The following is a 267,247-nucleotide window of genomic DNA, read 5'->3' on the forward strand; positions in this document are numbered from 1 at the left end:
AGTCTTACCCTGTTGCCAAAGCTGGAGTGCAGTGGCAGGATCTCAGCTCACTGCAACCTCTGCCTCCCAGGTTCAAGCGATTCTCCTGCCTCAGCCTCTTGAGTAGCTGGAACTACAGTCACCCACCACCACGCTGGGCTAACTTTTATATTTTTGGTAGAGACAGGGTTTCACCATGTTGGCCAGGCTGATCTTGAACTCCTGGCCTCAAGTGACCCACCCGCCTCAGCCTCCCAAAGTGCTGGGATTACAGACATGAGCCACTGGGCCCAGCCAAGGTCTTGTTCCTTTTCTTCCACAACAGGAGGCACTTCCCTCAGTTTAGAAGGAATTTAGTCTGTCCTGCCAGGGCATCTGACCTGGGCTCCCCACAGCACCGGCAAATAAATCCTCAGTGAAGAGTGCACTGAGGAAGGGGAGAGGCTCCGGTGGGAGGGGGCTCTCGTGGGAGCAGTGGCAGCTTCTGTTTTATCTTCTCTGGATGGGCAGACCTCTTGGTCTGGTGGCCTCTGTGATCGGTGTAGCAATCACCATGAGAAAGGATCCTCCAGCCCCATCTGGATTGAAGGTCCCACTGTAATTGATCATCGATCTGCCAGGGAGAGGATATTACATGATCAAAGATAAACAAAATCAGCCCTCATTAAAGGTGGTAAACACAGATTCTATTCAGCGATAGCTTCTATAGTAGGGAAGAGGCTCTAGTGTAAGCTGAGCTCAACGTTGATTTGTGCAGAGGTAACTGGGTGATTTGTTTTTCCTTTTGGTTTTTGAGACAGGGTCTTGCTCTCTCACCCAGGCTGGAGTGCAGTGGTGCAGTCACAGCTTACTGCAGCATCAACCTCCTAGGGCCAAACAGTCCTCTTGCCTCAGCCTCCCAAGTAGCTGGGACCGTAGGTGCACACCACCACACCTAGCTAATTAAAAAAAAATTGTAGAGATGGAAGTCTCCCTGTGTTGCCAGGCTGGTCTTGAACTCCTGAGCTCAAGGGATCCTCCTGCCTTGGCCTCCCAAAGTGTCCGGATTATAGGTGTGAGCCACCGCACCTGTCTTGGGTGCCCTCTGACTGGGTTCCCTTGGTGCCCTCTGTTTTTAAGGGAGAATGAGGGAGTAGAGAGGAGTGAACTGGGGCTCAAACAATCAGAGAAGTGAAAAATTACGCGTCAGCATGATGAGGCCAGCTGTGTAGACTAAACTGGCCTTTATCAAAGTTAGGCTCCTGCCCTCCCTCAGAGGCTGGGACAGGCCCTATCCTCGCTGATGATATCATTTCGAAGAAATGGTTCTCAAGTCTTGAGAAAGACACTTCTGGGCTTTAGGAGGCACACATAGGACCCAAATGGAGAGAGAAAGGGTTTACAACTGGAAGTTTTTAAATAAATGTCCATCCTCACGTGTTGGCTGGAATAAATGGTGAATTCTTTCGGCAGCCCTGAGCTTTTCCACACAGGAGTCCAAAGCGGCGGTGGGTTGTCTCAGGGGTGTGGCCTGAGGCTGCCAGAAGCTTTGCTAGAGCTTGGTTGAGTGTCGTAGGGCAGGGTTTGGATGGAGTTGTTCTTGCAGAGAGCTTTTGCAATTTCCAACACAGAGTATCTGTCTTTCTTCAGCTCTGTTCTAGGCTGGTGATCTTCAGATAGAAAAGGGTATGGGTAGTCTTAAGGGGAGTCTTAAGGGGAGTGGATTTCCAAGTCAGCTTCCTCCTGGACTTCCTTCCTCCTCACCAATGCGTCCCATCAGTTTGTCTTTCCCAGCTGCCTTTCTTAATTGCTGTTCTGCTTGACTTAAAATGATGCAGACCTAACCCATCCTGGATCCTAGTGGGTAAAAAAACTTCTGGGCACCAATAAAGTGACAGTTTGAGGTGTCGGCATTGGAACCAAGACAGGTAATAAATCGTTTTGCAGGTCAGATGGCTTTTAATATTTATCTTTAACATCATTTTATTATTTTCATTATTTTTATGTATTTATTTATTTTGAGACAGAAACTTGGTCTGTTGCCCAGGCTGGAGTGCAGTGACACAATCTCGGCTCACTGCAACCTCCGCCTCCCGGGTTCAAGCGATTCTTCTGCCTCAGCCTCCCAAGTAGCTGGGATTACAGGCACACATCACCACGCCCAGCTAATTTTTATATTTTTAGTAGAGACAGTGTTTCACCATGTTGGCCAGCTGGTCTCGAACTCCTGACCTCAGGTAATCCACCCACCTCGGCCTTCCAAAGTGCTTGAATTACATACGTGAGCCACCCCACCTGGCCTTCAACATCATTTTAAAAAGTAAAAAATAATTTGACTCTAGATTACATTGTGACATTTTTGGACTCCAACTTGGACAGAGATGGAAAAATTCACTATAACAAATTCCTTCTAGTTCCATGGACTCAGTGGTCATATCTATAAAAATGAAAACAGGATGCTAATTCCTGTCTTGTTCTAGAAACAAATAATATCCATCTCTGGGTATGTTAACTAAGTGAGAGGGAAAAACCTAAACACCCATTCGGATACCTTTCCAAAAATATTTAGCTTTCTCTGGCTAATCATCATTTATATTGATATAATAAATAGCATCAAAATTTCTAGTGACCATATTATTTTGCTTTGTGTGTGAATAATAATCATAATGACAACATAATCTAGAGGAAAATTTTGTCAGAGCCTTATGATCCCAGGAAATGATAAAGTTTTAGCATTTTAATTTATATACATTTTGTTTCAAAGAATCAAAGGGCATCGGGCACGGTGGCTCATGCCTGTAATCCCAGCACTTTGGAAGGCTGAGGCAGGCGGATCACCTGAGGTCAGGAGTTCAAGACCAGCCTGACCAACATGGTGAAACCCCGTCTCTACTAAAAATACAAAAAAAGTAGCCAGACGTGGTGGTGTGCGCCTGTAATCCCAGCTACTCTGGAGGCTGAGGCAGGAGAATCGCGTGAACCTGGGAGGCGGAGTTTGCAGTGAGCCGAGATTGCACCGTTGCACTCCAGCCTGGTAGACAGAGCAAGACTGTCTCAAAAAAAAGAATCAAAGGATGATTACTGTAGGACTTCAAAGCATGAAAACATATTAGGATAAGAATATGTGAGGCCGGGTGCGATGGCTCACACCTGTAATCCCAGCACATTGGGAGGCCGAGGTGGGTGGATCACCTGAGGTCAGGAGTTCGAGATCAGCCTGACCAACATGGAGAAACCCTGTCTCTACTAATAATAAAAAATTAGTCGGGTGTGGTGGTGCATGCCTGTAATCCTAAGTACTCGGGAGGCTGAGGCAGGAGAACTGCTTGAACCCGGGAGGCAGAGGTTGTGGTGAGCCAAGACTGTGCTGTTGCACTCCAGCCTGGGCAACAAGAGAGAAACTCTTTCTCAAAAAAAAAAAAAAAAAAGAAAGAAAAAGAAAAAGAAAAAAAGATTATGTGGAAAGGGTGGAATAAGAATCCAAGGAGAAAAAGGGATAGTGTAATGGCACTAGCTGCTCAAGAAAGGCGTACTCATATATTTTTAAAATGGATGATGGTGGGTATCAACATTGTATTCCACTAGGTTTATTTAAAAGGATGACATAAGTTTTAAAATGTCAGTTTTGAAAGTATGACATTGGATATGATATATGAATCACATCCTGCTTCGTCCAAATTAATGCAAACCATTTTAGAAAACAGCTTTGAAATGTGTGAGAGCCTGCAGTGCAGCTTTCTTGAAATCATTCCACTAGACCAGAGGTAAGCTAACTATGGCCCTTGAGCCAGAGCTGGCCCGATGCCTGGTTTTGTCCTGCCCACGAGGCAAGTGTGGCTTTCACATGTTTAAATGGTTGGATAAAAGGAAAGAGAATAATATTTTGTGACACATACAAATTATATGAAATGCAAATCTTAGCATCCATGGGTAGTTTGATGGGAACCCAGCCGCATTCATTCCTTTTTGTGCTGTCTCTGGCTGCTTTTAAGAGAGTTAATAGCAGAATTGAGCAGTTGCGACAGAGACTGTGTGGCCAGCGAATCCTGACATATTTATTATCTGACCATTTACTGGAAGAGTTTGCCACCCACTGCCCTAGACCACAGACTCAGAAGAGGCTCCTTGCGGCTTCTGCTCTGCTCCCGACTGTGGATTAATTAGAAAAAAAATGTGCTGTTTGGACTAAGTGATCTCTGAGTTTTCTGAAAATTTAAGTCTGGGAAAGCAATTTGTACTTGGGTATTAACGGCTGATACTTCCCAGGAGTGCCTGCCTTTAAAAATGAGCCCTGAGAAGACAACTCCTTTTAACGCAAAGGGGTGAGGTGCTAACGGCAGGATTTCGTGCACCTGCTTGGGTTGTCAGTGGTGATTTCGAATGGGCTTTTCTCAGCATCGGTTGATGGCAGTGTTTGTGATGAACAGACAAAGGTTTGTACGGACCAATCTGTCCATTTACAGATATCCACCAACGTCCCTAGAGGCCAATTCTGGCCCATTCCAAGCCCACAAACTTCCCAGACCCCACAGAAGCCTCAGGGAAGGCCAGGCACAGAAGAACTGGAAGCAGCGCTGTGCTCAGCCAGGCTCACCCGGTGCCAAGCTTGGGGCAGGATCGGGCCAGCGCGTTGGCCTTTCACGCCCTCCGTCCTTGTCTATGAGAAGCTCATCTCGGCCGGGCGCGGAGGCTCATGCCTGTAATCCCAGTACTTTGGGAGGTCGAAACGGGCGGATCACCTGAGGTAGGGAATACGAGACCAGCCTGACCAACATGGAGAAACCCCATCTCTAGCCGGGCGTGGTGGTGCATGCCGTAATCCCAGCTACTAGGGAGGCTGAGGCAGGAGAATCGCTTGAACCCGGGAGGCGGAGGTTGCGGTGAGCCGAGATCGCACCACTACACTCCAGCCTGGGTGACACAGCGAGACCTTGTGTAGGCCTTGTAGGGTGCAGTGGGCAGTGCCAGGTGAGTTACAGGCCAACCAGGGACAGGCCACACCTGCAGGCCCTGGCACTCCAGATGCCTGGGAGGACACTGTGCAGCACCCCCAACCCACTCCAATGGGCTGTGCAGTGTGGTCTTTGCCAGGGGGAGAGCTGGGCATTCAAGGTCTCCCCCAGCATAGTCGGCCAGGATACTAGCTGGGCTCTGCCTCCTCAAGGGCTAAGTATCCCTGAGCTGGCTTTTGGGGAGGGAGAGGCCATGAGCAGTGGAGTAGGGGTGACTAACTCAGTACCAACAGGATCCCAAACCCATCTGGGAGGGCAGCCTCTCCTGGCTCCAGTCCAGCTGATTATAGCTTACTGTTAAGATTTCAGGTCCAGGGTGACCAGAATCTCCAATTTTTCAAAAGAAATCAAAAATCTGGAATTCTATATGAAATCTCCTGAGTTTCAAATGTTCGCAATTCATTCCAAAGGAAATTCTAAAACACTGAGCTGGCCTCAAAAAGCACATCCGTAGGTTAAATTGGGTCCCCAGGCTGCCTGTCTGAGACCTAAACTTTGAGCTCAAGAGGTGGGACTCGTGTCTCAGCTCTGGCACTGGCCGTGTGGCCTGTGGGCTTATGGCTGAAGCCCTGTGAGCATCAGTTTCCTCCTCTCCAAAGGAGGATCCTGTACTTTGCAGGCATATGCTGAGGCTCACCTCTGCCTCCAGCGAGAGGATCGTAGGTGGGTGCATGGAACAGGCCTCACTAATGTTGCTCTTTTCCTGGCTTGGAAACTTGGCAGTGATTTCTGATGACAAGAGAGGTCAAGTTGGGGCCTGTTACCTGGGGGACTCGAGGCTCTGCCCACCGAGGCATTTCTCAGTTGTTCTGGAAGGTAGGGCTAGATTACGTGGGTAATGGGCCAATTGGCGACCTCATTTAGCTCTTGTAGGCTCTGCCAAAGGGCCACCTTGCAGTCCCACCACCCACCCAAGGAAGCCTCTCAGACTGGAGGCGCGCTGTGTCCTATTGATCGAGACCCTGGGGAGGGGGTGGCTGGCGAGATGGCGCCGATAAACTTATCACATGACACTCAAGGCTGCCTTCCGGTTTTCGTGTGGGTGTCTTCCTCTTAGAGAAAAATCGGTTGTCCTTGAATTGATGTATGAGAGGGATCCATTCTCTCCTCCCTCCTCTGGGGGCCAAGGGCAGTGTGAGAACATCCCCAGAGAAAAGCCTGCAGCCGCTGGTGCCCAGCCCAGCCTAGGCCCGGGGGACCACAGTGTGTAGTGGCAGAGCCCAGGCCTCCGACTCCTCGGATCTGGGTGTGAGTTCTGGTTCTGCTGCTAGCCGTTTGTTGCCTAAGCTATGGGGATAATAACAGTAACGACCACAGACGGTTGCTAGGATTCAGTGCAATGATGTATGGAAAATGCCTGGCACAGTGCAAGTGTGTGGAAGGGGAGGAAGAGGCGCCTTTGGAGTAGGAACGGAATAAATGTTTGCAAATTGAATGAAAACAGAAACGAGAGAAGGAGTAACATTCGTTCTAAACAGATCATACAGAAATGGTTTCTTTCTGCCTTTGGAATAACATATTATGATTCCCACTGCCGTGCCCCAAAGGCTTGCTTTCTAATTATGTCTCGTCTTTTCATCTTACTTAATTAAAAAGCGACGTACCAAGGGAGTTTGGGGTTCAGAGCTGTCACTCACAGCTCAGGCAGGGTTTTACACTGGAGAGTGGGGTCTCCCACCTCCACAGGCAAGGCCTGGGCTCCTACGGCCTAGACTCACTGACTGGAGAAGGACAACCCAGGGTCATGTCTGGGACCTTCAGAAAACCTGTGTCTGACTCAGGGCGTGATGCCTGGGTGGGGGTGGGGTAGAGGGAGCTGATGCTGGGGGCAGAGGGCCCGAGAGGGGCAAGGCTGAGCTCTTTCAGTGTTCAGACTGGGGCAGAAATGAGGGATGACAGTGACATTCACTTACAACTTTGTTGTTGTTGTTATTGAGACAGGGTCTTGCTGTGTCACCCACGCTGGAGTGCAGTGGTATGAACGTGGCTCACTGCAGCCTCGACCTCCCGGGCTCAAGTGATCCTCCCAGCTCAGACCCCTAAGCAGCTGGGATTACAGGCATGTGCCACCATGCCAGGCTAGGTTTTACAGATTTGTTGTAGAGATGGAGTCTCTTGCTTTGTTGCCCAGGCTGGTCTCAAACTCCTGGGTTCAAGTGATGCTCCTGCCTTAGCCTCCCAAAGTGCTGGGATTACTAGCATGAGCCACCATGCCCAGCCCATTTACAACTTTTTAAAACCTTTTTGGGACACAGATGTGCTGGTTGCAGCATAACCTATTTATAGAAACATACGTCAAAGGAACAGCAAGCCTACTTCTTAAACAAAGAGAGACAATTAACTGGAGACCCTCCTATGCTGTGTAAAAGCTGTGGAATCAATTTCTTGAAGGGCGCCTACGCCTGCTGGACCTGACGCGAAGCCAATCAGGGCCTCTTCATGTCATCCTTCCCCGCAACAGGGGAAAATCATGCGACAGGGTGGCAAAGCAGACAGTTTCAGGGATTTTCCCAAGAGTTTCCCAGAGTGAGTGGGCCAGATGTTTCTACTTTGCCCTAACAGTATTAGATTAATGAGGTCTAATCCTCTCGCTGGAATTGGCCCTTTATGTCTCCATGTTCCATTCATCTTTGTAGAGTAACACTTTACCAGGTGTCAAAATAACTGCACAAGCAAAGGCATCTAGGAGGGTGGGTGCAGGCAGTGGTAGCCCCAGCACTCATTCACCTGCAGACGTGGGTGGTTCAGATTCCGCATAGATGGGGACATTTAGGGGAGTTTATGTCTGAGGAACAAAACTGCAAGGGGTCTGAAAGGCACTGATGCAAAAATAGAGACCTGCTACTCGCCTTCCTCAAGCATTTATTAAGCATGTATTATGTGCCAGGCCCTCTTCTGGGTGCTGGGGATACATCAGTGACCACAGCAAGCACACATCCCTGCTTGCGCAGCGCTGGCATTCCAGTCTGCCTCTCCTTCCTTGTGGTTCTCTGTGGGGGATGTACATGACTTGTCATTCCATTGCATTCAGTGTTCAACAAATATTTGTTGGCACTGGGATCCACCAGGCAACTAGCGCCACGTCTTACCCACCTTTGCACCCCTAGAGATGAGCAGAGTGTCTACCCATGTAGAAACTCATAAAATATTAAGTCTATTGTTTTAAAGACTTCTGCTGGATGTTAGGTTGCAGGAGTAGGGGCAGAAAGAACAAAACCAAGCCCGGGCCTTGCCTTTGATCAGCTTGTAATCTTGGGGAGAAAACAGGAAACGTAAGATAGAAAAATGACATATGGAATTAAACAATTAAGGAAATGGTTGGCAAGTAATGGGAGTCAGTTTCTCACTCTTGGAGTGAGAGGTTATGGATCAACAAGAAAAATCTAGAATGATCCATGTGTAATGGTTTAGATTTGGTGGCATTAGTATGAGCTCATTTTACCTTTTTTTTTTTTTTTTTTTTTTTGAGACAGGATCTTACTCTGTTGCCCAGGCTAGCATGCAGTAGTGTGATCATAGCTCACTGTGACCTCAAACTCTTGGGCTCCAGTGATCATCCCACTTTGGTTCCCAAGCACCTAGAACTACAGGTGTGTGCCACCATGCCCAGTTAATTTATTTATTATTCTGTAGAGACAGGGGTCTTGCTATGTTGCCCAGGCTGGTCTCGAACTCCTGGGCTCAAGTGATCCTCCTCTCTTGGCCTCTCAAAGTGTTGGGATTACAGGTATGAGCCACCATGCCTGGCCCATCGTAACCATTTTTAAGTATACTATTCAGTGGTATTAAATACATACATAATGTTGCACAACCATCACCACCCTCCATCTCCAGAACTCTTCTCATCTGGTAAAACTGAAACTGTATTCATTAAACACGAACACCCTAAGCCTTGCTCTTCAGCCCCTTGCAACCACCCTTCTACTTTCTGTCTCTATGAATTTAATTATTGTAAGCACCTCCTATAAGTGGAGCCATATAGTATTTGTCTTTTTGGGACTGGCTTATTTCACCTTGCACGATGTCTTCAAGGTTCATCCACATTGTAGCATGTGTCAGAATTTCCTTTCTTTTTAAAGCCTGGAGCATCTTGTAGTGCCAGAAAATCAAGACATGATCAATGGAACCCACAATGATAGGGGTCTGTGAAACTGTCACAGGAGCCTGCGGAACGAACTCCCAATGGCCAAACCTGGAATAGCTTGAGTCACAAAGTAGTACTGGACTCTAATCCAAAGTAAATATCTGTGAGCCCATACTGATATAAATAGAAGATAGAATAAATAAAGGAAAGTAGGCTGGGTGCAGTGGCTCACGCCTGTAATCCCAGCACTTTGGGAGGCCGAGGCAGGTGGATCATTTGAGGCCAGGAGTTCAAGACCAGCCTGGCCAATGTGGTGAAACCCCGTCTGTACTAAAAATACAAAAATTAGCTGGGCATGGTGGCGTGGGCCTGTAGTCCCAGCTACTAGGGAAGCTGAGGCAGGAGAATCACTTGGACCCAGGAGGAGGAGGTTGCAGTGAGCTGAGATGGTGCCACTGCACTCCAGCCTGGGTGACAGAGTAAATAAATAAATGAATGAAAGTAGACAAATATGAAGAAAACTTGCAAATAATTTATGTAGCTGCTCTGCCCTTAAAGAGGTTGGGCATAATTCCTCATTTCTTTCTTTTTTGCTTTCTCCCTCCTCCCCAACCCCCCATTCCTTAAGTGTGTGAGCTGTGCATAGTGACCTCCTTCCAGAGGGGACAGTGTGGAAAAGAGTATCTGCACAGTGGAGAAAGCTGACCAACACAGCCTCAGCCAGGCCATCAGGGCCGATGTCCACAGTGACAAGTCATGTTGATGGCAGGTCCCTTGAAATGCTGTGATGAGAACAGCACTTGACTTCTGCAGTCTTTCTCCGTCAAACCTGGCACCCAGATCTAAGCATGAGAAAAACAGACAAATTGCAGTGGAGGATCATTTTACAAAACACCTGAGCAAACACTTCTCAAAACTGTCGTGGTTATCAAAAACAGAGTCTGAGAAACTGTCACAACCAAAAGGAGCTTAGGGAGACATGATGATTAAATGGGATATGGTATGTTGGGTTGGATCCTGGAAACAAAAAGGATATTAGATAAAAACTAAAGCAATCTGGGCTGGCTGGGCACAGTGGCTCATGCCTGTAATCCCAACACTTTGGGAGGCTGAGGTGGGAGGGCTGCTAGAGCCCAGGAGTTCAAGACCAGCCTGGGCAACATAGGAAGACCCCATCTCTACAAAACATAAAAAATTAGCTGGGTGTAGTGGTGCGTGCCTGTAGTCCCACTACTTGGGAGGCTGAGGTGGGAGGAGTTCTTGAACCTGGGAAGTAGGGGCTGCAGTGAGCTATGATTGTGCCACTGCACTCCAGCCTGGGGATCAGAGCGAGACTTTGTCTCTTAAACAAAACAAAACAAAACAACCAACCAACCAGCCGGGTGCGGTGGCTCATGCCTGTAATCCCAGCACTTTGGGAGGCCGAGGCAGCAGATCACCTGAGGTTAGGAGTTCGAGACCAGCCTGGCCAACGTGGTGAAACCCCATCTCTACTAAAAATACAAAAATTAGCCAGGCATGGTGGTGCATGCCTGTAATCCCAGCTACTTGGGAGGCTGAGGCAGGAGAATTGCTTGAAGCTGGGAAGCGGAGGTTGCGGTGAGCCGAGATTATGCCACTGCACTCCAGCCTGGGCGACAAGAGTGAAACTCCATCTCAAACAAACAAACAAACAAAAAACAATAACAACAACCACCAACCAACCAAACCAAACCAAGCCAAACAAAAACCCTGAAGCAATCCAAATAATGTGTGGACTTCAGTGAATAATCATGTATCAATATGGGTTCATTAATTGTGATGAATTTACCATGCTAATGTAAGATGTTAACAATAGGAGAAACTGAGTATGGGGTGTACAAAATGACTCAGCAATTTTTCTGTAAGTCTAAAATGGTTCTAAAATAAAAAGTTAATTAAGAAAATGAAATATGCCCTAAAGAAAGATCGAGAGAAAGGCGCCTTGGAGGTCAGAAGGAAGCAGAATGGGAAGCGGGTAGCAGGAAGAATCAGAACAAACACTAAATGGATGCGGGCATTAGGCTGCCCCGTGAAAGGCTGTGGGCCCGGTTCCTGCCACCTCACTTCTCGCACACTGATGATGTTCTTTTGTCTTTGCCAGTTCTGAGCCAGTACTGCTGGGTGTCTGCTCCTGGGGTACCTGCTGGCCCTGAATCACCCCTCTGGATTCCTGGGACTCCAGGAACTCTGGGATCCAGAGAAGCGAGCTCTTCCATCCCAGGACCCATGACTGCCCACGCTGTTGAGCTTCCTGAGGGCAGGGACCGTGTTTTCTCTCTCAGAGCCAGGGCTGCATGTTGGAACTGGCCCTGACAGTGTCTGTTAAACTTTCACGAAATGAATGTTCCTGAACTTGAAGTCATAGGACAGGACTCTGAAGATCACCAAATCACACAGTGAGAAAATGATGCCCTTTTCAGCTCTGCACCAGTCCTTCTCATGACAACAAGGAGAGTGTCTCGGGTTGGTTCGAGAATGTCTTTAACCCCTCTCATCCTTGCCTGTCTTGACACAGAACCAAGAACAGGCGGGTCCTAGACTCAGACTCTAGTGGACGAATGTGTCCAGCAAAAGTAACAACATTACTTTATTTTAGAATTATCTTCAACGTATACCAAGTGATACTGGTTTTCCATTTATAATGGCAATGTAGCTTCCCTTAAGTTTGTTTTAAATTTTAATTCAATTTCAGACATACAGAAAAGTTGAGAGCATAATAGAATTCCTGGATACCTTTCACCCAGATTTCCTTAGTGTTAATATTTTCTCCCTCTCTCTCTCTGTTTCTCCCCCCTACCTTCCCCACCAACCTACCTACCTACCTACACACACACACACACACACACTTTTTTCTGAAGTATTTAAAAGCATGCTGTTCTTTCACTGCCTGTCCTGGTAAAGTTCTTTATGGCAAAAGAAAACCCCAGGCCACGCCTTGCATTCAGTCGGGATCCCTCTTTTTTTTTTTCTTTTTTGCGACAGAGTTTCATTCTTGTCATCCAGGCTGGAGCACAATGACGTGGTCTCGGCTCACTGCAACCTCCGCCTCCCGGGTTCAAGCGATTCTCGTTTCTCAGCCTCCCGAAGTGCTGGGATTACAGGCGCCCGCCACCACGCCCGGCTAATTTTTGTATTTTTATAGAGATGGGGTTTCACCATGTTGGCCAGGCTGGTCTTGAACTCCTGACCTCAGGTGATCCACCTGCCTTGGCCTCCCAAAGTGCTGGGATTACAAGCGTGAGCCACTGCACCCGGCCTCTTTTACCTCTAAATCTGTCAGTACTCCAGTGTGTATTTCCTAAAAGCAAGACTATTTTGTTACATAAGTATAGTACACTTTTCAAAATAAGGGAACTAATACTGATATAACCCTGTAATCACTAGACCTCCTTCCTGTTTCACTGCCCGTCCCCATAATGTCCTTTATGGCAAAAGAAAACGTCACGTCATGCCTTGCCTTCACTCGGGATGCCTCTTTGACTCTTTTCATCTGAAACAGTTCTTGAGTCTTTGTATTCTATGACATTGGCATTTTTGAAAAGTACCTGCCAGATATTTTTTAAGATGTCTAAAGATTCCTTTTTAAATAAATTTAAGCTTTAAATAAGTCATTCCACTTAAAGAAAAACTATCAAGTGACCCAGAGAACAAATGGTCTACAGATAAAGCAAAAACTGTGAAGATGTACATGGATTACAGTTTTGAGAAATGTTGCCTTAAATCAACTTCCTTCTGCCCCTGGGGCTTCATCCCACTGGGATGGTAAGGCCTTGGGTCACTGAGTTAAGAACAGTCAATAAAGTGGTGACACAAAGCTGTCCCAGCCTGTGTGCAGGGAGCTCACTCTCGGGGGCAGAGTCAGGGTTCTGGGCTCTCTACCAGATACTAGTGAGGGGCTGGGAGGAAAGCGTGCTTTTGGGTGGGTGCAAAGTGCATGCAAATCTCAAACGTGTCTCAGTGAAAGAGCAGGCAGGCCGGGCACAGTGACTCATGCCTGTAATCCCAGCACTATGGGAGGCTGAGGTGGGAGGATCGCTTGTGCCCAGGCGTTTGAGAGTAGCCTGGGCAACATGGTGAGACCTCGTGTCAAAAGAAAGAAAAAGAGAGAGAGAGAGAAAGAGAGAGAGGAGAGGAAGGAAGGAAGGAGAAAGAGAAAAAGAAAGAGAGAAAGAGAGAGAGACAAAGGAAGAAAAGAAAGAATGGAAAGAAAGAAAGAAAGAATCAGCCAGGAGTGGTGGCATGTGCCTATAGTCCCAGTACTTAGGAGGCTGGGGTAGGAGGATTGATTGAGCTTGGGAGGTCAAGGCTGCAGTGAGCTATGATCATATCACTGCACTCCAGTCTGGGCAACAGAGCAAGACCCTGGCTCAGAAAAAAAAAGAAAAAGAAAGAAAGAACAAGCCATAAAATCAGGAAAGGAGAAGAGAGCTTGACAAAGCAGTAGGAAGACTTGAGTATGGGCAGAAGAGGTGAGTTTCCTGGAACAGGAAGGGAGGGAGGGGATCTTGGGGTTTTTACTGGGCAGAGCTCCAGGGTTAATGCTACTGCCATCACCCATGTACTTTAGAGGGGTCCCCACAGCCGGAGGGGCTTTGACATTATTAGCAGGAGGACTTGGCTACTTCCAGCCCTACACTATCTATCCCCAGGGTAGGTGGCCTGGGGACAGAAGGCCGCCGTGGGTGGCCTTGCCTGGCCCTGGGCCACAGACGGGCTCTCTTACAGGATGGGTTGTTCTTGGCAGAGGGTGAGCGTGGGCATGAGCTGAGGGGGTCCTGCAGGGACAGACATGTGTCTGGGGCTGTGCATCTCTAGCATGTACCGAGTCTCTCCTGCTGCACACAGAATGCACCCACCTACTCTTCAGGTTGCCAAGAAGGCGGGAGGGATGCAGGTGAGGGCAGCAAACGCAGAGCAGACTGCAGGAAGTCACGGCACAGGCCACAGAAGGGGGAAAAGAGAGTGACTATCGGAGTGATGCGATGAAGGGTATTGCTGTGTCTTGGCTATGCAGAAAAGTTGAGGGGGACTACTGACCCCAGTTATTTTAGTATCTCATCCTCAGATAAGAAACAGCCTTCACGTGCCTTGAAACCAGGGCAGAGAGTGAGGCCTGGAGGGAGGGACGGTCACCCCAGCCGGGAGGCCATTGGAAGGAAGCGGAGCCCCATGGACCCTGTGCTGGTGTTTCTAGGGAGAGCTGTGTGTGTGACCTGGAGGCCACGGAGGGGAATGTGTCTGTGAGTGTCTGGATGAGGATCATTTTATCTCCCCACTGTGTGGAAGAACGGAGAGGAGGCAGCGAGTGTGGGCCTGGTCGGGCTCAGCGTAAGGAGGGGAGGCAGGAGACCCCGCAGGTAGAGGGACTCTTTGTGAGCAGGGGGTTTGAAGGAAAATGAATCTCAGCCAGAGTCCATGGCTCTGGGGACCACTCCCTCCCCTCCCCGTCCTCCTGCACTTGGTGGGTGGCTGGGCAGGTGGGAGGAGCTGGGGGAAGGGAGCCAGGGAGGGGGCACCTGCCCTCAGCCAGGATAGGGCCCAGGTCCTCTGCGGAGAGGGTGGGGGATCCTTCCCCAAGACAGAACGTGTCATGGTCTCCTGGCCTCCCACCCACCCTCTCCCGCTCCAGCCTATCACCTTTCCATCTTCTCTCCTCTCCTCTTTCCATCTTCTCTCCTCTCCTCTTTCCATCTTCTCTCCTCTCCTCCCTCCTGCTTGCCCCGTGGTAGCTGCACTGACTGGCTGTGAACCTGGCTCCCCTGGCCCTAGCTGGGTGACCTTGAACTAGTCCCATGACTTTTCTGGGCTTCACTTTTCTCACGGGGAAGGCAACGGACATTAGGAGACCTTAAGGCTCTGGGAGGTTTTGAGAGTTAAGTGAGGCTACAATGTAAGGGGTCCAGCAAGTGCGGGGTTCGGGGCCAGGGAAGACAAAGGCTTTGTCTGGCTGCTCCTGCCTTCCACTGTCTGCTCAGACACACCGCTCCCTCCCTCTGTCTTCCTCTTTTCCTCTCTGTCTCATGACTCTCTCTCCCCACCCCCCGCCCCCCTCCTTTGTCTCCCTTTGTTGCTATTTCGGTCCTTCCTCGATGATGTTGGTGAGAGGTGAGCCTCTTTTCATGTCAGGATGCCAGAACTCTGTCAAACTGGTAAACAGCTGAAGGATGTGGTGGGAGATGAACTTTCCACTGAAGCTTCTTTCAACCCATCCCTTCCCTGGGGCTCCCCTGCACCTCCCCGCTCTGGAGACTCCATCCCATCCTCACGAAGCGAGGATGGGGGGCCAGGGACGGCGGCCAAGAGAGGTCCACACCAGGTGGCCACACGGGCTCCAGCCGCTCTGTCCGTTCACCAGAACCGTCAAGAGGGTCTTTGAGAGGGGCGGAAGTGGAAATCGCAGATGGGGCGATAGGGAGGGGTGGGGGATGGACAGGTGTACGTCGGAGGTGAGGTTTCCAGGGGACGAGGTTAGGGACCAGCAGGTGATGCCCTGCCAAGGAAGGAAAGCCCGTACCTGTGCTCCCTGGGAGCAGCCTCGGAGCCTCGCAGCCACATCCATGTGGGCCCTGGTGGGATAATCCTGCCAGAGCGTGCTCCTGACCTGGTCCCCTTGGGCTCTCTCAGATGTCTGGGGGATGCCAATTAATTGTGGGGCCTGAAGAAGAGTGTGTGGCTCCAGCCTGGCATTGGGAGGCACAGAAGTGAGCCTTTGGTGTGGATTGTACCTTCACATGGAAAGGAGGAGGGCAGGGGCAATGGCAGCCAGGGCCCGGCCACACCATGTCCAGCTGATAGCCCTGGGAAAAACTCTGAACATTCTTGAGCCTGTTTCCTCAGTCATAAGATGGGGATGATGCTGGTTCTTCATGGGGCTGTTGAGAGCATAAATGAGTCAGTACCTGCAGTGTGCTCAGAACAGTGCCCGACACACAGGTTCTGAGTGTGCCCTCAGGAATCGAAGCTATCATTAATGTCACCGTCATATTGTCATCATGGCTGGAGGCCGCTGTGTTGGAAAATCATCTCCCGTGTCTGTGATCACTCTCCAAGTCCTGAATCCTTCTCCAACTCGTTCCCTCTTCTCCATCTCCCAATGCTGACCACCCCCCAGCTGACCTCCCTTCCTCCAGGCACCAGCCCCATCGAACCTCCCTCCACTTCATAGCGGCAACCTTTCTAGAGCATCCGTCTCATCGGATCACTTCCCTGCCTTAGAAACTGCTCGCAACTCCCAGCACTTCTAAGACAATGACAAGGGTCAAGTTACACAAGACCCTTGGAGATGCTCCCCATGGTCTTTCCCACCTGTGCACCCCCTTTTCCCCTGGCCTTCAGGCGGCATGCACCATACTTGCACATGTTGCTACTGTGAACATCCTTCACTCTTCCATCCATCAAACTCCTACACATCCTTCAATGGCCGACTTGATTGTTCCCTCTTTTGTCATGCTTTTCCCAGTAAACCCTGGCAGAGTTAGTGGCTTCTTCCTCTCTGTCCACACAGCCTCTGTAGCGGTGTGGTGGAGCCCTACATGAGGCAAAAGTTATCTGCTTGGACAGCATGTGGGAGAAACTCAAATATGGGTAGCATCACTCTTCCCTTAGGAACGTTCTCTGGGATACCAGAGAAGTAAAAAGAAGCAAGGAGCCCAAGAAGGTGCCTGGACGTCATTTCTATATAAGAAGGGGTAGGCAGCAAGAGGGGTTCACATCTGCTTCTTTCTACATCAGAGACACAATTGTGTTCACCTGGGGTGGGCCGGGTGGGGAGGAAGGTGCAGGGTGGAGGGGGCAAGGTTTTAATGGTATGAATTCATGTTGTTGGAGTTTTAATAATGTTAAGGTATTTCCCATTTTAAAAAAAGAAAGGGCCGGGCCTGGTGGCTCATGCCTGTAATCCCAGCACTTTGGGAGGCTAAGGCAGGACAACCATTGAGGTCAGGAGTTCAAGACCAGCCTGGCCAACATGAAGAAACCCCATCTCCACTAACAATACAAAAATTAGCCGGGCATGGTGATGTGTGCCTGTAATCCCAGCTACTTGGGAGGCTGAGGCAGGAGAATTGCTTGAACCTGGGAGGCGGAGGTTGCAGTGAGATGAGACTCTGCCACTGCACTCCAGCCTGGGTGACAGAGCAAGACTCCATCCCCCCCCAAAAAAAAAAAGAAAAGAAAAGAGAGAGAAAGAGAAGGAAGGGAGGAAGGAAAGAAGAAGGAAGGAAGGGATGGAGGGAGGGAGGGTAGGGAAGGAGGGAGGGAGATAAGGAGGGAAGGAGGGAGAAAGAGAGGGAGGAGGGCAGACAGGGAGGGAGGGAGTGAGGGAAAGGAAAGAACACTCTCTTAGGAAGACGCCTGTATGTGAGTCTGCCCTGCTCTGGCTCCAAACCAGGTGTTTTCCCTGCAGCATTAGAGCAGCTTGTTGAAATGGTGGGCTTTGTTTCAGGCCCACCATGTATGAAAAATGAATCCCCAACAGCTAAAATCTCACCCAGCATGGCAAGGTACCCACAGGATGAACGGCTTCCAGGATCTGAGGGAACGGAGGCTCCACAGCTCCTGTCTGTCTCCTCCTGGGTGTTTGTTCAACCAAGGGAAATAGTGGACTGGGTTGCCCCTTGCCTTTCTTTTTGCTGCTGAGCACACACTTAAGTTCATGTGCGTTAAACACGCTTATCATGAGCCCTCGCTGTGCGGCGTGGTGTTTTCACACTGAGGCTTTGGAGTGAGGTGGAAAAGTTGTGCTACCTGCCAAGCTGTGTGGCTTCTGGCTAGTCACCTAACTTCTCTGGGCTTCTGTTGCCCTATTTACAAATTAGGGAGAATAATACCTTCTCAGAGTGCCCGTATGAGGATTGTATGAAACAACAATACCTGGCACATAGTAAATGCTACCCACGTCATCATCACCATGGTGATGAACGGCAGTTACTGGTCTCTCTCTGCTCCAGGTCCTATAAACTCCCCAATGGCAAGGGCCAGGTTCCATTCCTTTCTGTGCCTCCCAGAGCTCAGCACAGAGCTGGCTCTATAAGGGTGCCTGGTAGTGAGGATTCTACATTCCCGAACCCCGTATCCCAGAATGCAGCCGGTGCCTGTGCTGTTGGTGGGCAGACAAGCCGGTGTCTCCAGATTCTAGGCTGGGGCTCTGGTAATGCCCAGCCGTGTGGATGTGGTGGCACAGGGACACTGGAAGAGCCATGATTAACACTCAGACTCTGAAGCAAGTCTGTATTTAAGTCCCAGCACTGTCATTATTTAGCTGTGTGACCTTGGCATTTTACTTAACCTCTCTGGGCCTCAATTTTCTCACCCATGAAATGGGGTTGATGTGAGACTTGACTGTCCCCAGCCTCATCTCCTCTCAAGCTGGACCTCCCTTGACCTCGCGAGCCATGAAGTTTCTTGCTGTGTCTTCGATCGTGTCATTCCCTCGGCCTGGAGTGCTCTTCCCTCTCCACATCCATGGTTCACTCCTATTCATCCGCTACAACCCAGATCAGGCATCAGCTTCCCAGGAATTCCCTGTGTGTCACTCTCTGCCTGAGCTTGCAGAGCTGTCGGTCAGATTGCTGGGTGCTTCCGTTCTGGGACACAGCCCTTCCCCCAACGTCAATGTTTCTGGAACCACTGGGTTTTGCTGCCAAGTCCATTGAGACTCTTTGTGTTTCCTGTCCCAGATCCTTGAGGCGTATTATAACGAGGTCTCCCAGGAGTGGAGGGGAAGCCACCTGCTTATGTTTGTGACTTCCCTGCCAGGCTGGTGCTCCTTCAGGTCAGAGCCTGGCTGTCATTCATCTCAGCTTTCCCAGTCCCAGCACAGGCCTGGCCCATGTCGGCTCAATAAGGCGCAGGTCCCAGGTCTGAGTCCCTGGGAGGCACAGAGACAGGGGCCGGCTGGGATCAGCCCTCCTACTGTGTGTGACGCTGTTTCTCCAGACTGCACAGGGCTGGGGCAGAGCTTCCCAATTTCTCTGAGACTGTGGGGGACCCTGGGTGGGAGTGCTGGGATGAGAGAGGCAGCTCCGGGGAGGTTGGAGAAATGGGGGTGACTCAGAAGGCATTGCCATCTCCCCGTGTGAGCTGGGGCAGGCACGGGGTGGGGAAGGATTGAATTGTGACTGTTACTAACTCTCAGTGACCTTGGACAGGTCCTTTCCCACCCTAGGTCTCAGTGTCCTTACCAGTAAAATGAGAGTGGGACAAGACGTTCTCCATGTTCCCCCAACCCTTGCCCCGCCCCGCCCCCAGCACTAACGCACTGAAGACCCCAGGCACTGCTGAGTGTCTCCTCGCTTCCCCTTTCTCCTTTTAAGGAACGCTCTCACCTGCAGTGATTAATCTACCAGTGACGGGGACATTTACTGCCAACCCTCTAACCCTCACCGCCAGCTGTGAGTTACCCACTACTGCCCACACATTCTACAGACCAACTTATGGCAAACAAAGCCTCAGAGATGTAGAGTGGTTTGCTTGAGGCCACACAGCCAGGAGGGGTGGAGTGGAGAGTTGAACACAGGCTTTCACAAGCCCCCTGCCGCTGAGTCTGCCCCACCTACCCCAGAAGTGGCTCCTCCCCTAGGAATCCCCCGCCACCCTGGAGAGGGTTCAGAGGGACCGAGGAGGGGGCCCAACACTGCCAACCACATCCTGTGACGGTTGCCCTGGGGAGCGCGGCTTTCTCTCCACCTCTGGGACAGGTGAATGGAAAGCGGGCCCCGCCCACCCCACAGCCCCACCTCCTTCATGATCCGCCCCTCCCAGGAGGGCTCGGAGAAAACCTGAGCCCCAACCCTCACCCTGCAGGCAGAGCTGGGCACTGGCCATGGCAGCAGGGCTAAAGTCACAGCCCTGAATGGGCAGAGGACTGGAGGCAATGCCGATTCCTCTGTGCGGATCTGCTCCAATCCCCTCCAGCTCCACCAGCCTCATCCCCACCTCCTTCTGGGGTGGTGCAATCCTTTTCCAGGCAACTCTAAGCATAAAAATCCCTGGAATTATCCTACCTTTGAAGCGTTTGGGGGCTCAGGCAGGAACTCATTCAGTGCAGTAACCCCTGCTGCTGAGCCCAGGGCTGCTGTGGAGCAGCCCAGGAAGGCGGTGAGGTTGAGTTCTCATAGACCCTGCCTCTCAGTCTGTCAGGTTCTGTTTTCCTATCCCCGGTGTTAAAAAAATGTTTTTGAGATAGAGTCTCACTCTCACCCAGGCTGGAGTGCAGTGATGTGATCATTCATGGCTCACTGCAGCCTCAAATTCCTGAGCTCAAGCGACCTCCCTGCTTCAGCCTCCCAAGTAGCTGGGACTACAGGTGTGCACCACCATACCTGGATGATTTTCAATTTTTTTTGGTAGAGACGGGATCTCACTATGTTGCCCAGGCTGGTTTCGAACTTCTGGGCTAAAGTGATCCTCCTGCCTTGGCCTCCCAAAATGCTGAGATTACAGGCATGAGCCACCGTGCCCGGCCTCTCCAGTGTTTTTTATGGTGCTGAGCCACAGTGGGTTTTCCAGTTCCCTAGCATTTCCTCCTAAACAGATAGAGTTGCCCCCACCATTGCCCCAACCTGACTTCTCCCTGACACACACACACACACACACTCTGAACATGGAGCAGTTGCTGTTGGTGCTTTTCCTGGACCATTCCCATGGAAGATGGCTCCTTATAGCATGTGCCTCTGACCCTCTGCCTGTGGCTTTTCCGGATACAGTGTGTGCCCAGCTCACTCATAGGCAGCTCCGTAGTGCTGGGGCTGGGGGTTAATGCTCCTCAACCAATGACAGGCAGAGAAGGCGGGTCAATATCCCAGCTCCCTGCCCCCTTGGTGGGACAATTCTGAGGTGTGTCTCCCAGAGGTCCCCAGCACCATTCAGCCCTGGCTCCCCATAATAGCAACCTGTTCATGAACATTGTCTTCCTTCCTTCCCCCTCTTTCTTCCTCATTTTCTTACTGCTGCTCCCTGGGATTACTTCCCAAATAAAGGATTTGAGCTCAACTGTTTGTCTCATTTGTGTCCAACATATGCCACACACACACACACATACGTGCCACACATACGTGCACACACACATGCAGCCTGGGTTCTATGAGGTTTAAGAAATTGTCATTCCACGCCCTGGTTTCATTCAGCAATTCAGTTTAATCTCAGGATACTCAGAGCAGGACAACAAAGCCTGGTCTGAGCCCGTGGGCCTCTCTCTGGGGGCTGCATGGAGACGTTTGCAGCCTTGGGTGCAACACTGCATATTCACGCATCCCTCCCGGGAGCACCCTCATCAATTCAAGGAGACAAATGGGGACTCGGGGCCTAGTGCAGCTTCTGAGCCCCTTCCTGGAAAATATCTCTATGCTCCTGCCCCCATGGAGACTGGGCCCCTATCTCTGGGGTCTGTGGTGGGGCTGGGCTGGGGCCCTCTTTGTAAACCATAGGAAGCTCAGAATAAAGACCCATTGTCCAGGGACAGTCACTGCACAACTGGTCTGTGCCCCTGGCGGACTTGAAGTGTCTCTGGGGCAGTACTGGCCTTGGGCCCCAGTTCCTTGGTTGGGGGTACACAGTCAACCTGTCATTATCAGCTAGTTGTGCCCAGGAAGGCTATATTCCCTGCCCAAGTGCAGTTACCACCCGGAGCAAAGCCTGGGACAGCTGGTGTGCTACCCCATCCCCCCAGCGCCCACCGATCAGTGACAACAGCCCAGCAGCCCCTAGCACGTGGGTCCTCCTGCAGCAGCACTGGCATGGGGGCCCAGTTCTGCCCCTCTCAGGACCTCTGGGCCCTCAAGTGTCAGAAACTCAGGGAATCAAAGCGCCGGACACTTGAGGTTTGGAAGGAGCCTCCAGAGTCATCCAGTCCAGCTCCCCAACTCCCCTCCACCAGCTGCCGAGAGGTAGCCCAGACTCTGCTTGTTCATCCCCAAGACAGAGGGCTCACACCTCTTGGAGGCAGCATCCTCCCTGGGGCTGCTATCTGGGGCCGGGGGAGGGCTGTGGCAGCAGGTTTGGCTTGATGGATGGAGACTGAGGGGTACAAGGTGTAACGTTTCCTTCCATCTCTCCAAGGGAGGCCTCTCAGCTCCATGGGGAGGTGAGCTGGGAGGGTGGGGAAGGGGAAAGGGAGTAGGTAGAGCAGGAGGCCAGAGGGTCGGAGCCAGGAGCCTTGGCTGGCCCCGGCCTAGGCTGCGCCGATGTCATCGTAGTCATCGTTGTCGGTGGAGTCAGGCTGAGGGCTGGGGGACCCTGTGGGCAGAGAGGCCCAGATTAGTGGGAGACCCAGTCATTGCCCCTGCTGCCCCACGGGAAGGAGGTGAGTGGGTCTGGCTCCATGTCACTATCCCCGTGGGATGCTGCATGAAGCCATCTGATCATCTTGCTTCCGGCCATGTCCCTGGCTAGAACATCAGCACTGAGGGAATAGCCTCGTCTGTCTGGTTCAGGGCTATGGTCTCCACAATGGCACACTGCATGACACGGTGGACGATTGAATGCTGGGAGCCCCTCTGCTACCACAGTCTCCCCCAAGGGGCCAACCAGCTGCTTCTGCTTGAATGCCTCCACTAACAGGGAGCTCACTTCTTATCAAAGCAACCTGTTTGACTATTTCTCCATCCCGTCCACATCCATTTTCCCCACCTCTTCATATTCTTGTTGTGCTTGTGTTTGTTTTCTTGTAGAAAGAGGGTCTCACTCTGACCCTGCAGGGGCATGATCCACAGTAATACGATCATAGCTCACTGCAGCCTGGATCTCCTGGGCTCACACGATCCTCCCACCTCAGCCTCCTGAGGAGCTGGGACTTTAGGCACATGCTACTACGCTCGGCTAATATTTAGTTTTTAGTTTTGTAGAGACTGGTCTTGCTATGTTCCCAGGGCTAGTCTTAAATTCCTAGCCTCAAGCAATCCTCCTGCCTTGTGCTGGGATTACAGGCTTGAGCTACCATGCCTGGCCTTGCTTTGTTTTTGAAAAAGTTACTTTCCCTCTCTTCTTTTACCTTTCCTTTCTCCTTTTCCCCTTGAGCTAATGCATCCAATAGTTCCCCACTCATTTACTCCCCAGTCCCTCTCTGTCCCCCTCCCAAATCCCTTCCCCAGATATTGGCACCTGGACAGCCAAACTGCTCCTCCGAAGGGGGCTGGGGTGGTGGCTGGAAGTTCTGGTACCACTCCCCGGATGAGGTGCTGGAGCTGTCATCAGCCGAGGGCCCTGCTGGAAACCCCCAGAACCAGTCACCCTCTGCCAGCACACAGCCACTTCTCAAGTTGCCAGAGCTGGGGGGCCCACGTGACTCACGAGAGCCAAGTCCCTAGCTTAACAAATGACAAAGTGAAGGCCCAGAGATGGGAGATGTGTCCAAGGGCACACAGCGAATGGCTGCGGAACTGGATAGAATCCTGACCTCAGCCTGGCTGAGGGCTCCCAGCTTTATGCCTCCTCCAGCCAGGCTGGCTATGGGATGGGGGTTCGGGAGAGGCACAGCTTACCTGCAAAGGCTGGCTGGGTGCCGGCCAGCTCCAAGTTTGGGGGCTGCTCCAGGAAGGAACTCCTCTCTGAAGAAAACACCTGAGGGTTCCACGGAGGCGGCTTGCTTTTGGGACTATTGCAGTAATCCTCCCCCGAAGAGGTGCTCGACTCACTGTTGCTCCTCGGGTGATACTGAGGGCCCAGGGATGGCGGGTCTGTAATGCAGTGTCCAGGGTTGGCAGCTGGAATGTGGGAGGCATGCAACTCTTCAAGTCCTAAGGCATGAAAGGGAGAATGGTGACGAAAGAAGCAGTGCAGCAAGAGAGCTTTAAGTCAGACTTCAGAAAGCACTCACTGCCTATAGGATTTGGGAAAGTCTGGAAAGACTCATTGAGGGAGGTTCCTTCTGGAAGGTCTCAAGGTGAGCTGAGCTACTCTCTGGAGGTGGGACTGCCATTCACACCCCTCCCCATCCTGACTCACCTTCCTCCAAGGGTGGCATCTGGAACCTGCTTTGCTGGACCTCCTCATCTGTGACCCGATGCCGCTGGGAATCTGCAAGCAGAGGCGGTGGTGGGGAGGGGTGAAGGCTCAACCTCATCATTTAGGAGCCTGGAGAAGGGGCTGGATTTCCTGGGGCCTGGGGAGGCTGAACAGGGTGGGAGGACAACTCCAGAGGCAGAGAGGGCTTAGCATTTCCCATCAAATTCCAGGTTCATATCCCAATCCAGCAGACCCTTTGCCTCAATCTAGCCTGGGGTCAGAAACTCTAGTGCCCTACAACCCCCCAGCCACCAGCCCCAGCTGTCCCTCCTGCTACTTAGAGAGGTATCAAGAGTCTGGTTCTGTCCTTGTGACCTGGCAGCTCTGGGCAGGAGAAGGACAGATGTTTGCTCCTTCAAGAAGCCTTCCTAGAGTGAAACCCAGATGGTCTGGAATCACTGCATCACAGGCTCTGTGGCACCTTCACGTTTCAGAATCAGATTTATAGTCTCGAGGATATGAGTGTCTGGGATCTCTGAGTCAGCTCTTTTGAACCTGGTACCACTGACTTTTAATTTCAATGTTATAGCACTGTGGACTCTTAGTCTTGCATCTTATATGCCTGGGCTCAGAATCTCAGGTTCAACAGAGACTTCATCCCTGTGGCTCCCAAACACTGGTCCACAGGCCAGAAGAAGTGGAATCATCCGTGTCCCACCCCCAGAAGCCCTGGGTTAGCAGGCTGGGTAGGGACAGCTGTCTGTTCCCCAATATCCATTCTGGCTTTTATCTGGACACAGCTGCCCAGGACAGAGCCTTCATTTCCCTGCCTCTCTTGCAGCTAGTGGGTTTTCGTTCTGGGTGCTGGGTTGTGAGCGGGAATCTGTGGCCATCTCCAGCATCCCATCATTCCCTTGCCCTTGCCTGGAACGTGGACATGGAGATGAGCCATTCTGGATCATGTAGGTGAAGGCAACATCTTAGGGACTGCACAGTAGCAAGAAAGAAGGGGCCTGGGCCCCTGCCAGCCTCTCAGGACACTGTCATTTGGAGCTTTCTGTCACACACAGCCAAACTCTCATCCTGACTGATAACATTAGGTGTGGGGAGGGGCTCAGGAATTTTTGACAAGCTCCCAAGTGATTCCACAATAAGGTGTGGGACGCTCTGGTCTATTCCAACCTCCCAGCATTGCCCGGGAACTGCTTTTAGCATTATCTTTCCTCTTCCTATCCCCAGAAGGCAAAGAAAAGAGCTGGCTATGAGGCACAAGCTGGCATGAGCATGGAGGTAAGGAAGTGGGTGGAGCTGATGGGGTCAGACAGGGCGGGATGGGACACCAAGGGATATGGCATGCAAGAACCCCCGCCAACTGTGTCTCTCATCCGCACTCCCCAAGCTCTCACACAGAGAAGCCATCTTTAGATGAATGTCAAAGGCCTGGTCTTAAGACCCTATATGGCCAGAGACAGAGGTCAGAGTGGAGATGTCCTGAGACATCGAGATGACCCCAGGGTCACAAAGCACTGTGCAAATGTCAATGTAGGACCATTTACAGTCAATCCAGTGGGTAACCAGGGGGATTCTATCCACATCATGCAGGGGTTACTAGGCGGGACTACTGACGGTCCCCTCGGGGCCCCCTCCCAGATTCAGGCAGGTGGGCCCTTGGGAGCCCAGCCAGGCACTCACTGTAGAAGGTGGTCAGGGCCACAGGAGGCTGGGCGCTGAAGTCATAGTGCTCATAATCTGAGTCGGAGCCAGAGTCTGAGTCCTCAGGGGGCGGGGCCTGGACCTGGGTGGGCAGCATGAAAACTGGGGAGAGAACAGAGTCAAGGGCATTGCAAAGTGGTGGGCGGAAAGGCGTAGGGAGAGATGGTAGAGTATGAACGGCAGAGGTGAGAGGCAGAGTGGCAGGGGAGCACCAAGTAGCCCTTTTTTTTTCTTTCTTTTCTGGGACAGGGTCTCACTCTGTTGTCCAGGCTGGAGTACAGTGGTGCCATCACAGCTCACTGCAGCATTGACCTCCTGGGCTCAGGTGATCCTCCCACCTCAGCCTCCCAAGTAGCTGGGACCACAGGCATGCACCATCACGCCCAGCTAATTTTTGAATTTTTTGTAGAGACAGGTTTTCACCATGTTGCCCAGGCTAGTCTCAAACTCCTGGGCTCAAGCGATCCATCCCCCTCGGCCTCCCAAAGTGCCGGGACTACAGGCATCCACCAGTGCCCCCGGCCTGGGTAGCCCATCTTGTACAAGCCACCCAGTCTGAAGTTTCTAGGCTGCCTTCGTTAATTTCCAATATGGAGAACTAAACATTTATTTAGCAAATGCTTAACACAGTACTTACTATATGTGAGGCACTATTCTAACTCTTACAAGTATTACCTCATGATAACTCTGTGAAGTGGGTACATTATTATCCCCATTTTGCCTTGGAGGGAACTGAGGCACAGACAGGTTCTTACCTGGCCCAGAGCCGGCAGTCTGGCTCTAAACCTCTAGACTGTGCTATTCAGTGAGCAACTGCCCTGTGCTAAGCCTTGTGCTAGATGCTGTATTCACATTCTCTTCTCATATACATGGATTCTCTGTGCAAAGGATATTTATAATATTTGGCTGAGTTTTGTATGGGTTTTTATGTCATTGAACTCTTTCCGATAAAGGTGATTGAATATATTCACAATGCAAGGTGATTAAGCTCGAATTCCTCTGCAAGAGGTATAAATCCATATATCATAAAGGATGAATGACTGACCCCCTTTTTTTTTTTTTTGAGACAGTCTTGCTCTGTCGCCCAGGCTGGAGTGCAGTGGTGTGATCTCGGCTCACTGCAACCTCTGCCTCCTGGGTTCAAGCGATTCTCCTGCTTCAGCTTCCCAAGTAGCTGGGATTACAGGTGCATGCCACCACACCCGGCTAATTTTTGCATTTTTTGTAGAGATGGGGTTTCACCATGTTGGCCAGGCTGGTCTCCAACTCCTGACCTCAAGCGATCTGCCCACCTCCGGCTCCCAAAGTGCTGAGATTACAGGCGTGAGCCACTGTACCCAGCCCCAATTTTTTTTGTTGTTTAGAAAATATGAACTATGAAATAAAACCACATTCTAGGAGAATCTTGATGGGGCTTCACAAGGCCAATTGGGCAAGACATTGACAAGGATGATGATATCACAAGCCTACTAGCCAACTAGCAGAGCAAAGCAGAACAGAGCTTTCCTCTGAGAACCAAGATCTAAAATGCGCTTAGCCTGTATTTGCCCAGAAATCAAAACTCTGTAGTCCTAGCGTGACTGAACTGGAAGGTCATCTGCCCTTCAATGTCCAGGGACGACTTGAGCCTGCTCAAGGTCCCAGGGCCATGAGTGGGCTGGCCCAGATCTCATCTCCAGCCGTGTGTACGTCTTGGACCTAAGCGGTGCTGACCTTCCAGAAAGTGCACCCTTCTTGTCCTCCCCAGCCCTCCCACACCCAGGATGGAGGACATCCTACCTTCTTTGGGGATGGTGATGGGGACCGGTTGATAGCTATTGCTCCCTGCTGGGATGGTGGTGGGTAGGTGCTGGTGGTTCACCATTACGGGGAGGGCTGAGGGAGGGGAGGCAGAAATTCTACAAGTCATTTTTTTGCCCTCTCCCAGTCTACCTGGTTCTATTCTGTTCTCATCGACACACCACCCTCCTCATTCCCCCAACACTTGCAGGCACACACGCGCGTGCACACACACACACACACAGGCGCGCACACACATGCACAGTCTGGTCCTCCCTGCTGGTGCGTCCAAGACTGCTGGGCATGCTGGGAAAATCTTTTCCACCATGGGGATCTCCCCAGGGCCAGGGCCGGGTGGCCATTGCTGGACCACGCCACTGCTGCTGGGGTTCTGCCAAGGCTCACATCCCCCTGGGATGGCTGTGGCTCCCAGAACCTTGCACTTACCGTATTTTCCTTTAATCCTCAAGAAGATGAAGGCTATGAAGAGGAGGGAGCCAAGGAAGAGAACTCCCAGAACGATGGAGAGGATGAGGAGCATTAGCTCCCGAGATTCCTTGTTCTCTATTTTCACTGTCACAGAAGATTCTGGAAACAAGAATTCCAATTCAGGAAGAAAGAGGAATGGGCACTCACCCTTCTTCTTGCCTTTCCATTCTCTGTAAAGCTGACCTGCTTCTCTTGTTATGTTATCTTCCTCCTTGCTTCCTTTTTCCAATTTTCCCATTGCTTTTAAGTGTGTGGTGTGTATTAGGCGCTCAATAAATGCATATTGAATGCATGAACAATTGATTAAATGAATTACTGCCTGAAATAGAACTCTGGCCCCTAGGCTGCAGAGATCTATCTGTCTGCTAGCTCTTCAGTATTTAGTCTTTGTTCAATAGTCAACTATTGAGTACCCGCTGTGTGCCTGGCCCTAGACCGTGGGGCTACACATATGACAACAGTATCACAGGCCTTGAGGGGCTTTGTCTAGCGGAGAGATCAATAAGTAACCCAATCCAGTATGACGAGGCACCTGCTGTGATGGAGGTTTGAACAGTGACACTGGGGGCATGAGGCCCTACAAAAGGCACTTCATTCTCTGTGAGGGAAGACCAACGCTGACTTCCCAGAGACAGTGACTCTGAGCCACCTTTGGCAGTGAACAGACCATCAGGAGAGCTGTGCCTGAGTCCCCCCTCCTTCCCACCAGACATCCCCTCCATGAGGACGGGAGTGGGGTCTGGGATTCAGGGTCTCCCACCTCTGCAGCCCCACTCTGGGGTGACTTCTTGCCTTCCCCCTCCCTCAGCCTCCCCTCTGCTTAAAAGAATGCAAAGCACAAGAATGGATACAGGGGTCAGTGAGGAGGGTTCCTGGAGTGAGCAGACCGCAGGGCTAGATGACTAGTAGTGACAGCAACGGGGAGGGAGATGAGATCATCCAGACCTCTTTGCTGGGGGCAGTATCTGCTTCCCCCGGGAGAGAACCCTCTCCCTGTCTTCATTTTCTCCTCTCCCCTCTCTGTCTGCAAATGGGGAAGTTTGGGTCAGGATGGGAGCTGGATCTGGCAGCAGGAAGCAGATGTGAGAGTGAGGCTGGGTGTTGCGGCCATGGGGAGACCCGTGAATGTGAGTCCAGACGGCTGGGGCTGAGGGAGGGGCTGATGGACAGAGGGGCTGACGGACCAAGGGCCGGGGTGTGGTCCCTGGATCTCTCTTTGTGCTTCACTCTTTGCCCTTCCAGGATGGCGTGGATCCCCACTCCAACCTCAGGAAGAGAAAGTGTGTGCAGGTTGCCTGCGGGGCCTGGCAGGAGCTTGACCCGCAGCCTGTGCAGTTGTACATTTCATTTCCTCTCTCTGCTGTCATCTACAGCTAGGGCGTCTGTGCCCTCTCCCCAAACCCCTGTTCACTGCTTCTGGGTGTCTGAGAGAAGATGACAGAGAGCTAGGAGGCAGAGCAAGGGAGTCTGGGCCAGCCCCTGTAGGTATCCCAGGACTGCAAAGGGGCTTAATGCCTGAACTAAATACTCATAGCAACAGCAGACTTTCGGACAGTTCTTACTGTCTTTGAGGCTCTGTTCTAAGTGCTTTACAAAAATTAATTCACTGGAGCCTCACAGCAATGCTAGGAGAAAGTACTATATGCTTATCACTCCCATTTTATAATTGAGGCATCTGAGGCTCAGAGAGGTTACGAGTTGCCCAACAGGGCACAGCTAGCAAGAGGCACAGCTGGGAGTTGAGTCCTGGGAGTCTGCTCTGACGCCAGCCAAGCTACACACAGCTGGTGGGCAGACCAAGAATGGATCTGGAATTCAGAGCCTTTGTTGTCAGTTCTGGCCAGCAATCACTAGCTGTGACTTCAGCCTCGGAACCTCAGCTCCTTTCTTGATGTAAGGGTGATAATAGACCTCTCCCATTTGGCTACCGAGAGGATTAAAGGGTTGGGAAATAATGGCTATAAAGCACTAGGCCCAGTGTCTGGCCTGTTACGAACACAGGGCTGTGTGCCAGCATTCCCGCTACCCAGCTGGGCCAAGATCACCCTCCCTCTGCAGCCCCGACCCTGACCCCTGCTTGAGGTGGTATCAGCTCTCTCCAGCTCTTTCCTTCTGCCCTCCAGGAGCTCACAGGAAAGTGGGGGAATGGACTTCTGTCCAGGAAGTATCAGGACTCAGTGATCTATGGGCTGACTTGGCAAGGAGGGGATATAGAAAGAGCAGAAAGTGCCACCCACAGAGCCCCGGGGAGGCAAGTCCATTGGCTGGAGGTGGAGGATGAGGACCAAACCATCTTCCATCCCAACACAGGTGTGCACAGGAACACACACACACACACCCAGATGTCCAAGCTTCTGAGAAACCGCGTAGTACCCAGCAACACTTACCTATAGTGACTGTCTGAACACTTGGAGGGACTTCGGGAGTGGACAGATTGTGCAAACTCCGGGAAGCTGTCAGAAAGCACCGCCCAGTCACTCAATGCATGTTACTGAGCACCTACTGCGTGCCAGGCCTTGGGTTAGAAACTGAACGGGACAGACAAGTGACTCAGAACTAGGGTTGTGCTCCCATCAGGGGCACGTGGCTAAGGAAACTTACCTCCCTCCCCTCCCCCACCCCCCACAGTAAGGAGGAACTCATGGATTAAATGCTGGGAAGGCTCTTTGGTTAGAATAAAGGGCTAATAGAATTATCCCTTCTTTCTGTGTAAGCTGCTACAGACCACAAATCCCTTTTCCATTCAGTTTCAGTTTGTTCTTAATCAGCCTAGGGAGATGAAGAGTGGACATTATCTTCGTTATCATAATCAGCATTCCCGTTGGGCAGGTATGGTCACAAAGAAATGAGCTTAAAAGTCCCTCAGCAGATACTATCAGGTTTCCCAGCTATCCTGTGAAGTGCCTAGTATCAGCATCCACACATGGAGGTTAAGGGACTGTCAGAAGCCTCCTTGCTCGTAAATGGCAGAGCTGGAATTTGTAACCTGGTGTCTGAACGCCGTAAGAATGCAAATATCATGTTTCTTCAGATCTATCTAACACATTTTTTCAAACTTTAACACGTCTGAAATTGGGATCACGGTCTCAGTCATTAGGTTTGGTGGTTTATTTTGGCAGTGTTTGTTCTTCTTTATGGTACATGAAATAATAATGGTGTGACTTATAAACAATGCCATCTTAGATTTGGTAAGACATGGCAGAACCCAACTCATAGAGTGGGTATGAGGCTTAGCTGAAATAAGAGCTACTTAGTGCTCAACAATGCCTAGCATATGATCAGGGTTCCAGAAGCTGTCACTGATATTATTACTAGGGCCTGCTAATATTATTTTTACTATCATCACCAGGCCTGGGATGGCAAATTGGTTTCAACTCTTGAGTCAATCCCACTCAAGAGGAACCATTGCTTAGTATATAATGTCTTCATATATGATTCATCATTCTGGGGCTGAGTGGAGCATCTGAAAATACCTCGATGAATTAGCACTGTCTGCCTGGGCACCGTAAGGACAACGCTCCTTCTTATGCCATATGTGCCATTGCCGATTTGGTGCCTATTGTGGTCCTTGGACTGTAAGTTTTTAGGACATGGATTCAGGTAGAATTCTGGCTCAAATCTGGGGGGTGGAGTAGGATGGGGTACCTGAGCAGAGGACCCTGGCTGCCAGCGACTGGCTGCAGAGGTTGGAGTTGTTGAACCTCCAGGAGCAGTTGGAGAGAGTGAGCTCCTCCCCGTTGCATGAGTAGTACATCCTGCCGGACAAGGAGTGGGGCAGTCCCTTGGGCCGCTCGACCGCGGTTCCACAGCCCAAGGACTGGCAGAGCACCTTGGCCTCCGATGAGTACCACTCACTGTCACACACTGTGTTCCAGACCCCTCGAAAGTGTACCTCCACCTGCCCCTCGCAGCGGTCAGCGCCCCCGGTCAGGCGCCAGGACTGGTGCTCTGCAGGGAAGGGGCAGGGGACTGAGTCAGGTCAGGATCATTTGGGCAGAAATTCCCGCCAGCCCAGACCCACCAGTGCAGGCACCAATGCAGCCATTTGGTCTCCAGATCTTGTGTCTTCTCCCTCCTGTGTCTGTGTCCCCCTGTCACCTGCCCCATCTGCTCTGGCCAACCCTGCTGTGATAAGTGTGGTCTGTGAAGCAGCAGCATCGTCATTGCCTGGGATCTTGTTAGAAACGCAGACTCTGGAACTCTGCCTCAGACCTACTAAGTCAGAATCTACATTTTAACACCCCCACCTCCCCCATCTCCTGCATATCAAAGAGAGGCACTGTCTGGTCCAGAACCTTCTGGCCTCACCTGGACAGACCAACAGCCTCCTCAGAGGCCTCCCTGCCTTCAGTCTCCCCTTGCTGCTCGAATGCAGGTGACCAACTCCCACTCGGGAAGAGTCTCACTTTTAATGTCACCTCTTCCAGGAGGTGGTCAGCCTTAGCCTACAGCTCCACATTGCCTGCTGCCTCTAGACTCCACCTGACTGCCTTTCTTGGGGGCATTTACCACTTCCTCTCCTGAATTATGTTTGTCTCAGTCTCATCTCCCCTCCTGAACTGTGACCTCTCAAGGGCAGGGACCACCTCTCCGGCACTAACTCCAGGCTTGGCGCCCAGTAGGCCTATGGTGAGTGTTGGTGGTGACCGGGCTTCAGCGACTCCGCCCACTGACCTGAGCACACCACGCCCGCGTCCTCTTTGTGGCCGCAGTAGTGCTGTCCTGGCAGCCCCGGGCAGTCCCACAGGTAAGCTTCGGCCCCGGAGCAGTTCACCTGGTCCCGGTGGATAGGCCCGCGGCCGGGCATGAAGTGCAAGCCGGGCAGGGCCTGGACTGCCCAGCCGCAGCCCAGTTGCCTGCACACCACGTGGGCGTCCTCTAGGTCCCAAGTGTCATCGCACACCGATCCCCACTCGCCATGCTCCAGCATCTCCACGCGGCCGGCGCAGGCGCCGCCACCGTCCACCAGGCGCAGCGCGCGGTTCTCTAGGGGTGGGAGGGGGTTGTGGACGCTGGGGCACCCGGCCAGGAAGGGAGGGTTGGGGCGATGGTTGGATTGGCCGGAGAGTTGTGAGCGTGTTGTGGACCCAGTGAGAGGGCTGTAGCCGGGTAGGCAAGACTGGGAATCCTCCCAGGACTGCAGATGGGTTAGGTAGAGCCGCAGGCTGGTGGGAGGGACCAGAGACCTGGTGGGCGGGGCCTGGAGGGCAGGTTTGGGAGCCTGGGAGCCACAGCGCTAAGGGACCCTGTGAACCTGGGCATGTTTATATAGATGGCGAAAGGGGAGGAGATAGAGACCCAGAGCGGGAGGGGACAGGGATGCGGCGGGCCCAGTAAGTGGGGTTAGAGACCGGGTTACCTCTGGGAACCCAGGGGTGGGACTAGGGACCAAGTGTAGGGCTGGAGTCTGGAGGCCAGATCCGAGGAAACGCTCAGATCTGGAAATGACTCGAGGTCGTCCTCCGGTGTGGGAACCCGGTGCGTTTGCACTGGTAGGCGGTGGAGGTGGAGGTCTGGAGGGCGAGGCTTGGGTCCAGGGACTGGAGCCAGGAGCAGTGGCTGAAGGCCTGGGGAGTGGGGCGGGGGGGCGCGTGTAGGGGGTGCGCTCGTACCTGCACAGGTGACACGGGCCCGCCTCCCGTCGCTGCGGCACGCGTGCTCCACCACCTCGCAGAGCTGCAACTCGGCGCCGCTGCACAGGAGGGCGGGCGCCCCGGCCAGACTGGCATTAGCGGCTGCGCTGGTGTTCCCGGCTGCCGGCGGGGGCGGCAGCTTGGGAGTCGGCGGGGCGAGCTGGGAGGCGGCCTCCGCCCCGCCGCAGCCCAGTGCTCGGCACACGGCCTCTGCGGCGCGGCTGTCCCAGAGCGCCCCGCACGCGGGCTCCCAGGACGCCTCGAGCCGGACCTCCACCGTCCCGCTGCAGCTGCTGCTTCCGTTCGTCAGACGGACCGGAAGCCGCTCCCCTGGAAGTGTCAGACCAGAGAGCTGAGACCGGTGGGGCCTGGGCAGAGGGTTGCCCAGGCTCTGCCACTGACTCTGTGCGTGAACTTTGACAACGCCCTGCCTGGCTAGGGGTCTCAGCTTTCCAATCTGCAAAATGGAGCCGGGCTGGCTCATCCCTGAGCCCACCTTGAGGCCTGACCCTGTGGTTCTCCTTAGAGTCAGCCAAAGGTGGAGCTCGGCAGTGACTCTAGAGGTTAAGATGGATGACAGACAACCAGGGGTCCAGCCCCCCAGAAACCCTCCTCACTTGCTCCTGTCTCCAGGGGCACCCGTTTGTGAAAGAAAGGCAGAGTTGTGAGTTCAGGGGCCCTGGTCCAGTGGGCGCATGCTTCCCCTGAAGGCCCCTCTGCTCCTCTGAGGGTACTGTCCTAGAGGCTGTCACAGTGACTAGGGAACCTTGGAGGATTGCCAAGGGGCTGGCCATGGGGTTGATGATGGGCTGTTTCAGCTGATGGTGGTCCTCACTTCCCCAGAGCCCCTTCTTTGGGAACCACCTGCCCCTTTTAGCCCAGGATTGTACCCCCAGTGCTAGCATGCAGCTTTGCATACAGTAGGTCCTTAATAAATGTCTGTTGAGTAAATCAAGGACCCTGCCTCCCCCACCAAGAACTCTAGCCTGTTCTCAACAAATCCCCTTAACATGCTCCAGGCATACCTGCCCACCTGTATGTGACTTATCAGTGTCCTCTCAAAAATGGTAGTTCTACGATCTCAAAGTGAATTGATAGTGGAACTTCAGGTGATGGGTCAGTTGTCTGAAGTCAGGGAGCCTCCCTGGTATCCTAAATGTCCATTTCCCTTCATTATTACCCTGGGGGACCACCTACAGAAAGCTGATCATGGACCCTCAGAGGGAATGTTTGCTCACCTGGCTCCCAGAGCTCACTCTCTGCACTGCTGGTGTTGAGCTGGTCAGATGGGGCTGGAGATGGATGACCTGAAATGAACCAGCAGCAGCATGGTGGGTGAGTGAGCTCAGGCCTGGAGACCACAGAGGCACCCTGATGAGCAGGGGGCACTTCCTGGAGCCTGTGGTGGCTACATGAGGCCTTTGGAAAAGGCATGGTCCTCAACTTTGGGTGCATTTGCATTTGCCTCCCTTCAAGGTAGGGGAAGTTCTCAAACACTGGCATTTCAGGATCCTCCGCTTTACCTAGTCATTGCACACACATCTTCAGAAATCAGAGTAGAACAGGGAGGAAAGGCAATGGGCATTGGGGCCAGACACACAAAGTGGCTTCGTGACCATGAATGGGTGACTTAATCTTTCTGTGCCAGTCCCAATTTTTCAGCACTGATTCTTAGGAAAATATCGTGAGACTGAAATGAGACAGCCTATGAAATACTTGACATATAGAAAAAGCTCAAAAATGGGAGTGATTTAGAAAAAGAAAATTTTGTTTGTAGAATTTGTTTGAGAATTTCATACCAGGCTTTAGAATAATTGGCACATCCTGGACTGGGAACCACTGGATTGCAAAGAGCTTTCAGACACTAAGAAACTGGCATTCACTAAGGACAGGTATTTGCATATTTGCATATATTATTCCATTTACTTACTTTCTTTCTTTTTTTTTTTTTTTTTTTGAGACAGAGTTTCGCTCTTGTCGCGCAGGCTGGAGTGCAATGGCTTGATCTCGGCTCACCACAACCTCCGCCTCCCGGATTCAAGCGATTCTCCTGGCTCAGCCTCCTGAGTAACTGGGATTACAGGCATGCGCCACCACGCCTGGCTAATTTTGTATTTTTAGTAGAGTCGGGGTTTCTCCATGTTGGTCAGGCTGGTCTCGAACTCCTGACCTCAGGTGATCTGCCTGCCTCAGCCTCCCAAAGTGCTGGGATTACAGGCGTGGGCCACTGCATCCGGCCTATTCCATTTACTTTCAACAACGCAGTGAGGCAGGTGTTAGCATTCTTACTTTACAGGTTAGGAAAAGGAGGCTCCAAAAGCAAAAATCAGTTGTCCCTGCCAGATAGGGTCCATTTATTCCACCAGAGCTACTATCCATTCTGCCCTGGGAGGCTGACCTGTTTGGATTAACCCCTGTCTTCCTGGGCCTTATGGCTTCTGTCAGATTCAGCCAATGGGGAGCCTTAGCAGAGATAGGCGGAAGTGAGGAGAGCGAAGATGTGACACTTATTCCTCTGGCCCCTCCCTGTGAGGTCCCTCGGGTAGGCTGTGTCCCTCATGTGAAGGACATTGCTTATTCAAGGTGACCTCTCCTTGACTGTCTCCTACTCTGACTCACTGACCACTCCCTGGTTGTGTCTCCTTTGGCCAGAAGTTGCTCTTCGATTCTACTTACTCCATTTCCCTTTGTAAATAGTTCTTCTGTAAATGAGCCCCCTTTAAATTCCTATTCTAGGTTTCCTGGTGGGACCCCGACTGATGCGTGGCCTGAGGCCACCCAGTGAGCAAGCTGCAGAGCCTGGATTTAAACTGTCTCCAAGGACTTGCCTCCCCTCTGGGCTGGGATGTTTGGGCTTATAAAGCACAAAGGGAGGCTCTGGGGCAGGGACTGTCGTGGTTGCCTATGAACTCCTCTTCATTTTCTGGTTTCTCTTGCACTTAGGTTGGGCTGGTTGAAGCCTAGGCAGAAGACGTCTGCCCACTTTTGAGCCAAAGCAGGGAAGAGGCAGTGAGCCTTTTCCATTTATGTCTTCCCTGTTGAGGGATATTAGAGGCCCTGGGTTGCGGAGGAACTGCAAGAGGGAAGGGGATGTTGACCCAGCTTGGATTTTGTGTAAGGAGTAAGCCCTTATCATGTTAAACCATGAAGATTTGGGGGTGTCCTTGTTGCTACAGCCTTGCGTAGCCTGGCCTGACTGATACAGAGGCTGAAGACTCGGACATGACCGCTACACATTCCTGGAGCTTCACCTGAGCAGATTCCACGGACACACCCCCTGAGCCTGAGCTTGTGCGTGTGCGCGTGCACACCCTGGCAGACAGCCCTCTCCAGGAAACCGTGTGGGCCTCTCCATCATCAGGCAGAAAGTCATCAGCCCTCTAATTGCCGTCCTGGCTAACTCCCTGGATGTCTGCCCAGCCTGAGCCCCTGGAGGGGAAATGACTCCAAATTCAGAGCCAAACTCTGTGGCTGATGTATTAGAATGTTCAGCGCAAGAATTCAGATGCCCACAAGTTAGGATTTCAGAATCCTGGTTCCCACAGCAACGGTCCCAGTGCTCCAGCGTAGTTTTCAATGTTACTACATGGGGTGGGGGAGGGGGGATTGAGCGATGGCTGCAGTGTGTATGACTGTGAGGTGTGTGCATGTGAGTGTGTGTGAGGGACTGTGTGCATATGTGATTACGACCGTGTGTGTGAATGTGATGTCTGTGGGGCGGGGGGGCTTTAGCTCTGCTCTGTATCATCTCTGTCTCTGGGTCTGGAAAACCACTTTCTCATGCATAAAGACAAAAATGTGTTCTCCTAGATCAGAAAACCCTAGAGTGCAGGGCCTACGGCTGGGTCAGCCCTGTGTCCCCCACAGTGTCCAAGGCAGTGTTTGTTGATTGACTGAATGAATGAGTGAGCAGCAGCTGCCAGCTCCAAGGCAGCTGGTTGAAAGCAGATAACGTCGAGGGCTTTTTGTGTCAAGCATTCTCCCATCCCCTATCCCAAGAAGGGAACCTGGCTTCTCTGTTCTCTGACTTCTGTGCTACAGGAACAAAAGCAGAAATTACCTGGAACCGTCTTTCCATCCAGGCCTCATTTCACAGAGGGCCGAATGCAATTATCTTGCATTTCATTTGCGTTTCTCAGACATCATTATCACCTTTTTTGTTTTGAGACAGAGTCTCACTCTGTCGCCCAGGCTGGAGTGCAGTGACACAATCTCGGCTCACTGCAACCTCCACCTCCTGGGTTCAAGCGATTCTCGTGCCTCAGTCTCCCGAGTAGCTGGGACTGCAGGCGCTCACCACGATGCTGGCTAATTTTTGTATATTTTTTGTAGAGATGGGGTTTTCCCATGTTGCCCAGGCTGGTCTCGAATTCCTGAGCTCAAGCGATCTGCCTGCCTCAGCCTCCCAAATTGCTGGGATTACAGGTGTGAGCCACCGCACCCGGCCCATTGTTACCGCTTTTGCCTGGTCCTGTGCCTCATGCTTTTCTTTAAATTGGTTCACTTTTTTGCTGCAATAAATTTATTTGAAAAGGAGCCTGCTATGGTTTGAATGAGTTTCAAAGTTCATGTGTTGGAAATTTAATCTCCCAGTGACCTGTGTTGAGAAGTTGGATGTTTAAGAATTGATTAGGGCTGGGTGTGGTGGCTCACGCCTGTAAGCCCAGCACTTTGGGAGGCCGAGGCAGGCAGATTACCTGAGGTCAGGAGTTCAAGACCAGCCTGGCCAACATGGTGAAACCCTGTCTCTACTACAAACAAAAATTAGTCGGGTGTGGTGGCGCATGCCTGTAATCCCAGCTACTCAGGAGGCTGAGGCAGGAGAATTGCTTGAGCCTGACAGGTGGAGGTTGCAGTGAGCTGAGAATGTGCCTCGCCAACAGGGCGAGACTGTCTCAAAAGAAAAGAAAAGAAAAGAATTGATTAGGTCATGAGGATTCTGCCTTCATGAATGGATTAATGCTGTTATCACAGGGGTGTGTTGGTTATTGCAGAAGTGGTTTTGTTGTAAAAGTGAGAGTTCGGCTGTCCCTCGCTCTGTCTCTCGTGCACTCTCTGGCCATGTGACGCCTTCCATTGTGTTATGATGCAGAGAGAAGGCCCTCATCAGATGTGGCCCCTAGATCTTGGGCTTCCCAGCCTGCAGAACTATGAGAAATAAATTTCTTTTTGTTTTAAATTACTGTGGTACTTTGTTATAGCAACACAATTTTGTGGTACTTTGTTATAGCAACACAAAACAGAGTAAGAGCAAACTTTTACCCTTTCCTGTGAATTTGCTTTTTTACATCATTAAAGACACCTGAACATAAAAATGTTCACTGCAGATTTTTTTTTTTTTTTGAGACAGTGTCTTGCTCGTCACCCAGGCTGGAGTGCAGTGGCGTGATCTCAGCTCATTGCAACCTTCACCTCCTGGGTTCAAGCAATTCTCCTGCCTCAGCCTCCCAAGTTGCTGGGATTACAGGCGCCCACCACCACACCCTGCTAAATTTTTTTGTATTTTTGGCAGAGAGGGGGTTTCTCCATGTTGCCCACGTTGGGTCTTGAACACCCAACCTCAAGTGATCTGCCTGCCTCGGCCTCCCAAACAGTTGGGCGTACAGGTGTGAGCCACTGCACCGAGTCCACTGCAGATTTTTGAATGGCAAAAAGTTAGAAACAGAGTGAATGCCCATTCACAGGGGAAACGGCTGAATCAATTACGGTCCATTTACAGCGTGGCATCTTATGCAGCCTTTATAAAGAATGAAATAGACCCAGATGGGTTGGCAGGATTTCCAAGCTGTGTTGAGTAGGAAAAGCAAGATGCAGAGAAGAGAATATAATATGATACAATTTTTGTGAAACAAGGCCAAAAAACCCCCTCTGTGAACTGGTATGATTACAGGAACATGAAGATAAGTGTGGGAGAACACACAGCAGATGATCAAAATGGAAAAATAAAGAGTGAGCTTCAGGGGAAGGGGCCAAGCAGGGCCAGCTCCACAGGCTGGTGGACTGTGCGCAGGGCCCTGTGCTTAGAAGGACCCGGCCCTTGCTTGAATCCTCTGCTGTTGCACTCTTGAAATTTCTCATCATTTGTTGAACCAAAGACCCTGCATCTCCATTTTGCACCGGGTCCTGCAAATTATGCAGCTGGTCATGGGACACAGTCACATGGAAGATAGGGGAAGGAAAAGCAAGCAATGAAGGTAAAAGGCTGTACTTTAAAAATCACGTATGATATGATTCTACGTACGTAAAATTAGGTATGTATGTTGATATGAAAAAAATAAGAAGATATTAAAACCTAAAGGGACGATTTATATGACTTGCCTAAAATAGAAGGTAATCGTAAAAACAAACATACTAAAAATAAAGCCATGTTAGAGATGTTAAAAGACACATCATCGGCCAGGCACGGTGGCTCACGCCTGTAATCCCAACACTTTGGGAGGCTGAGGTGGGTGGATTAGAAGGTCCGGAGTTTGAGACCAGCCTGGCCAATGTGGTGAAACCCTGTCTGTACTAAAAATACAAAAGTTAGCCAGGTGTGGTGGCAGGCACCTGTAGTTCCAGCTACTCGGGAGGCTGAGGCAGAGAATCGCTTGAACCCAGGAGGCAGAGGTTGTAGTGAGCTGAGATCACGGCACTACTACACTCTAGCCTGGGCGACAGAGCAAGACTCCGTCTCAAAAAAAAAAAAAAAAAAAAAAGACACGTCATCATCAGACTATCTGATAGAATCAGAAGGAATGACAGAACATTGAAAAATAATAATTATTTAAACTTTTATTGCCATGTGATTCAGTGTTATTTAATGCTAAGTTCATTTACCACCTGAAGTTATACTGTGTGCCCCTGAAAATCATCTCTAGTTGTGTCCCAAATTCTGGAAAGTGATGGAACAAGACAGGAAAGGGATGGAGGGGAGCGGCTGGTTTCAGAATAGGAGAAGAAATAGGTTGGGAGTGCCGACCCCAGCCCAGGAAGGAGGCGGCTTTTTCAGGCCAGTCCCATGCAGAAGTCCCCGAGAGGGACAGAACCTCCAATGGGGTAGTGGGAAGAAGACTCCAGTGAAACGGGCTGTGGAGGAGACTGTAAGCACTGGAAGAATGAAGGCACGAAAGAGCCTTGTTGCCTGGAATTTGAGAAAACGGGACACTGATACTCCTGTTGTGACACCCAGGCCCCTGAGATGTCCCACGGGCATCTGAGAGGTGAGGGACTTGTGGAGAAAGGAGGCATAGACATCGAGGGAAAGCTGAGCCTCTCCCGCTGGCCAGCCCAGTGTCAGAGCAAGCCTGGTGGGGAAACTTTTAGGAACAACAAGGCATTCCCCAGAATGCTGCCCTGGCTGTGCGCAGTGACCAGTGTCAGGTCAATGCCAGCTACACCTGAGGTTACTCTCTGTCCTCCGGCACTGTCAGAGGTGCTGAGGAAAATACGGTTGCATCCTGAATGCTAGTTGAGTGGATGGTGGATGAAGAGATGCTGTACAGAGCCAGAGGCAGAGTGGAAAGGGACGATGGAAACATGGAGGTGGAATCTACAAGTGGTGCGGCCAGGTGCATGTGTCACCTGCTAGAAGTATAGTTTTAAAAAAAAAACCAACAGGAAGTGTTTGCAAACACAGATGCCAACAGCCTTAACAACAACAGCAAACCAAGCTCTTTCAATCCAGTAATTCCACATTTGGGAACCTATCCTAAAGAAAACTATCTCAAGTACCATACTGCCTGGAGACTAAAGCCCATGCTTTGGAACTAGATGGTTCTAGATTCCCTTTTCCATCCATTGGAGCCCCAGAATGCTGTGATGTGCTGGTTTTTTATTTTTATTTTTATTTTTATTTTTTTGCCATAGAGTCTCACTCTCCCTCTGTTGCCCAGGCTGGAGTGCAGTGGTGCGATCTCGGTTCACTGCCACCTCCACCCTCCCGGTTCAAGTGATTCTCATGCCTCAGCTACTGAGTAGCTGGGGTTACAGGCGCCCACCACCACGCCTGGCTAATTTTTTTATTTATATTTTTAGTAGAGATGGAGTTTCACTATGTTGGCCATGCTGATCTCGAACGCCTGGCTTCAAGTGATCTGCCCACCTCAGGCTCCCAAAGTGCTGGGATTACAGGCGTGAGCCACGGAGCCCAACCCTGTGCTGTTTCTGATAGCATAATAAAAACAAACAAATAAAAACCCACCAAAAAAAAATTCAAACTGGAGACAACTGGATTGTCTAAAAGTGATTGGAGGGTTGGTTAGAAAAATATAGCACATTAAAAATATTTGCCAAAAAAAAAATTTACAGGGAGTATTTAATTATGTGGGGATAAGTTTATGCCACAATGCTAAGTGGCAGAAGCAGAATACAGGGTTATGTTACAAATATGGTTGTACTCTCCCCTTCAGTCCCCATCCTCACCCCCCGCCATGTTTTAAGCTTCTGAAGGTTTTCCAGGACCCAGAGAGAGCCCGAGTTCAATCTCCCATGCTGTCCTCTCACTGCATCCTGAGATTTTTTTTTTCAAGTGGGCCCAGCCACATTTAATTACATAGCTATCCTGGTCATGAACTGATTGACAACCATTGGCTCACTAGATTCTAAGCATCACCCCCAGATATCCAGCACCTTGCATGGTGCCTTGCCCAGGAGAGATGCTAAAAGAATACAATAAATTAAATTTAATCTCTACTATAGGAAAAGAAAATACATGCCCACATTGTATTAATAAGTTTTCCCTCCCTTCCTTCCTTTCTTCCTTCCTTCCTTCTTGCTCTTTCTTTCTTTCCTTTCTATCTATCTTGCTGTGTCACCCAGGATGGAGTGCAGTGGTGCCATCTCAACTCACTGCAACCTCCACCTCCCAAGTTCAAGCAATTCTCCTGCCTCAGCCTCCCGAATAGCTGGGACTACAGGCATGTGCCACCATGCCCGCCTAATTTATATATATTAGTAGAGACTGGGTTTCACCATGTTGGCCAGGCTGGTCTCTAACTCCTGACCTCAGGTGATCCGCCTGCCTTGGCCTCCCAAAGTGCTGGGATTACAGGTGTAAGCCACTGTGCCTGGCCTGTTTTCCTGTGTGTGTGTGTTTTTTTTTCTGCCTTGTGTTGTTCTAATTTTTTCAAATGTTCTATATCAAATAAAAATTAAAGGTCCCCAAATAAATACACAGCGCTTTTTTCCCTGGGGGGACATGTGGGCTAGCTTGAAGTAGTAATACAATGAGCTTTAATACTGACTACCCAGTCACCCTGCTCCACTGAGCCTGCAGAGAGAACCTGGGCAGACAGTGTGGCCACGTCAGCTAAACCCATACTCATTCCCAGGGAAGAACTGAAGAGCTCATGTGGCTGGCAGGTCAGGGTGTTTCTTCTCCAGAAAATGTCGGCACTGTTGGGGGCACAGAGGAGGGGGTCACTGGGTTGGGCGTCAGGAGATGACAGTTGATTTCTATCATTAAGTTGCTACATGACCTTGGATGAGTTCTTTCACTTTCTGGCCCCATTTTCTCACTTGCATAATGACAGATTGATGAGATTTTGATCTCGTCCAGTCCTTACATTCTTTGATTATAATTAGATAAAATATGTAATGAAAGGCAACATCTCTTGAGCACTTACTGTATGCCCCATAGACGATAGCTGTTATCTGTGTGCATTGCATGTACTAGCAAATTCTTACAACTACCCTGTGAGGTGCATACTATTAATATCATCATCCCAGTGTCATCACTGAGAAAACTGGGACATAGAGAGCTTAAGTAAATCACCCAAGGTCACCCAACTGGTCAGTAATCAAAGCAAAATTTGAACCTGGACAGTCTGGCTCTAGAAATCACCCTTTTAACTACTACAGTGTACTGTTTTCAGTATGCTGTCAATATAGATGGGAAATCTGTCCTACACAGTCCATTTAGCATCACAGAAGTGGGCTCATGGTACACAAGGCACTCATCTGTATAAACGCAGGGGAGGAGCATACATTTGAAGGGCTTAGAGATCACTCAGTCCCGCTCAGAGGGAAAATCGTATGGTACTGTGTTGTCCAGTACAATAGCCACCAGCCACATGTGGCTACTGAGCACTTGAAATAGGGTTCGTGCCAATGAGAAACTCAAAATTTCATTTTATTTAATTCAACTCATTTCTATTTAATTTACAAAATGTTTTCCATTTAATTTTAAAGGCATAATCAATTCAATCATTGGAAAACCTTTTCAAATGGCTGGAGTAAGTTAGATATGTGATTCTCCTTTTTCAATTGTAACTAGTATGAAATCTAAATACAGATTGAATGTTTCTGGTGAAACTTGAGTGTCCAAATTGAGACGTGCTTTAAGTGTGAAGTACAGATTGTGTTTCAAAGACTTGGTAAGAATAAAGAATGTAAAGTATCTTATTAAGAATTTTTTTATTGATGTCATGTAGAAATGATATTTTGGATATATTCAGTTGAATCATATACATTATTAAAGTAATTTTTTTATTTTTTATTTTATTTTATTTATTTATTTATTTATTTTTGAGACAGAGTCTTGCTTTGTCGCCCAGGCTGGAGTGCAGTGGCGTGACCTCGGCTCACTGCAAGCTCTGCCTCCCGGGTTCACGCCATTCTCCTGTCTCAGCCTCCCAAGTAGCTGGGACTATGGGCACTCACTACCACGCCCAGCTAATTTTTTTGCATTTTTGGTAGAGACGAGGTTTCACCATGTAAGCCAGGATGGTCTCGATCTCCTGACCTTGTGATCCGCCCATCTCGGCCTCCCAAAGTGCTGGGATTATAGGCGTGAGCCACCGCGCCCGGCCTATTAAAGTAATTTCACCTGTTTCTTTTTACTTTTTTGAAAAAATGCAGCTGCTAAAAATTTATTTATTTATTATTTTTATTTTATTTTATTTTTATTTTTATTTTTGAGATGGAGTCTCGCTCTATCGCCCAGGCTGGAGGGCAGTGGTATGATCTTGGCTCACCGCAACCTCCATCTCCCGGGTTCAAGCGATTCTCCTGCCTCAGCCCCCTGAGTAGCTGGGACTACAGGCACGCACCACCATGCCTGGCTACTTTTTAAATTTTTTTAGTAGAGATGGGGTTTCACCATTTTGGCCAGGCTGGTCTTGAACTTCTGACCTCAGGTGATCCACCTGCTTTGGCCTCCCAAAGTGCTGGGATTACAGGCATGAGCCACCATGCCCAGCCAAAAATTTAAAATTATAAATGTGGCTCACATATTGACATCAGACAGTGCTGTATGCGGGGAAGGTAGCTATGTACCTCACAAGGCCTTGCGTTCAAAGGCTTGGGCTGGAGTCCAGCTCTGTTCCTTATTAGTGGAGTGACCTTTGGCCAGTCACTTTGCCAGTCTGAGCCTTAGACTGTCATCCATGAACTGGAGTTAATAATGCTTCTCTCAGAAGTCTTTTTGTCAGCAAGTATTTTGTCAGAAATATTGCAAAATCTGAGGCCCAAGGGAAGAGTATCCCCAAGGCCCACGGGGAGGTCAGCCTCCCAGTGCAGCGCAGTGATCTCCCGGATAGTCCAGCTGCTGCTCTGGAGCACTGCCAGGACAAGGCAGGGTGTGCCCCTCTGCAAGACTGGCACCAGGCCCTTGTGACTAGTGTCCCCGAACCTTGGGAGAGGCGTGCTCCCTGCTGACTTGCAGAGCACCGTGCATCTTGTGTATGAAGACTGGCCTTTTGTCTCGAGCAGTGATGACAAATGCTACGTGAACCCTGGTTGGCCCGCCTCCCGAGGCCCTGGCTGAGGCTCCAGGTATTCAAGTGGAGCAGGACTGGTTCAGGGGGCTGTCCAGAAACAGTCACCTGCCCCTTGCCCAGTGGCCGGGCAGCTGGACTGGGATTCCTGGTTTGCAGGTTTGAGAAGCAGCCAGATGGACTCCTAGTTTTCTACTCCCAACCCACACTGATGGGAGCAGCTACCTATCTCGGGCATCCGGTGTCCAGAGTGCAGGGGGATAAGGGAAGGATGTTGTGATGCTTCCCACTGCTCTGATAGGGAAAGGGGAGGACCCAAGGCACGTTGAGCACCCGCCACAAATCTGGCACAGCTCAGCAGTAATGGCTGACATTTATTCAGTATGATTTAATTGTCAAAGCAAGACCACGAGATGGGGAAACTGAGGCACAGAGAGGTTTAGTAACTTGCCTAAGATTACACAGCTAGAAAATGGCCAAGCTGGGAATTGAACCCAGGCTGTCTGCTTGCAGAGACCACATTCGTAACCATGCCACTCCCCGGGGTTGGAATCCAACATCCTGATTTCTGCTTTGGTGATCATGTCAAGGGCAAGAGGCAGGAAGTTTTGACAACCCCGGAGGCTTTCCAAACTCCTTTCTCCTCTGCAAGGGTCAACCAGCACTGAGTTTAGAAATGATAACCCATCCCTCCCCCGCAATGGTGATACAACTCAGAACCCAAGATCCAGGGACTCATTTCCCAAAAGACCCCAGACTCCAAAGATAAGCAACAACTAGGAAACTTTCCTTCTCCAGGGCAGGGGGTCCTGGGTGGCATGTGTCATCCCACAGCCCTCATAGCAGGGAAAAGATGAGACTTAATAGTCTCACCTCGCACTGCCCCCACCCCTTCCCCACTTGCTCTCAAATGTGGGGCTCACTCCAGCACTGTCTAGGGCCTGAGGATGCATCGGCCAATTGGAAGAGGAGGGCCAATGAATTTAGAGGAGGAAGCTCTGAGTGAGAGGGTGCTGGAACTGTCCTAACTATTTTCTTTTTAGAAATGCCCTTGGTATTGCTAATGGTGAGCAATTAATAAAACAACTAGAAATAAGGGAATGCCTGTAATTCCATTAAAATTAGAAAGATGTCGGCTGGGCCTGGTGGCTCACGTCTGTAATCCCAGCACTTTGGGAGGCTGAGGTGGGTGGACTAGCTGAGGTCGGGAGTTCGAGATCAGCCTGGCCAACATGGCGAAATCCAGTCTCTACTAAAAATACAAAAATTAGCTGGGTGTGGTGGTGTATGCCTGTAGTCCCAGCTACTCGGGAGGCTGAAGTAGGAGAATCGCTTGAACCCGGGAGGGGGAGGTTGCAGTGTGCCGAGATTGCAGCACTGCATTCTAGCCTGGGTGACAAGAGCAAGACTCCATTTCAAAAAAAAAAAAAAAAAGAAAGAAAAGAAAGAAGGAAAAGAAAAGAAAAAGATGCAATCACTGGCTCATACAAGTAATATAATTCAATTGGGAGGGGATAAATGTGTTCAACCTTTGAGGGGACTTGGACTTGGAGATGCTGTGACACCCGGTTAGGCTGAGTTTACTTTGTCAAGAAACTGAAGCTGTCACGGGCTCAGTCACACAGTGCTGTCCTAGCCTGCAGAGGTGACTGACTGCAGTGACTAGAGCAGCTTATACTCACTTGGCTCTCCAAGGCCAGGAAGGCTAGAGTGACTTCTCTCCCCTGGCGCCCAAAGAAAAGTCAGCAGTTTGGTGCTTTGGTATTATTTTACATGTACACTTATCTCCCGAATACCTGTCCCAGTTCCTAGCACGTGGAACAAGTTCAGCAAGTGTTAATGAAACGGAACATAGATCGGTAATAAACTCATTTCTCAGCTTTCAGGAGAAGATGGCTCATGTGCTTTCATTTTCTTGAGAGAGAAAGAGAAAGAGAGTGAGTATTATTTGGTATTATGTTACAGGATTTTGGTTTGTTTTCACACTCCCCAGTTATACCACAGCAGGGCTTGGGGACACAAATAAAACAATTCGCTCAATTGACAGAGATAAATGGAAGTTAAGGCTCAAAGAGTCCCAGCCCCAGAGGACTGCAGTCACTCAGGTCAAAGAAATTCAGCTTTTTTTTTTTTTTTTTTTTTTTTTTTGGCAGGGGTGTTGGGGAGGGAACGAGTCTCACTCTGTTGCCCAGGCTGGACTGCAGTGGCACGATCTTGGCTCACTGCAACCTCCGCCTCCCAGGTTCAAGCAATTCTCCTGCCTCAGCCTCCTGAGCAGCTGGGACTACAGGTGCGTATCACCACGCCTGGCTAATTTTTTGTATTTTACTAGAGACGGGGTTTCACCGTGTTGCCCAGGCTGGTCGAAAACTCCTGAGCTCAAGCAATCCGCCTGCCTCAGCCTCCCAAAGTGCTGGGATTACAAGTGTGAGCCACCGCGCCCAGCCAGAAATTTAGCCTTTTTACCTTTCTTTTGCCCCCATGTCACAGGACAGATGATGTTCACCTGCGTGACACCTTCCACGCCTGTCCAGGTTTCATCTCCCCTCTTCTCTGTCACCAAATCCAAGGGGAAGTAAAAGACAACGTTTCCTACTCTCCTCTGTAAAAAACTTAAAAGATAAGATCAACATGACTTAACAGGCTTTGAGGTACATTCAATTGCTGGGACTCCCCCTTCTCTCCCAAGAAAGTGAGAGGACGTGAACCACGTTCTCCTGAAAGCTGAGAAATGAGTCTGTTGCCAGCCTGCATTCAGTTCCATGAACATCTGCTGAACTTGTTGCATACGCTGCGAACTGGGGCAGGTATGATATGAGGGAGATGAGTGTGAGCGGGATGATCGAGGGAGCAGGAGATCCCAGGCACCAAGTCATCTGGGTAACAGCCTCCATTCTCGGGAAATTTTGTCCTTCATGACTTAGACAGGGACCCTGGGGACAGATAGAACTGTGATCTAAACCCATCTCTGCTGATCACTGGCTGTGTGACCTAGGGAAAGTCACTGGGCCCAGCTAGGTTTCATCTTTAACCTGGCACTGGGCAAGATAAATGAGCCAAACAGAAGAAGAGTACACGGGTGGGTGATCTATGTAAAACGCGTAGGACACGGTATATGGCAGCTGTTGTTGTTATTATCCTCCAACCTGAGGCTTTCATCCCTTTTCTCTCGTTTGGCCCTTGGTAGCTATGGGACGGCAGCTGGCTATTGATTCTACCTTCCATCCCAGGCAGAAAGATGACTCTGACAGCTCCTTAGCCTTCTTTTCTGCAAGGGGGTGATTCTGGCTCTCTGAAGGCTGCATTCTCTCCTCCTCACTCCTCGCCTTTCTTGTGAACCTTATCTGAGCTGCTGCAGACTCACAACTTGGCTGCATCCTTCCCCGGCTCTGCAAACATCCAATGTTCCTAGAGAGATGTGGGCTGTAGTTGCTGTGGTAACAGGAGTTCCTCTAAAAGAAAAGGCTCCTGGGGTCCTGGCTCCAAGGCTGGCTCAGGCTCCCGTGCCCAGCTGTGCCTTCTTTCCAGCTACCAGGCGGTAAAATGAGAAGGTCTCATGGAGGGTTGCAAGCAGTTCAATAAAATCCTAAGTGATAAGAGTAGGGATTTGGCTCCAAGAGAACACAGCAGGCCAGAAACACTGGCATGTCACCAGCCCCATCTTCTTGATCCCCAGCCAGACTTTAGACCACTGAGAGGAGGAGAATAATGTTCAGGTGCTTCTTTTATTTATTTATTTATTTTTATTTTAATTAATTAATTTATTTTTTTATTTTTGGAGATGGAGTCCTACTCTGTCACCGAGGCTGGAGTGTAGTGGCGCGATCTTGGTTCACTGCAACCTCTGCCTCCCAAGTTCTAGTGATCCTCCTGCCTCAGTCCCCCTAATAGCTGGGATTACAGGTGCATGCCACCATGCCCGGCTAATTTTTGTATTTTTAGTAGAGACGGGGTTTCACCATGTTGGCCAGGCTGGTCTTGAACTCCTGACCTCAGGTGGTCTGCTCGCCTTGGCCTCCCAAAGTGCTGGGATTGCAGGTGTGAGCCACGGTGCCCAGCCCTCAGGTCCCTCTTTTAGAATTCCCATTCAGTAGGTCTTGGTTGGGAAAAAACCATCTACCACGTCATAGGCATCAGAAACAACACTGGATTGAAATTAAACATGCCTGGGTTAGAAACCCAGCTTCCTCCTTACTATAGCGTGACCTTGGGCGAATCTCTAAGTATGCCCCACTTGCCTCCCTCACCTCATAGTTATATATTAAAAAAAAGCCTCACAAGCTGGGCACAGTGGTTCACACTTGTAATCCCAGCACTTTCAGTGGCTGAGGCAAGAGGATTGCTTGAGGCCAGGAGTTTGAGAACAGCCTGGGCAACACAGTGAGACCCTATCTCTACAAAATAAATTTAAAAATAAAAAAATGAGGCTGGGTGCTGGGGCTCACGCTGTAATCCCAGCACTTTGGGAGGCCAAGGTGGGTGGATTGCTTGAGCACAGGAATTCGAGACCAGCTTAGGCAACAAGGCAAAACCTTGTCTCTACCAAAATTCAAAAAATTAGCTGGGCATGGTGGTGCACACCTGTGGTCCCACCTAGTCGAGAGGCTGAGGTTGGATCACTTGGGCCGAGGAGTTTGAGGCTGCAGTGAGCCAAGATGGTGCCACTGCACTCCAGCCTGGGCAACAGAGTGAGACCCTTTCTCTCTCTCTCTCTCTCTCCATATATATATATATATATATATATGAATAAATAAATAAATAAATTAGCCGGACACATGCTTGTAATTCTAGCTACTGAGGAGGCTGAGGCAGGAGGATCACTTGAGCCCAGGAGTTCGAGGTTGCAGTGAGCTATGATCATCACTGCACTCCAGCCTGGGCAACAGGGTGAGATTCCACCTCTAAAATGAAAACAAAACGAAACAAAAGCCTCACAGGGCTAAGGAAAGATTACCAAAAAAACCCCCAATACCTGGCCCACGGCAAATGCCCAAGATCTTGTGGAATCAATGACTACACCTGCAAATACGTGAAAGATGAATATGTGTGCATATATGTATTGTAGGTGGAAAAAACAGATGAAAAACAACATATTCAGGATGATCATAGCCTTATGGATACAGTGCATAGAAAAATGGCTGATGAGGCCAAACGTGGGGCTCACGCCTGTAATCCCAGCACTTTGGGAGGCCGAGGCGGGCGCATCACCTGAGGTTGGGAGTTCAAGACCAGCCTGACCAACATGGAGAAGCCCTGTCTCTACTAAAAATACAAAACAATTAGCCAGGCATGGTGGCGCATGCCTGCAATCCCAGCTACTCAAGAGGCTGAGGCAGGAGAATCGCTTGAACCCAGGAGGTAGAGGTTGCGGAGAGCTGAGATTTAGCCATTGCACTCCAGCCTGGACAACAAGAACGAAACTGCGTCTCAAAAAAAAAAGAAAAGAAAGAAAGAAAGAAAAGGAAGTGGCTGATGATACCTCATAGATTTCAGGAGGCTCATACCTTGATCTGAAATCTATACCCTTTTGTATAAATTATAGAAAAAATTGTTCACATGCAGATGTGTGCAGGGATATTTTCTGCAGAAATGTTTGTAACAGAAGAAAATTAGAAGTAATCTAACCGTCCATCAGTTGGAAATAAACAGACTGTATTGTATCATAGGCTGGATTATTCCACTGAAGGAATGAACTAGATGCATATCTATCCACTTGGTTAGATTTTGAAAACAAGGAGAAAAGTATAATAAGTTTCAGAACAATATGCCCAGTAGGGTACAATTTATATAAAATATAGTACATGTCTCAACACCATCCATTGTGTATGGAGACATTTTTTGTGTAATAGGAGTATAAAAATGTGGGAGAAAAGGGTACACACACCACACTTTGGAGTGTGTGTTCTAGGGAGGAAAGGATAAGAATTATTTCAACAGTATCTGTATGGTTTTCTTTCTTATTAATATAGATCTGAGCAAATACGGCAAAAGTGTAAACATTTTCTAAGTCTGGGTGGTGAGGACGCATTGGGTTCATTAAAACATTCTCAGGCCAGGCGCGGTGGCTCACGCCTGTAATTCCAGCACTTTGGAAGGCCGAGGCAAGTGGATCACTTGAGAGCAGGAGTTCAAGACCAGCGTGATCAACATGGTGAAACCCCATCTCTACTGAAAATACAAAAATTAGCCGGGTGTGGTGGTGTGTGCCTGTAGTCCCAGTTACTCGGGAGGCTGAGACAGGAGAATCACTTGAACCCAGGAGGCAAAGGTTGCGGTGAGCCGAGATTGCACCACTGCACTCCAGCCTGGGTGACAGAGCGAGACTCCATCTCAAAAACAAATAAACAAGTAAACAAACCTCATTCTCAATGCATTTCTGTGTGTTTGCAATATTCCTCTCTAACAAAATGTCTGGAAGATTCTACAAGAGGCTAATAACAACAGTTATCTTTGAAGGTAGCTATTGGTAAATTTTTAAATTTTTCTTTTTTTTGTATTTTCTAAATTCTGTACTATTTTTACTAAATACAATTTTAGTAAAATAAAATAAAACAAAATAAAAACAAAAAAAATTTAAAATAAAAGCATATATGAAAAATCTTTGTAAATTGTCTGAGTCATATCAATGCACCCTGCCAACGATTCTTGTGCCCTTCTCTGGGTAAGAAAGCCATGGGTTTCTATAGTTTTAAATTCTTGAATCTCCTTAACAATGCTCAGAAGTAAGCACTGTTATTATCACTACTGTGCAGGTGGGGAAATGTAGGATTCAAGAGACAAGGAACTTTCTGGGATAATAGAGCCCCTAAGAGGCAGAGCAGGGATTTGAACCCAGAAAGAGGGTCTCCTAGGCTCTGATAAACACCTCAGGGTGTGCTGTGAATGCTCAGCAAATTCTAGTTACTCTTATTATTAATGGAAGTCCCTAGAACTCACTTCACCTCCCCCAGCATTTCTTGAGCCATGCTGTGCTCTGCCGTGGAAAGTAAAGGTAATAGAGCCCATGGTCCAGCCTGGAGGCCAGGTGTTAAGAGCTGACTCCAGTCTTGTCTCTCTGAGGTAGGTGCAGAGGCAGGAGACATGCTCGAGGAACCTGGAGGAGGGACAGGGCTGCTCTGCAAGTGGTGAGGCTGGTGAGTGAGTTTAGGAAGGTATTGATGGGGAGGTGCCCTTTGGGCCAGGACTTGAAGGTCAAGCAGCATTTTGCTGAGGCAAGGGGAGCAGATCCACATTTCCCGAGGACTTCCTCTGTGCCGAGTGCTTCCTCTGTGCTGAGTGCTTTACAGACGTTGCCTCATGGCTACCTTGTGAGGAGATGCTATTATGAAACCCATTTTACAGACAACGAGGCTCAGAGAAATTAAGTTCCTAGCCCACGGTCACATAGCCTGGCATTGATAGAGCCAGAATTCAAATCCAAATTTGAATTTGTTCCCTAGATTCACTCTTTCTACTCTTCAGGCGCCCTTAACAAGTAGCAAGAGTTAAGAAGGCATTCTATGGAGAGGGTACAGCTCGAGCAAACACCTGGAGGTGGGACAGAAGCTGGTGGACCAGGCTAGATGCTCAAGGTATGAAATTCAAGAATAGAATTCCCCAGAGCATGGCCCTCTGTGCAAAGGCTGGGCTAGGTTTCTGCAGGCTGGAGGAGGGGAGTGAAGGCTGAAACTGCTGAGCTCTCAGCGATTTTCCAGGGGGCCTGCCCCCACCCACTGGCTCTCAGGAGGGGCCCTGGTTCTAGGTCTCCCAGAGCTGCAGCAGAAGCAGTTTTAGGGTGAATAAAGCTTGTGTGTGGGCAAGGGGTGAAAATCCTCCCCGCTCCAAGGGGTGACGCTGAGACCTTTCCAGGGTGGCCTAAAGCCCCCTAAGAGAAGGCCCCCTTGAGATCAGACATCCAGAAGCCATCAGACATCATCAGCATCCATCCTTGGAAGGAAACACAGCCTCTCCCGAGCAGGTGGGAGTGTAGGCTGGGCTGGGACCAGAAAGTCTCCTTGGAGCGTCAGGGACCGGCCCTGGCAGCTACGCTCACCAGACACATGTCCTGTGCCCATCCATGTCCTAACAACAGCCCCCTCCTCACCTACCACTCACCTCCTCTCTTTAAATATATCCAGGTTCAAAGAGAAGCTGGGGGAGGCACCAGGGATGTTAGACTAATGCTTTGTGACCACCTTGTGTCCTTAACAGCTGGGGGCTGACAGCGGCCAATGGCCACATGGATCTATGTGGCTCAGAGTCCCATTGGATTCAGGAATTCAAATTCAGGAAAAAAATATGGGTTCCCTGGAAGGAAGACAACATCTGAATGCCCACCATGTGCCCCAGCTTTATGTACACAGCACGCACTCTCTTATTCATCTCCATGAGGAGCCTGTGAAGGCTCAATTTTCCAGATGAGAAAACTGAGGCTCCGCAGCATGAAATGACTTGCCCAAGGCCACAGTTACTAAGAGGTGGAGCCAGACTTCCGGTCTCTCTACATCTGATCTCATACTCTCAGCTATCAGCCCATACGATTGTCCCCTACTCCTCTCCACAAGTCACTTATAGGATGCTTCTGAGGTGGCTCAAAGTCCTTTTGAGTTCCCATCTATTTTAACCCTTAGTCAGGGAGATGCCACTCATTCATTCCATTCTCTCAGCTAGGCTCTGGGCCAGGCCCCGTGCCCTGGTGGAGGATACAGATGCACTCGTAGTTGATTATGATCAGTTATAAATGCTATCCTCGGGCTTGGAACAAAGTACTCTGGATAAAAAACAGTTAGGAGGGAATAACTGACTCCAAGGAACAGGGGACAATTGGGAAGGGTTTTAGAGGATGAGTAGGAGTTCTCAGGGGTAAGAAATTGATGGAAAGATACCTCTTTCCAGGCCTTTGCCAAATAACCTGAGAGATCTAACTTGCATCTCTCCAGAGGATGAATGGGCTAGGAGGAGAGATTAAGTAGGGCAGTGACCCACCTCTTTCTCCATACCCCCCCACCATACACACACACACCACACACACATACATACATGTACATACACACACCCTACACACACTACATACATGGCTATGAGTTGTTGAATTGTTCCCCTCCTCTTAAAACAGTCCTAATTTCCAGGACCCCAGGATGTGACCTTATTTGGAAATAGGGTCTTTACAGAGGCAATCAAGTTAGCATGAGGCCATCAGGGCAGGTCCCCAATTCAATATGACTGTTGTCCTCACAGAAGGGGGAAATTTGGACACAGGCACATGCACGTAAGGAGAATGCCATTTGAAGATAAGGCGGAGATTGGGGCAATGTTTCTATAAGTCAAGAAATGCCCAAGATTGCCAGCAAGCCACCAGAAGCTCAGAAGAGAACAGCTTCTCAGAAGGAAACAGTCCCACTGACTCTTTAAATCTTGGACTTTGAGCCTCCAGAACTGTGAGCCAATACATTTCTGGGGTTTTTTTTTGTTTGTTTTTTTGTTTTTTTGTTTTTTTGAGATGGAGTCCCACACTGTTGCCCAGGCTGGAGTGCAGTGGTGCCATCTCGGCTCACTGCAACCTCTGCCTCCCAGGTTCAAGTGATTCTCTTGCTTGAGCCTCCTGAGTAGCTGGGATTACAGGCGTGTGGCACCTCACCCGACTAATTTTTGTATTTTTAGTAGAGACGGGGTTTCACCATATTGGCCAGGCTGGTCTTGAACTCCTGACCTCAGGTGATCTGCCCGCCTCAGCCTCCTAAAGTGCAGGGATTACAGGTGTGTGCCACGGCGCCAGGGAAAGACAATACATTTCTGTTGCCCTGGCCACTCAGTTTGTTGCAGCAATTCTAGTAAACTAAACCACAGGTGTACCTGCAACAAAAGCTGCCTCTGGGGCAGAAGGTGGGAGTTGAGAAGAGCTTCTAGGGCATTCTGGATTAGGGGCGTTGAGAGCGGGGGAAGGAACCCGTAAGAGGGAGAGATGTGTCCCTTTTTCACTTCCAGATGCCGTAGAGTCTACAAACCCGCAAGTGTTTCTCGGAACTGAATTTCAACGCTATGTTGACACGGTTAGGGCTGAGGCAGCCCCCACAGACGCAGGTGACTAAAAGTTCCATAGAGATCTTCAGGGAAGACTTTAGCATCTACCTAGAGCACAAAAGCTGAAGAGTGACATGGCCACACCCATTTCACCTCAGAGAGCTTTGGGAACTTGCCCAAGGTCATGGCGGAAGTGGTGGAGCCTGGAGTTGAGGCTGGTCTCAGAGCCACCTGACAAGTGTGGATCAACACCAGCCCGGCGCCCATCAGCCACCCACCTTCCTGCTGGTGAGACTGAAGGCCCGTGATGCTCCACAGACTCAAAAACTTCCTCCTTCAAGAACGAACAGCCGTGTTGTGAGAAGGCGCTGGTTGAGACTTCTTTTCTTTCTTTGCATTCCTTCTAATGTGGTTGTTATAACGTTTTTACAATAGGATGACTAATGTTTACATCACATCTGAATTTTCAGCTAGCATTGGGTGGGAGTGATACTGAGGGTGAGTAGAATGGAGAGCAGCTATTATCAGGACCTTGGGTAAGTCCTTGCCCCGTTCCAAGACCTCAGTTTCTCCATGGTTAAGTGGGTGGGCTGGGCCTATCAAATCCTTCCACCAGTTAGCAAGATGCTTCTCAAATCAGGTCTGAGTCAGAAAGACAATTTAACATATAAGATTAAATGGAATTGAATCATGCAGTAAACAAATTATTCCTTCTCCAATTTTTCTGTCCTGCCTGCATTAAGGAGAAAGTCTCATTTTGCTGCTACTCAGTCTTTAACACCTAACACTTTTTTTTAAATTTTATTTTTGCAGAGATGGGGACTTGCAGTGTTGCCCAGGATGCTCTTGAACTCCTGGGCTCAAACAACCTGCCTGTCTTGGCCTCCTAAAGTGCTGGCATGACAGGCATCAGCCACTGTGCCTGGCCACCTAACACTTTTTAATGAATGGAGAGACAGCTCATGCTTCGATGGCAGGTTATTTAATGACACTTTTAGTTTCAGTGTTTTCTTTGTTTATATAGATACATTCTATTTACTTAAGTAGTATTGGTTTGAGATACGTGATAGTGATAGAATATTTCTAAGTTCAAATAAACTTAAGTTTAGAAAAGGAGAAGGTGGCCGGGGGTGGTGGCTCATACCTGTAATCCCAGCACTCTGGGAGGCCGAGACGGGCGGATCACCTGAGGCCAGGAGTTTGAGACCAGCCTGGCTAACATGGCGAAACCCCGTCTCTACTAAAAATACAAAAATTAGCCAGGCAATGGTGGTGCATGCCTGTAATCCCAGCTACTTGGGAGGCTGAGGCAGGAGAATCACTTGAACCCGGGAGGCAGAGGTTGCAGTGAGCCAAGATGGCACCGTTGCACTCCAGCCCGAGCGACAAGAGCGAAACTCAGTCTCAAAAAAAAAAAAAAAAAAAAAAAAAAGGAGTGGGTGCAAGCTTTGGCAGTACACATACTAAAACTGGAATCATACAGAGAAGATTAGAATGACCCTTGTACGGGTATGACACGTGAATTCGTGAAGCGTTCCGTATCTTTGTTTAAAAAAAGAAGAAAAAAAGGAGTTGATGTAAAGAATTCTTAAGTAGTTGTATATGCACAAAGGGCAAATGAAATCACATCCTTCTACACCTAAAACTCTCTGATGAGCTCCCATTTCCCTTGGATTAATTCCAAACCCTATGATCTATGCCCTCAAGCCCTGCCGGCCTCTCCAGCTCCAACTCCTTCACTCCTCCATTCCATCTGAAATCAATCTCATTCCTGCCTCAGGGCCTCTGTCCCTGCTCCTCCCCCTACTGGGAATGTCCTCTCCCTGATCTCAGCATTCCCAGCTCATCTCATCACTCAGGTCTATATCCCCTCCGAGGTTCTGCCTGTGTCTCTCCATTGCAACCGCTCTCAGTCCCCTTACTTTGCCTGATTTCCCTTGGTGCACATATCCCTCTCTGAAATGATACTATTTTTAAAATGTGTTTACGCTTTTGGTCTACTTTCCCTATTAGATTAGAAGCTTCTTGAAGACCGGGACTTTGTCCCGTATCCTCAGTGCCTGAAAAAAAGTGCCTAACACATAATAGTAGCTCAACAAATGAATGGCAAAATTGTAAAGATGGAGGGAGAACTAGCCCTAAGGTGGAGAGGTGCTGACCCAGACTCCAATATCCGAGGCGGGGCAAGACAGCAGCCACCAGAGGCACAGTGGAAAGGGAGCTCAAACCTTGGCCTCATTAGTACCAGCCTGCCATGCACTGAGCCACCTGCCTCCCTCCCACTGAGGCAGCAAAGAGAGCCGAGTCAGCAACTATTAATGAAGAAGCAATGGTGGAATTACAACATCACCACCAGGTAACCATCTTTATAATAACTGATTCCAGCAAGAATGAACAATAATGTTACAACTAGTGGGCAAAGTTTTGAGGAAGAGTAAGATATTTACATATTCTCAAAGAATCTACCCACAACATACATGTTAATTACAAAGGAGGAAATTATCTTTACAGCAGAGAAATCTAGCAGACAACACCTTAGCCAAGCAAGTTAGATCACTGGAGAGGGGACATGGAGAGCCCACATGCCTCCTGATATGATTCACTGGGAAGGACAAAACGTGCTTCTGTGATATTCCTGCCAAAGAGGCATGACTTAAATCGAAACATGAAGAACCATCAGACAACCCAGATAAGGGCCATTTTACAGAATAACTGCTTCTATGCTTCAAAAAGATCAATGTCATGAAAGAGAGAGAAAATGTGAGAAATCATTCCAGATTCAAGGAGAATAGAGAGACAAGAATTAAACGCAGCATATTGAACAAAATTTTCTTTTGTCTTAGAAGATATTATTGGAACCATTGGCAAAATCTGAATAAATTCTGTCAATTATCCAATAGAACTGTATCAGCATTAATTATCTGGTTTTGATAAGTGTACTGCGGTTATGTAAGAAAATGTCCGTATGTAAAAAAAAAAAAAAAAAAAAACAAAAACCACACACATTGGGGTATTTAGGAGAAAGGGACATTACAACCTTCTCTCAAACAGTTTGGGGGGAAAGCAATAGAAAAACAGACACATTGAAAGGAAATAATAAAGCAAATGTGGAAAATTGTTAGCATTTGGAGAGTCTGGGGGAAGAGCATGTGGAAATTCTTTGTATTGTTCTTGCAACTTCTCAGTAAGTCTGAAATTAGCCTGAAATTAAAAGTTAAGTGAAAAACCAGGCCAGGTGCAGTGGCTCGCGTCTGTAATCCCAGCACTTTGGGAGGCCGAGGCAGGAGGATCGCTTGAGGTCAGGAGTTAAAGACCAGCCTGACCAACATGGTGAAACCCCGTCTCTACTAAAAATACAAAAACTAGCGTGGTGGTGCGGGACTGTAGTCCCAGCTACTCGGGAGGCTGAGGCACGAGAATCGCTTGAACGCGGGAGGTGGAGGTTGCAGTGAGCTGAGATCACACCACTGCACTCCAACCTGGGCAACAAGAGTGAGACTCCGTCAAAAAAAAAAAAAAAAAAAAAAAGTTAAGTAAAAAAACAAAGAGGAGGCAGAGCCTGAGGACTGGAGGAGCCGTTGGAGGGACTGGGCAGACTAGCTGCATGAAGCCAGCATGTCACTGCCCAGGGTCACCTGTGTTCATGTCAGACCATGTCAGGCCACACTGGGCCATAGCAGTCCCCCTCATTCTCTCTAGGGGTGGGGGTGGGGAGTTAAGCCTATACCTGGTTCACACAGGCCCCGCCATGCCCTGCTGGGCAGCGTGGGAAGAGGCCCTGGAAAGAGTCCCTGCAGACTAGGCTTCTCAGGCCCTGCTCCAAGATCCCGGGGCATGTGGTTCCCCACTTCGCACCTCGCTTTCCTCCTCTGACAAACAGGAGATGGCTGGCAGCTCGCTGGGGTTTCTTCCAGCTCAGACACTGTCATATTTCTAGAATCCCATCCCGGCAAAGCAACATATTTCTCCAAGGAGATGAATCCATTTGGCAACTGTGCATCCTTTAGTTGGGTTGAAGGAGGGAGGGAGGGAAAACGAGAGCACATCAAGTGGACTGGGGAACGGGCCTCCTGCAGGCCTGGGGGGCTTCCTCAGCTCTGTCTCCCCCAGCCCGCCTGCTCCCAGGCACCCCTCCTGAAAGAAGTGAACACCCTAGCAAAAAGGGTACTGAAGTGCAGATAAAAATCCTCCCTCCAAACCCCAGTGACCAGAAGTGACTCTGCTCCCAGCTCTGTCAGCCACTGGCAGCGTTACTTAAGCTCTCTGGGCGTCAGTCTGTCCTTCTGTAAAATGAACAGAGTCATGCTTGGCTTTGCATCTGACTCGGAGGACACAGTGACTTCATCTCTGCCTTCTCCCTGCCACAGGGCTCAGTACATGACTCCAAGTCAGAAGTGGGGTCCTCAGATGGGACCCCCAAGACACCCCAAGAAGCCCCTAGCCCCGAGGCCCCTCATCACTCTTACAGCCTGTGTCCCCACATGACCCTGGTCCCCAACCCCACGCACAGACCCCCGCCCCCCATCCGGGCATCTGCTGTCCCTAGCCCCACGCACAGACCCCCGCCCCCGAACCCGGGCATCTGCTGTCCCCAACCCCACGCACAGACCCCCGCCCCCGAACCCGGGCATCTGCTGTCCCCAACCCCACGCACAGACCCCCGCCCCCGAACCCGGGCATCTGCTGTCCCCAACCCCACGCACAGACCCCCGCCCCCGAACCCGGGCATCTGCTGTCCCCAGCCCCACGCACAGACCCCCGCCCCCGAACCCGGGCATCTGCTGTCCCCAGCCCCACGCACAGACCCCCGCCCCCGAACCCGGGCATCTGCTGTCCCCAGCCCCACGCACAGACCCCCGCCCCCGAACCCGGGCATCTGCTGTCCCCAGCCCCACGCACAGACCCCCGCCCCCCACCCGGGCATCTGCTGTCCCCAGCCCCACGCACAGACCCCCGCCCCCCACCCGGGCATCTGCTGTCCCCAGCCCCATGCACAGACCGCCCCCCACCCGGGCATCTGCTGTCCCCAACCCCATGCACAGACCCCTGCCCCCGAACCCGGGCATCTGCTGTCCCTAGCCCCACGCACAGACCCCCGCCCCCGAACCCAGGCATCTGCTGTCCCCAGCCCCACGCACAGACCGCCCCCCACCCGGGCATCTGCTGTCCCCAACCCCATGCACAGAGCCCCCCCCTCCGCCACCCTGGCATCTGCTGGCACCTGCTGGAGACCTCAGCCCGGCTCAGGGTCCTGATGGAGATTGGGGGTGGCCTGGACACTTATTGGCCGGACTTTTGAGTGTGCCCCCACCCCCAGCACACGGTGAAGACCCAGGGGCACCCTCCCATACAAGGGAAAACAGGGGACCACATTCCTATGACAGGGCCGTCTCCCTATCTCTCAGCATCTCCCAGGGACCAGAGACCCAGCCCCGGAGCTTCCTCCTCAGCCCTGCCTCCTGCCTCCTGGCCTCTCTCAGCCGCCATTTTCAGGCAGAAGGCGTTCGGGCTGCAGGAGCCTACAAAATGGAGGGTGAGAACCTGGGCTTCCCTCTGCCTCCCTCTGTTGTCCCTGGGAGCGCCTGCCCGGCCCCAGTCGGAGCAGCAGCTGTGGCCACAGGTCTCTCCTAACACCCTAAGGAGCCTGGCATTTCTCCAAGCATGTCACCGCCAACATCTGGGGAGCCCCACACAGCTCTGAGCTGCCGTTGGCCCTGCTTTACAGCCGGGGAAACGAAGGCTGGGCATGGCCACTCAGCCTGAAGGAGGAGAGCTCAGGCTCCATAAAATTCCATGACAGCCCAGCTGATGGTGGGTGAGGTGAAAAGTCCCTGGGGGAAGGGCGGACCTTTCCTACAGGAGTCTTGAGGTGGGGAGGGGTCCCCGGCCCAAACCCTACCCAATTCCCGGGCTGGGAAAAAGCACCGGATTTGGGGTCATGAGGTCAAACCAAGTATCTGTCATCTATTAGTGGTGCGATCTAGGAAAAGTCACTTTATGTCTCTGAGCCTGTCACTTACTCAGTAAAATGGAAGTCTTAAATAGTAGCGCATACCTCCTTAGGGCTGTGACGAGGAGAAGGCAGGTTTACGTATTTGCAGAGTGCTGCACTGGAGGACGTGATCCTTGTACTGCCTGCCTAACACTTGTAAATGTACATTTTGTGGCGCACCTTCCGTGGGCCAGTCCCTGTGCTTGGCGCTCATCGAATTCTCATGGCACACCAGTCTGGGTCAGGTGGCAGAAAAGAGCCTGGACCTCAGCTCCTTTGGGAATTTCAGTCCTGCCCACCCAACATGACCAACAGGACCAGCAGGACTGGCTGGTCAGCACCTCCCGTCGGCCAGACCCTCGTAGGCTGTCCCACCTCCAGGTTTCTGCTCAAATGGGTCTTTCTTTCTTTTAATTTAATTAATTAATTAATTAGTTATTTTGAAACAGAGTCTCACTCTGTTGCACAGGCTGAAGTGCAGTGGTGCGATCTTGGCTCACTGTAACCTCCGCCTCCCGGGTTCGATCGATTCTCTTCCCTCAGCCTTCCGAGTAGCTGGGATTACAGGTGCCCCCAATCCCCTGAACCACACCTGGCTAATTTTTGTATTTCTTTACTAGAGACGGGGTTTCGCCATGTTGGCCAGGCTGTTCTCGGACTCCTGACCTCAAGTGATCCGCCCTCCTTGACCTCCCAAAGTGTTGGGATTACAGGCGTGAGCCACTGCACGCGGCCTTCAAATGGGTCCTTCTTTCTGAAATACTTTTTTTTTTTTTTTGAGACAAGGTCTTGCTCTTTTGTCCAGGCTGGAATGCAGTGGTGACATCATGGCCCACTGCAGCCTCAACCTCCTGGGCTCAAGTGATTCTCTGCCTCAGTCTCCTGAGTAGCTGGGACTACAGGTGTAAATCTCACACCTGGCTAACTTTTTAATTTTTTGTAAACATGGGGGTCACACTATGTTGCCTAGGCTGGTCTGGAACTCTTGGACTCAAGCGATCCTCCCACTTTGGCCTCCCGACGTGCTGGGATTACAGGTGTGAGACACCAGAAAGGGCTGAAATCTTTTTTCCCCCTTAACTTCTTATTTTCAAAGTATGGACTCGTAAGAAGTTGCCAAAATAGCGAAGAGAAATCCTGTGTACCCATCAGCCAGCTTCCCCAAGTGGTGACATATGATGACATGGATTTAAATTCGGCATTAGCCACCAACCTGGGACAAAATACCTAATTTTCTGAGCCTCAGTTTCTCCACCCATAAAAAAAGGGGTGATTGTCCTGATGTTGTCAGGGTGGAACAGCATATGCATAGCTGGTGCTTGGAGAACTTTAAGTCCCCGGTAATGGGTGGTGGTTGCAGCTGTCACTGGATTGCATCTGTTGCCACACCTATCCCAAGGTGGTGCTGGTGTGTCTTACCACAACACTATAAACTGTTCAAGGGCAAACCTTCATGTCCTATGGTAGTGACAGCACAGGGCCTGGTACTCAGCAGGTACTGGATGAATATGAAAATAGGGAGCCTAGGCCGGGCACAGTGGCTCACGCCTGTAATCCCAGCACTTTGGGAGGCTGAGGCAGGCGGGTGGATCACCCAAGGTCAGGAATTCGAGACCAGCCTTGCCAAAATGGTGAAACCCCGTCTCTACTAAAAATACAAAAAAAATTAGCTGGGCACGGTGGTGGGTGCCTGTGGTCCCCTTACTCGGGAGGCTGAGGCAGGAGAATCGCTTGAACCTGGGAGGCGGAGGTTGCAGTGAGCTGAGATCGCACCGTTGCACTCCAGCTTGGGTAACAGACCGAGACTCCGTCTCAAAAAGAAACAAAACAAAACAAAACAAAACAAAATATGGAGCCTCCTGCCCAGCAAGCTCTCCCCTGGCTCATGGTGCCTCTTTAATTTTGCCTTCCTTCTGGCCCCAAGGTGCAGGGCAACCCCCAGGCAAACCCCATAAGGGCATGCCATGATGAGGGAGGCAGCCACACTTGATCCCATCTGTTGCTAAGAAGACTTCTAGGGTCCCTAGGACTTCAGAGGTCCCTCAGGGCTGTTCCTAGATTCAGTGGTGAGGCTGTAAGGCAAGGAGTTGGCATCTAGGGGAGAAACCCTATGCTAGAATAGAGCCCACAGGACAGCCGGCTAGAAACAAGCCAGGCAACTCCCACACAATGGAAAAAGCACTGGCCTGCTGGCTGGGAGACCCAAGCTCAAGTCCTGACAAGTCTCTCAGCCTCGCTAAACCTCAGTTTCGTCATCTATAAAATGAGGTCGCCATGTGGGTGACGGAGCTCATTGTGCAAACAGCACTATGTTAACCACCAAGTCCTGTATTCACATAGGCAAGGGATTATCTTTGGTCTTGCTGTAGAGCATTTATAAGCTAACATTTCTGAGCACTGCATTTTGTTCGGCTATTTTCAGATGCATCATCTACATTAACTTGTACACTTTGGTGAGTTGAGGATTTTTATCTCTAGCATGCGGGCAAAGAAACCACCCTGGGGCCATGCAGAGATGCAATTCAGAACCCGCGTCTGCCTGACTCCGGGGTCCATGATTCTATACGACAGGATGCCGGCTGGGGTTGATACAGTGCCCTTCCTAGGGCTAAGTGTCTAGTGGCTGGATCTCTGCTCCATACAGCCAGATGCCCTGCTCCATAACCTGTAAAGCCTCAAGGAACATACATAAAGTACAAGCATGTTTAGGCTGGGCCTTTAGTGTTCAATTTACCCAGTTTTCCAGGAAGGAAACTAAGGCCAGAGAAAGGAAGGAACTTGACCAAGATTCCCCAGCAAGTTAGGACCAGAGCTAGTTCTCAAAGTCCACACCCAGCTCACCCCTCCTCAAGGTTCCTTCTCCTCCCCAGGCTGCAGGGGCCCAGTTTCCCAGAGCGGAATCAAGGGACGTGAGCTCGGGTGTCCCCCAACCTCAGGGCTCACTGGGAAAATCCAGGGACTTCCCAGGGTACTGGGGAGCCCCTGAAATGGGGGTCTCATGTCTAGGACGTAACCCCAGGCTGCTGAGCAGTCAGCGTCCCCAGGCTCGGTCTTGTCAGGGGACATAGTGCCCAACCCCTTTGTCCTTCCTCTGGATCAGTGTTTCCAAAGTCTAGGGCACATACACGAAACTGTGCAAAATTGATTTAGGTGGTCATTGACTTGGCATTATATACCACTATATTACATGATGAGGAAGTTATGCATACTCTTTATTTCCCTTTCAGCCTTTCTAATTACAGACTTGGAGGAGGAAATCTCCCATGGGGTTAGTCTTTAAAGTCTCTCTGACATCTACAACCCTCCCTTTTGAAGAAAGGGAAAGCAGCAAATGAATCTGGCTAGAATTTAATGACATTGTTTTATTTCCATTATGTTTATTTTCACCATTATAATCATGATGGTGATTTATAATGAATGGCTTTCCATTTAAGGGAGTGATATATAAAGTTTCTTCTCAAAATAAATGTATTTACATTTTAAAACATCAACTAAGAAAGAGTAGCCAGGCATGGTGTCAGGCGCCTGTAATCCCAGCTATTTGGGAGGCTGAGGTGGGAGGATCCCTTGAGCCCAGGAGTTTGACGCTGCAGTGAGCTGCACCACTGCACTCTAGCCTGGGTGACAGAGCGAGACTCCATCTAAAAAAAAAAAAAAAAAAAGAAAGAAAGAAAAAGGAGGGAAATTACGTTAAGTAAATTGCCAGGTGGATGACACTTTGGCCAACACTGGAAAGGTGGGCTGGAATAAAGTGCTCTGGGAAGAGCTACTCTGGATAACTTACCATGCCCTGAGTCTGGAGAGGGGCCAGGGCTGAGGACAGGATGGAGGGCCTGGAGGCCTTTGTAGCTGAGGAAGTAGATGCAGCCTGGGGATCCCAGCCCCACCAGGGGCTGCTCAGGGCAGGCCTGAGCACATGGCATGGATGTTAAAGCTCATGGTGTCCCATCTGTGGTCCAGGCAGCGAGAGGATGGCCACGCACCTGGGAGGTCTACCCTCCAAGCTCCTGTCCCAAAGGACAGTTGGGGCCACCTGTTTATTCCTCCTTGCCCCAGGGAGAAGTCTGATTCCTTAGCTCAGAATCTAACAGCTGGGTGCCGAATTTAATTCTTGAGTGTTCTATAAATGTAATAAATAAAGCCTTAATAAATGTGATCTGAATGAGAAGGGCCATGGGCAGTGTTTCTCACTCATTCTAGATCCCTCTGTACAGTTTGAGCTCCAGCACCCTAGGAGCTACGTCATTCCGTGGTCCCAATACAGTGAAGGGCATGCTAACTGTCATCAGTCATTGACCTATGGCCAGAGAGCCAAGCTAAGCCGGGAGAAAGATGCAGAAGCTTGTCATAAATTATTTATGTATCTATGAGATGAAGTCTTGCCAGGCAGGAAGAATGTGAAAAGAGGTCAGAATAGAAAAGTAAACGTGTGTTTAATTCAGTCCATCAAACGATAAGGCCAGATGCAGGGCAGATGTAGGGGATTAGGTTTGTATAAGTTGGATTCAGAGGTCATAGGTCAAGGAGCCAGCCCAGTTGGAGGGCACGGACTATCAAAAAGGGCAGAAGCGCATCCATCAGCAACACAGGGGAACCGTATCTTATGTTTTGGCAAAACAACAAAAACGCCGACCTCAACTCAGTCCACTGAGATGGAAAAACTTCAACCTGCTTAGCATAACCCAAGTTACCTGCAATGGCGCCATTGTTTTCTCCTTAGTAAGTGGCTTTTAAACCCAGGAAGATTAGAATTTAGAAAACAGAGATGATTACATAAACACTCATAGTATATATCCATTGGTGTTAAATGTAAGTTGGGTCAAGTTATGTGAGTTGTTATGTAAAGTCCTATATTTGTGATATTTAAAAACATTTGGCCGTTGAGTTCCTCATGAATGTGAGCAGGTAATGGACTTCAGTTCAATTTTGAAGTTGAAAATTTAAGAGAATTTGACAATGTCTGTAAACATGAGAATATTTAAGAGAACTTGATATTTGCTTTAATAACTCAGAAACAGAAAGTCAAACACCACGTTCTCACTTATAAGTAGGAGCCAAACAACGTGTACACACGGACATACAGAATGGATTAACAGACATCGGAGACTCCAAAAGGTGGGAAGATGGGAGGGGAATGAGGAATGAAAATTACTTATTGGGTACAATGTACAATATTCCAGTGCTGGGTACACTACAATCCCAGACTTCACCACTATGTAATATATCCATGTAACAAAACTGCACTTCTACCCTCATATCTATAAAAATTGTAAAAAATAACTTAATATTCACTTCGCTTATGCTAGTTTTTTAGTTCTGAAAGCGTTTTCTAAAATTCTTGGGAACATTTTGTTTCTTGCTCTATAAAATATGGAATTCATTATATTTGTAAATGTGCTTTAGAATATCAAAGGCAGTGCTATCCAATATAAATATAATGCAAGTTACGTATATAATTTTAAATATTCCAAGACAACCCTCCCCCTACTTTTTTGTTGAGACAGGGTCTCCTTCATCGCCCAGACTGGAGTGCAGTGGCACAATAATGGCTCATTCATTGCAACTTCAAACTCCCGGGCTCAAACCATCCTCCTACCTCAGCCTCCCGAGTACCTGGGACAACAGGCTTGCACCACCACTCCAGGCTAATTTTTGTATTTTTTGGAGATACGGGGTTTTGCCGTGTTTCCCCGGCTGGTCTTGAACTCCTGGGTTCAAGCGATCTTCCTGCCTTGGCCTCCCAAAGTGCTGGGATTACAGGTATGAACTACCACACCAGACCAGAAACCCCATTTTTAAAAAGTAAAAAGGAATATGTAAACTTAATTGTGATAATAGAATTCATTTAGCCCATCATATCAAAAATATTATAAGTTCGACATATAAATCACATAAAATTTGTTGAAATATTTTACATTCTTTCTTGAAACTCATCTTCAAAACCTGTTGTATATTTTACACTTTACACATCTCAATTTGGACTGTCACATTTTAAGTGCACGATTATAGGGGCTACCCTATGGAACAGCACAGAACCAAGGGAGTTTGATTAGCTACATTTGTAAGGGTATTTATTATTTAAGGATGCTAGGTCCGTTCAACTTCATTTGCTCAAATATTAAAGGCCCATCGAAAATCATTAATCAAAATTACAGGGCTTATAAAATAAAATATGATTAGTATGTTGAACTCACAAGAAAAACCAAATTCTTAAAAAATTGTTAATTAAAGAATTACTATTTTTTTTAAAGTAGCCACAAACAGCCTTTTCCTACACAAAGGCAGCCCTCGAGGACCTCGCCAGCCAGAGCACAGATGGCATTAGAGTCATGGAGCTCAGCACTGCCCTGGCGGGAAAGGCCTGGGTCTTTGTTACTGCGTCACAGTGTCAGATCTGGACAAAAGCTTTCTTACAGATTGTCTGAACAGAGTACCTCCCTTCCACTGATGAGAAAACACGGCTGGAGAAGAAAAGAAGCACAGTCAATGGTGAATTAGAGGCAGGACCAGAGGCAGGACCAGGGCAGAACCTGGGGTCTCATGATGCCACTCCAACCTCCCCTGTCAAGGGCTCCTAATTCATTCTCTCTGTTCCTTCATCCTTAGTTGGCTGATCAGGAAACTGAGGTAGAGAACTGGAAGCTTGAATCTCTAAGCAACAGAAACCAGCAACACAAACGAAGCCAGGCTCAGAACCCGGGCCACCTGGGCAGAGACCCAGGAGATAGGGCCTCGTGCTAGGGTTAGAAAGGGAAGAAGGAGGCTGGGCAAGGTGGCTCACTCCTGTAATCCCAGCAGTTTGGGAGGCTGACGTGGGTGGATCACGAGGTCAGGAGATTGAGACCATCCTGTCCAACATGGCGAAACCCCATATCTACTAAAAATACAAAAATTAGCTGGGTGTGGTGGCATGTGCCTGTTATCCCAGCTACTCAAGCCTGGCAACAGAGCGAGAGTCCGTCTTAAAAAAAAAAAAGGAGAAGAAGGAGAGAGGAGATCTGCCCGAGCACAGCAAGGTTTCAGCCAGGTCTGCCAGGGCAAAGGAGGGCAGGATTGCACCTGCCTGTGGTCCCAGGGCAGAGCCAGGCAGCCCCACCCTGAAATAGTTCTTGGGGTAAAGGCCTGAAACTTCCACACGCACTTCATTCTCCCAGCTCCCTTTCCTCCCTCTTTGCCATCATTTTTCTTTCTCCTTCTTTTTCTCCTTGGAGGTCCTAGTCTCCTTTCCCCAATATGGTCAGCCCAACACAAACTCCCCACAAGCAGATATGGGTCAACCTTGCCCTCTGAGGTCAGGTTCTGCTAGCGTTTGGGCCTGCTGAGCCGGACACAGAGGAAGAAAAGCTCAGGGAGGCCTGGGGTGTAGCAGCTCAGTGTCCTCTGCATCAGCCCCAGAGAGGGGCAAGGGGCTGCTTGAAGGTGCAGTCTTCCTCCTGCCTGGAGAGGCCATATTTTTCAGCAGTAGGACATACACCCCTGGCAACCCTCAGGAGAGTTTACAGAAGCCGCGTTTAATGCTCTGAAATCGCAGCGTGAGGAAATTATTCCCTGCCCACGGTGTTTTCAGTCCTTCTGCAAAGTCAAGAAGAAAATAGCTACTAGAGCTAGGAGGCCATCTCCTCTCCCCTTCTCCTCACCCCTTTCACAGAGAGGATGAGCTCTGGGTCTTCACGATCTTGTCACTTTTTGCTAAAGCGTAATAGAAATTGGGTTTTGCCACCATTTGTTTTTATGTTTCCCTTTACATTTCACTTATGGCAAATGATATTGATTTTCCACTTATAATGGTGATGTAAAGTTTCCTTTCAAAACTGAGCTTGCATTGATGACAACAAGTGAGTCAAATAAATATCAACACAGTTTCAAAACCATAAAGTGGATGACAGTACTGGGAAGGAGCAGGTCGAGCAAGAGCTGCCAGGGTGGGACAGACTGAATCGAAGGAGCTTGGAGGCTCCAGGACTACTTTGTTTGACCTCCCTGAGCTCTGCCCAGGTCTCTGGGTTCCCACCTCTCCTGTGGGCACCATTCAAAGCCAGTTCTCCTGGCTGGCTGCTGGGCCAGCTGCCACGGCTCAGATGCCAAGGGCACCAATGCCTAGTTCAGCCCCTGACCCTTATTCCCGCTGGGAAGCTGAGAAGGAGCTGGTCTGAAGCCCTGGGTCAGGGAAGATGTTTTGGACCCGACTTTACTCCTGAGCCTGTGGCTGGGCTTCATGGGGAAGAGGAAAGGGGTCCGCTCTAGGACAGTCTCAGCTCAGGGGCAGAAGGCAGCCGAAATTCCAGAGCTGCTGCTCCAGAAACTCCTGGTAGAGTTAGCAGGGCAAAGCTACATGCATAGAGCTGAAGGCACACAAACTCCAGCTCCCAGAGCCGAATGGCTTTCCCTGAACCAGTATGAGGCCACGGGCTCGGAACACATGCCTGGAGATCAAGGCAGAGAGGAGAGCACCCCCTGCCCAAGAGTCTCCCGACATGTACCCAGTCTTCCAAGCCAGCTTGATGCCCCCTCCTGACTGGGTCTTCCTGGGTCTTCCTGGGTCTCCTCCATCACAAAATGAAAGCACTTGGCTCCCTGGCTGCAGGGTGGACCCAGACTCCCCTGGCCCAGAATTCTGTTTCCACACCAGTCTCCCCAAACCCCAAAATGTGAGAACTCAATGGGGTCAGGATCTCTTGCATCTCCAGGCCCCTGCCCAGCTCTGGCCAGCTTGGACCCTGCACTCAACAGGGGCCAGCAAGTATCTGGAGAGCACAGTGTAATGCCCCAAACCTTCTGGCCATCTGATTCCCTGGCCTAGGTGGCCAGATGCCTTGCCACTTGGGGGCAGCTTGAGACGTGGGGATGGCCTTCATGCTCGCTCATGCCCTAGACTACCCCAGCTGGTTGTGCTGAAGCCATCAGCACCTGGCTGTCCAGAACTCTCCCTGGCTTCCCTGAGTCCTGTTTCAGGCGGTGCCCTCCTGTGATTGGCCTAAGCCTGCTGGACCCCAAGCCTCAGCTTCGGCGTTGAAAGTACCACCATCAGTGGTCCCGCCTCTCTGGAAGGTGAACGGTTCCTTCTTAAGAGTTGGCAAGCAATAGGAAATGGGGGAGTTCCTGAGCTTAAGGATGGGAGGGGCACCTCCCTCCTCACATCCTGGGGACCCGTTGGTAAGGTACAAAGCATGCTTCCCACGTTCTATCACTCCAGGAGGCTTCCAGGCACAGCCCCGGCCCCTCGAGGGGCTCCTGTGTCCTCTTCTAGCCCCAGATGCTGGAGTTCCCTGGTCCCTGAGTATAGTCTTGGCTAAAAGATCCTAGAAAAGTGACCACAAGGAAACAACCAGAAAGGGGACTGAGAGGGCCAGACCCGGCTCCTCCAGCACCAGTGGCAGGAGATGAGGGAAGGAGGCCTACCTGAGAGGGCTGCCATCAGCAATCCAGCGATCCCGAAGAAAAGCCACATGTCTGGAGCTGTCTCTGGCTGCTACGCGTGGCTGCCTGTGGGAAGCACCATCTTGGGGCCGGGAGGTGGACACGGCCGTTGTGCTCCCCTGGCTCAGGTCTGCTCTGCCCTTTGCTGTTCCTGTTCCTGTGTCTCTCTCTGCTCTCTCATCTCCGACACGCATGCGATCAAACCCAACCTGTGAGTGTCCCACGCCTGCTTGTTCTGCTTGTGGTTTTGGTCTGCAGGAAGCTGGGCTGCTGTTACAGGGGCTGGTGGGGAGAGTCCCAGCTGCCTGTGCTGGGACCCCACCCATCCAGGCTGCACCCCAAGAGTCATGGAGCCAGACACACGCATGCACACGCATCCCTGCAGACACACTTCCCCGAGGGTCTTCTAAGAAGAAGGGAAGTGGAGGAGCCATGCCTCATTTCTGGTGGCCCAGAAGAAAAAATTGATAACGTAGTAGCTGCTCAATCAGTACATATTGGAAGAGGGAGTGAATGACCCATTGCCTGTCCCAGTCCATGTAATTTGGCTCTCATGGATTAAATCCTGAGTTTTATCTTAACCTTAGGTGCAATGGTGGTTGGGAAGGAGGGTGTGGTCTTGATGCGCTTTTGGAGATAAGAGCCTAAGTCTCCCCTCAGAGAAATATAAATTGGGAAGGGCCTGAGAGATGGCCATCCCACAAGTCCTTCTATAGGGAAGGGTGCCAAGGCCTTGTGGGAGCCACCCCCTCAGATGGCACAGTGGGGCCAGCTATCCCATCTCCAGGTACCAGACTGGGCATTCTTCTGTGGGAGTCAGGCATGGGAGCTGGGTCTACAAGGCTGAGCAGGATTTTGACAAGCAGCAATCATGGGAGGCCTCTGGGCCAGAAGGAACAGTAGGAGCGAAGGGCTGAAGGAAGGAAGCCCAGGGCCGCCTGAGAAACCCCGAGTTGCCCCATTGCACTGCAGCAGACTGATGCTATAGGAAGAAGGCAGGGGCCAAGCGTGTTTAATTCCCACAGTACTCCCTGTGGAGCATATGGTAGGAGGTGAATAAATGTTTCTTGAATGAAAAAAGGAATAGATAATTTGGTTGTCCAAGCAGGACCCTGGAAGTGGTCAAATCCAGAAAGGGTTTGGTTCCAAATCCTGGCCCTGCCCCAATTGGTCCCATCCCAGGTCCACCTCTTCTGGGCCTCCACTTCCTGCATCCTTGCTTGTCTTCATTTCCCCAACATGTGGAATGGGGAGGGGTCCTCCTTCATTGGGTTCGGTCCTAAAGGTGGGTGTATGCATTTGATGCGGCAAGTATTAGAGCCACGGGGAGCCAGGCGCCCCCAGAGTGAGACCCCTCCCAGTCCTGCCCCAGCGCTGGCACCTGCTGCCGCTGCCCTCTGGTGGAAGTCACTGGCAGCACAGGTTTGCATGGGTGCCTCGAGCTCCCAGATGCAATTCCATTCGTTTACAGAGACTTGGTATGCAGAATTCTGGACAGGACTCTGTGGAAGCGAAAGAGAGGAAACAATATTCCTGCCCTCAAGGAGGATGGAGTTCACACACACACAAGTGACCAAACCACAGGCCAAGGTAGGACACACATAATGTGAGATCTCCTGGTCCTAAGAGGAACCCGTTTGAAATGGGCCGGGAAGGATGGCTAGACTCCATTTCTGACAATATGGTAGACAGCAGATGCTGAAGAATTCTCCTAATACAAAACACCACAAAAATATTGTAAACCATCTTTTAAAATGTGTAGCTGAGGTGGTGAGAAATGAAGAAAATCATCAGAGATCAAAAACGACAATAAGCCTGGGCAACATGGTGAAACCCTCTCTCTGCAAAAGGTGCAAAAAATTAGCACACACCTGCGGTCTCAGCTACTCAGGAGGCTGAGGTGGGAGGATCGCTTGAGCCCAGGAGGTCAAGGCTGCAATGAGCCAAGATTGCACCGCTGTACTCCAGCCTGGGCAACAGAGTGAGACCCTGTATATGTTAATATATAAAGACAACAAAAATCCAAAGAGATCACAGCCAGCAGAGAAGTATCTGTTGATCCAGTTGACCAAGAGCTTCAGTCTTATGAACATGGACAAAAGTTAAAGCTGAGAAACAAAATCGAAGTGAAAAACAAAATCCAAAATTTCTGCCTTAAAGAGCACTGAAATACAACATCCACAGTGGAGAACTCGGAGAGAAAAATTCCTTGAAGTGAGCTGACACAGAGCTTGCCCAACTCAGCATGGACTCTGAATGGGAGAAAAATAAATGTCAACCCTGAATGCCCCTCACCACAAGTCTACCTACTAACAGGCCTGGAGGTGAAACTCGTGGTGACTTTGTGGCAAAAACAACCACACAAAAAACAAACAAACAAAAAGATAACGTAAGAATTTAAAGTAAGGTAAATAATAGCTCCTTAGGCACTTGGCAGAAACAAATGATAAAAATTGTCTCTGGAGTAACTCATCCTATATTCATGATTCAAAGAAATCCCACAGAAAAACTCCCATGGAACATGAGTTCACATGTTTGTAAAACAGAAAAATCATAAAACACAGGACACAAGGTGCTTTAGGTGAGAGGAGCACCAAGCAATATACTAAAAATGCAGACCTTCGAACACATCTTAGATGTTGGAATTGCAGTATATATAATATAAGGATGTTTCATATGCTTCAAGAATTAAAAGTTGGTAATTGAAAGTATAGATAAGGAACAAGAGACTATTTAAAGTGACCAGGAAGATTGAGGAAAAAAAGCAAGCAGTTATGTAAAAACATAATTTTTGCCCAGTGTACAGATTAAACAGTAGACTAAGGCTCAGTAGTTTGGGAGGCTAAGGCAGGCTGATGGCTTGAGGCCAGGAGTTCAAGACTAGCCTGGCTAACACAGTGAAACCCTGACTCTACTAAAAATACAAAAATTAGCCAGGCAGGGTGGCACACGCCTGTAATCCCAGCTACTCAGGAGGCTGTAGCACGAGAATTGCTTGAACCCAGGAGGCAGAGATTGCAGTGAGCCGAGATTGTGCCACTGCACTCCAGCCTGGGTGAGAGAGTGAGACTGTGTCTCAAAAATAAATACATACATACATATATAAAAATAAACAGCAGATTAATATGGCTGAAGAGACAACTACTGGGGTGAACAATAGATTTGAAGAATTTACACAGGATGGAGCACAGGAGGACAAGGTGATGGAAAATATGAAAGAGGCTAAGAGACATAGACAAGGAACAAGGATTTAAATATGTCTAATTAGAGTTCTAGAAGAAAATGGAAAATTTCTAGACTTGATGAAAGACACAATCCTCAGATTTTGGAAGCTCCCCCAACCCAAGCATGATAAATAAAAAGAAATCTACACCAAACATTTTTGATAGCAAAACTGCTGATCACTAGACAGAAGATGGATGAACGATGAAGTAGATGGGCAGTTAATATCTCAATACCAACAACTAAAGCCAGAAGGCGATGGAACAACATCTCAAAGTACTAATTAAAAAATAACTGTCAACCTTGACTATCTTTCAAGTATAAGGTTTAAAAGACAAATTTTCAGATGAAAATTGAGAGCATTTATAGCTAACGGACTCTTACCTAAGGGAATTCTAAAGGATGTTCTTCAAAAACAAGAAAAATAATCTCAGAAGAAAAAGTCTAAGACTCAAGTAAGAATGGTGAGCAAAGAAATATGTAAACACAGAAGTGGATTAAATAAGCACTGATTGCATAAAATAATTACAAAAATGTCCAATTTGTGGAGTTAGAAAAAAATGAAATAGGCTGGACATGGTGGCTCATGCCTGTAATCCCAGCACTTTGGGAGGCTGAGGTGGTTGGATCACTTGAGGTCATGAGTTTGAGAATAGCTTGGCCAACATGGCTAAACCCCATCTCTAAAAAATACAAAAATTAGCCAGGCATGGTGGCCTGCACCTGTAGTCCCAGCTATGCAGGAGGCTGAGGCAGGAGAATCACTTGAAACTGGGAGGTGGAGGTTGCAGTGAGCTGAGACTGCACCATTGCACTCCAGCCTGGGTGACAGAGCAAGACTCTGTCTCAAAAAAAAAAAAAAAAATTAAGAAAAGAAAAAAAATGAGATAAAACTAAAGAACCGTAAAACAATAACAAATTGGTGAGGAGTGATCAGAGTGGGAAAGGTCTATTATTTGGTGGGAGGGCAAAATATTGACTAGCGTTTGACCTTGTTCAATTAAACATGCATGTTAAACTAGTTGAACAATAAAATGGAACTTGCTGGGGAGAGAAGCCTGCTATAAAGCCAAAGAGGGCAGGAAAGGAAAAGAAAGAAATGAAAGGGAGAATAGGACAAACCGAAGGGTTGGTAGGTTTCAGCAGGTATCTCAGGTGTAGGGTGGCAGGAAGGGTGCTCTTGACAGGGCACAGGGTAAGTAGAGGCAAGACAGCATGATGTGAGTGTTGCTGGGGCTGGTTTGACATGATACACCCCAAGCAGCCTATGTTTCACAGACTCAAAGCTTCAAAAATGAAGCTGAAAGGTGCACCCAGCTGGGTGTCCAAATCAGTGAGCTCATTTTTATTTAGAACTCTTGGAGCAGGACCTTGTGAACTCAATTTGCAAGGGACACCCAGTGGCTCTGCACCCTGTGGAGAACTCAGGAGTTTTTCATCCAGACTGTATCTCTCTCCTGACCTTGACCCAGCAAATTGGAATAAGCAACATTATTGAGGGAAGCCCGACTCTCCCACCAGAAGGAAGAGAGGACCTAGAACTGAAAGGCCGCCACCCTCACCATGTGGCACATGCGAAAGTTTAATGCTGACGGGTACTTAGTGAGCACTTCCTATTGTGCCAGACACTTTACATGGAACCTTAACCCTCAGTTCTCACTACAACTCAACCAAGTAGATTGTGTCCTTAGCACAGCCTTGCAGATAATGACACTGAAGTTAGAGAGGTAGTTTGCTCAAGATCCCACAACTAAGAAATAGTACACAACTAAGAAATAGTAGGGGTAGGCTCTGAACTCAGGTCTGTTTGGATGAAGACCCTGGGCTCTTAACCACAGGGGTGGGTTGTGGCACAAGCATAAAGGCTTTGGCTGAAACATGGCACCACAGGCAGGAAAGGCTCTGGTTCTATCAGACTCTAAATTTTGGAGCAGCCCTGCTCCTGGGCCAAGCCGAACCCACTCCTTAGTCTCTTGAATCCTGAAATTTCTGTCCTGACCACAGTCTCCAAACCAGCTACAGCCAAACCTTGTGTTTCCTGAGGCCCAGAATTTTCTACCATGTTCTAAATATTTAGCATCTAAATGTACATACATTAGCTCTAATCCCTTAGTCACTCATTTAACACAACTTTATCATGTGTTCTAGGTGCCGGGGACACTACACGGACCAAAACAGACAAATATCCCTGTTTTTACAGAGCTTATATTTTAGTGGGAGAGAAACATAATCAACAATAGACATAATAAATAGGTTATATGGATAAAAAGAAACAGAGCTGTGTAAGAAAGGCTAGGAGTGCTGAACAGAGGTTACAATTGTAAATGGGTAGTAGCTTAGCTTAGCCTCTTCCCCCTCAAATGGAGCCTGGAACAAGGGCTTGTTTGCAACAGGTTATTTGGGAATGCGATCTGAGGGAACAGGTTGAGAAACAAAGAGAAGAGAAATAGGAAAAGAAGGAAAGTCAATAAAAGGATGCCTCATTGAGTTGGCCCACACTATGGACAACTAGTACTTGATCTCACACTTCTGAAATGGTTCTCGTAACTATCTGCCCATGTGTGGTCTCCATTCCTACGACCCACTGCATGAGCACTGATGTGGCCAATGGAGAGAAGCTGGCTAATATCCTCTTGATAGTCGTCGGCCAGCCTTCCTGTGGTAGAGCTTCTCTACTGGGCATTAGCTTACATCATGTCCATCCACATGCCTCTACCCCAGATATCCTTGCCTCTGATTTTCCAGTCTTGTTCCTTCCAGCCTCTTTCCAGGAGTCCATGTATATCCATACCTCCACTTGTTTCCATATACAGTCCACGAATAACCAAAGGTACTATCCCATCTCTGCCCACTGCCAGTACTTCCCTTTACCATTGTCCTTCACAGCCACCTCTGAGTGAGGCTATAGTATAGCTTCTGTCCATTTCTGGCTAGTAACAACCTATTGTGCTGCCCCATTTGTGAACCAGGTCTGAAGTTTTCCACTTCTATCAGAAGGAGCTTTCTCAAGGCCATAGGTGTGAGTTAAAAGAGAAATATGGGGCCGGGAGTGGGGGCTCACACCTGTTATCCCAGCATTTTGGGAGGCCGAGGTGGGTGGATCATGAGGTCAGGAGTTCGAGACCAGCCTGAGCAAGATGGTGAAACCCCGTCTCTACTAAAAATACAAAAAAAAAAATTAGCCAGGTGTGGTGGCAGTCACCTGTAATCCCAGCTACTTGGGAGGCTGAGGCAGAGAATTTCTTGAACCTGGGAGGCAGAGGTTGCAGTGAGCCGAGATCATGCTACTGCACTCCAACCTGGGCGACAGAACGAGACTGAGTCTCAGAAAAAAAAAAAAAGAGAGAGAGAGAGAGAGAAATATGGATGCAAAAGAGGCAGGTGCCATCTGTCCCTGTAACTTACTTGTACCTTCTGGTTCTGTTTCGGTTTGAAGCGATTGTACAGCTGCTGCCCCTCTCCCCAGATCTTATAGCCTGGTGTGTGATGGGGTCTTGTGGTCCCCTAGTTGTTGGTTAACCATCATCAGGCACAAGTCTCTATCAGGGCCCAGTAGCACCCTAGGATATGATTTTTAAGTGACAAGCATTTCTCTGCTGCAGGAGCCATGGCTTTGGTTTGGCACCCTAGAGGTTTGTGCTGCAAAATTCTGTTTTTTGGAGCCTTCCGGAGACTCCATATGGCATCCTTATCCATGTGGTATCTCAGATATGACTGAACACGATTGTCGTAGGGCGGCACAGCAGCTTGCACCATTGCCTGGACCTGCCACAGAGCCTTCTCTTGTGCTGGGCCGCCCTCGGCACTAGCAGCCCCCCAAGTCACATGATAAATGGTCCGACAGAATTCCCCAGGGATGCTTTAAAATCCAGAAGGACCTACCCTGTGCTGTGCCTTGTTCTTACTGATGGGAGATGCAAGTTACAAAGGCTTGTTCTTTACCCTAGAGATAATGTCCCCACATGCCCCAGGCCTTGGGACCCTTAAAATCTTTCCCAATGTGGCAGCCACCAAAATCTTTTTGGAGCTTATTTCTCACCTTTTAGCATACAGAGGGCAGCAGTTCTCAAATTTTTTGATCAGAAGACCCCTTTATATTCTTAAAAGTTATGGAGGACCCCATAGAACTTTTGTTCATGTGGGTCATATCTACTGATATTTATCGTATTAAAAGTTAAAACTGAGAACTCCAGAAGATGGAGAGTACAATCATGGGTACCAGAGACTGAGAAGGGTAGTGGGGGTGGGGGAGTGGGGATGGTTAATGGGTACAAAAATATATAGAATGAATAAGATCTAGTATTTGATAGCACAACAGAATAACTACAGTCTACAATAATTTATTGTACATTTTAAAATAGCTAAAAGCGTATAATTGGATAGTTTCTAACACAAAGAAAGGATAAATGCTTGAGGTGATGGACACCCCATTTACCCTGATGTGATTATTACACATTATATACTTGTATCAAAATATCTCATGTAGGCCGGGGGCAGCGGCTCATGCCTGTAATCCCAGCACTTTGGGAGGCCGAGGCGGGTGGATTGCCCAAGCTCAGGGGTTCAAGACAAGCCTGACCAACATGGCGAAACCCCATCTCTACTAAAAATACAAAAAAAAAACTAGCCAGGCGTGATAGTGCGCACCTGTAATTCCAGCTACTCGGGAGGCTGAGGCAGAAGAATCACTTGAACCTGGGAGGTGGAGGTTGCAGTGAGCCGAAATAGTGCTACTGCACTCCAGCCTGGGTGACAGTGAGACTCTGTCTCAAACAAAAACAAAAACAAAAACAAAAACAAACTCACGTACTCCATAAACGTATATATACGTACACACACCTACTATGTACCCATAAAAATTAAAAATTAAAAAAGTTTAAACAAAAAACTGAGACATTTAAAATATTTATTTAATACATTTTAAAATATAAACAACAAACTCATTACATGTCAATATAAATAACACTTTCTGTGAAAAATTACTATATATCCCAAACCCCACAAAATTATTGGGGGCCGGGCATGGTGGCTCACTCCTGTAATCCCAACAATTTGAGAGGTCGAGGGGAGTCGATCACCTGAGGTCAGGAGTTCAAGACCAGCCTGGCCAATATGGTGAAACTCCGTCCCTACTGAAAATACAAAAATTAGCCAGGTGTGGTGGTGGGTGCCTGTAATCCCACCTACTTGGGAGGCTGAGGCAGGAGAATGGCTTGAACCCAGGCTGCAGAGGTTGAGGTGAGCCGAGATGGCGCCAGTGCACTCTAGCCTGGGTGACAGAGCGAGACTCCGTCTAAAAAAAAATAAAATTATTGGGATAATATTGTTTTATATTTTTGCAAATGTCTTGAACATCCAGCTTTGTAGAAGCCACCTAGATTTTCATATCTGCTTCTTCATTTAATTTGTGGAGATATGTTATTTAGATTGAAGTATATGGGAAAAAATCTGGTCTTACCATATGGAGTAGATAAAAGGAGTAGTATTTTAATAGGCTTTTACAAATAATTGTAGATATTCTTCTCTGATATTGAAAAGTTGGCAAGTGATAATTTCCAAAGGTTAGCTCCAATGTGAAATCTGAAATCATATCAATGACCTTTTATATATTTTTAAAGTCCATTGTTCTATCTTGTACTTTGAGTGGATCTCTTATCCATGCATGATTTTGTAATAACATGTCTCAGTCATTGTGGAACATACTGTTCTACAGTCCATTTTTAAAGCCCATTGTTCTATCTTGTACTTTGAATGGATCTCTTATCCAGGCATGATTTTGTAATGACATGCCTCAGTTATTGTAGAACATACTGGTTCACAGATGCAGAAGTTATTCAGATCTTCCAAATGTTGACATATTTCGTTACACAGTACCGAAAATCACATTCATTGATATCATCTCTGATCCCATCAGAAAACTTTGAGTATTGGGAAGATGTCAAGATCATGACATGGGTTTTCTAACATTTGAATTTTTACTTAAAAGCTCTGATTTCATCAATGGCAACAAATACTGTCTTTTTCTTTCAAGTGACAGGCTCACTTTGTTCATTTTCAAACAATTGTCTGCCAAATTTTTAAGTCTGAATAACCATAGTTTCAAGTAAAAATGGTGTTCCATGGGGGAAAATGTCTAGTTCAGCTGGCAAATCCAAAAATAGCACAAGTGCTTTTTTTCCCAGAGCAACCTTCATACTGTAGTATTCAGCAGGAGTGCTTTTTGCTTACTTCTTATTTGTCACATAGAATAAAGATTGTACTTTAATAATATTAATAATTTTAACTGCTTCATTGAGGACATTCTTAAATAAAAGAACGCATCCTCTGAATGCAACAAGATGAAAAACTCCAACAGCTACTACTGTAGCTTGATGCCACTGCTTTTTTTTTTTTTTTTTTTTGGCAAGGTGTCACTCTAGCCCAGTCTGGAGTGCAGTGGCATGATCTTGGCTCACCGAAACCTCCACCTCCCAGATTTTAATGATTCTCCTGCCTCAGCTTTCTGAGAAGCTGGGACTACAGGCACATGCCACCATGCCTGGCTAATTTTTATATATTTAGTAGAGACAGGGTTTAGCCATGTTGGCCAGACTGATCTCGAACTCCTGGCCTCAAGTGATCCGCCCGCCACAGCCTCCCAAAGTGCTGGGATTACAGGCGTGAGCCACCGCACCCAGCCTGGCACCAAGGCTTTGATTCATGTGAAGGCACAAGTGGTTTTACTCATCATTGCTTTTGCTACAGGCAAATTATGTCAGTGAAAAAGGCAAATTGTATCTTTATGTTTATATGCAAATAATTTTGAACTCGTGGACCACTGAAAGGGTTTCAGGGATCCTTAGGGGTTCATGAACCTCACTTTGAGAAGGGAGAGAAGAACCATGGTGCTCAGAGCTGAAACTTAGCATCTTGAATATCCGACCTAGTTCTTCTCCTAAGCATTACTTGAGACATGTAAGCTCTCTTCAAGGGGCAGGCCAGCTGTCTGTTCCCCCTTATGTATAGGATTCCAAGGTGCCTGATCAGTTTCCATTGAAGTGTGGTGTCCACTGAACCCAACACTCTATGAAGGAACTAATCAGCCTGGGGTCTAGCAGAGTGAGATCCCTGATACCAAATTTAACCTTTATTATAACAATCAAAGCCTCCGAACCATGTTAGAGGAACTCTGGAAAATTAGGAAAAGAAAAAAAGTCACCTATAGTCACACTACATTGACAACCACTGTCATGCTGTAGCCTAGAGTGGCCTAAAGGTTGACTCATCCTGAACTTACTGTTGTTGAAAAAATCCCAGGGCTATTTTTTTTGTCTTGATGCTGCTAAGCCACATCATTCTGGCCCTTTCCAGTTGGGTCTTAGGTTCCCAAGGGGGGACCTGATATTCAGATCTGTCCACTTCATTCATATAGAGCTCCCCTGTCAGTGGTCTAGAATCCATTGTCCAATTGGACTAACCCTTCTAGCTTCATGTGATCTGCACATAGAATGTGTCCATGTCAATGGCTCTTTCCTAAATTCCCTGTTGGGGCTTAGAAAATGATACCCCAAATAAAGTCCTCCACAGTAGCCTCAGAAGCAACCGTTTTTCTCTAACCTACTGCCCCCCTGTCTCTCAGTCCCATTCTCCCCCAAGATTAGCCATAGAAACTGGAATCCCTCTTCCCCAAGGCAGGTCATAGAAACAGAACCCTTTTCCCCCAAAGTCAGCCATAAAACCTAATTACATTACTCTACTCTAAGTTTCCCTCCACCTTTCTGTATAAAAACTGGCCATAAAGAAATTATCTTGGTTTGTCTTTTTTTGACTGTATGTAGGTTGTAAGACTCCCATTCCAGAGAGAGCCCAGTCCTACCCCCAGAAGGAAGGAATGCAGCACAGAGAGGCCAAGAAGAATCTAGACAGACAGGTCTTGCTGGGTTTCCCCACTCAGTCCATTAGCATTAGATCATACCCTTAGGGAGCCTGGATAACTCAGTTGGTAGAGCATTAGATCATACCCTTTTTGTTCAATTCTGTATCTACACGGCTGTCCATACTTTGCTGAACCTAAGCATCAAAGTGGACAAGTTCCCTCGTCTCTTTGGGTCTTCACTCTGTAGCCTCCTGTGTACACACATTAAATACATCTGTATGTTTTTTCTCCTATTTATCTGCCTCTTCGAGATTTTTCAGTGAACCTTCAGAAGGCAAAAGTGAAGTTTCCCCTTGGTGCCCCCACACCCCATGGGAATCTTGGATTACAGTTCTTGATGGTGAAACCACCCGCACTGATGATGCATCCCTTCTGTATTAGTTTTCTAGGCTGCTGTAACAAATTACTACAGACACGGTGGTTTAAAACATCAGAAATGTCTTCTCTCACAGTTCTGGAGGCTGGAAGTCGGAAATGAAGGTGCTGACAGGGCTGCTTTCCCTCAAGAGTCACTAGGGGAGAATCTGTTCCTGGCCTCTTTTATCTCTTGGTAGCAGTGGGAGTTCCTTGGCATCCGTTGGCTTGTGTCCTCTCTTCTGTGAGGGTCTATCCAATTTCACTCTGCCTTTCTCTTGTTTGGGCACTTGATATTTTAATTTTTTTCCCAAAGCTCTTGTGTCACTTCATAGGGCATTTCTGATAGCTGTTAGGGTCCATCCCAATAGTCAAGAATAAGCTCTCTTCGTCAAGATCTTTAATTTAAGCAAATATTTCACCATACGAGGTAACAGTCACGTTTCAGGGATTAGGATATGGACCTATACTTTTGTGGGGAAGGCACCATTCAGCAGACATTTATTTGTAGCTGCAGTTTTCAGCCAGGAATAATTTTGCCCCCAGGGGATGTTTGGTAATGTCTAAGACATTTTTTCGGTTGTCACAGCTGTGGGGGATGGAGTGCAGCAAGCATCTGTGAATAGAGGCCAGGAACGCTGTGGAACATGCTGCAGTTCACAGGACAGCTCCCCACAGCAAAGAAGTATCTAGTCCAGAGTGCCAGTGGTGTCGATGTTGAGAAATCCTGACTTACAGTAAATTAGTATTATAGTATTCTCTATCTGAAAAGCAACTGCTGTCATCCCTGTCTCTAACTCTTTTTCATTATCGCCTTTATTACGTGTGACATTAAATCTATTCTATCCTATATTTATTTGCTTGTTGTCTCTTTCCCATAACCACAAGGGCAGAGATGTTTGTCTGTTTCATTCACTGTTGTGTCCTCAGCACCTTGAACAGCATTCAGCACATCGTGAGCATTCTCAATATTTACTCAATTTATTAGTTAATAACGGTGCAGATGTTTCCTCTCTCTCTCTCTCTCCCTCTCTCTCTCTGTCTCCAAGTTCTTCCTGTGTCACCCAGGCTGAAATGCAAAGGCACAGTCATGGCTCAATGCAGCCTTGACTACCTAGGCTCAAGAGATGCTCCCACCTCAGCCTCCTGCCTGGCTAATTTTTAAATTTTTTATAGAGATGGAGTTTTCATTTCATCTTATTTTTTGAGATGGAGTCTTGTTCTGTCACCCAGGCTGGAGTGCAGTGGTACAATCTCAGCTCACTGCAACCTCTACCTCCTGGGTTCAAGCGATTCTCCTGTCTCAGCCTCCCCAGTAGCTGGGATTACAGATACACACCACCAAACCCAGCTAATTTTTGTATTTTTAGTAGAGGAAGGGTTTCACCATATTTGTCAGACTGGTCTCGAACTCCTGACCTCAGGTGATCCACCCTCCTCGGCCTCCCAGAGTGCTGGGATTACAGGCGTGAGCCACCACACCAGGCCTGAGATGGAGTTTTGCCACGTTACCCAGGCCGATCTCGATCTCCTGGGCTCAAGCGATCCTCCCGCCTTGATCTCCCAAAGCTCTGGGGTTATAGGCATGAGCCACCACGCCTGGCAGGTACAGACATTTCTTGAGCCCTTACTCTATGCCAGCCACCATGCTGGGTTATTATCTCTTTTTGATACTCACCAAAACCCCTCTAAGTTAAGTATCATTTTTCTCCTCCATTTCTCAGATAAAGAAACTGAAGAGGTTAAGTTATTGCTGAAGATCACACAGCTCTTAAGAGGTCAAACCAGGGCCCTTTCTCTGGTTACCCAACTCCAGAGTATTCCCTTGGAGAGGATGTGACTTCTAGGTACCAGGCAAGGTGCCAGGCACTGAAACAGAGAGGAAGAAACCACGGGCCCTGTCCTCAAAAAGTCACTAGTTCAGTGGGAGAAACAGGCAAGTAAGCAGGCTCGTGTGACATGAGTTGCCGCGAGGGATGATGAGGGAGAACTGATATAGGCTGGATGTTTGTCCCCCCAATCTCGTGCTGAAATGTAATCCCTAGTTTTGGAGGTGGGGTCTGACAGGAGGTGATTGGATCATTGTGGCAGATCCTTATGAATGGCTTATCACCATCCCCATCCCTTATGGTAATAGGGAGTTCTTGCTCTGTTAGTTTATGGGAGATCTGGTTGTTTAAAAGACTCTGGGGTCTCCCCCTTCTCTCTCTTGTTCTCTTTCTCGCCATGTGACATGCTCGCTCCCCTTTGCCTTCCATCATGATTGCAAGCTTCCTGAGGCCTTACCAGAAGCAGATGCTGGCACTATGCTTCTTGCGCAGCCTGCAGAACCATGACCCAATTAAACCTCTTTTCTTCTTCTTCTTTTTTTTTTGACAGAGTCTTGCTCTGTCTCCCAAGCTGGAGTGCAGTAGCACAATCTTGGCTCACTCTAACCTCCACCTCCTAGGTTCAAGCAGTTCTCCTGCCTCAGTCTCCTGAGTAGCTGGGATTACAGGTGCCTGCCACCACACCCGGCTACTTTTTGTATTTTTAGTAGAGATGTGGTTTCACCATGTTGGCCAGGCTGGTTGTGAACTCCTGACCTCGTGATCTACCTGCTTCGGCCTCCCAAAGTGCTGAGATCACAGGCATGAGCCACCACGCCCGGTACCTCTTTTCTTTATAATTACTCAGCCTCAAGTATTTCTTTATAGCCACTCAAGAACAGACTAACACAGGATCCCAGCCTTGAAAAATCAGGGGAGACTACTCAGAAGAGGTGACATCTGGGTCAAGTCCTGAGGGATCAGTACTCATGAGTCATGGAAAGTTCTAGGCTAGAGGAGCAGCATGTGCCAAGTTCCAGATGAAAGGCAGCTGGAAGCTGACCATGGCTGAAGGCAGGGTGGGAGCAGGAGACATGGAGAGAAAGCGGTCAGAGATGAACTTGGGAGTTGGTCTGGAAGGGGTTAATCCTGGAGGGCCTGCAAAGTTGGACAAAGAAGTTAAGACTTTGTCCCGGAGAATCCAGAACCAGGAGGGTGCCTTTTCAGGGTTTCAAGCATGCTGGCTTCAGTGCTGAACGTGAACCGAAAGGTCCTACTGCAGTGGCCCAGGAAGGGAATGCTGGCTGCCCAAACAGGGGCAGTGTTGTTGTCGGGGTGAGAGAGAGATGGGTGGACACAAAAAAGAGTTGCCAGGCAACATCAATGGAACTTAGGGGCAGGATCCTTGGGGATATCTGCAACAGGGGGCAAGCATGGCTGCAATCTGTTTTTTAAAAGGTTGGTGAGAACGAACACTTAATAAAATGATGTAAGAAGAAAAACTATCTTTGGCAAAATGTTGCCTCCCCCTCCAGATCCCAGTCTGTGGATGGCCTCACTCCTCCTGGGTGCTAAGGGACAGGAAAGACAATATGAGGATGTATCCTCTACTGTCATCCTCCCCACTGGGGACCATGGCCTTCCACAAGCCAGTCCACAGTCTATGTCTCATCCTCAGCTGTGGCCCTGGGAATGTCCTGCTGATTCATTCTGGCCCCATCGGCTTGGAAAGGTGTCTGCTCTGTCCTATTCCTTTCAAGGCACCTGGCTGTCCTTGTAGTCATGGGGATGGGGCCAAACAGCAGTTCTCAACCTTGTCCTGCCGTGCCACAAGTAAATGATATTCCACGGGCAGCCACGTGTCTCCATTGGGAATGGGAATGATGTGTGGACAATTCAGCGGTAGGTTACCTGCAATTCCTGGTGCACCTGCTACACACCGGGGCATGCTGGGACTGACCACCCTGGAGTGAGCAGGATGTTGGGATTGGCCACTGCAGCATAAGAAGCCGCTGTGGATGAATGCCTGCATAGCAGTCCAAAAATTCCCCAGACTGCCACTGTCCTTCCCTCTGCTTTGCCTCTCCTCATTATGTGGCTATTATAGTTTTATCCAGGTGGCTCAATTTTTTAATTTCCACCTATTATCAAGCCCAGGATCCCCCTATAGGTGTAGAGAGTAGGTTGGCCAGGTATAAGAGAAATACAAATTGTTCTGCAGGTGTGAGGCAGACCTTGGCTAGATCTGGGGGATAACCTTGCCTCAACTGCAGGGGCCACCTCTCGGTCCTCCTTGCAGAGTCTTGATGAGGTTGTGTGTATTTGATGCTCACCTGTGAACTATAAAACCTGTGGGCAACGTAGCAGGATGGTGCCAGTGCATTACTAAGAAATTGTACCTGGAAAGTGAAAGTTGGATCAAGGTTTCATTGCTTCATTTTTTTCAACCACATAAAGTAATTGTGCTGGGTTTTAAAAGGTAGAGCTGGGGGCCTAAGTGGTTAGTCAAGTCCTACTTTTGAACTTCCTAAAATCTGATGTCTCTCACCCTGCCCTGGCAGAGTGCCATCAGGAGAATCTAGGAGACTCGAGAAGCCACTTCACCTAACATCCTCATTGTGATCTCTCTAAGAACGCTCGCTGACGACGCAGCCCGTGCTTCTCACACTCAACAGTAGCTGTGTTAGATGCACAGGTAAAAAGGCTCATTTTCACCAGCCTCCAACCAAGGCATCTGCAGGGACACTTCAGCATGCCACCACACCAGACAGCGTTGCTGCCCTTGGCTCTCTGTGAGCATGCAGGCCCACAGATGCCAGATCCTCTGCAATTTCAGGAGTAGCCAAAAGTCCGGATCTTCATGCTAATACTTCTGATTTTTTTTTTTTTGAGATAGAGTTTCGCTCTTGTCGTCCAGGCTGGAGTGCAATGGTGCAATCTCAGCTCACTGCAACCTCCGCCTCCTGGGTTCAAGCGATTCTCTTGCCTTAGCCTCCCGAGTAGCTGGGATTACAGGCATGTGCCACCATGCCCAGCTAATTTTGTATTTTTAGTAGAGATGGGGTTTCTCCATGTTGGTCAGGCTGGTCTCGAACTCCCGACCTCAGGTGATCCACCCGCCTCGGCCTCCCAAAGTGCTGGGATTACAGGCATGAGCCACCGCGCCTGGCCAATACTGCTGAATTCTTAAGGAGATAACTAAAACTTCAAAAATGTTTTAAAATTAAAAAACAGTATGGCCGGGCACAGTGGCTCATGCCTGTAACCCCAGCAGTCTGGGAGGCCGAGGTAGGTGGATCACTTGAGGTCAGGAGTTTGAGACCAGCCTGGCCACCATGGCGAAACCCCGTCTCTACTAAAAATACACAAATTAGCTGGGCGTGGTGGCGGGCACCTGTAGTCCCAGCTACTCGGGAGGCTGAGGCGCGAGAATCTCTTGAACCCAGGATGTGGAGGTTGCAGTGAGCCAAGGTCACCCCACTGCACTCCAGCCTCCAGCCTGGGTGACACAGTGAGACTCCATCTCAAAAAAAAAAAAAAAAAGAGAGAGAGAGAGAGAGAAACAATAGCAAAAGCTACAACAAAAACTCAATACCATGTGACTAAACACTATCAGAGCCAAACCACATAGGCCTGTGGGTCATGGCTATGGCCCACCAGCTCTGGGGCTCCCCAGTTCTAAGATTCTGCTCTCCAGCTCCCTCCCACTGGTCATCAGTGTTGTGACTCCTGCCGTGGGTGACAGTCATGTCCGCTTTTGGAACATTACTTCCTCTATCTGCAAGAGGCAAGTCACCCCTACCTTCTCCCCAGCTAAATGTGTCCCCAGGACTTTCCCCAGTGAACCAGCCCAGGACCTAGTCCCCTGGTACCTTGGAGATGGAGCCTGGGCAGTAAGAAAGATGCTGGGCTGGGTGCGGTAGCTCATGCCTGTAATCCCAGCACTTTGGAAGGCCAAGGCGGGCGGATTACCTGAGGTCAGGCATTCGAGACCAGCCTGGCCAACATAGTGAAACCCCATCTCCACTAAAAAATACAAAAATTAGCCGGGCGTGGTGACACATGCTTGTAATCCCAGCTACTCAGGAGGCTGAGGCAGGAGAATTTCTGGAGCCTGGGAGGCAGAGGTTGCAGTGAGCCGAGATTGTGCCACTGCACTCCAGGCTGGCCGACAGAGTGTGACTCTGTAAAAAAAAAAAAAAAAAGATGCTGCACTCCTCTTTTCTCTGCTACTTTCCTCTCCTGGGTTTTTCTCTGCAGGCCACACTGCTTTTAGAAGCCTTTCCCTTCATCTACCACCCGCTGAACATCACTGACGGCAGGCCAGCACTCTCTCAGTTCTCTGGGTAAGACTCAGCTCTCTGAGCTGAGTCTGAGCTCATCTGCCAGCCTAGTGATCTTGCCAAGAGAGGAAGGAGCTGCATCTGATGTGATCTGAACTTCGTCACCATACCGTCACAGCTGATGACCTAAGCTTCCTCCAAGTCGAGGGGTGGTGCAGCTCCATCCAAGCCTCCTCTTCTCTCCTCCAGGCTCTGCCCACCTCACGAGAGCACATGGTCCTGACTACAGTGACTGAAGGAAGACCTGGGATGGAGGGCTCTGCTTTCTCACCATCCTCTTGGCCTGGCTTCTCTAACATGTTAAAAACTTACAGTGGCTCACAACCGTAATCCCAGGACTTTGGGAGGCTGAAGCAGGTGGATCACGAGGTCAGGAGTTCGAGATTAGCCTGACCAACATGGTGAAATCCCATCTCTACTGAAAATACAAAAGTTAGCCGGGCGTGATGGCACGCGCTTGTAATCCCAGCTACTCAGGAGGCTGAGGCAGAATTGCTTGAACTCGGGAAGCACAGGTTGCAGTGAGCTGAGATTGTGCCACTGCACTGCAGCCTGGGCAACAGAGCAAGACGTCGTCTCAAAACAAACATACAAACAAACAACAACAACAAAAAATCCCTCACTTTTTTGCTGGTATCTATAGCGCTTTTTTTGCTGGTATCTATAGCTTTTGTGAGACTCAGTTCATTTCGCTTTTAGCTTTCCTGATATCATTCTTACAAATTTTGCCTTGGGACACTCTTTCCATTCATTGATTCAGGCAATACTTATTGAGCACCTATTATTTGCCAAGTACTGGGAAGCCATTGAGAATAAAACAGTGAAGAGTTAGAAAAGGTCTCTGATCTGATGGAGGGCCTATTCTACTGGTGCTAACTGAACAAGTAATATGTGCTCTGAATACATTAAAACAAGACAATGTGATGGAGGATGCTGAGAATCAAGTAGGCAACTACTTAGATGGGAAAATCAGGGAAGGTCCCTACAGAGGAGATATATCTGCTGAAACCTCAAAAAAGAGAAGCAGCCAGCCATGCAAGGATCTGGAGGGAGAGCAGTTATGGCAGAGGGGTCAGCAAAGACAAAGGCCCTGAGGCAGGGAGGAGTTTAGCATGGGAGGCGAACCTGGGAGGCCAGCTGGCTGGACTTGAGTGAACATGGGGCTGAGATGAGGTCAGAGGAGAGCAGAGGCCAGATCCCCCTGGGCTCCTAGGTCAGGGTGAGGCTGGTGCTTAGGAGTGCTGAGGCTGACTCTGATTTAGTTTGAGGTCGGTGTCCCTCTCAATCCCAACTCACTTGTGGTCCTCTATGGCCCGCAGGCTTGTTGAAAGTGCCCCACTTCCTTCCTCACAGCAGCCTCTGCGCAATCCGAATTGCGCTGTGAATTTCCCTGCCACTCAGGAGCCCGGGGCAGGGCTTCACCCCTAGTTCAGTTACCAGGAACCAGTCTTTCTCCACCTTCCTGCCCTAGCCCCATTGGGTCTCAGTTTCTGCATCTGAAATGGCTGAGTGTGACCAAATGATGCAGGTAGCCTTTCCACTTCTTTCTACCCGTGGCGCCTTGGAGTTTGATTGGAAGAGGATAAAGCAAAAGTGGAATCCTGGCCAGAAACGAAACTGAAAGAAAAAATTCCTCCTGGCTCTAAGGAGGCCAGCAGAGAGGGTTTGGGGTAGGAGGCAGAGGTAGAGAAGGAGGGAGGTTTTTAGAAAGCTGACCCGGCAGGAGCCCTGTGACCCAGGCTTTCACTTCTCCTAAACACCCAGTTGCGCCATGTGATGCAGGCAGGGGACTGCGGATAGGGCCAGTGAAAGGGGAAGCGAGGGGAGCCCAGAGTTTCTCAAGAAGCCGAGAAAGGGACAGAGGCTGAGCCTGCGGGGAGGGCTGCAGGGGACTGAGAGGGGAGTGGAGGCAGTGGGGGTGAGGGGGACAGGGAGGAGGTGGAGAAGACGGCAGGGGCAGCAGGGTGACTGGGGCAGAGGGAGCCCCCACCCCACTCCCAGGGCAGGCCAGGAGTCATAAGGATAGGGGACAACAGGAAGGGGTGACAAACGGGGAGGGGGAAAGGGAGGCGGAGGGGCAGCGAAGTGAGGCAGGGAGGGTCGCAGTGTGAAGAGGAGTGGGAGGAAGGGTCAAAGTGGAGGGAGGAGAGAGGAGAGTTAGGGAGAAACAGCTGCAGGGGAGGCGCGGGGAGGAAGCCTTAGGGGTGGGGGAAGGGAGAGGGGAGTTGAGAATTAGGGAGGAGGTGGTAAAGTCCGGGTAGTGAGCGGAGGGACAGGAAGGGTAGGGCAAGAAAGGGAGAGGGGACAGGAGGGAAGGGTGGGCCAAAGCGGTGAGAAAGGAGGGCCAGCCAGTTGGGTGGGGGAGAGGGCCGAGGCCCGGGGGCAGGAGTGCAGGGCTCTGAGGAGGGGAGAGGAGAGGAGAGAAGAGCCGCGGGGGGCCCAGCCCGGAGCCAGGATGCCCGCGCCGTGCGCCCGGGAGCAGCCCCGCGTGCCGGGGGAGCGCCAGCCGCTCATGCCTCGCGGCGCGCGGGGCCCTCGACGGTGGCGGCGGGCGGCGGGCGCGGCCGTGCTGCTGGTGGAGATGCTGGAGCGCGCCGCCTTCTTCGGCGTCACCGCCAACCTCGTGCTCTTCCTCAACAGCACCAACTTCAACTGGACTGGCGAGCAGGCAACGCGCGCCGCGCTGGTATTCCTGGGCGCCTCCTACCTGCTGGCGCCCGTGGGCGGCTGGCTGGCCGACGTGTACCTGGGCCGCTACCGCGCGGTCGCGCTCAGCCTGCTGCTCTATCTGGCCGCCTCGGGCCTGCTGCCCGCCACCGCCTTCCCCGACGGCCGCAGCTCCTTCTGCGGAGAGATGCCCGCGTCGCCGCTGGGACCTGCCTGCCCCTCGGCCGGCTGCCCGCGCGCGCCCTCGCCCAGCCCCTACTGCGCGCCAGTCCTCTACGCGGGGCTGCTGCTACTCGGCCTGGCCGCCAGCTCCGTCCGGAGCAACCTCACCTCCTTCGGTGCCGACCAGGTGAGTGGCAGGAGGCCTGCCCCGGCGGGTGTGGAGGGAAGGAGGGCTGGCCCCCAGCGTGACCTGGGACAAACCAGGTCCCCTGCCTGCGCCTAGTTTCCTGATTTGAAAGAAGAGGGAGGCTAGCCCTTGCAAAACCGATGGCAACCGCAGTGGAAATAACCATGGTTGTTTTTTTGTTTGTTTTATTTTTTGAGACGGAGTTTCGCTCTGTTGCCCAGGCTGCAGTGCAATGGCGCGATCTCAGCTCACTGCAACCTCAGCCTCCCGGGTTCAAGCGATTATCCCGCCTCAGCCTCCAGAGTAGCTGGGATTACAGGGGCCTGCCACCACGCGCAACTAATTTTTGTAATTTTTTTTTTTTTAGTAGAGGTGGGGTTTCACCATGTTGGTCTTGAACTCCTGACCTCAGGTGATCCACCTGCCTCGGCCTCCCAAAGTGCTGGGATTACAGACGTGAGCCACCACGCCCGGCAGGTTGGTCTTCTTTGAGCTACTTGGTAGGCCCTATGCTAAGCACTTTCACTGTTTAACTGATTTAATACTCTTCACCACCCAAGAAGTAGGAATTATTATGCCCATTTTACAGAGAAAGACACTGAGAGGTTTCATGGCATTAATCAACTTGTCCAAGGTGACATGGAGGGTCGAGGAGCCGAGTAAAGGCAGCTGGACTCCAGGTCCACCATGAGCCTCGTCTCTGTGTGTTATGGGGATGTGCGGGCAGGGCAGGAGCAAGCCAGCTTCTTCCTATCAGCAGTGCTAGAGGCTGTCAGGCCGACTTGCTCGGATCCCAGCTCTGCCCTTCACTAGCTGGAGGCACATGGGCAAGAACTCATTTATATCCTGAATGGGCTGCCTGGTCTTCTCCCTTAGCTCAACCTCTGAGCCTTTCTCCATTACCCCTTGAACAGAGCATGACACGTAGAAGAAATTTAATAAATATTTGCTAAATGAATGAGTAAATGCCCAACAACACGGCTATATTTTGATAGCTGTTCCCAGTGGGATATTAGACAATAATTTAGACTAAAATGTAATATTATTAAAATAACCACATATGGTGTAAATGAGCAAAAGCAGGATGCAAGACTGCATACAGATAGGACTGCAGCCATGTGGAAAGACGAGGTGTCAATGAAAGGAAACTGGAGAAAGATTGTCACAGTGGTATGGTCAGGCCACTGGACTAATTGCACTTTCTTCTTAATTGCCTCAGTTTATCAAATGTTCTTTGATTGCACATATTATACTCATAAAGGGGACCTTTTTCAAAAGGATCATTTCATCCAATTGGCACCCACAATTCAGCACCTAGCAGTTTCCAGTGTCCTTGACAAGGAGTCACTTGTCCAGCTTGTTTAGGATCCTTTGATGATGACTTAATGCCCCCAGGACAGCCCTGGCCATTTCTCTGTTTCTTTCTTTCTCTCTCTCTTTCTTTCTTTTTTTTCTTTCCTTTCTTTCTTTCTTTCTTCCTTTCTTTTAATGGAGTCTCACTCTGTTGCCTAGGCTGGAGTGCAGAGGTGCGATCTCAGATCACTGCAACCTCCGCCTCCCGGGCTCGAGCAATTCTCCCTGCCTCAGCCTCCCAAGTAGCTAGGATTATAGGTGCCCGCTACCATGCTGGCTAATTTTTGTATTTTTTTAGTAGAGATGTGGTTTCACCATGTTGGCCAGGCTGGTCTTGACTCCTGACCTCAGGTGATCCACCTGCCTCGGCCTCCCAAAGTGCTGGGATTACAGGCGTGAGCCACTGCGACCCACCAACCCTGACCATTTCTTACTTGTTGTTGACATTCTTTCAGACCTAGAGACCCCCAATATTTGTCAATGGGAATCTCTCACCTTCCTTTAATCCTATTATTTCATTGACATCCTACTAGCACCCCCAACCCAGTACCCTTAACCTGTGTCATTGACCCTATTGGCCTCCAGAGAGCCTCACCCATCCAGTACCCCCTGTGGCAGAAATGATCTTCTGGAGGCCAGCCCACGAAGCAGAGCCTCCCGTGGCACCAACAGTGACAAGCTCCTGTACGTTCTCCCCTTGGTTGGGCACGAACTTTGGGTGGAGCAAAGGCAGGCCACAAGGCCTCATGAAGTTGGGACCTGATCCCTAGGACAGTGCAGAAACACCAAAATGATTTGAGACAGGAATGGACATCACTGGATTTGAGCTCTTCAAAAATGGCTCTGGCTGCAGTGTAGACAGCATATGGGTTAACAAGAGTGGGTACTTCACAACAGGCAGGAAGCGGCTGCAGAATTCAGGGGGGCAGTCAGATGGGGATGTGGGGGTGGGTGGGACTGGCGCCATTTGGCAACAGCTATACCTCAGGAGCTGCGTGTTTCACACACTTGCTGATTTCAGAAAGGGCCATCCATCACTCTCGACAAAGTGTCTGCTCATTCTAAAAGAACTCATTTATATCCTGAATGGGCTGCCTGGTCTTCCCCCTTAGAGTTACAATAGTCATAGTCATTTACTTCCAATTAATAAATGGAAGTGGCTGCTTCTAATGGGACCTATTCAATTTTCTGCTTGAAAGTCTAGAGTGAGAATTATCAGTGAGCTGGCATGCCCCTCCCTCCCCATTTCCAGGAGGACCCCTCAGAATCTCCAATGGAATGTGGGTTTAAGTGCATCTGTGTGGACTATAATTTTACTTTTGAAAAAGGAAAAATAAATACTTGTCTTTTCCCCAATGCAACTACAGAAAGTAAAGTTTGACAAAATTGCCCTCGCTAGTAGAAATATAAATCTCTAGGTGAAAGGCAATAATGGATCTTGAGATTTGCGGGGGTATGAAAAGGGTGACTGGTTTAGCAATGTAGAGAAGCATTTATTCTCTCCATTGAAATGGCCCTTAGTCCTCAGTGCTTTTTTTAAATGCAGATGCCCAGGTCCTGCCCTAGACCTGCTGAGTCAGAATCTGGGACCTGGGTCTGGGAGATTTGGAAGCAGCCAGTGCAGCTGACTGGAGCCAACAGACCAGAAGGGGCCTGGGGCCTGGCTGTAGCTGATTGATCCAAATCCTGGGTAAAGATTTTCAGCCCATCTGCCCTTGCTGGGAGGCCTGAAAAAAAATGTTTTTTTCACCAGGCCAGAACTCACTCTTGGGGCTGTGCCTGGGACCACCTCTGCTGTATATCAGAGGGACAAAAGTTGGGTGAAAGGATGGGTCACAATAGCTTCTCTGCTTGCCTCCGAACTGCAGAGGAAATTATCGCTCAGACTTCTGTTCTTTTGGTAATATGCATACAACATTTTTAATAATGTGCAATAAAACTGAGATCTTATTGGCTTTTTTCTGATTATAAAAGTAATGAATAGGCCAGGCGCGATGGCTCACGCCTGTAATCCCAGAACTTTGGGAGGCCGAGGCGGGCGGATCACGAGGTCAGGAGATTGAGACCATCCTGGCTAACAAGGTGAAACCCCATCTCTACTAAAAACACAAAAAATTAGCTGGGTGTGGTGGCGGGCGCCTGTAGTCCCAGCTACTCAGGAGGCTGAGGCAGGAGAATGGCGTGAACCTGGAAGGTGGAGCTTGCAGTGAGCCGAGATCGTGCCACTGCACTCCAGCCTGGGCAACAGAGCAAGACTCTGTCTCAAAAAAAAAAAAAATAATGAATAGTGTAGGTTGCTGAGTGAAAGACAAAGGGATAAATCAACCAGAAATGAACAAGTGGCATCCGAGACATCTGCTGTATGTGTTCCTCTGCGACAATAAAAAAGCAGTGTGTGTCATGGGTATGCAAAAGCAGCTGGGCCAAATGTCCTGATCTTTAGCAAGTGACTCCCAAGAGAAGGATTCATTCATTCATTCAGCAAATATTTACTGAGCGTCTGTTTAGTGATCAGAGACTAAGAAACTGTCGGAACGCTTACCACCCACTGATCCAAGAAGTGTCTCTCTAGGAGGGAGGGATATGGGTACAGAGAGTGCCCCAGACCCCTTTGGCCCTCACTGTCACTGCTTCCTGAGTGGCAGGTGATGGATCTCGGCCGTGACGCCACCCGCCGCTTCTTCAACTGGTTTTACTGGAGCATCAACCTGGGTGCTGTGCTGTCGCTGCTGGTGGTGGCTTTTATTCAGCAGAACATCAGCTTCCTGCTGGGCTACAGTATCCCTGTGGGCTGTGTGGGCCTGGCATTTTTCATCTTCCTCTTTGCCACCCCCGTCTTCATCACCAAGCCCCCCATGGGCAGCCAAGTGTCCTCTATGCTTAAGCTCGCTCTCCAGAACTGCTGCCCCCAGCTGTGGCAACGACACTTGGCCAGGTAAGGAGGGGCTCTGGGTGCAGGGAGCCTCCAAGCCTGGAGAAGCTCTGGATCACTCCTGGGGAGGCATGGTCCAGGTTGCAGACATTCTGGTTCAGCTACAGTGATAGCCTTTTATGATGATCTGCTCTCCAGTGGGCCAGAGCTGCCCGCTGTGACTGAGGATGGAGTTCAAGAAGGTGGTGGTGGTGGTGGTGGTGGTGATATTTTTGGTGGTCATCTACGTACAGAATGTGTGAGGATGGGGCTGGGAGCAGTGGCTATGCCTCTAATTCCAGCACTTTGGAAGGCTGAAGCTGGTGGCTTGCTTGAGCCTGGGAGTTCGAGACCAGCCTGGGCAACATGGTGAAACCTCATCTCTACAAAAAAATACAAAAATTAGTGGGGTGTGGTGGCGTGTGCCTGTGGTCTCAGCTACTCAGGAGGCTGACATAGAAGGATCAATCGAGTCCAGGAGGTTGAGGCTGGAGTGAGTCATCACGGTGCCACTGCACTCCAGCCTGGGTGACAGAACAGGAAAAAAAGAAAAAAAGAAAAAAAAGGAAGTGTGAGGATGATCAGGGTCTCGACAGTGAAGACGGTAGTAAGGATAAGGATGACGGTATTGGTATCTACACTGAAGACACAAACGTTGGCAATGCGGATGACAGTGGCATTAAAGGAGAGGATGATGGGGATGATGTTTCCAGTGAACGCTGTTGGGATACAATGTAAATAATTCCACATTACCCTGTTACTAACCATCAGAGCATCTTAGGAAATCGGCCAAACTCCCTCCCTCCTCATTAGCTGACATCCAAAGGAGGAAGGTTCTGAATGACCTTGCATAGGTCCCATGGCTTCCTTTTGCCCCTCGCCTTCCTAAATTAACTGTCTACTTATGCGAAGCAAATCTGTCTCCAGACCTTGCAGCCAGTTACAGCTCCTGTCAATAGAATCTAAATGAAAAAGGTGAAGAACATGCTTTCCCCAGTCTGGCATATTGCTAGAGGTTTGTAAGTTGCCAGGAGCCGAGAAGTGTGGTGGTTTTCGTTATCTATCGCTGCCTAACAAACCACACCAGAGCTTGGTGATTTAAATGACCTTTTTATCTCCTCTCCCAGTTCTGAGTGACTGGGCTTAGTCGGGCTGTTCTGCTTCTCATGATGGCACTGGGGTTGCAGTCATTTGGGACCTGGAAAGGGCTAGAACTTCTGAGTCTGCTCACTTACGTGGCTGGCGGTCAATGTGGGCTGTTGGCTGGGAGCTGAGCTGGGACTGTGTGGACCAGAGCACCTTGGTTCCCCTTCATGTGGTCTTACCATGTGGCTTGAACTTCTCACAGCATCGTGTGAGGGTTGCAAGAGGCGGGAGCATTCCAAGAATGAATGTTCCGGGGGGAAAGAAAGCAGAAGTTATGGGTCTTCTTAAAGCCCTTAAGAGGCGTTGAAGTCCCAGACCACCACTTCTGCTTCATTCTAACAGGTCAAAGCCGTCACAAGGCCAGCAGGGAAACAATGGCAGGGAAAGTAAACTCTGCCTGTTGGTGGCAAAATGGCAGCACACACTGGGAAGGGTGGAGTTGACAGTGGCTGTCTTTGCAGATGACCACACTAGTATTGTCCGTTTTGGAATCTCAAAGGACAATGCAAGGCTCTTGGACCAAAAGAGGTCAGAAAGCTCTCAAGACAAAGGGCAAAAGGTAAAGGTTGCAGCGGTGATTGATCAATCCTGTCGCCTACTGACGTTCCCTCTACCCCCACCTCTCCATTCTCTATGCCTTGTCATGGAGGGAGACGGTTGCCATGTTGACTGTTGAGGAGGATGGACTTGAGACAGCAAGTAGGGGGAATTTTGGTGTATCAAATCTGTGACAGCGTCTGTCTCTGAGTCAGGCTTGGATTGGGACTCCCCTGGTTCCCGTGGCAAATTGATGCTACGAGCCAAAAAATCCCTTCAGACTGTTTTCCACAGTCTCTGGTCTTACTTCCCTCAGGACTCAGAGGGGCCACAGCTCTAGAGCGGAATGAGTCTTGGCTAGGCACCTTTGCAGCAAAAGAGAGGATAGAATAATATTGGCAGTAGTGGTGCCAACATTGAAAAAGAGTGATAGTGATGGGAATGGAAACTCCATGGAGAGGATGATTTTGCTGACAGCAGTCACCTTACTAAAGGTGATGATAATAAGGATGCTGGCCTTGGCGATGGTGGTGATGATGGCGAAGGTGGTGCTAACAGCGGGGTGGAGGAGATGAGGGTACTGATTTCAGAGACGTGCTGATACCGGGAGGAGGATTAAATTAGGGGGTGATGGTGGAAGTGAAAACGGTGGCCGAGGTGGTGGGGAAGAGTATGGCTGCTGTGTTTGTTTGTTTGCTTGTTTTTTTGAGATGGAGTCTGGCTCTGTTGCCCAGGCTGGAGCGCAGTGGCACAGTCTTGGCTCACTGCAACGTCCGTCTCCCAGGTTCAAGCAATTCTCCTGTCTCAGCCTCCCAAATAGTTGGGACTACAGGTGCATGCCAAAACAGCCCGGCTAATTTTTGTATTTTTAGTACAGACGGGGTTTCACCCTGTTGGCCAGGCTGGTCTTAAACTCCTGACCTCAGGTGATCCACCCGCCTCAGCCTCCCAAAACGCTGGGATTACAGGCATGAGCCACCAAGCCCAGCCTTGACTGCTGTTTCATCTGCTGCCTCTGGGGTCTCACAGAGACCGTCAAGGTGCCCGCCTGCTGGCCGACCAGAGGTCTCCCCAGCCAGGGGCTTCCCCGCAAGAGGACATCGCCAACTTCCAGGTGCTGGTGAAGATCTTGCCCGTCATGGTGACCCTGGTGCCCTACTGGATGGTCTACTTCCAGGTGAGCACCCCTGCCCTTTTTCTCTGGGGGCCTGGCTCCCCACTCACCACCTGAATGGCCTCAGTTCTCATCATAGAGGCCCAGGGCATGTGGAAAGGGGGAAAGCCTGGGAATAAAGTGAGGTGCTGCCCCGTACCAGCTAGCATGGGGCCTGGCACAAAGCCATCTCAGCAATCCAACTCCCTCGGGTGGTAACGGCAAGAGGAACTCTGGAGACCTCTTCCTCCTGCTATACCACCTGCGGGAGTTGAATTACTGGGATGGCTTTGTGCCAGGCTAGGTCCTTGAATAAGTCACCTCATCTCTCTGGGCCTGTTTCCTCATGTGTACAACGGGTGGCTTAAATGAGAGGCTTTTCCAGCTCTGCTGCATTCAGATTGTCCGACTTGGCAGCTGAGGCCCAGAGAGGGTGTGTCAGTTGCCAAGGCCCCACGGGCAGGCAGGTCAGGGGCGAGCTCACAAAAGTGAGTACTTTGCAACAGTGGTTCCCCAGCCTGGCTGTGCTTCAGAATCACCAGCAGAGCTTTTAAAAATATGCTGTTTTAAAAACAGATTCCAAGTCCAACCCCAGGCTATCGAATCAGAATTGCTGGGGAAGTTTCTAGTTTAAGAAACGGTTCAGATGATACTGATACTCAGAGTTGAGGACAATTGCCTCCTACTCACCGTATTACTCCTCAGTGGGGAGGTTAGTGATGTGTGTGTGTGTGTGTGTGTGTGTGTGTGTGTGTGTGTGTGTGTGTTAGGAGGGTGGGCAGCAGTTTAATGCTAGCCCCCAGGCCATAAGGTCATTGCCTTCCATACTCCCTTCACAGGAACATTTGTTGGAGCTCCCAGCCTGCTACTTAGGGGCACACAGAGTATGTCTATGATGAGACAGCGGCATGTGGTGGGAGGGTGTCCATGGCTGATTCTCAGTCATACCAATCAGATACTGACTTCCTTCCATACCAGTTGGTAAATGGCTGCTGCCCTGAGCAGCCCACATGCCCTCCCCTGCCCTGGCCCTTCCTGTGGGAGTCTCCTGGATCCTACTCCATTATATAGCAACTAAAGGGGCAATGCCTGGTATGGGAGGTGGCCCCTGGGCCCTGCTCCTGCAGCTGTGTCCAGAGCCATTCTGGCACGTCCATGTCTATGCAGTGCGTGTGTCAACCTGTGGGACTCAGCTTGACTTCAGTGTCAGATGAGAACTCCCTGTGGGGGCAGCCATTATCTTTCCCATTTCAGCAAACATTTATCCATGCTTACCCTGTGCTGGGCCCTGGGGACACAAATACTAGTCAGACCAGCTGTGCCTGGGCTCTGGGATAAGGCTGCACGCACTGCCTACAGGCCTGAGAGCAGAGCGCAGGAAGCTCCCTGCCCAGCCCAGCTACCTAGGAGAAAGGAGGGTGGGAAGGTGACTATCTCCCTGAGACTGGGAGAGGAGACAGCTGCCCAGCTGCCCTGTGCTACGGCGCTGAGGAATGCCACCTGGGAGTTGGGAGGGGGCACGGCCGGTTCTGTTCCAGCCTCACCCCCCGTCTCTCTTGGCAGATGCAGTCCACCTATGTCCTGCAGGGTCTTCACCTCCACATTCCAAACATTTTCCCAGCCAACCCGGCCAACATCTCCATGGCCCTGAGAGCCCAGGGCAGCAGCTACACGGTGAGAGATAAAGCATGTGTTCGGCACCCAGTTTAGCCAGGTAGCGGCTTCCTCTGAGAAGAGGAGGAAATGAAACTGCCTTCACCCTTCCCTGTCCTGCCTGCAAGGCAACCTCAGGATACAGGAAAAGCACCTGGAGGGTGGGAGGACTTGTGTCACAGCGCAGGGATCCTGCCAAGATGCTCAACTGCTTGAAAGAATTCAGGCCAGCTGCACACCCCCATGCTGCTGCTCTGAAGCAGGTCTCGCTGCCTAATTTGCACCCTCAGATCAAGCACACTCAGGTCCCTTTTCAACTCTTCCTTGTCCCCTCTTTCTCTGGGACCCTTAGATACCTAGATCTCTGCCTTTCCCAGAACTTTCTAAACCAGTTCCTTGGCATTTCAGAGACTTATGAAATGAATGATCTGCAGAGCTGGCAGATAAATGAGAAATTTGCCATTGTACTCCATTTCCTTGCCCATGGCAGACATCACTAGTCAATCATGACTTTTTTTATGCTGAGCTCATAAATGTTCCATAATCAGCCACTACCAATTGATAAAAGTTAGAATACAAGAGGAACCTATTTGCCATCTCTGTATAATCCCACTCCCTGATTACACAGCTGAGGAGTGTGAACTCCAGAGAGGGGAAGGAGCTGGACCCAGGGTCACCCAGGGCCAGTCTAGAGTCCAGGTCTCCTGACTGCAGCCAGGCTCCTTGCACTCTGCTAGCCTGCCTCTCTTGACTTCCTCCTGCCCAGATCCCGGAAGCCTGGCTCCTCCTGGCCAATGTCGTGGTGGTGCTGATTCTGGTCCCTCTGAAGGACCGCTTGATCGACCCTTTACTGCTGCGGTGCAAGCTGCTTCCCTCTGCTCTGCAGAAGATGGCGCTGGGGATGTTCTTTGGTTTTACCTCCGTCATCGTGGCAGGTGTGCAGAGGGGTGTGGGGCAGAGGGCTGAACTTTGGGCTTGGGGAAGTCTGCTTCCACCATGGGCTGATGCTGAAGTGGTAGCCTGGGCCAAGTTCAGCCTCTCCCACTGGGCGTCAGTGTTGGCTTCCCAGAGGTGCAAGCTGAAAGAGACCCTCCTATCTAATCCAGCTGCCCCTCATTTTGACAGAAGAGGAAACTCAGGCCGAGAGAGGAACAAATATTTTCCCCAGTGAATTATAAGCTCCTTGAAGGCAGAGATTGTTTTTCTTTTTTATTCACTGCTATGAACATGCACGTGGGCCCTCCATAAATGTGTTGAATGAATTTTCCACTTAGCGGCAAATGAAGACTTAGAAAAAAATTATCTTCCTTCTTCCATTTCAAAAGGATCTGAAGCCATTTGTCACAAAGTGGGTGTTGTCGGGGGCGGGGCGGGGGGGATCAGCTAAAGAAGTCTTTCACACTGTTGCACAAACCTGAACCCTTTTTACTTAGTAACTTTATGACCCTGAAGTTCCTTAGAGTCTCTGAGCTGCATCTTTAAAATGGGGACAGGTGTGATTCAGACCCTGAGCAGGGCTCTGCCCTTGTGGAACTCAGTCTGATGGGGGGTGTTGTGAGGATTATGGGAGATGAAGTCTGTAAAGCACTCAGTAGTGTGCCTGGATCACAAGTATGAGCTGGATAAATGAAAGCTCCATAAACGGTATTGTGTTGAAAGTGTGAAAACCCAACTAGATTTTATTCCAGCTATATCCTTAAAGCAGTTTGTCCTATTTTATCCTCACAATAATCCTGGGACTGTTATTCCTGCTTCTTGTGTAAGGGAACTGAGTCTAGAGAGGTTAAGTGATTTGCCCAAGGTCACACAGCTAGCCAGGCTGGGAACCCAGGTCCCCTAACTCCATGTCCAGTGTTCATTCCACTAGAGCACAGCTATCTCCCAAGCAACGCAGGAGAAGGAGATAACATAGTTAAACTTGAAAGCCGGGTTAGAAACACTACAGCAATACTTGACGTTGCAGTAGAGAAGTCATGCGATATCGTGGAAAGTAGGCCAGCTTTGAAACCAGACATACCAGAGCTCAAATCCAGCCCTGACTACTTATCAGCTGTGTGACTGTGGGCTAGTTTCTTAACTTTCTAGTTAAGCACTTGAAAGTGCTAGTTATTTCACTTTCTTCACCAGCAAGGATGCATAGTAAATGCCTAGCACGTAACAGTTTCTCCATTAATGAGAGTTGTTACCGTTATTGAGTGCAAAACTCAGCTCGGAGCTTCTAGCAGCCAAGACCAAAAGGGAGGAGTTGGTCACATCTTGGCCCCCTCCTCCACCCCCCAATCCAGTATTCTTTTCCTTGCCTGCTGCTCAATCTTTGGCTACTTCATGAGTACCCCATACCCACCATGTACAAGCTCTTCTGTGGGCTAAGCTGCCTGGGGTGGGCCTGACTATAATCCCCCTCTGCTCCTCCACCAGGGGTCCTGGAGATGGAGCGCTTACACTACATCCACCACAACGAGACCGTGTCCCAGCAGATTGGGGAGGTCCTGTACAACGCGGCACCACTGTCCATCTGGTGGCAGATCCCTCAGTACCTGCTTATTGGGATCAGTGAGATCTTTGCCAGCATCCCAGGTACCCTGGGTCCCCTCCCCTGCTCCTGCACCAGTGATGGGCTCTGCCCGGTGGCACCTCAAAGTCAGGTACCCCAGGGATGCAGCCTGCAGGGCCCATCTGCATGGAGGAAGGCAGTGTTTTCTGACCAGGGCTCATTCACCCAATGGGGGTCTATTATTAGCACCTGGTTCATGTCAGCCACTATGCGATAGGCACTGGGGATTTGGAGGCGAGCAAGGCACTTCCCACACCAGCTCTCCACGTATTCCCCTGGTGCCAGGTTCTCCACCCTCTGTGTCTTTGAAGTTGCTGTTCCCTCTACCTTAGATTGAAAGTGAACTCCTATTTCCCCTTCAATTCTGAGCCTAAATACCAAGGTCCTTGGGCAGAAGGGGTCCTCCCTTCCCGCCCCGTGTTCATCTCTCTATCATAGCACACAGTACTCTGGGTCATAATAGTGGATTTCTATGTCCTTCACTCCCCACCCTCCCAACCCCCTTCCCTGGGCTGGGAGCTAGAGCTGCAAGGCTGGGGCAGGCCCTTCAGGCAGCAAAAAAGCAAGGGCTTCCTCAGCTGGGGGCCCAGGCCTAGGCTGGGTCAGACACAAAGAAAAGACTGGCCCTGGGAGCTCACTCGGATGGGGAGAGAGTCAGGCAAACAGTGAGCCAGTGGAGTGCTGTGGAAGTCAAGGCAGAGTGCGGTGGGAGCCCTTAAGCATGGAGGGGGGGCGGGCAGGTGAGCGGGTAGGAGGAGGGGTCTTACAGGCAGAGGGAACAGCATAAGCAAAGACGCAAGCCTTTGGGAAGCATGGGGGATAGGGCTGGAGAGGCATGGGAGGTGCAGGGAGCGGAAGTGTCGAAGGGCTTTGTGCGCTGAGCCTGCACCTTGGGATTTCTCCTGAAGGCAACAGCGCCCCTCCCCTCCAGGGGGTTTTGGCCGGGAAAGGACCCCATCCGAGATGCTTTAGACAGATGCTCCCAGCCGTGTGAGGAGGACAGGAGTCAGGGGAGTTTAAGAGGCATTTGCAGAAAGTGACCAGGGCTGGGGTTGGACCCAGGGCAGAGGGAACAGAGAGAAGGACATATATTTAGAATAGATTTCAGAGGTTGTATCAAAACGATTTGACAATGATGTTGAAGGCAGGCAAAGAGGGTGGGGAGAGAGAGGAGGTAAAGATGGTGCTGTCACTGAAATGATAGACCTAGCAGGAAGGGGAGACAGAGCTATTGGGGCAGCGCATGGAGCACCCCGGTGCAGGGGTTCAGCCAGGAGGCAGGTGAGCAGGGCAGAGGGGAAGGCGGCATTGATGCATGGGTGCTGTCATTGCCACTGAGTGGACAGGCATCCAGGGGAAGCCTGGAGGGTGGCTTGGTGGGGGCAGGGTCGGGGACAGCAGGCAGGGGCCAGCCCCTGAGATCGTCTCTGCTCCCTCTCTGCAGGCCTGGAGTTTGCCTACTCAGAGGCCCCGCGCTCCATGCAGGGCGCCATCATGGGCATCTTCTTCTGCCTGTCGGGGGTGGGCTCACTGTTGGGCTCCAGCCTAGTGGCACTGCTGTCCTTGCCCGGGGGCTGGCTGCACTGCCCCGAGGACTTTGGTGAGTATGGGGCCTCCCCAGGAGTGGGACATGGATGGAGGGAGGCTTGGAAAGGACGTGGCAACTGCTAAAGTGCTTCGACTCTGGGCAGAAGCAAGAAGAGGGCTAGACTTGGGAGAATGGGGTTCTAGCCCGGGCTTGGCCAGTCACCCACAGCGTGGCCTCCCTCCTTGGGCCTTTGTTTCCCCAAGTGTTGAACTTAGTGGACCTCCAAGGCTCCTTTCTGCTTCTGGAACTCTGCCATTTCTGGCTGAAGGGTTACCTTTCTCATGGTGTTTGTATTTCACGCCCCCTTCTGAATAGCTGAAGAGGAATTGTAGACACCCCTGGAGATCTTCAGGAAGCCAAGCATTAGCGGGTATCTGTCCAATGTCTTCAGATCCCACCACTGCCCACATGGCCTCAGCTGCCAGCCCCAGGGCTAGGACATGGCAGACACAGGGCGCAAGACAGACGATCCCTGTCCTGACCCAAATCTAACCCTCCTTTCCCCAGGGAACATCAACAATTGCCGGATGGACCTCTACTTCTTCCTGCTGGCTGGCATTCAGGCCGTCACGGCTCTCCTATTTGTCTGGATTGCTGGACGCTATGAGAGGGCGTCCCAGGGCCCAGCTTCCCACAGCTGTTTCAGCAGGGACAGGGGCTGAACAGGCCCTATTCCAGCCCCCTTGCTTCACTCCACCAGACAGACGGCAGCAGTCCCAGCTCTGGTTTCCTTCTCGGTTTATTCTGTTAGAATGAAATGGTTCCCATAAATAAGGGGCATGAGCCCTTCCTCACGACCACGGTCCATGACAAGAGGCAGGGCAGAGGGGGCCTGGGTGGGAGTCCTTGCGGGGGACCAGGCAGGGGACTTGGATCAACAAGCACCAGACGAGCGGGCGGGGGGGGGGCAGGCGAGAGGCTCGGTGGGAACTCCACCCTCGTTGCCCCAGCTGGTGGCTGACCAGGTGGCTGTGGAGGGTCAGGAGCTGCCCCGGATCCTCTCCATGTAGTTGCGAAGCTCCTCAGGGTCCTTCAGCCCCATGTCCTCACACACCCAGCGGATGTCCTCCTCGCCTGCCACAAGGATGGACTGCACAGCAGGGGCCCCTACAGGCTCCTCAGGTGGCTGGGCTGGAGGGGCTGGCGCAAATGTCACGAACTCTACTCGCTTCCGCCGCCCCCCAGCCTCCTTTCGGGCCAGGGTGCTCGAGGAACTGGTGGTGCCCCCAGGAGGGCCAGGGGCCAGGGTAGGGGCCTCCCCTCCTCCCCCACTCTCACAAGGGCAGCCCCCCTCCCCCTTGGGCGGGCCAGGGGACTGCCGGTCCAGCTGGCGGCTCAGTTCCTCCTGGTCAGTGCCCAGCCAGACCCAGTTGTGGGGCTGGGGGGAGGTGGGGTCAGTGGCACCGTCGGGAGGTTCTTTGCGCTGATAGCGCAGGACGAAGATCACACCATTGACCAAGAAGATGAAGATGGCCACGCAGAAGATTCCCAGCAGGGCGTACATGCCCAGCTCTAGGTCGGTGACATGCTGAGGGGCAGGGACCATCTCCTCCTCCTCTTCCTCCTCTTCCTCCCTAGCTTCGGCCTCGTCCTTCCTGGCCTCCTCCTCTGCCCGCTCAAACTTGCCCCTCACACCTATGTTGCCCCCGACACTGCCTGCCGCCTGCCGTTCACCACCCACGGTGGCTTCTGTGGCTGGTGGGCTCCAAGCAGGGCTGGATGGGAGAGCAGGGGCTGGAGTGGAGGCAGGCGGCAGCCCCAGCCAGGCGGTGCCAGAGGCCAGAGGCACACGGTGGCGGCCCCGGCGGCAGGGCTCGGGCGGGTGCAGAGCCACATGCAGCGGCAGCCCCTCGGCGCCTGCCCCACTCACCACCACCCCGAGCTGGGCGCCCTGCTCCTCAGCTGGCAGGATGGCACCAGGCTCCTCGGCTGAGACGGACAGTCCCAGGTCACGGCGGTCGTAGAGCTCAGCCGGGGCCACGGTGTGATCAGAGAAGGACAGCCATAGGGAGAGGGCCACCTCCTGTGGGGCACACAGACACAGGCAGAGACATGCGAGGGCACGCACGCATGCACAGAGAAACCACTCCCACAGAGACAGGCCACATGGAGGACAGACCAGAGAGAAGACAGAGACACAGGCAGATAGACAAAACACAGGGAGAGAGGGTACGCGTGTCAATCACCTGTCTGCCACTCAGCCCTAAGGTCTGAGTTATTGGGAGGGTCCTCAGTTAGAGCCATCTAACCAACCTCCCACTGCCATACTCCAGCCACTGCTTGATCACCTCCAGCTGCAAAGAGCTCACTACCTCACAGAGTCAGTCCTCACTCTGAAAACCTTAAGGGGTCGAGGTACCAGGGTCCCTTCCTCCCATCCCCCTCTACCATGAGCCCCCATCTGGAGATGTTGACCTCATCCCCCTGACCCCCCAACTGTCACCTGCTTTGGGGCGGGAAGGGCTGACTGTGCCCAGCACGTGGCTGTGACCTCCCCGGGGTGGGCAGTGCCCCGGCTCAAGATCAGCGAGATGCCCATCACTGGCTGCACCCTGAGCTCCAGCACTGAGACCTTGTCGTCCGTCACAGCCAGCGCCTGCTCCCCCAGGATGGAGTCAGACAGTGGGGAACGCACCTGAGGGTGGAAAGGAGATGGAGGTGGGGGGGCCTTCCATACAGACAGCCCCCACCCAGAGGGAACTGGGCGCTCCCAGCACCGTCACGGGCTACTCTCCCTCTACTCTTTGCACCCCAGTGCATATCTGGACCCCAATCCCACACCTAGGGGTCAGTTCCCTTTTCCCTCAAGACCTAGTCCCCACATTACCCACACCTCAGCCCTTCATAGCTAGAGGGCTTCCCCTCTTATGCGGCCACCCCATTCTGAGCCTATCTCCAATCCCACTGCACTCAGACCTAGACCGCACAACTCCCCCCACACACTCTGGGCTCCTGGCACACTCTTCACTCCCACCCGCGAATATTTTGGGGGCCCCTCCACCCTTCTCAGGGGGTCTGCTCTCCTGGTCCCCGGCTGCTTACCTCAATGGAGGTGACACCGGGCTCCCGGCCCACCAGGACACGGCCGCCCTCCAGCAAGGCTACACGCGGGTCCAGCACGCGGGCTTGTGGCGCCACAAGGTGGGACACGTCTAGCAGCCAGTCGGGGCCAAGTAGGTGTGTGAGGCGGCGGCCGCCGTCCAGCGGGTGGGCCGCGAAGGGGGCGAGGAAGCGCACACCGGCGCGCTGGTACTGCAGGTGGCAGCCACGGGCGCGCCGCTCGGCCTCCTCTGACGCCTCTGCAGCGGGTTCCGCAGGCCTGCAGGGCGGGGAGGCCGAGACTGGCCGTCAGCGCTGCGCGGCCCCAGCTGGCCCAGGGCCCAGCTGCTGGAGACCTCCAGCTCCTCCCCGGCGGCTCCTAATCGCCAGCAGCTCCTGTTTCTCAAACGCAGGCATCCGCCCCTCTTGGGGTCAGGCCCTTCCACCTGCAGGCGAGCCACCCCAGCCCACTCCCGACTGGCGCTGTGCCTCGATCACTGCTCTTGCTCCCAAGTGGACCGCAGGGGAGACGCTCTCTTACGGGGACCCTGGGGGCGCTCACTCTCTGAAGGGCCTGGAAGCTAGATTCCAGAGGCGTGGGCCACCTCGCCCTGGGTTTTGGGGAGCCCCCTCCGAGGGTGTTCATTTCCTGAGCTCTGTGTCATCTTAGGCTCTGAGGGTACGACCAGCATAGAGAGACCCCGGCTTCAAGGGGCTGACATTCTCGGGGGAGGAGCGTGGAAAGGATGGACAGGCAGCATTAACCAGTACTGATGTAGATTAGGAAGTGGAGGGTGCTATGGGAGAAGTGAGGCAGGAAAGGAGGAGAGGGATGCGGAGGTCAGCAATTTCACAGAAAGCAGTCATTGGTTGGGCGGTCCAGGGTGGAGGTGGGCAGAAAGAACTGCAAGCAACAGGGCAGTTTTTCAGACCCCGACTTGGGCCCATGGCTGTGTCCCCTGCGCCCTCTCCGTCCCAGTGTGACTCGCCAAGGCCTGCCAGCTTCCTCAGGCCTCCACTCACCCTTCAGCAGGGCCAGGTACCCTCCAGCCGCGGACCTGCTCGAGGGTGGTGTCGGTGAGCTCGATGCGCAGCGGTAGCAGCGGGGCCCACACGGTCAGCCGCAGCGACGCCCTGAGCCGGCGCCACCAGAAGTCCACCCGCACCCCCCGGGCGCCCCGGCTCTCCTTGCCAGCTACGAACACGGCATCACAGGCCTCAGACACCTGTGGAAGGGCAGAGGGCAGGCGGGCGGGCTAAGCCACTAAAGACAGGTGTGAGGCTGGGCCCGGTGGGTGGCTCATGCCTGTAGTCCCAGCATTCTGAGAAGGCCAAGGTGGGTGGATCGCTTGAGTCCAGGAGTTTGAGACCAGCCTGGGCAACATGGCAAAACTCCCTCTCTATAAAAAATAAAATAAATCAGCTGGGTGTGGTGGCACATGCCTGTAGTCCTAGCTACTGGGGAGGCTGAGGTGGGAGGATCCCTCGAGCCTGGGAAGCTGAGACTGCAGTGAGCCGGACTGTACCATTGCACTCCAGCCTGGGGACAGAGTGAGACTCTGTTTCAAAATAAATAAATAAATAGATTAAAAAAAAAAAAAAAAAAAAGGCATGGGCCAGAAGAGAGCAGCCCTGACCTCAGGCCATAGGACGGGCTCCCACTGAGTGCAGCTGTGTCTCACTGGAATGCATGTTGCAGCAGGATTGTTGGTTAAGCCCCTGTTCTTTGTTTAAGATTTTCCTGTAGGGGCCATTCCTTGAGGTTCCCTGGGGCTCAGTCAGGGGAACTGGCCATTGCATACCAGTCTTCCTCCTGGCAGAGCAGGAGCGTGAACCCAAAACTTTGGCTCCTTATTGGTACTGGCCTTTGACATTGCTCTTGGAGCCACCTGGCAACCAGCTACAGCCAGGTAGGCAGAGGTGGGGCAAAGCAGGTCTCCCCACCAAGGCCCTCCAGCAGGAACCACACACATTTGAGCAAAGGGCGCCACAAGTGGGGAAAGGCACCTTCTTCCTTCAGGTGGCTGGGATTTGCATCCATGCAGGCTCCATGCTTCCCCTCTTAGAACTTCAAGATAGAGGAAGTTGCTCTACCACCCCCCCTTTTTTTGCTTCACAATCACCAGTAATAATAATAATAATAATTTTTACCATTGTATAATTATTACATCATATTATAACTGCAGTAGCTGCCATTGTTTCAGCCCCTGCTGTCTGCCAAATACTGTCTTAAAGTGCTTTTAATTCTTACAAGAACCCGAAGATATGTTCCCTTTTAAAGTTTAGGTAACGAGGCTCAGAGAGGTTAAGAGACCAGCGCATGATCACAAAGCTGGTTGACAACAAAGATGTGTTTCAAACTAAAACTTTCTGATCCCAGAGTATGTGCTCTCGATTCTCTCAGGCCAGGGCACTTGCCAGTGCAATAATGAGTGTGAAAGTGTCTAAGGTCGGGGGGCTGTTAGGGTTACTTGACTCGGGAAAGAGGTGGCTGGAACAAAAGAAGTTGAAGCTGTGGTTCCTCCCATGAGGTTTCTGGTCTCAAGAAGAAGCTGTTCTCTTGGGGACCCACATGAGGAAGGAGGAAAGGTGTACGTGCGTAACTATGCCCACACAAATGCAGACTCACATGAGCTGGACACCTGCCACTCACCTGCAGGACCTGTGTGTTGGCAGACTCGCAGCCGACATGCTCTGTCACCTCCACCAAGGCCCCCCCGCCGTCCACAGTGACAAGGCGCACAGGGACATGCTGGGGCACTCCAGTCAGTGGTGCTGTATTCACCAGCTCCTCAGCCTGGGGGTGGAGGAGGGGCTCAGCCCCAGGCCCCTCAGCTCATGGGGCTCCTGGGACTTGGCCTCCAGCCTTCCCGGGCAGAGATGGAGGTCTCCTTACCTTGGCCAGTGGGATAAGGGCTCTGATGTCCCGCTCAGACACAAGGATTTCCCACACCATTTTGTCCTTCTCTGCTTCAGGGGCCTGGCCTGGGTACTCCAGCTGCCACGTGACGGGGCGAGTGACCGCTACGCCCCCACCAGTGCTATTCTCCACCACAAAGTCCACCCATAGGAACTCAGACAGTTCAAGGGGACTGCTGGCCAAAAGAGACAGAGAAGCCAAATGCTTGCTAGCTGCCAGGCATGGCGTCAGCACTTCATGCATTCATGATTATCCCCATTTTACACAGGAGGAAACTGAGGCACAGAGGTTATGTAGCTCACTTAAGACCACACAGCAAAAAGTAGCGGGGCTGGGATCTAAACCCAAGCATCCTCGCTCCAGACTCCAAACTCTGACCCACTCTTGGCCTCTCTAAGATCCATGAAACCACTTAACCACCTCCCACCTGGCAAGGTGGCTCACTCCTCTGCCTGCCTGAGCCCATTTCCCCCAGACTTCCGCTTTCCACAGCCACTGAGGTGGCATGCGGGAGATTCACTTCCAGGTCCCAGGACCAGACACTCGACCCTCTGAATAATAAGCTTCCTTTGATCAAACAAAAACCTATGTGCTGGGAACTGTCCTGGGTGCTTGATATGCAGCACTATATTTTATTTTCAAAAATGCTAAGGGATGCATTATTATTCCTATTTCACAAGTGAAGAAACTGAGGCTTGGGTAAGGGAATGTTAACTGGCTTGCCCAAGGTTTTGCCCATCCCAAAAGCATCAGAACCAGAATTCAAACTGGGGCTACTGAGTCCATGGCCTTGACCCAGGCTCAGGGCATGAATAAGAAGAGTTCACAACTGCAGAACTGCAGCTGGGCTTTTTGGGGGAATGTGAACGGCCCAGAGAAAGGACCATTTGGTGGAAGCAGGGGGATGGAGTAGTGGCTATGAGGGCTCTACCTGGGGCACAGGATTCATTGGCATCTCTTAGAATAAGACTCACAGACACTTGCTATGCCTGGCACATGGCTGGGACTGGAAAGATAGTGGCCGAATGAATGAATGAAGGAATGGATTGTGCCTGCTTTGTGCTGCTTCCTTGAAAAAATCTGTCCTTGGGTCTGCTCACCTGGGGATCTAGAGGCAGCATGGCAGCCCCCAAATCTGCCCAACTGCACTCTATAACCAGCCCTCCCTCCTTTGCCCCCTGGGTGGAGGGAAACTGCTCACCTGGAATCTGGCTCTGTGAGCCCAGCACGGTGGCAGGTGATGAGGGTGGTGTGGTGCTTGGAGCCCTTGAAGCGGTCCAGCTTGGCAGTCCAGAGTGTGGGCTGCGCGGGGCGGGCAGCTGTAACATGCAGACCCTTCTTCACCTTGATCCTGGGGAAGAGGGTATAGGCTCAGTTTGGCAAGGTGGATGCTGAACTGTGGGCTGGATTGAAGGGGAAAGACAAGGGGCCAAAGCCATCTGACCTCCCTGGCTCACAGTCTGAATCTCCTCTTCACCATCCTCCAACCCAGAAGGACCCCGCCTCAGGGCAGCTCACACCTTACAGCTCTCCCCCACCCAAAGACCACTTACGCCTCCCCACTGCCCATAAGGTCAAAGCTAAGCCTGGCATTCGGGGGCCCTCCAGGGTCTGATCCAGCCTTACCTTCGGCTGTGACATCTCTCCACGCACTCTCTGCTTCAGCTACACACAAGTTCCCCCCACACACAGCACCGATTCATGACTCCAAGCCTTTGCCCAGTCTGTGCCTTCAGCCTGCTCTGCCCTTTCTTACTTTATCTGCTGATGCTTTAAGCCTCCAACAACTCACAGACCATTTCCTTTAGAAAGCTTTTCCAGAGGTGGGATGAATTTCCCCCTTACTGCACCCACTGACCCGAGCTCCCACCGCACTTTGAAACTCCCTCAGCGCTTACACACCCACATGCCTTCTAATCCAATTCATGCCCATCCAGCTCCCTTCCCTACCACTGGGGGCCCCTTTCTGCCAGATAGGGACTGGCCCTTGCTCGTGTTTGGATCTGCAGAGTGCCAAGACACAGGGCTTGGCAGGCTGTAAGTGTCTAGGAAAGATCTGCTTAATAAGAGTGAGCATAGGAGGACGTAGGAGATGGGGAGACACAGAGACGGGACATGCACAAACCCAGGCAGGCTTGAAACCAGGTCTAGGTTTCAAAGCATGTCCGCAGACCGCTCTTCAATCCTCAGGAAAGGTCTCATTACAAAGTGAGCCAGTCCCAGTGCCTCACCCTAACCAAGCCCAGGACTATCCTGCCTAGAACTCAGGCTTCTCAGAATCCTAAAGCCTAAGAGATGTCTCTCCCATGGATTCCTGCGCTGGACTCCAGAAGCAAGTCATACTCTACAAGCCCTTGCCAGGTGAACTGGGTAGGTGGGTGGGGGCTGCTTTGGGGGAACTTATTACAGAAAAGGACACAAAGAATCAGGGCCTTCCTATGGGCAAGAGCAGGCTCTATCCAAAGGCTAGAGACCTACGGCAAGGGTGGCAAGGAGGGAGAGCATGTAGGTGAACGTGATTGGGGCAAATATCCCTCTCTGGAGCACTGGAGCAAGAGCTCATGCTTAGGTACTGCAGTCTCTAAGCCCTTTGCAGGTTCCCCTCCCTGGAGACTTGCAGCTGCCCTGAAGGTGGACCATGTTAGCCCCATTGGACAAAGGAATCTCAGGGAGGTGCCAGAGGAAGGGGCAGCTTCCTACTTCTGACTATAATTCCAGGGCTGTGCCCATGGTGGGCTCCTACCAGCACAATCACGGCTTTTTACCTGGAAGGAGTTTGGTGGACGCATGTTTTGCAGAGGTCAAGGATTCCAGCAAGGACCCCAAGAGGAGCAGGTACCTGTCCCTAGTCTTCCCACAGGGGTTCCCACCCTCACCCATCCCCATGGCCTGGTGCTCACCGCAGGGTCAGGAGGCTGGCTGTGAAGTTGTCCCGAAGCAGGAGGGTAGCACTAAAGAGCTGGCCGGGCCGCACTGGCATGTCAGGCACCCGCAGAGTCACAGCCTCGTCCAGAGGTACCTCCTGGTACTGTGGGGGGTCTGCTGGGCGCAGCTCCACGCCCCCCACTGGGAGGGCCTGCTCCCCAGGGTCGTTCTCCTCGCCGGAGCCACAGCCCCCAGGGCCCTCAGCCGCAGGCTCAAGCGTGTAGGCCAGCTCGGCCCGTGTGGTGGAGGCCTGGGAGAACCAGTGCGAGGGAAGCTCCAGCTCCACCACGCAGGCGCCCAGGGATGGCTGTAAAGACACGACAGCAGTAATTGGCATGGAGGTGGGCGCAGGGCGAGGAACAGGATTCTCAGCACCCATGGCAGGAAACCCAGAGCTGGAGGGGCTTATGAAAGGGAGGCCCAGCATGGGCCGGAGACACAGCCTGGGTGACACAGCCAACCAGCGACATGGCTGGGGCTTCAAACCACGTCTAGGTTTCAGAGCATGTCCGCAGACCACTCTTCAGCCCTTGGGATAGGTCTCATTACAAAGTAAGCCAATCCCAGGGCCTTACCCTAACCAAGCCCAGGACTATCCTGCCTAGAATCCAGTCTTCTTCTCAGAATCCTAAAGCTCAAGAGACGCCTCTCTCATGGATTCCTGTGCTAGACTCCAAAATAGTGGAAATAGCAATTATAAAAGTAATATTACTAATAATGCAAACACACTGGCTGAGTTATGACTCTGCCATAAGCTATCCTTACATTCATCTCACTTGTTCCTTACTCCAACTCCAGATGGGGTAGTAATTGTTATCACCCCATTCTTCAGATGAGGAAACTGAATCTCAGAGAGATTAAGTTACTTACTCAAAGTCACACACCAAGGACTGAACTCCTTCTGGGGCCCTAAATAACCTTTTCACAGCACTGAAAGCTAGTGGGGGCAGAAATGGAGTCGGGTGGTCCACAACCCCCGCGCTTCCCAGGAGTAGGGGTTTCCTCTCTGCCGCGGGCCCACCACCTGGCTGACGCAGCTGCAGCAGGACCAGCCTAGGTGGCGCCTGTCTACTCACCTGGAAGCGGCAAGCTTGGTGAGCAGTGCCTGCAGGGTGTGTGGCATGGAGCCGGGCACAGGGCAGGCTGCCAGACCCTGGTGGCCAGTCCTGGCCTTTGAGGTGGAAGAGAACCCGGGCGTGGGGCTCTGCTGGAGTCACAGCCGCTTCCACTGAAACGGCCCGCACGTCCCATGGGACTGGCCGTTGGTGGGGCTCAGTGACTCGAGGGGGGACCACCTGGAGGGAGAATGAGAGGGCTTAACAAAAGAGGAGGTTGGGGGGGAAGATCTAGGAAGATGGGACCCCAGCTTGGCAGAAGAGAACCTTTATGGGCCTCAGTTTTCCCCTCTGGAATATGGAGAGCACAGCCTGGGCTGGGGAAGGCTCCCAAGCCATACCCAGCAGACCTCAGGCCCTGAGTCCTGTTAGCCTGAGAGTCCCCGGTGCCCCCTCCTTACCTGCTGAGTGGCAAAAGGCGGGTAGGAGGCCCGGAGAAGTGGCTGGGCCCTGGGCCAGGGCTGCAGGAGCAGAAAGGTCTCAGATCGGGAGCTCAGAGAGGAGTTGGCAGGTGGATAATGGCCCACCTGCTGCACACGGAAGTGCTCAGGGGCGTCTAGGAGCTCCAGGGCTGCCGGCAGGTAGACAGGGTCCAGGGGAGCCTGGCCACAGTCCACTGAAGAGGCATAAGAGGGAGAGATGATGACAGCTCCAGAGCTGGCAGGGGCTGACCCGAGCGCCATGCTGGGGCACAGTAGTTGTGGGCAGGAGAGGGAGAAAAGGGCTGTAAATGTCCCTTCCCCTCTCACCACCATTTCATAGATGAGGTCACTGAGGCTTAAAGTGCCTCACACAGGTAGTATGTAGCAAAGCCAGGATTTGAATCTGAGTCCAGGACTGGATGCTTCCCAGCCATTCCTTCTACTTTCCACAGACCTTGGCCTTCTTCTCGCCAACCGCCTTCTCAATGTCTCCTTTTCCCCAAATCCTGCCCTCCATCTACTCGCCTCTGATACCAAGGCACTTCTGGGGTGCAACTGTCAGCAGACTGGGCCAGTGTAGTAAAAGATGGTAATGAAGTGAGCTTTCTCTGCCCTGAATCCTTGGCCAGGCTTTGCTGGGCATCCACCCCTCCTCCCCCATCATTGCCATGGCAACCTGCACCATCTTTCCAAGCTTGCTCCTTTCTTCCCTGAACCGACTGGTATTGAGTGCAAGTGTGGGATGGGCGGGCGCGGAAGGTGCTGAAGAGGTCTGTGAAGGCACTTGCTTGCCCTGGGGGTGGGGTGGGGACCAGGAGCCTGGGGAAGACAGTCAAAATAGTCAATCATCAGAAGGACAAAGGAGCACTAAGGCCATATTGGTTTGCTCTAACTGAGCACTAATAATAATAATTAGCATTTTGTGAATGCTATATGCAGGTGAGAATTTAAATACTGTATGTGTATGAACTCTTTGAGTCTTTGTAATAATTCTGTGAACCAGGTTCTATTATGATGAATCCCATTTTGTGGATGTAGAAAATGAGGCGGAGAGGTTAAGGTATTTGCCTGTGGTTCCACAGCTGGAGAGTGAAGGAGCTGGGAGTCCATCCCAGGTATTAGCCACTAGACCGTCTGGCCTCTCCACCTGCCACCTCTCTCTCCAATCTCCGCTCTCCACTGCCACGGTGCACCCGGCAGGCTTCATGCCCTGGAGCGCACCTCCTCTCCTCTGCTCTGCCCGGTGGCACCTCCCTCCTCATTCAGGGCCATGAGTGAATACTGCCTCCTTCTGAAGGAAGCCCTCCTTGGTTACTCACCTTCCCACCAGTCTCCTGTCTTTTGCAACCCTGGGTGCCTCCTCTGAATTAGTAGTCTTCCTATCAACAAGGGACCCTGTCTTGCTCATCCTGGAATTCCCCCAAACTAGGAAGCGCTCCCTAGAGAGGATTTCCTGGGAGCCTGGAGACCTGAATTTAAATTGATGAAACTTGGGTCAGACATTAACATTTTGAAGCCTGTTTCCTCACTTGTAAAAGGGGCAGGAGCATTAGGTGGCACTGTGGACAGGACAGGGCTGTGTAAACTGTGGAGTGCTGTCTGGAGGGAGCAGGCATTATTGCTGCTGCATAATGGATTTGACAAGGTTTTCCTCCTCTCTCTATTAGGACTCCCACCGGGTCCCTCGGGGTGGGGAGCAGGTGGCTGAAAGCAACCCCACAGCTAGCTCCCTCTCAGCCCCACAGCTGGACTGTGGGTGGGGGTGGGGACATTGGTTTCAACCTCCTTCCTGGCCCTCCCCACCAAGGAGCATATGACTGAGAGGCTCTCCCTGCCCCCTGCCCCAAGCGTAACAAGTGACCACTACTCTCTGGGGGCAGCCACTGGCTTCAGGTTCGCCTCCTACTCCATTGCCTCCATAATTACAAGATGCTCTTAGCCCGACTCCCACGGACTCCCATCACCCAGCGCTCGGCTCTCTAGGTGGGGAGGAGGGCAGAGAGTGTTTCACTGTCCTCCTGTCTTCTGTGGCATCCTTTGCCTTGCAGCCACAGCCCAGCTAGCCCAGGCCAAGGGAGTCTGACCCCCACCCCGAAGCACAGGGAAGTTGCTGCCCTTTCCCGCAGTGACAGAAATCCTCTCAAGGGCTCTGGAAGGCAAGGATGCGGCCATCCCTGGAGACGCCAAGGTCAGGGAGCCCTGGGGGAAGGGGGAGGGAGGGCTTGCGTCTCTTGCAGGTCCCAGGCAAAGGGGCTGCTTTCCACTCCCGAGGGGGGTGGGTTGGTGGCGGCGGAAGGAGGCTAGGAGGGTGCAGCGCTACGGACCACAGATGAGGGAGTGGGGATGACGCTAGTGCGCCCGGGACCGGGGCCGCCGGGTTCGATGCCCGGGCTGGGGGGTCCCTCGCAGAAGGTGCGGGACGGGGAAGCCCCTGCTCCGGGCTGCCCCGGGTCAGGAAGGAGTTGCCGGGTCGTGCAAGGTGAAGGAAGCCTTAGGGGCGAGTGGCTGGGGGCAGGTTCCCGAGGGCAAGACCTCTCCGACCTTCAGGGCGCTGCGGGGCGACCCGCTTAGGGTTCAGTCCGAGAACCCAAAGGTTGGTGGCTCCCGGGCATCACTCGCTCCCACTCGGCCGGGCCCGGCCGCCCCTCGCCCCGGCCCTCCCCTCCCGCTGACCTCTCACGACGTCCAGGGCGAGGGCCACCAGGAGGCAGAGCCAGGGGCCGTAGGGCCCCCGAGGGGCCGCTGCAGCGCGCCCGGCCATCCGCGCGCACATCCTTCCCACAGAAGGCGAGGACGAGGCGGGCGGCTCAGGTGGCCCCGGTCCCGCCCCGCATCTCCCGCACCCGCTCCGCGCCGGCCCCACCTGGCCCGCTGGGTCCCGGCCGCCGCCGCCGCCGCCACCCGCCCCGCGGCTGCAGTTCCCAGACAATGGAGCGGGAGCAGTGGGGTGGGAGGGAGCGAATCGCAGCACATGGGCTGCCACTCCGCCCCGCCGGGTCCTAGTGCCCTACGGATCCCCAACCCCTGCGCGCTCAGGCGACCGAGGTCGGGAAGAGCGCCACGTCCCTGGAAGCAACAGAGGACGGCCGCCTCTGCCAGGAGGGACTCGGTGAGTTCTGTGTGGCTCCCTCACGGAAGCTTCTGACCAGGGAAGAAAAAGCCACTTTCTCTGCCTCACCCACCCCCACAAGCAGCTCACCTGTGAAGGCATCTGACACCTGAATCAGAACCAGAATTCAGGGACATATGGGATAGGGGCTGCAGGGACAAGAAAGGAGGGAGGGGGTCAAACGGGGCCAGAAGCCAACCACCTGAGCCTGCCCTGACAGAGCCAGGCCACCGCCGTGGAGGAAGGGCTCTAGGTGCAGGCAGCTCTAGTCTCTTGACCAGCTCCACCTGGGGAGCGTCCTACAGCGCTTAGGAGGGTTGAGGGTTGCCCAACACTCCCAAGGGAAGGCCAGCCTCAAGGGTCCTGACCCAGCGTTGCCTACCAGGCAGTTTTGGGGAGGCCCAGAGCAGGGGCCCCAGCTGCACACTCTCATGCCCTGGGCAGCTTACAAAGAAAAAATTATGTCTGAGGCCCTCTGCAAAATTGGTCCAGCCTGTGGGCCGACTGGAAACCTTGGCACAGGAAAGTCCTCAGGTGGGTAGTGAAGGGGAGGGCAGGCAAGTCTTCTCCAGGCTGCCCACCCACCTCAGCACACTGCAGGGAAGGGGTGACCCCTCTGCCCAGCAAGCACACACATTTCCAGCAGTGCCGGTCGTTCCTACGTTTTGTAATGGGGGCACGCTTTCCTCATTCCTCGTGCCCCTAGAGGGAAGGGTACCTGGTACCAGCCTGCCTTTTCAGCTCTCCCCTCTGCCAGCTTCACACTGCCCCCACAGGGAGAAGTCGGGAGGCGGAGCTGCACTACAGAAATGGGTTTAGCAGTAGAGGAGACATGGAAGCCATCCAGACTTGGAGTAAATACATTTTATTCAGAACAAGATAATAAAATAGCGTGCACTTTATTTAAAACCAACCAAGCACTGATAAAAAATATATATCACTGCAGCTGTGATTCCACATCAAACCTGAACAGTAAGATTTGGGCATTTATTCTTCACATCATGTGCCAGGCCTGGCAGAGAAGGATATCCACCTCCACTAGAGCCTCAAAGGAAAAGTGGCCCCTAACCACCAAGACAGGGTACCCTGGTGGAGAGGGGCAGCTGGCAGCTCACCCTGCTCTCCGCAGACCACGTGAAGGGAAAGGAGCTGCCTGTGTTCCTCCCGGGCTGCCGGGGTGGGCGCTGGTCAGCAACTCCTTCTCGGTTTCAGGTTGTGGAGCGATGGGGAGAGAAGTGCATGCAGTTGTGCAGACAAGGAGGCGGGTCCTCCTTCCTCTTTCAGGGTCTCTGAAACCCCCACAGGGCATATAATGCCCAGCAAGGTCCCATTTGCAGGCACATGCCTACAAAGCAGCAGCCATCTTTTGCTTTGGCTGATGGGGAATCAAGATTCTGAGAGTGACTGCTCTTTTCTTGACACAAAGGCAGCCACAGAGCACTTTCCTACATACAGTATGGCAGCGGGCAAGCAGAGGGCCCTGCTGGCTCGGATTAAGGCACTTGAAAGAGACACAAGGTACATCCTCCTCCCCTCCAGCCCCCACAGACCTCAGGGGACCCTGTTTCCCCACCCTTTATCCTCAGGTCCCATTACCCCTGCCCCTCCCCACTGCTGGGCAATGAAGAGGACAGGAGCGTGCCTTAAAGGACCATGGTTTGGTGGGAGTACAGGGTAGGAGGATGAGGAAAACAAGAAGGGAGCTGGAGATTTGGCCAAGGAGCAACTTCAGAAGGACAGGAGAGCACGAGCATTAGGAGGAAGCCAAGGCAGCAGCAGAGGGAAGCCAGTTAAGTCATGAGAGACCAACGGCAGTGATGTTTGCTGGCGCAGATGCAGAAGCCAGAGGGAGGCCCCTCCAACCTTCCCTGGTGAGGCAGGCTGGGAGCAGACAAAGGGTTAAGAGAGTCAACCCCAGACAGAGAACCTCAGAAGACAGGGCCGCAAGGACTGGCAGGGGGAATGGCCTTTCTCTGTTTCTCTTGGCTAGTGGGGCTGGGGCAGGGATCCAGGTTCTGAAGGTTCAGAGACAGGGCAAGAAAAGGGCAGGGGGCTGGCAGGAGGGCTGCATGGCCCCGAAGCAGCTCAGCTCTTTGGTATGACACTGGCGGTGTGTGGGGCATCCGGCTCACTCCTCCTCCACACTGCGGGCCCCCTTGGCCGCTCGCCTCTGGCGCCAGCGCAGCTCCTCCACCTGGCGTTCCAGCCCTCGCACCTTGGCCTCGAGTTGGGCCCCGGAGGCTCGGGAGCCAGTGAGCCGGCTCAGCAGGGCGTAGAGGATCAGCAAGGCCAGGAGTAGCAGGGCCCGGGTGGAAGGGTCGGGCACTGACCTCATCAGGGCCACGAAGCCAGCCAGGAAGATGACAAGCTTCAGGCCCCACAGGATCCGCCCCAGCAAGGCCAAGACCAAGCCGAGGAGCAGAGACAGCAGCCAGTAGATGACCAGGGCCCCTGCTCCCCACAGCAGGAAGGTCTGGACCTGGCCAGGGCTGAGCTTCAGGCCCTGGGCGAGGTAATCACCTGGAAGCCAAGACAGTCACAGAGTCAGCCAACCTGGAGAAGTGGTGAGGGGAGAGCGGGGCAAGAGCTAAAAGGGTGGGAGGTGCTAGCCACACTGCAAAGGAATAAGCTGCTCTCGCAGACTCAGAGTGATACGGGTTGGAATCTCAGCTCTGTTTCTTGCTGGCTGTGAGGCCTGGAGTAGATTACTTGCTTCTGTTGAGCTGCAGTTTCATTTACTAAATGGGAACAATTCTACTGCCTCCCTGTACTGTGGCTGGCAATTAAATGAGATACTACAGCTCAGCACGATGCCTGATGGGAAGTGAACAACTGGCACGTGGTGGTAGAAGTTCTTATTTAGGGGGTCTGGGTGGGACAGGGTCTTGCTCTGTCGCCCAAGCTGGAGTGCAGTGGCGTGATCCCAGCTCACTGCAACCTCCACCTCCTGGGCTCAAGCGATCCTCCCACCTCAGCTCCCAAGTAGCTGGGACAACAGACACACGCCACCATGCTTGGCTAATTTTTTATAGAGACAAGATCTCATTATATTGCCCAGGCTGGTCTCAAACTTCTGGCCTCAAGTGACCCTCCTGCCTTGACCTCCCAAAGTGCTGGGATTACAGGCGGGAGCCACCACACCTGGCCATGGTAGTTCTTGGCTTGCTCTTTGGCCATGTCTCTGCAGAATCCTGGGAAGGGTTAAGCAGCTTGGGCAAAAGGCTAGACCCTGACAAAGATGAACTCCCACAAGTAGGAAAGTACAGGCAAAGCTCTGGCTGACTACCCAGTGCTCGAACACTCACCAGCTAGCCCCAAGGCATTCAGCAGCTGTGCGGCGATCCCAGACAGAGCAAAGAAGGCCACAGAAATGGCTGATGAGATGGCCCACAACACTTGGGACGAAGACTGTGGAAAGAGCATGGAGCGAGATGAGTTCATAATGAACAACGGTCCTCGCCTTCACGCCTGATCACCACTGTCCAGGCAAGAACTGCAGGAATGTCTCAGACCTGTTTCTCACCCAGTGGTGATAGGCCTGGGTCAGAGGGTAGGGGCCTTGGGCCTAGCTAAGGGGTCCCTTCCACATCCAACTTCTAGTGTACAGGGATGGCCAACAGGCTGTCTCTCTTTCCTGAACTGGAAACCAGGGCATCTGGGACATAATTTAACTGCTTTGCTGGGATACTTTGGAGGGAGCAGTAGGTGTACTTGTGTGTGAATGACGGAGACAATCAAATATTTTTAGTAGTCACCCTATAAAACTGGAGGCCTGCTAGCCGTCCAGGGAGTCATGAAGGTGCGTGGAGAACATCTGTAAAGGGATAGGATGTTCCAATGAAAAAGGAGTCTATCAGCTATACTATATTATGGATTTAATAAATGATTGTCTCAGCCCTTCAGTCCAGCCTATCAAAAGTATGTGATACCACGCTTGGGATGCCACTAGGTAAAAAAGATAACTCTGCCTTAGGCTTCCAATAAGCTCAACCCACTTCTACAGGTGAAGGAATGGATTCAGGACTTGATATTTTGCCATTTCGAGATTCTACGTCAGATTTAGACCAAAGTGAGACTCTACAGTCACCCAGTAACATGGGTTTATAAAGATGGCTCATTTCTCAGCCTTTCTGGCAAGGAAAGGGCAGGAGCCAGGAAAGGATGGGGTGGAGCTAAAAGGCCCTAGGATAGGAATCAAATAACGAGGAATTCAAAGACAAGTGCTGTGTGGCTTCTTTTTGTGGAATTTGGGGCTCTCTGCACCAGAGAGGATGTGGAACTAAGATGAGGTGGCCATTACCAACCTCTCTTCTTTTATTTTTCCTTAATGTGTGTAGTCACATGGGGACTACCTTCCTTACCTCTGACACCAGGTGCATGGTCTCTGACCCAATCCAGGCATCCAGTGTTCCCCGCACAGATCGACCTATCTGGGTCAAGACATCAACTGGGGCCTCTCTCTTCTGTTGGCCTGGTGGTGCGAAGTCTCGATGGGACTGGGCCAATGCTGAGTGGAGGAGGATGAGGGCCACTAGGACCATCAGGATGGCTTTGAACAGATGCTTTCCCCATGGTGAACTGATGCTGGAGGCTGCCATGACTGGGTCTGCCAGGAGAGAAGCACAGTGTGAGCTGAGTGCCATGGTAGACACACTCACCCTCTCAGCTCTGATTATCCCAACATCCTTCTCCACCCCTGCCCCCAGCAAGCACCAAGCTAACCCTGGAAAGAAAGTGCTGTTAGCTGGGAGAGGAAGGACTGGGACTTCCAACTGAAGCTGGGCACAACCATCTGACTCACAGGTTCCTCTTTCACATTCTTTACCACTTGCATGTTAATTAACCCGCAATTATTATTCAACACTTTAGAGTTGGTGAGAAGATCTCTCTAAGGTTTGTGCCAGCTCTAAAAATCTGAAGGCCTGTCCCTGTATCTTAGGTGCTATAGGCATAAAAGAATTATAAGACTCTATAAAGGCTCTGTCCCAAGGAGCTTATAATCTACTTAAGATACAGCTGGTATAAAAACAACTTAAAAATAGCATACAAGTAGGATTACTGCCATATAATGGTATAAAGAAAAGTGCTCAGTTATGTGCTCAAACAAGAATAACTGCACATATGTCATCTTCTCTGCAGGACCATCATGTGAGGTGGTTTTTATCCTCCTCGCCCCTACTGGTACAGATGAGAAGAAACTGCGACTCAGAAGTTAAGCATTTTCCCATGGTCACCGGGCTACACAGAAAGGCCAGGATTTGAACCCAAGCTTCTGCTTCCACCCATCTTCATTAGGAGTCAAGTTATACTGTGGGTCTCAACCATGGCTGCTCACTGGAATCACCTGGAAGCTTCCCAAGTACTGATGTCTGTGTCCCCAGCCCAGAGGTTCTGATATCATTGTCTGGGTGTGGCCTAGCCTTAGATCTGCAAAAGCTCCCTAGGCAGTTCCACTGCATGAAGTTGAGAACCACTGATACAGAGTGACCTCACCTCCCCACCCCCAATGGAGGTGCTATGGTTTGAAGAGCAAAACTCATGTTGAAATTTGACTGTTCTTGCACCTCCTGCAGAGCCTGGGAGCTCCCAGTCCAGCCAAGGATGTTGGATCTCATGGTCCTAAGTACTTCTTTGACACCCCATTCCCCTCAGTAAAATAGTTTGACCCCTTCTCCGCCAAAAAAAAAAAAAAGAAATGTAATTGCCATGATGATGGTATTAAAAGGTGGGACCTTTAAGAGGTGATTAGGTTATGAGGGTTCAGCCCTCATGAATGGATTAATGCCGTTATCTTGGGAGTGGATGAGTTCTCCCAGGAATGGAGCTCCTGATAAAAAGGATGATTTTGGCCTGATTTCCTGTCTGTCTCATGTGCTGGGTTCTGCCTTCTGCCATAGGATGACCCTTGCCAGGTGCCAGCGCCATGCCCTTAGACTTCCCAGCCTCTGGAACTGTGACCCTAATGAATTTCTGTTCATTATAAACTACGCAGTCAGTAGTATTCTGTTATAGCAAGCAGAAAATGGACGAGGACAGTGGGCAAGGGTATAATGAACAACCTTTAAAGAAAGATACTATTAATAAAAAGCTAACATTCAGCTAGGTCTTGCCACGCACCACCTAGCTCATTTAACTGTCGCAACAGCCCATCGGGTAGGTGTTGCTATTATCCCCCATTTTACTGAAGTAATTGAGGCAGGTTAAGTAGTATCTGGGGAAATCAGCATTTGAATGCAGGTACTTCTGACATTGGACCCCTCACACACAACAACTCTGCTGTATTGTCTCCAGCTAAGTCTCAGAAGTGATTTAGAAAGTCACACAGGCCAGGCACGGTGGCTCACTCCTGTAATCCCAACACTTCGGGAGGCCGAGGTGGGAGGATTGCTTGAGCCCAGGAGTTTGGGAGCAGCCTGAGCAACATAGGGAGACCCTGTCTCTACAAAATAAATAAATAAATACATTAGTCAGGTGTGGTGGTGAGTGCCTGTACTCCCAGCTATTTGGGAGGCAAGGGGGGAGGATCACTTGAGCCCAGGAGGTCACGGCTGCAGTGAGCTATGATCATGCCACTGTACCCTATCCTGGGTGAGACAGCAAGACGCTTAAAAGAAAAAGTCACACAACAGATTATTCATGAGTTAAAATAAACTTGGCATCTACCAATCATCTCAGTGAATTACTGGTGAAAATTACCTAACAACTTTGTGCTTTGTGCTCTGGGCTTATAACACAATGCCACAGACAAGTTAAGACCCAACAAGTGCCAACTCATTGAAGCAGGTAAGGATCAGCCAAGAAAAAGTACGCAAGTTCTACTTGCCACTGTGCTTGAGAAATGTTAGACAGTACCAGCAAATTCCCTGTTCCCCTCCAGGCTCAGAAATGAACCTGTAGCTCCAGGAGTTTTCATGATTCAGACCTGATGATCAGAGGCTAAGCCATGCCCCTGAGGTAGGAGCAGTCAGGTTTTTGAAGTTTTTGCAGTTAGGCACTCAGGGAGTTGACCATAAATCCAGAGCCATGAGGGATGGATGAGAGGGAAGAGAAGGATGTCCTAGTCTTGCTTAGGGGCAAGGAGGAGAGTCTAGGAAAGGGTTCTAAAAATACTACATTCAGGGTACTTTTTGGTCCAGAAACAGCTGCTCTAAGCCCTTCCAGAAGCCTGGAGGGTCAAGCAGGGCTGAAAAACATGCAATTCATGTAGAAGGCCCTCAGGCTGGGAAAGCCTTCTACTCTCTTTGGCACAAATCAAGAACCAGATGGTTCCTGCCTGCCAGTGGTCACAGATGAAGAAAGCACAGGTCAGTTCCTGAGCTATCTGGGTCATAACCATGTTGGGGACTTAAAAGAGCAGGGTTGCTATCTTGGGTTGGATGCTTTATCCAAGGACCTCCACCAGGAGGGATCAAATGTCGTTTCCTCAGCCCTAGGAGGTCAGGGTGCCATGAGCTGCTCCTCCCACAGCAGCCTGCCTTGTTCTGTCCCAGCCCCAACTCTCCAGTGGCTGTCTGCCCCAGTTAAGGGGAGCTAGAAGACCTTGAAATAAGCCCTCTACGGTGAGGCTGGCATCGTCATGCCGGCTGATGTTCTGAAGTGCACCAGAAACCAAATCTAACAGGACTGTGTAGTGTGTATCCTTTGGAGATAATGAGTGCAGGGATTGGCCGGCTGGTCTGCTTTTTCAAACTGGTTTCTTCAACAGGATTCCTTCTCATTTTTTTCCAGGTGAATCTCAGGCAGTATGGACTCACTGCTATTAGGCCTCCTCACTTTGGCCTAATCAAATAGTTTTACTAAAGGCATGGAAACAGTCTCAGCCTCTAAGAGGAGGAAGCATGTCTTAAAACTTCTTCACCTTCTGCAATGCCCGGCCTCAGACAAATAATAGGCACTCAGTAACAACTCATAATAATACAAATTTTATACATATCTATACGTATACATATCTTGTAATAATTTTTGTGTGGTGCTTTATAATTCACAAAGTGCTTATTGTTTCATCACTTCATTTAACTCTAACAACAATCTTTTAAGGTATTATTATCCTCTTCATCTTACTCAGAAAAGTATGGCTTAGAGAGGTTGAGTGACTTATCCAAGATCACACAGCAGAGCTGGGACTTGACTCCAGTACCCAGGATCTCAATCTTGCCTTTTTGCTTGTCCCATACCCGCATGCTGCCTTGATAGGACATAGTCCCTGCCCTCATAGAGCTGAAGTTCACCAACAAGCTCAAAGTGGAAGGACATCCAGACTCCTCCGAGGGAACACATACCAGGAGATCATCTGCCTTCTGGGCTTACAGGCCATGGTTTTGTACCAAGAGGTATGAGAGGACAGCAAAAGGTGGGGGACAAAACCTGCCACTTCTGTTTGGCAGCTGCAATATGGCTCAGGTGGGTCTGGAGAGCCCAGCCTGGCTGGAGAAACAGCTATACTTACTGTGTTAGTGAGAAGGCGCCGCTGCTTATGTTTAGCTGTGGTTTGCTACAAGGGTAGGATGGGGTATTTCGCGCCCCCACTCCCAATCAAGGCTCCTTCCTCCTCTTCTCTTTCGTTTTGTTAGTTTCATTTCATGCTATGAATCACCAGGTGGCAGGAGGGGCGGCAAAAAGTGCCCTCTACCGGCTCTGACTGTCCCTACGCTGCTCATAGCTGCCCTAAGGAGCGGCGGTTCTCAACTCTGGCTGCCCATCGGAACTGCCTGTGCAGCCTGTTAAACAAGGACGTCTGCCCCAACCAGGGCTACTCACTCAGACTCTTCCAGAGAGGGACTCAGCCCTTTGTTTTGCAAAGCTCCCTAGGAATTTCTGATGCATAGCCAGCAGCTCAGGGAAAAGTCTAAGCAAAGCTTCAAAAGTGCAGCAGTGTACAAAGGACCCCTGACTTCCGTCCCAGGCTCAAGTGTGCCACGGACTAGAAGCTACTACCTTTACGCCTGTTACTTAACCTGCCTGAGTTGCAGTCTCCTCAAACGTAAAAGGGAGTGAAGCCAGGTGAAGAGTTGCTGTAAGGAGTTAAGATATTTCCGCAGCAAGCGCTTTGTAAACTAAACATCTATAGAAATGTTGCAGCACACACATTACCACTGACTATATATCGTAGCATAATTTAGCAGTTTATCAACCTGCCTTCCCCATTAGACCGAGCGACTCCCGGTTAGACTTGACATCTTGGAATCCCCAGCGCCTAGTAGGAAAGATGACTAATAAATGCTTGTTAAATGAATATTAGCAACCTGCCAAGAAACCGTGAGAGTACAACGAGAAAGCCATGAAGAGGTGAAGAGGGAGGTTATTTTAATAGTAGATCCAAATATACAGCAGCCACACGAGAAGCACAGCTGAGTCTAAACGAAGGTCCTAAACAGGGCGAAGCCGCCACTGCAGAGAATGAAGTCAGCGCCCTGGCAGGTTGGGGGCAGCTCCCACTAAACCCCTGACAGCTGCTGCCCAGCAACTGTTTGGGGGCAGGGCGACTGCAAAGGGGCAGCTTCCCTGCCGCTCCGCGCCCTAACCAGGGCGCAGCCTCCCGGAGACAGGGTGTCAGTGGCATGTGCTATTTCGAACGGCGAGTCCCCTGCCAAGCGCTGAGGGGTAGCGTCGCTGGCAAGGAACCTAGCGCGACCCATGAGTTCGGGGCCCCCCGAAGGGCTCGAGCCGAGGCTGCGGGAGGCTGGGCCGTGGGTCCGGGCTCGGGGGCTCGGGCTTGGCGCTGGCCTGGTCCCCACGCCCGGGAGCCGCTCCACCTCCGCCGGACCTCGGAACCTCGCTGCAACCCTCTTCTCCCCGGAAACGTGCGCCTCCCGGGTTGCCTGGAAACGACGCCCCCGGTTGCATAGCAACGAGGATCCGGGTCCCCGGTTTGTTTCGCCCGCTGGGCGCGCGGACCCCTCCCCACTCGGACTATCCAGGCCTCCGCGGCTCTGCCTGGTGCCGCCTGCAGCGGCTGCTGTCTCCCCTTCCCGTGCGCTGCCCCGCATTCCGACCTCGGCCCGCACTCACCTTTCTCAGGCCACTGCTATCCTTCACGTGCGACTTCGCTGAAACGCGCCACCAAACCCGCGCCTCAACTCGGGGCGTTGGTTTACCTTCTCCGCATGCGCAAGGCGGGATGAGCTCGGAAACTAGCCGGCCTTCCTCACAGTCGAAGCCTGTGCCGGGAGCGCATGCGCCTCGCTTTATCTATTGCGTTTCTTTTTCCCCCCCACAAGCATTCCCACCGAGAGAAGAATGGGATCGGAAGTTCCAGCAGGGAACGGAAGTCTCTGGCTGGAAAGGGGAAATAAGTGAGTATATCTGGGCTGTAGAGTGGGTAAACTGGATCTTTGAAATCGGAGTGGAAGCTAATCCCCCTCTTGCCACCGCTCGGCATTTTGGGTAATGTAGTTCTCGAGCTACAAATGTTCCCTGGGGCATTGTGGGCAATGTAGTTCTAACCGGGCCGCTAACGAGCACCTGGTCTTCCCATACACTTTTCGCGCTAAAAAGGCACAAAAGAGAAAGGTATTAAAGGAGCAATTAAAAGCACACTGCGCTAGGAAAACGAATGCGCTCCCCCAGAGAGAAAATTCATACCTGAATACTGTAGACGGCTCCCAAATATTAGCTCAGAATTTTAGAGAAAGAGAGGAACCAGCTCCCTCTCTCCTTTTTCTGCCACAAAGGCAGTACATAGGGACAGGGGGCAGATAAATGCTAGGTAGAAGAGGGCGGGTCCCTGGTGAAACCCCACCCTCAAGCCAAAAAGCCTGAAACCTTGGCCCAAAGTGAGAACTTCTATCCATGTTTTTCCAGTTGAATGTTGCCTTTTCCTAAGCCACCCATGGCTCTGCCCTGCCTCATCCTGTGCCTAGAAAGACCCCAGACTCATCTGGCAGAGAGGAGAAGCAGCTGGATGAGGGGACGACCATGGCTGGATGTCAGAGAGAAGCAGCTTGTCTTCAGAGGGACAGCTTGAGGCGTAACTTCTGAGACGAACCTAGCTGGAGATAGCTGGACTTCAGGGGAAGACTACATACCCGCCTGTCCCACCCACTCTTTTCAGCTCCCCTTCCCTCTGAAATCCACTTTGATCAGCAATAAAATCCTAGGCATTTGTCCTTTAATTTGTTCGTGCAACTTTATTTTTCTTGGACGCTGGACAAGAGCTCGGGAGCCACGAGTGCGGATACAAAGGCTGTCAAGCTGGCCCTTTGCCCTCGCTGGTGGAGGGCAACCGCAGGCCCACGGAGCTGTTAACACTTAAGCTGTCCACGGACGGCAGAGCCAAAAGAGCACTGTAACATGCCCTCTGGGGCTTCAGGAGCCTCAGGCACCCTGCCTGGACACTGCCACGGGGCCTGCACGGAGTTCGCTCCTGCCGGTGCCCAAAAGCGCACACTCTGGCTCCTGCACCCACTCACGGGCATGCTCCCTCCTATGAGGGGTGGAACACGGTGAATCTTGAGTGAGTGGAGTGTGATCCCACTGGTGCTGAAAAACGGCTGGCTTGTTCCAGCGCTTGTGCACTCCAGTTCCCGCCTTGTTCACTTGCGTACTCCCTCCCACGAGGAGTTGAGAGCAGTGGGCTGAGTAAACGGGGCACCCGTTGTGAGTCCTGTGAAGGGTCAGCGCAATATCCTGCTTCAGCAGCACCGTGAAGGAGAATGAACAGGGCTTCAGAATGAGGTGATCCCTTGCCTGTCGTGTGATCCCGAGCACACAGCTTCATTTCTCTGGGCCTTCATTGCTTGAAGTTCAAGAACTACAAAGGACCTAAAAATACCACTTCACAGTAGGTGTGAGGTTTCAAGGAAGCAACAAGCATGAACATTAAAAAAAAAAAAATCCAGGTTGCTGACTGAATGTTTTTATCACCATCAAGAGCTGTCATAGGAGAGCTTCTTTTTGATGTTAAAACTTGTTTCTCAAACTCAACCCTCTAAAACATAACTCTTCCCTCCCACCCCCAATCATTCAGCCTTCCAGTTCTGCCTTCCTCCCAGAGTACACACTCGGTAGGCTACCAATCTGTCACCTCACCCAGTTGTTTCTTTCCATCAGATGTTCCTCAGACACATCCGTCTTCATCTGAGCTCTTGTCACTTCCTGCCCCTCAGCTAAGAGTCCTTCCTCTAGGACAGGCTCTGGTAGCATCCTAAACCTCACCTTCCAGCTTTTCTAACAGTTTCAGTTTTACATTTGCTTGTGAGATCCTTTCTGATGTGTAAGATTAACAATCTCAGGTCACAGACTTTCCTGGGAAAGAAATTTAACCTTTTTTTTTTTCTGTGACAAATTAATTTCTTTTCAACTCTCTTTTCTGTGTGGATAGTGGAAACAGTCTCAGACAGTTCAGGGTTCTTCCCATCCTTGATTTTCAGGTTGTACACACCTTTTGGAAAATGAACATAGGGCCAAATTTGGGGGAGAAAATTTATCTAATCCTGGCTGGGGGCAGTGGCTCACGCCTGTAATCCCAGCACTTTGGGAGACTGAGGCGGACAGATCACTTGAGGTGAAGGAGTTCAAGTCCAGGCTGGCCAAAATGATGACACCCTGTCTCTCTAAAAACACCAAACAAAACTAGCCAGGTGTGGTGGTATGTGCTGTAATCCCAACTACTCAGGAGGCTGAGGCAGGAGAATCACTTGAATCCAGAAGGCAGAGGGTGCAGTGAGCCAAGATCACACCACTGCTCTCCAGATGGGTGACAGAGTGAGTGAGACTCCATGTAAAAAAAAAAAAAGAAAAGAAAAAAAGAAAATTCATCTAATTATCAGTGTCAGTTGTTTAGGCTGGCAACTTCTCCCTGACTAATCTTCTGTCACTTATCCACACAGATTGCCACTAAAGATACCTGGGAAATTAAGCTTCTTCTGGGTCTTTGGCCAATGTGTCCCCATGCTCCCCAGGCAGCAACAGCAGCTTTGGTCTGGGGGAACAAGGCATAGAGGTCCCTCCTCAGGGACCCACCAGCACCAATGCATATATCTCTTTTCCCTTAACTCTCCCTGTTTCTCCGAAACCAAGTGCCCTGAATTTTTTCTATTCCCTGTGGGCTGGCTTATGAAACAGAAAGGGCTTGACGGGACTTCCTTTTTCCTGCATCCTGCTATCATAGCCATAAACTCCCCAGTAGAGGGGCACCTCTGGTTTTGCTCATTGTGATACTACCAACACCTAGTATTGTGCCTGGCTGACACACTATGGGTACTCAGTAAAGATTGGTTCAACAATTAATTACTGAGTCTCCCTCCTTCTAGTCTGTCCACTCCAACCCATCCAGTAAGAGTCTTCCAGAGGAAACTTCTGAAAGTATGGTTATCACTCCATAGCTCAAATGCAAACACATGCTGTTGTGCTGCCAGCCCAATCACCACCCAAGTTTTACCATCTTGGGTTCAAGGCCTCTCCTAAACGGATCCATTTTATTTCCTACCACACATCAAAGTACAGTACTTGAGATGCCTGGCCTGTCAGGCAACCTGTCTTCCAACCAACAATCATTATAAAGTTCCTGCTACGTGCCAGGTACAATGTGGCACTCTTATACTCTGAGAGCAAGAGTAACCAGAACAATTATGGTTCCTGCCATCATGAAGTTTACAGTCTAGTGGAGAACCCAGACATCAGATACTTATAAAATAGATAATTAAATGATTACAGTTCTTTGAAGTGGTTTGGAGGACAATTACAGTTTGCTGTATGAACTAAATTTAAACCAGGGACCATGAAAAGGGCTCCAGAGGAAGTGACATTTAAGGTGAGACTGAAGTTTACATTGGAGGGTTTGAGACAGGAGGGGGAAGAGGGAGCGGAGAGAGGACAGTGGTCCAGGCAGAAGTTCTGAAACCAGCCAGCACGGGTATGTTTGAGGAACTGAAAGACCAATGTGGCTGGAAAGAAGATAAAGTGAGACTGTGATGGTCAGCATGGGCCAGATGGTGTAAGACTTATGGGCAAGTTTCCTCAGCCAGAAACTCTCTCCCTCATTCATGGCCTCAGGAATGACCCCTGATTGGGGCTCAGAGAATGATACCCCAAAGTATGGTGCTTTAGTACTGTTTCTGAGCAAATAGGCTCACTGCCTGATGCACATAGAAGCCAATACTATGGTAGCAGCTTTTGAGAAGAGAAAGGCTTTATTGCAGGGCCACCCAGCAAGGAGACTGGAGGCATGGCTCACATCTGTCTCCCTAATTTGGGATCTGGGGCAAGTTTTAAGGGGTCACAGGGTGATATGGCTTGGCTGTGTCCCCACCCAAATCTCATCTTGAATTCTTACATGTTGTGGGAGGGACCCAGTGGGAGGTAACTGAATCATAGGGGCAGGTCTTTCTTGTGCTGTTCTTGTGATAGTGAATAAGTCTCACGAGGTCTGATGGTTTTGAGAAACAGGAGTTTCCCTGTACGAGCTCTTTGTTTTTGCCTGCTGCCATCCATGTAAGATGTGACTTGCTCCTCCTTGCCTTCTGCCATGATTGTGAGGTTTCCCCAGCCACGTGGAACTGTAAGTCCAATTAAACCTCTTTCTTTTGTAAATTGTCCAGTCTCAGGTATGTCTTTATCAGCAGCATGAAAACAGACTAATACAGAGGGCAAGGAAACATATTAGGAATTTTGGCTTGGCAGGGTCTGATTGGAGGGTGTCAAATTTGACTACACGGGTATGTTGAGGTGGATTTTAGCCCTGGATCTTTCTGGTCAACAGACCCTTTGCTCCTGAAAGAGTTCCAGCATTTAGGTTCCGGTCATGTCTAGGTCTTCTTGGTACCACAGGGAGGAATCATTGGTTCTGGGTGTTGTTAGATGTCAAAGCATTTTCTATTGGTCATGCCCTACTGACATGACTTGGAGTTTTGGCTCTGTCATACCTACAAGAGAACATGACATTCTGTTATCAAAAGAGTAGGCCCAGTTTGGATTGGTTCTGAGGTTACAGCATGCTGAGCACTTTTGAATGAAAAGAAATGGGAAGGTCTTAGAAGCTGCCTTAGAACCAAGGACTTTCTAACCTTCTCTTGCCTCCTGACCCCCACGCTAAGTGCAGGGAGAAACTCTCTCTAGAAGTTCCCTTATCTGACTGAGAAAATTTCTTTCAAAAGAAATGCAATTGTCTCAAATCCCCCTCCACAGGAAACTCATCAAATAACCAGGAAAGATTAACCACTGGAGAAGAATAAAAACTAAAAGTCACCAACTCACCACTACACCTAGAGAGACTTTTAATCTATTCTTCTGATGGGAGCTCTAACAGATTACCTGAGAGACTTTATGTGCATAATAAGACCACCTTTGTTCACAATGGAGTTCTGCCCCTCACCTTCCCACAATTTGTTGCCACCTCCTCCAGAGCTCATAAGAACTTTGTCCCAAGGCATTGTCTGTTCTTGGGGCTCATTCATTTCCCCTAAACATTATTTGCTAGCCCTCCCTAAAAATTATTTGCTAGCCCTCAAAATTGCCTACATTTCCCCCATCTCTGTCTTTCCTGGGTGCCATTTAAGCAAGCATCAGCCACCTGTTCCTTCTTTGAGCCTCATATTTTGTATGACTCCTGTGCACACTCACACACTAATACACTTGCATGCCTTTTCTCCTGTTATTCTGTTGACTGTCAGTTAATTTCAGCAAATCTTTAGAGGGCAGAGGGGAAACTTTTTTGCTCCATACCCTCATTCAGTTCTCAGCAAAAAAATCAGCTCCTCAGAGACGCACTAAGTGCCCTGACTAAAGTAGCCGTTCCTCTAATCCCCAGAACCTCTGTCTACCTTGCTCTGATTCGTTGTATTCATAGCACTTACTACTCTGGAATTTTCTTCTTAAGTGTTGATTGTCTCTGTGCTCCCACCACCCACAGTAGAGTGAAAAAGCTCCAAGAGAGCAGAAACTGTGTCTTTCTTGTTGACCTTTTCTATCTCCAGTTTTTAGAATAGGGCTTGGCACATAGGAAGCACTCAATCAATATTAGTTGGATGAATGAAATGCCTGGGGAATAACATGAATAGATATTTCGTTCAAAGTGGATCACTGTCTGCTCTGTGGAAAGTAGATTAGGAGGAGGCCAGGCTGGAAGCAAGGAACAAGTGGGAAGTTACTTTGTTGGTGCAAGAGAGAGATGAGATGCCCTTTTGCATATTAACTCTTCATAAGAGTTCAGTGAGTTAGTTCTACCCTTGTCATCACTCCCTTTGTTTTACAGATGAGGAAACTAAGGCATAGAGAAGTTCATACTGCCAATCACCTGAGTGGTGCTAGGATTTGAGCACACAGTCTGACTTCAGAGTCCATGCTCTTGGCCACTATGCCATACTGCCTTTTGTACCTGTAACTTTTATTTTTCTCTCCAAGCTTTTGCTTACATTGTTTCTCCTTCTGGAATGCCTTTCGTTCTCCTTCTCCTCTGAATACTGCCCACCTGTCAAAGTCCCTCTCACTCACATCCTGTTCATCCTGCGTTTTTGTCTCGATACCTTATAGTCTTTTGCATGATTCCTGAGAGTATCTTATCTTACAGATAGCCACAAAGAATCATACACTATCTGAGCTGGAAGAGAAATAGAAAATATAAAATAAATAAATTTATAGGAGGCCATTGGTTTGGACTGAGCTCTTGTGCTAGGCCTAACAGACCAAGCTAAAAAGAGTTAGTCCTACTGCAGCTCCACGCCAATGAGCTGAAACTAAGATCTTTATGACCTTCTGAGTGTGTGTGTGTGTGTGTGTGTGTGTGTGTGTGTGTGTGTGTGTGTCGGGGTGGGGGGAGCTAAATTCCAAAACAGGCAAGTTTTAGGTGGCATGATAAAGAAATCCCCTCCACTTTAATTACAAGAAAAGTAATTTTGAAATTACCAAATGACCAATCCGCTTTTTGTTCTCTGTTTGTTTTCCTCAGTCCTTTTCTGTCTATAAAACCAAGCTCCCCTGTTCAGCTCATTGGAACAACCATTATATTTTATAGTATGAGGCACTGCCCAATTCTATAGAATCCCACCTTAAGTCCCAGCTACTCCGGAGGCTGAGGCGGAAGGATCACTTGAGCCCAGGAGTTTCAGGATGCCCCTGTGATAGCCATGATTGCTATGATTGCACCTGTGAATAGCCACTGCGTTCCAGCCTGGGCAACATTGCCAGAGTCCGTCTCTTAAGAAAAAAAAATCTTTAAATTAAATTTGTTGTGATTTTTGTCTTTTGACAAAGAAGAAAGGGCAGGGAAGCCAATGTGAATTGCCCCAAATCACAGAGCGAAATGGTAGTGGGACCAAAACACTTTCTTAGCCGTTTTCTTAGTTCTTCTATCCACCTATCTCTGTATTTTCTTCACCAGGCCATCCAGCAGTGTCTCTTAAAGGGTAGCCCGAGAAACAACTGACTTAGAAAAGCGTGGGGGCACAGTCTGTCGACGCAGACCCGAGGAATCTGCATTTTAACAAACTCACTGGGAAATTCTCGCGCACGCCAAGGTTTCAAAGACCAGGGTCCGGTGGCACAGCGCCGCACAGTTGTCAAAACAAGTGCTGTCCAATTGTTTTGGTTTTAAATTCTCACTGCGTCATGGGAAATGTAGTTTCGAGCCTCCTCTCTCCCGACGCCCCCGCCAATCCGCCGGCGCTTTACGGAACGAGCCGAGTCGATCCGGAAATAACCGAGTGTTCGTGGCGGGCCCTTTCCTGCCCGACTGCATTCTGGGAAAGAGCAATTTCCGTTAGGTGCTGAAGGCTGTGGCGCGCGGCTGTCCCCATTCCCACGTGAAGCGCTGCGCTAGCATCGCTCGGCTGGCTGCTCCCAGCTCGCCGCGGAGCAGTCCCGGCAGCAGCGGGGGACCGGAAGTGGCTCGCGGAGGCTCAGAAGCTCGTCCCGGAGCCCGGCGTGTGGCGCCTCGGAGCGCGGTGACGGCGCCATGTCCCTAATCTGCTCCAGTGAGTGTTGGCTGCGGCCAAGAGCGGGTCGCAGGAGGCCAGAGAGCGGCGCGGGAGCGTGTGCGGTCCGCTGCGGCGCCCGGGCCGGGGTGGAGGCGGGAATGGGGCGCTCCGGAGGCCGAGCGGCGGCATGTCAGTCCCGGAGCCCTCCGCTCGGAGCGGGGTGCTTTTGCGCAGTGCTCCGCAGTTTACATAGTGCCTGAGGTTTATTGTCGCAGACATTACTGAGGCCGGTTGCCTCATTCTACAGAGTGGAAACAGGTCTGGACACAGAGAGCTGGTGCAAGGGAAACAGCCTTAATGTAGGAGTCAGGAAACCTGAGGTCTTGTCCAGGGTCCGCCTCCCATTGGCTTTGTGAATTGGTTTAAGGCTCTGGGCCTCGGTTTCCCCATCTGCAAAATCGAGAGCATTGCACTGGATGTTTTGCGAGGCCTCGCTCGGATAGTCGGAGCTTTTGCAATTTGCAAAGGTCACATGATGAGTTAGAGGTAGAGGCAAGGCTGGCAGCTAGGTATCTGGCTCCCAGCCTTACGCTGTATGACTAATAAAAACAGCGCACATTTATAAAGCCCTTATTGGTTTACAACGCGCTTCCAAGTCTATGATCTCATTTTATCCTCACAAGAATTCCCTAAAGGAGAAATAAAGATCCTGGTTTTGCAGATGAGGATGCAAGGCGCAGGAAGAGCGGGGCTTATCTAAGGATGCGTAGCTAGTCAGTGGCAGAGCTGGGTGACGTAGTTAGGTGACACGGAGCTTGGACCCTGAATCCATGCTTTTTCCGTACCTTCCACTATCTTTCCCTTTGATATTTTATCATGACGTACAGACGTTTTCCTTTCCCTTTTCGTTGTTTCATCAGATTACTCGTTTCCCCTCCGTTTTGCTATTCACTTCCTTCTCTTCTCAGAACCTGTACATTGATCCAAAGAGGGGGAAGAAGGAAGGGAAATGATGGAAATGATGGAAAAGGAATCCCTCACAGTGAATAAATTACAGCTCGCAAAGTACCTTCACATTCATTGTTTCCTTCCAATCTTGGGGAAGCTCTCTTTTACATTCCCCAGCACCATCCTTCCTGGCATGGTTCACTCATTTGTTAGATGTTTACCAAGTGCTCCGGGGGCATCTGCATTGTACTGGAAGTGAGAGACCAGCTGTAATCCTTATCCTCAAGGGGTGCACAGTCTACGCAGGCAAGAGTGTAAATGATACCTCTATTGCGGGTTGTTGTGAAGATGAATTACTGTACTGTATGCTTAGAATTGTGCTTGGCACATAGAAATATGCCATGCAAATGTGCCATGTAAATATTTTAAAATATTTTTATTGTAGTGATTGCCACTTTGCTCCTTGGAATCTTCCAGGTGATAAGTGTCTGTCTGTATGCTAATCAGTTGACTGATAGCTGGTAGACCTCAGTAGCTTCAGGATGGGGACTGGTCACCTAGGAAGACTAAAGGGTATTAGAAGGTTGGGATTTTCAGTCCTACCCCCCACTTACCTGGGGGAACGAGAGGAACTGAAGTTGTCACTAGTGACCAGTGATTTATTGAATCATGCCTTTGTAATGAAGTTTTCATAAAAATACAAAAGGACAGGATTCAAAGAGCTTCTGTATAGCAGAACATGTGGGGGTTCCCGGAGGGTGGGGTGCCCAGGGAAGGCATGGGAAGCTCTGTACTCCTTCTCCCATACCTCATCCTATGCACCTCTTCATCGGTATCCTTTGTAATATCCTTTATAATAAACTGGTAAACATAAGTGTTTCCCACAATTCTGTGAGTCACTGTTGCAAATTAATTGAACCCAAAAAGGGGGTCATGGGAACCCTGATTTACAGCTGGTGGATCAGAAGAACAGGTCAGACAACCTGGGGCTTGCGATTGGCGTCTGAAGGGGCGGGGGAGTCTGGTGGGACTGAGACCTCAACCTGTGTGATCTGACACTATCTCCAGGTACCTGGTGTCAGAATTGAATTGGAGGACACCCAGATGGTCACATCTGAGGTCACAGAAGTATTTTGTTTTGTGAGAGAATAGGAGAAACTGAGTTTGTTATTCCTGTATTCTCAGACTTTATAATTTCTTTGATAATCCCTCTGGAGCTATAGACTAAGATGGATGGCAGGGATTTGAATGGCTTCATGTGTATCTCCATGTCATGGAGTAAACTGTATTCATAGAGTACACAATCATTGTTCAAATATAAGGTGGCGATAATGGACTGCTGTTCTCTAGGTGCTTGGTACATAGTAGTTGTTAATAATTATTTGTTGACTTTCTGATTGTCAGGAGACTAAAGGAAAAGCTAGTTCCGTAGCTGGAAAGCATTCTGGGGCCAGTACAGAACTGGCTTAGGGTCAAATGTCTTGCTTTCTGCTAGTTGAGTGTGAGGATGCCTAGTCTTGTTGGGGCTAATAGCAGATGAGGAATCCTCTAGGCCCAAGATTGCCTTCACTCCAAGCTCACTGCCGGCCTTTTCTCTACAGTCTCTAACGAAGTGCCGGAGCACCCATGTGTGTCCCCTGTCTCTAATCATGTTTATGAGCGGCGGCTCATTGAGAAGTACATTGCAGAGAATGGTACCGACCCCATCAACAACCAGCCTCTCTCCGAGGAGCAGCTCATCGACATCAAAGGTGCCTATTGGCTGCCTTAGTCTAGGGCCATCTTAGCTCAGAGCCTGAGAGGATGGGAGGTGGTGCCAGTGCACTGGAGGAAGAGATGGTGGGCTGTTTATGGCTAAAAGGAAAAGATGTGATGGCGGGGGACGACCCTGGGTTATGTTCTTCATACCTGCTTTCCCTTTCGGCAGTTGCTCACCCAATCCGGCCCAAGCCTCCCTCAGCCACCAGCATCCCGGCCATTCTGAAAGCCTTGCAGGATGAGTGGGTGAGTTCCTGCAAGAGAATCAGCATCTTCCCCACTTGAAGAGAATGCATTGCTGGGTTAGGACTTGGGGATAGGAAGGATGGAGCATTATTTAGAGGGTAAACTTTGTGACATCAGGGATTTGTTTTATTCTTCGTTGTATCCCCAGCACTGAGAGCAGCGCCTGGTACATAGTAGGTGCTCTAGAATTATGCATTGAATGATTGAATACATCCTGCAGGACTGTCTGGCACAGTGCCTGACACAACAAGGGCGATCAATAAATAGCAGCAGCAGTAGTGTTGTTATTCTCTTTTAGAGAGGTGACGGCATGACAGCTGGGATTTGCCAGTAAATTAGAAAAGGTGGGGATGGAAAAGAGCTGGCTCCCCCTCCTGTCTGTGTGCCCAGTGGTTGGCTTGGGGTAGGAGCTCAAGAGTGTCTGCTGGCACATTCATGTTTGCTCGGATATTGTTTGGGTCACTGATACTGGTCTAGGCTCTGGGATAGGAGGCAGCATCCCCTCCCCAAGGGCTGACTCCACTGGGTACTCCCTGCGCCCCCCACTTCACCTTACAATGATATTTGCCTCTCCCAGGATGCGGTCATGCTGCACAGCTTCACTCTGCGCCAGCAGCTGCAGACAACCCGCCAAGAGCTGTCACACGCTCTGTACCAGCACGATGCCGCCTGCCGTGTCATTGCCCGTCTCACCAAGGAAGTCACTGCTGCCCGAGAAGGTGCAGCCTCTCCCCTGCCATCCCCCACCCTGAGCTGGTTCTGCTTTGTAATATCCCATTTCTAACATCGTCTTTTCTCTCAGCTCTGGCTACCCTGAAACCACAGGCTGGCCTCATTGTGCCCCAGGCTGTGCCAAGTTCCCAACCAAGTGTTGTGGTAAGTGTCCCCCTTCCCTTACCAGCAGCCCATTTGTGTACAGTAGCCCACAGAACTGTCCTTATGCAGGTGTCTTTGGTGCTCTGTGCCCCTCACCCTCACCTTTCTTCTCTTCAGGGTGCGGGCGAGCCAATGGATTTGGGTGAGCTGGTGGGAATGACCCCAGAGATTATTCAGAAGGTAAGTCCTGCTCTCACCTGGTGGGAGTGCTGATGGGCCCTTTTCACCATCTGTCTGGAGTCCATCCTGACTAAAAGCACTGTGCTTTTGGGAGTTGAGTGGTGCAGAGCATGGACCCTGGGACCAGATTGCCTGGGTTTGTATTTTGATGCCACTACTTGTGAGCTTTATGATCTTGGCTTACTTAGCCAACCCTTCCGTGTCTCATTTCCCTAGCTTCTAAACTGAGAATATAATCATATCCACTGTATAGGTAGGCTGTGGGAATTTAAAAGATTTCATTACTGATAAGTGGACCTTTTAGCTCTTACTGTTATTGGGATTCTTTGCAGATAGTAAACTACTTTTATATGTTTTCTTGCTTTTTTTCTATGAGGGCAATAGGACAGGAATTATAATCCTTATTTTACAGATGAAAGACACATCTGAGAGGCAGAGCTGGGCTCCTGATTGCAAGTCCAGTGGGATTCTTATTTACGGGGCTTCTTAAGTGTCTTTCCAAGCAGTTCAAATTGTCAGCATGTGTCTGAGCCCTTGGCTTAGTGGCGTGTAGACCTATGGGAGCTCTACAGTCCTGGCTTCTATTCTTTTTCTGCTGTTTATCACCTCTGTGACCTTGGGCAATTGACTTCACTTCTCTGAGGCTCAGTTTCCTCAGCTGTAAAATAAGGTTGTCAACACCCCCCTCATAAAGCTGGGATGGAAGTAAGAAGAGAGAATGCCTTTAAGCCTGTAATGTAGAAGTTGGCAGATAGCAAGTTCTTGGTGCTGCTTTTGAAAGCACAGGTGTGACCAGCATCTAATGTACTTTTCTCCTTGCAAGATAATTTGTCTCACATTGAGCCTGTTCTTCCCCAGCTTCAAGACAAAGCCACTGTGCTAACCACGGAGCGCAAGAAGGTGAGTTTTCTTCTGAAGCCAGGAGAAAGAGTTGGCCTGGTGGGAGGCGGTTGACCCCTTTGGAGAGAGGGTGGCTGAATCTTGGATTCATTGCTGCTCTTCTTTGGGGGCTTTTCATTTTCTCAGAGAGGAAAGACTGTGCCTGAGGAGCTGGTGAAGCCAGAAGAGCTCAGCAAGTACCGGCAGGTGGCATCCCACGTGGTGAGCGTCTGGGTCTCCACTGTCTTGGAGACAGCCCTCCCGTTTTGTTTCTGGGGTGGGCGGGCCAGCATGGGGAGTACTGAGTGCAGAGCTGTCCCAGGCTCCTGGCGCTGTTCCTGGCACTGTTTCTCGCCTGGGCTGCTGAGTTGTCAGGGCTCCTCTTCCTGCCCAGCTGTGGGTTTCCCAGTGATGCAGTGAGGGAGTTACTGTACCAGGCAGATAGCCAAGAGATATGGATAAGGAACAGAAGTAACTCTTGCTCTCCTGAGAACATGGGTGACTGGGGATGGCAGTAGGGGAGGTCTGTGGCTTTGTGGCCTGCTGTGATTTGGCTGTGACAGGGTTTGGTGTGTCTCTCTGCAAAGGGGTTGCACAGTGCCAGCATTCCTGGGATCCTGGCCCTGGACCTCTGCCCATCCGACACCAACAAGATCCTCACTGGTGAGAGTCTGGGCCTAGCCTGGCAGGCCAAAGTGGAGAGGGGCAGCAGGGAAGGTGCATGCTCCTTGTCCTCTTCATGGGCATGGGGACAAAAGCATTCCTTGAGCAAAAGGGCCTGGGCCTGGGTAGGCCTGACTCATTGTTTGGTCTTTTTGGGTCTTCTCCAGGTGGGGCGGATAAAAATGTCGTTGTGTTTGACAAAAGTTCTGAGCAAATCCTGGCTACCCTCAAAGGCCATACCAAGAAGGTCACCAGCGTGGTGTTTCACCCTTCCCAGGTAAGGGGTTCTCCTCGCCACCCTTGGTTCTTCTTTCCTTGGCTGTTGTTTGTCCCTCACCCCGCTGCTGTCTCTGTGAAGTGGGGCTGGGAAAGAGCTCTGACTCTGACTCCTGAGTGGGCACTTGGAGGGTCTCACTTTGGAGTTGTGGAGATTGCCCTTCACTCTGCGTGAGATCTTCTAAAGCAGTGGTCTTCCAGCCAGGGAGAGAAAGGAAATGTGTAGTTTGACGAGCATATTCGTTGAAATATTTCATATTACGGAAAGAAAAAATCTTTATAGTGTTCCTAATATAAACTACAGAAAACAAAGCTCAACACAATCTCAACTCACACTTATGAGGAAGACAGATATATCTGCTTTCCCATGATCCTCCAAGATGGGTAAAAATCATGTTGACTGTTGAAAGTGGTGTGGGTTGTAAACAGAACCTCTGGTTTACAGGGTAAAGGTAACTCATGGGATCAGATTAATGATATTATGGGATTCGAATTTTAAGCCTAAGACAGTTTGGGTTTGGGGCTGCAGGACAGTGGTTGGTTTAGTGCTTCCCAGTCAAGATTTCCCTTGGACCTTAGGGAAATGAGAAATACAAGAATAACATGGTGAATTTTTCGTGACTAAATTTGTTCAAATCGAGAGCACTGTTTTATTGCTTACGGGGTATTGATAGTTAGGTCTCATGAATTTGTGTTGATAAAAAAGATGGTAGTTATTTTTACCTTATGGCTTTTAATATCCTAACTAAACAAAAAATTGGCGAGTGACACGAAATTCTCTTCCTGCCCCAAATCTTTTGGAAAATTAACTTACCCTGGAAATCCATAAAAGTGGAATGCACTGAAATACAGCCATGCAGCCCCTTCCAGTCCCAGTACTGCTCAGACCTGTGCCATACAATGCAGTAGCAATTAGCTGCATGTGGCTATTTAAATTTCAGTGAAATAGAATAAAAAATTCAGTCCCTCAATTGTACTAGCTGCATTTTTCCTTTGGTCCTGGAAATGGGAAAATTGCTCTCTGTTGCAGTTAGCCTTTTTACCACTAGATGGCGAGGACGCCTCCACAAGCCCTGATGCTGTATGAGTTAGCACTTTAATAGCGTTTACCATTGGCTGTCTTGGGCACCATTGGGTGGGTAGGTGGTTTCAGGGAGGGCAGGGCTGAAAGGAGAAGCAATTGTTGGCAGTTGTGGGCATCCCCAGCCCTGTTTTATAAGATTGTTTTGGTCTGTATCTCTTTTCTGACTCTGATATTCTGTCTTTGTTTTCCTTGTAGGACCTGGTGTTTTCTGCTTCCCCCGATGCCACTATCAGGATTTGGTCGGTCCCCAATGCCTCTTGTGTACAGGTGGTTCGGGCTCATGAGAGTGCTGTGACAGGCCTCAGCCTTCACGCCACTGGTGACTATCTCCTGAGCTCCTCCGATGATCAGGTGCGGTCCCAGCCAGTGCCCTGAAGAGACCTGCTGGTCCTCAAGCTTGAGCATCCTGGGTGGCAGGAACATCTTCCCACCCCAGCTGGTTCCCCAGAACCTCAAAGGAGAATGTTTGCCAGGGTTTGCCAAACCAGGGGCTCTGTCTTGCTGAAGGGCCACCAGAGCCTGGGACCCACTTTCTCGCTGACTCCATTGTCTCTTTTTTTTTGCCCCCCAGTACTGGGCTTTCTCTGACATCCAGACAGGGCGTGTGCTCACCAAGGTGACAGATGAGACCTCCGGCTGCTGTAAGTTGCCTCGTAGGCACTCAGCTTTTTTGTTTGCTGTTTATTATTTATTTTTACATTTTATTTAGTCATTTGCTTATTTGTTCTAAAGATACATTTACCATGAGCACCTGCCCAGTGCGGGCTTTGTGCTGGGTGCACTGAGGAATGTGAAGAACAAGGAACCTATCTTTGCTGCTCTTAGTCTCTCCCTGGTGGGCTCTGACCACAGGTCTATCTTCCTTCTTCCACAGCTCTTACCTGTGCACAGTTCCACCCTGACGGACTCATCTTTGGAACAGGAACCATGGACTCTCAGATCAAGATCTGGGACTTGAAGGTAGGACATGGTAGGCCTCCATCTGAGGCCCAGGGCCAGAGGGAGTGTTTGTGACAATGCAGTGCTGATTAGGTGCTTGTGGCACCTGGCCCTGAAGGTGGAGAGACACTGGCTATGCATATGTGATATGATGGTGTGGTCTGGGGGGTCCCGCTGGCTGTCCTTCCTGGAAGGACAGTGAGGGACATCTCAGGTAGGAGTTTGGTGAGCCCCATTTTCTTCCTCTCATGATCTATGGGTGACGTATTTTACTACCCACCGCCACTGTAGGAACGTACTAATGTGGCCAACTTCCCTGGCCACTCGGGCCCCATCACTAGCATTGCCTTCTCTGAGAATGGTTACTACCTGGCTACAGCGGCTGATGACTCCTCTGTCAAGCTCTGGGATCTGCGCAAGCTTAAGAACTTTAAGACATTGCAGCTGGATAACAACTTTGAGGTGTGCCCTTCCCCCCAACCCCCGCCCAGCTTTCCATTGTGTCTCCTTGTTTGTCAATTATTTATTGAATTAATCTAATTGCTTCCGCTTATCCGCAATTGCCCCATAGTTTCTGCTCCCGTTGTGTGACCTTCTCTTTTTCTGTTTCTGGCAGGTAAAGTCACTGATCTTCGACCAGAGTGGTACCTACCTGGCCCTTGGGGGCACAGATGTCCAGATCTACATCTGCAAACAATGGACGGAGATTCTTCACTTTACAGGTAGAGGCTGGTCCTGGGCTCCTGGGGTCTCTCTAGGTGCCCAGGCCCGGAGGGAAGCCTCACTGGGTTAGGAATTTCTAGGGCTTGCATGAATTTTTCTTAGCAGCTTTCGGTTACCATCTGAGGCAGAGCTTTATGACTAAGGAAGCAACTGAGTCAGACTGCATGGCAGTAGATGCTAGTGCTCGCTCTGCCACTTCCATGCCCTGTGGCATGGGGCAGGTTACTGAAGGGAGAGAAAACTCCCTCTGAAGGTTGGATAACTGAATCTAAAATAAATGAACATTAGACAGTGACAGGAAGAGAGCCATTGTAATTACGTGCATATGCATGGGAGGCCCACATTATATTAGACCTGCAGAAGGGTCAGATGATTGAAGCTTATACAGTCTATATGTCACTTAATAATGGGGATATGTTCTGAGAAATGTCTTCTTAGGTGATTTCGTCATGTGCGACCATTGTAGAGTGACCTTACACATATCTAAATGGTGTAGCCTACTACACACCAAGGCTATTGCTATAACCTTAGTATAGTCTATTATTGCTCCTAGGCTACAAACCGGTGCAGCATATTAAATGTAGTGAATACAATTATAACACAATGGTAAGTATTTGTGTATCTAAACAAGTCTAAACGTAGAAAAGGTTCAGTAAAAATAAGGTATAAGAGATTTTTTTAAAATGGTGCACTGGTATAGTGCTTGCCATGAATGGAGCTTGCAGGACTGGAAGTTGCTTTCAGTGAGTGAGTTGTGAGTGAATGAAGTCCTAGGACATTACTGTATGCTGCTGTAGACTCTATACACACAGTACACTTAGCTTTTACTAAATTCATGAAAAACTTTTTCTTCAGTAATAAGCCTTAACTGACTTTTACTTTATAAACTTAAAAAAATTGATTCTTTTGTAATAACATTTAACTTAAAACAAAAACACATTGTACAGCTGTACAAAAATATTTTCTCTCTTTATATCCTTGTTCTATAAGCTTTTTTCTGTTTTCTAATTTTTTTATTTTTATTTTTTACTTTTTAAACTTTTCTTGTTAAAAACTAAGACACAAGCACACATTACCCTAGGCCTACACGGGATCAGGATCACCAGCTGTATTAGTCCGTTCTCACACTGCTGTGAAGAACTGCCTGGGTAATTTATAAGGGAAAGAGGTTTAATTGACTCACAGTGACTGGGGAGGCCTCAGGAAACTTACAGTCATAGCAGAAGGGAACGCAAACATGTCTTTCTTCACATGGCAACAGGAGAGACAAATGCTGAGCAAAGGGGCTAAAGCCCCTCATAAAACCATCAGATCTTGTGAGAACTCACTATCATGAGAACAGCATGGGGGTAACCACCCCCATGATTCAATTGCTTCCCACCGGCTCCCTCCCACAACACGTGGGGATTATGGGCACTACAATTCAAGATGAGATTTGGGTGGGGGCACAAAGCCTAACCATAGCACCAACATCATTGTCTTCTACCTCCACATCTTTTCCCACTGGAAGGTCTTCAGGGGCACCAACATGCATAAACCTGTCATCTCCTACGATGATAATGCCTTCTTCTCGGATACCTCCTGAAAGGGCCTGCTTGGTGCTGTTTTATAGTTAACTTTTTTTATAAGTGGAAAGAGTATACTTAATACCAAAAAAAGTATAGCATAGGCATACCTTGTCTTATTGCACTCAGCTTTATTGTATTTTATGGATACTTTGCTTTTTATAAATTGAAGGTTTTTCGCAACCTTGCCCCAAGCAAGTCTGTCAGTGCCATTTTTCCAACAATGTGTTCACTTTGTGTCTGTGTGTCAAATTTTGGTAATTCTCACAGTATTTCAAACTTCTTCATGATTTATTGTGTCCGTTAGTGATCGTTGATGTCGCTATTGTAATTGTTGAGTGGGGGGGCACCATGAAATGTGCCCATATAAGATACTGAATTTATTCGATAAATGAAATGGTGTGTGTGTTCTGACCACTCCGCCCACCAGCCGTTCCCCATCTCTCTCCCTCTCAGACCTCCTTATTTCCTTAGACAGAACAATATTGAAACTAGGCCAGTTAATAACTGTATTATGGCCTCTCCATGTCCAAGTGAAAGAAAGTGTCCCATGTCTCTTACTTAAAATCCAAAGCTAGAAGTGATTGAGCTTAGTGAGGAAGGCATGTGAAAAGCCAAATAGGCCAAAAGCTAGGCCTCTTAACACCAAATATTAGTCAAGTTATGAAAGCAAAGGAAAATTATTGAAGGAAATTAGAAGTGCTACTCCAGTGAACGCACGAATGATAAGAAAGCAGAACATCCTTATTGCTGATACGGAGAAAGTTTCAGTGGTCTGGATAGAAGATCAAACCAGCCACAACATTCTTTTAAGCCAAACCGTAATCCAGACCAAGATCCTAATTGTTGAATTCTGTGAAGGCTGAGACAGGTAAGGAAGCTACAAAAGAAAAGTTCGAAGCTAGCAGAGGTTGGTTCATGAGGTTTAAGGAAAGAAGCCATCACCATAACAGAGAAGTACAAGGTGAAGCAGCAGATGCTGATGTAGAAGCTGCAGCAAGTTATCCGGAAGACCTAGCTAAGATCATTGACGGTGGCTACACTCAACAACAGATTTTCAATGTAGACGGAATAGCCTTCTATTGGAAGAAAGTGACATCTAGAACTTGCACAGCTAGAGAGAAGTCAATGCCTGGTTTCCAAGCTGCAAAGATCAGAGTGATACCCTTGTTAGGGACTAATGCAGCTGGTGATTTTACATTGAAGCCAAAGCTCATTTAGCATTCTGAAAATTGTAGGGCCCTTAAGAATGTAGGGCTAAATCTACTCTGCCTGTGCTTTGTAAATAGAACAACAAAGTCTGGATGACAACACATCTGTTTACAGCATGGTTTACTGAATATTTTTTAAGCCCCCCATTAAGAGGTACTGTTCAGAAAAATAGATTCCTTTCAAAATATTACAGTGCACCTCATTACCCTAAAGCTCAGATGGAGATGTTTCATGCCTGCTAACATCCAATCTTCGGCTTATGGATCAAGGAGTAATTTTGACTTTCAAGTCTTACTACTTAAGAAATACATTTTATAAAGCTATAGCTGCCATGGATAGTGATTCCTTTGATGGATCTGGACAAAGTAAATTGAAAACCTGGAAAGGATTCACCATTCTACACGCCCTTAAGAACGTTTGTGATTCATGGGAGGAGGTTAAACTATGAACATAGAGAGGAATTTGGAAGAAATTTATTCCAACCCTTCAACCCTCATGGATGACTTTGAGGGATTGAGGACTTCAGTGGAGGGAGTAACTGCAGATGTGGAGGAAATGGTAAGAGAATTAGAATCCAAAGGGGAGTCTAAAGATGTGACTGAATTGCTGCAATCCCATGTTAAAACTTTAATGGATGAGGAGCTGTTAGGGATGACCAAAGAAAATGGTTTCTTGATGCAATCTACTACTGGTGAAGATGCTGTGAACATTGTTGAAATGATAATGAAGGATTTAGAATATTACATAAACTTCATTGATAAAGCAGGTGCAGAATTTGAGAGGATTGATTCCAGTTCTGAAAGTTCTACTGCGGGTAAAATGCTATCAAACAGCATCCTTCACAGAGAATCTTTTGTCAAAGGAAGAATCAAATGATGTGGCAACTTCTTTGTTGTCTTATTTTAAGAAATTGCCACAGCCACTTCAGCCTTCAGCAAACACCACCCTTGTCAGTTAGCAGTCATCAACATCAAGGCAAGACCCTGCTGGTGGGTCTTGGAAAAAGATTACAACTCACTGAAGTGTCTGATGGTTGTTAGCATGTTTTAGCAATAGAGTATTTTTGATTAAGGTATGTACATTGTTTACTAGACATAATGTTATTACACACTTAATAGACTACAGTATAGTATAAACATAACTTTTTTTTTGAGATGGAGTCTCGCTCTATCACCTAGGCTGGAGTGCAGTGGCACGATCTCGGCTCAATGCAACCTCCACCTCCCGGGTTCTAGCACAGGTGGGCACCATCACACCTGGCTAATTTTTGTATTTTTAGTAGAGATGGGGTTTCCCCCTGTTGGCCAGGCTGGTCTTGAATTCCTGAACTCAAGCGATCCACCTGCCTCGGCCTCCCAAAGTGCTGGCCAACATAACTTTTATATGTACTGAGAAACCAAAAAAATGTGTGTGCCTTGCCTTATTGCAGTATTTGCTTTATTGGTGGCCTGGAGCTGAACCAGCGATGTCCCTGAGATATGTCTGTACATAAACCAGTAACATACTGTACCTAATTGTGTTATACTTTTTTTTTTTTGAGATGGAGTCTTGCTCTGTCACCCAGGCTGGAGTGCAATGGCGTGGTCTTGGCTCACTGCAACCTCCGCCTCCCGGGTTCAAGTGATTCTCCTGCCTCAGCCTCCCGAGTAGCTGGGACTTCAGGCGTGTGCCACCACATCTGGCTAATTTTTTTTTTTTTTTTGTACTTGTATTTGTAGTAGAGACAAGGTTTCACTATGTTGGCCAGGCTGGTCTCAAACACCTGACCTCGTGATCTGCCCACCTCGGCCTCCCAAAGTGCTGGGATTACAGGCGTGAGCCACCGTGCCCAGCTATGTTATACTTTTATACAACTGGCAGTGTAGTAGATTTGTTTATACCTGTATCCCCACAAACATGTGAATAATGCATTGCACTGTAACATGATGATGGTTATGACATCACTTGGTGATAGGAATTTTTCAGCTCCACTGTAATCTTACGGGACCAGTGTTTGTGTGGTCCGTCGCTGACATGTCGTTATGTGACACATGACTCTATGGCATCCTGAGCTGCAGAAGGGAGTAGGGGCCTAAGGCTTCTAGGGGGTGGTGGTGACACAAGTTATGTGGGGGGATGGGGAGGAAGTGCACTACAGAGTCTCTCAGGTAATGAAAGTTGTCTCAGAGCAGACCTTAGATAAATAATGCATGATAGTCTGTGACAAAGACTGGCATCTAGTCTTCTCTCTTGTGAGACCAGTTCATTTTCCCTGGTTGAGATTCCCAGGAAGGGGATTCATGATGTTCCTTTCAGATGATCTGCCCGTAGTCAGATAGAGAAGGAGGGGCAAGAGACAGGAGGGCAGGACATGGTCAGAGAGACCTTGGTTCAAAGCCCTCAGCATGCCAAACCACCATACTTTGAGGGATTGTTTTCTGAGATCCAACATTACTTAACCTCTCTGGAGCCTCAGAAAAGTGAGAATGATAACTATAGACTCAGTGGGGTTGTTGAGGTTTAGATGAAAATACATACAGGTGCTCCTTGATATACGATGGAGCCACATCCTGATAAATCCATCATAAGCTGAAAATATTGCAAGTTGAACCATGGTAAATCAGGGACCGTCTGAATACATAGGTCAGAACAGTGTCTGGCACATAGTCAGGATTTGCAGTTGTTCTTAGTCAGCATTGGGTCTTAGTCTGTTGTGGGATAGAGCAGTGAATAAGACAGACCCGATTTGGGCACTGATGTGATTTATAGTCAGGTTAGTAAGGCAAATGTAGATTAATTTCACACGTACACATTTAATTGCAATTATAAGTGCTAGAGAAGAAAAGTATGAGATGCTGAGAGAATGGGTAACAGGGTTTCTAACCTAACAGTTATGTGGCACTGGGTATGTGACTTTCCCTTTCAGATCTTTAGCTCCTTCATCTAGAAAATGGGAATATTGGCACAGCTTTGCAGGGTGTGACAGCTGGTGTTGTGGAGGTGGCATGCTAATATGCTGGTAACAGGGTGCCTGATGCTCACTTAAGATGCTGCGTGAATGGGAGCTACTGCTGTGTGTGTTGATGAAATTGTCCTCATTAGCAGGTTGTGAGCAGGATACAAGATATTTCTTTTTGCCCCGTATTCTCCTGAGCCCTGTTCAGTGTGTTTGTGTAACAAAGGTGTCCATCCTAACCATATGGCTCACCGGTTTTCACCCTGTACTGTACCTGGTGTTTTGATTTGGAGCCGAGTTAGGTAGCTGAAAATACAGTGTGAGCTTTTTAATGGGGAGTTGGTTGATTCCAGGTGTGATCCTAAATCTAGAGGGAATTTGGCCAGGTGTTCATGAATTTCCAGAGTCCCATGAGGAATGTTGCCCAGCCTCATCTGCCTCTTATCGGGTCCTGCTCTGTGTTAGGGGCCTGAGTGCCCTGGGGTTGGAACCCTATGAGCTAGAACATGCTGATGGACTGTTGGACTTACGAGCAAGGAGTGAGCACTAGGCATAAACAAGCTGAGCTCTGAGGTTTTCAACTAAATCTAGCCGAATTGCAGTTGCCCAGAAAGCTCAGGTGAGAAGGGGGGCTGGCATTGCTTTATTCATTCATCCCACCAGTGAAAAATGCCAGGCACTGAGGGAGGCACTGGGGGGAGTGTGCAGGTCAGCCTAGGGAAAACAAACAGGAGCCTGCCGTGTGATAAATACTAATTAGAGAAGGCCTGGTTGTTTGGGAGTATGTTATTAGGGATCAGTGTTCAGACTAAAGGAGGATAAAGGAGGAAAAGCCTTCTCACAGTTGCCTCTTATCTTTCTCCTCAGAGCATAGCGGCCTGACCACAGGGGTGGCCTTCGGGCATCACGCCAAGTTCATCGCTTCAACAGGCATGGACAGAAGCCTCAAGTTCTACAGCCTGTAGGCCCTGGCCCTTCTGATGGAAGCTGGGCCTCATCTCAGTAGAGGGGTAGAATTAGGGTTTGGGGGGTGGGGGGAATCTATGGGGGGAGGGGGCTCTGTGGGGTGGGACATTCACATCATTTCACTCTGGTCTGAGTGGTGGCCTGAGAACCATGGTGGCATGGACCACCCTCGTCCATGCACTTCCAGGCCCCATGGGAACGGATGTGGAAGGAAGAACTGTCACCCTCTAAAGGCCCAGGGTCGGAGCCCAGGGCCTCTGCCTTCCTGTCGTTCAATGGATGTGGTGGTGGCTGTTCCACACCCATTTTGTTGCAGTTCCTGTGAGACAGGAGAGGCTGAGCCAAGGGAACTGTGAAGGGGATGGGCAGGAGGGCTTGTGCAGAGTTTTGTAAGCAGTGATCTAGTTTCATTAAAAAAAGAAAACAGTAAACATAACCACCACCTCGTGTCTGTCTGCACCAGGAGCACCCGGGGCTGGGAAGCTCAAGGGGAGGGAGCACACACTGGGACATTGGCTTCCGGGAAGCCCATCTTCCTTTCCTCTCACAGCTCTTACCCTTTTTTTTTTTTTTTTTAATTGCACAGCAGAAATAAAAACAAATCTGCAGATGAAATCTGCCACGTCCCTGCGGTTCTTGACCTTGTGTTTCAAGGCCTCAAATCACTAGTCCTGCCACTTGCCTTATGGACTTGGTTTCCTACACAAGCCTGGAAGGGAGGGAGACCTGCAGGGAAGATTAGCTGGATCTTGCTGGTGGGGAGGTCTGAGCATCTCCATCAGGGTTCTTTAGTTGTAGGTGTTAGAAAGTCTGTCCTCAGCTGGCATAAGTCAAAAAGGAGATTTTTTTATTGACTGTGGCGATTGAAAAGCTGAGGTAGGACTGGTTTCGGGACAAAGATCTGATAATGAATGTGCCTTGTAGGGAATTCCTGTAGGGTCACGGGACTGCTTTAGATTGCAGCTCAGGAAAGGCCTCTGAAGTGGTGATGATGAAGCTGAAGCTGGAATGAGAGGGACGTAGGAGGGGAGGAGTGTTGCAGGCAGAGAGCAGGTTCTAGGGCTGGACTGAGCGAGATGTATGGAGGAACAGGAAGGAGGTCATGGTGGCTAAGTGGGGGGAACCATGGCGTGCACTCTGGGGTGATTGACAGTCCCCTGATAAGGGCCATCCTAGTGGAAGGTCGGGGCTGGCTGCCTCCCTGGAGTGGGGTAAGAGGATATGAGGTGAGAAAGTGTGGGAGTCAGTGATTATAGACAAAAAATAGTGCTGAGAAGGGGAGCTGAAAAATGGGGTGTTACCAGGAGGGGAGCTTTGGGGGCAAAGTATGGTAGGCCGTATTGTGGACGTAACAGGAGACCTCCAGGCATGTTTTGCTGGGGCAGTGTTCTGTTGTCCGGGAAGCTTGGGCATGCCGTATCTGCCTGGGAGGGTCAGGATGCCTACTAGCTAGGGAAAGCTGAAAAACCCCGCAGTAAAGAAACCACTCAACTTATACAAGTTGAAGAGTGTTTATTATTAAGAAAAGACCTGGGCTAGGCGCGGTGGCTCACGCCTGTAATCTCAGCACTTCCAGAGGCCAAGGCGGGCGGATCACGAGGTCAAGAGTTCGAGACCAGCCTGGCCAACATGGTGAAACCCCGTCTCTACTAAGAATACAAAAATTAGCCAAGCATGGTGGCAGTTGCCTGTAATCCCAGCTACTCGGGAGGCTGAGGCAGGAGAATGGCTTGAATCCAGGAGGTGGAGGTTGCAGTGAGCCGAGATTGTGCCGCTGCACTCTAGCCTGGGGGAGAGAGCAAGACTCCATCTTGGGGGGAAAAAAAGTCCAATCATACAGTTCTCCCAAGGCAGGACATTGTTTAAGAAAAGTTAGGACAACTGCCTAGTAAAAGGTGGACTAACAACAGCTATGGTCTGCAGGTGGTAGAATGGGTCACTCGAGTGGGAGAGAGTTGAGGGCATGACTGGTCGAACTCCCGACCTCAAGTGATCTGTCAGCCTTAGCCTCCGAAAGTCCTGAGATTATAGGCGTGAGCTGCCGCGCCCAGCCACTCATTTAATTCTTAAAACAACCTTGCTCTTGGCCGGGTGTGGTGGCTCACGCCTGTAATCCCAGCACTTTGGGAGGCTGAGGTGGGTGGATTGGCTGAGGTCAGGAGATGGAGACCATCCTGGCCAACATGGTGAAACCCCGTCTCTACTAAAAATACAAAAAATTAGCTGGGTGTGATGGTGCATGCCTGTAGTCCCAGCTACTTGGGAGGCTAAGGCAGGAGAATTGCTTGAACCCGGGAGGCAGAGGTTGCGGTGAGCCGAGATTGCGCCACTGCACTCCAGCCTAGCGACAGAGCGAGACTCCATTTCAGAAAAAAGAAAACAACCTTGCCCTTTGCTGTCCAGCAACTCAGCAGATTCTTGGTCCCTGCAAAGAACTTCATACCGCTCTTCCTTTGCTGAACGGAGCAGAAGGTGGGAGCATAGTCCTGGCACTGGACTCTCTGGCTTTGAATCCCAGTTCTGGCACTTAGTAGCTGCAAGACCTTGGACAGATTATTTAACTTTTTTCGTTTGAGTTTCTTCATCCAGAAGATGGGGATAGTGTACTTACTAGAGATATAGTAAGGATTAAGTGCATGTGACAAGTGCTTAGAATAGGGACTGCACATCATAAATGCTGCTACTGTTACTATTACCACTCTCCTGCTCCCTCTCCCTGGAGTCTGCCCTTTCCAGAGATAGGCCAAGTCCTTCAGGAAGTCTCTGGAGCCCATTGCTGCCCTGCCAGGTGAGTGAGCTTTCTTGGAGCCCATGGTTCATGCCTTTAGCATAGCTCTGTGTTACCTTGAAGGTGTTTGCGCATTTGTCTTTCCTACCTAGAATCTTAAGGGCAGAACCGTGTATCCATTGCTGTCATTCATCTCTTCAGCTCATGTCACACTGCTGCTAAGTGGCAGATTGAGAGATTCAACCTTGGGGCTCAGTCCAACGCCCAGGCAATGTCTGTCTCTTTCTTTGATAAGTAAACACAGAGGGCTTGACAGAAAGTTAGTTATATCAGCCAAAATGAATGAAGAGCTATCACCTCCTGCCACAGTTCACCAGATGTTGGCCCAGCTGCCTTGCAGGTGAACCTTCTGGAAGTAGATCTTGGTTGGGGGTTGGTGGATTCTAAAGGGCTCACCCATATTGTCTAGCTAGTGAGTTTTGTATTTAGGAGCCAGCAGCAGTCAGTAGTCCCAGGTGTCCATAGGGAAATTGTTTGGTGGTGTAATCAGTGATTACTGCATCTTTTGTGCACTTGAGCCTTTGGTGATCAAACCCTGCCTAGCCTCTGCTATTGAAAGTGAGGAAGCATCTGTATTGTTCCTGAGCTTGGAGCACTAATCAAGGAGGTCACCTGGGGGCAGTGTAGTCACAGCAGTCTCCCCAGTAACGTTGGTACTGTGATGGAGCTCCTCACAGTGAGTACCACAGAATGACCCTGCCAGACAGGTGGTGGTGTCCCCATTCTATAGATGAGAAGACAAGCTCAGAGAAGTGCCTTGTTTAGGCCACCCAGTAAATAATGCAGCTAGGGTTTTTAAGCCGTGTGGCTTCAGAGACCAAGCTGATTAAGATAGGCATGAGCAGCTAATGACCCACTGCTCAGGTTTGCAGGAGGTAGTGTCATAGTTAAATGCAGGCTCTGGAGCCAGCAGCCCAGGTTTGAATCCCAGCTCTGCACCTTTCTATGATGTGCATCTTTATGTCTCAGTTTCTTCATCTGAAGAGTCAGTTCCTGGTGCCTACTTCGTAGGGCTCTTGAGAATTTTTATTTTTATTTTTATTTATTTATTTATTTTTTTAAATAGCATTTCTAATAGAATCTAGACATTGATTGGTCTGACAGGTCTTCTGTGTGGCGCTTTTGTGTGTGTGTGTTAAATTTCTTTGTGTTTTTTTATTATTATACTTTAACTTCTAGGGTACGTGTACACAATGTGCAGGTTTGTTACATATGTATGCATGTGCCATGTTGGTGTGCCGCACCCGTTAACTCGTCATTTACATTAGGTATATCTCCTCATGCTATCCCTCCCCCCTCACTGCAAGCTCCGCCTCCCGGGTTCACGCCATTCTCCTGCCTCAGCCTCCCGAGTAGCTGGGACTACAGGCCAGTGATGAGCATTTTTTCATGTGTCTGTTGGCTGCATAAATATCTTCTTTTGAGAAGTGTCTGTTCATATCCTTTGCCCACTTTTTGATGGGGTTGTTTGATTTTTTTCTTATAAATTTGTTTAAGTTCTCTGTAGATTCTGGATATTAGGCCTTTGTGAGATGGGTAGATTGTAAAAGTTTTCTCCCATTCTGTAGGTTGCCTGTTCACTCTGATGGTAGTGTCTGTTGCTGTGCTGAAGCTCTTTAGTTTTATTTAGATCCCATTTGTCAATTTTGGCTTTTGTTGCCATTGCTTTTGGTGTTTTAGTCGTGAAGTCCTTGCCCATGCCTAGGTCATGAATGGTATTGCCTAGGTTTTCTTCTAGGGTTTTTATGGTTTTAGGTCTAACATTTAAGTCTTTAATCCATCTTGAATTAATTTTTGTATAAGGTTTAAGGAAGGGATCCAGTTTCAGCTTTCTACATATGGCTAGCCAGTTTTCCCAGCACCATTTATTAAATAGGGAATCCTTTCCCCATTTCTTGTTTTTATCAGGTTTGTCAAAGATCAGATGGTTGTAGATGTGTGGTATTATTTCTGAGGGCTCTGTTCTGTTTCATTGGTCCATATCTCTGTTTTGGTACCAGTACCATGCTGTTTTGGTTACTGTAGTCTTGTAGTGTAGTTTGAAGTCAGGTAGCGTGATGTCTCCAGCTTTGTTCTTTTAGCTTTGTTCTTAGGATTGTCTTGGCAATGTGGGCTCTTTTTTGGTTCCATATGAATTTTAAAGTAGTTTTTTCCAATTCTGTGAAGAAAGTCATTGGTAGCTTGATGGGGATGGCATCGAATCTATAAATTACCTTGGGCAGTATGACCATTTTCACAATATTGATTCTTCCTATCCATAAGCATAGAATGTTCTTCCATTTGTTTGTGTCCTCTTTTATTTTGTTGAGCAGTGGTTTGTAGTTCTCCTTGAAGAGGTCCTTCACATCCCTTGTAAGTTGGATTCCTAGGTATTTTATTCTCTTTGAAGCAATTGTGAATGGGAGTTCACTCATGATTTGGCCTGTTATTGGTGTAGAGGAATGCTTGTGATTTTTGCACATTGATTTTGTATCCTGAGACTTTGCTGAAGTTGCTTATCAACTTAAGGAGATTTTGGGCGGAGACGATGGGGTTTTCTAAATATACAATCATGTCATTTGCAAACAGGGACAATTTGACTTCCTCTTTTCCTAATTGAATATCCTTTATTTCTTTCTCTTGCCTGATTATCCTGGCCAGAACTTCCAACACTATGTTGAATAGGAGTGGTGAGAGAGGGCATCCCTGTCTTGTGCCAGTTTTCAAAGGGAGTGCTTCCAGTTTTTGCCCATTCAGTATGATATTGGCTGTGGGTTTGTCATAAATAGCTCTTATTATTTTGAGATACATCCCATCAATACCTAGTCTAGGGCTGGGCACGGTGGCTCATGCCTGTAATCCCAGCACTTTGGGAGGCTGAGGTGGGCGGATCACAAGGTTAGGAGATCGAGACCATCCTGGCTAACACGGTGAAACCCTGTCTCTACTAAAAATACAAAAAATTAGCCGGGTGTGGTGGCAGGCACCTGTAGTCCCAGCTACTCGGGAGGCTGAGGCAGGAGAATGGCGTGAACCCGGGAGGCGGAGCTTGCATTGAGCAGAAATCGTGCCACTGTACTCCAGCCTGGGTGACAGAGCAAGACTCCGTCTCAAAAAAACAAAACAAAACAAAACAAATACCTAGTCTATTGAAAGTTTTTAGCATGAAGGGCTGTTGAATTTTGTCGAAGGCATTTTCTGCATCTATTGAGATAATCATGTGGTTTTTGTTGTTGGTTCTGTTTATATGCTGGATTATGTTTATTGATTTGCGTATGTTGAACCAGCCTTGCATCCCAGTGATGAAGCCAACTTGATTGTGGTGGATAAGCTTTTTGATGTGCCGCCGGATTCAGTTTGCCAGTATTTTATTGAGGATTTTTGCATCGATGTTCATTGGGGATATTGGTCTAAAATTCTCTTTTTTGTTGTATTTCTGCCAGGCTTTGGTATCAGGATGGCACTGGCCTCATAAAATGAGTTAGGGAGGATTCCCTCTTTTTCTATTGATTGGAATGGTTTCAGAAGGAATGGTACCAGCTCCTCTTTGTACCTCTGGTAGAATTTGGCTGTGAATCCGTCTGGTCCTGGACTTTTTCTGGATGGTAGGCTATTAATTATTGCCTCAATTTCAGAGCCTGTTGTTGGTCTATTCAGGGATTCAGCTTCTTCATGGTTTAGTCTTGGGAGGGTGTATGTGTTGAGGAGTTTATCCATTTCTTCTAGATTTTCTAGTTTATTTGCGTGGAGGTGTTTATAGTATTCTCTGATGGTAGTTTGTATTTCTGTTGGATAGGTGTTGATATCCCCTTTTTCATTTTTTATTAAATCTATTTGATTCCTCTATCTTTTCTTCTTTATTAGTCTTGCTAGCAGTCTATCAATTTTGTTGATCTTTTCAAAAAGCCAGCTCCTGGATTCATTGATTTTTTGAAGGGTTTTTTGTGTTTCTATCTCCTTCAGTTCTGCTCTGATCTTAGTTATTTCTTGCCTTTTGCTAGCTTTTGAATGTGTTTGCTCTTGCTTCTCTAGTTCTTTTAATTGTGATGTTAGGGTGTCAATTTTAGATCTTTTCTGCTTTCTCTTGTGGGCATTTAGTGCTATAAATTTCCCTCTACGTACTGCTTTGAATGTGTCCCAGAGATTCTGGTATGTTGTGTCTTTGTTCTCGTTGGTTTCAAAGAACATCTTTATTTCTGCCTTCATTTCGTTATGTACCCAGTAGTCATTCAGGAGCAGGTTGTTCAGTTTCCATGTAGCTGAACGATTTTGAGTGAGTTTCTTAATCCTGAGTTCTAGTTTGATTGCACTGTGGTCTGAGAGACAGTTTGTTATAATTTCTGTTCTTTTACATTTGCTGAGGAGTGCTTTACTTCCAATTATGTGGTCAATTTTGGAATAAGTGCGATGTGGTGCTGAGAAGAATGTATATTTTGTTGATTTGGGGTGGAGAGTTCTGTAGATGTCTATTAGGTCCGCTTGGTGCAGAGCTGAGTTCAAGTCCTGGATATCGTTGTTAACTTTCTGTCTCGTTGATCTGTCTAATGTTGACAGTGGGGTGTTAAAGTCTCCCATTATTATTGTGTGGGAGTCTAAATATCTTTGTAGGTCTCTAAGGGCTTGCTTTATGAATCTAGATGCTCCTGTATTGGGTGCATATATATTCAGGAGAGTTAGCTCTTCTTGTTGAATTGATCCCTTTACCATTATGTAATGACCTTCTTTGTCTCTTTTGATCTTTGTTGGTTTAAAGTCTGTTTTATCAGAAACTAGGATTGCAACTCCTGCTTTTTTTTTTTTTTTGCTTTCCATTTGCTTGGTAGATCTTCCTCCATCCCTTTATTTTGAGCCTATGTGTGTCTCTGCATGTGAGATGGGTTTCCTGAATACAGGACACTGATGAGTCTTAACTCTTTATCCAATTTGCCAGTCTGTGTCTTTTAATTGGAGCATTTAGCCCATTTACATTTAAGGTTAATATTTTTATGTGTGAATTTGATCCTGTCATTATGATGTTAGCTGGTTATTTTGCTCGTTAGTTGATGCAGTTTCTTCCTAGCATCAATGGTCTTTACAATTTGACATGTTTTTGCAGTGGCTTGTACCGGTTGTTCCTTTCCATGTTTATTGCTTCCTTCAGGAGCTCTTGTAAGGCAGGCCTGGTGGTGACAAAATCTCTCAGCATTTGTTTGTCTGTAAAGGATTTTATTTCTCCTTCACTTATGAAGCTTAGTTTGGCTGGATATGAAATTCTGGGTTGTAAATTCTTTTCTTTAAGAATGTTGAATATTGGCCCCCACTCTCTTCTGGCTTGCAGAGTTTCTGCCGAGAGATCTGCTCTTAGTCTGATGGGCTTCTGTTTGTGGGTAACCCGACCTTTCTCTCTGGCTGCCCTTAATATTTTCTCCTTCATTTCAACTTTGGTGAATCTGACAATTATGTGTCTTGGAGTTTCTCTTCTTGAGGAGTATCTTTGTGGCGTTCTCTGTATTTCCTGAATTTGAATGTTGGCCTGCCTTGCTAGGCTGGGGGAAGTTCTCCTGGATAATATCCTGAAGAGTGTTTTCCAACTTGGTTCCATTCTCCCCGTCATTTTCAGGTACACCAATCAGACGTAGATTTGGTCTTTTCATATAGTTGCATATTTCTTGGAGGCTTTGTTCGTTTCTTTTTACTCTTTTTTCTCTAAACTTCTCTTCTTGCTTCATTTCATTCATTTGATCTTCAATCACTGATACCCTTTCTTTCACTTGATCAAATCGGCTACTGAAGCTTGTGCATGCGTTACATAGTTCTTGTGCCATGGTTTTCAGCTCCATCAGGTCATTTAAGGACTTCTCTACACTGTTTATTCTAGTTAGCCATTCGTCTAATCTTTTTTCAAGGTTTTAGCTTCTTTGCGATGGGCTCGAACATCCTCCTTTAGCTCGGAGAAGTTTGTTATTCGTCTGAAGCCGCCTTCTCTCAACTCATCAAAGTCATTCTCTATCCAGCTTTGTTCTGTTGCTGGCGAGGAGCTGTGTTCCTTGGGAGGGGAAGAGGAGCTCTGATTTTTATAATTTTCAGCTTTTCTGCTCTGGTTTATCCCCATCTTTGTGGTTTTATCTACCTTTGGTCTTTGATGATGGTGATGTACAGATGGAGTTTTGGTGTGGATGTCCTTTCTGTTTGTTAGTTTTCCTTCTAACAGTCAGGACCCTCAGCTGTAGGTCTGTTGGAGTTTGCTGGAGGTCCACTCCAGACCCTGTTTGCCTGGGTATCACAGCAGAGGCTGCAGAACAGCAAATATTGCAGAATGGCAAATGTTGCTGCCTGATCCTTCCTCTGGAAGCTTCATCTCAGAGGGGCACCTGGTCGTATGAGGTGTCAGTCGGCCCCTACTGGGAGGTGTCTCCCAGTTAGGCTACTCGGGGGTCAGGGACCCACTTGAGGAGGCAGTCTGTCCGTTCTCAGATCTCAAACTCCGTGCTGGGAGAACCACTACTCTCTTCAAAGCTGTCAGACAGGGACGTTTAAGTCTGCAGAAGTTTCTGTTGCCTTTTGTTCCAGGGCTCTTGAGAATTAAGTGAACTATTTCATGTAGAGATGAGGCACTCAGTAAATGTTGACTACCGTGCATCTTCCCTGCTCTGCCTGCACTGGCATTGTCCTTAAGATTTAACTGTATTGACACATGTAGCCAAGGTCATGGTGGTCCTTGACACTTGACACCTATTGAATAAAGGCATGGTCTGACTGCCTTCTCTGCTGCATTAGTAAACCTAAGGCTCTGTTGATACAAAGCGGCTGGAACATAATCCAGGTACGGAGACAGGAGTCAACAGAGCATGATGCTAGAGTTCTGATAGAGGTGCCAGCACAGAAGACAGGATGTGCAGCTGTTTAGGATGTCAGGTGGACCTAGGGGAGGTGGCACAGCTGCATTTTGAAGTGGAAGTTCCCTAGGTGGACATAGGACAGAGGAACAGAGTAGGGGTGTCTGGTGTGAGCAAAGGCACTGGCAGCCCCACTGCCTGGGGAAGGGGTGAGAAAGCAGGTTTGAGGGAACAGGCTGCTGGGGAAGGAGGAGCAGCACTGTGGTTGGAGACAGGCCCAGCAGATTGTAGTAAGGGAGGCCAGGAGGTTAAAAGTTTTCTGAAATGTTCACCCAAAGTGTCTAAAAATGTACCTGTACAGTTTAAAGAATAGTCAACATCTTTGTATCCACCAGCCAGCTGAAGAAAGCATTAGGGGCCATCAGTGTGTTCCTCAATGAATGCATTGCTCCCTGCCCCTGCAGGGAAAACCACTACCCTGAAATTGGTGCTGATCATTCGTTTTGTTTTTCTATACAATTTTACTACTACATTGGGGTTTTGGGGACTGATTTTTGAACTTTATATAAATGAAGTCATTCAATCTAGTTTCTTTGATTTCATCTTCTCAGCATCGTCCTTGAGATTTACCTGTATTTACACACATAGCCCTAGTTCATTCACTACTGGGAAAACAAAGGAAAATGGCCAAACAGAACTCACACCAGGGTACTGTGACAGCATTTATTGAAGGTAGGAGCAGCTGCAGATGTGCCGGTCCTGTGTGGCCCATTCATTCTAGGACAGTGCACGCTGGGAGAGGGATCCTGGCCATTGGGCTCTGGGGCTTTTAAGCTGCATGATTAGGAAGCACAGCTCCTCCTCCTGCTGTGATCAGGGCTCTAGGGTCTGAGTTTTGCTGTTGCAGTTATTTGATGTGGTCAGCCAGCAGCAGGATTTACTGCAGTGTGTTCGTGGCTGAAGAAGCATCAGCCCTTCCTCTGATATGATTAAAGGGCTGGGGTCCAAACCTTGTAATTGATCAGTGTCTTAGGCACTTAGCAATGGCTAGATTCCATGCAACCTTGTAAGGGGCCAACTCCTTTCCTGGGAAGCCAGCCTGCAAGGGACAAACAGGTTAACTCTTACCTCTCATTCATTGTAGAATTTGATTGTAGGAATATACCAGGGTGTATTTATATGTTCTGGTGTTCATGATGGACATACGGGTTGTTTCTAGTTTTTTATTTTTATTTTGCTATTATAGTGTTTCTGTGAACATTTTGGTGCAAGGGTTTTTCTAGGATGGTTAGGAGAGGACATATATCAGGGAATGACAATTTTTCAACATACGTATACCAGTTTATATTCTAATTAACATTGGTAGAATGTTCCTGTCTTCATACCCTCACCAATGCTTATTTTCTGGCTTTTTAATTTTTGCCACTCTGGTGGGTGTATAATATTATCTTGAAGTTTAATTTTTTACATTCATGATTACTGTTGAAGTTGAGCATCTTTTCAGCCACTTAGACCATTTGAGTTTTTCCTCTTGTGAAATGCCTGTTAGTGTCCTTTGCCTATTTTTCTATTTGTGTTATCTTTTTCTTGATTTGTAGCAGTTTTAAACATATTTTTGGATAGTAATCCTTTGTCAAGAATGTATTGCAACTATCTTCTCACTTTGTGCCCTGACTTTTCACTATTTATTGTATCTTGTGACTCCTTATTGTGAGGTGTTGATCTTGTTTGCAACTTGACCTGTCAGAATTTTCTCTGAGGCTTTGGCTGAAGTCACCTTTCAGACAGGACCTGCATTTGCTTCTTCCTGAAGCCTGGGGATCACTTTAAATTAAATTCAGCCCTTGAGGTTTGTTCCTAGATTGAACCTGAGGGGTTCTTTCTCTTCTCTCCTTCAGTCTGAGGATTTGACTGCACACACCAGAGAAGAGGGAATTACACTTTTCATTCTCAAGGTGATTTTTTCAGTACATCCAGCCCCATGATAAAAATAGGCAGGATTCCTTGCTGCCCACTCTTGCCAGAGGCTTGTTTCTCCTTCACTCTTGCACTGAGGACTGGGACCTCTGAAGTTCCAGCTTTAGAGGAGGCCCTGCATCTGGACTTGTTGCCTTTGTAGGCTCCGGGCTTGATCTGCAGTTCCCTGGACTCATCAAAGCAGAAGGCCAAGGTCTCCAGGGTCCTCTAGAACTTCCCAGAATAGAAGCTGATTTTACTTCCCAGAGTTTTTGCTTTTTATTTTTGGCCTATGTGCATGCCTCATTCCCCATGTTAATTCAACAGTAGTCTTAAGAATATTTTTAAATATTTATAATCTGGTATTTTAGTTGTTTACTTCAGGTTGATCCGAGTATCTAGTGTTCCTACTGCTGGAACAGAAGTGGCACTTTTCCATGAAATGTTCTCACATAAGTGTCCAGACAGGGAGTTGAATTCAGCTGAACAGGCGGTGAAGTATTCTGTCCCCTTTATTAAAAACAAAGCACCATGAAGTTAATTTGCTCTCAATGTATAATGTAAGTATACTATACTTACATTATAGCTGGTAGGGGCCTGGGGAATGGAAAGACAGGGGATTCCCTTAGGTCTTACATAGATATAGCCACAGCCTCTACCCCCATCCCCACCCCCACCTCCCCAAAAGGGCAGGAAGAGACAAAACCTGATGGGCCCTGAGCAGCTCTGCTTCCTGCCACAGGTCAGAGACAGTGGTTATTGTCCCCATCGGGTCTGATGAATTGTTCTCAAGGCCCAGCAGGGGCCTGCTCACAGCGGGAGGCGGTAAGAAGGGAGGAAGAAAGCTTTAAATTGGGCAAAATTTAGACTAAATTTTGTTATCTAGGAAAGCCAAAGTTTAGATTGCTTCCCCCGAGAGAAAGCTAGCACTGCAATGAACTCCATTGTTCATATAGTTTGTATATTTGTTTCAGTAAACAGACTCCTTTGACATGGAATTGTTGACAAAATCTCTGCACAATTTATCAGTTGCCCAAATCATGTACCTATATACACTTGGAAGTAGGAGATACACAATTGCATTGTTACTGGAATATCACAGTAAAGCAAATGGATACTTGGATGATTATATAGGATAGGAGAAAGTCTTTGCCATACTCAAAAATACAAATATGAGAGGGAAAAATTCATTGTTACATAATCCTTTCTAAGATAAAAGAACCCAGCAGAGAAAAGCCAATGGCCAATTAGATGGAAAATTTATAAAATGAGGATACTGGCCCCTTGATTTGTGAAAGCTCTTTACAGATGAGGAGAGAAATAGTGGAGAGTAGATACTCAGACAGTTCCGAGCCCCACAGTCATAAGAGGTGTGGTCTTGACCCAGCAGTTCTAAGACTGTCTTTCAAGAAAATAGTATACAAAGAACTATATGCTTAAGTAATTGTGTTCAACACTCGTCATCCTTAACCCACTTGGTCTCTATCAACAGATCAAATATCATAGTTCAACCACAGTTTAGAGACTACATCTATTTGAAATGATAGGAAATGAGACAAGACATCTACCCTTGTGTTAAAGCAAATTCAGTTACACAGCATTATTCCAATTGGTACCTCTGGAAGTTTGAAATCCTTACATGAGCTTGTATGATGGAGGGAGGGGAAGAAGGAAGAGTTAATGCTGGAAGGAACCAGAGCCCAGGCCCCTAAGACCAAGTCAGCCTGGCTTCTCCAACCAGCCAAGCTAAGAATCCTCACCTATGTCACACTGACCCTGCAGGATATATCCTATGTCTCCCTGTACAAGCCAGGAAGTTGGGCAGGGCAAGACTGGCCGTTGCTAGCCATAGATGGGAAGACAGGCCCAGAGAAGGGAAGTCACTTAGCTTCCATGGCAAATGTTTGGGCCTTCCTGCCTTTTATGTTCTCCCTCTAGCTAGAAGAGTCAAAAGACAGCAGCTTCCCCTAGCCCCTCTTCGTATTGGCCTGTAAACTTGTACATACAAAACCAAACCAAAACATTGACAACAAAAGCTAGGTAAGCATTAGGCTTGGGGCAAGAAGAAATGAAATTCTAGTCAGTAGTTAATAGCACCCAGTTACTGTTGGCTGTTATGTACTATTCTAAGCATTCTTATCTATTAACTCATTTTATCCAATACTTCGATGGGAATAGACATTAACCTCATTTTACAGATGAGAAATCTGAGGCCCAGGGAAGTTGAGTAACTTACTGAATATCACACAGCTAATAAGAAGCCAGCTCTGAGGTCCACATGCTTGTCCAGTATTCTAAAGACAGGAAAGGCTGAGTAGGCCAGAGCTGGGTGAGTAGGGGGTACATGCAGTATCAAGGCCATGGGCATGACTTGAGTACCTTAGCTCCCCTTGTAACAGCTCTCTAAGCTCGTGCTCTACCTGAAGTCCAGAAAGGTGTCTGAAACCAAGTTCAGGCTTCCCTACCAGATTCTTCTCCCTGTCCCATTGAGGCCAAACCCTAGCATCCTGCCCCCTTCTCCACCTAGAGGATCGACATGTCTGGAAAGGGCTTTGCTGCCAAGTCAGAGATGAAGGCCCATGCCATACATGGGCAAACTGGGCTCAGCGGCATAGCGAGCACTGGCACGGACCTGTCTGGTGGCCATGCCCACCACGGCAGCCAGCGTCAGGGCCAGCAGGCTGCCATTCCTCCTGTGCCAGCCCTTCCCACATGGATAGTCTTGGGAGGCCAGGGGAGGGGATGGGAGGCTGTGGTCAGAAATGCAGGCTTTAGCGGTAGGCTGGCAGGCTCAGGGGGTCTGTGAAGTGCTCCTTCAACTCAGTCTTACAGTAACCCTTATCCATGACAGCAGCTGCTCAGGGTGCTTTGAGGATGCCCTTGTCAGAACTCCTGTGTCTGTGAGGAGGTGACAGGCCTTCACAAGCCATTCATTCCTGCCAGGGGCCCAGTTCCCAGCTGTTGCTGTTCTTTGACTGCCAACGTCTTAACCTCCAGTATCTTTGTCCTGTTTGCTCTGCCTGAAATGCCACCGTTCCTTGTGGAGAGGCAGAGGCTCCCAAGTTGAGCCTTGGGGGACATTGGCCTCTGTGCAGGTTGTGGCATATATGAAATATTTGTAATCGACGTCACAGTTCTGGAAGGACAGAGCTGACTTGGAGGAAGTTTGTCACATAAGAAATAGTTCTATTCTAGTGGTCACAAATAATTTCTCCACACCTGGTTTCAGTAGGTTTGAAATGATTGTTTATTGAGCCCATTCACTGTCTGTTGCTTTCCCAGAGCTTCTGGGCCCAGGTCTGGCTCAGGCCCACAAAGACACCAAACCCAAGGACCAGGGCAACAGCTGGCAGCGAAAGGACCACCCAAAGGAGAGGCCTCAGGCTGGAGTTCCCATTGGAGTCTGTCAGAGAGAAGGGATTGGCAGGGCTGGGTGAGGCCCCTCCACCCCAGAACTTTGTATCACACTGAGCAGAGCTGAAGCTGCCTTTCTGCAGATGAGGTGGACTGTGTCTGTCTTCACTTAGTTCCCCACTGACTGCAGTGACACCATCTCTTGCCCTCAGCTATGGCTGGAGCATCCCTGTTTTGTCAGCACAGTCTTGGGGGCTGAGAGTGGGTAAGGCCTGAGGGGCCCACCCAGAAGCCCTCCTACCTGTGGGCCCAAGTGTGGGCTCCTGCCCATAAGAATCCTCAAAGCCCACTGGCCCCGGAGAGCTCACAATGTCCTGGGGCCTGGCAGTATCATTACGGTGACCTGAGGATCGTCGCTGTCCTGCCCAGGGGAAGAATGAAATCTTGGGCTGGTCTCCTGCCCCTGTGGCCCAAAGGCCAGGCACAGGCCTGAAGATGTATGAAGGAACAAATGCCACTCGCACCCCAGACTCACTTGTGCCAGTGCTGCATGCAGTGGAGCAAGTCTCCAGCCCTGAGGTGTGGCAGGCAGAGGTGCTGCAGAACAAGTAAACCTGGTGGAAGGAGAACAACATCAAAGTGGCTGGCTCGATGCCACTGGGCAGGAAGCACAGAGGGAGGGACATGGGATCCCCGAGCTGGGCCAAGTCTAGGCTGCTGCTGGCCAGGCAGGGAGAAATCTGAGCTTCTTGACCAAGATGACAACTGCTGCCCATGCTGAGGAGTGCGGAGCTGGATGTGTTCCTTCCAGATTTGAAATCCACACCTTCCCCGCTCCCCAAGGTCCAAGTCTGCAGTGGGTGCCCTGCAGGCGGGGACCACTGCACTTCATAATGCCCCAGTCCTTGGCGGGCCTGCTCCACCAATGCTGCCTCTGGCTGCACAGCCCCCGGGAGGGCTGGATCTCTCCCTTCCACCTGCCCTACTGAGGGAGACAGCAAATTCCAAGGAGGTGGGACTTGGCCAGGCAGCAGGAGAATAGATGTTTGCCCTCCCTTTGTGACCCCCGGAGACCAGTGACTGGGGGCAGAGGGGAGGGCAGATTACCACTGCTTCCAGATACACAAGGGCAGGGGCAGTGCCCTACGGGAGCAGAAGCAGGAGGAGCTGACCCGACCCAGCACCCAGGAGGCCCCACTCATGGGCACCCCTCATTCAGGCAGGTCAGTGTCTCTTGGATCAGGAGGCAGCACACAGCAGAGAAGAGAACAAAGCCACACTAACCAGTGCTTACCAGTGAAAATCAGTCTACATCTGACATAATAACAGGCAGTGATTTAAGAATCTAGAGATTTGGGTATGTGATGTGAAAGATACGTTGTTCAATGGGACAAGTGCATCTGTCACCTCTGAGGCCATCTGTATATTACATAGAAAATCTAAATATACCCTAAGTTTATCTACCTTTACCTTCTGGAGAAGTTGCCGAGTTAAAGAAAATTCAAAGCAGAATTACATGGAACACATTATCATTTCTGGAATCAGAAGTGAGGCGAGGCTACCCTAGAACACCATGACCAGAGTTCAGATTTAGGGCTGATTGCAGCACAGGCAGCATTTTCCTTCCTCCTGCTGGTGGTTATGGGTTAACCTCTTGCCGACTCGAAGCCTGCTGCTTTCCATGACACCTGGTAGACGCCAAGCCCCATCCCAGAACTTTGTGCACATAAGTTCACGGGGTGCCAGAGGGATTTGGGGACCAGTTCCTCCCCACTTAACAGATGGGGCCAGGCATGCGGCAGCCGGGGCTTCTTACCGGTCCTCTGAGGGCTCTCTGGGAGCCTGAGTCCAGGAGGGCGAAGGTAGCAACAGTGAATCGCTGGTAGTGCGACTGGAAAGGTGTGGCCCCATCCAAGGCTACCATCTGGGTTCTGTAGCTGTCGCCCTCGAAAGGGCATCTGAGAAGAGAAGTCAGAGAGGCTGTTTACAGGAGGCGGAGCAGGTGGGGGGAGCATGGGGGCACTCACCCATCTGACAGGATGGGCCACTGGGGCTGCTGGAAGGGGTTGGCACTGGGAGCGCCCCAGCACTGGTGCAGCAGCAGGACCAGGTTGGGGTCTGTCCTCTGCAGAAGCCGGACCTCCACATGGACTGGTTCTTGGAGCAGCCTCACGATGGGATAGTCATCCTCCCCATAGTAGGAGCTGAAGGTCTCGTCTGCAGGGAGAGTGACTCATGAGCCAGGGTGGGCTGTGCGTCAGGGAAGTGGCGGCCAGAAGAGAGCAGGGATAGCGTAGCATACCCTTGGCAATCCGCAGCTCAAGCCGCAGGGGGCCGGGCTGGGTCACAGGGGCAGGCGATGGGGGTGGGAAAATGGACGCCTGAATGGGCAGGAAGTCACTGGCGTTGAAGACACAGCGCACATGAAGCCTGACGTCCACGTGCAAGACGGTGGGGGAGAAGACACAGAATCAGAGCATCCTGTTTACGTAATAAACTAGGCACCAACTCTGTGGGTGCAACAAATAGGGTACTGTCCAGCAGGGCAGATGGATGCTACTTAAGCAAAACTCAGCATTTCCAAGGCGGGCTCAGGAAGCTCACCCTGCCCCATCCTGTGCCGACCTGGTCTCCCTGGGATGGCTCAAGCCTGTTATGCCAGGCCCTGTACCTGGTGGGGGAATACAGCAGGATAGAGATGGGCCCTCGGGGGGCTGGCACCTTGTTGGGTCTGCCCTGGCTACCCACAGCTGCCTGCTGTGCCGTTCGAGGCCCCTGGAGCCTGACAGTTGAGGCTGGTGAATGAGCCTAGGTGCTCTGCCTCCCGACAGGTTTGAGTCTTCTTAGCATTTACAGGCTTTGGGACCACAAGCAAGTCTTCTAACCTAAGCCTCAGTGTCCTCATTTGTAAAATGGCTGTGACTGCCTCCCTCTGAGGGCACTGACACTGAGTGAGGTCACAAGATAATGCACCAGTGTCTTCATTGTCCTTGTAGTTGCAGCTGATCTGCCACAGCCTAAAGGCCACAGTGTCTAGCATCTTCCTCACTAGCCTAAGGGCCATGGTGGCCACTCCTGCACACTCTGGTGGGGCCCACACCCTCCTAGCACCCCAGAGGCCTGGCGCCAGGGAGATGCTAAGTAGGTATAAGTGGCTTACCCCTGTTCTGAAGGCCTTGTGTCTGAGGAGCTCTCTGGCCTAGTCCTGCCGGCTACAGCTGTTTCCCCCTGACTTCTGCCTCCCTCCAAGAATCCCTAGGCACTCTGTGTTGACCTCTGGCTGACTCCCAGAGCTCTTAAATCAGAGAGTCTAAGGCATGACAGACTTGTCCCCCACCACTTGGCCATAAGAACTTATGGGTTTTTTTTAATTAAAATAAAAAATAGAAATGGGATCTCGCTGTGTTGCCCAGGCTAGTCTTGAACTTCCAGCAATTCTCCCACCTAGGCCTCCCAAAGCGCTGGGATCATAGGCGTGAGCTACCACCTCTGTGGTACTTAGAGCTTTAAAGCCAAATAGATTTGAACTGTGACACAGTCCCCTGCTCCCCAACCCTCACGGCAGGGCGGGAAGGGGAAGGAGATGCCCGGCAACCACGCAGTGTCAATCACAGGATTTCTACAACCCATTGGCTCTGTCCCACAGGGTGAAGGTTAGGTGCTTTGCCCCTGGTCACACAGGTTCAGAGCCAGGCGTGACAGACAGATTCCCTCGGGTCACCCCCACTGGCATCCTGAGCACCTGGGTTGGTTTTGCCTCTTGAGTCAGCAGGTCCAGGAGGCCCCTAACAACGAGGGGTTCCTCCCCCACCGAGTTCCTCTCCCACCACATCCTCAGAGAGGTATCTTCAACTTCATCTGTGGCTTCTTAACCTGACATTAGGAGGGGCAACAGCCGTAGCCTCAGCCTCCTCCTGGGACCTGGAAGGGGACGCTTTCAGTTGCTTTGAGCTTGGTTCTTAGAGAGACCAAGACAGGGCTCTCTCAGGACTCCAGCTCCCTCAGGACTGGCCATGGGCTTCCAGCAGAGCCCTGCAGGCCAGGCATGGAAGGCCCCCACTTAACACTCACGTCTGCCCTGAGATAGGGACATTTCCCATGCCCAGCAGGGGAGGCTGGGAAGAGGTGGGCCCCTTGCCTAAGATCACATAGCCAGGTAACAGCAGAGCCTGGGTTTGAGCTGAGATGGCTCCGAAGCCTGTACTGAGCTCGCCTGTGCCCCCTGACACTCTAGCACACAGCCACGCCTGTAGGAGGAGGGCTGCCCTTACTGGAAGGTGCTGTCCCGTGTGATGGAACCCTGTGGCCCCTTTTGGATGTGGATGCCAGACACCAGCCAGTTCTCATAGATGAGCTGGTCGCCAGCCACCTGTGGGAAGAGACAGCTGGGTGAGGCTTTCTTGGCAGGGGGGACCAGGTCCCAGCCTGTGGTCCCAGCTCCTACCTGCACTGTGGTTCCACAGTGGGTAAAAGGGAAGTAGAAGACCACGAAAGCTTCCGTGTGCTGTGTTGGGGAGCAGCTGGTGGGGTCATAGGCCAGGCGGATGTTGGCCAGTGTGATCCTGTGTGTCAAGGCCATTTCTTGGGACACCACGAGGACGAAGTAGCCATCTCTGAAGCACTGGACAGTAGCTGGGACAAAGACAGATGAGCGCCTTGGGGTTTGGTGTCCATCCAGCACAGAGACAGGGGATGGCTGGGTGACAGCCAGGCTTTAAGTGCCGGTCTGGGAGTCTGGACACTTACTCTCCACTTAGGCTGGTGTTGGCCCCAGCAAACCCTTTATGGACTGATTTTCTCATCCATGTGACAAATGAGTTGAACTACACTCTAAAAGTAGGTTCACCATATAATCTGTCATCCAAACCAGGGTGTTTTAGATCTGAAAGTCCAGATGTGTGTAAGGTGGATCTATTAATAGTTGCCTGGGACAGTTGTTATAAGGCCAGCCGGGACATGTGACCGCCCCATCTAAAGGTCTCCTCTGCCATCTGCTCTGGGAGTTGGGCTCTCCAGGAGGAGGATAGGAAGCAGTTTCCACCAGCTGGAGGAGACAGCTCTCCTTCCGCTTCAGAATCCAAGGGACCAGGATTTGCTGGGGTGGGCGGTTGTACCTGTGTTGCCATAGTAACAGGGAACCTCTCTGGTGTTGTCATAGCAGCAGCCAGCCTGCTGACAGGCTTCCTTTGAAGTTCTTCTCACGATGCAGGGGAGGTGCCCTGAGGCCACCTGGCACTGCTTCTGGCTCAGGTGGGTACCTAGGGTTGGGACAGAGTGATGAGGCTGAAGGCACACAGTTTGCAAGTCATGGCCCTGGAATCGAATCTTGGGAACCTGCTCCAGAGCTTGTGCTCTTAGCCAGCACACTAAATGTCCTCCCTCCGAACTGCTGATTACTGAAATTTCTAGAGAATATTTTCTGAGAATCAGGTGTTGCTGGCAATGGTTTCAGTGAGTTTCTGCCTAAAGTTAGGAAACAAATTTACAAGGCCTCTTCTAGCTTTAGTATACCTATACATGTTTAAAGCTGTTTTCCAAATACTACAAAGGAATAAAAGAATCATCTTTTTCTAAGAAAAGAAAAAAACAAAAAAAGAAATGGCTTAGAGCCCAGTAAAAGGCTGTTAGGCCACCCTGTACTCCAGAAGGCCCCAGACAGAGGGTAAGTACACTCAGATGTCCTACGTACCTATGTAATCTGGTTTGTTCACATCCCAGTGTTCCAAGGTGCCCCAGTGGGGTTGAGCCAGAGTGGTGAGGGCAGGTCCAGGTCCAGGGGATGGTAAAGCAGGGGTTGGGTGGACAGAGCTGTGCCCTGGGTCCAGTGGGCTGGGAAAGGCATGGCCAGAGCCTTGGGAGGTATGGCCAGAGGTGGGGAGGAAGGAAAGGGTTTGTGGGGTTGAGACAGAGAACATGGCAGGTGGTGCCAGCTGGGAGTCCAGAGTCCAGGAGGGGTCAGGTTTGGGACAGATCAGAGTAGCGTCTTGTGCCACATCCACATGACCATTGGGCAGCACAGCCTCCATGAACACCCTCAGGTGGAAACGCCCATCCTGCAGGTGAGAGGCCATCATAGAGCAGCAAGGTGAGGCCACCTAGCATACCCAGGCAGGGGACGGGCCCACGAGAGCTGAGCTGGCCGTTAGCCAGGGAGCTAGATTCATGGTGGATTCCAGAAAGTACCTTCAGGACTTAGTTTCCCTCACCCACCAGCTCAACAGATCTTCGGCTTTGGCTCCTTTCTGGTTCATGAGGGGCCTCTTCAGCCTGACATGACACTAGGACAAGCTTGCTCCTGTGCCAGAGCATGAACAACCCCTACCTTCTCCAGCACGTGGCAGCCTCTGTAATCAGCCGAGAAGACTGCAGGCTCCTGCAGCCTGGAGGTGACCCAGTGGTAGCAGATGGAGCAGTTGTTGACATCAAATCGGTTCCCAAATTCATCTGCAGTGGAGGAAGGGGAGGGGCCAGGGATGTTGAAGGGTGCAGGGAGAGGTTGCTGGGGTCTCGGAAGGAGTTCCCACTCAGCAGCCAGGAGACCTGGGTTCTTGCCTTAGCTTTGCTATTAGTTTGTTGTGTGGTCTTGGGCAAGCCCCCTCCCCTCTCTACTCTCAGTTTCCACAGCTGTAAGGGGATGGGGAGTCTTAGGATCTTTCTAGCTAGGGTTTCCTGCTCGTAGCACACGGCAGCAGGCAGGCATGAAGATGAGGTGGAGAAGGGATACACAGGGTCTCAGGCACTGGCCTGAGTATTTCACATCACTTCTTTTAAGCTTAGTTATCCACATCCTGTGGCTGAGGCAGCTGAGGAAGGGAGGGTGCGTGAGCTTTCTCAGGTGCACACAATGAGGGGCAGAATGAGGATTTGAATCCTGGGCTTTGTAGTAAGATCTGAACCCATTTCCCAGGTTAACTGTGGCTGCTGCAGTTGCTTGGAGACACCCCCTAGGTGTCCACCCCGCTTGTTGGCCCAGAACAGCCTGGGCACTCTCTGGGTGTGGGCATGTCCCCATGCCCTTGTTCCATGAGTATGGCCAGGTTCATCCTCCCCACCTTGCAGATGAGGAAACAGAGGCTTATGGGTCAAGGTCAGTTGTCCAAGATCACATCGTTTAGAAGCTGCAGATCCAAACCCCAGTTTCAAACCCACACCAGGCCACGCCTACTAGGTCCTGCTGCTGAAAGTTGTTTATGGACCCTCAGCCTCAGTTTTGACTGAGTGTGGTTAGAGATGCAGAGCCTAGGCCGGGTGCGGTGGCTCACGCCTATAACCCCAGCACTTTGGGAGGCTGAGGCAGGTGGATCACCTGAGGTCAGGAGTTCGAGACCAGCCTGACCAATATCGTGAAACCCCATCTCTACTAAAAATACAAAAAGTAGCTGGGCGTGGTGGCACCCACCTGTAGTCCCAGCTACTAAGAGGCTGAGGCAGGAGAATTGCTTGAACCTGGGTGGTGGAGGTTGCAGTGAGCTGAGATCGTGCCACTGCACTCTAGCCTGGAGAACAGAGTGAAAGAAGTGAGACTGTTTCAGAAAAAAAAAAAAAAAAAAGAAATGTAGAGGCTTGGCCCTGCCCCAGGTCCACTGAATCAGAACCCGCACCTCAACAAGGTGGCCAGGTGTTTCCCACGCACACTAACATGGGAGAAGCTGCCCTGGGTGATGATTCTCCTCCTTGCCCTTTTCTGTGGTGAGGGGGTAGGGGGCTGGACACCCCCAGGCTGGAGGGAGGCCTCTGTTCTTGCTCCTTCTCCAGGGGAAGGGTCCCAGCTCCCTTCTGGCAGCAGCCCGTGGCCAGGGAGGCGGGGGCCAGGACGCTGCCAGCACTCACCCACCACCTTGAAGCGGAGAGTCTGGCCTGGCCTGGGGAACACCAGCAGCTGCATTCCCTTGATCCCACAGTCGTAGCTGTGCCGGAGGCCTGGGAGGCCAGGGTCGGGCTGGAGCCACCTACCCAGCCCCAGGGTGGCGACCAGCAGTAGCAGGGCCACACGGTAACCCCAGGTCGTGGCTGAGCCTCCTGCCATGAGACGCCACAGACACACCCCCTACTCCCTCACCACCAGAGCTGGGCCTAGGCCTTTTATGGAGGAGGTGGCAAGTGGGTGCCTTTAAGGGCAAAGGGGGCCCACCTGGAGGAGCACCCACCTGGCCACCAGGGGCTGTGGTGAAACTCCTGCTCCAAAGGCAGCGGGAGGCAGAAAGCTGCACGTGGCCCCCCACCCTGGCTTTCTGTCTCACAGCTGTGGCTTTGGAAGGGAGGAGGGAGCTTTCCAGAAAACTGAGGCTCCAGATGGGCTGTGGGAAGGGATCCAGGGCTGGGAGGTGGCCCTGCAGACCTCAGGCCCTCCACTGTCTCCCTCCCACCCCAGCCTTTCCGCACTCCTTTCCTGCCCCAACAGGCTCTCCAGGGCCTCCTTCCTGCCTTGAGGCCTACAGGACCACTGGGAGCTGCCGGCCTGGTTAGTGCAGTCACAGCTCCTCAGGCAGGGCTTTAGGGGCATTAGAGCAAGACCAGGAAGACACAGCCCTCAGAGCTGGCAGCGGAATGGGGGCTGCGGGTGAGTGAACAGACCAGTAGCACCTCCAAGGGCTCTCCTGAGGATTCAGCTGGTCAGTATGATGATGACTATGACTAATAAACAACAACAAGGAAACAAGGACAACTAAATGTAATGTGGCATCTGGATGGGATCATGGAACAGAAAAAGGCAGTAAAAGTGAAGAAAGTGGATTTTAGTTAATAATGTGTCCACCTTTGTTTGTTCATTAATTGTAATAAATGTATCATACTCATGCAAGATCAGTTACGAGGTAAACTGGGCCTGTGGTGTATGGGAACTGTCTGTACTATCTTCTCAGTTCTGTAAATCTAGAACAGTTCTAAGACTTAAAAGTGGTTGGAAACAACAAGAATGGCCTGCGGTCTGCCATGATTACAGCGCCAGGCCTTGCTTGTGTTAGCTCCTTATACCACCTGACCATCCTTTGAGGAAGGGACTGTCACCAGCCCCACGTCCTGGCACTAATTCCTGCAAGTGATTAGCCTAGGGCCCAGCAGCGTTTGAGCTCAGCAAACATTAGGAAACTGAGCTCAGCAAACATTAGGGAACTGAGCTCAGCAAACATTAGAAAACGCAGCTATTATAATTAGCAGCTGCTGGAAGGGGAGGGCAAGAGCCTTGATAGCTAAGAGCCGGGTTCTGGTGAGGTTGCAGAGAAAAGGGAATGCTTATACGCTCTTTGGTAGGAGTGTAAATTGGTTCGACCACTGTGGTAGGCAGTGTGGTGATTTCTCAAAGAGCTGAAAACAGAACTATCATTTGACACAGAAATCGCATTACTGGGTATATGTCCAAAGGAATATAAATTGTTCTGTCATAAAGACACTGAACATGCGTGCATATGTTCAGTGCAGCACGATTCACAATAGCCAAGACATGGAATCAAATGCCCATCAATGGTAGACTCAATAAAGAAAATGTGGTACATGCCGGGTGCGGCGGCTCACTTCTGTAGTCCCAGCACTTTGGGAGCCGGAGGTGGGTGGATCAGGAGGTCAGGAGATCGAGACCATCCTGGCTAACACAGTGAAACCCCGTCTCTACTAAAAATACAAAAATTAGCTGGGCGTGGTGGCATGCACCTGTAGTCCCAGCTACTCGGGAGGCTGAGGCAGGAGAATCGCTTGAACCCAGGAGGCGGAGGTTGCAGTGAGCCGAGGTCGCGCTGTTGCACTCCAGCCTGGGCGACAGAGCGAGACTCTCAAAAAAAAAAAAAAAAAGAAAAACAAACAAAAAAAGAAAATGTGGTACACATACACCATGGAATACTATGCAGCCATAAAAAAGAATGAGATCATGTCTCTTGCAAGAACATGGATGGAGCTGGAGGCTATTATCCTTAGCAAACGAATGCAGGAACAGAAACCAATACCACATGTTCTCACTTATAACTGAAGGTTAAGTGATGAGAACACATGGACACATAGAGGGGAACAGCACACACTAGGGCCTATTGAAGGGTGGAGGGTAAGAGGAAGGAGAAAGGTGGAAATAATAACTATTGGGTGCTAGGCTTAGTATCTGGGTGGTGAAATAATCCATACAACAATCCCTCTGGACATGCGTTTACCTATATAACAAACTGCATAAGTAACCCTGAACCTAAAATAAAAGTTTAAACAAAAAAAGTTGGTTCTAATGGTGCCCCAACCACTTTCTTAGCTGTGACTCAGATGCATTATCTATTCTGAGCCTCAGGTTTCCTGTTTGTAAACTGGGGGTGATAATGCTTTCCTTGCCCGCATGGTGGATAGGAAGACACAAAGAGACAAGTCATGGGCACCAGGTGTAGTAATAATTTAATGCTTGGCAATAATTCACTTGTACTGTGATTAGAGCTCAGCTGGGAAAGCTTTGTGGGGCGGGGTGGGAGTCCCTCTGGGAGCACAGTGGGAAGAGGCACCCAACACAGCATCAAGGGTGGGCGACATGGAAGTGTTTTTGGAGGAAAGGGGTCCTGAGCAGAGGTGGGAGGAGGCAGGGAGGACAGGGATGGTGCGATGGGGATCTGGGGAGAGCAGGGCTGGAGGAGGAGGGAGGAAGCAGGTCACACAAAGGTCCAGGACAAGGACTCCAGGCAGGCTGAGGGTGCTGGCGAGGGAAGGACTAGGAGGGGAGGGAGAGGAACCAGGTAGGAGGAGGGAGTGGGGTGGATTTTCCCTGAGGGACGATGTGGAAGTTTTAAACTTTTAATTTTGAAATTATTTCAGATTTGCAGAATTTCCATATAGCCTCCTCCAGATTCCTCAGATGTTCACTGTTCACTTTTTACATTTGCTGTAGCTCCCGCTTTCTCTCTGTGCATGTGTGCAGAGACACACACACACACGCACACACACGCATGCACACGCGCACACACACACACAAGCACACATTCTTCCATATCATGCAAGAGTGAGTTGCGGAAATGACAGATTCCCCTTTACCTCTAATTGCTTCAGTATACATTTCCTAAAAAAACAAATCACCCCTACAGTCAACTGATCAAAATCAGGAAACCAACACTGGTATAAACACAACGATCTAACATGCAGACATTATTGTAAGAATTAAAGAGGAAAGAAACATGAAAGGGCGGTTCAACAGGCAACAGGGACAGGTTTATTTTGAGTAAACTTGAGAGGGGTGGCTGGCCGAGTTAGGTCAGAGCCCCACTCTCTTACAGATTAAGAGTTTTTAAGGATTCAGGGTGGGAGAGTTTATCAGAGGCTTGGACTGCTTCTGTGTCTCTTTGCTGTGCATATCTGGGAGGGAGAGTTGTGTGTCTGTTCCCATATATCTTTCTGCAGCTACAGGCATATCCCCTGAGTCTGCTTTTAGCTTCCCTATCTTAGTGCCCCTGAAGGGAAAGGACTGTGCTTATTAAGGCCCACTGTTTTACTGGGGCTCATTGTGTGAGGGTGAAGTTTGACAGTTACCAAAGATACTTTCCCTCCACCCCCTTCTGTGCCAGAGCTGTCTTATTTGTATTTTACTGTCTGCTTTTTCTGGCTGTTGTAGTTAGAAGAGAAGTGATTTCCTTGAAATGCATAAGGCTAGAAAGGGAGCTGGAGCTTAAAGTGGCAGTATTTGTCCAAGATGATGGTGCTTCTGCTCTGGCAATTATTCAACATCTGCTGACTGTCCTAACCGTGACTTTCATGGCAAAGGAGTACAGTGGTTTTGGGAGTCTGCAGGATCCAATCCAGGCTCAGAGTCTGGCTGGCGTGCCTCTTGGCCTCCTCTGATCTGGGACTGCCCTTCTATCTTCTTTTGTCTTTCATACCCTTGGCATTTTTGAGTAGAGCCGGATGATTTTGCAGAATGGCCCTCAGTTTGGGTTTGTCTGGTGTTTTCTGCTGGTTACATTAGATTTAGTTGATGCATCTCGGCCTTGTATTAGTCCATTTGGCTGCTGTAACAAAATACAGACTGAGTGGCTTAAGTAACAGTCTTTTTCTCACAGCTCTGGAGCCTGGATGTGCTAGGTCAAAGTGGCGGCAGGTCTGGTTGCTCCTGAGGCCTCTGTCTTTGGCCTGCAGACAACCGTCTTCTCACTGAGTCCTCACGTGGTCTTTCCCCTGTGCTGGTGCATCCTTGGTGTCTCTTTGAATGGTCAAATTCCCTCTTTTTCTGGCTGGCACGGTGGCTCATGCCTGTAATCCTAGCACTTCAGGAGTCCGAGGTGGGCAGATCGCTTGAGGTCAGGAGTTTCAGACTAGCCTGGCCAACATGGTGAAACCCCATCTCTACTAAAAATACAAAATAATTAGCTGTGTGTGGTGGTGCACACCTGCAATCCCAGCTCCTCAGGAGGCTGAGGTGGGAGAATCACTTGAACCTGGGAGTTAGAGGTTGCAGTGAGCCAAGATGGCACCACTGCACTCCAGCCTGGAAGACAGAGTGAAACTCCATCCCAAAAAACAAAAACAAATTTCCTCTTCTTCTAAGGACACCAGTCAGATTGGATTAGGGCCACCTTAAGGGCCTCAATCTTAAATCACACTTTAAAAGCTCTATCTCCAAATCCAGACACATTCTGAGGGATGGGGGTGGGGGGTTAGGGATTTAGCATATGAATTTTGGGGGGATACAATTCAGCTTGTACAGAAGTGATGTTGTGTCCTTCTCAGTATCTGGAGGCACACCCCGCTGGCTTGTCCTGTTATTGCTGATGTGACTTTGATAACTTGGATAAGGTGGTGTCTGCCAGGTTTCTCCACCATAAAGTAATGATGTTTCTCTTTGTAATTCCTGAGTATCTTACAGGGAGATACTTTGAGACTATGTAATTAATCCTGCTCCTTTTCAAATGTTCACCGGCTAGTGTGGTGGTTGCCAAGTGGGTGGTGGTTCTCTAACTCTACCCTTCCTTCTGCATTTATTTGCTATCATAAGAGAGAACTTTTCCTAACAGGGGCTTTTAGGGGCCAGAGACAGAATCAGCTGGAGTCTTTGAGAGGCCTGGATTTTGCCTGGTGCTCACTGTTTATGGGCACAAGGGCCCTGGGAAGTCACTTACCGGCTTTTTTCTTCTATCTGGAGAGTAAGGATGAGAATGATTATGGTGGGGATGCAATTAGATAAGACACGGAGAGGTGTTTCCCCACTGGTCATGGACCCATGGGGAGAGTGCATCTCCCAAGGTGCTGGAAATGGGCAGGGAAAGAGAAGGGGGGCTTCCTCAGGGCCAAGGGCAGAACACCTTTGGGAAAAGGGTACCAGACTATCTGAGAGAGAGAGAGAGAGCGAGCACGAGCGCCCTGAGCCCCCAGTTACGACTCTACGTTCTTGCAAAGACTCATGGACACCAAGACTCATCAGCCTGGGAGGATCCCAGCTCCTCTGCTCACCCACTGGAGACCTTGGAAAGGTCCCTTCCCTGCTCTGTGACTTGATTTCCTCATCTATAAAATGGAGTTATAATAGCACCTAAATTGTACGGTTGCTCTGAGGATTAAATGAGATAATCCATGTGAAGCAGGCAGAACAGGGTCTGACTTGGTCATCGTTTGAACATGATAGCCGTTACAACCACGATTATTTTTATTGATAAGGAGAGAGGGTCAGATGGAGGTGACTTGACTTGGAATCTTGGCTTTATCCACTTGGCTTCTGGTTTTTGGGGTTTTTTTAGAGATGGGGTCTTGCTATATTGCCCAGGCTGGTCTCAAACTCCTGGGCTCAAGCAATCTGCCCGCCTCTGTCTCCCAAAGTGCTGGGATTACAGGCATGAGCCTCCACACCTGGCCACTTGGCCTCTTTGTAAACCTGTTTGTTTATTTCTTTCTTTCTGTTTTTAACCTATGAATTTTATTTTAAAAAAATGGAACTTCAGTTTCTTTTCTTTCTTCTTTTTGTTTTGAAACGGAGTCTCACTCTGTCGCCCAGGCTGGAGTGCAATGGCGCAATCTCAGCTCACTGCAAGCTCCGCCTCCCGGTTCACGCCATTCTCCAGCCTCATCCTCCCGAGTAGCTGGGACTACAGGCGCCCGCTACCATGCACGGCTAATTTTTTATATTTTTAGTAGAGACGGGGTTTCACCCTGTTAGCCAGGATGGTCTTGATCTCCCGACCTTGCGACCCGCCTGCCTCGGCCTCCCAAAGTGCTGGGATTACAGGCGTGAGCCACCGCGCGCCCAGTTGGAACTTCAGTTTCTTAATCTATAAAATGGAACTAAGAATACAGTCCACCTAAGTGGGGGCGCCGTGAGATGTAAGTATCAGTTGCTTGCCCTGTCTCCTCTGCGAATAGAGCCCAGGGAGTGCACTGGAGGAGGATGGAGCCTCTCTAAGCTGGAAAGACAAAATCCCCTTTTTCCATGCATGCCAGGAAACCAGCAGGGAGCAAGCTGCCTCACTCTGGGGCCTGCAGAGTAACCCAAGGGCAGCGCCAGCTGTGTGTGTGTGTGTATGGATCATGCTCGCCGCAGAGATGCTCCCAGAAGGCCAGTGGGAGCGCATTTAACTGAAGACAGGCAGCCCTGCTTCCCCTGAGGGAACAAAGAACCTCAGAGAATCTCATCAGCTGGGAAGAGCTGGGCTCTGCTGCTGGACCACATGGCTCTGAACTCCAGCTCCTCTGCTCCCCAGCTGAGCAGGCTTGGTAGAGTTGCTTAAGCTCTCTGAGCCTCAGTTTTCCCCTTGGTGAGTGACAATGATAGTGGTACCTAACTCAGAGGGTGTGCGTGAATATTTGATGAGCTCATCCATGAGAAAGGTTCAGCCTTACACTGGCACATAGTAAGTGCCCCATAAGTGTTAGCTATTACTATTTTCTTTCTTTTTTTTTTTTTTTTGAGATGGCGTCTCACTCTTTCACCCAGGCTGGAGTGGAGTGGTGGCATCTCGGCCCACCATAACCTCCGCCTCCTGGGTTCAAGCGATTCTCCTGCCTCAGCCTCCCGAGTAGCTGGTATTACAGGCGTGCACCATCACACCTGGCTAATTTTTGTATTTTTAGTAGAGATGGGGTTTTGCCTATTGGCCAGGCTGGTCTCGAACTCCTGACCTCAAGTGATCTGTCCGCCTTGTCCTCCCAAAGTGCTGGGATTGCAGGCATGAGCCACCGTACCCAGAAGCTATTGTTGCTTTCAATGTGTTGAATGGTGCCCCTCAAAAGACATGTCCACAACCTAACCCCTGGAACCTATGATGTGGCCTTATTTTATAAGAGGACTTTGCAGATGTAATTGATTTAAGAATCTCAAGATGAGAGCACCCTGGATGATCCAGATGAGCCCTAAGTCCAGTGACCAGTACTCTGTGAGAGACACATGAAAAGAGGGAGGGGGAAGGCCGGGTGAAGAGGAGGTAGAGACTGCAGTGATGCAGCCCCAAGCCAAGGGACACCTGGAGCCACCAGAAGCTGGAGGGGCCAAGAAAGTCTCCTTTTCTAGAGCTTTCAGAGGAAGTGCTGACATCTGATTACAGACTCTGGCTTCCAGACTGTAAGAGAATAAGTCTCTGTTGTTTAAAGCTGCCACGTTTGTGGTAATTTGTTCTGACAGCCGGAGGAAACAAATACACCACTGTTGTTTCTGTGACGATTGCCTGGCACATGTGTGGGCCTGAGTCCAGGCCAGGGCTACCTCTGCCTGCTGTGCTTTCTTGTCTTCCTTCCTACTGTAAAGCTATCAGTCCCCAAGGTTGTACCCACTGCAGGTGAAGACCGAGCCATGAAGAATTGCACCAGACCGTGGGTAAGAAAGGTTCCAGAATGGGGCCGGGTGCAGTGGCTCAGGCCTGTAATCCCAGCACTTTGGGAGGCTGAGGCAGGCAGATCACCTGAGATCAGGAGTTCGAGACCAGCCAGGCTAACATGGTGAAACCCCTTCTCTACTAAAAATACAAAAATTAGCCGAGTGTGGTGGTGCATGCCTGTAGTCTCAGCTGCTTGGGAGGCTGAGGCAAGAGAGTCGCTTCAACCCGGGAGGCAGAGGTTGCTGTGAGCCAAGATAGGGCCACTGCACTCCAGCCTGTGCAACAGAGCGAGACTCAGTCTCAAAAAAAAAAAAAAAAAAAAAAAGTAAAGGTCCCAGAATGGGTCACCACGAGGGACTGGGGTCCTTTGGGGTCTGCACAGGGAAGCCAATTTTAGAGATTCATTCTGTTCAGCAAACATTTGTTGGGACCCCTCTCATGTGTCAGGCCCTCTGCTTGCCTTTGGAGGTGAGGAGATAAAATAGGAATAAGTCTCTGTCTTCAGGTGGCTCATGAAGGTGGTGAACAGTTGTGTGAACAAGAGTTATCAGGGAAGACAGGGGGGCTGCAGGTCAAGTGAAGTGGAGATGTGGGAGGGAGGGACAGCATGTGGGTCTGTCTGAGAGAATCAGCAAAGGCTTCCCAGAGGAGGCAACCTCTAACCAGGGTTTTGAAGGATGAATAGGAGTTCACTGAGAGGCCAAGGGAAGAAAAGGCATTCCAGAGCAGAGCACAAACAGCATAAGCCAGGGCACAGAAACAGCCTGGTGTGCACAGGACAGGAGGGGACAGTGGTGAGTGCTGGCTGATGACAGAATGCCACTAGGGAGTGGCAGCAATGCCGGGGGAGGCTTGGGTGGGACTGGATCACCGAGGGGCTTGTTGGCCATGCGAGGAGTCCTGTGGGTGATGGTGGCACCAGGGAACTCAACCTGGGCCTCCCCAAGGTATGATTTGGGGCCCTGCCATGCTGCTCCTCTACTGGGTGTGGGTAGCTCGAGGGCCTCCGAGCAAGGGGCTGGAGGATCCCAGGGCAGGCCTCGCCCTGCTTCCTGCCCTGCATCTCACTTCCTGTTTGACTGACTTCTTTAAAGTGGCCAGAAAGGAACATAAAAAACGCTCCTAGAGGGAGAAGAAAGCCCATCTGGGCTGGGCCTATGCCTGGGGGCTCCATCGGCCCCTCCTCCATTCCTTTGCTCCCTTGGCTGTATTTGTTAAACATTGATGCTGTAAGTATCCTCTGAGTATCTAGTGACATTGATGTTCTCAGAAAGAGGCCCTGCAGGATGAGTCGTGGAGGGGAAGTGGAATTCCCAGCAGCACGTGCCAAGGCATGGAGGTGGGGAAAGAAAGGATGGGGTAGCTGTGGACATGAGGAAGGGGGTGCAGGGACTGGTGGTTGGTGCACTGGATCCTGAGAGGCCTTGAATGCTAGGTTGGGAACCTGGACAGCTCCCATGGGCAGCAGAGACGCAGCAGAGGTCCCGTGTGCCAGGAAGCGACAGGCTCAGATTCATCTCCTCCACGGCAGAAGGTGATGCTGAGGCAGCGAGGGACCTGACTTCCGCTCTTGCTGCCTCTGATGATAAGTTCCAAGCCTTGGAGGGGGTTGTAATTTAGGGACTAGGGCCTGAGTCTGAGTGCAGCTGCATCTTTCTCCCAGTCCTGGGGGACACAAGCCATGGGATAAGGCAGGGCACGGCTCTTCTTCAGAAAATGCCTCTGGGCCCTGCTCATCTGGAACTTGTTTTGGTAACTTTAAGCTTAGTAGCTTTTTTTGTTTACTTAGTAATACATTTCCTTTAGAGAGATCTAGACATGAGTCACTACAGTGATTACCGGACTGGAAACAAGGACTGAGAAGGGGCAGATGAGTAAAGGTTTTTTAGCCAGAAAAGAAGCACCTCAGCAGGGTGGCCGGGAGAGGTTGTGCAGGATGTTCACTGCACAAGGATACCAGTGGAAGGGGCAAGGGTGGGCTGAGATCCAGAGGAAGGGCTGTGCCTTATCTCAAGCCTGATGCCCTGATGCTGAGATGTGTCTGTGGGGTGGGGTGGTGGGAAAGGAGTGATTCTTTTTCTTAGTCCAAGGAGAAATCTGGGCTCCAACCCCTGTCCTTTGAGGGTGGGACTGTGCAGAAGGAACACCATTTAAAGTTCATATTTTACTACTGTGAAGTTACTTGCCCAAGATCACATAGCTGAGGAGTGGCAGTGCCAGATCCAAACACTGGTGGTCTGGCCCCAGAGTCCCTGGGCTTAACCACAGCCTGACACTCTCTGTGCGCAGACAAGGCACACGTGGGCTTGTCTGTGGTTCAGTGGGTTGGGCGTCGGGGGTGGGTGGAAAAGAGGGCACTTTCCCCAAGCAGAAAGGAATCATCCACCTATTTTCTCTGGAGGGCTGCAGGCATTTGTCTTTGGAAGTCAAACCTTCCCTGACCTGGGGGAGAGGAGACATTTTCCTATTGTTAATGATTTGGATCACCAAGGCTCTTACTGATCTGCCATATTGGGCTACAGTGAGATGTATTATCCCCATCACAAGGGCATAGCATTTCACTCATTTTCCACTCATGATGGTAGCCTCTCAGCAAGAGCGTATTATGCATCAGGCTCTGCGTTAAGACTAGGCCTAAATGGAAGATGCTTGTGCTGTCCATCCCATGGGAGGTGCCTTTGCCTTGATACAGGGATATTGAGTTCTTAAAATGTCTTAATGAGTATCCATTAGGTGCTGAGATGCTGAGGTTGAAGGGATTGTCCTGACCCCAGGAAGCTTGGTCAGCAAATGAGAGTAAGGAGTTAGGGAACAATGAAATGCAAACTTCTCTTATCCTAGGGCTTTGAGCCTGTGTGTTTTTTTTTTGTTTGTTTTTGTTTTTTAGTTTAAATTTCCATTTTTTTTTTTTTGAGATGGAGTTTTACTCTGTCACCCAGGCTGGAGTGCAGTGGTGTGATCTCGGCTCACTGCAACCTCCACCTCCTGGGTTTAAGCGATTCTCGTGCCTCAGCCTCCCAAGTAGCTGGGGTTACAGGCATGTGCCACCATGCCCGGCTGGGTTTTGTATTTTTAGTACAGACAGGGGTTTTGCCACGTTGGCCAGTCTGGTCTTGAACTCCTGACCTCAAGTGATCCATCCGCCTCGGCCTCCCAAAATTGAGCCTGTTTTAAATAAAAGCTATGTAACCTTTGCCTTAGAGCCTATATTCATTTTTCCCTCAGAGGGGAAGGAAGCTGATTTTTATAAGCACTTACTGTGTGCCGCGAGCTTTGTGCAATCCAACTCATTCAACCCTTACCACAGCCTGTAAGGCCGATGTTACTGCTCCTGTTCACAGATGAATGGGCTCAGCAAACAGAAGTGACTGACCTCTTGGACCATGTTCTTGCCACTGCCCCCATTACCCCACTGTACTTTCCTGGCCTTAGAGCCCTCGGGTCCCTCATGGACAGGCCCCCACACTGCCTGGGAAACTCAGAACAGCTGGAGGGGTTTCTTCTCTGAGGATGCTGGTGTCGGGAGATGGCAGCTCAGGAACAGTGGACAGATGGATGAGCCATTCTCCTTCTCACGCACTTATCCTACATACTGGTCACTCTCAAAAGCACACCCCTAGTCACACTCGGGCTCACACTCTCTTGCACACATCGATTTTTTCACGTGCACTTGCACTGCCCTCTGGACTTCTGCAGTCTCCTTCATGAAGCAGGGGTGGATGGAGCAGGGGCTGCCGGCACTGATGGAAACTGATGATATTTGAACACCCGTGTGGCAACTCACTCTCCAGCTGTCCCCGCCTCCCCCAACCCCACCCCTAAACACACACGCACTGGGGCTGACAGCTATTTCCTCTCTCAGCCTCCCTCTCCCACCTCTGTCTGCCCGCTGCCTCTTGTCTAGCTGCTGTCAGGAGCTGACTGCCTCCAGGGCTGGAATCCTGTGCTCCCTTTGTGCCCAGGTAAGGAGGCAGTGGCCCAGGGGCTGGCAGCCTAGTGCCCTCTCTAGACCCACAGGAGAAGGCAAAAGTTTTACCGGGTGAGAGGGCTGTTACCAGCTAAGATGGCAGAAGGTTGAGTTTACCAAAGACTGGAGGGGACTTGGTGCTGAGAGGAGGGAAGGACTAGTTTCTCTTAGGCATTAACTAGATGTCAGGTACGAGGGGAAACCACTCAACTGTCTGTCAATATTCACAAGCAGTCTGGGTGGGAAGATGACACCAGCAGGCTTAGAGTAACTGGCCCAAGGTCACGCAACCAGGAAGCCAAGAAGCTGGGATTCAAACCCAGGTCTTGGACTCCCACAGCTTGTACTCTCTGTCCCTTTTTATTTTTATTTTTTTAACCTGCCAAAGCTGGACCTTAGCTGCTGGGCTCCTGAGAATCTTGGGAGGCTGAGGGCTGTCTCTATAGAGTCAGAAGGACTGATCTGGCAGTTCCCAAGGGTGTGGCAGGACTGTGCTCTCTGATCAACCCCATAGGACTTGGATAAGCAGCAGCTGGTCTGCAGGGAATGTTTCAGGGCAGACGGAGTGGTACTTGGTTGTCTGCTGTGCGTGAAGTCCCAGCCCCACTGCTGCAGCTGAGGAATGCTGGGCAAGTTGCTATGCTCTGAACTTCATCAGTTTCTTTTTCTGAAGAATGGGGTCTCATAGGTTCATTGCAAGAGTAACTGCTCTGCACATTCTAAAGCTTAGGAAGTATGCCCATTCTCAGGAAGCACAGGCTCCTCTTTCATCTACCTGCAGATCCCTAGCTCCAAGGGGCTCATCCACCAGCAGAATTCTAGTTTGATATCCCAGGACCCCACTCTATAAAGGACTGTGGTCTCTGGAAGGGAGTGGGTTTTCTCATCCTGGCCAACAGTGTTTTCCCTAGAAAGATGAGTACTAAAGACCATTGCTCCCCTCTCCCGCTTTTCTTCCTCCTCCTCCATCCTCTCTTCCTTGGAGTAGGGGTAGAGGAAAGAGCACAGGCTGAGCATGAAACTTGCTCCTCTACATGTTTGTGCTGTCTGGGTGGCTCTGGGCCAGTTATTTAACCACTTGAGGCTCAGTGTCCTCATCTGTAAAATGGGATGAAGTACTAGCACCATTTTTCTAGAGCCAGAAAGACAGCACCTATGTGGAGGACCTACCATAGTACCTGGAGTGTCACTGGTGCCCAGGACAACCTGAGTCCCTGTCCCCTGCTACTTGCCCCCTACCTCCTGCATGGAGCCTCATGCAATTTCCTCAGCCCTCACTGGTCTTGACCAGCCTCACATCAGATGGTCTTTCTGGCTTTCAATGAGGATGTAAGCACGCACGTCTTGTTAGATGAGTGCGTGATGGAGTAAGTGAATGAACAGGGGTGGGTTTCCTGGGGCGGAGAGAGCTGCTGTGGCTGCTCCTGAGAAGGCAGAGATCTTTTGGCCCCGCTGGGCCTCCAGAGCCCCATGTGGGAGTTCCTCCTACCCAACTCTCCTGGCTGTTATCTTATTTCCTCTCCAACCATCAGAGGAGGGGCTGGTTCCACTGTTTATGGTCAACACATCTAACCAGCCACCACTGAGTGCGGGGAGCTGCATGGAGGATCTGTAGAGAGGCAACGTCTGGGGGTGCTGTGGATGCTGTGTGTGGGAAGGGGCAGCATCTCCATCCTCCAGGCCAGCAGAATCCTCTTGCCCTAATTGTGGGGCCTCCTTCACCCGCCAGTGCTCTGGGGATGGGAAAAAGGAGTCCTGTGTGGTCTGACCTTGTTCCTATTTCTCTGTATGATCTTAGACCATCTGCTTCATAATCATCACAATGACACTGATAAAGTGCTTGCTCTGTGCCAGGCCATGTTCTAAATGCCTTTATGTATTAAACTCACTTAATTCTCCCAATAACTCTATGAGCTAGGCGCTGTTATGACTGACATCCAAGTTTCAGAGGCAGAAAAAGGCTCGGGAAGGTTAAATAACTTGCCCAAGCACAGCAATGCTGGGATATTATTCCCCCGCCCCCATCGCCCAATATATTCGTGGGTCACATTGGCATCTCTTGGGGAGGGTCCCACTCCAGGCCTCTCTCTTGGTTCCCCCGTGGCCTCTGCACTTCCAACCTAGGCGCCTCCTTCCCTCCACTGCAGAGCCCCACGATGTCGGCCAACGCCACGCTGAAGCCGCTCTGTCCCATCCTGGAGCAGATGAGCCGTCTCCAGAGCCACAGCAACACCAGCATCCGCTACATCGACCACGTGGCCGTGCTGCTGCACGGGCTGGCCTCGCTGCTGGGCCTGGTGGAGAATGGAGTCATCCTCTTCGTGGTGGGCTGCCGCATGCGCCAGACCGTGGTCACCACCTGGGTGCTGCACCTGGCGCTGTCCGACCTGTTGGCCTCTGCTTCCCTGCCCTTCTTCACCTACTTCTTGGCCGTGGGCCACTCGTGGGAGCTGGGCACCACCTTCTGCAAACTGCACTCCTCCATCTTCTTTCTCAACATGTTCGCCAGCGGCTTCCTGCTCAGCGCCATCAGCCTGGACCGCTGCCTGCAGGTGGTGCGGCCGGTGTGGGCGCAGAACCACCGCACCGTGGCCGCGGCGCACAAAGTCTGCCTGGTGCTCTGGGCACTAGCGGTGCTCAACACGGTGCCCTATTTCGTGTTCCGGGACACCATCTCGCGGCTGGACGGGCGCATCATGTGCTACTACAACGTGCTGCTCCTGAACCCGGGGCCTGACCGCGATGCCACGTGCAACTCGCGCCAGGCGGCCCTGGCCGTCAGCAAGTTCCTGCTGGCCTTCGTGGTGCCGCTGGCGATCATCGCCTCGAGCCACGCGGCCGTGAGCCTGCGGTTGCAGCACCGCGGCCGCCGGCGGCCAGGCCGCTTCGTGCGCCTGGTGGCAGCCGTCGTGGCCGCCTTCGCGCTCTGCTGGGGGCCCTACCACGTGTTCAGCCTGCTGGAGGCGCGGGCGCACACTAACCCGGGGCTGCGGCCGCTCGTGTGGCGCGGGCTGCCCTTCGTCACCAGCCTGGCCTTCTTCAACAGCGTGGCCAACCCGGTGCTCTACGTGCTCACCTGCCCCGACATGCTGCGCAAGCTGCGGCGCTCGCTGCGCACGGTGCTGGAGAGCGTGCTGGTGGACGACAGCGAGCTGGGTGGCGCGGGAAGCAGCCGCCGCCGCCGCACCCCCTCCACCGCCCGCTCGGCCTCCTCTTTAGCTCTCCGCAGCAGCCCCGAGGAACCGCGGGGCCCCGCGCGTCTCCTCGGCTGGCTGCTGGGCAGATGCGCAGCGTCCCCGCAGAGGGGCCCCCTGAACCGGGCGCTGAGCAGCACCTCGAGTTAGAACCCGGCCCAGGTAGGGCAGCACTCACACGCGAAAGCATCACCAGGGCGCCACGGTTCAATTTGATAGCCGGACTCCAGCCGCAGTGATCAAAGTCCGAGGGGCGGGACCCAGGCACCTGCATTTTAAAGCGACCCGGGAGACTCTGAATCTTTTTCAGAAACAGTGAGTTAAAGCAGTGCTTCTCAAACTTTGATGTGCCTGTCAATCACCTAGGGGTCTTGTTAAGCGCAGTCTGATTCAGGAAGCCGGGGCCGGGTACTGAGAGTCTGCACTTAACAAGCTCCCAGGCCGAGAAGCCAGTGCGGCAGGTTCACAGGCGAGGCCTGGAGTAACACAAAGTGAAACTCATAATAGACTTCCCACTCTAGGGCAGTGGAGTCGGAAGGGCACACGGGGTGCGTCTCCCCGGAGCTCAGTTTTACCAGATGATGGGGGAGGGGGGAGGGAGTTTTATGTTAAACCATCCATGTATTTTTGGAGAAGAGAGAGGAAAGGTTTCAGAAGCACTGTTCCAGCCTGCCCTCTTCATTTAGCCAATGCTTACTGCACTAGACACTTCATCCCACAATCTTAAGGGGCAGCTTCTATTAGCCAGTCTTTACAGCTGAGCACATTCTGGCTTAGGGAGGTTAAGTGACTTGCCCAGTTTCAGGGCTAACGACCACAGGGTCTGCACTCTAACCCTAGGCATCACATGCTCAATGACTCTCTGGTGAGCGAGGACATTCTCTGACCTACTCGAGCGACTGAAGATGCTACCTTGTGACCCAGCACTGCCCAAAGTGCTTCCAAGGCAGAAGCAGCAGGGGATGGCATGGTCAAGCACTCGGGAAACCTGGGGCTAATCAAATCCAACGGGGGAAATGACTAAAAGTCTTCGGTCTTTAGAATTTGAATGGGCACAGCAACTCTAAGACTACAGCACATGTCATTTCTTAGCTAAGCGGACCAGCCTCCCTGCCGGCCTGGTGTTCTGTGGGATCCCCCTGGGCACTGGTAATCCCAAGATCGGTGCGGCCCTCGCCTCCAGGCTGCATGGGGCTGGGCAGCTACCTTTTCCGGTTTGCGGATGGGAGGGGTAACGTGCACCTCTGAGTTATCACTTCTACTGCACCGTCTCATTCCTCCACCTGCCACGGACTTGGGGTCAGAGACTGCTGTGTTTGAGCTCTGCAGCCCAGGGACTGAAAAGTTGGTGTCAATGAATTTTGCTTGGTGGATGAAATGTCAGTGGAAGAAGCAGATGAGAAACTCTTGAGATCTTGGTCCTGTGTTTTTTCTGCCACCAAAGGTCAGGGTCACTGAAGGCCTGGCCCACAGCAGGTGTTGAGCAAAGGGAACAGTGAGGTGCCTGCAGAGCCACTCTGTGTTGACACCTCGCCCCTGCTCCCTCCCATCCCTTTCCCCTTTACTCACAGCACTTCCCCCATTGGACACGTGGTGCATTTTGCTTGTTTATTATGTTTTCTCTCCATCAGAACGAAAGCTCCTCGAGGGCAGGGACTTTGGTCTATTTTCTGTATTTACCAGTGCCTAGGATTGTGCCTGTATGCAACAGGCACTCAATAAATATTTTTGCTGTAGACTGGACAGGCATGAGTTAGATTCTCTGGGGCTTCTGCAGAGACTGGTTTGGGAAAGGAGGTGCTAGGGAAAAACTCTGCTCCCTGCAACCTCCCCATTTTAATCTTTCAGTGTTGAAAAGTGGAGAGGAGCCGGATTCAGTTTGCTGAGGACAGAGGCAGTGGGGTGCGGAGGTGCTCAGAGCAGCCTTTGGGAAGGTGTGGGGGAAGCTGGATTCCCAACTGCCAGCCTCCAGGCCTGGGATGGACCTAGGATGCTGAGAAAGGGCATACACTGCTGGGGGAGTCACTCGCCAGTCAACAGCTCACTGAGGAACAAGAAGAATGTACGGTTCTTGGTTTGAAGGCACTTGGAGGAGAGGAAGGAGGGATGGGAGCTGAATCTCTTCCCGCCCCCATCTCTGCCAGGTCCCAGGGCCCCTCTGGGCTTCTGTCCCACACAGACCTGCCTGGAAGCCTTCAAAGGCCGAGGAGCCCTGGTCGGGGTGGGGGTCCCTGTTCTGGAGCCATGGGGTTGGAGTGCCGGCTCCAGCAGAGGCATCTGAGCAGTGGCCTGAGGTGCTGTGTCTGACATGGTTGTTGGCCATGGAAGGCCTCGGGCTGTCCTGAGCTCAGATCTTGGCTGCCGGCCGCTGGGGCGGCTGCTTCTGCAGCAGGGCCAGGGTGTCCCGCTTTTCAATGGAGCGCAGCTGCTTCTTCTTTGCCCGCTTGAGCTTGGCGGGGTTTCGGATCTGGGGGTGGTATGAGGGGAGGACATTAGTGCGGCTGCAGCCTCGGTCCAAATTCCCAGGGGAGAGGAAGGCCGCCCCACAGGGGCCTGAGATCGCAGCATGAGAATAGGGGTACATGAGGCAGGGGTCGAGGCCCTGGTTTGCACCCCCAAGTGGGGCAGAAGGGCAGAGGGGGAAAACGAGACACTCACCACTTGGACGACCTCTGCCTTCCGCTCATTCTCCAGGCGGCGTTTCAGGTTCTCGGCCCGGCGCTGTTTCTTCTCCTGGAACATGCGGGAGAAGGGATTTGAGTTGGGGAGCAGAGGCAGCCCTGGTCTCTCAGGCCCCAGAAGAGTGCGAGCAGGCAGAATTCCCAGGAGGAAGGGGAAAAGCCCTCTCTCTGCCAGGCTCCAGGTTGGTGATGTATGGGTGGAGGGCCAGCGGGAGCAATCCTGTGCCACGGTCTAGTGCCAGGGGCCCGCTGTGGTGGAAGCTCCTGACAGCACGTTGGGAGGTGGGTATGGGACAGGCAACTGAGGACAGGGGCTGAGACACGGGAGGTGCCCACCTGGAGATTCACACACATGCAGACAGTGGCCCCTCGTGCCACCCTCATCAACTGCCAAGGGAGAAAGGGGTGCTGGCCCTTCCCCATTCCCACCCTCTTGGACAGTCTCCCCCTCTTCCCCTGGAGTCCCGCTGCTGCAGAATGCCAGGCTAGGGGTAAGGGCTGGGTCCCTGAGACTTTCGCAGGTGTGGGGCTGGGCAGGGGCTGCACTGCACAGAAAAGGCTCTGGAGCTATCTGGGCTGGGTTCGAATCTGGATCCTGTTATTTCCTAAACAGGAGACCTTAGCTACGTCTGTGCCTCAGCTTCTCCATCTTTAAAGTGACAGTGACCACACTATCTACCTCGTAAGATAGTTCTGAGAAATCAATGAGGGAATGCATGTGCAGGGCTTGGAGCAGCCCCTAGCTCCTTGGGCACACAGAGACTCTAGATGGAGTCTGTCTTGGGAGGGGAAGCCCAGTGCTCTCTAGCCATGCTGACTGCATCCCTCCGCAAGGCCAGGGTGGGGACGTCGGCTCCAAGGCTGCTGCATGGTTAGGAGTCTCTGCTGGCTTTGGTGACTTGGGGTAGCAGGGGTGGGCTAGGCCCCTGGGGAGGAAGGAGAAGTGAGCCTTGGCCTCCTGTGGTCAGGGCAGGCCTGGGCTGGGGGCTGGGCAGGAGCACCTCCACAGTGGACGGTGAGAAGTGAGATGTCAGCTCTGTCTTGCCCAAGAGGGAGCCAGGGCCACACAGGAAAAGAGATAAGGCCTCAGCATATGGTGGCAGACACACCGTTCCTCAGATGTCAGCTGTAAGCTGAGCTGGGGTGACTTAGAGCAGGGGACAGATGACTGAGTGACTGGCCCACCCCTTTTCTCAGTGGCCAGCCTGAGACCACGGGCTATGGATGAGTTGTCTGAATCCCGTTCGGCACTCCTCCTACACCCCTGGGGTCATTAGAGGAGTGGAGGAGGAATCTCCCACGGACTGCCCTGCCCTGGGGGGCAGGAGCTGACCGATGCCACTCTGCTTTCTCTGCATGCTGCCTGCTGAGCTCCCTCTTCCCCACTGCTGAAAAGTCCCTGGCAGATGTGGGTGAGGCTGTGACCCTTTACAGGGGCTTCCTGGCTCTGGGATGGGTGACAGGGGACAGAAGTGGAGGAAACGTGTGTGGGCTGCTTCTTGGAGAATGACAGCAGCCATACCAGGGACATGGATTTCCAATCTGCAAGCCCTTCCCAACTGAGTAGGTCCCAGCAAAGGGCCCTCGACCCCATCTCACTGACTGCCCTACCACCCAGGACTTCCTCCCGGGCTTCTCCCCAAGGCCCGCTTCTGGTCCTCCCCCTCCGTCCCTGTCCCTGAGGCTCTTTCAGCAGCCCAGGCTAAACTGTATGGTCCCCTGGGCCTCCCTGCCCTGTGGTCCCAGACTGCACTTCTGCTTCTGGCCAGGTGCCCTTCCTCCCTGGGGCCTTCAGATTCAAGAACGTTTTTTAACTAAGTCGGCCTCCCCCAGGCACCCGTGGAAGCCCCCGCCTCAGGTCTGTACCAGCAGACACCAGCTTAGCCCTCTGAGCCCCAGCCTCAGCCTGGCTGGCCCCTCACCTGGCGGCGCCTCTCCTTCTCCTCCTCCAGGTGACGGGCAAAGTCCTTGGCCAGCTTCCTCTCCTGCCGTTCCTTCATCTTCCGCTGCCACGATGTGCGCAGGGGCTTGTCCTGAAGCATCTGGGAGAATCTGAAAGGGGGAGAGTGGGTGCATACAGGGTCTGTGGGGCAAGCACCACCCATGCCCTGTCACCTCTGGGCCGCAGGCTCTGGACCTTCTTCCCCAGAGCCCAGGAAGAACCACCTCCTTGCTGGCCTGACAGGCGGCCTTCCAGGGCTGCAGCAACTTGGGGCGGGAGGGAACCCTGATCGTGCTGGCTGCCATTTCTCAAGCCTTGGCTACATGCCTCTGAGGTGGGTACTCCTATCCTCTCCACTTACAGAGGAGCAGGCCAAGGTGCGGAGAGGTTAAATAGCTGCCTAAAGATACCTTGTGGCAGTCAGGACTTGAATCCTGTCAGTGACTGCAGAGTCCAGGCTACGTGGCCCCTGCTGTAAAGTTCTGCTGCTTCCGCCAAACGCATTTGGCCCGGGGGTGAATGCCTCTGGAGGTGGGGCGCTCACCCCCTAGGGAGGTGGCCCATTCCATTTCAGAGCAGTGTGAGTGGTTAAAGTTCTGGGTAATGATTCAGAATCTTCCCCGCCAAGACTGGATGCGGTGGCTCATGCTTGCAACCCCAGCACTTTGGGAGGCCAAGGTGGGCAGATCACATGAGTCCAGGAGTTGGAGACCAGCCGGGCAAACATGGCAAAACCTACTAAGCCTACTAAAACCTACTAAAGTTTCTACTAAAAATACAAAAATTAGCTGGGTGTGATGGTGTATACCTATAATCCCAGCTACTTGGGAGGCTGAGGTACAACAATTGCTTGAACCTGGGAGGTGGAGGTTGCAGTGAGCCGAGATCGCGTCACTGCACTCCAGCCTGGGTGACAGAGCAAGACTCTGTCTCAAAAAAAAAAGAAAGAAAAAAGAAAAAGAATCTCTTCCCCTAGTTGGAGATGAAGTGGGCATCAGGGCTCTCAGGGAAATCTGAAAAGAGCAACGATGATTTTAGAGTTACAGGATAACTGAGCTCATCTCTGTAAGAATGCATACTACAAGGATTTATGAATGGGATGATATATCTAGGATGTACTTTAAAATATTTCAGGGGAAAAAAAAAATGCCAAAGATCAGCCGGGCGCAGTGGCTCACACCTGTAATCCCAGCACTTTGGGAGGCTGAGGTGGGCAGATCACCTAAGGTTGGGAGTTCGAGACCAGCTTGACCAACATGGAGAAACCCTGTCTCTACTAAAAATACAAAATTAGCTGGGTGTGGTGGCGCACACCTGTAATCCCAACTACTTGGGAGGCTGAGGCAGGAGAATTGCTTGAACCCAGGAGGCGGAGGTTGAGGTGAGCTGAGATTGCACCATTGCACTCCAGCCTGGGCAACAAGAATGAAACTCCGTCTCAAAAAAAAGAAAAAAAGAAAAAAAGCCAAGGATCAAAGATGAAGCTAGACTAGTAAAATGCTGAGCTGTGTTGATGCTGATAATGGGGACTTGAGAGCTTTGCTCTTTCTTTGTACGCTTGAAAATTTCCATTCAAAAAAAGTAAAAACAAAATGCAAAGAAGTTCGGTGGCCTCCACATGCTGAAATTAGGTCTTTCTCTTTTAAAGTTTCAAGGCCCATTTTGGTGTCCCTTGGCCCTGCTGACTTCTGGCCCCAGCTCCCTGATTTCCTTCTCCCCTTCCCAAGGCCTTGCCACTGAAGGCCTGGCCTCCTAAGCACTAAGTATGGGGTGCCACATGGACTTCCCCCATAATGGTAAAGCTGGGCTTCCCAAGCTGGGGTACGAGAACCCTGAAGGGACAAGGTGGTGGGAGCCTAGAGACACACAGAACCACAAGATACAGTGCTGCATCTCTGTAGAGCAGGGCTGTCAAACAGAATGTTCTGTGATGGTTGAAACATTCCACATTGACACTGTCCAATAAGGTAGCCACTAGTCATGGCTGGCTGCTGAGCGCTAGAAATGTGGTTGGTGTTGATAGAGAAACTGAATCTTAAATTTTATTTAATTTTAATTAATTTAAATGTACACAGCCACATGTGGCTGGCGGCTAAGGTATTGAGGCAGGGCAGTTCCAGACCATTGGTTCTACCCGGGTATTGAAGAAACTGAGGCCTGGGTTCCAAGTCCAACCACTTACCGCCTGGGTGACCTTGAGCAAGGTAGCCTCTCTGAGTCTTAGCATCCTCTCCAGTGAAGATAAGAATCATTCCTAACCCAAAGGGTGGTGGGAGATTTAACTGACACACACACGTAATAGGTGCTCCAAAAACGCTACTCCTCAGAGAAGGCGGACAGCATGCCCAAGGGCACTGTGGAGAAGGTGGCGTTTGGCATGAGCACGAAGACAGGTCTGCAGCCAGGTCTCCCTCACCACACACACTTTCCCAGCTGCGGCTGTCTTCCTCCCTGCAGCAGGAGCTGCTTCCCAGCCATCTCCAGGCTCACTTACCACCCACCGAAGCTGCTCCCTCAAAGATCCCAAACATCCATTCAGTGGCCCTGCTGGGCCCCTCGCCACAGACCTGCCTGCAGCTTCAGAAGCTGTTTTAGTTCTCTTGAGACAGCCTCCTTGTGGGTTTCCCTGCCTTCACCCCTGCCCGCCTATGTCTGTGTTCGGTAGCCAGGCTGATCTCACAAGTCAGGTCATTTCATTCCTCTGCTTGACACCCTTCCTTGGCTCCCAAGCTCACTCAGGAAAGCCGGAGTCCCTGTAAGGGTCACCAGGCCCTGCTGTCTCTCTGCCCTCATCTCCTACTGTTCCCCTTGTCCCCCTCATTCCAGCAGCGAGACCTCTGGAATATGCCTCTGAAACGGAAGCTTGCTCCCGCCTCAATACCTCTGAACTTCCCTTTTCTGTTGCCTGGATACTGTTTCCCCAGATCTCTGCCCGGCTCCCTCCGCTCAGACCTGTTTATCTGCGAGGCCATCTCTGAGCACTGTGGCAATACCCTGCCGTCCCTGTTATTCTCTGGTCCCCATCCTGGTTTATTTTTCTTTAAAGTCTTTATTACTGACATATCATGTGTGTACTTGTTCTTGATCTGTTTCCCACAATTAGAATGTTTGCTTCAGAAGAGCAGAGACTTTTTGTTCACAGCCATGTTTACCCAAGACCTGAGCAATTTGTTGATGAATGAATGAACTACCTTCTGTCCTCATTCATCCACTTGTTCAGCTTAGTGCCCTACCCTGCACTGGGCTCTGGGGGATCTAGTCACGACAGGTAAGTCCCCACTCTTACACTCTCACGGAGCCTCCGGTTTAAAGGAAAACAGGCAGTCAATAAGAATCACACAAATAAATAAGCATTTGTGCAAATGGAGGTGTTACAAAAGAGAAGTACAGCACACAATGATAACATAAAGCATGGGGACTTAACCCTAGTTGGATAAGCCAGAGAGGCTTTTCAGAGGAGATGACATTTGAACTGAGCCCTGAAACATGAGTGGGGGATTGGCCAGGGAAAGAGCCTTTCAAACAGTGGGAACAGCACGTGTGAAGGCACTGAGGAAGGAGGGAGCGTCACACATGGGAACATGGAGGGGACATCAGTGTGGAAGCTCTAGTGATGGAGGGGAGAGGAGGGTGGGCCTGCCGGCCTCATTAAGGAGGCTGGAGTGCGTGCTCTGAGTGAGCAACAGTGAGTCAGGACGGGCCTGCAGTTTGGCAGGGAGCTGGGACCACACACCCTCTCTCCTCTTGGTTAGGTGATCTGTGGCCTCCTCCTCTGCTCCAGCTGCTGATCCTGTGTCTTGTGTGGGCCCCTCCCTTCTCCCCACCTGTGCATGGGCCCAGCCCCCTCTAGCTCAGCAAGCCCATCTCCCCACCCGCAGCGTGAGTACCAGGACCCCAAGCTTCACCCGCTCAACTTGCTCATCACCCTCTTCCCACCTGAACCAGCCTCCTCCGGTTCCACATGGCCATCAACGGCCCTGCCATTCTCCTGTGACCCCCTGGGACAGGGCAGAGGGGTAGTGCCATCATCCACTTCTCCAACAGCTACAGTCACTCCAGCTTCAAAGTCTCTCCCATGGGAGACTTGCAGTAAATTACTCTGTAAGCCTCAGTTTCTTCTGTTTCATCAGGGGTGGGGGGATAATATCCACTGCCTAGGGTTTTAAGGATACAAGAAAAGGGCCTAGCACGAAGCCTGGCACAGAATCAGCTTCTTCCTTAAAAACACCCTCCTTCCTCATGGTCCCTCACACGCATACATCTCTGACCCTCCCCTGTGGTTCCCATTAGCTCGAATTGGAACTGAACCCCACACCTCTCCTTCATGGCAGCCTACACTCTTCCTTCTTCAGATGAGCTATTTCGTTCCCTCATTAAATAAGCATTCATTGAGCATTTACTATGCCCTTGGCACAGAAAGACAAGAAAGATCTCGTGCCTGCCCCTTAAGAAGGTCGCAATCCAATTCAAGGTGGATCTACAGGGACTGTGGTAAAGGGGTTTTTTGCACACAGGCTTCGGAATCAGATCTGTGCTCAGGTCCTGTGCCTATCACTCATTTAGTCTTGGTTTCCTCACAAAAAACAGGAATAATAACACCACCTGCTTCACAGGGCTGACGTGCAGATTAAGCGTGATGGCACATGCTGTTCCATGTTTGAAAGGCTGTTGACTGGTAAATCCTTATTAAGGACACGATGTCCTATATAATCGGTGCTCAGTAATACTTTTTATCTTAAAGGCAAATAACTGTAACAGACTATATTGGATGAAGACCTCACTGCTTTGATCAAGTAATGGCTGGTTTACTTGCTTCTGCCTCCCTCACTAGAGAGGGCAGACAAAGGTAAATGTCTGTTGAACGAATACACACCTGAGGTGCTACGAGGCCCATAGGGACCCTGAGGAGGAAAGGCATCAGAGAAATTGATCTTTGAGGGCCTGGCCCCACCCTCTCCGGGATCCCAGGGCATTTTACCACATTCTGATTGTAATTACCTGTTTGCTAACATCCCCACTAACGTGAGCTCTCTCTAACCCTGGGGCTATTCTCCAGGCTGCAGCAGGGCAAAGGCGGGGTCCCAACACCATAGAGAACGCCACCCCTGTCCATGCTGTCCCCCACTTCACCTTTTCTTGGAGCGGTCCTTCCACACTCGCCCCGATTTGGGCTTCCCCTTCGGGATTACAGGAAGCTCCTCTTTGTTCAACTTCTTGGACGCTGGGGCCTGGGATGAAGAACCTTTTCGCTTCTTTGCCCCGAAGCCGCCTGTCACCGTCTCCCCAGCTGGAGGCGGCTTGCTCGGCTCATGCTGACCCCGGGGGGAGCCAGGTGCCCTGGGTGTCAGCTCCAGTAGTGGCTGAGTGGGCTCCGGACCGGGAGCTTGCTGACCGGGGTAAGGCTCTGGTGATCCTGGGACCGGCGGTAGCTGATGCTGGGGGGCCCCCGGGGTCAGCTCCTCCTTACTCTGGGCCAACTCCGAGGCCAGTACTCCCTGGTCCTGAGAACACTTTGGTACCTCCTCACTTGGCTTCGGCTGACATCGTGGGGATTCAGGACTGTACTCCGGCTGTCTTTGAGGCGACTCCAGGTGCAGGTCTTGCTGACGCTGGGGGGACCCTGCGCCTGGCTCTGGCTGCCCTTGGGGGGACTCCAAGCCTGAACCCTGCTGCAGACGGGGTGATCCTGGACTTGTCTTCGGCGGCCTTTCGGGGGACCCCAGGCCAGCCCGCTGCACACTCGGAGGAGACCCGGGCTCCCTCGTTTCTTCTGGGTTCGACTCGAGCTCCACAAGGGCCCGTCTCGTCCGCGAAACTGAGGTGAGGCTCTCGGGGCATTCGGGCCTTAGGCCTCCCAGCCGTCGGCTGCGCCTTAACGGTGTATCCATGGCTCGGCCGGTAAGTTTCCACACCCCTGCGCACGTGCAGCCCCCGCCGAAACCGGCGCCTTCCTATGACGTCAGGAGTCGCCACGTCCGTGACGCACAGGAGGGGCTGTTGCTGAGGCGGCCATATTGGTGAGGGGTGGAAAGGCGGGACCGGGGTTGGGGCTAGTGGGGCTCAGTATGCGCATGCGCAATTCGCGCGGGCGCTGTTAACATGTGATTGATGAGCCAGTCTTTTTCCTGGGATTCGCTTTTGCCTTTCTTGCAAAGTTTCCTGGGGAAAGAAGAGCGAGCAAGTAGAAAAGGGAAAGTGGGAGGACCCATTTCAGGGAGAGAACAGAGTCGAAAAAAGGTCCGAGGAGCCCATAGGCAAGGCCCGATGGAAGTTTTGCGGCCAACTCCGGTGCAGTTGGGCAGGGTCCTGCCCTCCTTGGGCCTGTTTTCTCATTTGTAATATGGGTCATTTTGCATTAGCTTTGTGCATCCCAAATGATCCTGTCAGAGTCCTCCTCCCAGCTACCTGAGGGAATGCTACCTGGGGGTCCTGGAGGTGGAAGATCGGTCTTTTCTGTGTTAATTGTTCACACTCTTGCTTCTCCCGTCCTGTGCTTCCGTATATAATCCATGGCTCTCCCTCCCTTTTCAGCGTTTTCAACGTTTATGAGTGAAGTTGAGGTACCAATAAGATGCGCCACCTTTGTCCTGTGGCTCACCTGGGCCCTCGACCAGCTGTATACCCTCCCACGTCCCTCTTCTGCCCCAGTTCTAGAAACGGGTTGGATCATCTCCGATCTTCCTTTCAGCCCAGACAGTGGTTTTTGCTCGTGTGTGAACCTGCTTCGCCTCCCCTCCCTTCCCTTGCTATTCACCTGTAAATGTACTTTGCTTACTAAGCACTTTGGGACCTCACCAGTGAGCAGGTGTTGCCTTCTGGACCTCCCAAGGCCTAGAGAAGACTCTCGGGATGTGGGGTTGGGGAATGTGGGGCTGTGGAGACCTTCCTGTGAGACCCAGGAGTGGGGCTTTGATTTACTTACAGCATGCTTCTTAGGAAGAACATCTTGGAAGTGGCCCAGTTGCGTAATTCTTGGAACTGCCTGGGATTGGCCATTAAAGGTCTCAGGGCCCCTGTCTGACATTCCAGTGGTTTCTTTTAGAAACCATTGTTTCTCCAGCTGGGGACTTGTGAGAGGGCCTGGGAAATTGTTTTAAGAATATCAGGAGTCAGAGTGCCCTCATCTCCCTCATGTTCTCAAGCCAAGGATACCCCTGCAGGGGGACTTTGCCTGCCTCACGGCTCCTCCCCTGCCATGCAGCTGTCCACAGCAGAAGCAGCTGGGACACCTCCTCGCTCAGCTTTTCCACCCCCCAACTGTCAGAGGAGTGAGTTCCATTCAGTTCCTTAAATGCCCTGCCCCTGCCTGGAGACCCCAATGATCCAACACTCAGAACCAAGCCCGGCAGGTGTTGCCAGGGTGCTGGAGGAGAGTGTACGCCACTCTGCCCTGCTCCAGTCCCCCTTGGCTTGCCCTGCCTCCTAAGCTCTTGTCCCCAGCTGGAGGGATCACTCTCCAGTGCCGATTGGATCATATCCTAGTCTAGCCTGAAATACTGCAGAGGGTGACCTCAGATTTTCACCAGAGAGAGGGAGATGTGTTTTAGAGGAGGCCTTTGGGTGGCCCCCAGACATTTGGAGGCACTTTGTCAACCTCAGCATCAGGTGGGCTCTGGCCCAGAACCCCCTACTCCCACCTGAGCTCAGTTTGTCATTGTCATTATACATGGTGTGCAGAGGCCCAGAGGAGACTCCTGAAGTTTTCAGAAGAGCCTGGTGTGGCGATCGCTGTTGGGACCCTGTCCCCTTACACTCCTTCGCTTTCTTTTAAAAATTATTATTATTTTTGAGACAGGGTCTTGCTCTGTTGTCCAGGCTGGAGTGCAGTGGCACAATCATAGCTCACTGCAGCCTTGACCTCCCAGGCCCCAGGGATCCTCCCACCTCAGCCTCCTGAGTAGCTGGCACCACAGGCTCATGCCACCATGCCTGGCTATTTTTATTTTTTTGTAGAAACGGGGTCTCCCTGTGTTGCTCAGGCTGGTCTTGAACTCCTGGGCTCAAGTGATCCTCCTGCCTCGGCCTCCCGAAGTGTTGGGATTACAGGCGTGAGCCACTGTGCCTGGCCACTCCTTTGCTTTTATTGCAGCTTTCTACATCCCAGCTTTCTTGCCTTTAGGTGGTAGGATACTGAGGGGCTTCTCTGCAGCCCCCAGAGGCCCCCAGCAGGATTGAACTTGCATTGCCCACAAAGGTAACCTGCTCATGCACCCTCTTTTGGCTTCATCCCTGTCTCACTTCCCCACTTTCTTATAGATGCTTGCTGAGGTCATTCTCAGAGCAGACAAATATTGTACTTAATCCTCTTCTCAGAGTTGGCTTCTGCAGAAACCTAGCCTGAAACATTGGTGCCAGCAATGATTGGTCCAGGCATTGTTTCAAGCACTCTGCAAGTACAAATCCATTTCTTAATGCTTCTCCCAACAATCCTGTGAGGCAGGTGCAGTTGTTATTACTCCCAGTTTACAGATAAAGAAGCTGAGAGGCTGGGTGTGGTGGCTCACACCTGTAATCCCAGTACTTTGGGAGGCCAAGGCGGGCGGATCACTGGAGGCCGGGAGGCCAAGGCGGGCGGATCACTGGAGGCCAGGAGTTCAAGACCAGCCTGGCCAACATGATGAAACCCCATCTCTACTAAAAGTACAAAAATTAGCTGGGTGTGGTGGCAGGAGCCTCTAGTCCCAGCTACTCAGGAGGCTGAGGCAGGAGAATTGCTTGAACCTAGGAGGTAAAGGTTGCAGTGAACCAAGATCGTGCCACTGCACACCAATCTGGGTGACAGAGCAAGACTCTGTCTCAAAAAAAAAAAAAAAAAAAAAAAAAGACTGAGGCACAGAGAGGCTGAGACACTTGTAAAGGTCACACAGTAAATAAGTGGTAGAGGCGAGATCCACACCTAGACTGTCTGATTCCAGAGCCACAACTCTTAACAGTAAATCTGCCTGTTACTCAGGCAAGGAATCAGGCATGGGAAGGCTAAGGTGCTTGCCCAAAATCAGACAGTGACACATTCAGGAGCCAGGATTGTGGTTCCAGAGGTGGCATGCTTAGCTGCCTTGCAGCTGCCCCCACATGGGCCTTGCTCACCTATTCGTCACACTGATCCTGGTCTGTGTGCTGGGAGGTGCTGGGTACCACCTGACACACACCATCGTGCAGAATATGCTGAATCAGCAATACCAGCTTATTTATGTAACCTGAGATCTGCTGACTGACGGAAACCAAGCGCTGGCAGATGGATGGAAGATAGGGATCAGGTGTTCTCCTCTGAGTCATTGACCTCCCCTCAGCTAAGGGGTGCTGCAGTTGAGAGGGTCTGACAGTCCCCAGATGTCAGGGACCTGGGTCCCCATGGCTTTCTGTTCAACACCTAGCCTTGCCTGAAATACTTCAGAGGGTGATCTCAGGTTTTCACCAGAGAGAGGGAGATGTGTTTTAGAGGAGGCCTTTGGGTGGCCCCCAAACACTTGGAGGCACTTTGTCAACCTCAGCATCAGGTGGGCTCTGGCCCAGAACCCCCTACTCCCACCTGAGCTCAGTTTGTCATTGTTATTATACATGGTGTGCAGAGGCCCAGAGGAGACTCCTGAAATTTTCAGAAGAGCCTGGTGTGGTGGTGTACTTGCAGAGTGCTTGAAACAATGCCTGGACCAATCACTGCTTGCCCCAGTGTTTTAGGCTGGGTTTCTCCAGAAGCCAACTCTGAGAGAAGGGCAGGGAAAGGGCCCCTGGCGGTCACCGGCAGCATTAACTGAGCACTTACCACGTGCCAGGCCTCTTCTGGGTGCTCCTGTGCTCCCCAGAGCTCCGGTTCGGGAGGGTGATTTTCAGCAGGAGCACGGTGCTCTATATGTGTTTGTTGAATGAATGGATCCTCATTATGACCTTACAGGGCTGGGGTGATCATCCTCATTTTACTGACCAGGAAATCCCACTTCCAGAGAGGCTGCGCTTCGGGGCCAGGGCGACACAAAAAGAGGGTGCAGGGTGAGGTCTGGAGCTCAGGGCTTCTTGACTCTAAGCCCTAAACCTCCACCTCCACCAGGCACAGGACTGGGACATGGGGCTGACTCATTCTGGGCTGTCATCAGCAACCAGGACGTTGCTGAGCATGGCAGGAGTGAAGGCAGGACCCAGATAGGTAGAGGTGCAACTGGGCCTCAGCTAATCTTCATTGTGCCGCAAGGATCCAAGCTGCTCTGTCTTTTGCTCAAAGCTCTCTCAAGTATTTGAAGTCAGTTTTCTTGTAGCTTTTCCAGAATTGTCTTTTATCCAGGTTAAGCATCTCCTGTTCCTCCCATAACATGGTAAGTCTTTGGGAAAGACACCAGTTCTCTACAATGCTTCCAGAATGCGGGGCCCAGAGCTCCTTCTGGCATTAAGGTTGACTGCCGCATGGACAGCTGAGTGGATTTGTCACCTCCCTACTCCATGATCTGTATCAGTGTGGTCAAGATCGCATTCAAGCCACCCCATGGACATCTGATTGAAACCCTCAGTCTGGTTCCCGTGGCTGTCAGCCTCCCCTGCTCCCTGTACCCCCTTGCTCTGATCTTGGACATGAACCGTTGGCTTTTTTGGATAGTGCAGGACAGTGCAGGATCTGTCCCTGTTGCGTTTTGTTTTTACCTCTCTGGGAGCCCATCTCTCCTCTTTCAGTAGTTACCCCCACTTTCTCTTTTGCACGTGTGAAGAGCCGCTTCTAGGTACCTTGAATCAGGTGCCACTGAGAACGTGGAACACGACCAGGGTGATCGTGTGAGTTCTTATCGTGCATGTTTATCTCAGAGGCTCATCTATGCTGCGTGCTTCCAACAGCTCACTATCAGTTTCACACCCTTGAGAGGAGGTGGGAAGAGACCTCAGTAGAGGGGCCAAGGGATGGGGGAGGATGGAGTGGTACTTGAAATCCCAGCTTGAGACCTCCCAGCTGCCCCTACAGGGCATTGCCAGGGTGCAGAGAAGCTGCCTGGCTGGGAGAGGCCCACTTTGCAAAGCTCTCATGTATCTGCCCCTGCTCAGGGCTGGGGAGAGCAGAGCTTATCTCCTGATCCTCTCACAGTATCTGCAGGTTCTGCTGAAACAGGAAGGGGCCAGACCTGCTACCCCCAGGTCCCCATGGGGAGGGGGAGGAGGAGACAAGACGTCCTCTCCCTCCTCAGGCCCCTGCCAGCCTCCATAGCATTTCTCCTGCTCCAAGGCAGGCCAAGAAGAGGTGGGGTGGGTTGGGTAATGAACACCTGAACCAGGTAGAAAGTAGTTAACTCAAGAAGGGGGCATGGCATCTCATACCCCATTCCAACCTCACCCCAGTGTGTGTCCAACAGCAATGCTTTTCAAACGTCAGTGAGTGTTGGAATCATGGAGGGTGTGTTAAAACACAGATTCCTGGGCTCCAACCCCCCAAATTAAGATTCATGAATTTGCATTTCTTTTTTTTTTTTTTTTTTTTTTTTTTTTGAGATGGAGTCTCACTCTGTCACCAATGCTGGAGTGCAGTGGTGTGATCTCGGCTCACTGCAACCTCTGCCTCCCAGGTTCAAGCGATTCTCCTGCCTTAGCCTCCCAAGTAGCTGGCACTCCAGGCATGCGCCACCACGCCAGCTAATTTTTGTAATTTTGTTAGAGATGGGGTTTCGCCATGTTGGCCAGGCTGGGTTCAAATTCCTGACCTCAGGTGATCCACCCGCCTCGGCCTCCCAAAGTGCTGGGATTACAGGCGTGAGCCACAATGCCCAGACTGAATTTGCATTTCTGACAAGCTCTCAGGTGATGCTGCTGCTACTGGTCCACAGACCACACTTTAAGGAGCAGTATCTGGTGGGAAGGAATGAGCAATGCAAGAAGAGCTTTCTTTCTTTGCCTTCTGTCTAGCGCAGGGGCTGAGTTCATCATACAATAGTTCATTTGTTCACCAAGTCTTTTTTGAATGTTTATGACAGGTGTCATGAAGAGGTACAACAGGGAAGAGGGAAATCATGGTCCCTGCCTTAGTGGATCTTATGGCATCTTGGGGGCACAGATAAACACCTGAATCTGAAAATTATCCTTTGAGGAAGGCTGAGCAAGAATTAATTCCCCCATTTTACAGGTGAGGAGATGGCATCTCAGAGAGGTTACCTGACTTGCTGAATGTTACCCACATGTTAAGTCACAGGACTTGAACTCAGGACTTCTCAACTCAGAATCTGGCTCCTATTCCCTGGCTATGAGCCATCTCAGCTTCATGGGGCTGCATTTAGATGGGAGAGCTATAGACCCTGTGCATATGTTGCCAGTGGGTGAAAGCTGTGGGCTTCATCCCTGTGTATGGAAGAAGAGCTTAGACAGACAGATGCATAGGCACACATGTTTACATCCTATACATATGGACTCTCAGTTCCTAAGACCTGAAAAATCACAGTTTCATAGTGAGTCACTTCCCGTCCCTTCCTCTCTGTACACTTATCCCTATTCTCTCATTTCCTCTAATATTTGGCTTCCTCTCTGTTCACTTCTCCCTATTCTCTCATTTCCTCTAAAGCTCTGACCCTTGAATAGTGCGAGATCTGCCTAAGTGGTGGTCATCCCTTTCAATAAATATAGTGGCTTCATCTCAATGGCAACCCCTGGAGACCCTGCCTTGGTGACCAAGGAGGAGCATACCAGGAGCAAATTATGAGCAAATTATGAGATCAGCTTGGTTCCTGGTTTCTTGATTCCTTGGTTCCTGTTGACCATGTGATAGGGAAAATCTCTGCTTTCTCTCCCACTGAGTTTCTCTGACACTCTAGTGGTGACCAAAACCGGCCCCAAATCTGATTCAGTGGGCTCATACAATGCCAGGTTGGTGAGATGAGCCCTCCCCTGAGTCAACAGTCTCCCTTCTCTGTTCTCATGGAGCAAACAGAACGTGAGCCCCCCAAGGACGGAGCAACTCCTGGACCCCACTGGATCAACAAGGCTCATTCTTCTGGATCTCCAATGCCATGGTGAGTTCTTTTAAAGGGCAGTTATAGAAACAAGCAGATCATTTCCCCAAAAAGGCCCATTCCCATGTTTACCAACTGAAAAGTACGTCACTTAGATTAAGCTTTCAGGACATAAGAATGGTCAGCAGTCTTGATGAGAACACATTTTATTGCAGTTAATAAAACATCATAAAAATGGATCAGTTCCACTGGCAGTTTAAATGCCTGAGATTCTTTCCAGAGTAGCTACAAAGGCTTTGGCAGATATTACCCCATTTAATTATCTGAGATTCTTTCCAGAGTAGCTATGAAGGCTTTGGCAGATATTACCCCATTTAATTCTCACAGTAACCCCATGAGGAAGTTAATATTGCCGCCCTATTTTTCAGAGGTGGAGAAATTTGCCCAGGGACAGGCAGCTGGTAAGTGGCACAGTGAGGGTTTAAATCTAGTACTCTGCTTCCAAAGTGTGTACAGTTTCACTCACACCGCTTTGCCTCTGTGTCTTACGCACTTGACTAAATCAAGAATGAGTCTCCTCTCTAGCCCAGGCCTAATTTTTCTATTCTTTGAAAATAAGCCAGAAATTTCAGATCATTACGAGTACCTTCTATACAGGGCAGGGACTGATCAATTGAAGTGTTATTCTGCTGCTTTTTTGTTCTCTGCTCCAAACCAAAGATTATACAACACTCAGATATTATCTTTTGCTTGAGTGGTTTTTGCTCTCTGCTTTCAAGATGACTTTGGGTAGATCGAGATATCCCACTTGTTCGGAAATTAGACACAGGTGGTGTAGGACATTGCGTTTTCCCAAGGTGGCCTCAAAAGTATCTCCTACCCATATGTTTTTCTTACCATGTGACCTAGATGCCCCCTTCCCTCCAGTAGTGGGGTCTACATCCCCCCCGCACTTCAAACCTGCATGGATCTTTGTAATTGCCCTAGCCAAGTATGGCAGGACTGTTGCCATGTGACTTCTTCATGTTATTTTCAGAGACAGAGTCTTACTCTGTTGCCCAGCCTGGTGTGAACATAGCTCACTGTAGCCTCAAAATCCTAGGCTCAAGCGATCCTCCTGCCTTAGCCTCCTTAGTAACTGGGACTACAGGTGGACACTGCTACACTTGGATAATAATAATAATTATTATTATTTTGCAGAGGTCCTGCTATGGTCCTGCTATGTTACCCAAGCTGGTCTTGAACTCCTGACCTCAAGCCATCCTCCTGCCTCAGCCTCCCAAAGTGTCAAGATTACAGGCATGAGCCACTGCACACCCAGCCTGCCGTGTGACATCTGAGGCTAGATTATAAGAATGCTATGAGCTTCCACCTGGCTTTCATGGACAGGATGCTAACTCTTGGAACTCAGCTGCCATGTCGTGAGGAAGTCCAAATCATCCCACATAGAGAGGCCTGTGAAGGAGCTGTAGCTCACAGCCTAGCTGAGGTCCTGGCTGACAGCCTGCATCATCTGCCAGGCATGAGTGAAGATGCTTCCAGATGATTCTAGCTCCCACTCTCAACTTGGATTGTTCCCAGCAGAGGCTCCAGAAATCATAGAGCAGAGATCACCTCTCCCTACTCTGCTTTGTCCAAGTTCTGGGCTATAAAATCTATGAGCATGGTAACATGATTGTTTTACACCAGAAAGTTTTGGGGTGGTTTGTGACATAGCAACTGGTACAGAAATTATTTGCTCACAAGCAGGCGTCTCTCTCAAGGGGGAAAGTCTTCTGGTCATTTTTGCGCCCTTTTCTAGGGCGAATATGATTGGTAGGGATGATGCCCATCATAGCACCATTGCTTCATCAGAGGCCATTTGGATCAATGAGCCCTTCCATGTTCTTTAGTTGCAATATGTTAATATATCTTACTTGTCCATTTCCCACTGACTAGAATATCAGTTCCCTATGATAAGTTTTTTCCCCCATTTTGTTTGTTGCTGTATTCCCCAAACCCAAACTAGCACAGGTGCTCCTCAACTTATGATGGAGTTACCTCCCAATAAACCCGCCATAAAGTTGAAAAATCCTAAGTTGAACCATCTTAAGTTGAGGACCATCTGTGCTTGGTAGTTGTTCAATAAATAATTGTTGCAATAAATAATTGTCAGATGAATGCTTATGAAACAAACATCAAGTGGGCAAAAGTTTTGATAATGATTCCTGGAGAGAATTTTGCTAACATTACCATGTTCTAGTTGTTATGATAATGTAAAATTACTTTCTGGATAAGGACAAGTTCACATTGTGGTGGTAATTTCTGGAGAATAATAGTTAAATGTTCCCACTTTTTCTTGAAATGAAAACACAAAAGAATCATTAGGAAAGGTATGATGAGTGTTAGGGACACGTCAGGTCCATACTCAAGAGCTTGTTCAGGGAATTGGTTCCTGGTAAAAAGGATTTGGTATCAGTCAGCAAGTAAGAAGTGATTTGAGTAAACCTTCCTTTGTTGCCTGGCATATTCTGGGTATCATAGGGACCACAAAAAAGTGTAAGATGTAGACGCTGTCCTCAAACTGTGTTGAGTCTAGCTGGGGAGACATAAGATTGGAATCTATATACAGATGGCCCAGTAAGGCAAGCTAGGTCCAGTGGTGAAACTGATAGGGTTTCACTAGTTGAGGTCCCCAAGGGTGAGAGAATGTCAAAGAAGACTTCCTGGAGGAGGCAAGTTAAAGGGGATTATGGATTGGGCAGGTGGACAGCTTCCTGATACACTAATCAGAGGAACACTGAAACCACAGGGATCCATCAGAAATCTGCTGCCTGTTAACTCAGGTTTCCACCTGCAGCTTCTCACATAGCTGGTGGAAATGAAATTGGTGTCCCTTTTGCCAAAATAGACAATGCCCCTAAGTAGAAAGAAAAGCTACTCCTCCCCACCACCAGCCTACCTCTGTGGGGGTATTTCTGCAATGTGCATTGCAAGTTGCTGCATCCACTGGCCAGCTTGGCTCTGAGATCAGCCAGCTGGCAGCCTCTGCAGTGGGCATGGCTGAGCAGCCTAAATTCTGAAACCAATTAATGCACTACAAAGGACTGTTTACCAAGAAGGCATCTGCAAGCCTTAAAAAAAATCTCGTAAAAAGTTGTCCAGTTGTAGTCCCAGCTACTCAGGAGGCTGAGACTGGATGATTGCTTGAGGCTACAAGTTTGAGGCCGTGGTGGGCTATGATCACATCACTGCATACCAGCCCAGGCAACCAAGTGAAACACCATTGCTGTAACCACAAATGCCTGAAAACATAAATAAATATATCTAGAATAAGACTTGTTATTGCTTCTGCAGTAATTTCTGCTATTTACAAATGAGGGAGAGTGGGTGAGCAATACTTTCCTGTTATGAGTCAGGGAAGAATTAGGAAAGAATTCCAAAATCAATTAGAGTCCTGTTGGTGCGTGTAATACATCTCCACTTTGAACATGAAGAAAGGGGGTTACGATTTCTATTAATGTGAAAATGCCTTCTTGCCATCCTCACTCAGTTGAAATGAGACATAGTTGACTATAATTTGGAAGACTGCCAAATTTTTAGCCTGCCCCAGGCATCCAAGTGTTTCTGATCTGTCCTCCAAGCAGGACTTGTGCCAGGCCACACAATCCTGTTGGTGATATAAGACTAAGAATTCATGTGGAATAATCTCAAAATGCCTCAAAGGCCATGATTAGCACCTGGAGTGAGGATAGCTCCGAGTAACCACAACTGGAAGAGCGGGTGTCAACGGAAGCCCAAAGGTACCAGCTTAGTGTCTCTGAACCATGACATTCCTGGCTATTCCCTCCTTGATCAGTTCTGTTCCATTCTGCAGATAAATATCTTTTTGAATGCAGCCTTGAGTGGAGCTGATCCTGCTGGTACCAGTAGCCTCAGCAGGTGCCCGCAAATATCTGAGACTGGTATCTGCCTGGCTAGGGAATTCATGAATTCTTTGCCCAGAGCAGGTGCTCAAGTTCAGTGCTCGATGCTACACCGCCACCTGGTGGCCGTATATTGCAAGTCTCTGGAGCTGCCTGTGTGTAGAGAGCCACTCTCCCAGGGTTTACAGGGATATAATTTATCCTCCAAACAGGAACATCTGTTTAGACGGGACACTGGTTGCAAACTAGGTCTATGCCACGGGGACATATGGTGACTGTTTTGGAGTCTCCCAGTTACTGGGATATGCATTCTGCCATAGGCTATCATGTGACAGAGGTGGGAACCAGGAAGCGCTGCTCTGAATGTTCAGTCAGTGGCTCGATAGTCCTCTTGCTCCTCCAGGGCGAGGTGTCTGGGTTGTGTCATTTCCTTCTGAATCAGTGCTATATGATTTGCTAATGTGAGGCCTTGGGCAAGGTATTCAATAAGGCAGCACTTTCAGAGTGTCTTCTAGAAGCAGTCTCTATTCCAAGGTAGAGCTTTACATAGTACATACATTAACTCATAGAGTCTTCACCACAACACTATGAGGTGGGAATTAGCATTAGCCCCATTTTACATTTGAGGAAGTGGAGGTCCAGAGAGGTTAAGTAACTTGCCTAAGATCACACAGCTAGGGAAGGAAAGAGCCGAAAGTCAAACCCAGACAGTCTGGCCCCTGAGTTGGCACTCTTGGCCATCATATCTTCTGGGACTCAGTTTTCTTTTTTTTTTTTTAATTTAATTTTATTTATTATTATTATTATTATTATTATACTTTAGGTTTTATGGTACATGTGCGCAATGTGCAGGTAAGTTACATATGTATACATGTGCCATGCTGGTGCGCTGCACCCACTAACTCGTCATCTAGCATTAGGTATATCTCCCAATGCTATCCCTCCCCCGTCCCCCCACCCCACAACAGTCCCCGAAGTGTGATGATCCCCTTCCTGTGTCTATGTGTTCTCATTGTTCAGTTCCCACCTGTGAGTGAGAATATGCGGTGTTTGGTTTTTTGTTCTCGCGATAGTTTACTGAGAATGATGATTTCCAATTTCATCCATGTCCCTACAAAGGACATGAACTCATCATTTTTTATGGCTGCATAGTATTCCATGGTGTATATGTGCCACAATTTCTTAATCCAGTCTATCATTGTTGGACATTTGGGTTGGTTCCAAGTCTTTGCTATTGTGAATAATGCCGCAATAAACATACGTGTGCATGTGTCTTTATAGCAGCATGATTTATAGTCCTTTGGGTATATACCCAGCAATGGGATGGCTGGGTCGAATGGAATTTCTAATTCTAGATCCCTGAGGAATCGCCACACTGACTTCCACAAGGGTTGAACTAGTTTACAGTCCCACCAACAGTGTAAAAGTGTTCCTATTTCTCCACATCCTCTGCAGCACCTGTTGTTTCCTGAATTTTTAATGATTGCCATTCTAACTGGTGTGAGATGGTATCTCATTGTGGTTTTGATTTGCATTTCTCTGATGGCCAGTGATGGTGAGCATTTTTTCATGTGTTTTTTGGCTGCATAAATGTCTTCTTTTGAGAAGTGTCTGTTCATGTCCTTCGCCCACTTTTTCATGGGGTTGTTTGTTTTTTTCTTGTAAATTTGTTGGAGTTCATTGTAGATTCTGGGTATTAGCCCTTTGTCAGATGAGTAGGTTGTGAAAATTTTCTCCCATTTTGTAGGTTGCCTGTTCACTCTGATAGTAGTTTCTTTTGCTGTGCGGAAGCTCTTTAGTTTCATTAGATCCCATTTGTGAATTTTGGCTTTTGTGGCCATTGCTTTTGGTGTTTTAGACATGAAGTCCTTGCCCATGCCTATGTCCTGAATGGTAATGCCTAGGTTTTCTTCTAGGGTTTTTATGGTTTTAGGTCTAACATTTAAGTCTTTAATCCATCTTGAATTGATTTTTGTATAAGGTGTAAGGAAGGGATCCAGTTTCAGCTTTCTCCATATGGCTAGCCAGTTTTCCCAGCACCATTTATTAAATAGGGAATCCTTTCCCCATTTCTTGTTTTTCTCAGGTTTGTCAAACATCAGATAGTTGTAGATATGTGGCATTATTTCTGATGGCTCTGTTCTGTTCCATTGATCTATATCTCTGTTTTGGTACCAGTACCATGCTGTTTTTGTTACTGTAGCCTTGTAGTATAGTTTGAAGTTAGGTAGTGTGATGCCTCCAGCTTTGTTCTTTTGGCTTAGGATTGACTTGGTGATGCGGGCTCTTTTTTGGTTCCATATGAACTTTAAAGTAGTTTTTTCCAATTCCGTGAAAAAAGTCATTGGTAGCTTGATGGGGATGGCATTGAATCTGTAAATTACCTTGGGAAGGATGGCCATTTTCACGATATTGATTCTTCCTATCCATGAGCATGGAATGTTCTTCCATTTGTTTGTATCCTCTTTTATTTCCTTGAGCAGTGGTTTGTAGTTCTCCTTGAAGAGGTCCTTCACATCCCTTGTAAGTTGGATTCCTAGGTATTTTATTCTCTTTGAAGCAATTGTGAATGGGAGTTCACTCATGATTTGGCTCTCTGTTTGTCTGTTATTGATGTATAAGAATGCTTGTGATTTTTGTACATTGATTTTGTATCCTGAGACTTTGCTGAAGTTGTTTATCAGCTTAAGGAGATTTTGGGCTGAGCCAATGGGGTTTTCTAGATATACAATCATGTCATCTGCAAACGGGGACAATTTGACTTCCTCTTTTCCTAATTGAATACCCTTTATTTCCTTCTCCTGCCTAATTGCCCTGGCCAGAACTTCCAACACTATGTTGAATAGAAGTGGTGACAGAGGGCATCCCTGTCTTGTGCCAGTTTTCAAAGGGAATGCTTCCAGTTTTTGCCCATTCAGTATGATATTGGCTGTGGGTTTGTCATAGATAGCTCTTATTATTTTGAGATACGTCCCATCAATACCTAATTTATTGAGAGTTTTTAGCATGAAGGGTTGTTGAATTTTGTCAAAGGCCTTTTCTGCATCTATTGAGATAATCATGTGGTTTTTGTCTTTGGTTCTGTTTATATGCTGGATTACATTTATTGATTTGCGTATATTGAACCAGCCTTGCATCCCAGGGATGAAGCCCACTTGATCATGGTGGATAAGCTTTTTGATGTGCTGCTGGATTCTGTTTGCCAGTATTTTATTGAGGATTTTTGCATCAATGTTCATCAAGGATATTGGTCTAAAATTCTCTTTTTTTGTTGTGTCTCTGCCAGGCTTTGGTATCAGGATGATGCTGGCCTCATAAAATGAGTTAGGGAGGATTCCCTCTTTTTCTATTGATTGGAATAGTTTCAGAAGGAATGGTACCAGTTCCTCCTTGTACCTCTGGTAGAATTCGGCTGTGAACCCGTCTGGTCCTGGACTTTTTTTGGTTGGTAAACTATTGATTATTGCCACAATTTCAGCTCCTGTTATTGGTCTATTCAGAGATTCAACTTCTTCCTGGTTTAGTCTTGGGAGGGTGTATGTGTTGAGGAATTTATCCATTTCTTCTAGATTTTCTAGTTTATTTGCGTAGAGGTGTTTGTAGTATTCTCTGATGGTAGTTTGTATTTCTGTGGGATCAGTGGTGATATCCCCTTTATCATTTTTTATTGCATCTATTTGATTCTTCTCTCTTTTTTTCTTTATTAATCTTGCTAGCGGTCTATCAATTTTGTTGATCTTTTCAAAAAACCAGCTCCTGGATTCATTAATTTTTTGAAGGGTTTTTTGTGTCTCTATTTCCTTCAGTTCTGCTCTGATTTTAGTTATTTCTTGCCTTCTGCTAGCTTTTGAATGTGTTTGCTCTTGCTTTTCTAGTTCTTTTAATTGTGATGTTAGGGTGTCAATTTTGGATCTTTCCTGCTTTCTCTTGTGGGCATTTAGTGCTATAAATTTACCTCTACACACTGCTTTGAATGCATCCCAGAGATTCTGGTATGTTGTGTCTTGGTTCTCGTTGGTTTCAAAGAACATCTTTATTTCTGCCTTCATTTCGTTATGTACCCAGTAGTCATTCAGGAGCAGGTTGTTCAGTTTCCATGTAGTTGAGTGGTTTTGAGTGAGATTCTTAATCCTGAGTTCTAAGGACTCAGTTTTCTCATCTATACATAGACTATGTTCTTGCCAACATGTATGTACCTATGATAAAGTTTAATTTATAAGTTAGGCTCAGTAAGAGATGAAAAATAATAGAATTAAAATATACTATAATAAAAGTTATATCACTTTGGAAGGCCGAGGTGGGTGGATCACTTGAGTTCAGGAGTTTGAGACCAACCTGGCCAACATAGCAAAACCCCATCTCTACTAAAAATTAAAAAAAAAGCCAGGCATGGTGGCACAAGCCTGTAATTCCAGCTCCTTGGGAGTCTGAGTTAGGAGAATCACCTGAACCCAGGAAGCGGAGGTTGCAGTGAGCCAAGATCACACCACTGCACTCTAGCCTGGGCAACAGAGCGAAACTCCATCTCAAAAAAAAAAAATTATATGAATGTGGTCTCTCCAAATACACTGTACTCAACTTTTTGAGACAGAGTCTCGCTCTGTTGCCCAGGCTGGAGTGCGGTGGCATGATCTTGGCTCACTGCAGCCTCTACCTCCCAGGTTCAAGCAATTCTCATGCCTCAACCTCCCAAATAGCTGGGATTACAGGCACGTGCCACCACTCTCAGCTGATTTTTGTATTTTTAGTAAAGATGGTGTTTCGCCATATTAACCAGGCTGGTCTTGAATTCCTGACCTCAGGTGATCCACCTGCCTTGGCCTCCCAAGGTGCTGGGATTACAGGCATGAGCCACTGCATCTGGCCAGTTATTTCTGGACTGCGGTGGACCACGGATAACTGAAATCACAGAAAGTGGAACCTCATGTCAGGGGGACTCCTGAACACATTCAGATTGCTTACTACCTGTACACTTGTCTGCATTGAAAATTTTTCTTTTCTTTCTTTTTTTTTTTTTTTACTGTATGTTCTTTATTATAAGTGGGACCTAAGCTATGAGGATGCAAAGGCATACAGATGGGTATAATGGACATTGGAGACTCAGAAGGGGGGAAGGTGGGATTGGAGCAAAGGATAAAAAAACTGTATACTGGGTACAATATACACTACTCGGATGACAGGTGCACTGAAACCTCAGACTCAACCATTATACAGTTCATCCCCGTAACCAAAAACCACTCATACCCCCAAAGCTACTGAAATTAAATTAGTAAGTAAGTAAATAAAAAGTTGCCCATAAAAGTTGTGGAAGGGTTAAATGAGTTAGCAACTGCAAAATGTTTACAACATTGCCTGGCACAGAGTAAGCAGTTAATAAAGGCCAGTTTTTTTTTTTTCATTAAGTATTTATTGATCATTCTTGGGTGTTTCTCGGAGAGGGGGATATGGCAGGGTCATAGGATAATAGTGGAGAGAAGGTCAGCAGATAAACACATGAACAAAGGTCTCTGGTTTTCCTAGGCAGAGGTCCCTGCGGCCTTCTGCAGTGTTTGTGCCCCTGGGTACTTGAGATTAGGGAGTGGTGATGACTCTTAAAGAGCATGCTGCCTTCAAGCATCTGTTTAACAAAGCGCATCTTGCACCGCCCTTAATCCATTTAACCCTGAGTTGACACAGCACATGTTTCAGAGAGCACGGGGCTGGGGGCAAGGCCATAGATCAACAGCATCCCAAGGCAGAAGAATTTCTCCTAGTGCAGAACAAAATGGAGTCTCCTATGCCTACTTCTTTCTACACAGACACAGTAACAATCTGATCTCTCTTTCTTTTCCCCACATTTCCCCGTTTTCTTTTCAAAAAAACCGCCATCGTCCTCATGGCCCGTTCTCGATGGTCGCTGTCTCTTCGGAGCTGTTGGGTACACCTCCCAGACAGGGCGGCCGGGCAGAGGCACTCCTCACCTCCCAGACGGGGTGGCCGGGCAGAGGCGCTCCTCACTTCCCAGACGGGGTGGCCGGGCAGAGGCGCTCCTCACATCCCAGACGGGGCGGCCGGGCAGAGGCGCTCCTCACCTCCCAGACGGGGCGGCCGGGCAGAGGCGCTCCTCACTTCCCAGATGGGGTGGCCGGGCAGAGGCCCTCCTCACTTCCTCCCAGACGGGGTGGCAGCCAGGCAGAGGCGCTCCTCACTTCCCAGATGGGGTGGCCGGGCAGAGGCACTCCTCACCTCCCAGATGATGGGCGGCCGGGCAGAGGCGCTCCTCACCTCCCAGACGGGGCGGACAGGCAGATGTGCTCCTCACCTCCCAGACGGGGCGGCCGGGCAGAGGTGCTCCTCACTTCCTCCCAGACGGGGCGGCCTGGCAGAGGTGCTCCTCACTTCCTCCCAGATGCGGTGGTGGCCGGGCAGAGGCGCTCCTCACCTCCCAGACGGGGCGGCTCGGCAGAGGTGCTCCTCACCTCCCAGATGGGGCGGCCGGGCAGAGGCGCTCCTCATTTCCCAGACGGGGCAGCCGGGTAGAGGCGCTCCTCACTTCCCAGATGGGGCGGCCGGGCAGAGGCGCTCCTCACTTCCTCCCAGATGGCGTAGCGGCCGGGCAGAGGCGCTCCTCACCTCCCAGACGGGGCGGCCGGGCAGAGGTGCGCCTTACTTCCTCCCAGACGTGGTGGCGGCCGGGCAGAGGTGCTCCTCACCTCCCAGACGGGGCGGCCGGGCAGAGGCACTCCTCACTTCCCAGATGGGGCGGCCAGGTAGAGGCACTCCTCACTTCCCAGACCGGGCAGCCGGGCAGAGGCGCTCCTCACTTCCTCCCAGACTGGGTGGCGGCCAGGCAGAGGCGCTCCTCACCTCCCAGACGGGGCGGCCGGGCAGAGGTGCTCCTCACTTCCCAGACGGGGCGGCCGGGCAGAGGCGCTCCTCACTTCCCAGACGGGGCGGCCGGGCAGAGGCGCTCCTCACTTCCCAGACGTTGGGCAGCCCGGTAGAGGCGCTCCTCACCTCCCAGATGGGGCGGCTGGGCAGAGGCGCTCCTCACTTCCCAGAGGGGGCGGCCGGGCAGAGGCGCTCCTCCCTTCCCAGAAGGGATGGTCAAGCAGAGGTGCTCCTCACTTCCCAGATGGGGCAGCCGGGCAGAGGTGCTCCTCACTTCCTCCCAGACGGGGTGGCAGCTGGGCAGAGGCGTTCCTCACCTCCCAGACGGGGCAGCCGGGCAGAGGTGCTCCTCACTTCCTCCCAGACGTGGTGGCGGCCGGGCAGAGGCGCTCCTCACCTCCCAGACAGGGCGGCCGGGCAGAGGCACTCCTCACTTCCCAGATGGGGCGGCCAGGTAGAGGCGCTCCTCACTTCCCAGACCGGGCAGTCGGGCACAGGCGCTCCTCACTTCCTCCCAGGCGGGGTGGCGGCCAGGCAGAGGCGCTCCTCACCTCCCAGACGGGGCGGCCGGGCAGAGGTGCTCCTCACTTCCCAGACGGGGCGGCCGGGCAGAGGCGCTCCTCACCTCCCAGACGGGGCAGCGGGGCAGAGGTGCTCCTCACTTCCCAGACGGGGCGGCCGGGCAGAGGCGCTCCTCACTTCCCAGACGGGAAGGCCGGGCAGAGGGGCTCCTCACCTCCCAGACGGGACGGCCGGGCAGAGGGGCTCCTCACCTCCCAGACGGGGCGGCCGGGCAGAGGTGCTCCTCACATCCCAGACGGGCAGCCGGGCAGAGGCGCTCCTCACTTCCTCCCAGATGGGGTGGCAGCCAGGCAGAGGAGCTCCTCACTTCCCACACGGAGTGGCCGGGCAGAGGCGCTCCTCACCTCCCAGACGGGGCGGCCGGGCAGAGGCGCTCCTCACTTCCCAGACGGGGCGGCCGGGCTGAGGGGCTCCTCACATCCCAGACGATGGGCGGCCAGGCAGAGACGCTCCTCACTTCCTAGAGGAGGTGGTGGCGGGCGGAGGCTGTAATCTTAGCACTTTGGGAGGCCAATGCAGGCGGCTGGGAGGTGGAGGTTGTAGCCAGCCGAGATCACGCCACTGCACTCCAGCCTGGGCAACATTGAGCACTGAGTGAGCGAGACTCCGTCTGCAATCCCAGCACCTCGGGAGGCAGAGGCGGGCAGATCACTAGGGGCCAGGAGCTGGAGACCAGCCCGGTCAACACAGCAAAACTGCGTCTCCACCAAAAATACAAAAACCAGTCAGGCATGGCGGGGCGCACCTGCAATCCCAGGCACTCCGCAGGCCAAGGCAGGAGAATCACAGGAGCCGGAGGCAGGGAGGTTGCAGCGAGCTGAGATCACGGCAGTACAGTCCAGCTTTGGCAACAGAGGGAGACGGAAGAAAGAAGGAGAGGGAGACCGAAAAGGGGAGGGGGAGAGGGAGGGGGAGGGGAGGGGGAGAGGGAGGGGGAGGAGGAGGGGAGGGAGACGAAAATTTTTCTGAGAATTGCGTGGGTACCTTGGGTTGGGATGGAATACATTTTTCCCATTTGCATTCATGAAAATATATTTCTTTTTTAGACAAAGTCTCACTTTATCACCTAGGCTGGAATGCAGTGGCGGGATCTTGGCTCACTGCAACCTCTGCCTCCCAGGTTCAAGCAATTCATGTGCCTCAGCCTTCTGAGTAGCTGGAATTACAGGCCTGTGCCACCATGCCTGGCTAACTTGTGTATTTTTAGTAGAGATGAGGTTTCACCATGTTGGCCAGTCTGGTCTCAAATTCCTGACTTTAAGTGATCTGCCTGCCTCGGTCTCCCAAAGTGCGGGGATTACAAGCGTGAGCCACTGTGCCTGGCCGCATTCATGAAAATATTTTTATTTAACAGCTTCTCATTTAGCAGCAGGGTTTCCAGTAACAAATCCATTAAGTGGGGGAACAGGTGGATACTCTTGCTCACTTGTCCATCCACACATACGGACGTGAGACACATAGGGTCCCTGCTGTGCACACACATGGACAAGATATGCAACTTTAGTCACTAAATCCAGGTGGATGTGACCCGAGCCACATGTCAACTTTTTGTTGATAGCAAAACAGCGACATTGAGGGATGTTTCTTGGACAGAAAGAGCAGACCCGTTTCCATGCTGGGGTGTGTATGAGGGTGGGGGTAGTGACCTCTGGGGCTGGGTGTTACAAAGGGAGGGCCAACCCTGCAGCCAGGAGAAGGGCAAGATCGCAGAGCCCCGGAGATCAGACGCTGGGAGGAGCTCAGCTCCCAGGAGCAGCAGATGCCTCGAGTGCAGGCCGTGGCTGGGGGCTGTGGCGCCTGGTGGGTGGATTCTGGGAGTGGCTGCTGTGGCCGTGGGAAGTTCCTGAGCTGGGTTCAGGTACTGGAGTCGGGAGAAGAAGGAAGGGCCAAGGCTGCTCGCCTTTAGTCAGCTCAGAAGAAGCCCGTGTGACCCTGTGATCCTTTTAGGTTTTCCTTCCGTGATTTCTCTGGCGATCCAGGCTTTCCTCTCTGCCCACAGCCCTCCACAGACCAGGCGGCGGTAGCCTGAGTCCCCAGTCCTTGTGCTTTGGGCTGAGTCCTTCTCATAGCCGTGGTCTTCCCTGGGGAGAAGGTTGCCCAGGAGTCATACCTGGATTCTGGGGATGGATGTGATCTCAGCCAGGTCACCTTAGTTCTCTGGACCTCAGTTTCCTCATCTGTGACACGGGGTCAATCTCTTCCCTGCCCCCTCAGGCCTGTCATGAGGGTCGGGGGAAGGAGCTTGTGGAAGCCCCTTGATGGAGGGAGCTGCTGTAACCACCATCTCCCAGCGCATGTAAGGCTATAGTTGTCAGCCAGGTTCCAGAAGACTCACCGCTGCCCTTCCTTCCTGCAGCATCGGCTGTCACCACCAGAATCTGGCGGCACCATGCGGCACTTGTCCCCAGCCAGTTCTACCTTGGCACTGAGCTATAAACTTTTGTAAACATCTTCTTCCCTAGCCACCTCCCTGTTCTCACATGTCCCTCAAGACAGCATCTCCCCAGTGTAGACCAAGTGGGGCTCAGCACGACCACGGTACAGACTGTTTAGAAGGGCAGGAGGGGTTCTGCTTCCCACTCCCCACACAGCCCTCTTGTTGTCCCTCCTCCCTCGGCTCCCCCGTCCAGGCTCTGGGGATCGAGTGAGGGCCTGCCTGTCCTGCAGAGACCTCGCCAACCCACTCATCAGCTGGGTGTAGCAGAAGGTGGCATGGAAGCCCAGGAAGGTAGACGAGAAGGCGATGCCTGGCTCCAGGATGGTGAAGAACAGCAGCAGCACCGAGAGACTCTTCCAGGGCACCTGCAAAACCACGGTGCAAAGCCTGCAAAAACTGGGCAGTTTTACAGGCCAGCCAGTCCGGGACTCAGTCTGCAGACTCTGACCAAGGAGATGGATAAAAGAAGGGAAGCTTTCTAGAAGGGGAGTGACCTGTCATCTAGCTACTCTGATTAGTCCCATTTCACAGAGGATGAAACGGAGGTTCAGAAAAACTGAGGTACTTGTCCAAAGCCACACAGCTGGTATGTGAAAGCTGGGATTCAGATCCATCCAATTCCAAGACCCATGAGGTCAACCATTCAGACCGACATCCAGCAGCAAAAAAGTACAGAAAGGTCAAGTAAGAAAATACATGGAAAAGCAGGTATTTGGCAGTAAGCTACTGGCGGCCACCCTGAGAGGGCTTGAGGTCTATAGAGATGGGAGAGGAGGAGATGGAGTCCGTAGGAGATTGTTGAGATTGTTGCTGTGAAAGGGAAGAGAGGGGAGACTACAGTCAGAGAGGGACACGGGGTCTCCAGGACTTGAGTTTCTGGAGCCAGAGGAGAGAGAGAGGCATGGATGGAGGAGAGAACAGCGGGGAAGGTGGACACAGTGGACTAGGGTCGTGGGGGCCTAGGAGGAATGATTTGTCCTCTACCAATAAGGAAAGCACGGAGAGGGGCTGGGTGAAGATCAGTTACATGTGAGGTCACGGGCAGGAAGTTGAGTCTTGGGGCCGTTCAGGGACCCCAGGCTACAGGGGAAGGTTGGGGATTCTGGTGCAGCTGGGTCACTGAAGTGGTCAAAGTGTGGACAGCAGTGGGCAGTGTGTCCCTCGCCCCTGCATGGTGTGTCGGATCCACCGGAAGAGAGTGTTTCTCCTTTCCTGTCTTTCCCTAGGATGTGAGCAGAGGAAACTCCTCCCCCAGTATTCCCAGCCCCATTTTTGCCACGTCCAGGTCCCTTGTAGCAATCTCATGACATAATCACATATCTTTGAAAAGATGTGACCTCAATGGCCACAGCCAGAAGGCAGGACTCACTGATAAATCTTAGATATTGTTATGTTGGCAGTCCTCTTAATGCCCCCTCGACCTCTATGCTCTTAGAGGGGAACGTCCTTGGTAGGAGGCAAGCAGCTGGAATATCTTACTCCATGCAAATTATTATTATTATTTTTTAAGAAACAGGGGCTCACTCTGTTGCCCAGGCTGGAGTGCAGTGGCATGATTACAGCTCACTGCAGTCTTGAACTCATGGGCTCAAGCAATCCTCCCACTTCAGCCTCCCAAGTAGCTGGGACTACAGGCCTGCATCAACATACCTGGCTAATTTTTTTTAAAAAAATATTTTTGGTTGAGATTGGGCCTCACCATGTTGCCCAGGCTAGTCTCAAACTCCTGGGTTCAAGCGATCCTCCCGCCTTGGCCTCCTAAAGAGCTACCACATCAGCATTAACACAGGAAAAACTAGTCCAGAGGCAAGTACCTGGGGCCGTCAGATCCTGGTGGAGTTCTGCCTCAGGGGCTCTGGAGCCAATTGCTAAAGCACTTAAACCCTACTCCCAAAAGCTGGGTGTCATGGTACCTGCCTGGAGTCCCAGCCACTCAGGAGGCTGAGGCAGGAGGATCACTGGAGCCCAGGAGTTTGAGGACAGCATGAGCAAGTTAGCGAGGCTCTGTCTGTATTTAAAGAAAAAAAAAATCCCACTCCCCATTTTAACTTTGAGAATAGAGGATAAGAAAACATCTCTTGGTGGTGGTTTCTGGGATTAAATGGTGCCCAAAGAGTGGAAGCTGATTCTCTGGGCCTGAGACACTCATCTGGGTGTAGTTGCTGCTGGCAGTCAGCTCAACCACGAAGGCACACACCCCGAGGCCGGCACACAGTGAGCTGACCAGGTGCGGCCCTCTGCTGACCTTCATCTGCTAAGGAGACCAAAGCCCGAGTTACTACCCAGCGGGAAGGGGAGAGTGCTGGCTGTCGCGGGCTTCCTTTGCAGGCTTTTGATCCTGGAGGAACCACTGACTTGCCCTAGGAGCTAGGAACCAGTGACCAAGGTGAGAGCATCTCTGCTCCACCCGCTGGAGCCCATGGGCCACAGAGGCTATGTCAGCCTTAATAGCCAGGAGATGGATTTGTTGCAGAGGCACAGACAGCAACACGTGTGGCCACTTCTTCCTGCAAAGGCCATGGCAGACAACATCCATCAATCCTCAGAACCCACCAGGGTCGCATCGATAGACAAGCTATTTGCCATCTTTTGTGGGTTGAATTATATCCCCCCAAAAGATGTGTTGAAGTCTTAACCCTGGTACCTGTGAATGGGATCTATTTGGAAATAGGGTCTTTGCAGATGTAATTGAGTTAAGATGAGGTCATAATGGATTATGATTGGTGTCCTTAGAAGAAGGGAAGAGACATAGAGAGAACAGCCCCTGATGACAGAGGCAGAGACTGGCAGGATGTGTCTACGAGCCAAGGAAAACCAAGAGTTGCCAGTAGCCACTGGAAGCTGGGATGAGGCCAGAAAGGATTCTCCCTAAGAGCCTTCAGAGAGAACTCGATCCAGCCAGCACCTTGACCTTGGGCTTCCAGCCTCCAGAATCATAGACTACAGGTTTCTGTTTTCTTTTTTTTTTTTTTCTTGAGACGGAGTCTCACTGTTGCCCAGGCTGGAGTGCAGTGGCACGATCTAAGCTCACTGCAACCTCTGCCTCCTGGGCTCAAGCAATTCTCCTGCCTCAGTCTCCTGAGTAGCTGGGATTACAGGCAACTGCCACCATGCCTGGCTAATTTGTATTTTTAGTAGAGGTGGGGTTTCATCATGTTGGCCAGGCTGGTCTGGAACTCCTGACCTCAAGTGATCCACCTGCCTCGGCCTCCCAAAGTGCTGGGATTACAGGCATGAGTCACCAGGCCTGGCCATGTTTCTGCTGTTTTAAGCTACCTGGTGTGTGGTAATTGGTTACAGCAGCCCTAGGATTCTAGTTTCCTAGGTTCAAAACAGATGGCTCTGGTGGGGATGGAGTCCCCTTTCTGGAGGTTGAACCAGGAGGTCCGGCAAGTTTAATGCCATTTGGGTCTGCATCCAACCTATCCGATTAGGGGTGACTTGCTGAGGTCCAGGCTGTATTAAAGGCATGGAGGAGCTGTGGTAAAGGAGAGGAGACTAGAAACAGATTCAAGTTAGATACAGGAGGCTCCTATAGAACAGGAGGATGCTCAGGAGCTCAGACCCGCCAGTGAGTAGGATTGCGGACAAAGGTCCACTCCCCACTCGTCCACCATCCTGTGGAAAGGCCCCACAAGCATCCACTTTCATTTAAGGTCTTCCAGGATAAGCTGTGCCCAGAGGCAGAAGCAATGTCTGTGAAACTAACCCGGGGAACTGTGCAGTTTGCTGAGATGACCAGGGTGGTTGCTCCTGAAACGAAGAACTGCACAGAGAGGCAGGGAGATTGATGGTCTCAGAGAGCCCAGAGGCACTTGCCTCCTGGAAACCCTCATGCAGGGAAGGTTTGCCATGAGCATTTATGGCTTGGCACAGTGGGCCATGTACCAAGTGTCACGCGCGTCCGTGTGAAGAGAGTCCACCAAACAGTCTTTGTGTGAGCAACAAGGCTGTTTATTTCACCCGGGTGCAGGCGGGCTGAGTCCGAAAAAGGAGTCAGCAAAGGGTGGTGGGATTATCATTAGTTCTTACAGGTTTGGGATAGGCGTACAAAGTACTGTCTTAAGAGTGGAGTGGGGGAGGAGAATATTACAAAGTACCTTCTTAAGCGCAGGGGAGAATATATTGTATCAGTTAGGGTAGGGCAGGAACAAATCACAATGGTGGAATGTCATCAGTTAAAGCTATTTTCACTTCTTTTGTGGATCTTCAGTTGCTTCAGGCCATCTGGATGTATAGCTGCAGGTCACAGGGGAAATGATGGCTTAGCTTGGGCTCAGAGGCCTGACACCAGGGAGTAATGGGGCTTACGGGAACAGAGAAAGGCATCTAGCCCTCCCCACTGGGCTCTGCATAAGTTGGTGAGACAGGATTTTAGAAGGGAACCACTAAAGAGTCCTAGGTACCTGCCAGGCGTGGTGGCTCATGCCTGTAATCCCAGCACGTTGGGAGGCCAAGGCAGGCTGATCACCTGAGGTCAGGAGTTTAAGACCAGCCAGGCCAATGTGGTGAAACCCTGTCTCTACTAAAAATACAAAAATTAGCCGGGAATGCCTGAAAGATTCCTAGGTATCTGGTCCGGTACTTTTCAAACTTGACAGAGGACATGAGCAGCCTAGGGATCTTCTTAAGCTGCAGACTGACTCAGCCCATGTACGGTGGGGCTCAAATTCTGCATTTATTTATTTATTTATTTATTTATTTATTTATTTTTAATTAATTAATTTTTTTTTTGAGATGGAGTCTTGCTCTTGCTCTTTCACCAGGCTGGAGTGCAGTGGTGCAATCTCATCTCACTGCAACCTCTGCCTCCTAGGTTCAAGCGATTCTCCTGCTTCAGCCTCCCGAGTAGCTGGGACTACAGGCGTGCGTCACCATGCCCAGCTAATTTTTATATTTTCAGTAGAGATGGGGTTTCACCAGTGTTGGCCAGGATGGTCTTGATCTCTTGACCTTGTGATCCCGCCCACCTCAGCCTCCCAAAGTGCTGGGATTACAGGTGTGAGCCACCGTGCCCGGCCTGCATTTTTTTTTTTAAGAGACAGGGTCTTGCTCTCTGGCCCAGGCTGGAATGCAGTGGCACCATCATAGCTCACTGTAGCCTCCAACTCCTGCCTCAGCCTCCTGAGTAGCTGGGACTACAGGTATGCACCACCATACCCAGCTAGTTTTCCTTTTTAATTTTTTTTTCCTTTTTTATATCTTGTTGCATATCAACATTTTTTACTTTTAGTAGAGACAAGGTCGTGCTATGTTGCTCAGGTGGTCTCAAACTCCTGACCTCAAGAGATCCTCCCCCCAGCCTCCCAAAGCTCTGGGATTGCAGGCATGAGCCACTGGACCTGGCCTGAGACTCTGCATTTCTATTAAGCTCCCAGGTGATACCAAAGATGCTGGTCTCTGGCCCATGCTTGGAGGTGGGAGGGACTAGTCTCTTATTTTGAAGATGGAGAAACTAAGGCTGAGAGAAGGAGGCAACCTGCCTAAGTCACAGGGCTGCTAAGTGATAGATCTGGATCTAGAAATCAAGTCCGGGGGGCTTTTGTTTCATTGTAGTGGCTGAGCGCCTTGACTTGAGTGTTACCCTCAGGGGAAGCCCACAGGGACACAACCTTTCTCCTTCCTGGGCTGCATATATTGGGGCAGAGGCCCTTTGCCACGACTCCCCCCACCACATGCTGTGAACCAGCTTCAGCTCTTTAGCTGGCCGCCTCAACAGCCCAGTGCCTCCCCTGGGCCATCCAATCCCGTGTGGGGTGGGCCTGGAGCTTCCCCTCGAGCTCAGAACAGTTCCACACCCTGCAGCTTCACTCCCACTTTACAGACTCAAACTCCCTTCCAAGGGTGCAGGGAGGATCTGCAGTCCCGGTCTTTGCAGCCCACCCCGTCTCTGGACCACCACCAAGTGGGATCTCCAGGGTCCTCAGGGGCACTCCTCCTGCCAGCGGGTACAAGTAAGTGGCGGGGAACTCGGTGGAGCTCGAGGAGTCAGCCAAGATGCGGTCCCGCCCCCCCTCAACCGCTGATAATGATCTGCAGGGCCCGGGGGTGGAGGTGGGAGGGGGCAGAGCTAAAGCCTTGGACCTTCCGGGGCGGGGCTGTGTCTCCCAGGGACTTGAGTGGCTGGGCAGATTTCTGTGCGCATGTCTGTGCCGAAACGGATCTTAGACAAACTCCCCATCCACCTCCTTCCTTGGCAGCCAAGAAAACAGAGGCCTGGAGAGAATAAGAACCTTGGCAACTTCCCCAGCCAGTGAGGCGCAGAACCAGGCCTCCTCGTCCCAGGGGCGCCGCAGGATTGCAGAACCCTGGAAAGCTTGGGTGAGGGCCATCTCAGGCATCAAGCCCAACACATTGGTTACCTCTAAGGTGCTGGCCCTGAGTGCACTGAGCTTGCTCTGTGCACCAAGTCATTTAGCTCTCACCACAGCCGTGCGTGGAACGGCACCTTGCTCATCGCATTCCAGGGACGAAGCTGGGGTCTCAGAGTGGGATCGGAGCCTGCCTCTGCCCACGTTCCCTACGCCTCCATACCGCACATGCAAGCCTGTCCTTCCAGGACACAGGGTTGACTCAGCCTAGGTTGAAGCCCAGAAGTTTGCGGTCGTTTGTCTCAAATAGGCTTCTCTGATCCTGAGAGCAGCACTTTGACCTCGCCCTCAACACTCCACCTCTCTGACTGTCACCCAAGAGGAGTAGCTTCTCCCAGCAGGCTCCGCTCCTCCCATCGTTTCGTGCTCAATGGCAAGGTAAAAGAGACCTCATTTTCGAAACTGGGACCCAGAGCCACACATGCAGAGAACGGAGGATCTAGGATTCCAGTACCTGGCTCGGCCCATGCTCTCTGCTCAGCTGCCCACATTGACATCAGCGAGAGACAGGCACAGACTTCTGCCCACACGTGCTGTCCCACCACTGACCAAGACCCGCTCAGCTACAATGAGAGGAGCCTTAGTGCAGGGGTGGGGCATCAGAAGAGGAAAGCTCCCAGTTCACCCCAGAGTGGCCTTAGAGGGATGGTACCCAGCTCCTGGGGCCTGGCAAGGGGGACATAGGTTTGCTCTCATATCCTGGATTCAAGCAGTGCTTTCCAGGGCAGTGGCAGCCCCAGCCCTTTGCTGCTAATTTTCAGAGCTGGAGGCCAGGAAGGAAAACCCCAGCAGATCTGTCTTGCCTCCCTGCTGTTCCACCATCCCTCCACTGCTAGGTACCCTTGGCCCCATAAATTCTACTGACTGCATCACTGTTGGGATTGGCAGTGGCTGTTTGGGATCTGCCCTGGGAAAGGGGCAGGTCTGTGGAGACTGGGTGGTCCACTTACTCCCAAGATGGTTGGCTGTCCCCGGAAAAAGAGCTTCTCTCTGCTGGGGTGGGCATTGCCCAGGGTCTCAGCCTGCCAGGATGGCTCCTCTGGGCTCTGCCATGGCACCCTGGGGTTTTCAGAAGGAGGGAGCCTCACTGATTGCTGCTGCCCTGTCAGAGAAGGCAGGTGGGCTGTGGGCTGGGCTGCCTCATGTCTCCTGGAGGGAGCTGGAGCCTGGGTCTTGCTTTTGACATTTCAGACACCTGCAGCACACACAACCGGGGTCCCAGGATGAGGAAGAACATTCGCAGGCAGATCCCCATTTCCTGGGTCTGTTTTCCCATCTGAAAAGTGAAGCTACGTCACCAGGAGTGATTGGTAAAACATGAATTGTGTGTAATTCTTAGCAGCTAAAAGCAAAGGTCAGGATGTCCACAGAGAGCAACATGCTGGCTCTTAGACACAGGGCTGAGAGGGGGAAAAAAACCAAAATGAGACAAAACAATACCATATACGCAAGTTAAATATGTGTACACTAATATCCTGTAACACAACATGCATTAAAAGGCGCTGACGTTGTTACCTGCGGCTGGAAGGCTGTGGGGAATGGAGGTAAAAGGGAATTAATGAGACAGAGGTAAGGGAAGAAGTTGGGACCTGGCGACAACCACTACAACCTCATGCTTCCCAGCATGCTTTTTTAATTTGGTAAGCCCAATCTCCATTTCACTCTTATGCAAACTGAGGACCAGAGAGGTTAAGTAACTTGCTTGGATCACACAGTTAATAAATAGTGGAGCTGGGATCTGAATCCAAGACAGCTGGTTAGAAAACCTGGGTTTTTCCTGCTTTATGATACATCCCCGCCTTGTCTCCCAGGCCATTCCCTTCCAGTCCGCCAGGCTAGTTAATAACACCACCAACTCCACAGCCTACACCTGTCTGTATGGCTTGTTACCACTTACCTACAGTCTTCACGCATGGTCCTGTGCTTAATTACTAAGCCTCTTGTGTGACGAGGCCCGGGAGCAACCCTCCAGTTGGCTCAGGTCAGACAGGCTGTAAATAGTTGGGCCTATATTGGAACCCATGGCTTCTGACTCCTGCCTAGTGTTCATCCCACTGCCTCCCTAAGCAAAAGTGAGAGTCATTAAAAGAAAAATAAAAAGCAACACAAAAAAAACCAAAAACATGCCTCCAATTCCAAGTGAACCCAGGAACAGGGAGCTGGGAGGACCCTGGGATCCTAAGGCCTGAAGCTCTTGGCCTTCACCTGGTCATGGGGCTCTCTGTCCAGCAACCTGGACACATCTTCACCTCTCCTGATGTCACTCCTTCTCTGCCTCAACTTGTGCCTCTCACTGCCCTCCAAACATGCTTCACTGAGGCCACTGCTGAGCCTTTGCACAAGGTGTGTCTGTGTCCTGCAATCCATTCCTTTTCCTTCTTTCTCTACCTGGTGTTTCCCGATCTTGCTTGATCATAAGAATCATCTGAGCACTTGCTGAAAATACAGTTACTTGGGCCTCACGTTTGGCCTTCTGAATCAGACTCTCTAGGGGAGGGGCCTGGGAATCTCCACCTTTAAAACACCCCAGGTGACCCTTTCGATCAGGCCAGTTTGCAGGACACTGGCCCATCCAAACCCTCCCATCGTTCAGGCTCTGCTGGGTTTCAGTGGTGCCTGTGAGGTCTCCTGGCTGCATAGCCCTCTGTGCTGATGATGCAACCCCAAACCCAAGCAGGTTTGTTAACCTCCCTGAGCTTTCATTTGCCCATCTCAAAAAAGGGGCAGGGGAATCCCTATTCCATGGGATCTTGTGAGATTAAATGGGATACTACATGCAAAGTGCCCGTGCAGTTCCCAGCACGCGGTGGTGGCTGCATCCATGTTAGCTTTTTCTTTCCTGCCAGACACAAATCAGCTGCAGGAATAATGGACTAGGGCCCTCTTGCGGCTTGAAACTGTGCTCACCCTTTGGGTCTTATAGACCTGTCTCAAATGGCTTGAGATGTGTCCTCAAGATGAGGCCGTCTGAGATGCCCACCTGTCCTCTGTGGAAATATAGGTACACCTCTCTGAAAAGCCTCTGTGTTTCTTTTATAAGTGGGTATCTGCCAATCCTGACATCTGTCCAGGGCCATGTCTGAACCTCGGCAGGGGATTGGTGGGGCTGGCATGCTGGGAAGGCACCCCGAGCCTCAGGCTCATGGCTTCATGGAGCCCTACTCCTCCTGGCAGGTCAGCCCTGTTGCCGCTTTCTCACTACTCCCTTAACTCTTTCTGGATATTTTTGGAGGAATTATTTTTCTAGACTTCTCTGTCACCTGTTTGGGCCATGACAGTGGGGTAGAGCAACCATCAGGGAAAGCTGGTGGGTGGTGCTATTGTGGGGATAGAGACCCCTACAGGTGTTAGAGTCGGCAGAAGGAACTGGGAACATTCCTGACCATTCGGCAGGAGTTGGCAGGAAGCCGCCAGTAGATGGAGGACTGTCTGGAGAGGGAGGAGACCCAGCTGCTTCTATTAACGGCACAGGCATACTGTGTGACCTTGGCAAGTCCTTCCCTATCTTGGGCCCCCACTTCCTCATCTGTGAAATGGAAGCATTAGACCCTATCACGATCCCCAAAGTCATTTCTGATTCTGACATTCTTAGTCTCATGGTTGGGATCAACTATACATTTCTAATATAATTTTTAAAAATTTAAACAGAAAAATAGCACCCATTGTCCAAACATGTTTGACTTCTATGTCTAATACTTCTGAGGTCCTGCCTAGGCTCTGCCAATATTACCATATAATCCACATTTTCGGCAAGGCTCGGGGGTCTCACTTGAGTTACCCACGGATTGTGCTGCACGACAGCTGCACTTGGATTCCAGTAAGTGTGCTTCCTTATGACAAGCTCTTTGACTTTCTGATCCTCAGCTTCCTCATCTGTGTAAAGGGGGTGGTATTGTCATGGCCAGTCCACTGTAGGTGCTGGATAAATTCCCGCTGTTTCCTTTCTGCGCAACCAAGTTGGGGAGCAGGAGCCTGAGCCCAGCCCCAACCATGTGGCTGCTCTTTCCTTAAAGATCCTCTCCAGACACAAGCCGAGAGGAGGGCAAAGTTAGCAGATTTTTTTTTTTTTTTTAAGAGATGAGTCTTGTTGTGTTGCCCAGGCTGGACTTGAACTCCTAGGCTCAAGGAAGGAATCCTCCCGCCACAGCCTTCTGGGTAACTGGGACTACAGGCATGCACCACCACACCCATATAGATGTTTTATTCCAACACACAGTAAGTGCCAGTATTACAAAGTTAGAAAAACCCCCACTAGTCTCCCAGTCTAGCAGAATTAACACAAATAACAGAAACTGACCCCATTCAGCTTCAAAAGGAAAAGATTGGCTAACCAAGGACATAGTCTAAGGAAATTAGTCCCCAAAGATGATCATTCAGTGAGGTGGAGGATCCAGAAGGGTGTCAGGACACAGCTGAGCACTGCCAGGAGAAACTGCCATATGAGTGCCACACATCCACTGTGAGGACATGGACCAGTGTTTGGGGGGACCTAAAGGTTCTTCATTGACCAAGCTTCATAAAGATAATGAGTTTTTGGGATCTCCCACCTGTGCCATCCTAGGAATAAATGCAGGGAGATAAGCCCCAGTCTTTGACCTCCAAGAGAAACAATAACAGGTCTGAGGTTCAAGTCCTGGCTCTGCCACTAACATTCTGTGTGGTATCAGGCTAGTTGCTCCCTTCCCCAGGTCTCAGTTTCTCCATCTGTAAAATGAGAGTGATGAGCTAGAATGATTGGTAGATTGCATCCACCTGTTAGGAGTTATGCTTGTATGATGCTGTGACTGTTCTGGTCTTCTAAGGGAAGGAGTTGTAAAGTTATTTTATTGATTTGAGACTACTCATGTTTTCAAATAAAAACATCTAAGACTATAAATGTCCCTCAAAGAACTGCTTTAGCTGCATCCCACAGATTTGTATATCTTATATTTTCATTTTCTTTCAGCTTATTCATTTTGTGGATGTGGGAACTTATAGCCAGACAGGAGAAGTTTCCCTTCCCATTGTACCTCCCCAACATCTCCCCCTCCATCCCCAAGGCCACACACAGTGGGCAAATGGCAGGGCAAAACACTTGACTGGCTGGCCATCTCCCTTCTACTCTTTTTTTTGGACAATATTTGATGAGAATTCCACTTTTAAAATATAGATTTTGACTATTTGAACAAACTATTGAAATCGAGCATACTCAAAGGTACATTGTGTTCCAGATTTGACTACTGGAATCCATTAATGTGTTTACTTGGGCTGTTTGTTCATCCCATATCTGCTGTCTTTGACTTAAAATTTCTCCTGCCAACTATGTTTTATGGAATAGCACTGCAAGATTGTCAGAGAAGCTGGTAAAAACTATTATCATTTGCGACTACTTGTCTTTTTGATTTAGGCCTTTCTTGACACTATGCAATCAGATCAAATTCAGAAGATGATGAGTGGATGCAGCTACTACACTCCTTGGTTTCAAATTTTGTGCTAGTTGAAACTGCCTCATTGCTCTCATTGATTTTCTTTGTAACAGATAAATGCTATTAAATTGAATTGCAAAATATATAATAAAATACCACCATTACTTGCATTATCTACCATAAGATTTTGCTTTTAAAAAGTTCTGCTGCTACAAAAGTTAGCTGGGCGAGGTGGTGGGTGCCTGTAATCCCAGCTACTCGGGAGGCTGAGGCAGGAGAATTGCTTGAACCTGGGAGGCAGAGGTTGCAGTGAGCCGAGATCACGCCACTGCACTCCAGCCTGGGTGACGGAGCAAGACTCCATTTCAGAAAAAAAAAAAAAAAAAAAAAGTTTTGCCGCTAAATATTAAAGACTCTTGCCTACTTTTTCTGCCTTTCCAGGTGCTAACACGGCTGCAGTGCTTCTTGATCACTGTGTACCCACAGATGCTTGGGGCGGCATGCATGCAGACTGAGGGATAGTTCTAGTTCTTCCTTTTAGTCACCTTCTAATTCTCAGGCTGGTCATTTCCATCAGCTTCAGCTTCCCTGGCTGCATAAAGAGGAAGTAAACTACAGTAACTTCAGCTGCTGCCCGAAGTACCTGCTGGTTGGGACAATCTAGGACTCTTTGAGTTGGAGCTCAGGGGATTAATGCACAGGGTGGTGTTAATCCTGTGAAGGTAGCTGATGATAGGAGACAGCTGGGTGGAGCAGGAATGGAGAGGCTGGTCTTCACAGAGGCAGAGGGAAGAATCTGCAGGTGATTTGGGCAGCTAGTGTACTGCCATCTAGGTCACTGTTATGGTTTGGTATGGTTGGGTCACCGTTATGAGATATGGGTGTCCCCACCCAAATCTCATCTTGAATTGTAGTTCCCATAATCCCCACGTGTCATGGGAGGGAGCAGTTGGAGATAACTGAATCATGGGGTGGGGGAGGTTTCCCTCTTCCTGTTCTCGTGATAGTGAGTTCTCATGAGATCTGATGATTTTATAAGGGCTTTTCCCCCTTTTGTAATGGACTTCACTCTTGCCTGCCACCATGTAAGACGTGCCTTTGCTCCTCCTTTGCCTTCCATCACAATTGAGGCCTCGCCAACCATGTGGAACTGAGAGTCTTTTTCTTTATATTAAAACTCTTTTTCTTTATAAATTACCCAGTCTCTCGTATGTCTTTATTAACAGCATGAGAACAGACTATTACAGTCACCATGTTAGGGTCTGTGCTGCACATTCTCCAGGTGTCCCTCCAGGATCACTCTCCCTACTTCTCCATCCTCCCTATGCCCAGGACTGGAGGTGGATGATGCATACAAATTGCATCATCCTCCCCTCCCCTTTTTTTTCAGCCAGGGTCTCATGTTGCCCAGCTGGAGTGCAGTGACTATTCACAGGTGCGATCATAGTGCACTACAGCCTCCACCTCCTGGGCTCAAGCAGTCCTCTCACCTCAGCCTCCCGAATAGCTGGCACTATAGGTGTGCTCCACCACATCCTGCCCCTACCTTCTTAATTTCTATAAATTCTATGCACCCCCTAGCTAAGGGCACCCCCCTGGCCCATGCTATAGTAAAAATAGAGACGGGTAAATCTCTACCCCACGTCTTGGTGCATGTTCAGATGGGGATGTCCAGTGACCAGAGAGGCCAGTGAGATGGCTGGAGTGTTCCAAGAGAACTGGTATGGAGGAAGCCAGGAAGGAGAGAGTTTCAAGGAGAATTAAGATGTTAATTTGGAAATTCAGTTACGTTGTCAACAATACTTTGCCATTCTTTAGGGATTCTAATTCATACCCAGACCATGACAGAGATTTGGTGAGAGCTGTGGCCATTGCCAGTTCCACCCAATGTGTTGTTTCTCCAAGATTATGTGCAAAGGCGTGGTGGAGAAAATCTGAATTCAGTTTAACTGGCCAAGCCCTTAATTTGTGTTTTATTATAAAAGATAATAAAAGATGTCACTGTGCTGAAGGAGCTTGTGGTTCAGTAGGGAAGATATGCATAGACCAAAGGGCAATTGTCTGTGGTCCTTGGAATTTGAACTTTCTGCTTCTTGGGTCTTGCCCATTTATTTTTTTACTTTTTGGAACTAAGAGACAAGCCCTTTCTAGTTGATGGCCACTCACTGTTGTCTTGCACTCACTTTATAACTCACTTATGCTACTTACCTGAGCCCTGAAGGGCTGTGAGTGTGAGAGCCTTAAAACTAGACGGCAAAAACCTGGGTGTGGTGGCGCGTGCCTGTGATCCCAGCTACTCGGGAGGCTGAGGCAGGACAATTGCTTGACCTAGGAGGCAGAGGTTGCAGTGAGCTGAGATTGCACCACTGCACTCCAGCCTGGGGGACAGAGCGAGACTCCATCTCAAAACAAACAAACAAACAAACAACAAAAACCTGGACAGCACACATGAGAGCCAGGCCACAACAAGGCACCGCACACACAACAAGGTGTGTATTGGGGATAAGAAGGAAGGAAGAGGAGGGGGATGGGGTGGGATGGGGGGCTGCAAGATTTCCAAGCAGAAGAACCAGACAGAGATGAGTGGAGACCCAGGACATCTGGAGGTGGCGGTGCGGGGTGGATGCCAGGTTTTGGGTGTGGCTGGAGCAAGAGATTTCTGAAAAGGAGAGGAGGCTGGCGGGGTTCTCTACTGGCTGCAGAGGCCACTACTGAAGGGACACGTGGATAATACACATGCTCTTCCAGGCTTTTCTCTTTGCCCCACCCAGAAAGCAGCCATGCCTCTGGGGCAGGTGGGTTGGCTGCGTACGGCTCCCTAGACTCACAGGTGAGTCAGACTCAGAGATAAATGAGGCTGCCGAGGAGCCCTGGCTCCCTTCTTCCTTCCCTTTCTCTCTTCAGAGCCCCCGAAGCCACATTCTCCCGCAGATGGGGAGTAGGGGATCTGTTGTTCTCTGGGAGCTCCTCTTGGAGGAGTCTTGCAGGATTTTGGGTGGCAATGAGGGCCTGGGGAAGAAAGTGAGTGGAGGTGGCTAGGTGGATGTCCAAGGAAGCCATGTCCTGGGAAGGCCTGGTGGGTGGTGGGGGCAGGCAGGCAGAGGCTGTGGCTCATGGAGGGGCAGAGTGTGTGGGGCTGGGAGTGGGAGGACGGTGTTGCCCTGCCGCACCCACAGGCCAGAGACCTCGCACAGTCCCCTTGAGCTCAGGCCTTCGTTTCCTCCTCTAGCACAAGAGTAACAGGCCACAATCAGCTCACAGACAGGGCCTGCCCCCTTCGCAATGGGAGTTTCCCCGAGCATTGCCCTGGAGTCAGGAGCAGGTGCCAGGGAGTCTCTGCGGCAAAGAAACATCCGCCTTTCCTGCTCGTTGGAGGGGCAGAGGCCAGGAGAGAAATCAGCTGTGCTTTTTTTCAACCTTTGTGCTCCAGCCTGTAGGCTCGCTGCCTCCCCTTCCTGGAGAGAACAGAGAAATCTGTCAAGGTCTGAGGTCTAGGTTTTTCTCGTCTGAGTGAGGAGACAACTGGGTAGGTAATGTCATCTTTGAGTCTCGAGGGCTGCCCTACTTATGTTTCCAAGGCAGGTATTCTGGGGAAGATTTGGCCCATCAAAGAAATAAAATGGAGTTGTCTGAAGGGGGCTGAGGGAGAAGAGAAGACAGATGGGAGCTTGGCTAGGAAATACAGACTGGCCCTTTCTTGGGGAGGTGGGAGGCCTGGAAACCTGGGGGTTGGTGGGTGCGGGTTCACAAATGGTGGCGTGCAGGGATGGATCACTCTGCACCCGGACTCCAGGGCCGAGGGGAGGGGCTCACTGGCAGGCCCAGCCCAGCCCACCCCGAGGGTGTGAGGGGCATACCCAGGGTGGTCAGCAGCATTGTGTAGCCAAAGGGGCAACAGAGCCCACCATGGATGTGGTCCTGCCCCCTCCCCACTATTATAAGGACAAAGCCCTGGAGTTTCCATAGGACCCAACGGAGCCAGGCAGAATGCAACAATGACTGAGAAAAGCAGGCGGGTGGGGTTCACAGCCAGGTTTCACTCAGTTAAGAAAGGTAGAGACATGGAAGGTTTTATTTGTCTGTGGTGCCCTTTTAGTTCCATGGTGGAGTGTCACGTGCCTCAGCCCATGGTTTCCGTGTGAAATCATCCTCAGAAGGCAGGGAAGTTACTTTATTTGACAGGTGCTTGACAACATTGCTCTGAATAAAGAGGGTGATGATGCAGCGGGACACACACACCTCCCACACATACACAAGCACACACCCACGCACACGCCATTCATGTGTACAGGCAGAGACTCGCACATGCTCTTGGGCTGTCTTCTCTCATCCTGGAATCATCCTCACCCCCACGGCTTCTCTTGCTTCCCGTGGCCACACCTCCCTCTGTCACTAGTTTTTTCTCAGCCCTCTCTTCCCTCCGTCCCTCACCTTCCTGCATCCTTTTGTAGCCAGGCTGCCTCCTCACCTCATGTGGACTGGCCCGGCTTTGATGGCCAGGGAGGCTTCGTGCAGACAGGTCCTTTGTGTGGCCCTGTGTGAGCCCTCTCACCTGGGCAAGTGCTTTACAGCCCTGACCCAGCTCTACCACTCACCTGCTATGCCACCTTAGGCAAGGCACCTGACCTCTCTGAGGGCGAGAACTGCTGGCCAGAGCAGGGCAGGGGATTCACTGTGGGAAAGGTAAAGGGCAGGATTAAATAGGCAAGAGGTTCCTCAAATACTGGAGCCTGGAGTGTGGTTTGCACAATGGTTTGCATGGGAGCTGATGAACCAGTGGGGCATTGTTGACTCCCATCCAGGTAGGAAATTATCCAGACTTTCTATACTGTGGTCCTAGACAGATCTTCCCAGGACACAAACCAATGGCTCCCTATGGCCTACAGCACAATCTGGAATCTGGGGCCTCATCCTAGCACAGGGTTCGCCAGCCTCAGCAGTACTGGCATTTGGTGCTGGGTGCTTCTCTGCTGTAGGGCTGCCCTTAGCATATAGGATGTCTAGCAGTGAACTCGCCCTCTACCCTAGATGCCAGTAGCATCCCCATCCCCGTCATTACAACGAAAAATGTCTCCAGATGTTGCCAATTAGAACCACTGCTCTAGACTAAATAAATGGGAGCTGTTGGAGGTGGGGGTGGGTTGGGAGGGGGCTGGGGATTTTAAAGACTTCCCAGATGGTTCTGATCCACGTGGGACCTCTGAGCTGGTCCCACTGGTGTCGCATCCCTACCAGTCTCTGCCTTGCCCAGCAACCCAGTCACGTCAACTTCGAGCAGACCCCAGACAAGACGTGGAAACTCCTCAGAGGTTCAACCATCACGCTCTGTCCCCTTTACTTCCCACCCTGCCCAAGAGGTTGGGGTAGAAAAAAGTAAGGTTTAAATAGCTAGGGCATTCCCACCAGCTTCCTCTCCGTGAGCTGATGCCCAGAGTGAGTCTATGCGGGAGAGGGAATGTGGTGTTCCCGCAGTTGGTCTGTGTTGTGTTATTAAACTATTTGGGAAATTTAAGAGATCTTCAAGGACAACTTTGACCCTCCATAATTTTTCTTTTCTTTTTTTTTTTTTTTTGTTTTTAGGCGAAGTCTTTCTCTGTCGCCCAGGCTGGAGTGCAGTGGCACAATCTCAGCTCACTGCAACCTCTGCCTTCTGGGTTCAAGCAATTCTGCCTCAGCCTCCCAAGTAGCTGGGACCACAGGTGTGCACCACCATGACCAGTTAATTTTTGTATTTTTAGTAGAGACGGGGTTTCGCCAAGTTGGCCAGGCTGGTCTCGAACTCCTGACCTGAGGTGATCGCCCACCTTGGCCTCCCAAAGTGCTGGGATTACAGGTGTGAGCCACTGCGCCCAGCCATCCCCTACATGATTTTTATCTTATCCACCGGCTTGGGATACTAACCTCTGTGTAATGGGAATTTCCTGTGTTTGGAGGCCACACTTGCTCCCAGCTTCTCTCATCTCCTGCCTTTGTCCATGCTTGCCCTGTGCCTGGAATATCATTCTTCCCCCTGGGACTCAGCTCAGGCATCTAATCCTCCTACAGCACTTCCCTGGCTGCCCCAGCCCAGGCTGAATGTGGCTTGCTCCTCTGTGTTCCTGTGACACCTGGCCCCGGGCCTCCTAATTTCACTGTGTGATGATTTTTTCACTCCCTGGAGCCACCTCGCAGAAGGGCCTTTTCACTTCTGCTTCAGAGACAGAAGAGCCTGGACTTTGTTTTTGATCACACGAAGGCTTGAGTCCTGTTTCTGCCACCATGAAGCTGCATTAAGCAGCCTCTCTAGTCCTCCATATCTTTATCTGTAAAATAGAGACAACCATAGCCCTTTTCTGAGAAGATCCTTGAGGATGACCGGGCCTGGTGGTTCATGCCTATAATCCCAGCACTTTGGAAGGCTGAGGCGGGTGGATCACTCGAGGTCAGGAGTTCGAGACCAGTCTGACCAACACGGTGAAATCCCATCTCTACTAAAAATACAAAAATTAGCTGCGAGTGGTGGTGCATGCCTGTAATCCCAGATACCCGGAAGGCTGAGGCAGGAGAATCACTTGAACCCAGGAAGAGGAGTTTGTAGTAAGCTGAGGTCATGCCACTGCACTCCAGCCTGGGCAACAGAGCGAGGCTCTGTTTAAAAAAAAAGAGAGAAAGATCCCTGAGGATGAAGAGATGCTGATAAACTGCTCAGCCACTTCTGGCACAAATAAACTGACAAACGGAGGCAGCATTGCAGAGCGGCCACGAGTCACGAGTTCAGGTTCTGGCATCCAATGGAGTGTGATTCCTCGTTGTAGAACTTTCTTGCTATGTGACTTTCAGGAAATTACTTAACTCCTCTGGGCCTGAGTCTCCTAATCTATAAACTGCTTTTTGTGAGGACTTCTTGCAAAAGTACTTAGAATGGTGTCTGGCATGGAGTAAGCACTCAATAAAGGTTAGCTATTGGAGTGTAATAAAATTTAACGTGGGGATGTTCGGCTACTACCAGCCTCCAGCCTGCCAAAAATAATTCTGTGATTGCCAGTCCTGTCCACCTGCTCTACAACTTCTCTTGCCTCTGTGTGCCTGTGATGATCTTTTGATGTGTCAGTTTGGCTGGGCTACATCCCCAGCAATTCGACCAAGCATTAATCTAGGTGTTAATACCTGTGAAAGTAGGCCGGGCACGGTGGCTCACCCCAGTAACCCCAGCACTTTGGGAGGCTGAGGCAGGTGGATCACGAGGTCAGGAATTTGAGACCAGCCTGACCAATATCGTGAAACCCCGTCTCTACTAAAAATACAAAAAATTAACTGGACGTGGTGGCACGTGCCTGTAATCCCGGCTACTCAGGAGGCTGAGGCAGGAGAACCGCTTGAACCCTGGAGGCGGAGGTTGCAGTGAGCCAAGATCCTGCCATTGCACTCCAGCCTGGGTGACAGAGTGAGACTCTGTCAAAAAACAAAACAAAACAAAACAAAAAAAAACCTGTGAAAGTATTTTGTAGGTGTGATTGAATCCACAATGAGTTGACTGTAAGTAAGGGAGATTTTCCTAGATAATCTGGGTGGGCCTGATTCCGTTGAAAAGCTTAAAGAATAGAACTGAGGTTCCCCTGATGAAGTTATTCCCCCTGTGGACAGCAGCTCCAGCCCTGCCTTCCCGAGCGCCTGCTCTGCCAATTGTACACTTGCTCCTGCAGCTCCCTCTAATCGTATAAGCCAATTCCTTGCAATGAATCTTAGTCTGTATGTCTCACTGATTCTATTTCTATGGGGGAACCCTAACTGATAAGAGCGTCCAGCACCTGGCAGGGCCCTGACACACCGTGGGGACAATCTGCTTCTGAACGGATGCAAGGCAATTGGACTGTTTGGAAGGAAGTGAGGAGGTGGGGAGGAAGTGATCACAGCCATGAGGGGTGGTGAAGGGCAGGCTAAGGGTTTTGGCCTGGGAAGAGCTAAGTCTCTGTGCAGAAGAAATGGCAGGGCCAGGACAGCTCAGACACCTGCAGGCCTCTTCTCACACAGCCTCTCCTTCTGGCCATGCCCCGTATTCCAGATTAGGTCTCCATCACATTCTCTCATAACACCTCTCAACTTCCCTTTATGGTAGTTATACATTGGCAGGTGTGATCGTTGGATTAGTGCCTGTCTCTCCCACCAGAGTCTGAGCTCTGAGAGGCTGGGGTTTGCTCATGGTGGTTTGCCCCTGGATGTAGCATTGTAGGGACTCAGTCTTTACCTGTGGAATGAATGAAGAGTAAATGAGTGCAATGCCGTCCTGCCTCCATGACCTGCCTTAAGCTCATGGAGACGGAGAAGGAAGAGGGTGTGGCTTTGAAGTTTCTTTTAGGCTCCCAGGGTCGGGTTGGGGTTAGAGTTTGCAGAATTATCTCATAGTCTAGGGGAGATGATAAATTTGGGAGCCAGGAAGTCAGGGTGCTGGATGCAGATAGGAGTTGGCCTTGTTCCTGCTCTCAGGCTCCTAGGAAAGCAGGTGGGGCAGGCTGGGGAAGGATGTCATGGGCAGTGTGGTGATAGCTCAAGACCGGGGTTCTAGCCTCATGTCCATCAAAGGTCTGCTGGATAACTTCACTAAGCTCCATCTGGGCCAAGATTCTCCATCTGTCCCATGATGGGTTTGGTGAGATGATGCGCAAAGATTCTTCCAACACCAGAGTTCAATGAGATTAGGAAGCAGAATTCTAGGTTCAAGGGCCACAGTAAACTTTTAATCTCAACTGCAGAGTGCAAACCCTTACACTTCCCTTCTGCAAACAGAGTGGAGTGAAGAGATCTACTTTCCTTGTTTTCCAGACTTCAGTCCTTCAAGCTCTAACTTCATGAGTTTATTTATTTATTTATTTATTTTTATTGAGACAGAGTTTTGCTCTTGTTGCCCAGGCTGGAGTACAATGGTGAGATCTCGCCTCACTGCAACCTCTGCCTCCTGTGTTCAAGTGATTCCCCTGCCTCAGCCACCCGAGTAGCTGGGATTACAGGCATGCGCCACCACACCCGGCTAATTATTTTGTATTTTTAGTAGAGATGGGGTTTCACCATGTTGGCCAGGTTGGTCTCGAACTCCTGACCTCAGGTGATCCACGCACCTCTGCCTCCCAAAGTGCTGGGATTACATATGTGAGTTACCACACGCGGCCTAACTTCATGACTCTAAAACATTTGTGTTTTGTGTCATTATTTGTTTAATACATTTCCTTAAGTGGCCTATTTTTTAAATCAATGATTTTTAGTATGGGCAGACTTATGCAAGCATCATTACAATTAATATTAGAACATTTTTGTCACTCCTTCAGGAAACCCCATATCCACTATCACTGTTTTAACTTACATATGTACATTATAAAAGAGCACTTGATAGCACTACCATAAATAGAAATTCAGTATCACTTGCCATAAATGGAAGATACACATAAAAGTAAACCCAGTGGGCATTCTGGCTAATACGGTGAAACCCCGTCTCTACTAAAAATACAAAAAATTAGCCGGGCGCGGTGGCGGGCGCCTATGGTCCCAGCTACTAGGGAGGCTGAGGCAGGAGAATGGTGTGAACCCGGCAGGTGGAGCTTGCAGTGAGCTGAGATCGTGCCACTGCACTCCAGCCTGGGTGACAGAGCGAGACTCTGTCTCAAAACAACAACAACAGAAAAAAACAAAACAAAACAAAAAACAAAACAAAACAGCACAAAAAAACCCAAAAACCAAAAAAAAAAAAAAAACACCAAAAAACAAAAAACAAAAAAACCCCCAAAAAACCCAACGGGAACAAAACAGTGTTGTGGAATTCTGGCTCTATACGATTGCCTGCTGCATGCTGGGCTTGCTGTCTTAGTAAAAGGAAGGAAGAACAAGTGTTAGGTGTTAAAGATATAGCTGTCCCAGGCTGGGTGTGGTGGCTCACGCCAGTAATCCCAGCACTTTGGGAGGCCGAGGCGGGCGGATCATGAAGTCAGGAGATCGAGACCATCCTGGCTAACACGGTGAAACCCTGTCTCTACTAAAAATACAAAAAATCAGCCGGGCGTGGTGGCACGCGCCTGTAGTCCCAGCTACTCGGGAGGCTGAGGCAGGAGAATTGCGTGAACCCGGGAGGCGGAGCTTGCCGTGAGCCGAGATGGTGCCACTGCCCTCCAGCCTGGGCGACAGAGCGAGACTCAGTCTCAAAAAACAAACAAACAAACAAAAAAGATATAGCTGTCCCAAACCAAGATTTTGTCCTTAAATAAATCTAAGAGATTGAAAAAGAAGTAATCCCTAAGAGGTTTCCCCTCAGTGTCTCACATTTTGGGGACCACTAAGGTTGGGCTTTCATATCCGTAGTCTCTTCTGAGCCTCACTATAACTCTGTGAGGGAGGGATTATCATTCCCATTTTACAGATGAGAAAACTGAGGCTTGGGGAAGTTAGCTGTTTTACCTGAGTTCTGCAGAAAGTGGTTGAGGAAGTTCTTAGTTCCAGGTGCTCTTTCCCCCTGAGAGCTGCTGCCCCCCACTCCTGCCCTAGACAGAGCGCACACAGCCTGTCCCTCCCCAGGCTCAGGGATACTGTGGCAGTGTCTTTGCTAGGGAATGAAAGGATCTGTCTATGGGGACCCAGGGCCCTGAGCCTTCTGGTTTATTTACCTCAAGGCCATTGAACTGACATCTCTAAGTTAGAGCATCCTGAGGCCAGATGCTGCCCGTGACATCGTCCTTTTGTCTCACGGTAGAAACCTCGAGTGCTAGAGCTGGCCAGGAACAAAACCATCATCTGGTTCAGTGTCCCCTAAACTTTATCCAGACTTGTGAAGTCCCTGTACATTGTGATGGGCTTCATCATCACATGACTCCTCCAGAAATATTTCCAATGACTCTGCATTTTGCGTGGCCCAGGATAAAAAAAGACTCGAAGTAAAAAGGAAAAAAAAAATGGAGTTCGAGTCATTGGTTTTAATACAGTGTTATAAAGCTAGGGTTTAATACATGTGAAAATTTTCTATAGTATATGTTCAGATATTACAGAAAGACACACTTCAACATTTTCCTACTTGACATGTGATGCCATTTGGTTCATTTTCTACAAAGAAACTTTGTAGGAGAAGGAAGAAATGAAAAATCATGCTGGCCATGGAGAGACATGACAGTTCCTTGGGTCCAGTCGCTAATCGAGGGATGAGCTGGCCCTGAGTACCCCGGGTTGGGTGCAGGGTGAAGGCCACACCATCACCTCTGGAGTGTTCTCCCCAACTGTGCTTACCCTGCATTGAACCAAGCTTCGAGGGTCTTCTAGATGTGACTACCAGGCTACAGGAAAAAGGGAGGGTGGAGGAGCAGGGGAAAGACACCATGAAGAAACCATCAACATTCTGCAAGACAACTGGTCTCAAAAGTCCATATCATGAAAAAGATGAGAGGGCTTTTCTAGATTAAAAGAAAATAAAGTGATGTAACAATCAAATCTAATGTGTGAAACGTGGCCAGATCCAGGTTAAAAAAAACGCAATAAAGACATTTTTGGCCTAGTGGGGGAAATTTGCATATGGACAGGGTATTAGGATTATAGAATTATTTTTAATTTTCCTAGTGTGATAATAGTATTATGATTACATAGGAGGATGTTCTTATTCTTAGGAAATAATGCAGGTAGAAGAATTTATAGAGGAAAAGTCATGATGTCTGCAACTTTCAAATGGTTCAACGAAAAAATATACATACAAATGTATGTCTATCTATGCATACTATATACATGCTATATATACACACGTATATATAAAGAGATAGATATATGTGGAGAAGGAGGGAAAGCAAATATGCAAAATGTTAACACTGTAATCTCAGGGGACCTATAATGGTGTCAATTGTACTATTAACTTTTCTGTATGCTTGAATTTTTCATCATGAGTAAAAATGAAATTAGGCTTCATTTAGGGCTGAATCCGTATCAAAATTAGCTGGTGTGGCAGCTCACACTTATAATTTCAGCACTTTGGGAGGCCGAGGCAAGAGGATTGCTTGAGACCAGGAGTTTGAGGAACCAGCCTGGGCAACATATGGAGAACTCTGCTAAAAATAAAAAAATTAGCTGGGTGTGGTGGTGCACACCTGTAGTCCCAGCTACTCAGGAGGCTGAGATGGGAGGACTGCTTGGGCCCAAGAGTTCAAGCTGGCAGCGGGCTATGGCTGTGCCACTGCACTCCAACCTGGGTGACAGAGTAAAATCCTGTCTCAAAACATTGAAAAAAAGGGCTGGGCATGGTTGCTCACACCTGTAATCCCAGCACTTTGGGAGGCTGAGGCGGGCAGATCACGAGGTCAGAAGTTCGAGACCAGCGTGACCAACATGGTGAAACCTTGTCTCTACTAAAAATACAAAAATTAGCCGAGTGTGGTGGCACGCGCCTGTAGTCCCAGCTACTCAGGAGGCTAAGGCAGGAGAATTGCTTGAACATGGGAGGCGGAGGTTGCAGTGAGCAGAGATCGTGCCATTGCACTCTAGCCTGGGTGACAGAGTGAGACTCCATTTCAAAAGAGAAAAAAAATTGAAAAAAAAAAGTCAAAATACAGACTAAAATTTAACCACAGCATTAACAATAGTCAAAGATTGCTTTCTGTTTTTAGCCTAGTGTTAGAAATTCTGCATACTGTGTAGAAGATACCAGCCATTCTAGCAGGTCGAGGTATTGATGAGCCACCCAGGGACTGGGCTGTGGCCATGCTCCCCCGAGACCAGCTAACCCTGCCCGGTCTTCCACCACGCACCTGCGAAGGCAGTGCCCTTTCAAAGGGAACATTGACAAGTCTTCCACCGACTGATTTTTGAAAAATGGAAGTCGAACCAGAAGCCGTTTCGACCTTTATTGATGTAAACCATCAGTGTAGCACAATTGCTTGTTTTACAAATGGAGAAACTGGGACCTAGTGAGGGGAAGGGACTGAGTCAAACCCGCACAGTAAGTGATTGGCAGAGCTAGAGTTTGCACCCAGGTCTTTAGACAACCAAGTTAAGGTTTTCTCCATCACCCCCTTTCATCTTTTGAAAGATTGGGTTTCAGCCAGGGGCGGTGGCTCACGCCAGTAATCCTAGCACTTTGGGAGGCCGAGGCGGGCGGATTATGAGGTCAGAAGTTCGAGACCATCCTGGCTAACATGGTGAAACCCTGTCTCTACTAAAAATGCAAAAAATTAGCCGGGCGTGGTGGCGGTCGCCTGTAATCCCAGCTACTCGGGAGGCTGAGGCAGGAGAATTGCTTGAACTTGGGAGGTGGAGGTTGCAGTAAGCCGAGATCGCACCACTGCACTCCAGCCTGGGTGACAGAGTGAGACTCCGTCTCAAAAATAAAAAGAAAGACTGGGTTTGTCCTAAACATCTGCATGGCTCTCTCTGCTGCTCTCTCAGAACCTAATGCCTTACACTTTACAATCTATTTTAAAGTCAGCTGCAATCTATAGAAGGTTAGAAGCAGCAGATCAGAAGCGGAGAAGAGAGGTGCTATGGCCAAGCTAGTGACCACAGCCAGAAGTGGCAGCGAAAGAGATGACAAAGAAGGAGAATTCAAAGAACCTCAAACCCCAGGGATATTCTGTGCAAGGGCAAATGATACTGAGAGCATCCCTTCACACAGGAATTTCATAAGACAGTAGAGAGCAGACTGCTATCTCAGACAACTTCAAAACCTGGGCCGGGCGCAGTGGCTCATGCCTGTGATCCCAGCACTTTGAGAGGCCGAGGCAGGTGGATCATCTGAGGTCAGGAGTTTGAGACCAGCCTGACCAATATGGTGCAATCCTGTCTCTACTGAAAATATAAAAATTAGCTGGGCGTGGTGGCGTGTGCCTGTAGTCCCAGCTACTTGGGAGGCTGAGACAGGAGAATCACTTGAACCAGGGAGGCGGAGGTTGCAGTGAGCTGAGATAGTGCCATTGCACTCTAGCCTGGGCAACAGAGCAAGACTCCATCTCAACAAAACAAAACAAAACAAAACAAAGCGAAACAAAATGAAACAATCCGGGCTACCACATGTATCGAGCTGTCAACTGTGTAAGAAATGGCTTATCCGAGAGGACAGGGTTCCCAGGAGCTATGAGGGCTGACTTTGCTGTATAGACCATCGCACTAGCCTTTTGCATGTGCAAATCTCATCTTCCCAGTGAAAGTGCAACTTTGGGAGAGCAGGGGCTATGCTCCAACCAAGTTTGGGCATTGTCAGGCAGTGGCTCTTCAGTTTGCAGTCTGGGTCCAGATCCCAGCTCCGTCAGTGACTATCCATGTGTCCGGGGTAACTTGCTTAACTTCTCTGAGCCTGTATGAAATGGAGATATTAATAGTAACAGCAGCTAGGTCACAAATTGATGGAAGGGTTAAACGACACTGAGATTAAATAACATTTGCTTGGCTCAGAGTCAGTGGCCCAGTAAAGATTCAAAGAGTGAGCTCTGCAAATACCTGGGGGAAGAGAATCCAGGTGGAGGAAGAGCAAGGGTGATGGCTCAGAGGCAGGGGTATCCCTGGGGTGTCTGTGGAACCTCAAGGAAGCCATGGTGGCTGGGGCAGAGCTAGCGAGAGGAAGGGAAGCAGTGGGTGAGACCACCGGGTTGGAGGGGAAAATTGCGTTTTATTTCACGTGTTTGTTATTTTTGGGGTTTGCTTCTGTTTATGGAAAGATACTGATTTCCCATATCTCGCTGCTACAAAGTGCCCCTTTAAAATAATATAGAAAAAAGAATCAGTGTGGAAAAAAACCAGAATACATTGCAGCTCACAAATAAGCAAAAATCCTGAAGACTATCCTCAGATGACTGAAATTAGGAAAATGAGGAAGGCAGGTCCCTCTCTCTCACATTATTTCCTTAGCACAAGTAGGTTTGAAATTCCGAGGCTGAAGCTTTACTGGCAACCTCGATGTCACAACTGCGAACCTTGAATTCTCCTGATCTCAGAGCTTTCAAGCTGGGAGGCTCCTGGATCATGTCATCCTTGCACCTCCACTTTACAGATGGAGACACTGAGGTCCAGGAGGGCAAAAAGATTCAGGCAGATGCTCTGGTTCAGAGGGAAGAACTGTACACAGTTTCTATGGGACTGTGACGCTCTGGAGACCTTCCTTCCTGGCTCCCCTTATATCCCCCTGTGCATCCACCATTGATCAGAGAAGGCAGGCAAGGGAGGCCAGAGGACATGGGGGGCACCTGGAGGCTGCAGGCCCAGGAGTTTGCTCTGGAGGCTGGCAGGGCAGGTGATGGTTCCTGGTTGCGCCCAGGTTCAGCTGAGGTAGCTCTGGTCAACCAAGTCAGGTGCTGAGATGTTCCTGGGGGGCCCTGGGAGTTCCTCTAGTGCCTGAGGGGATAGGACCATTGCTGCCTTGGCTACCACTCCCAGGCCAGGCAGTTCTAGCTGCAGCACTGTTAGCCCCTTGCCCGTCACAGCTCCCTTGGGAACTGGTTTCTATCCATGCCAGGGAGAAGGGGCCAAGCTTGGGTTCTGAAGGTCTGGGGAGCCGGGGTCAAACCTCTTCACCTCTGATGTTGCTTGTGTTGTGCGTCCCCTTGAATCACACTCTGGTAGGATGGCGGGGGCTCCACCGGCAGGCCTTTCAGATGCGATGGTGTGTTCGGAACAAGGCATGCGTCATCATTCTGCAAAAGAAAAGTCACCGCCCCTGCTGCTCACAGCTGTGGAGCAACTGGCTGCTTCTGAAACACTTCTCTGCTAGTTCACTTCTGAAGACTCAAGTTCTCCATGAACGTGGGGAAACTGAGGCTTGAGAGATGAAGCGACTTCCATAGACCAGCGTGTGACTCCCTCCACTCTCCCTGCTCTTGAAAAGGGAGTAGGGGGAGGCCCACGTGGGAGTCAGTGGATGGGGCCCTGGTTCCCGTCCCACTACCAGTGTCCTGGTGACCAGGTGCAAGTCACTCACCCTGCTGGGTTTCCTGAGGGGGGCTGGGCCAGGTAATGACCCAAGTCCCTTCTATCCAGGATACACTCTAGGGGCAGGTCTAATGCTAACAGTGTCCGCCAGTGATTGCTGCCACACCTCCATCCCTGATTCGTGGTGAGGGTGGCACCAACTCAGTGCTGGAGAGCCTGTCCCTGGCACCATCCTTACTGATGGGGAGGGCACAGGGCCCATTGGGAAACCTGGCATGGCCGCCTACTGGCTGTGAGACCATGGGAAATCACTTAACTCTTCTAAGGTTCATTTTTTCCTCTTTAAAATGGAAAAGCAGAACCTGCCTCCCAGAATGGCTGTGAGATTCAAGGAGGTCTTAGCTAGTGCAGTAGGCAGAAGCATGGTCCCCAAAAGACGTCCATGTCCTAATCTCTGGTCACATGGCAGAGAAGAATTAAGGTTGCAGATGGAAATAAGGTTTCCAATCAGCTTTGAGATGGGGAGATTCTCCTGGATTATCTGTCTGGGCACAGTATGATGACAAGGGTCCTTAAAGGTAGAAGAGGGAGACAGGGTTATTGGAGGATGTTGTGATGCTGGCTTGATGTTAAATGAAACTCAGAGGCCATCAACTTATATAGCATTATGTGAACACTCCGTGTGTGATGAGGTCACTAACATGAAAATCAGTGTCAAACTCGAAGAATTATGGGGGATTTGGCACTTTTTAAAATAATGTTCTAAAGTTGAGATTGTAATATGATTTTTTTTCTTTAAAGAAATGAGCCTTGGAGATCACTTCTGGTCAGGGTCTTTATTTTTTATTTATTTTTTTCTTTTATAAAATATCCTTATCCTGAACTTTTAAGGACCTTTGGGGTGGGGAGAGACTTACCTTCTATTTTAAAATATATCTAGCCCCAGTCTGCCATTCTGCCATCCCCACTGGTAGACAAGGGCGAGGCTGTGGGTTAGACATAGCTCAGGCTGAATCCTGGATTTCCTGACTGGGTGCTTCTCCTTGGGAAGTGATGTGACCTCTCTGAACCTTAGCTTGCTAGTCTGTAGTATGGGAATTGAAATACCTCAAAGGGTTGTTGAGGGCTGGGCACGATGGCTCATGCCTGTAATTCCAGAACTTTGGGAGGTCCTGGCTGGCTGATCACTTGAGGTCAGGAGTTTGAGACCAGCCTGGCCAGGATGGCAAAACCTCATCTATATTTAAAAAAATACAAAAATTAGCCAGGTATGGTGGCACGTGCCTGTAGTCCCAGCTACTTGGGAGGCTGAGGTGGGAGAATTGCTTGAACCCGGGAGGCGGAGGTTGCAGTGGGCCGAGATCGTGCCACTATACTCCAGCCTGGGTGACAGAGTGAGACTCAGTCTCAAAAGAAAAAGGGTTGTTGAGAAGATAAAGTAAATACAGCTATATTTATCTATATATCTGCACGTCCATATCCATCCATACATCATCCATCCATCCATCCATCCATCCAGCCATCAATGGATGCATCGATTGATCCATCAATATAGTGCTTAATAGAGTCCCTGGAATTCCTTAAATGCCCAATCTTTGATGACTCTGCCTGTCACTTGTTTCCACCACAGCCAAACTCCACACACACTGTGGCTTCCCCAGGCCTTCTCTGTCCTGTCTCCAAGCCAGTGCTCGTGCTGTTGTTGCTCTGCTGAAAGTCCCTCTTTCACCTATGCTTGTGGGTCCGAATCCTGCCCAGTCACCATGGGCCTCTGTGATGCAATTTCCCCAGGGCCTTCAGAGCTGGCAGCACAGTAGCGTGTTGTTCTGGGCACCCATGAAGTTTCCTCTCTGGCAGCCTCACCCTTTTCTCCTTGGATTGGCCTCCTCTCTTGCCCCCGTGCATTGGCTTCCCTACTGGACTGTGGGCTGTCACTTAGTGAATGCTCAGCAACGTGAGGAATGAATGAAACACGCTCCTCTTGTAACCCCCACATATCTTTCCTTTCTGAGCTCTCTGCTGCCTCGTGCCCCCATTTTTTGTCTTCCTGGGAAGACAAGCCCTTGTCTTACCTTTGCAGATGGGCGGTCCTCTCTCCAGGCTGTGACAGCTGTGGGCACTGGCAGGAAGAGCTCTAGGACAGTGAAGCAGAGCAATGCCAGCTCCAGCCTCTGGATGTGGACCTGAGAGGGGAGAGGGAAGGAAGGCAGGGTGAGGCCTTGCTGGGTGTCTGCACGCATCATGTGGGCTTAGCCAGGCAGGGGTCAGATCCACAGCAGAGGGCAGTTGGGGCTTCAGCTCCCAGGTGTGCGTGGGGAAGGCAGGGTGGGTCTCTGTGGGATGGGGACTGGGTCTGTCTTGGTCGCTGTCCTACACTCAATGCCTGGCACATATGGGTCTTTGGTGAGTATTGACCTAACATTTGAGGGCTGGAGAATCTCATGGGTCCCTGGTAAGAATGACAGTAGCCTTAGGGTCATCTGATCCAAGTCTATTTGACAGATGGGGGTACCTAGTCCCAGAGTGAGGGAGCATGTTTTACAGCAGGTGAGGGGAAGAGCTGTACAGCTGGGAGACATCTCATAGTATCACATGCATTTGATGGGGAAGCATATGTATATGTGTGTGTGTGCACGCACGTGATGTGCATGTGTATGCACGTGTGTGTATGTGCTGGGAGGAGATAAGGAATAAAAAACCACTATGATCAGAACCCTTGTGGGCGTGGTGGCTCACGCCTGTAATCCCAGCACTTTGGGAGGCTGAGGTGGGAGGATCACTAGAGGTCAGGAGTTCAAGACCTGCCTGGCCAACATGGTGAAACCCCATCTCTACTAAAAATACAAAAATTAGCCTGGCGTGGTGGGGCCTGTGGTGGGTGCCTGTAATCCCAGCTACTCGGGAGGCTGAGGCAGGAGAATTGCTTGAATCTGGGAGGCGGAGGTTACAGTGAGCCTCGATCGTGCCACTGCGCTCCAGACCAGTTGACAAGAGTAAGACTCCGTTCCCCCCCCCACCCCCACCCCCAAAAAGAAAAAAGAATTCTTGGAGCCTGGCCCAGAGGCACCCAGCGGTCTGCCTTCTGCTTCAGAGGCAGCAGTGGTATGGTGAAAAGAGCACCAGGCTTGGAGTCAAAGACCCACTAATCTAGCCTCTCTGGACCTCAGTGTTCACTCCCAGAAGATGAGGGTAACAAAGTGGACTTGGCCAGCTTTGCAAGGCTGCTGGGAGGCTCCCGGATCACAGGGGCCACCAGGGACACCATGCTTAGAGCCCTGGCTGGGAAATCAGCAGTTTTAGGCTGTGGTCCTGAATTTGCGGTCAAGTTGCTGCATGACCTCAGGCAGGCTCCTCCCCATCTCTGGCCCCATTTCCCAATCTATAAAAGTGGACTTGGATTCAGTGATGCTGACCAGTCAGCAGCCCAGCACCCCCCTTTCCACCACACCTTGTGGGGGACAGAAACAGGTTGGCCAAGGGCCCAGCAACCCACACCTGGGCTCCAGGAGGGGCTTTCTGTGAGCTGGAAACATCCTGTTGGCCAAATCCAAGGCAGCACCTTCACTGAAGTCAGAGGGCCCTCCAGGCCTGGGTACTCACCGTGGAGTTGGGGTACATTCTCCAGATCGGGGACTCAAATGGGCTCTCCAGAAAGAGATCCTTGGAGATGACGAAGAGGCCAGACAGCACGCAAAAGAGGCTGACGAGGTTTGTCATCAGGCACAACATCTTCTATAGGTGAAAAATAAAGGTAACAGCTGTCCAAAGGGTGGAGACCTGGGGCTAGGTCCTCCCCCCATGCTTGCCAGTAGCTTCCTCTGTAGCTTCAGGAGAGACTTTGCCTGTCACTGGGCCCAAGGCCCCCTCTGCCTGTCACTGGCCCCTCAGCCCCTCACACAGGAGTGAGCTGAGCTGCTCCTGTGTGACCACTGAGGAAGGCCCAGCTGGCCCTTGCCTTCTATGGGACAAATTGGGAGAACCCAAGAGCTGCCTTCAGATCCAAGAGCTTTGCAATAAAGGATGCCCCATTGCCATTTCCTGCTCAAAGCCAGCCCCGACCATCCTACATCAGCTATGCCAAGTGTCAGGGATTCGACACCCAGGTGACCCCTCATCCAGCCCCTTCCCCACCAGAAAGGTCAGGAGGAGCTCTGAAAGTGCCCTATCCTCACATATCCCAGTACTAGCCCCTTTTCTCTGCCCACCCGCCATGGTCCCTGAAATGCCTGTATTCATCGTCCCCTTGGGTTAAGCATCATTCCAAGAGCCTCTTGCCAAGTGCAAATCCTCGTAGTGAGGAAAGACTATGCACATATGGAATCTGTAGCCTTTTATACTGGAATGGGTTTCTTTACAGTAAGAGTGTCCTTATGCTCAGGTATACAAAGCAAGAGGCCTATGGTTCTAAAAGGGGCTCACCCAGGAGGGTGAGGTCTGGGGAATGGGCACGTCTTTGTCAAGCATCTCCTGCCTCTGCTAGATAAACTGCACAACCGTCCTTCTATTCTCTATGCCCTCTGAGAAAGCAGGGAGCAACCACAGCCTAGACAGGCTGAGGGACACAAATAGGGAAGGACCTGGCTTGGGCTTCGGGGGCAGAAGGAGGGGAGGTGGGAAGACCTGGGTGTGGGCTGTGATTTGCAGGGATGTTCCTTCCATCATCCATCCACCTCCACCCATCCAGTCTTGTGCTAGGTGTCTACTCTGTGCCTACTTGGGCCACCTTGGGCTACCACGATGCTCGGGCACATTCTGCCCAGAAAGAATTTGGTGTACGGTAGAGACAGGTAAGTCCACAGAGTTGTGGGAGCATGGAAGGCAGCCATGGAGGTCAGGGAAGATCTCTGGGAGGACAAGACATACAGGTTGTCTTGAGTGGTCAAGAGTAAGTCAAAGATGGGAGCTATGTGTGCAGGGGAGAGGGCAAGCTGTTTGGGCAGCGGCCAGCATGGGCAGAACGGGGAGGACCACAGTTCCATCTGCCTGGGTCTTAGAGAGGAGAAGTAGATGCAAATCCAGCTGGAGGCTGGGGCTTGCAGGCTATGTGGTGATTAAGATTAAGACTCAGTAGATTTGAGAGGAAGCAAAGTTGTGTCCTAGATGGATGGGTCAGAGTGCCTGGGAGCTATTTCCTTCTCTGCCTCACTGCACTGGAAAGAGAGAAGCTTCAGATGGTGCTTCCTTTCCTCCCACAGCCAAATCTGTCAGCCTGTCTGCATCTGGACCCTTCTGCTTGGACATCCTCTGCTGTCCTGAAGGCAAGAGCCTGCTCTTAGCAAGTCCTGGAGAAGTGCCCTCACAATCACCCCTACAGACAGATGCCCTTAACAAAGTTATGCCATGCTCGGATGGAAGAGAATGATCTCAGTGCACCCACTCACCAGGTAAGTTTTAGAAAAGGTCTTCATTGTTATCGCCAAGATCCCTGAAATCAGAAACTGCAGGACAGATTTGAAAGTCAAATGAGAGAAGCTGGGGTTCCTCAAAACCCACAAATTCCCACCCCCACCCTATTCTCCAAGAAAATCAACACTGGGCGGCCAGTGGGGCAGAGAATACTATTCCTCCGGCAAAGTGAGCTCCTCTTGCCTGCCATGTGGCCCATCCAAGGCGCTGCCCACCTCATATCTTCCCATGTGCACAAACCTCCATACCTCCTTCCATCTCTACACCTTGGACCAAGCTGTGCCCTGCACTTAGAACTCCCTCCTAGCCCCTCCTGCTTCCCTCATTTTACAAACCCAAACCATCGCTGGGATCAGTGGCACTATCCCCTCTACCCCGACTGTTTCTCTTTTCCTCAATCTTGTAGTTGGGAGGATATGAGTTCTTGCTTCCAAGGTCTCTGGGAGCACCTCTGCAATCATTCTTTCCAATGTGCACTGAGCACCTACTATGGGCTAGTCCCTGGGAGCACAGGGTGAATAAACACTGCATGTGTAGAAAGTTCTATTGCCGTGCAGTGAAAGCCCCATCCTGTGGGCAGTGGGAACAGAGGACTGATGTGAAAGTGGGATTGGGATACTTGCCCAAGACAGTGCCGTGGAGCTTGGGCTTAGTGCATAGGCAGGACTCCACCTGGGAGTCAGGAATGGGGTGGGCTCCCTGGAGACCTGAAGGAATGTAGAGCTTCTGGGAAAGGTGAATGCACTGGTCCAGTGTCATCTCCCATCCTGGCTGATGGCCTTGGGAGGACGGGAGCCACGCCTTACACCCTGTGTGTTTTCATAGCTCAACCCCAACAGGGCACCTGTAGCTGGATCCAGAGGCAGCCTGGCTGCTCAGAAGGCCGGGGAAGAATGAAGCCATCCCTGGGTCCTACTCACCCTCCTCTTTGCCAAATGCACATATTCAATTATGGGAGAGTGGATAGCCTCCGAGTGCTCTCTTGGGACTCAGAATTGACAGGTGCTCCCTGGAAGGAGCTATTTCCATTGTGACTGAGATAAAAGCAACAGAGATAGGAACACTGGAGAAAGGGCCTCGCTTCTGCTGCACTCCTGTTAGCTCTCTCTATCCCACCCTGCATCCTGTCCCAAATGCCAGGGCCTGCCAGGGCCTCCCAGGCCTGCCTTGCAGACTCCCACACCCCGTCTGTGTTTTGCCTTCTACTCACAGAGGCAGCCCCCCAGAATGGATACCAAGACTTCAGCACCACCAGGTGGAGGCTCTTGACTGTAGAGGCCAGGTAGCCCCCAAAGACCAGGTGCAGCAGAGCGATGGTGATGTGGAAGGCCTGGGTGAGGAAGACAGAATGGCTGGGGTGAGGGCATCGGTCACTGGCTGTAATTGAGGCCACTGGTGCCCTGGACCTACTGGCTGTGCTGAGTCCCTTCTGTCATCTTAGGGATCCCAGAGACCAGGCTCTCTAAGAAGGACCACTCCCCAGGATTCCCTGCAGAAAGAGCTGAAGCTGCCAAGGGCCCCATAGGTGGGAGCTGTCTATCCTGGAGCTGGCAGCCTTCTCCTGCCATTCTCCCCAGGACAGGGCCCTGTCCAAACCTCACAAGGCAGTAGTAGGTGTGGGCAGATTCTCTCCAATCCTCAAGGCCTTTTCCAGCTCAGATGAATGTTCAGCAGGAAAGCTGGAGCCTTTCTCTTTTCCCTTTCTCCCCTTGGGGCCCCCCAGCATCCTCTTCATATCCCCCTCTCCTCTTCCTCCCACTGCCGGGACCCTGGGAAGTGGATGCTCACCCCCAGCTCCTTGAGAAGGCTGCTCCTTTTCTGGGACTTCTCGTGCTGGCGTGGAGCCAGGAGCTTGGGCTGGGTCGTGTTCTGGGGTACACTTGTCTGCCAGGGCTGGACCCCTGGGGCAGCTGTTGTCTGCCCCCTAGCACAACGGCTGGGAATAACTGTGGCTTCTGCTTTCATTGACGCTGGATGGGGGCCCTGGCTGCAGGATGGGGAGAAAGGCCATCAGAACCCATCTCATTTCTGAGGCTTGTGCCTGGGTGAGCCTCTGCCAATCACCTCTGTTTATGGGACTGGATCTTTCCAGAACCGTGGTTGCCCTCTCCAGCAGCCCCTGGTCTTGATTTGATCTGGAATAATCTGGCCCCTGGGGATGGGAGTAATTGCTGCTCACAGCCTTTCTGGGGTTGCAAAGACACAGCTCCTTTTGGGGCAGAAAAAACGAAGACCAGGCAAACTTCACAACCAGTGGAAGACAGAGCTCACCCAAAGTGGCCAGACTGCAGTTTGGAAGAGTTGGGAGGTGTGAGAGGTGCGGGTCGATGGAGGGGCTTTGTAAACAGTCTCCATCCACTGGTCCAAGATGAGTGACTGAAGGCAGGTGGGAAATAATTGTCCTACCTCCTGTGGTGGTGCCCACGCCTCCTGGAGAGAAGGGAAGAAAATATCTTCCACCGAGGACTTTTATGAGCCAACACTGAGTCAGGAAGTCCATATTTAACGATGCTAACATTTACAAATACTTTCTCTGCTCCAGGCACTGAGATAAACCTTCTACATGCATTACCTGATTTTGTCCTCATTCCGACCCTATGAGGTAAATACTGTCCTCACTCTCATTTTGCAGATAAGGCTCAGAAAGGTTAAGCCACTTGCCCATGGTCACACAGCCAATAAGTGACTTGGACCTGAAGCATGGCAGGCTGGCTCCAGAGCCTGGGACTTAAGTCCTTCATGCACTGTTGGCTCAACAATTGGAAATGAATGTTCTAGATGTTCTCATGGGCACAAAAAGGAGTCGGGGAAAAAACTTAGAAGGGGGCTGGACACACGACCTGTAGACAGGGCCTGGTATAGTGTATACTGACTCCGTGGGATGTGCTAGGGCTTGGGGGCTGCCTGGGGACTTGGTGAGAAAATCCAACGTAGCCTTTCTGTCCCAGAAAGTGGAGAGCTGGGTGGGGAAGAAAGGGAGCTGGCTTGTGGGGATTGAGGTCAGAGATGGTTTCTCCATGGGGATGGGGCTAATGAGCAAATCCTTGAGAGAGAGAGGCTGCTCTCTGACTCTATCCTGGATGAATGAAAAAGGAGGGGCATTCCTCTCACTTCTAAGTCTGACTTGTGGATCCAGAAAGTTCCATTGAGCATCCACATTTTCCACAGGGATGCAGGGAAAGAGCCTTGGGAAGTTTGGAGGGACAAATAGCCCAGGTGATTATATCCTGGATTGGGTAGAGGGGAAAGGAAGGGACATTATCAAGAGCCAAAGAGCCAGATGGGGCCTCACAGTCGGGTGAGCACTGTATGCCGGGCACTGTGCCAGGAGGCAGTTTTGCCTGGCAACTTCCCTTAATGCTCAGGAAGTCAGCACCATTGCATAGAAGAGGAAACCAAGGTTCCGAGAGGTTGCCTGCCTTGGCCACGGTCACACAGTGAGGAAGTGCCTGGAACTGGAACCACGCATGGTCTTACTCCAACGCCAGTGCTCTGGGCCTGGGCTGCTGGGTGGGACCCCCTGATCGATATCTCCGTGGTCCTGCAGTGACGACCTCTGATTTAGTTGGGTGAGTGGGCAGAGGGTCTCCCTCTTTCCTGGGCTTCAGAAGCTGAGCTCATAGACACAGTGCTGCGTGACTCTGTTGACTCTGCCCAGCTATGCATGGGAACTGTCCCTCTCTCAGTTCCCAAGCCTTCAGAAGTCCGTCTGACACAGCTAGCTGGACTAAGGGATGTATTTGGTGGCAGAGGCCTGAACCAGATTAGCCACTGGCTTCACCTAGACTCTGCACACCTGGGAGGACAATACCTGGACCCAGGCCTGGACTCCACTGCAAAGAACAGAAGAAGAGGGATTTCTTAGTAGAGCTGCCTCGGATGGAACTGCTTGTCCACGGGGATAGTGAGTGCCCGGGCACTGGAGCTGTACCTCCACCTGGACATTCACTTGTGAGAGCTGTGGCAGCAGGAATGGTTCAAATACCCAACAGGGAGTTGGATTCAAGAATCCAGAATAACCTTTCCCAAAGTATGTTCCATGGAACATTGGTCCTGATGGATCTGCAGTAAAAGGGTTCCATGGTCAAATAAGTTTGAGAAACCATGGATAGCCTCTTCTCCCTTTTTCTCATATGAAAGACTCTGAGATTTTCTACAAGTGGCACACTCTGTTTTAGTATTAAGGGCATTTCTCAAACTTAATTGGCCATAGAAACTTTATTTTTTATTTATTTATTTATTTTTATTTTTGAGACGCAGTTTTGCCCTTGTCACCCAGGCTGGAGTGCAGTGGCGTAATCTTGGCTCACCGCAACCTCCCTCTCCCGGGTTCAAGTGATTCTCCTGCCTCAGCCTCCTGAGTAACTGGGATTACAGGCACCTGCCACCACGACCGGCTAATTTTCTATTTTTAGTAGAGATGAGGTTTCTCCATGTTGGTCAGGCTGGTCTCAAACTCCCGACCTCAGGTGATCCGCCCGCCTTGGCCTCCAAAAGTGCTAGGATTACAGGCGTGAGTCACTGCGGCCTCGCCGGCCAAGGGATCTTTTCTTTCTCATTGTCCAATGGGTCTATGCAATTGGTGTTCTGTGGGGTCTGCTTTTGGGCAAAATGGCCTTGAAGGTTTCAATTTCTGGTTCTGGGCTCTGGTTTTTGGCCTGATTTCTCTGCTTTTGGTTTGCTCATGTGCATATCACAGTGGGAATGGGAATTGAGTGATGATCTCTAGGGTCCCTTCCAACTTTAAATATAATACTTCTCTCACGGGATAGAGAGCCGCTACAGGGAATTTTATACAACCAGGAGAGGAAGGAGTTGCAGAGGGCAGACCTAGTCATCATGGGGAAAAGTTTGTTATGACTCTCTCGTCTGCCTTTCCAAGACAAAGAGCATGAACTCTGATTCCTTAGAACAGTTATTCCCGGCTGTCCTGGCCCACTTCCAGGACCTGTGCAGGGCTGCTAGGAGGTGACAGTGTGCTGACAGAGGGCGGGCAGGCAGCAGGCTGTTTGGTGCATGAAGGAACTTTTTTAGCCTTTCGCCGCCCACCCCCAGCCCCCTCAGCCAGCTCAGGACCACGGACCCAGCCAGCTTGGTATCCCACGGGAAACCCACTGCCACTAGGGCCTCAGCGCTCTGCACAGGGCCACGTGATGCCTGGGTCCCATACGTATTCTCGTTGTTCCTTCAGTTCTGGGAGGGGAGAGAAGGCAGGGACAGAGCTGGGCAGGACCCTCCAGAACCCCCCCAGCAAAGCAGCAGAGTGGGCGCGGCCCTGAGTGCTGAAAGTTGTCAGCCACAACGGGTGCCCTGTGCAAAGTCCTGGCTCTGCTCCCCAGAGCTTTGACCTTGGGCTGGTTGTTTACATCTCAGCATCTCAGTCTCCCCTCACCTTCTCATGGGGAGTGCCACTGCCTGTCCCTGGGGGTAGGTGGTGAGGAGTAGCTGAAACAATGCCTGCAACTGACAGGGCCTGGCGTATAGCAATAAGTGTCAGCCACAGTTGCCACTGGCCTGTTGCGTGTCTAGAGTTCCACCAGCGAGGCTCCACCTCGTCCTCGTCTGGTTCTCGGTTAAGACATGATACACCCTGTCCCTATGATCTGGAGTGGTGAGTTTATTGCCTCCATCCCCATCCTGCTTACAGTGGGAGAGGGCCGTGAGAGCTCTGGGGCCCTGGGGTGGGGGTAGGGGGTTGTGAGGGAAGAAAGGCACTGAGTGTATTGAGCTAGTGATCTGAGATCCAACACTGTCATTCGTGGATTTGTTTGTGGAGTTTCTGCACTGGACACTGCAGGGACCGAGGCAGGAGTGAGTAAGATGTGTCCATGGGAGGTCTGTGGCCGAGCAGGCAGAGGAAACGTGGCGCAAATAATATGACCCTCATCAGACTGTGCAGTGGAGCCCTAGAGGACAGAGAGAGCTTTTCAGGCTGTGTGTGTGTGTGTGTGTGTGTGTGTGCGTGTGCGTGTGCGCGCGCATGTGTGTGCATGCATGTCAAGGACAGAAAGGCAGGAATTGAGAGGTGCTGAGTGACAGAGTGTCACAACATGTGACAGGCAGGCTGGTGTTGGGGGTGGGGGTCCCTTAGAGGATCAGCGTTTCAGTGAATGCCAGTTAGAAAACCACCTACGACTGTACTGAACCAGCCTCCTCCTGGGGCTTCCAGACAGTGTGCCTGGTGTAAAGAGAGCTCACCCACAAGCAGCTGGAAGGCCTGCAGGAAACAGAGGCCTCCGTCCAAGGAGGGAGTCAAGAATCTGGATTCTAGTCCTGCCCCCTCGTGGCCTTCGACAAGTCCCTTCTCCTCCCTGGGGCTCTGTTTTCTCGAACTAGTCTCTCTGTGTGTATGCATTTCCAGACTGCAAGAGAAGTGTCTGGGGCTCCTCCAGCTCTAAGGGTCAGTGACTGGTAGCAGGATGGGGCTCCCCAGGGGAGAGGCTGATGGTGCCCCCTACTTCCCAGATCCCCTCTGCTGGGTGGGCCACCCATTCTCCAGCTGGTATAATTGTTCGTTGCTAAAGGCTCACATCTGCTCCCTTCCGGGAGTTTAAGTTACACCGCCCCAACCCTACAGCCAACAACTGACTGGCTAGGGGTATAAGAGGTCGGTCCCCTGGCTTCAAGGTGGGACTAGGTCCGTACACCTGAGCAACCCCCCCAACTCCACATGGAAACACAAAATCACTCCCCTTTGTTCCTGCCATGGTGGAACCACTCACCCCAGGACCTGGGACCGCAGCTCTCAGCTTCCAGCTGTGCTTTGCCCTCTGGCGCTGCTGGAGCTCCCCCAAGACAGCGCCGGGAAATCAGCACATCTTTACAACATTAGACTTTGGATCTTCTCCCTCCTGGACCCACCCCCTGCTTCATGTCCCGGTTGCGTGGAAGCTGTCAAAGTCCTTCCCCCTCCCCCAAACCCCGGCAGGTGAAAATCTTAGTGCCCTTCTTTGTCTCTCCTTGATAGTTGTAAATTTCCTTTGGCAAGGGAAATGTTGATAATTTAATCTGTTTTCAGGGCAGGACTGATGGAGTGAAGGTGGTTGTAATCTTCTTAGATCCTGGGAGTAGAGTAAGAAGTTGAACCTTTTGAAAGAATCCTTTTAATTTTGGAAAATTTCAAGCACTCACAAAAGTAGAGAGAATGGTTCCATAACCCCCTGTGCCCATTCCCGAGCTAGAGCCACCATCAGCAGCTCTTGGCCAATCTTATTCTCCCACAAAAGTAAGCAAAACTCAGATATCTTCCCATTTTATTTATAAGCATTATAGTATTTATCTCTAAAAGACATGGACTCTTTAAAAAAAAGTGTTACCACATGATCAGAACAAAAAAATTAAAACTGAGTCCTGGTGCTCACTGAGGTCTATTTAGGCTCAGGGTTTAACCCCGCAGCCCCACAGAGCTCTGTTGAACATTTGGAAACTAGTCTTTTAAAGGGCCGGGCAGTGGCTCATGCCTGCAATCCCAGCTCTTTGGGAGACCAAAGTGGGAGGATCACTTGAGCCCAGGAGCTCAAGACCAGCCTGGGCAACATAGCGAGACCTCATCTCTATAAAAATTCAAAAATTCAAAAATGAGCCAGGTGTCTTGGTCCATGTCTATGGTCCCAGCTGCTCGGGAGGCTGAGGTGGGAGCATCACTCGAGTCCAGTGAGCTATGGTCACACCACTGCACCTCAGTCCGGGCAACACAGTGTGACCCTATCTCAAAAAAAAAAAAAAAAAAAAAAAAAAAAAAAGAGGAAAGGAAAAAAGAAACTACTTTTGTAGAGCAGTGGTCCCCAACCGTTCTGGCACTAGGGACCAGTTTCGTGGAAGACAATTTTTCCGTGGGCTGGGGTGGGGGTGGGGGATGGTTCTGGGATGAAATTAGTCCACCTCAGATCATCAGGCATTCGATTCTCATGAGTGCACCACCTAGATCCCTCGCATGTGCAATTCACAATAGGGCCCGCTCTGCTATGAGAATCTATTGCTGCGGCTGATCTGACAGGAGGCGGCACTCAGGCGGTAGGTAATGCTCACCCGCTGCCCCTCACCTTCTGCTGTGAGGCCCGATACCTAACAGGCCACAGACTGGTATAGGTCCATGGCCTGGGGGTTGGGGACCCCTGTTGTGGGGGACAAGCTTAACCCTAGGAGTCAGAAAACCCTGTTCTTATCTAGTTTTTGGTACTTACTGGGTATCAAATAACTAGTCAGAGCTTCAATTTCTGATTATCTCACAAATGTCTTGTTACTTTTGACTTGTTCAAATCAGGATCCAGGATACTAATGCATCTGGCAGAATCAGCTGCCACATCTTGTGCCCTCATCTTTCCATGAGCACGGTGCTGCTCTGGGAAGTGTGAAGGTCTTCCGTGAGGCTGTTCTGGTGGAGGAGGTGTGGAGTGGGCTCCAGTGACCCCAGATCCCGTGACCCCCAGATCCAGTGACCCCAGATCCAGCGACCCCCAGGTCCCACAACCCCCCAGATCCAACAACCCTCAGATCCCACAACTCCCAGATCCAGCAACCCCCAGATCCTGTGACCCCCAGATCCAGTGACCCCCAGATCCAGCGACCCCCAGATCCAGCAAGCCCCAGATCCAGTGACCCCCAGATCCAGCGACCCCCAGATCCAGCAACCCCCAGATCCAGTGACCCCCAGATCCAGCGACCCCCAGGTCCCACAACCCCCAGATCCAGCGACCCCCAGATCCCACAACCCCTGGATCCTGTGACCCCCGGATCCCGTGACCCCCAGATCCCGTGACCCCCAGATCCAGTGACCCCCAGATCCTATGACCCCAGATCCAGTGACCCCCAGGTCCCATAACCCCCAGATCCAGCGACCCCCAGGTCCCACAACCCCCAGATCCAGCGACCCCCAGATCCCACAACCCCTGGATCCTGTGACCCCCAGATCCAGTGACCCCCAGATCCAGCGACCCCCAGATCCAGCAACCCCCCAGGTCCCACAACCCCCAGATCCAGCGACCTCCAGATCCCACAACCCCTGGATCCTGTGACCCCCAGATCCAGCGACCCCCAGGTCCCATAACCCCCAGATCCAGCAACCCCCAGGTCCCACAACCCCCAGATCCAGCGACCCCCAGATCCCACAACCCCTGGATCCTGTGACCCCCAGATCCAGCAACCCCCAAATCCAGTGACCCCCCAGATCCTGTGAGCCCCAAATCCAGTGACCCCCAGATCCAGTGACCCCCAGATCCTATGACCCCAGATCCAGTGACCCCCCCAGATCCCATGACCCCCAGATCCTGTGACACCCCAGATCCAGCAACCCCCAGATCCAGTGACCCCCAGATCCCACAACCCCCAGATCCAACAACCCCCAGATCCCACAACCCCCAGATCCAGCAACCTCCAGATCCCACAACTCCCAGATCCAGCAACCCCCAGATCCAGTTACCCCCAGATCCAGCGACCCCTAGATCCCACCTTGGGCTCTTCCTTTTCCATCTGGCTTCTCTCTCCACATTGCTCTGCTGAGGGTGGACAGGGAAGCGCGAGGCAGAGCCCAGCAGCTGTACAGATCGTCCCTGATGCCAGGACTGACTGACTTGCTGAGCACAGCATAGCACTTCAGAGCTGACTCTGCATCTGGGATGCCTGAGTTCAAATCTTGATTCTACCCCTTAATAGTTGTGTGACCTTGGGCAAGTTATTTGACTTTGGTGGGCCTCAGTTTTCCCCTCTATAAAATGGGGATAATAGTATCCATAAAGTTGCTGGAGGGTTAAATGAGTTAGAATATGTAAAATGCTTAAAAGCAGTGCCTCACATGTGTCAGGGGCCGTGCCTAATTATTTTAGTTGCTGTGTGCTTTCAGGGTTGCTCGTGCTCAGCTGTCATGCATGTTCAATGTGGCATAGACTTCAATGTCACACACACAATCAGGCGAAAGGCCACTCACGCCTCTCAGACCTGCTGGACTATGCAGGCTTCCCCTGAGGGGTAGGGGGCCAGGCTGAGCAGCAGCCAGTAGCTTTGAGAGAGACCTGTTTCTTCTGAAGGCACTCGCCTGCCCACTGTAATGCTGAGACACGTGAGGCCAATAATCACTGTCATTGGTTGCCTTGCACCCGTTCATCACCCACGACATTAGCTCCTCAAACATGGGGTGAGTGTTTTTCCAGGACCAGTGTTTTTTTTGCTGAGTAAGAAGATAGCCCCCACCCCCCTGATACCCTTGTTCATTAACTGACCCATTCATTGATAAAACAGCTAATGAGCACTTACGCGGGCCAGGCACTGTGCGACATGCTGGGGATCCAGGAGTGGGCAAGAGGCTGTCCCTGGCCTTGAGGAGCTCAGAGTTTGTGGTAGTCAGAACAATGGCACCTCAACAATGTCCACATCCCTAGAATCTGTGAATATGTTACCTTATGCAGTGAAAAGGGCTTTGCAGATGTGATTAAGTCAAAGTTGTTGATAGGGAGAGATTATTCAGTGGGCCCAATGTATTCCTAAGTGGGAGGCAAGAGGGTCAGAGTTAGTGGAAGTGCTTGGCAGGTGGAGGCCGAGGTCCCAAGCCAAGCAAAGCAGGTGGCCTCTAGAAACTGGAAAAGGCAAGGAAGTGGGGTCTCCCTGGAGCCTCCAGAAGGAACTCAGCCCTGCCAACACCTAGATTTTAGGACCTCTGACCTCAGAACTGTCTAATAATAAGTCTGTGTTATGTTAAGCCACTAAGTTCAAGGTAATTTGTTACAGCAGCACAGGGAATGAATATGAAGTCCATTGAATAAGACGAACAGGGAGACAGGTAACTGTGCTGTGGATGGGTGAGTGATGTGATACTGAGATGTGGGTGTGGTGAGAGCCCGGAGGAGTTTCCCTAATCTGGAAGGGGTTGGGGGGATGAGGCCAGATAAGGCTTCCTGGAGGAAGTGGTATCTAAATGAAGGTCTGAAGGGGGGTTGGGAGCTAAGCAGGACAAATAGGAGGGTTGGAAGCAGGCAGAGAGCAGCCTTCCAGGCAGATGGAGCTCACAGAGGCTCAGGATGGCTCGGGGTCAAGTGTAAGTGGAGGGTGAGGAGGGATGGGGCTGGAGAGGTGAGCTGCTACATCTCCAGGGCTTTGTAAGCGTTGCTAGAGCATTTGGACTTTAGCCCAAGGGCAAAGGAGAGCCTGAATAAGTTTAGGCAGAACAGTAACATGATGACTTTGTAAAATCCCTCTGGCTGTCATCTAGTCAAGAGATACATGGGGCAGGCTCAGAGCTGGGGACGTGGCAGGAGGCTGACGCCTGATGCAGGTGAAGGGTGACGTGGTTCAAAGGTGATGTGGTTCAAAGATGCAGGTGAAGAGTGATGTGGCTCAAAGGAGGAGGATAAGGAGAGTGGACTCAGCTGAGAAACCAGAGCAAGGAGAATCAGTGGAGGATGATTCTGTGTGGCATAGAGAGAGGGGAAACCAAGAATGATGCTTGGGTTCAGTCTTGGGTGGCCCAAAGTCTATAGGGACATCATCTGACATCAGGAACACAGGAGGGGAAATGGCTTGAGTTCGAAGAGAAGATGTAAATTCCTTTTTGTGACACAAGAAAGTAGATGCTGAGGCTGTCTCAGCAAAAGAGATCTGGGTGGAAGAGAGTGATTTGAAAACTGTCAGGATGGTGATAGATGGCTAATGTGAGCTCCGTGAGAACAGGGATCTTGGCTAATGTCTGGTGTCTCCAGAACTTACACAGCACACACTCAATCAGCACTTGCTGAATAAAAGATGAAATGAACCTGAAGTGGTGGATGAGATCACGTAGAGAGTATATAGTGTACACAGAGGAAATCTATGGGTAGGCAGCATTTAAGAAATGGAGAGAACTATTATTAAAACAAGGATTTTTAAAAGCCCATTGATTTTGGTGACAAGGTCAATTCAATAACCTTAGAGAGAGTGATTTCAATGGGTTGAGTGGCAGTGAGAAAAATAAAGGAGAGGAGAAAAATTAACCTGCAGCTGAAGGGTTTTAGGGGGTATAGATAGGGCTTTTTAAACTGGGAGAGTATTAAATACATTGAATTTGCATTTTCAAAATTACAAATTTAAATGAGCAGAACTGTAACTGAGGCAGACAAATTCTAAGGCAGTCCCAATAACCCTTCCCTTTGAGTGTGGGTAGCACCTGTGACTTGCTTCTAACCAGTAACCTATTGCAAAGGTGATGGGATGGCACTTCCATAATTATGTTGTTATATAAATCTTCATCCTGCTAGTCAACTTGCTATGGGGATTGCTCCCCAGCTGGTTTCAAACAAGTAAATGTTTGAGCCTCACATGTTATGAGGCTCCCTTGGCAAGGAGCTTAGCACAGCCTGTAGGGGCTGAGGGTAATGACAGTCAGAAAGAAGCTATGGCCCTCAGTCCCAGAGTTTTAAGAAAATGAATTCTGCCATCAACCTGAGTGAGCTTGGAAGTGGATTCTTCACCAGTTGGGTCTCCAGATAAGAGTGCAGCCCAGCCGCCATGTTGAGTGCAGCTTTGTGAAGCCCTAACCAGGGGACCCAACAAAGATGCACCTGCATCTGACCACAGAAATTGTGAGGTAATATATATGTGTGTGGCTTTAAGCCATTAAGTGTGTGGTCTTATATTGTGCAGAAATAGATAGCTAACATAGTAACTTTTTAATTTATTTTTTTCCCACTTAAAAAAAATGGAGGCAATAACATACAGTAAAGTACACAGGTGTGTCCGATTTGGTTAATTTTTATCTACGTATACATTCATGCAGCCATAACTCAGATCAAGATATGAAGATCTGCACTGCCCCAGGAGGCTACCTCACGGTCCCCTCCCCTGCTGCTCCCAAGGGCCAACAACTGTGCTGACTTCTACTGCCATTAGTTAATCTAAACCGTTCTTGAAATTCTTATCAGTGGAATAACACAGGATGTGCCCTTTTCTATTCGTCTTCTTTCACGTAGACATTCATCCATGTGTTAGATGTATCGGTAGTTTGTTCTTTTTATTTATTCCTTTTTAACGAATATAGAACAGTTTATTTACCTCTGTGGTTGATGGACATTTGAGTAGTTTCAAGTTTTTGCCTATGATAAATAAAGCTGTCATCAAAATCTCTTGTCCATGTCTTTTAGTGATTTCTGTTGGGTCCATATCCAGGAATAAAATTGTTGGGTTATACCAAATGTGTATGTTTAGCTTTAGTAGATATTGCCAAACGTTTTTTTCCAAAGTGGTTGTATTAATTTTTACTACCACCAGCAATGTATAAGATTAGCTTCCCAAGCTAATCAACACTTCTATAGTCAGTCTTTTAAATTTTAGCCATTCTAGTGTGTTGTGGTATCTTACTGTAGTTTTAATTTGTATTTCTCTAAGGACTAATGATGTTGAGCACATTTATTGGCCACTTCTATATATTCTTTTGTGAAATGTCTGCTCAAGTTCTTTGCCCATTTTAGATTGAGCTCTCTATCTTTTATGTGTTTATTTATTTAATTAATTTATTTTTTTGAGACAGAGTCTCACTCTGTTGTCCAGGATGGAGCACAGTGGCACAATCTCAGCTCACTACAGCCTCTGCCCCCCCAGGTTCAAGTGATTCTCCTGCCTCAGCCTCCCAGGTAGCTGGGATTACAGGCGCATGCCACCACGCCCAGCTAATTTTTGTATTTTCAATAGAGACGAGGTTTCACAATGTTGGCTAGGCTGGTCTTGAACTCCTGACCTCATGCGATCCAGCCACCTTGGCCTCTCAAAGTGCTGGGATTACAGGCATGAGCCAGTGCACCTGGCCTACTTATTATTTTTAGGAGTTATTTATATGTTCTGCACATGAGACCTATGTCAGATATGATGTATTTCAAAATTTTCTCCCAGTATATGTTTTGCATTTTCACACTTATAATGTGATTTTTGATAAACAGAGCTCTTAATTTTTAATAAACTCCAATTTCTTTTATGGTTTTTATGTCTTTTGTGGTTAGTGTTTTTTGCATTTCTAGTTTAGTAAATCTTTGCTTATCCCCAAATAATATTTTCCTATGTTTTCTCTTAGAAGCTTGCTTTGTTATAAAATTTAGATCTGTGACTCATCCTGAATTAATTTTTATGTATGGTGTGAAGTAGGAATTAAGGTCCATTTTTTTTTATGCCAATATCTAATTGCTTCAGCACCATTGATTAAAAAGAATGTCATTTATCCA

General features: G+C 50.2%; 9 protein-coding genes, 3 long non-coding RNA genes and 1 other non-coding gene across 24 annotated transcripts in view; 7 read left to right on the forward strand and 6 right to left on the reverse strand.

The window, feature by feature from the left end:
* The window catches only part of LOC134740235 (uncharacterized), a 14,445-nt gene extending 1,763 nt beyond the window's left edge, over positions 1–12,682 (forward strand). Inside the window, exon 2 of the long non-coding RNA XR_010127542.1 lies at positions 11,177–12,682. This is a non-coding gene — a long non-coding RNA (uncharacterized LOC134740235). The remainder of the gene's footprint in view (positions 1–11,176) is intronic.
* An 8,508-nt stretch (positions 12,683–21,190) lies between these two features.
* Positions 21,191–35,063, reverse strand: CD6 (CD6 molecule). Its single transcript, XM_054440980.1, has 12 exons — positions 34,868–35,063; positions 33,609–33,959; positions 32,671–32,982; positions 31,642–31,944; positions 30,384–30,449; positions 27,955–28,095; positions 27,508–27,603; positions 25,708–25,830; positions 24,016–24,087; positions 23,553–23,807; positions 23,173–23,277; positions 21,191–22,308 (listed from the first exon to the last, which is right to left on the reverse strand). The coding sequence occupies exons 1-12, from the start codon at positions 35,061–35,063 to the stop codon at positions 22,244–22,246; spliced, it is 2,085 nt and encodes a 694-aa protein (XP_054296955.1). The 3' UTR covers positions 21,191–22,243.
* A 21,700-nt stretch (positions 35,064–56,763) lies between these two features.
* LOC129009094 (U6 spliceosomal RNA) lies at positions 56,764–56,870 on the forward strand. The gene has a single exon (XR_008492638.1). It is a non-coding gene; the product is annotated as a U6 spliceosomal RNA (small nuclear RNA).
* Positions 56,871–90,004: 33,134 nt separating this feature from the next.
* Positions 90,005–105,083, forward strand: SLC15A3 (solute carrier family 15 member 3). The gene is made up of 8 exons (XM_054438051.2): positions 90,005–91,391; positions 95,390–95,679; positions 98,368–98,515; positions 100,055–100,165; positions 100,911–101,079; positions 102,563–102,721; positions 104,143–104,298; positions 104,794–105,083. Exons 1-8 carry the CDS (start codon positions 90,831–90,833, stop codon positions 104,946–104,948), a joined length of 1,749 nt encoding a protein of 582 aa, XP_054294026.1. The 5' UTR covers positions 90,005–90,830; the 3' UTR covers positions 104,949–105,083.
* TMEM132A (transmembrane protein 132A) lies at positions 105,008–117,690 on the reverse strand. 6 transcript variants are annotated; one of them, XM_063670880.1, is made up of 13 exons: positions 117,381–117,506; positions 116,027–116,176; positions 115,384–115,526; positions 114,687–114,901; positions 114,247–114,465; positions 113,146–113,477; positions 111,447–111,596; positions 110,222–110,420; positions 109,979–110,122; positions 108,349–108,551; positions 107,329–107,605; positions 106,730–106,921; positions 105,008–106,309 (listed from the first exon to the last, which is right to left on the reverse strand). In XM_063670880.1, the coding sequence occupies exons 2-13, from the start codon at positions 116,113–116,115 to the stop codon at positions 105,266–105,268; spliced, it is 3,207 nt and encodes a 1,068-aa protein (XP_063526950.1). In that variant the 5' UTR covers positions 116,116–116,176; positions 117,381–117,506; the 3' UTR covers positions 105,008–105,265. The 6 variants fall into 6 exon arrangements, with proteins under 6 accessions (XP_063526950.1, XP_063526951.1, XP_063526952.1 ...); XM_063670881.1 differs by lacking the exon at positions 117,381–117,506 and having other exon boundaries at positions 110,222–110,417; XM_063670882.1 differs by lacking the exons at positions 115,384–115,526; positions 116,027–116,176; positions 117,381–117,506 and adding an exon at positions 117,571–117,690 and having other exon boundaries at positions 110,222–110,417.
* Positions 117,691–118,665: 975 nt separating this feature from the next.
* On the reverse strand, positions 118,666–127,962 carry TMEM109 (transmembrane protein 109). Its single transcript, XM_054438053.2, has 4 exons — positions 127,825–127,962; positions 122,178–122,422; positions 121,122–121,224; positions 118,666–120,336 (listed from the first exon to the last, which is right to left on the reverse strand). Exons 2-4 carry the CDS (start codon positions 122,412–122,414, stop codon positions 119,945–119,947), a joined length of 732 nt encoding a protein of 243 aa, XP_054294028.2. The 5' UTR covers positions 122,415–122,422; positions 127,825–127,962; the 3' UTR covers positions 118,666–119,944.
* LOC134740236 (uncharacterized) lies at positions 127,330–128,927 on the forward strand. The gene is made up of 2 exons (XR_010127543.1): positions 127,330–128,108; positions 128,617–128,927. It is a non-coding gene; the product is annotated as an uncharacterized LOC134740236 (long non-coding RNA).
* A 6,387-nt stretch (positions 128,928–135,314) lies between these two features.
* On the forward strand, positions 135,315–151,351 carry PRPF19 (pre-mRNA processing factor 19). Its single transcript, XM_054438052.2, has 16 exons — positions 135,315–135,722; positions 138,215–138,364; positions 138,541–138,617; positions 139,195–139,336; positions 139,420–139,493; positions 139,611–139,673; positions 140,532–140,573; positions 140,700–140,774; positions 141,140–141,215; positions 141,383–141,492; positions 142,771–142,926; positions 143,147–143,216; positions 143,450–143,535; positions 143,806–143,976; positions 144,131–144,236; positions 150,817–151,351. Exons 1-16 carry the CDS (start codon positions 135,704–135,706, stop codon positions 150,912–150,914), a joined length of 1,515 nt encoding a protein of 504 aa, XP_054294027.1. The 5' UTR covers positions 135,315–135,703; the 3' UTR covers positions 150,915–151,351.
* A 14,331-nt stretch (positions 151,352–165,682) lies between these two features.
* On the reverse strand, positions 165,683–173,853 carry ZP1 (zona pellucida glycoprotein 1). 2 transcript variants are annotated; one of them, XM_054439129.2, is made up of 12 exons: positions 173,638–173,853; positions 172,130–172,251; positions 171,497–171,860; positions 170,922–171,065; positions 170,252–170,439; positions 170,079–170,176; positions 168,110–168,237; positions 167,835–168,024; positions 167,624–167,765; positions 166,343–166,421; positions 166,109–166,228; positions 165,683–165,856 (listed from the first exon to the last, which is right to left on the reverse strand). In XM_054439129.2, the coding sequence occupies exons 1-12, from the start codon at positions 173,831–173,833 to the stop codon at positions 165,714–165,716; spliced, it is 1,914 nt and encodes a 637-aa protein (XP_054295104.2). In that variant the 5' UTR covers positions 173,834–173,853; the 3' UTR covers positions 165,683–165,713. The 2 variants fall into 2 exon arrangements, with proteins under 2 accessions (XP_054295104.2, XP_054295103.2); XM_054439128.2 differs by having other exon boundaries at positions 165,684–166,421; positions 173,638–173,833.
* An 11,580-nt stretch (positions 173,854–185,433) lies between these two features.
* PTGDR2 (prostaglandin D2 receptor 2) lies at positions 185,434–190,457 on the forward strand. Its single transcript, XM_054439130.2, has 2 exons — positions 185,434–185,515; positions 187,668–190,457. Exon 2 carries the CDS (start codon positions 187,677–187,679, stop codon positions 188,862–188,864), a length of 1,188 nt encoding a protein of 395 aa, XP_054295105.1. The 5' UTR covers positions 185,434–185,515; positions 187,668–187,676; the 3' UTR covers positions 188,865–190,457.
* On the reverse strand, positions 190,309–199,766 carry CCDC86 (coiled-coil domain containing 86). 2 transcript variants are annotated; one of them, XR_008492398.2, is made up of 5 exons: positions 198,468–199,334; positions 193,318–193,447; positions 191,373–191,447; positions 190,896–191,181; positions 190,309–190,758 (listed from the first exon to the last, which is right to left on the reverse strand). XR_008492398.2 is itself a non-coding variant. In XM_054439132.2 (4 exons), the coding sequence occupies exons 1-4, from the start codon at positions 199,223–199,225 to the stop codon at positions 191,062–191,064; spliced, it is 1,083 nt and encodes a 360-aa protein (XP_054295107.1). In that variant the 5' UTR covers positions 199,226–199,766; the 3' UTR covers positions 190,309–191,061. The 2 variants fall into 2 exon arrangements, 1 of the variants encoding a protein (XP_054295107.1); XM_054439132.2 differs by having other exon boundaries at positions 190,309–191,181; positions 198,468–199,766.
* On the forward strand, positions 199,287–209,558 carry LOC129007837 (uncharacterized). Of its 4 annotated transcripts, XR_010127546.1 has the most exons (5): positions 199,340–200,605; positions 201,457–201,531; positions 205,280–205,428; positions 206,163–206,308; positions 207,449–209,552. It is a non-coding gene; the product is annotated as an uncharacterized LOC129007837 (long non-coding RNA). The 4 variants fall into 4 exon arrangements; XR_008492399.1 differs by lacking the exon at positions 201,457–201,531 and having other exon boundaries at positions 199,287–199,354; positions 206,220–206,308; positions 207,449–209,558; XR_010127545.1 differs by lacking the exon at positions 201,457–201,531 and having other exon boundaries at positions 199,321–199,354.
* Positions 209,559–244,640: 35,082 nt separating this feature from the next.
* MS4A10 (membrane spanning 4-domains A10) lies at positions 244,641–259,884 on the reverse strand. Of its 2 annotated transcripts, none has more exons than XM_054439423.2 (8): positions 259,796–259,884; positions 254,862–255,060; positions 254,284–254,403; positions 253,049–253,105; positions 251,268–251,399; positions 249,740–249,850; positions 247,314–247,432; positions 244,641–246,099 (listed from the first exon to the last, which is right to left on the reverse strand). In XM_054439423.2, exons 2-8 carry the CDS (start codon positions 255,036–255,038, stop codon positions 246,018–246,020), a joined length of 798 nt encoding a protein of 265 aa, XP_054295398.2. In that variant the 5' UTR covers positions 255,039–255,060; positions 259,796–259,884; the 3' UTR covers positions 244,641–246,017. The 2 variants fall into 2 exon arrangements, with proteins under 2 accessions (XP_054295398.2, XP_054295399.2); XM_054439424.2 differs by lacking the exon at positions 244,641–246,099 and adding an exon at positions 246,992–247,133 and having other exon boundaries at positions 259,796–259,854.
* Positions 259,885–267,247: the final 7,363 nt, after the last annotated feature.

Source organism: Pongo pygmaeus, chromosome 9 (genome assembly GCF_028885625.2).
Source record: "Pongo pygmaeus isolate AG05252 chromosome 9, NHGRI_mPonPyg2-v2.0_pri, whole genome shotgun sequence".
Classification (NCBI taxonomy): domain Eukaryota; kingdom Metazoa; phylum Chordata; class Mammalia; order Primates; family Hominidae; genus Pongo; species Pongo pygmaeus.

Excerpts from the sequence above, each read along its gene's own strand:
- MS4A10 (XM_054439423.2), bottom strand. The coding sequence starts at position 255,038 with ATGAAAGCAGAAGCCACAGTTATTCCCAGCCGTTGTGCTAGGGGGCAG. Across the intron at positions 249,851-251,267 it reads GAATGTACCCCAACTCCACG|GTCCACATCCAGAGGCTGGA; the intron begins GTGAGTACCCAG and ends CTCCCCTCTCAG. Across the intron at positions 246,100-247,313 it reads CAACACAAGCAACATCAGAG|GCTCAGAGAAGTTAAGCAAG; the intron begins GTGAAGAGGTTT and ends CATTTCATACAG.
- CD6 (XM_054440980.1), bottom strand. The coding sequence starts at position 35,063 with ATGCCTTTTCCAAAGGCCTCATGTAGCCACCACAGGCTCCAGGAAGTG. Across the intron at positions 23,808-24,015 it reads GATGCCACCCTTGGAGGAAG|GACTTGAAGAGTTGCATGCC; the intron begins GTGAGTCAGGAT and ends TTCATGCCTTAG. Across the intron at positions 22,309-23,172 it reads GGAGCAGTTTGGCTGTCCAG|GGTCCCCCAGCCCTCAGCCT; the intron begins GTGCCAATATCT and ends CTCTGCCCACAG.
- TMEM109 (XM_054438053.2), bottom strand. The coding sequence starts at position 122,414 with ATGGCAGCCTCCAGCATCAGTTCACCATGGGGAAAGCATCTGTTCAAA. Across the intron at positions 121,225-122,177 it reads CCATGCACCTGGTGTCAGAG|TCTTCGTCCCAAGTGTTGTG; the intron begins GTAAGGAAGGTA and ends CTCTTTCCACAG. Across the intron at positions 120,337-121,121 it reads GAATGCCTTGGGGCTAGCTG|GTGATTACCTCGCCCAGGGC; the intron begins GTGAGTGTTCGA and ends CTTGGCTTCCAG.
- TMEM132A (XM_063670880.1), bottom strand. The coding sequence starts at position 116,115 with ATGAGCAAGACAGGGTCCCTTGTTGATAGGAAGACTACTAATTCAGAG. Across the intron at positions 115,527-116,026 it reads GACAGGAGACTGGTGGGAAG|GCTCCTGGTCCCCACCCCAC; the intron begins GTGAGTAACCAA and ends TGTCTTCCCCAG. Across the intron at positions 113,478-114,246 it reads ACCAAGCTTGCCGCTTCCAG|CCATCCCTGGGCGCCTGCGT; the intron begins GTGAGTAGACAG and ends GTGTCTTTACAG.
- SLC15A3 (XM_054438051.2), top strand. The coding sequence starts at position 90,831 with ATGCCCGCGCCGTGCGCCCGGGAGCAGCCCCGCGTGCCGGGGGAGCGC. Across the intron at positions 98,516-100,054 it reads ACTGGATGGTCTACTTCCAG|ATGCAGTCCACCTATGTCCT; the intron begins GTGAGCACCCCT and ends CTCTCTTGGCAG. Across the intron at positions 102,722-104,142 it reads GATCTTTGCCAGCATCCCAG|GCCTGGAGTTTGCCTACTCA; the intron begins GTACCCTGGGTC and ends CCCTCTCTGCAG.
- PTGDR2 (XM_054439130.2), top strand. The coding sequence starts at position 187,677 with ATGTCGGCCAACGCCACGCTGAAGCCGCTCTGTCCCATCCTGGAGCAG.
- CCDC86 (XM_054439132.2), bottom strand. The coding sequence starts at position 199,225 with ATGGATACACCGTTAAGGCGCAGCCGACGGCTGGGAGGCCTAAGGCCC. Across the intron at positions 193,448-198,467 it reads AAGGACCGCTCCAAGAAAAG|ATTCTCCCAGATGCTTCAGG; the intron begins GTGAAGTGGGGG and ends TCCCCCTTTCAG. Across the intron at positions 191,448-193,317 it reads AGAAGGAGAGGCGCCGCCAG|GAGAAGAAACAGCGCCGGGC; the intron begins GTGAGGGGCCAG and ends CGCATGTTCCAG.
- ZP1 (XM_054439128.2), bottom strand. The coding sequence starts at position 173,833 with ATGGCAGGAGGCTCAGCCACGACCTGGGGTTACCGTGTGGCCCTGCTA. Across the intron at positions 167,766-167,834 it reads TGGCCCATCCTGTCAGATGG|ATGCCCTTTCGAGGGCGACA; the intron begins GTGAGTGCCCCC and ends TTCTCTTCTCAG. Across the intron at positions 166,422-167,623 it reads AGAGAGCCCTCAGAGGACCG|GTTTACTTGTTCTGCAGCAC; the intron begins GTAAGAAGCCCC and ends TCCTTCCACCAG.
- PRPF19 (XM_054438052.2), top strand. Across the intron at positions 139,337-139,419 it reads AGTCACTGCTGCCCGAGAAG|CTCTGGCTACCCTGAAACCA; the intron begins GTGCAGCCTCTC and ends CTTTTCTCTCAG. Across the intron at positions 140,574-140,699 it reads TAACCACGGAGCGCAAGAAG|AGAGGAAAGACTGTGCCTGA; the intron begins GTGAGTTTTCTT and ends TCATTTTCTCAG.